The sequence below is a fragment of the Procambarus clarkii genome, chromosome 35 (genome assembly GCF_040958095.1).
Source record: "Procambarus clarkii isolate CNS0578487 chromosome 35, FALCON_Pclarkii_2.0, whole genome shotgun sequence".
NCBI classification, from domain to species: domain Eukaryota; kingdom Metazoa; phylum Arthropoda; class Malacostraca; order Decapoda; family Cambaridae; genus Procambarus; species Procambarus clarkii.
In genome coordinates, this window is record NC_091184.1 from 37,168,624 (window position 1) to 37,456,981 (window position 288,358).

General features: G+C 44.3%; 10 protein-coding genes, 1 long non-coding RNA gene and 1 other non-coding gene across 24 annotated transcripts in view; 10 read left to right on the forward strand and 2 right to left on the reverse strand.

The window, feature by feature from the left end:
• LOC123768418 (growth/differentiation factor 8) overlaps positions 1 to 27,691 on the forward strand; it is a 63,152-nt gene extending 35,461 nt beyond the window's left edge. For 4 of the 7 annotated variants that reach the window (XM_045758914.2, XM_045758917.2, XM_045758916.2 and 1 more), the window contains 3 exons: positions 5,640 to 5,839; positions 14,699 to 14,881; positions 20,701 to 27,691. In XM_045758914.2, coding sequence (XP_045614870.1) covers positions 5,640 to 5,839; positions 14,699 to 14,881; positions 20,701 to 21,099 — 782 coding nt within the window. In that variant the 3' untranslated portion in view covers positions 21,100 to 27,691. The remainder of the gene's footprint in view (positions 1 to 5,639; positions 5,840 to 14,698; positions 14,882 to 20,700) is intronic. The other 3 variants (XM_045758915.2, XM_045758918.2, XM_045758920.2) reach the window with 1 other exon arrangement.
• A 1,739-nt stretch (positions 27,692 to 29,430) lies between these two features.
• LOC123768541 (adhesive plaque matrix protein) lies at positions 29,431 to 30,648 on the forward strand. Its single transcript, XM_069336028.1, has one exon. The coding sequence runs from the start codon at positions 29,431 to 29,433 to the stop codon at positions 30,646 to 30,648; it is 1,218 nt and encodes a 405-aa protein (XP_069192129.1).
• Positions 30,649 to 38,515: 7,867 nt separating this feature from the next.
• On the forward strand, positions 38,516 to 44,727 carry LOC123768417 (urea transporter 2). Its single transcript, XM_045758913.2, has 9 exons — positions 38,516 to 38,756; positions 40,793 to 40,918; positions 41,044 to 41,163; positions 41,260 to 41,414; positions 41,994 to 42,174; positions 42,483 to 42,630; positions 43,720 to 43,895; positions 44,001 to 44,138; positions 44,253 to 44,727. Exons 1-9 carry the CDS (start codon positions 38,733 to 38,735, stop codon positions 44,313 to 44,315), a joined length of 1,131 nt encoding a protein of 376 aa, XP_045614869.2. The 5' UTR covers positions 38,516 to 38,732; the 3' UTR covers positions 44,316 to 44,727.
• Positions 44,728 to 49,275: 4,548 nt separating this feature from the next.
• Positions 49,276 to 53,867, forward strand: LOC138371283 (urea transporter 1-like). Its single transcript, XM_069336077.1, has 5 exons — positions 49,276 to 50,056; positions 50,528 to 50,723; positions 50,859 to 51,006; positions 51,878 to 52,053; positions 52,300 to 53,867. Exons 1-5 carry the CDS (start codon positions 49,332 to 49,334, stop codon positions 52,471 to 52,473), a joined length of 1,419 nt encoding a protein of 472 aa, XP_069192178.1. The 5' UTR covers positions 49,276 to 49,331; the 3' UTR covers positions 52,474 to 53,867.
• Positions 53,868 to 55,203: 1,336 nt separating this feature from the next.
• On the forward strand, positions 55,204 to 72,765 carry GatA (glutamyl-tRNA(Gln) amidotransferase subunit A, mitochondrial). Of its 3 annotated transcripts, none has more exons than XM_045758910.2 (9): positions 55,204 to 55,314; positions 60,217 to 60,408; positions 63,489 to 63,779; positions 64,316 to 64,435; positions 64,855 to 65,056; positions 67,539 to 67,709; positions 69,950 to 70,210; positions 71,999 to 72,090; positions 72,503 to 72,765. In XM_045758910.2, the coding sequence occupies exons 2-9, from the start codon at positions 60,230 to 60,232 to the stop codon at positions 72,738 to 72,740; spliced, it is 1,554 nt and encodes a 517-aa protein (XP_045614866.2). In that variant the 5' UTR covers positions 55,204 to 55,314; positions 60,217 to 60,229; the 3' UTR covers positions 72,741 to 72,765. The 3 variants fall into 3 exon arrangements, with proteins under 3 accessions (XP_045614866.2, XP_045614867.2, XP_045614865.2); XM_045758911.2 differs by having other exon boundaries at positions 55,237 to 55,262; XM_045758909.2 differs by lacking the exon at positions 55,204 to 55,314 and adding an exon at positions 58,437 to 58,559.
• Positions 72,766 to 74,898: 2,133 nt separating this feature from the next.
• LOC123768415 (uncharacterized) lies at positions 74,899 to 102,735 on the reverse strand. Of its 3 annotated transcripts, none has more exons than XM_045758908.2 (45): positions 102,602 to 102,735; positions 101,482 to 101,570; positions 101,126 to 101,288; positions 100,904 to 101,035; positions 99,561 to 99,739; positions 99,352 to 99,483; positions 98,307 to 98,404; positions 97,838 to 97,931; positions 97,509 to 97,653; positions 97,234 to 97,407; positions 96,914 to 97,026; positions 95,901 to 96,011; positions 94,331 to 94,465; positions 94,024 to 94,212; positions 93,699 to 93,846; positions 93,535 to 93,620; positions 93,142 to 93,388; positions 92,744 to 92,926; positions 92,540 to 92,671; positions 92,159 to 92,343; positions 91,838 to 92,015; positions 91,601 to 91,758; positions 91,327 to 91,440; positions 90,733 to 90,949; positions 90,248 to 90,379; positions 89,076 to 89,252; positions 88,342 to 88,554; positions 88,163 to 88,260; positions 87,881 to 88,061; positions 79,617 to 79,789; positions 79,191 to 79,349; positions 79,017 to 79,098; positions 78,790 to 78,944; positions 78,574 to 78,689; positions 78,296 to 78,485; positions 77,809 to 78,019; positions 77,659 to 77,728; positions 77,415 to 77,524; positions 77,079 to 77,203; positions 76,878 to 76,985; positions 76,497 to 76,628; positions 76,300 to 76,419; positions 75,711 to 75,872; positions 75,449 to 75,583; positions 74,899 to 75,140 (listed from the first exon to the last, which is right to left on the reverse strand). In XM_045758908.2, exons 2-45 carry the CDS (start codon positions 101,542 to 101,544, stop codon positions 74,964 to 74,966), a joined length of 6,402 nt encoding a protein of 2,133 aa, XP_045614864.2. In that variant the 5' UTR covers positions 101,545 to 101,570; positions 102,602 to 102,735; the 3' UTR covers positions 74,899 to 74,963. The 3 variants fall into 3 exon arrangements, with proteins under 3 accessions (XP_045614864.2, XP_069192459.1, XP_069192458.1); XM_069336358.1 differs by having other exon boundaries at positions 76,300 to 76,415; positions 76,493 to 76,628; XM_069336357.1 differs by having other exon boundaries at positions 99,352 to 99,479; positions 99,557 to 99,739.
• Positions 102,736 to 105,734: 2,999 nt separating this feature from the next.
• LOC123768414 (uncharacterized) lies at positions 105,735 to 132,256 on the forward strand. Its single transcript, XM_069336360.1, has 45 exons — positions 105,735 to 105,814; positions 108,293 to 108,374; positions 108,811 to 109,009; positions 109,234 to 109,365; positions 110,124 to 110,302; positions 111,185 to 111,319; positions 111,649 to 111,746; positions 111,989 to 112,082; positions 112,430 to 112,577; positions 113,993 to 114,166; positions 114,273 to 114,385; positions 114,738 to 114,848; positions 114,961 to 115,095; positions 115,957 to 116,148; positions 116,341 to 116,491; positions 116,705 to 116,793; positions 117,014 to 117,254; positions 117,579 to 117,761; positions 118,236 to 118,367; positions 118,482 to 118,669; positions 118,944 to 119,121; positions 119,292 to 119,449; positions 119,619 to 119,732; positions 119,866 to 120,085; positions 120,254 to 120,385; positions 121,139 to 121,315; positions 121,695 to 121,907; positions 122,089 to 122,183; positions 122,294 to 122,474; positions 124,662 to 124,828; positions 124,918 to 125,076; positions 125,917 to 125,998; positions 126,211 to 126,369; positions 126,574 to 126,676; positions 126,831 to 127,026; positions 127,122 to 127,335; positions 127,624 to 127,696; positions 127,979 to 128,082; positions 129,086 to 129,213; positions 129,899 to 130,003; positions 130,284 to 130,412; positions 130,754 to 130,873; positions 131,159 to 131,323; positions 131,671 to 131,805; positions 132,000 to 132,256. The coding sequence occupies exons 2-45, from the start codon at positions 108,321 to 108,323 to the stop codon at positions 132,180 to 132,182; spliced, it is 6,438 nt and encodes a 2,145-aa protein (XP_069192461.1). The 5' UTR covers positions 105,735 to 105,814; positions 108,293 to 108,320; the 3' UTR covers positions 132,183 to 132,256.
• A 1,243-nt stretch (positions 132,257 to 133,499) lies between these two features.
• Positions 133,500 to 136,133, forward strand: LOC123768413 (ankyrin-1-like). The gene has a single exon (XM_045758906.2). It carries the CDS (start codon positions 133,592 to 133,594, stop codon positions 135,185 to 135,187), a length of 1,596 nt encoding a protein of 531 aa, XP_045614862.2. The 5' UTR covers positions 133,500 to 133,591; the 3' UTR covers positions 135,188 to 136,133.
• A 13,054-nt stretch (positions 136,134 to 149,187) lies between these two features.
• Positions 149,188 to 171,558, forward strand: LOC138371456 (uncharacterized). Its single transcript, XR_011230489.1, has 5 exons — positions 149,188 to 149,472; positions 150,088 to 150,165; positions 154,768 to 154,929; positions 156,180 to 156,278; positions 171,460 to 171,558. It is a non-coding gene; the product is annotated as an uncharacterized lncRNA (long non-coding RNA).
• A 12,175-nt stretch (positions 171,559 to 183,733) lies between these two features.
• The window catches only part of LOC123768412 (PR domain zinc finger protein 15-like), a 509,712-nt gene continuing 405,087 nt past the window's right edge, over positions 183,734 to 288,358 (reverse strand). Inside the window, exons 1-17 of one of the 3 annotated variants that reach the window (XM_069336361.1) lie at positions 240,250 to 241,036; positions 237,712 to 237,785; positions 235,730 to 235,921; positions 226,155 to 226,271; positions 224,196 to 224,955; positions 223,873 to 224,009; positions 220,726 to 220,867; positions 217,562 to 217,656; positions 202,022 to 202,171; positions 200,513 to 200,648; positions 197,524 to 197,627; positions 195,007 to 195,153; positions 192,137 to 192,290; positions 191,095 to 191,237; positions 190,466 to 190,613; positions 188,577 to 188,785; positions 183,734 to 184,756 (exon numbers count right to left, since the gene is read on the reverse strand). In XM_069336361.1, the coding sequence (XP_069192462.1) occupies positions 183,752 to 184,756; positions 188,577 to 188,785; positions 190,466 to 190,613; positions 191,095 to 191,237; positions 192,137 to 192,290; positions 195,007 to 195,153; positions 197,524 to 197,627; positions 200,513 to 200,648; positions 202,022 to 202,171; positions 217,562 to 217,656; positions 220,726 to 220,867; positions 223,873 to 224,009; positions 224,196 to 224,955; positions 226,155 to 226,271; positions 235,730 to 235,921; positions 237,712 to 237,785; positions 240,250 to 240,265 (3,729 nt within the window). In that variant the 5' untranslated portion in view covers positions 240,266 to 241,036 and the 3' untranslated portion in view covers positions 183,734 to 183,751. Of the gene's footprint in view, positions 184,757 to 188,576; positions 188,786 to 190,465; positions 190,614 to 191,094; positions 191,238 to 192,136; positions 192,291 to 195,006; positions 195,154 to 197,523; positions 197,628 to 200,512; positions 200,649 to 202,021; positions 202,172 to 217,561; positions 217,657 to 220,725; positions 220,868 to 223,872; positions 224,010 to 224,195; positions 224,956 to 226,154; positions 226,272 to 235,729; positions 235,922 to 237,711; positions 237,786 to 240,249; positions 241,037 to 288,358 lie in introns of those variants that run through there. The other 2 variants (XM_069336362.1, XM_069336363.1) reach the window with 2 other exon arrangements.
• Positions 246,883 to 246,954, forward strand: TRNAQ-UUG (transfer RNA glutamine (anticodon UUG)). The gene has a single exon. It is a non-coding gene; the product is annotated as a tRNA-Gln (tRNA).
• LOC123768411 (cell adhesion molecule 2) overlaps positions 279,420 to 288,358 on the forward strand; it is a 70,593-nt gene continuing 61,654 nt past the window's right edge. The window contains exons 1-2 of the mRNA XM_045758905.2: positions 279,420 to 279,446; positions 284,119 to 284,757. Of these exons, the coding sequence (XP_045614861.2) occupies positions 284,691 to 284,757 (67 nt within the window). The 5' untranslated portion in view covers positions 279,420 to 279,446; positions 284,119 to 284,690. The remainder of the gene's footprint in view (positions 279,447 to 284,118; positions 284,758 to 288,358) is intronic.

Here is a 288,358-nt window from a genome sequence, read left to right on the forward strand (position 1 = left end):
ATGCAAACAAATAGTTAACACACACACGACCTCTCCCTGGACCCCCCTCCTCACCCCTTCAACTACACTTTCTCCCCCCCCCACACACACACACTCACACACACACACACACACACACACACGCACACACACACACACACACACACACACACAGACACTGGTTTTTCTCTCCATCATCAAGCCATTCACCGCCTCTTACACCCAAGTGGAGCTTCCTCACTCCTCCTCCTCCTCCTCCACCACAGATCCCTCACCACACTAATCGATGCCCAGCACCAGCCACAACCGTCTCAAGCATCCCCCCCCCTTTACTTCAACTAACTCCTCCTATAACGCCACAACCACAACCCTTTCTCCTCTGCAACACGCCACCCCACCCCACCCTCCATGCACTTGCATCAAGGGCCTCTAAGCACAAGCACCATGCATCAACAAGGTGAAGGACAGATTACCTAAAAATTAAGAGTCTCGAGCTTTTGTTTACCAATATCAATGGACCCGCGAGAAAACCAGAATAATATATATATATATACATATATATATATATATATATATATATATATATATATATATATATATATATATATATATATATATATTGGCTGCACAGTTTCATATATATATTTTCATTATTGTATTTGCTTTTAATACTAAAGTATTCATTCTTTGTATTCTTGCGTTAGTATTCATGTTTTCATCTGTACTCTGTATTTTCTCACTGTTTTGTCCAATTATGTCCCCCCTCCCTCCCCCCCCCTCCCCCCTCCCCCCCCCCCTCCCCCTCCACCCGCACTGATATTGCTCGGTAAATGGGCCGTTATGTTTACCAGCCTCTGTGTCTTGATGGTGTTATGTGTCACTTCCCAGCTTCTGTGTCTTGGTAGTGTTATGTGTCACTCCCCAGCTTCTGTGTCTTGGTAGTGTTGTGTCACTCCCCAGCTTCTGTGTCTTGGTAGTGTTATGTGTCACTCCCCAGCTTCTGTGTCTTGGTGAAAGTATGTATCTCTCCTCAGCCTGTGTGTGTTTCCGGTGCTCCGTCTCCATCATTTCTTGGACACTCTTCCCCCTTTTCATTATTCCAAACAGTGGCATGTACAAGCACACTCCCTGGAGCCTCCAAGTGGTTGGGCACCATTCCTCCCTTCCCCCCCTCCCCCCCCCCCCCACCGTCCCATCCCAAATCCTTATCCTGACCCCTTGCTAGTGCTACATCGTCGTAATGGCTTGGCGCTTTCCCCTGATAGTGCCCTCACTCCCTAGAGCAATTCATTTCTATAAATAAGGAACAGAAGAGGGTCCCAGGACCGAGCCTCTGGGAACCCCAATCGTTACCTTCCTAGCTCCAACTCTCAGTCCAGCCCGTCCTCCTAAGGTTTCCCAAAGTCAAGAAACTGTCGTACTAAAGTGTTCTTATTCTGACTAACCAGAGGACCCAAAACATAAAACGGGACAGTATGTCAATTTCGTGAGCAGCAACCATTTTCTAGTACGACGATTTTTGGCCTTAGGTGGAGTATACGTCAAAATGCGACGCTCTATTAGGAGGACGGATTGTTCTGCTCACCAATTCGTAGTTTAACCTGTTCAGTCTCTTTCTAGTTATCCCTCGTTTGCTTGCATGTTATTATTTGTGTGTACTTGTACCTAATTGTGCTTGCGGGGGTTGAGCTTTGGCTCTTTGGTCCCGCCTCTCAACCGTCAATCAACAGGTGTACAAGCTGTGTATGGAGTCAGCCTCCACCACATCACTGCCTAGTGCATTCCATCCGTTAACTACTCTGACACTGAAAATTCTTTCTAACGTCCCTGTGGCTCATTTGGATACTCAGTTTCCACGTGTGTCCCCTTGTTCGCGTACGTGTGTATGTGTGTGTGTGTGTGTGTGTGTGTGTGTGTGTGTGTGTGTGTGTGTGTGTATATGTATGTGTGTGTGTGTGTGTGTGTGTGTGTGTGTGTGTGTGTGTGTGTGTGTGTGTGTGTGTGTGTGTGTGTGTGTGTGTGTGTGTGTGACAGACTGTCTGCCTGTCAGTGACCAGACAAGGAGCTCAGCCACAGGGTAAACCTCAAAGACTTGACACCAGTCATCGATCACATCCAGCAGCTGCTGAGACTGGGTCAGACCTCAGGGTCAAGGACCGCTGCTTCAGACGCTCTTCCCGCCAAAACGCTAAATCAGTGTTGACTTAGCAAGAACCTTTCCAAGCGTTGTAGGTGGGGGTTAAGTGTCCCGTGGATCACTAACCCGTGGGTGTTGTAGGTGGGGTTAACTGTCTCGTGGATCACTAACCCGTGGGTGTTGTAGGTGGGGTTAACTGTCTCGTGGATCACTAACCCCGTGGGTGTTGTAGGTGGGGTTAACTGTCTCGTGGATCACTAACCCGTGGGTGTTGTAGGTGGGGTTAACTGTCTCGTGGATCACTAACCCCGTGGGTGTTGTAGGTGGGGTTAACTGTCTCGTGGATCACTAACCCGTGGGTGTTGTAGGTGGGGTTAACTGTCTCGTGGATCACTAACCCGTGGGTGTTGTAGGTGGGATTAACTGTCTCGTGGATCACTAACCCGTGGGTGTTGTAGGTGGGGTTAACTGTCTCGTGGATCACTAACCCGTGGGTGTTGTAGGTGGGGTTAACTGTCTCGTGGATCACTAACCCCGTGGGTGTTGTAGGTGGGGTTAACTGTCTCGTGGATCACTAACCCGTGGGTGTTGTAGGTGGGGTTAACTGTCTCGTGGATCACTAACCCCGTGGGTGTTGTAGGTGGGGTTAACTGTCTCGTGGATCACTAACCCATGGGTGTTGTAGGTGGGGTTAACTGTCTCGTGGATCACTAACCCGTGGGTGTTGTAGGTGGGGTTAACTGTCTCGTGGATCACTAAGTCTGATCCACGGGACTTTTGCGAACCTACACTTTAAGTGTGTAGGTTCGCAAAGGTCATCACGATATTGGTCAGTCTGGCGTCTGCCTCTTACCTAATTCCCTCTCTTTCCTCAATTGCAACCGAGGAAATATCACGATTCCTACGTAGGCACTGGATGTTGATCATCTGTTTCCCACATTACGTCGGACGGCTCTGCAACAACCTAACAGGAGTTAAAGGAGCGTTTAATGACTAAAGATCAATCTGAGGCAAGAAGTTTTAAACCTCTGTATGCACGACTCAACCTGAAGGGAATCTTGCATTAGGTACCCGGATCATTGTGGGAGAGTCTTGACTTGCGAAATCAACCTCGAGGAGGTATTGAGAGTGAGAGGAGTGGGGTGGGTGAGAGGTTGGTGGGTGTGTGGTGGGTGAGAGGTTGGGACGTTTGCAACTGAGGGTGTTGGGAGAGTGAAGACAGGTCAGAGGAAGGACGCTGAGAGGTCAGGCCTCTGAGGTGGAGGGAAAGGGAAGAAGTTATCAGGGAAAAGCGCCAGGTTAATTCGTCTATACAGCACTGCGAAGGGATAAGAACATAAGAACAAAGGCAACTGCAGAAGGCCTATTGGCCCATACGAGGCAGCTCCTATTTATAACCACCCAATCCCACTCATATACTTGTCCAACCCGCGCTTGAAACAATCGAGGGGCCCCACCTCCACCATGTTACGTGGTAATTGGTTCCACAAATCAACAACCCTGTTACCGAACCAGTATTTACCCAAGTCTTTCCTAAATCTAAACTTATCCAATATATATCCATTGTTTCGTGTTGTGTCTTGTGTTGATACTTTTAATACCCTATTGGGCACACAACTGGAGAGTATCCCTAATACTCTCTTGGGTATTGGGGATAGAATTTGAGAGATAAATGGATCAGGATAAGGATTTGGGATGGGACGGGTGGGAAGGAATAGTGCCCAACCACTTAGACGGTCGGGGATTGAACACCGACCTGCATGAAGCGAGACCGTCGCCCTACCGTCCAGCCCAAGTGGCTGGCCTCTGAGGTGGAGTTGACGACGGAAACTATACGATAGATCTGCTCATCCCGTCCTCTGGGTTCTAAGGCTCACGGTCTCCTACAATTTGTTTAGCTATTTCGTCAAGTTCTGAGAGAAGCTCCAGAAATATATTTTCACATTTGTTAAAGTTACCCACAACAATCTTTCTCTGTAATTGGAAACTTGAGCTATTTGCAGCCCAGAATTTGGCGCGAATTAGTCGAGTTTCAGTTTCACTGTCCTCTCGTATGAATCTTTTCAGTACTGATCAACGATATAATTATTAACTACGTTATTTTTGCAGTGTTTACTTTGTTGCGTCACATGTAACAACGCTGTTACATAAAGGTGGTGGTTGCGTGTGTATTCACCTAGTCGTGCTTGCGGGGGTTGAGCTCTGCTCTTTCGGCCCGCCTCTCAACAATCAACTTTTTGTTTCGTTTTTCACACACACACACACACACACACACACACACACACACACACACACACACACACGGGGCCTCGTAGCCTGGTGGATAGCGCGCAGGATTCGTAATTCTGTGGCGCGGGTTCGATTCCCGCACGAGGCAGAAACAAATGGGCAAAGTTTCTTTCACCCTGAATGCCCCTGTTACCTAGCAGTAAATAGGTACCTGGGAGTTAGTCAGCTGTCACGGGCTGCTTCCTGGGGTGTGTGTGTGTGTGTTGTGTGGAAAAAAAAAGTAGTTAGTAAACAGTTGATTGACAGTTGAGAGGCGGGCCGAAAGAGCAAAGCTCAACCCCCTTAAAAACACAACTAGTAAACACACACACACACACACACTTAAACTAGCTAAACACAGATGCCGAAGAAATATAAGAAAATTCACCTTCGCAAATAGAGTGGTAGACGGTTGGAACAAGTTAAGTGAGGTGGTGGAGGCCAAGACCGTCAGTAGTTTCAAAGCGTTATATGACAGGTGGAATGCATTAGGCAGTGATGTGGTAGAGGCAGACTCCATAAACATTTTCAAATGTAGATATGATAGAGCTCAATAGGCACAGGAACCTGTACACAAGTTGATTGACAGTTGTGATGCGGGACCAAAGAGCCAGAGCTCAACCCCCGCAAGCACACCTAGGGGAGTGCTCACACACATATGCACTAGTTACAAACGCGATCATGAATATCACATCCTTGTTGCACTTGCAACAGGCAGTGACGTGAAGAGGAGACGGAGAGGCTGTGTAGTGTGTGGTGGAGTGATGGTGTGGTATGTGGTGTGTGGTATGTGGTGTGTGGTATGTGGTGTGTGGTGTGGTGTGGTGTATGTGGTGTGGTGTGGGTTATAGCACTTGTAGCTATATGTTCTTCTATATATATATATATATATATATATATATATATATAACCTTCTCCTATATAACCTATATATATATATATATATATATATATATATATACATATATATATATATATATATATATATATATATAGGTTATATATAACCTATATATATATATATATATATAACCTTCTCCATAACAGAAAGAAAGAGAAAACATGTAATATAAATAATAATAATAATAATAATAAAAATAATAAAAATAATAATAATAATAATTAGTAATAATAATAATAATAATGACAATATTTTTAATAATAACAATAGTGACATAATAATAATAATAATAATAATAATACGCACACTAGGACGGGGCAGGTAGTCTACTACACCTCACCTATCACTTTCCAGCACCACCGGGGCTTCGAATCCCAGCGGAGATGGACGTCCTGTACTTCAAGTTGAATCACGAGCAGCTGGGCAACAGGGTGAAGCGTGCCATCCTCCACGTGTGGCTCAAGCCCATGTACTCGGAGCTGGACCGCACCGTCCCCGTCACCGTCTACAAGGTCTCCAGACCAGACAACCCGGACGACTTCATCAACACCAACGTAAGTCTTGTTTCGTGAGAGCCAACGTAAGTCTTGTCTCATGAGAGGCAACGTAAGTCTGTGACTTGAGACGTAAGAATAGACTAACCGTAAGTCTATGACTTGAGACGTAAGAGTAGAGTAACCGTAAGTCTTTGACTTGAGACGTAAGAGTAGAGTAACCGTAAGTCTATGACTTGAGACGTAAGAGTAGAGTAACCGTAAGTCTATGACTTGAGACGTAAGAGTAGAGTAACCGTAAGTCTATGACTTGAGACGTAAGAGTAGACTAACCGTAAGTCTATGACTTGAGACGTAAGAATAGACTAACCGTAAGTCTATGACTTGAGACGTAAGAGTAGAGTAACCGTAAGTCTTTGACTTGAGACGTAAGAGTAGAGTAACCGTAAGTCTATGACTTGAGACGTAAGAGTAGAGTAACCGTAAGTCTATGACTTGAGACGTAAGAATAGACTAACCGTAAGTCTATGACTTGAGACGTAAGAGTAGAGTAACCGTAAGTCTATGACTTGAGACGTAAGAGTAGAGTAACCGTAAGTCTATGACTTGAGACGTAAGAGTAGAGTAACCGTAAGTCTATGACTTGAGACGTAAGAGTAGAGTAACCGTAAGTCTATGACTTGAGACGTAAGAGTAGAGCAACCGTAAGTCTTTGACTTGAGACGTAAGAGTAGAGTAACCGTAAGTCTATGACTTACGACGTCCTCAACTCTTGCTGACTATCGCAGTGTGTTTAAAAGCAACTTTGTATATATTTGTTGTGCTTCCTAGTTTTCGTGGCCGCGTACTGTCTACTTGTTCGCCTCTACTATCTACTCTCCATGCTTCTTTTGTTCGAGGTTATCTATCTATCTATCTATCTATCAGTGGTCCTCTCTGCCCACTATTGCCTTTCTTTTCTGATCTTGTTTGGTGTATTCACCTAGTTGTGTTTGCTTTGCTTTTTCGGCCCGCCTCTCAACTGTCAATCAACTGTTTACGAACTACTTTTTTTCCACACCACACACACACACACCCTCAAGGAAGCAGCCCGTGACAGCTGACTAACTCCCAGGTACCTATTTACTGCTAGGTAACAGGGAAATTCAGGGTGAAAGACACTTTGCCCATTTCTTTCTGCTTGGTGCGGGAATCGAACCCGTGCCACAGAATTATGAGTACTGCGCGCTATCCACCAGGCTACCAGGTGTGTGTGCATGTATATGTGTGTATATGTGTGTGTGTGTGTGTGTGTGTGTGTGTGTGTGTGTGTGTGTGTGTGTGGTGTGTGTGTGTGTGTGTGTGTGTGTGTGTGTGTGTGTGTGTGTGTGTGTGTGTGTGTGTGTGTGTGTGTGTGTCTGTGTTTACTATTTGTATCTGCAGAATCAAGCTATTAGCTCTTGGACCCGCCTTTCTAACGAATTTATTTTTCTCTATTATGTCTACTACATATATTTCTCTCTAACACACACACACACACACACACACACACACACACACATATCCACAGGTAGCAGCTGTCTAACTCTCAGGTACCTGTTTACTGCTAGGTAAACAGGGAATCACGGTGAAAGAAACTCTGCCCATTTGTTTCCGCCATCGCCAGGGATCGATCCCGGAATCTAGGACTACGACTCCCAAGCGCTGTCCATTCAGTCGTAAGGGCCCCCTCTGTGTATATGAATTTGTACTCACCTAGTTGTACTCACCTAGTTGTGCTTGCGGGGGTTGAGTTTTGGCTTTTTGGTCCCGCCTCTCAACCGTCAATCAACTGATGTACAGAGTCCTGAGCCTACTGGGCTCTATCATATCTACATTTGAAATTGTGTATGGAGTCAGCCTCCACCACATCACTGCCTAATGCATTTCATTTACTAACTACTCTGACACTGAAAAAGTTCTATCTAATGTCTCTGTGGCTCATTTGGTTACTCAGCTTCCACCTGTGTCTCCTTGTGCGTATACCGCCCGTGTTAAATAATTCATCCTTGTCTACCCTGGCAATTCCCCTGAGAATTTTGTATGTGGTGATCATGTCTCTTCGAGCTCTTCTGTCTTCCAGCGACGTGAGGTGCAGTTCACGCAGCCTTTCCTCATAACTCATGCCTCTTAGTTCTGGGACTAGCCTAGTGGCATACCTCTGAACTTTTTCCAGCTTCATCTTGTGCTTGACAAGGTACGGGCTCCATGCTGAGACCGCATACTCCAGGATTGGCCTTACATATGTGGTATATAAGGTTCTGAAGGATTCCTTACACAGGTTTCTGAAAGCAGTTCTGGTTTTAGCCAGCCTCGCATAGGCCGCTGATGTTATTCTTTTGATGTGGGCTTCGGGAGACAGGTTTGGCGTGATATCTACTCCTAGATCTTTCTCTCTGTCCGTTTCCTGAAGGACTTCAACTCCCATTCTGTATCCAGTGTCTGGCCTCCTATTTTCTCCTCCTAGTTTCATTACCTTACATTTACTTGGGTTGAACTTAAGTAGCCATTTGTTGGACGATTCCTTCAGTTTGTCTACTTCATCTTGGTGCCTCATACTATCTTCCTCTGTCTTGATCCTCCTCATAATTTTGGCATCGTCAGCAAACATTGAGAGAAATGAATCTATACCCTCTGGGAGATCATTTACATATATCAGAAACAAGATAGGACCAAGTACAGAGCCCTGTGGGACTCCACTGGTGACTTCACGCCAATCTGAGGTTTCACCCCTCACCGTAACTGTCTGCTTCCTATTGGTTAGGTACTCCCTTATCCACTGGAGCACCTTACCAGCTACACCTGCCTGTCTCTCGAGCTTATGTACCAGCCTCTTATGCGGTACTGTGTCAAAGGCTTTCCGACAATCCAAGAAAATGCAGTCCGACCAGCCTTCTCTCTCTTGATTAATCTTTGTCACCTGGTCGTAGAATTCTATTAAGCCCGTCAGGCAAGATTTACCCTCCCTGAACCCATGTTGGCGATTTGTCACGAAGTCCCTTCTCTCCAGATGTGTTACCAGGTTTTTCTCACGATCTTCTCCATCACCTTGCATGGTATACAAGTCAAGGACACTGGCCTGTAGTTCAGTGCCTCTTGCCTGTCGCCCTTTTTGTATATTGGGACCACATTCGTCGTCTTCCATATTTCTGGTAGTGTGTGTGTGTGTGTGTGTGTGTGTATAGTCACCTAGTTGTGCTTGCGGGGGTTCAGCTCTGGCTCTTTGGTCTCGCCTCTCAACTGTCAATCAACTGATGTACAGGTTCCTGAGCCTACTAGGCTCTATCATATCTACACTTGAAACTGTGTATGGAGTCAGCCTCCACCACATCACTTCCTAATGCATTCCATTTGTCAACCACTCTGACACTAAAAAAGTTCTTTCTAATATCTCTGTGACTCATTTGGGCATTCAGTTTCCACCTGTGTCCCCTAGTGCATGTGCCCCTTGTGTTAAATACCCTGTCTTTATCTACCTTGTCGATTCCGTTGAGAATCTTGAATGTGGTGATCATGTCCCCCCTAACTCTTCTGTCTTCCAACGAAATGAGGTTTAATTCCCATAGTCTCTCCTCGTAGTTCATACCTCTCAGCTCGGGTACTAGTCTGGTGGCAAACCTTTGAACCTTTTTCAGTTTAGTCTTATGCTTGACTAGATATGGACTCCATGCTGGTGCCGCATACTCCAGGATTGGTCTGACATATGTGGTATATAATGTTCTGAAAGATTCCTTACACAAGTTTCTAAAGGCCGTTCTTATGTTAGCCAACCTGGCATATGCCGCTGATGTTATCCTCTTGATATGAGCTTCAGGGGACAAGTCTGGCGTGATATCAACCCCCAGGTCTTTCTCTCTCTCTGACTCTTGAAGTATTTCATCTCCCAAATGATACCTTGTATCTGGTCTCCTGCTTCCTACCCCTATCTTCATTACATTACATTTGCTTGGGTTAAACATAAACTTGGGTTAAACGAGCTTATGCATCAACCTTTTATGGGGTACTGTGTGTGTGTGTGTGTGTGTGTGTGTGTGTGTGTGTGTGTGCGTGTGTGTGTGTGTGTGTGTGTGTGCGTGCGTGTGCGTGCGTGCGTGTGTGTGTATGCGTGCGTGCGTGCGTGCGTGTGTGCGCGTGTGTCGGGAGCCATCACAGTACTGGTTCAACAAGTAAACAAAGGACTAAACCCGAGGACTGCGCCTGGCTGAGACGCGCGAGAGGGAACACTACACAACTCCGCCACAAAATAAACTGCTCACAAAAAGAGTCAGGCGAGCATTTGGGGAAATATCAAGATTGTTGTTTATGAAAGAAGCGGCGCTGGTTGGGACCCGTATTATGTTATACCCGCCACACTCGTCCCGAGGCGCAGCAGTCAGCTGCGTTTGTTTATGCACGAATCGAAACTTGGGGTTTCAAGCAGAAATAAATATATGCACGATTAATCGATTTAATAGGTTCGCAAGGCCAGCGACGGTTCACAGCCCAATGGGCCCTGGTTCTCTTCCAGGGGAGGGAATTGGCACCCCGGCAGGGTACGTTTTCCTTAGAACCGATTTATGTCTATACTCCAACCAGTAAATGTGTAAATAGGAGTCAGCCGTTTGTTGTGGGAGGCATCAAGCTCGATCCCGGGTTTCAGAAGATCTCGATAAGAGTAATAGGCTTCAGCGTCAAAACAAAAGCTCAAGTTGGGGATATGACCTTTGGAAGGAAGAACAGGGTAAGATAGAGCAAGGAAGAAAGTAGGAAGAATGGGAACGAAAGAAATAGGGAAGATGAGAGGGAAAAAGGGGAGGAATTAGATTATTATGGTTTGTAAAGGAGAAATGGGAAAAAGAGAAAGAGAACCAGAGAGAGTGAGTTAGCTTTAGTGTGTTTGCTGATCATGTATGGATGAACCATACCTGTATGGATGAACCATACCTGTATGGATGAACCATACCTGTATGGATGAACCATACCTGTATGGATGAACCATACCTGTATGGATGAACCATACCTGTATGGATGAACCATACCTGTATGGATGAACCATACCTGTATGGATGAACTATACCTGTATGGATCAACCATACCTGTATGGATGAACTATACCTGTATGGATCAACCATACAGATATTGACGAACCATTCCTGTATGGATGAACCATACCTATATGAATGAACCACACCTGTATGGATGAACCACACCTGTATGGATGAACCACACCTGTATGGATGAACCATACAGGTATGAACGAACCAAGCAAGATAGCACTCCGACGTATGTGCCAGTGCCATCACAATGGCCCACTCGGCCCATCAGACCAGCCACGACACAAACAGCATCAGGGGCTAGGATAACACCGCTATCGCAGCCACAAGTGAAGGATTACCAAGGTTGTAGAGTTACACTATAGTTGTAACTTGTAGTTGTAACACAATAGAACTTGAAGCGACAACTGTAGAGTGCTAATGGTTGTAGTAAAAGTGGAGGAAGTTGTTGATGCATCAGTAGCATTGGGTGTAATGATAGTAGTAGTACCAACAGTTGTAGTAGCAGTAGATAAGTAGTAGTTGTAATAGAAGTAGACGAATCATTACCAACAGTAGACAACAGCGCCGTGAACGGGAGCGACACTACGAAATATGGACACGAGAGAGAGCTGCCAACCTTACCAATACACAAGAGAGAGCTGCCAACCTTACCAATACTCTCCTCCTTGCACCAGAAAGTGTCCACCCATCACAGCAGTCGAAGTTAATAATACTTGTAGTAAAGCCTCAATTTACAACACAGAAAACCTTGAGGACACCGTGGTGGAAGGAGGCACCGTAGAGGCAGTCTTGAAGACACTTAATGCATGTGAATTGATGCCCCAGTACTCTCAGTGAAACTCCTGTAATCTTTGTTATTTATGCCAGAGTTAGGACAGTACAGTGGCCCTGTTACACGCCACTGTCCAAATAGTTTCGAGTCTTAAGCTCTATAAAATAAGCCAGACACCCACAAACCACGTACAGAAAAATTGGGTAAGCAATAGTTATCTAGGTCAGTAGATATAGTTGTATCTACGAACCTTACGATACTAAACTATCGTCCCCCATCTGGGAACCATTTTCATGCCAGCAACTACATCTAGAAAAATCTGATGTAAATTGACAGACTGGCTGTCTGTCTCTGTCTATATCCAGAGAGATGACGGCCAATATTCCGGCACAGTTCATGTGGACGCAGCTGTCGCAGGCGTTCACCCGGTGAGGGAGCAGACGCCTCGCCAGGGGTGAGAGACGTCACCCCTATGACGATATATATATATATATATATATATATATATATATATATATATATATATATATATATATATATATATATATATATATATATATATATATATATATATTATATATGTTTTTTTTATAAAATAGGGAAGGGAGTACCACCTCTGGCTGGAAGAAGGGGGACCCTTAGCATCGGAGGAAACCACACACAACGCATTAGAGGGAATGTTTAGATCCCCTCCAATACAGTTTCTGTGTACTTTTCTCCTACCACCCCCTTCCTTATGATTTTTTTTCTTTATTGTATATACTTAAAGGTTACAAGATGTACATTGGTTGATGCAAAGAGTGCTCAAAGGTTGTGGATCTCTTGAAGCTCATCCGCTTCCGGACAGGAACCGAGGATGCAGCAGGCGTTTCCCCTCTGGATCGCCACACTGAGGCGCTGAAACAAAAAACTGGCAGCTCTTGGGTCTCTGGTGACGTCAATGAGCTTGGAGCCTAATTCCTTGAGAAATCCCAATGCACTCTTGCCCCATGGGCCATGCGTCTCAGACGCTATGGGAACAAAGAGGTATTGACCTTCCAATCGTCTGTATTTGGCTGATTTTGCTATTTCCCAGTGGTTGGCCGCCCCACCTGCTTGATCAGCACCGAAGTGTACATAGGTGTCAGCCAGGGTGGATACACATGTGTAGTCCCACACCAACTGTTTGCCCCCCTTCCAGGAGTATATGGTGATGCCACCCGGGCGAAGTGCAGGGAAATCTGGGTTTTGGTTCCCTAAGATGCGTGGTTCTCTCACCACTGGGCACCCAGCTGAGGCGAGACTTCTCTTGATGATGTCATTGACCTCGTTGTGTCTTGCATGCCAGCCCTTTGTGCTTCCGCAATGCAACCCATGCAGACCATATTGGTCTGCTTCCACCCTGTTGCAAATACACTATTATTCAGTGTTAATTGGGGCACCAAGGCGGAGGGCCACTGCTACACGAAGGGATTCTGGATCTAGACGCGTGCCCATTGCCAACATGGGTACTGCCAGGAGGAAGTCTCCTGCATGGGGGGCACGCACTGCTCTGAGGCGGGCTTTCTCCTTGTCTGATGTTGCGGCGCTGAGCATGGCATCAGCTCTTTTTCTACTAGCAGGTGGTCCCAGCTGGACTGTTTGTGTTTTATGATGGTTCTAAGATGAGTGTTGGGGCTGCAAGAGCTTCCCACTGATTTGAGCATTCAGTGAAAGCAGGATCGTGTATACCTGCTGAATTACTCAGGAGTTCAAGTAGGATCGTGCGATGCATGGGAGGAGAAAAGGAAGGCTGGTAGAACAATATTATATATATATATATATATATATATATATATATATATATATATATATATATATATATATATATATATATATATATATATATATATTCTCTCCTCTCCTCCCTCTCTTCCGTTCTCTCCGCCTATCTCCCCTTTTCTCTTTCCCCTCTCTTCAAACATCTACCCTCTCCCCTCCTTGTTCCTTCCTTTTCTCCCTATGTGTGTCTTTGTCTTTCTCTGAGCGTTCTTGTCTGTCTATCTCTGTATTTTTATGTTTGTCTTCCAGTCTCTCTGCGGCCCTATCCCTGTCTGTCTGTGTCTGTCTGTCTGTGTCTGTCTGTCTGTGTCTGTCTGTCTTTGTCTCTTTGCTCTCTCTGTCTCTTTTATTTTATGAAAATAGTATAATAAACTACCATTGGCATGGAGCCGGTGGCTGAGTGGACAGAACACTGGACGCGTGATCCTGTGGTCCCGAGTTCGATCCCGGGCGCCGGCGATAAACAAAGGGCGGAGTTTCTTTCACCCTGATGCCCCTGTTACCTAGCAGTAAATAGGTACCTGGGAGTTAGTCAGCTGTCATGGGCTGCTTCCTGGGGGTGGAGGCCCGGTCGAGGACCGGGCCGCGGGAGACTAAAGCCCCGAAATCATCTCAAGATAACCTCAAGATCTCAAGATTTGGGTGGTCCGCCGGTGGGAGGAGCCTAGTGGTGTGAAATATTAAAAATATATAATAGTTACCCATCTGCTTTGAGAAATGGGCGGGGATTGAAGACATCTTCGAAGCTGTGGAAGGAACGTCTGTTTTTACTGTTATAGCTAAAGTATGAATAGCAGGGAATTTATTGCTTGCCATTTTCTTTTCTGAATATTTAGCAAGGTGTAGCCAGTGGAGCAGTTCCAAAAATCACCGTGAAGGGGGTGGAGGGGGGGGGGGAGGGAAGGGGGGGTCAGAATGTGACCCTGACACATTGTTCCCTCTTGAATTGTGGCGACTCCGACCAGCCTATGTCCGTCCTGTACCACAGACCATTCCCTTTGAAAAGTTGGAAGGGACTAGCCCCAAGCGTCTGGCCTCCTACCCTGGACATACAAAAAGACAGACAGACAAGGAAACACTATCTCAGCTATAGACAATGAGATATAGATTGTCAATAATATAATTATGTAAATATAATATAATAGTGATTTTTTAAATGTTTTATTATTTATTTCTAAGTGTTTTTTCAATATTACTTTCCATTTATTTCTGGAGTGATGCCTCCCCCACTCTGCGAAAATGACGAATATGTATTAAGAATATAGCTGTTGACTGAGATTTGCCGCCCCGCAGGAGGTGACGACGGTGTCCGAATCCTTCGACGCCATGAAAGGGAACTGGGTGGACATCGAGGTGTTCAAGCTACTGCAGGAGTGGCTCAATAAGCCAGACGAGAACCTGGGCCTGGTGGTGACCGCCTACGACTCCCAGGGCAGACAGGTGGCAGTCACGGACCCCAGCGAGATGCCCACTAACGTGAGTACCTCTGACCTGATCTTAGAGGTCATTGAAGAGAACTAACCAACTCCACCCTCCTTATCCCCCCCCCCCCACCTCTAGAACGCAAAGAAACGCCCTCTACCGACTACAATAACAACACCCCTTTCCAAAATGCCTAAGACAACCTTCTAACATGGAAACAAGACATTTCTTGGCCCCACAAAACGATGTCTTTTAACGTAAGAAACCTCGTCTTACTCTCTGTAGACCTGAGGTCGAGCTGTCTACGTCAGTGACAGTCCCAATTGATGGTCTGCAATATTTGTATTCCTCACCCTGCTACAAACACTCAATGTTTACACTCCTCACCCTGCTCCAAACACTCAATGTTTACACTACTCACCCTGCTCCAAACACTCAATGTTTACACTACTCACCCTGCTCCAAACACTCGATGTTTACATTCCTCACCCTGCTCCAAACACTCAATGTTTACACTCCACACCGTGCTCCTCGCCCTCACGCAACACTCAATGTACTCACCCCAAACACTCCAGTGAGTTACAACTTGCTTACCTCTCCAACGACGAAGTAGGTCATCTTTTACCATGTTTCATGCATGATGTATTATTTGTATATGTATGAATACATATACATTCTTATTATTGTTATCAATGTATCTCTGAATAATTAATTTTTCTCATTTACTCATTAAACATACAGGGTTTCAAATGTATATATGATACAGCCCAATAAGCTCAGGAATCTGTACACCAATTGATTGACATCTGAGAGGCGGAACCAAAGAGCCGAAGTTCAACTTCCCCCCTTCCCATAAACACAATTAGGCGAGTACAATTTGGAGAGCACACACACACACACACACACACACACACACACACACACACACACACACACACACACACACACACACACACACACACACACACACACACACACTTTTGGCGTGAAGTCACCAGTGGAGTCCCACAGGGCTCTGTACTCGGTCCTATCTTGTTTCTGATATATGTAAATGATCTCCCGGAGGGTATCGATTCATTTCTCTCAATGTTTGCGGACGATGCTAAAATTATGAGAAGGATTAAAACAGAAGAGGACTGTTTGAGGCTTCAAGAAGACCTAGACAAGCTGAAGGAATGGTCGAACAAATGGTTGTTAGAGTTTAACCCAACCAAATGTAATGTAATGAAGATAGGTGTAGGGAGCAGGAGGCCAGATACAAGGTATCATCTGGGAGAGGAAATTCTTCAGGAGTCAGAGAAGGAAAAAGACTTGGGGGTTGATATCACGCCAGACCTGTCTCCTGCAGCACATATCAAGCGGATAACATCAGCGGCATATGCCAGGCTGGCCAACATACGAACGGCATTCAGAAACTTGTGTAAAGAATCATTCAGAACTTTGTATACCACATATGTCAGGCCAATCCTGGAGTATGCAGCCCCAGCATGGAGTCCATATCTAGTCAAGGATAAGACTAAACTGGAAAAGGTTCAAAGGTTTGCCACCAGACTAGTACCCGAGCTGAGAGGTATGAGCTACGAGGAGAGACTACGGGAATTAAACCTCACTTCGCTGGAAGACAGAAGAGTTAGGGGGGACATGATCACCACATTCAAGATTCTGAAGGGGATTGATAGGGTAGATAAAGACAGTCTATTTAACACAAGGGGAACACGAACAAGGGGACACAGGTGGAAACTGAGTGCCCAAATGAGCCACAGAGATATTAGAAAGAACTTTTTTAGTGTCAGAGTGGTTGACAAATGGAATGCACTAGGAAGTGATGTGGTGGAGGCTGACTCCATACACAGTTTCAAGTGTAGATATGATAGCGCCCAATTGGCTCAGGAATCTGTACACCTGTTGATTGACGGTTGAGAGGCGGGACCAAAGAGCCAGAGCTCAACCCCCGCAAACACAACTAGGTGAGTACACACACACACACACACACACACACACACACACACACACACACACACACACACACACACACACACACACACACACACACTTATTAGGAGGATTGAAACAGAGGATGATAGTAGGATGCTACAAGATGACCTAGACATATTGAGTGAATGGTCCAACAAATGGCTGTTGAAGTTCAACCCGAGTAAATGCAAAGTAATGAAACTAGGCAGTGGAAACAGGAGACAGAATAGGATATGAAGTACTTAATGAAACGGACAGAGAGAAAGATCTAGGAGTTGATATCACACCAAACTTGTCTCCTGAAGTCCACATAAAAAGAATAACGTCTGCGGCATATGCGAGGCTGGCTAACATCAGAACTGCCTTCGGGAACCTGTGTAAGGAATCATTTAGAAGCTTGTACACCACATATGTAAGACCAATCCTGGAGTATGCGGCCCCAGCATGGAGCCCGTACCTTGTCAAGCAGAAGACGAAGCTGGAAAAAGTCCAAAGGTATGCCACTAGACTAGTCCCAGAACTAAGAGGCATGAGTTACGAGGAAAGGCTGTGGGAAATGCACCTTACGACACTGGAAGACAGAAAAGTAAGGGGAGACATGATCACAACCTACAAAATCCTCAGGGGAATCGACCGGGTAAACAAGGATAAACTATTCAACACTGGTGGTACGGGAACAAGGGGACACAGGTGGAAACTGAGTACCCACATGAGCCATAGGGACGTTAGAAAGAACTTTTTCAGTGTCAGAGTAGTTAACAGATGGAATGCATTAGGCAGTGATGTGGTGGAGGCTGACTCCATACACAGTTTCAAATGTAGATATGATAGAGCCCAGTAGGCTCAGGAACCTGTACACCAGTTGATTGACAGTTGAGAGGCGGGACCAAAGAGTCAGAGCTCAACCCCCGCAAGCACAAATAGGTGAGTACAAATAGGTGAGTATACACACACACACACACACACACACACACATAGGGGGGGCCTGAAAGCTTGATAGCTGAGTTGACAGCGCTCTGGACTCGTAATCCTAGGGTCCGGGTTCGATCCCCGGTGATGGCAGAAACAAAATGGGCAGGGTTTCTTTCACCCTAATGCACCTGTTACCTATCAGTAAATAGGTACCTGTGAGTTAGACAGCTGTTACGGGCTGCTTCCTGGGTGTGTGTTTGTGTTGAGGGGGGGGGGAAGTAGTTAGTAACAGTTGATTGATTGACAGTTGAGAGGCGGGCCGAAAGAGCAGAGCTCAACCCCGCAAGCACAACTAGGTGAATACACACACACATAACCACAGACACACACACAAACACAGGGTTCAGGGAGGGTAAATCTTGCCTCACGGGTTTAATAGAATTCTACGATCAGGTGACAAAGATTAAGCAAGAAAGAGAAGATTAGGCAGACTGCATTTTCTTGATCTGTCCGAAACCTTTGGCACAGTACCCCTTAAGAGGATAGTGCATAAGTTGGAGAAACAGACAAAAATATTGGTAGGGTGCTCCAGTTGATAAGTGGATAGGTAGCAGTACCTAAGCAATAGGAAGCAGAGAGTTACTGTGAGGGGTGAAACCTCAGATTGGCGTGAAGTCACAAGCGGAGTCCCACAGGGATCTGTACTCGGACATATCCTGTTTTTGATATACGTAAATTATCTTCCAAAGGAGTTTAGACTCATTCCTCTCAATGTTTGCTGATGTTTCCAAAATTATGAGAAGGATTAAGACAGAGGAGGACAGCTTGAGGCTTCAAGAAGACCTGGACAAACTAAAGGAATAGTCCAACAAAGGTTGTTAGAGTTTAACCCGAGCAAATGTATTATAATGAGGATTGGTGTAGGGAGCAGGAGGCCAGATACAAGTTATTATTTGGGAGATGAAATTCTTCTAGAATCTGAGAGAAAGACCTGGGGGGTTGATATCACACCAGACCTGTTCCCCGAAGCCCACACCAAGAGGATAACATCAGCAGCATATGCCAGGTTAGCCAACATAAGAACGACCTTTATAAGATACTTGTGTAAGGAATTATTCAGAACCTTGTATACCACGTATCTCAGACCAATCCTGGAGTATGCAGCTCCAGCATGGAGTCCATATCTCGTCAAGCATAAAACTCAACTGGAGAAGGCTCAGAGGTTTGCCACCAGACTAGTGCCCGAACTAAGGGGCTTGAGCTATGAGGAGAGACTACGGGAATTAAACCTCACATCGCTGGAAGACAGGAGGATTAGGGAGGGACATGATCATCACATACAAGATTCTCAAAGGAACTGATAGGGTAGACAAAGACAGTTTATTTAACACAAGGGGCACACGCACTAGGGGACACAAATTGAAATTGAGTGAAAAATGAGCCATAAAAACATTAGATTTTTTTTAACGTCAGAGTAGTTAAAAAATGGAATGCATTAGGTAGTGATGTTGTGGAGGAAGACTCCATACACAGTTTCAAATGTAGATATGATAGAGCCCAGTAGGCTCTACTGGGTGTACACCAGTTGATTGACGGTTGAGAGACAGGACCAAAGAGACAAAGCTCAACCCCCGCAAGCACAACTAGGAGAGTACACGGAGGTCTTGCAGCTGAGTAGACAGCGCTCGGGAGTCATAGTCCTAAGGGCCAGGGATCGATTCCCGGACGAAGCGGAAACAAATGGGCCGAGTTTCTTTCTGATGCACCTGTTGACCTAGCAGTAAATAGGTACCTGGGAGTTAGACAGCTGCTTCCTGGGATGTGTGTGTGTAGGTGTGTGCCGAGGGAAATATGTGTAGTAGATATACTAGAGGAAAAATAAGTTGGTTAGAAAGGCGGGGTCCAAAAGCTGATAGCTCGGTTCTGCAGACACAAATAGTAAATACACCCCACGTAACACCTACACACACACCTCTTAACACTTCCTTGCTCATTACACCTCTTCCTGACCCCCTCCCTCCCCCAATCTTTCAATACTGACACCCTCTCAACTCTCCCCCCCTCTCTCCCTCTCTCTCTCTCTCCCCCTCGCACCCTCCCTCCACCATAGCGCACCTTGAACGGTAATGAGACCAGCCACTAGACTCAGCCCTCACAACATTGATTTCCCTTACACTGATTAGTGAAACAGCAGCTGGTCTGGCTGCTAGCGAGTCTGGCAGGAGGGCTGGGAGGGGAGGGGCAGGAGGGATGGGAGGGGGAGGGGCAGGAGGGCTGGGAGGGAGAGAGGAAGGGGGGGTTGGGCGGGAGAAAGGGAAGGGGGGCTGGGACTGAGAGAGGCAGGTGGGCTGGCGGGAGAGAGGGAGGGGGCTGGGAGAGAGAGGAGGGGGTGGGCTGGGACTGAGAGAGGGAGGGAGAGAGGGAGGGGGCTGGGCGGGAGAGAGGGAGGGGGGGGTCTGGGACTGAGAGAGGGAGGGGGGCTGGGAGGGTCTGTTTAGAGGTAGCCTGCAATAACTGCGGTAGAAGTTGCAGTAAAAGTGGTTGTTGGATCAGTATTATTATTGCTAGTAATGCCGTTGGGGCCGCTTGGTGTTGCTCTAACAAGTGTGACGTTCACCTGCACCAACAGTAGTGATAACTGTTGCAACAACAGTAGGCTTTCCTGTTGCAACAAGCAGTGTCATCTATCAGGCGGGGGTCGAGAGGTGACGCATATTAAGAAGCGAGCTACCATAGGGATTCCAGATCCTTACGCAAGCATCTTACACGTTGAGGACCGGCTGTGGAGGCCAGGCGGCCCCTACAGCCGGCCAACCACAACCCAAGCGATATATGTAGTCAATTAGTACACTGTATACCACAGGGATTTACACACACACGTAACAGAGCCACGTGTCAACGTTCATACTAATATTCTCTAGTATACACATGTAACAAGCTGGGTAAGTGAACTCTGAGAGTAGAACTAACTTTTGCCTTGCCCCCAGCAGGCGCCGTTGCTGGAGATCCACACTGAGGAGACCATCAGGAACCGCTCCAAGCGGAACAGCGGCAGCAACTCCTTATGTAGCAACAGCAACAACAAGGAGTCCCGCTGCTGCAGGTACCCGCTGGTCGTCAACTTCGTCGACTTGGGTTGGGACTTCATCGTGGCACCAAAGGTATACGAAGCCAACTTTTGTAACGGTAAATGTCCCTTCCTGCACGCTCACAAGTACGCCCACACCACCCTCATCCAGAAGCTGAACAGCACCAACGCCCAGCACGGCCCCTGCTGCGGGGCCAGAAAACTATCGCCGATGAAGATGCTGTACTACGACCATGATCATCAAATTAAATTCGACACAATCCAAGATATGGTGGTCGACCGGTGCGGGTGTTCGTAAGCCCCGCCCCGACTCCACTACTAACCGTTCTTTCCAATAAAAGATCTGTGATGGAGAGTAGATATAATTTAGACTCGTATTCCAGTATCCAGTCCAAGCACATATTTTTGACTGCTCTCGTTAGAATTAATTATAAACTGCAGTTGGTAACAGGTACAACTAAGTGATAATTCAAAATGCAATATGTCGCCGTTACATACGTTAAACAAGTCACTTAACTGCCACTGTCCAGCCAGTCAACAGTCTGATGGAGGCCTTATGAGGGCTGGCTGTAGCGGTCTCCTCTCTTCCTGTTGTGTGAAGCGGTCTCCTCCCTTCATCTAGTGTATGGTGACAAGGCCTCTTCACTGCCAGAGACGTGAAGCGGTCTCCTCACCACCTCTGTTGAGGAGAAGTTGCCTTCTCATTTAGCGTGATAACCGGCCAACACTCTCTTGAGCATCTTCTATTAGATATAAACTCGGATAAATGTATATATACATATATAAATATATGTATGTTTGTATGCAGCCGTGTCCAAACGGCAATCAATAGGCGGTATTGGAGTGACTGCGAGCCTGACTGATTGTAATATATTTGTGTTACGCCAGGTGTGTTACGCCAGGTGTGTGATAAGTGCTGTCTTTGTTACAACAGATGCTCTAATGTTGTGTGCACAAAGAAATCACATTACCGTGATGTATCAACGAGCAAATCAGTAGGAGCCGTGAGGAGGATTCGAATCTATGTTCTGGTGACTCCCAAGCACACGCCTTAGACCACTACACCAGAACATGGTCAAAGCAATGCAGCTTGTGATTTAACTGAATCCTCTAGGCTTCCTGAGATGTACACTGGCTCCAGTGTCGTGGTGTAGTGGTCTAAGGCGTTTGCTTGGAACTACCCAGAGCATAGGTTCGAATCCTTCTCACGGCTCTTACTGATTTGCTCTAATATTGTGTGCTTGAGCAAGCCTCTATAACTGGTATATTTAGGGCAAAATTGTGCAGTTTGAGGTACTTACCTGCGCGGAGACGTCCAGTGTTTGTATGGCGAATGAAATACACTGGTTTGAGTTTCTTCTAGATAACGTCTAAGATGATAGAGCCCATTGCAGGAGTTTCCAAACATCTTATAAATCATCCTATTAAGGCTAAGACCATGAAAACAAGGTACTGGCGAAGGTTCGCCCGGCGGGACTTTCAGTGGTGGCCTGTAGCAGAGTGACTTTGAGAGTCGTGTCTGCTCATTGTCAGAGGTACTCAGTCCCACCTACTGAGGCCAAGTCCAATGGCATGCCACACCTGTTGATCGCCAGACATATTGAACGCCAGTCCTGTTAAACGTCAAACTTTTTGATTATCAGACTCTCTGAACACCAGTCCTGCTGAACGATAGATCTATTAAGCATCAGACCTGACAAATGCCAGGTATGTTGAACGCGAGTTTTGCTAAACGCTAGTGCTACTCACCACCAGACCTGTTTAACGCCATGCTCCATAAACACCAGGTCGGATGAACGCCAGGATTATAAACGGCACGCCGGATGAACGCCAGGGCAGACGAAATCAGGCCAGATGAACGCCAGGCCTCCATTTTTATGGAACATCGAATGCATCTTCGCCAGAGTGTACTTGGCTCCAGTACTCTTCGTGGCGACTGCCTCTCCTTCTCCGTCTGCTCACTCAACACATTTTCTCACGAGTGTCAAGAATTCGAAAATAATTTGCCTAGTCAAATTTTCCTCTTAGATCTTATGCCTCATCCTTGCGTAGATTCCTCTGTTCCCCAGCTTTGGTAGCTGTGTAGTTGAGTACATATGAATATTTGTAGTAGCATGGAAGTAAATGTGTGTGGGCCTACATGGATACCATAGGCATTTTGACCACATGCCTATTCTCAGAATCTCCGCCATGATACGTTAAAGTGACATACTTGATAACCCATTTGATCAAGCCACCTAGTAGGCTTAATACTCCATTGAGCCTATGACGTTGAGAAACTCTGTGGACATTTAACAAGGTTCTCTAATCGACACATCCAGTTCCAGAACAAGAGACTCAACTTTCACAAGATTCAAGAAATATATGAAAACTGTATGACACAGGACCACAGCTTTTGGACATGACCAGTGTCACGTTATGCAGCTTCCTGGTGTTTCACGGCTCTCTCTCCCTTCTTGTCGTTGTTTAAGATTCAGCTACTCGCAACTAAATGTCTCAAGTAGCACGGGCTATGGTGAGCCCATAGTGGACTTACTGGCACAGGAGGGGAGCTGTAATTGCTCTCTCTCTCTCTCTCCTTTCCAATGTACTTATATATACGTCAACACATGTCTACTCCAGCTGGACCCCCTACCCAACCACTTGGGCTGGACGGGAGAGCGACGGTCTCCCTTCATGCAGATCGGCGTTCAATCCCCGACCGTCCAAGTGGTTGGGCACCATTCCTTTCACCCCATCCCATCCCATCCCAAATCCTTATCCTGATCCGCTTCCAAGTGCTATATAGTCGCAATAGTTTGGCGCTTTCCCTTGATAACTCCCTCTCTCCAGCTGGACCTCACACCCGAATTTTAGCTTGGCGAGTAAGCGAAGTCTAAAAAATCATCCACTGAACTAACGAGAATAGAGCAGGATCTAGATGTTCACTTGATCTAGATCATTTTACCTGAACTGCAGCAGGACTGACAACCCCAAACCCCAGCTGGGATTCCTCACAGCCTGGCTGGGACGTCCCACAGCCTTTCTGGGACGTTCCACAGCCCGGCTGGGTCGTTCCACAGCCCGGCTGGGTCGTCCCACAGCCTGGCTGGGCCGTCCCACAGCCTGGCTGGGACGTCCCACAGCCTGGCTGGGACGTCCCACAGCCTGGCTGGGACGTCCCACAGCCTGGCTGGGACGTTCAACAGCCCGGCTGGGACGTCCCACAGCCTGGCTGGGACGTCCCACAGCCTGGCTGGGACGCTCCACAGCCCGGCTGGGACGTTCCACAGCCTGACTGGGACGTCCCACAGCTTGGCTGGAACCCTCGACAGTATGGGCTGGAACCCACCACAGTATGGCTTTCCATATAAAAGCTAGAAATAAAAGGAAACCCAACCGTCACATCAGAAAGCTTCGCCTGCACTTGCTTCAGTTAGCGAGCGTCAAGCTTGGTGTTGTTGATGTTGTGTATGTGAGAGTGAGAGCGGTCTATGCTAGGAAGCATCCATGGTCCGTGTTCCTGGTTGCTGCTATTGATACAAATATTATTATTATTCAGACAACGAGTCATAATAACGTGACTGAAGACATGAGGGCCAAACCACACACCAGGAGATGAAGAGACGACGACGTTTCTGTCCGTCGTGGACCGTTATCAGGTCGATTGTGATACTGTCACAATGCAGCTTGATAATGGTCCACGACGGTCCGAAACGTTGTGGTTTCTAAATCTTCCGTTGTGTGGTTTGGTCATCAACCATTATTATTACTCCCAATGTGACTCATTACAAGTAATAGTTCTTCTATTATTGTTATGGTTTCTACTATTGATCATCTGTGAAACACTTCTGCAACTATGACTATTATTGCAATGAATGTATCTATTACTGCTATTATTGGTATTTCCTCAACTATTGCTTATTCTCCTGCTATCACCCTGTGACTAGGCCTATTAATAGGACTAATACTGTCGCCTGGCGTAGATCATTCCTTCCACCTTAAAGAACAACCACATGACTGTGATCAGATTGAATTCTTACAGCGGTTATCGAACCATATAGCGGTTATCGAACCATATAGCGGTTATCAAATCATCCAGTGATTATCGACGTTTTACAAGCACTTTATATCTATAAAATAAAGTGCAAAGTACAAATATTACAATTCGTAGTTAAGACATTTGTTTAGTCTAAGATTATAAGATAAGATAAAACACTTTATGCTAGAAATTCTCTCTCTCTTTTCTCTTTTTTTTTGGTTTCTGCGTGGGACGCCTTTGGTATTAGGTGTTGAGAGTCGCGCTCTCTGGCTATATACCGTAGAGAGAACACGGTAAAATATATATATATATATATATATATATATATGATGAAGGAGATATGTTTAAGGGTTTCACTGCAAAACTGAACGAAAACATGCAAACTTAGCTACATAGTTGTGATTAGGGCATCTTCTTTAGCCATATTTGACTGTTGCTGTCCAATTTTAGTCATAAGCTGCACTAGAGAGCAGTCGAGGAGGGGTATTACAGAGTCCACTGAGGCAGGGAAGTTTTCTGACTCTTGGCTACGTCTTGGGCGCCGGCCACCGTCAAAGTCGTATTCTGTATGCTGCCATGCTACATTCCTAAGAAACCTGACTGTCCCCCCCCCCCAATAAGGACATGCATCTCCGAACCCTTGACTGAGACCTAGCTGGTAATGATGGAGAGAGGAGATCGTTCACACGCGAGAGACGCCGTCGTCGGAGGAGGAGGTGGGTGCACCCGTGTCTCCTTGTTGATGGTTGTGGTGATTTACGTCTGAATGGCTGGTAACGAGGTGATTATAATACATGGTAGGCCTACCTGATAACCCACGGGGCAAGGGCAGCCCGCTCACCGGTTCGCCCACCATAGGTGGTGAGTGGAAGGTACTTCTCTCCCACCGCTATCAGTGGGCATAGTCGTGTCATGGGAGACGCCCTCCCGAGCACCACCAGCGGAACAAGCCATTCTCCAGAGGAAACCACTCTGCCTCTCAGTAGGTGGCGCCACAAATGACCATTAAATCTTTCAAATTTTGCGGTGGAGGACCAGTTTATTGGGCAGCGTCACTCAGCCTGTGAGTGAACATACAGCCATAGGGAGAGTACTGGGCAGCGTCACTCAGCCTGTGAGTGAACATACAGCCATAGGGAGAGTACTGGGCAGCGTCACTCAGCCTGTGAGTGAACATACAGCCATAGGGAGAGTACTGGGCAGCGTCACTCAGCCTGTGAGTGAACATACAGCCATAGGGAGAGTACTGGGCAGCGTCACTCAGCCTGTGAGTGAACATACAGCCATAGGGAGAGTACTGGGCAGCGTCACTCAGCCTGTGAGTGAACATACAGCCATAGGGAGAGTACTGGGCAGCGTCACTCAGCCTGTGAGTGAACATACAGCCATAGGGAGAGTACTGGGCAGCGTCACTCAGCCTGTGAGTGAACATACAGCCATAGGGAGAGTACTGGGCAGCGTCACTCAGCCTGTGAGTGAACATACAGCCATAGGGAGAGTACTGGGCAGCGTCACTCAGCCTGTGAGTGAACATACAGCCATAGGGAGAGTACTGGGCAGCGTCACTCAGCCTGTGAGTGAACATACAGCCATAGGGAGAGTACTGGGCAGCGTCACTCAGCCTGTGAGTGAACATACAGCCATAGGGAGAGTACTGGGCAGCGTCACTCAGCCTGTGAGTGAACATACAGCCATAGGGAGAGTACTGGGCAGCGTCACTCAGCCTGTGAGTGAACATACAGCCATAGGGAGAGTACTGGGCAGCGTCACTCAGCCTGTGAGTGAACATACAGCCATAGGGAGAGTACTGGGCAGCGTCACTCAGCCTGTGAGTGAACATACAGCCATAGGGAGAGTACTGGGCAGCGTCACTCAGCCTGTGAGTGAACATACAGCCATAGGGAGAGTACTGGGCAGCGTCACTCAGCCTGTGAGTGAACATATAATCATAGAGCGTGTACAGCTCCCTTTCCCCACAATAGGAAGAAAACCGGTAGGGTTGTTCATCCCTTGAGTGAACATATCACTATAGCAGCATACTTTCAGCAGCACCCCTTAACAGGATATTAGGCTGTTAGATTCTTCATCGTGGAAGAGGCCTGATCATGGACCGGGCCGCTGGGACGTTGAGCCCCGAAATCAACGCAATGTAACCCTGTCACCTGTACCCGGACGGAACTGGAACTCACCTGTCTCTTGTGAACTGACTGTCAAACAAGGAGATTAACATTTACCAACGTCCGAAATCCATCATGCTATGGATGCAAGGTGAGGGAGGACACTTTTAATAACAGTGTCCTTAGTTGACAAACATTTTCCTTGCTCAAACAATGTAGCATTTGTTTTATAAATAATGTTTCTAACAGAAATTTATATAAAGAGTTGAAGTTGTTTTATGTAATATTTCGGGAGGTTTTAAACTCATTTGCATTCAGTATTTAACCTATGGTATTCTCTTTAGAATTTGAACTTTTCTGTCAAGAAATTATGAACTAGTTTTTGTGTGTGTATATATATATATATATATATATATATATATATATATATATATATATATATATATATATATATATATTTGTGTCCAGTTATGCAACGTGCATTCAGTTCAGATTTGTAAACGCTCACTGTGATTGTTAATTTAATTATGTTATACAGCAATCGGATTGTATTTTGGGTTATGACATTTCAATCGGCGTGGTAAGTTTTGCAACACGTATCCAAGGTGTCTGATCAGCTTTGCAAGATCAATACAGTTTGCAACACTGTCTCTTGAGTTCTGATTTCGATAAGTTCTCCGTTTTCTGTATTTTGCGAAAAGTAGACACTTTACTTTGCCCAACCCAATAAACAACATAATTTTGATTATAAATTGCAATTTATATCCAATTTATATGACGTGGATCACTAATTCCTCTGAGCTTCAGTAGTAGCTCCGTCCCACTGACACTCAGAAGGCGTGCCCAGCCGTCCCACAGACACTCAGAAGGCGTGCCCAGCCATCCCACAGACACTCAGAAGGCGTGCCCAGCCGTCCCACAGACACTCAGAAGGCGTGCCCAGCCATCCCACAGACACTCAGAAGGCGTGCCCAGCCGTCCCACAGACACTCAGAAGGCGTGCCCAGCCGTCCCACAGACACTCAGAAGGCGTGCCCAGCCGTCCCACAGACACTCAGAAGGCGTGCCCAGCCGTCCCACAGACACTCAGAAGGCGTGCCCAGCCGTCCCACAGACACACAGAAGGCGTGCCCAGCCGTCCCACAGACACTCAGAAGGCGTGCCCAGCCGTCCCACAGACACACAGAAGGCGTGCCCAGCCGTCCCACAGACACACAGAAGGCGTGCCCAGCCGTCCCACAGACACTCAGAAGGCGTGCCCAGCCGTCCCACAGACACACAGAAGGCGTGCCCAGCCGTCCCACAGACAATCAGAAGGCGTGCCCAGCCGTCCCACAGACACACAGAAGGCGTGCCCAGCCGTCCCACAGACACACAGAAGGCGTGCCCAGCCGTCCCACAGACACACAGAAGGCGTGCCCAGCCGTCCCACAGATAGAAGGCGTGCCCAGCCGTCCCACAGACAGAAGGCGTGCCCAGCCGTCCCACAGACACTCAGAAGGCGTGCCCAGCCATCCCACAGACACTCAGAAGGCGTGCCCAGCCGTCCCACAGACACTCAGAAGGCGTGCCCAGCCATCCCACAGACACTCAGAAGGCGTGCCCAGCCGTCCCACAGACAGAAGGCGTGCCCAGCCGTCCCACAGACAGAAGGCGTGCCCAGCCGTCCTACAGACAGAAGGCGTGCCCAGCCGTCCCACAGACAGAAGGCGTGCCCAGCCGTCCCACAGACAGAAGGCGTGCCCAGCCGTCCCACAGACAGAAGGCGTGCCCAGCCGTCCAACAGACAGAAGGCGTGCCCAGCCGTCCAACAGACAGAAGGCGTGCCCAGCTGTCCCACAGATAGAAGGCGTGCCCAGCCATCCCACAGACAGAAGGCGTGCCCAGCCATCCCACAGACACTCAGAAGGCGTGTCCAGCCGTCCCACAGACAGAAGGCGTGCCCAGCCGTCCCACAGACAGAAGGCGTGCCCAGCTGTCCCACAGACACTCAGAAGGCGTGCCCAGCCGTCCCACAGACACTCAGAAGGCGTGCCCAGCCGTCCCACAGAGAGAAGGCGTGCCCAGCCGTCCCACAGACACTCAGAAGGCGTGCCCAGCCATCCCACAGACACTCAGAAGGCGTGCCCAGCCATCCCACAGACACTCAGAAGGCGTGCCCAGCCATCCCACAGACACTCAGAAGGCGTGCCCAGCCGTCCCGCAGACACACAGAAGGCGTGCCCAGCCATCCCACAGTCAGAAGGCGTGCCCAGCCGTCCCACAGTCAGAAGGCGTGCCCAGCCGTCCCACAGACACTCAGAAGGCGTGCCCAGCCGTCCCACAGACAGAAGGCGTGCCCAGCCGTCCCACAGACACTCAGAAGGCGTGCCCAGCCGTCCCACAGTCAGAAGGCGTGCCCAGCCATCCCACAGACACTCAGAAGGCGTGCCCAGCCATCCCACAGACACTCAGAAGGCGTGCCCAGCCGTCCCAAAGACACTCAGAAGGCATGCCCAGCCGTCCCACAGACAGAAGGCGTGCCCAGCCATCCCACAGACACTCAGAAGGCGTGCCCAGCCATCCCACAGACACTCAGAAGGCGTGCCCAGCCGTCCCACAGACAGAAGGCGTGCCCAGCCATCCCACAGACACTCAGAAGGCGTGCCCAGCCATCCCACAGACACTCAGAAGGCGTGCCCAGCCGTCCCAAAGACACTCAGAAGGCGTGCCCAGCCGTCCCACAGACAGAAGGCATGCCCAGCCATCCCACAGACACTCAGAAGGCGTGCCCAGCCGTCCCACAGACACTCAGAAGGCGTGCCCAGCCATCCCACAGACACTCAGAAGGCGTGCCCAGCCGTCCCACAGACACTCAGAAGGCGTGCCCAGCCATCCCACAGACACTCAGAAGGCGTGCCCAGCCGTTCCACAGACACACATAAGGCGTGCCCAGCCATCCCACAGACACTCAGAAGGCGTGCCCAGCCATCCCACAGACACTCAGAAGGCGTGCCCAGCCGTTCCACAGACACACAGAAGGCGTGCCCAGCCATCCCACAGACACTCAGAAGGCGTGCCCAGCCATCCCACAGACACTCAGAAGGCGTGCGCAGCCGTTCCACAGACACACAGAAGGCGTGCCCAGCCATCCCACAGACACTCAGAAGGCATGCCCAGCCGTCCCACAGACAGAAGGCATGCCCAGCCATCCCATAGACACTCAGAAGGCGTGCCCAGCCGTCCCACAGACACACAGAAGGCGTGCCCAGCCATCCCACAGACACTCAGAAGGCGTGCCCAGCCGTCCCAGACACTCAGAAGGCGTGCCCAGCCATCCCACAGACACTCAGAAGGCGTGCCCAGCCGTCCCACAGACACTCAGAAGGCGTGCCCAGCCATCCCACAGACACTCAGAAGGCGTGCCCAGCCGTTCCACAGACAGAAGGCGTGCCCAGCCGTCCCACAGACACTCAGAAGGCGTGCCCAGCCGTCCCACAGACACTCAGAAGACGTGCCCACCTGTCCCACAGACACTCAGAAGACGTGCCCACTTGTCCCACAGACAGAAGGCGTGCCCACCTGTCCCACAGACAGAAGGCGTGCCCACCTGTCCCACAGACAGAAGGCGTGCCCACCTGTCCCACAGACAGAAGGCGTGCCCACCTGTCCCACAGACAGAAGGCGTGCCCAGCCGTCCCAGACAGAAATGTGTCATAATTCTCTGTAAATCGAAAGGGGGCAGAGCTGGTTGAACAAAACTTTAAAAAATACTCCAACAAATACTAATACAAATAATTATTATAATTATGGTAATAATGATATTAATAATAATTGTAAAATAATAATAATAAAATAACAATAAAAAATAATAAATGGGAAAAAATATTAATAATAAATATTTGTGCGTGTTTGCATATACGCCTCTTGATCTCACTTGAGTTTGTGTGGATGTGAAGTTTCGCGCCGTCCCCCCTCCTCTCTTTTCCCCCCTTTCTTGTTAGGCTTTATTAATACTTTGGTCCGGTGAAGGGGAATGATGTGTGTGTGTGTGTGTGTGTGTGTGTGTGTGTGTGTGTGTGTGTGTGTGTGTGTGTGTGTCAAAGCCAGGTCTTACGACCTGATTCATCAACGGACAACCTAAAGGTTGGAATCAGTCTCATTGTGTGAATATGTCAACCTTACGAACTACTTAAAATTATAATCATTTTTTTCTACAATTATATATATACCCTGTGATAGTGAGTGTCTACGATACCTTTGTCTACTATTCAAGGAATTGTAATATACATATATTCATATATAGGTCTATTGTCTAGTCCAACATACAATTACTTCAGAATAAAACATGTAATCCGGTCAACTGTCTTTTATTTACTCCTAAATGGTTAATATCTGAGAATCCTACACTCACCTGAGACACATACACCCATGATGAACATACACCTCTGAGACACATACACCCCTGAGAAACATACACCCGTGATGAACATACACGTCTGAGACACATACACCCCTGAGAAACATACACCCGTGATGAACATACACCTCTGAGACACATAGACCCCTGAGACACATACACCCATGATGAACATACACCTCTGAGACACATACACCCCTGAGAAACATACACCCGTGATGAACATACACCTCTGAGACACATACACCCCTGAGACACATACACCCATGATGAACATACACCCCTGAGACACATACACCCCTGAGAAACATACACCCGTGATGAACATACACCCATGAGAAATGTACATCCCATTGAGAAACATTAATGATTAGAAAGGTAGAGGTTCACGGGACTAAGAATAAGGCGGAAAATATATTCAAAACACTCAAAATTGTTCAAAGACGATTTAGATAGGCTTTCAAAATGAGCGAAAGATGGCAGATGCAGTTTTGTGTTGACAAATATATAGTCATCTTCGTCTAAGAGATGTTAATAAAGTGACTGGAGAGAAACTTAACAACGTCGAAATAGTAAAACTTGAATGAAAAAGCCAACAAAATTATGAAAATATTCCGAAATAAGTCAAACAAAATGCTGGGATGTTTATATATAAGCGTTTGTAACAGACTATCTAATTACGGGCTATTCATGCCCGTGCCACCTCTTGTGTGACTTAATCTTTATAAATCAATCAATCAGGATATCTAAAGATATTATTCAGCTTTAACTTGCCCTGATTTAGATCAAGCTGATTAGGTTTGTGCTTTATATTTTACAAAGATTATAAGTCCACTTGACTGTGTAAGGGTAACAATAACAAACTTACAGAAATTACAAACCTCTCATATGAAGAGAGGTTAGAAAAGCGTAAATTTCATTCTCTTAAAAGAACTCACGATGGCCCGACCAGGCAGGACCCTCTTAACAGCACTATAGACCCCTGGGCAATCCAGTGTGCTGCGGCTCCCTACCACAATCACTCACAGACATAACAAGTAAATGGTCGATAATATTAAACATGTATATATTTTATTGGCACTTCAACAAAACTGGTGTTAAAACATTATAAACATGCTGTAGAGCAGCAATTAATCAATATGATAAATATTGAACAATACACAAGGCTTGAAAAACACAATAATATTCAGAAAGCTACACAGATTAGATGGCACATTATGAAATTACTACGAACTTCTTATACCTTGAGGTTACCTTGAGGTGCTTCCGGGGCTTAGTGTCCCCGCGGCCCGGTCGTCGACCAGGCCTCCTGGTTGCTGGACTGCTCAACCAGACTCTTGGACGCGGCTGCTCGCAACCTGACGTGCTATAACAAGCATGTGCGGCATTTCTTCTCAGAGAATTGCTTTATTATTGGCCTGAAGTCAATGATCTTCAGGGTGTGATCTTCCATGCACATGAGTGAAAGTCAGGTCAAATGATGCTGCCCCATTGTGCTACGAAACAGACTTTTAATGTTTCACTCTTGAAAAAGAACGTTCGCCTGTACAGTTGGTCACCATCATGCACATGAACACTCTGAGTGCAATGTCAACATTCGGGAGTACAGATTTCAAGTTGTCCGAAATTAGTTTTCTGTACAGTGCAAGGAGAGTCTCTTAATTGTCATCAAGATCCATGTAGTGCTAAAGATGCTCACATTCATTTAAAAGGTCATCATAATTCAGGTCTTTGTGATACATATTATCCAGATGTTCACACTTTTTCTTTAGTGCATCAGAAGCAATGGTTTTCAATTCACTGAAGAAAGAAAACAGATTTCCAATCTGTGAATTAGCCTCTGCACGTTTTGTCAGTTCACAGGTTAGAATGTCCAGAATATGGAGAAAAGTTCACAGGTTAGAATGTCCAGAATATGGAGAAAAGTTCACAGGTTAGAATGTCCAGAATATGGAGAACAGTTTCCACCTTGAATTTTTCGGTTTTAATGAGAAGTACCTGGTCTTCTGATCCATCATATCTACTAAGACGTACACTTCATTTTCGTTCCTGTTTTTTCCCCTAACACTGTAATCTATATCTGGACACATACTACTGGTTTTGAATTCATATTCACTAAATTTGTCTCTAGTTTCCTGAAGATAGGTTTTCATAGACTCAAGAAGATTCGTGGCAACAAGGATGTTCACATCCTTTGATTGCAGGATCTTGTTTGTTTTGTTCATTCTTTCTAGCATGTCATTCCAAAGGATTATAAGAAAGATTGTTTCCAGGTTTTCCTTTGTTTTTGCTCAATCCTTCTGCCTCTGTTTATTGTCAGTTGATAGAGAATCCAGTACATGTTTTATTTTCTCGAAACCTCCCATACAGAGTGAACAGCATCAAAATGTGCTGACCATCGTGTGTCAGACAGACGCTTGACCACAAAATATTTTTCCTAAAGATAATGTCAATACATTTCAGCGATGAGTAGAACCAGCAAAATATTAATACAGATGCCGAACAAAGCAGACAGCTGCACCCAACAACTTGGTGGGCCATTCAGAGCGCCAGGGAGGGGGGGGGGGAGCTGTAAGGCGACTCTCCGGGGCCACTCACACCCACATGCTCTCTACGTGTCTGTTATGTAATGCCCGCAAGGCCTTTCATGGAGGAATTGCCCGGCAACTACTCCCGGGCTCGACCAATTTCTCCTTTTAGTCTTACTTTAGCTGTCTACCTCCAATAAGAATGATGCTGATGTTTTCAAGTGATTTTGTATGATTAGAGCGGATATCTTATATGTTATCTTACACGAGCCTTTTTGCAGCTGGAAACTACATAAAGGAAACTTTATGGAAACATAAAGGAAACTTTTCCTTTATACTGGAAACTCAAGTTTCATTTTATGTGCTTAATATTTGTTTCTGATAGAAATGTTATCTTGCGTCGACTTGATATCATGTATATGTATACGTATGTATTTGGGGCCTGAGAGCTGAGCGGACAGCGATTCGGATTCGTTGTTCTGAGGTTCCGGGTTCGATCCCCGGTGGAGGCGGAAACAAATGGGCAGAGTTTCTTTCACCCTGATGCCCCTGTTACCTAGCAGTAAATGGGTACCTGGGAGTTAGACAGCTGCCACGGGCTGCTTCCTGGGGATGTGTAACAAAAAGGGAGGCCTGATCGAGGACCGGGCCGCGGGGACGCTAAGGCCCGAAATCATCTCAAGATAACCTCAAGATAAAGATGTGTTGAGCGAACGTGTTCCAAGTGCGAGTCAATCTAGGAAGAATGATCGCTGGGGAATGATGTTCTCAAGAAAGGTGTAGCTAGGCGTGTGGCTGCTGTTGGCTGAACGCCTTGTGTTGTGGTTGCCAACTATCCACAAAGTGGTGTCAGGTGGGAAACCTTCGAGTACACTGGATTTAGAGAGAACAGTAAGACCGTCGACCACTGCCCAGCTCTGATATGGTGACCAATCTCACCAAAACAAGTTACGACTAAATATACATTTTGTCCCATCCTAAATCCTTATCCTGACCCTTTCCAAGTGTTGTAAAGTCGTAATGGCTTGGTGCTTCCCCTGCTAATTAAAAAAATTAGATATGCTTACTTTTTTCTCTCTCAACCTTGTCCAGAATTCAGATCGATGATGGAGGGGCGTCAGGCTATACCGAAGAGCGGCGCATACTCAAGATGGGAGCGAAATTGTGTTTTGTTAAAGGTTTAGCAACTACTGCTGTCGGGAAATAAGTCGTAGGGCTGTAACCTTCTTGGCTACCTTGCTTGATATGTTCAACATGGAGGTCTCTGTGGTCACTGAAGAGTCAAACTAATAACTGTGTGACTCACTATAGATATAAAGTGACTTGTATAGTGATTGTTGTGAGCCTCTTTGTTGAATCCCTTGTGATTTAAATAATATATATATATATATATATATATATATATATATATATATATATATATATATATATATATAATAATTGTGTAACTAGCTTCAAAATATCGTCACTTAGCTAAGCGAACTATGGGGTTCAGTTCCTGAACCCATTATGTGCCTCTGTAATCCTTTCCACCACCACCCACGGGATGGGTATGGGGTGCATAATGAAGAAATTGAAATCTCTCATATAGTATATACATATATAAACTGTATAATGCTTGTATACGAGACCAAGAGTTAGGATATAAGGACGGAGTAAAAGAATGGTGCCCAACCACTTGGATCATCGGGAATTAAATTCAGGTCTAGCAAGAACCAAGACCGTCGCTCTACCGACCAATCTAGGTAGTGATGCCGGGGGTCGTCGGACAGCCGGTGAGTGGGGCTGAGGATAAGCCTGCCCGGCTGTATTCACCTAGTTGTGCTTGCCATTCTCTGGCAAGCTCTGGCTCTTTCGGCCTGCCTCTCAACTGTCAATCAACTGATTCTTTGTTCCCCCCCCCCACACACACACACACACACACACGAAGCAGCCCGTAGCAGCTGTCTAACTCCCAGGTACCCATTTACTGCTAGGTAACAGGGGGGCACCATGGTGAAAGAAACTCTTCCCATTTGTTTCCACCATCGCTGGGGATCGATCCGCGGTCCCTAGGATTACGAGCCCTGAACGCTGTCCACTCAGCCGTCTGGTTCCATGTGTGTGCAGTCGCTTGTGCCAATGGAGGTTCACAGTGTGCCGATTGTTATGATGGTGGAGGAGGCGCCCCTGAAGGTGTCCCCTTCTGCTTTGGTGAGCGGGTCTGGTGAGGTTGGTCCACCTGGGGGGCCTCTAGGGGTGAGGGGTTTCCCCCGTGTCTCGGGAGGCGTCTCCGGCTGCCTCTCCAATGGAGGGTGAGCGTCCCCCCTCCTCGCATTGAGGAAGCGTCGCGTCTGTCTGTGCTGGTGCCGGAGCAGAGGAGGAAAGCTGCCTGGATGTGGTTCACTGATTGTGAGGAAACTGTGGAGCAGATTGAGGATGAGCAGGGATGTAGTGGCTGTGGATGTAGCGGAGCAGGGATGGGGGGGTGAGGTTGCTCCCTCGCTGGTACCCGCCGGTGGGCCCCCTGTGAGGGCGAGTCAAAGATGTTGAGTCTGGTGAAGGTGGCCACGGTGGCCGTGATTTGAGGTTGGTGTTGAAGAAGGGGGTCTGTCGCCCCTCCTCAAGGGGGATTCCCCCTCCTTCAACTCCTTTCACGTTGTTCACGGTTCTGTGAGTGTTTTCCGGGGTGGCGTTCCGGTACTGTCGGGGCTCCCGGGGTGGCGTTCCGGTACTGTCGGGGATCCCTGGGTGGCGTTCCGGTACTGTCGGGGCTCCCGGGGTGGCGTTCCGGTACTGTCGGGGATCCCTGGGTGGCGTTCCGGTACTGTCGGGGATCCCTGGGTGGCGTTCCGGTACTGTCGGGGATCCCTGGGTGGCGTTCCGGTACTGTCGGGGATCCCTGGGTGGCGTTCCGGTACTGTCGGGGCTCCCGGGGTGGCGTTCCGGTACTGTCGGGGATCCCTGGGTGGCGTTACGGTACTGTCGGGGATCCCTGGGTGGCGTTCCGGTACTGTTGGGGATCCCTGGGTGGCGTTCCGGTACTGTCGGGGATCCCTGGGTGGCGTTCCGGTACTGTCGGGGATCCGGCCGCATGTTGGTTAGTGTTTACTGGCCTGTGTGCTGGAGCTGTGGCTCAGCTTGAGGTAGCGTGTGTGTGTTGCTGGCTTTGTATGTCATAAGAGTTGGTAGTGTGTAGTCTATTGTTATATTCCGTGTGAGTGTGTCCCGTTGTGAGGCTTGGAGGTGTCTCCCCTTCTTGCTTGCTTCGAGAAAGCTGTGTATGACGCAGTTCTGCTTTTGGAATGTGTTCATTCCGTTTTTGTGTGTGCCATTATCCTCTGACCGCGGTCAGCTGTATTATTTTATTTATCTTATGTAATGCTGTGTGTAATTTTTTTTATGCTTCACCTGTTGGGACTTATTATGTGCTATACTTTCCATGTATTTTATAGGGTTGGTGGAGGTGCCGGGCTCCGTTTGTTGAGGGCCTTTGTGTGTGTTTAATTTTATCTTGTGTATTCTGTATTTACATGTTGTGGGGTCCTGGTTGTGTCTTTGCAGTGCCTTAATTAATAGTCTTTCCCTAATGTAGTTCTGTTCCCCCCTTTCTGCGCGCATTTGCGCTGTGCCTAGGTTCGTCTACTTGTATTTCCAGGCGTTTTTTATGTATAGGTTTAGTGTATTTGTTTTGTGTTGTAATGGAGTTCTGTTGCTGGTGATGTTTCCTGTGGTGTTCGACACTAATGATGCTTCGGTACCTTTGCCTTTTATTTAGAGATCCAGCTCTTTATGCTACTGTTGGAATCACACCTCTGTAAACGCTTCATCCACGTACTGCGTATATATAAATAACAAACCCAAAGAACCTCAACACCTTGCGCTAACCAAACCTATGGCTAACTATGCATAGAACTCTACTACATAATAATATCAATGTATACACGAGAAAGTCCGTAATTTTAATACACAGTAAGTTAAAATTTATGAATGCATCCTAGTGGTCGGCCGCGACTGTAACGAGTCTGGCCTGAGGATGGGTTGACGAGTCGAACTGAATTGTTTCGAACATAATAACCAAGAGTCAATATAGTAAACTATCAAAAAGTCAAATACTATTAAAGAACTACACTGTGATAGATATTTACCATCAGTACATACCTGTACATATGAGGACAGGCCGCAAAAGTCGCTGCGTTAACTTCCCTCGTTGGTACACCTTGCAGTTTACACAACCCCCTGATGTATTTCCCAGACACTGGTTTACCGTATGGGAATAATGGTATCACGAGCAAATATACTTCCGTGTCTAACCCAATATTTATAGTACTGCGGGACTGACACACAGGGGTAGACAAGATGGTTTTGGGCTCAGACTATCACCCGGGGGAATGGGTGAATGGCCACCACAGTCGTTTACTGACAAGCCAGCAAGTGTATTATATGTAAAAGCTCAGTGTTTATACAGTGAGAAGCAGAGTACACTCCTCGGGTTATATAACCTGTGTCAAGGATGGGTGGGCTCTCGTTTAATTAGTTTCATTACAAAAATTACCATAAATAGCTCAGTTTGCGCGCGCATACTTAAGTGGTGGGGCAGGAGGGGAAGGGGGGTTGTGGGGGGGGGGGGGGGGGAAGAGATGTGTAGTGTGGCAGGGTTGGACTACAACTTCACAGTCATCCTTACTCACCGTCGCAGACACACCTGGGTCTGCTGACTCCCACCAACATCTCCCACGCCTACTGGAGCCAATCTGCGGGACTCTGAATTTTGTGTTGCTGTGGGAGGCAATATTGAAGGTGCGACGGTTGACCAGTGAAGTAGTTTTCCTCTACAGGCAGTGCTGGTATCTTGGTTGGGGAACATCTACGACGTCTAACACGATAATGTTTGGCATCATCCAGAATCCGGTGAGATGGCAATTGCTCCTGAGTAAACTTGTGTTGCTCCTCATGGCACTACTCCAAATTTTACTAATTCGGTGAAGATTTTTTTAAATTGGGGTTGGAGGATGTTTATAGTTTATTTTAATATTTGTACTCGCCACCTTAGTACGTGAAAATGCCTTCAACACTGGTCTGAATTTATCTGAGGCCTTATTAACTTATCAGAATTTGAGAAACTAGTGGTCTCTACGAGGATTAAAATGTTGCTCAATTTTAAAGCTTAGCAGAGTTGTCATTGGCGGGTAGGAGGTTCTACGTCCATAACCTTTATGGGTCACTGCGGAGGCACTTTATTTTTAACTTTCTAGACTCTGGTACCCGGCGTTACTCGGTGACTACGATCCTTGACACAATCATACTTGTATAAACGACCCAACCACCGCTAGGTTTCCCCCCCCCCCCCTCTCAAAGTTGACTTAAACTGGGTGTGACTACTACCTGTATTTTTCCTAAACCAGTCCTCTCGCTAGGCAAAGCGGCAGCCGTTCACTCTAGACGCATTCAAACTTAAAAATACTATATATTAAAAAATTCTATCGTATATCGATTAAAAAGTCCATGTATACTTAGACATTGTGTTCAGGTTCTGTTGGCGATTATTTGTAGAGTACGTTAAAAATTTACAGCGTTGTGATTACGACAAAATTAATCTATGAAGCACTCCATTCGGAAGTCTTCCGACGTAATCGGTAGTCGTGCAAACGGTTCATTTATAAACGGGGGTTCGGCTGGTGCATGGAATCGCTTTTGGGCCCGTTTGGAGAACGGATTGTAGCAGCCAGTTATCGTAGCCATTCCATGCACCCGCCAAGCCCCCTATTTATGAATTGGGGTGGGGGGTTACCTTGAGGTTACCTTGAGGTGCTTCCGGGGCTTAGCGTCCCCGCGGCCTGGTCGTCGACCAGGCCTCCTGGTTGCCGGACTGATCAACCAGGCTGTTGGACGCGGCTGCTCGCAGCCTGACGTATGAGTCGCAGCCTGGTTGATCAGGTCCCCTTTGGAGGGGGAAAGGTTTACACTACTCGCAACTTATAAAAGTCCAAACATTTCCGGAACAAGTGCATCACTGACTACTTTTGTTTGAAGCACAAAGCTGTAAATGCTTCGCCTAATATCACAAATCGCAAACAAAACCTAAACGCCTAACAAATGCCTAAATCTATAAAATATGCTAATGTGCAAGATATAAACTTATACATCAATTCTCATCTTTGAATGAAGTTAAAATTAATGAATGGGTCTTTAGTCGACCGCTGGCTAGACTGCCCAGCCTGAGGACAGGTTGGTATATAGGTAGTACCTGAAATAACTTTTACGACCCACCATTTAACATTGTATATTGTACTGCTTCTACCCACCTAATGATAGTGGTCAGGTTCGCAGCTCGGTAGTACCCGGGTAGAGGACTAGAAACTAAATTTTTTTTTATTCAAATTGATTTTATCGTTCATGGCGCCTATAACTGTATAGAGTACTGACTTAATGATTTTCTGTACTCGTATATAGACCTAACCTAGTAAATTGCTGTTTGAAGACGTCGTGCTGTCTAAACTGTTCACCCTGACATTAACCCCCATAACTCAATGCAGGGTGGACAGGGGTAAACCTCTTTAAATAAATGGGACATAGTGTATGCTAAAAATGGTCTTGGAAATGCTCTAATTGCATACGGATCTGCAACAAATTTGAAATGGGTTTCTGAAGGCCATCCACCACTTTAGACAATATAAAACTAATTTAAGCTTGTAAACGTAGTTATAACGCAACCCGTAAAAGCTTGGCAGGGAGAACTAGACCTCTACATATTAAGTCCTTGCTCACTACTTGTTTGTTTTTAAATTCTAAATAGCATGATTTATAGTAAGTAGCGAGTAAATGTTTGAAATTGTTAAGTTTAGGGGGCAACTAAAGCCTTTGGTTACTTTAACGTTCCAATTGGATAAACACTTGGATATTACTAGATTTTTATTCATTGGTATATTTCTAACTGGCTTCGGCAGCCCGTGGTGTCTGCGTGGCTGATGGGAGACGCACCAGCGGCCAAGAAGACTCTTGCTAAATACAGCTGGACGTCACCAGTTGTGGCAGTGAAGGTCTTGGACAGTATCTTGAGGGGCATATCACAGGTATGTAAACCTTCCTGCTGTGTGGTGTTGGCAACGTCTGCAGGGCACTGTAGTAGTAGAGGAATAACCTTGGCAATACTTGTTTGGATTTTACTGGCTTCTTAACTTTAACTATCACCTCTTAGGTCGTGTTTGTAAACAATCCGGTATCTGGCTTCCTTATCCTGGTGGGCCTTCTCCTGAGCGACGTCACCTACGGTCTGGGTGCTCTAGTGTGCGCCCTCACAGCTGTCGCCTTCGCAAAGGTGTGAGTTGTAAAAGTTTGCCAGCGAGGCAAAACATTTGCTCTAGTCATTAACTCTATTACATTGTGCAAGTGTCTTATATTTCTTAATCTGTAGCTCGTAGGCACACCAAATAGTGCCATTGAAGCCGGTCTGAGCAACTATGACGCAGTGTTGGTGGGTGTGGTGACTCCGGTCCTCTACCCCCTCTACTTCCACCAGCCCCTCTCCCTGCCTGTGTGGGGATACATGGTAGTCGCCAGTATCTTCAGGTGGGTGCCTAGCGATGGTGTGTATCTTTAACGTCCCATGCCGTAAACTTTGTGGTAAATTGTTACTAGTAAAAATGAGTAATGGCTTAAAAGCTACAGAATGAGGCTACCGACTATTGCCTGTTGTTACAACCCTACTACTCTACCAGCGGTGTAGCAAGAGCACTGTGATGGTCCTGTAAATAAAACTGCTTAAAAGTTCACGGACGATGCTGTTGGACACTTTAAATGCCTAATTTCTGAGATATTGGTAAATTCAGCTAAAATTGCTCAACATTAATTAAAAATTTTGCTCTACCATACTATTCTACTTTATTTTGATCTTGGAAGGGCGTAATTTACCTAATAAAGCTTATTAGGAAGCCTCCATAACGATTAGGTTCTTATCGGGAATTTTAAAAGATAAAATTGCCATGTTTGAAGTAGTCTTATTAGCATTGTCTTGACTAGATACGTACCTCTTGTTCTAGGCTTTTTTTATATAGTATGTTTGGAAGATCTGATCATGTTAAAGCTTCAGGTTTGACTTCAATATTAAAGGTTAATTTTTCTTACGTTAACTTATTATAAATTACTTAGTGTGTGCGCGTCTGGTGGCTTGGGGAAGCTGTTGGCTGTTCACCACCTTCCCGCCTTCACTCTGCCCTTCAACTTGGTTATAACACTCACCTTTATGAGCCTAAAGTCTGCCGGGTACGAGGCTGAAGCTCCTAGTGTGAACGCAACCCTGGAACACCTCGCTCAACCCAATTGGGAGCAGGTGAGATGTGTAGAACTTGGTTATATTTTGTGCTTCAGACTCTCTGGCCTGCACATTCATGGGAGACATTTCCCGTCACGTAGGGTGCAGTTGCACCTCCACAAATCTCTAGTATCATCTATTGATACTGCTGATGGCTCAAAAGGGCCACCACTTACGGGCTATTTATGCCCGTGCCACCTTTTGGGTGGCTTAATCTTCATCAATCAATCTCTGGCCTGCTGCAAATGTAAAATGTAGGGTTCTGCAGAGCCTATACATGAAACTTAGATTAGTTCTAAAAGTTAACAATATTTAAATGTTTCCAGGTGTGGCTGGGGACGCTGTTGTCTGCTGGACAAGTATTCGGTGTCGAGGACGTGTTGTGTTCTACTCTGGTGATGATGGCGATGTTTATCTTTTCCCCTATTCTGACTGTTGCCAGTTACACTGGTGCCACTGTAGCAACTTTCACGGGCAAGTATAAACATGGCATGTGATAGCAAAACTGTTTAGCTAGGATCGTGTAAATTTGGCCCCGGGGATCTGGCTCAAACTGTATAGTTTTCTGCATAGGTAAGAGATGCTAGTAACATTCTATGCACTGCTAAACAGTTTGACCAGTTGCTTAAAACTGTAACCTGTTCAGTGTTTATGTAAGGAAGGATTCCTGGATAAACGCTGAAACTAATATATTATATTAAAATTCCACCCCTTTCTCCCCCACCCACACCACACACCCCCACGATCTCTAATTCTTAAGAGCGCGACTTAAATTTCGGCAATATTAAAAAGATATCATTAAAGTAAAACTAGTACAAAATATTAAAGACGCGGTGAGACCACTGCGACCTTCACAAACTAATCCCCCCCCCCCCCCAACCACTCGCTAGTCGCATTAAACACTTGGGAGCCCATACGGTAGCATTATTCCCACCACAAGCTGAGCTAGTGAAGTTATAATGCTTCTTGGTTAAAACTGGTCTCTTGCGGGCTCGTGTATGTCTTATCGCTGCCACGCTAGGTGTGCTGGATGTTGCATTATTGCAGGGATACGGTCTCTTACAACTGCTGCATTATCTTGTCAATTACTTGTTGAGTGTTAAACTTGAGCAAGTGAGTGCTACATAGCCTTCACGGTTTGGTGCCGTCTATTGATATTTGCTTACTTGCGCAAGTGACAAACGGGAAATTTGGGTACAGGCTTAATATAAAGAATAACTTGAGGCCAGTCAGACTGTGAAGAATAGCACAATCATTAAAAAAAAAATCTCCTTGGTCTTTGAATTTGCATAATATTAGTGACTTTAAATGCAAGCTTTAAAACAAATCCGGGAATAGGAAACTTGGTGTTTCTAATGAAGCTAAACATTTTGGAGATGGAGAGTTTTAAAGTATGCTGTACAACTAGCAGCTACCGAAATGTAGTTGAATCTTCTACAGTAGCAGCAGAACACTCGGTTTAGGTAGACTAGCTATAGAGGCAACTACCGTTAGTAAAGAACGGTAACGGCAGTAATATGTACTAGTGGCTTTGTAACTAAACCTGTGTTCCCGTGTCCTCAGCTGTGATGGTGTCTTCAGCGCCATACGCACAAATGGAGGCAGGCGTGTGGGGCTACAACGGGTTCCTCTCGGCTGCTGCCGTCGCCTTCTTCATGGTACCAACCCCAAGAACACTTCTGCTGGCCGTCGTAAACTCTGTCTTCACCGTTTTCCTCCATGCTGCTCTGTCTGCTGCAGTAAGTTGCGCCTAGGCTTGTACCGAGTGGTTGACTATCGGGCATTTTGCTTAATGTTAAGAGGCAGCATGATGAGTAATCTTAACTGTTCGTTCTTTCCAACAGTTCAAGCTTCCAGTGTTCTCCCTACCCTTCTGTGTGAGTTCGCTCGTCTTCCTGTCGATGGCAATGTCGGTGGGTCCTGCTTCACTGAGGGTCTCCAGTCCCTCCTTTCCAGAGCTACACCTTATCCTCAATAGCAAGGTAAGATGCTTGGTATAGTGATAGTCTTAAAGTGGTGCACTCCCTTGTATAACTTGTTTGGCCCATCCCATTTAGTCCCGAGCCTTGTGTAATGCTTATTTCTTGTACTTTCAGGAGTCTCGTATCAACAAGAGAAATGCAGAAGAAATTAAAATGACTATCACGACAATATCTTAACCCAGAATTGTTTGAACTGGATTATCTGGACGGTTTTTATTCTGTGAATAGGACGTTTGACAAACCTAAGTTGCCAACGAAAGTTTTGGGAGAAAAAATCTACAGCGACAACTATTGGGTGTTTTTGAGCGGGAGACTAAACGCTTAGGCCTAGGCGGTATATCTGGTTGTCGGTGGGCATGACCTGGCAAAACGCTGATTACGAAGAAGTAAACGTACTGTGACCTGCAGACAGGATTGTCTGAAGCCTTTTTAAATGACGTACTACGGCTCTGGTAACGCTGACAGACTACTGCTCGGGTAGCGCTGTTGGCAATGATGGAGCCGTTTTTTTAAATTGCGTAGACTGATTTTTTTTTATGCATACTATAAAAAATACATTGTTATTACTAGATTAAACATATATAAATGGCCCTTTTTTTTTAAACCCTTGGCTTCAGTAAAAACTAAATTGATGACGGCCTTAAGGGTCCTTGGGGCCCCACCTCGCATTACTACGTATCTCATCATGATTTCCCTTGCACGCTTCTGCTCTGGAGCGCTAACTTTTAAAGTCCTCTCGGCCTGAAGGTAGAAAGTGAAATTGCCTCTTAAACATGAGGAGAATCATCTGACCTAGCGGTGCTAGAGGAACCTGGGTACTCTTGGGTGTTGATCAAGAGATGTTTATTGACGCCTCGGACTTGGTGCAGCTGCAAACAGGAGGCTAGGTTGGAGACCAGAATCCTTGGTGAATCGAATACCTTCGGTATAGTTAGTCTTGTGTGCTCTTGTTCTCGTATTTCCGGGACGAGCGTGTGTCTTGCTTTCCGACCGCCCCTCGCTGTCTCTTGTCCCTCGATAGAATTCTTGGTGACTCGGATACTTTTGATATCGTTCGCCTTGTGCGATTTTGTTTTCGTATTGGCATCCTTGGTGATATATAGCGCCCTCCTATTATTCCGCACATTTGATGGTGCTACATAGCCTTCCCGGTTTGGCGCCTTCTTTTGATAATTGCTTGCTTGGTCTCGTACTTGGAACCTTGAATAGTGCTATTTAACTTCTTTTTGAATATCCCCCACATTTGGTGGCGCTCCATAATCTCGCCGACTTGGTGGTTCCTGTTGATAATTACTTATTTGATCGGAGACTGGGCAGCGGGGACATTGATCTCGGCCACAACGTAAGCCTATTATTATTCCCCCGTCTCCCCCCCCCCCTACACCCCCTGGTCCACATTACCCTCCGGCCCAAATTAGAATATGGCACGTTCATTGGGGTATAGAACTAATGGCACTAGTTCCATCCTGGCACTAAACTTTTTCAAAGTTGTGAAATTGTCTTTACAAACATTAGAACGGATGCCTATCTTTAAAACTAGGCGCAGACTTTCTATTGGTCTTCTTTTAAACTATTTCAGTGTTTTGGGCTACGGAGGCGGAGAATAGAGGGTAATATAAATATTGAGCGGTTACCATGGCGACCTCCTACGGTCATTATACAATGTTAAGAGGATCAGTCTCTCGTGAGCGCGTGAACACGCGACCCATCTAGACTCGCGCTTCTCCTCGAGTTGGGATAGTTTGACGATCCTGACCCAGGGTCAGGGTTTCTGGACCTGTAGGGCCACGAGGACGATGTAGGTAATGGAGTGATCACTTGTAAAGCTGCTGCCGCCCTCCTGGCCAGGGTCGAGGCCGGGGGTCGCCACACATCTCCGGTAAGATGACCAGAGTATCGCCCACACGTCAGTCGCTGGCCAGGCTCGGAGTGGACTACTCTCCTCCTCGCTAACCTAAACTGCTGCGCGCTACAGACCAGTACTATCGGAGACGTGCATTAATCTGTAGCGCAGGAGCTGTAGCGCAAAAGTTAAATGTACAGTGAGTAGTGATCATACTGACGGTGATTGTTGTGTACCTGCAGGCGCAGATAGTGGTTATTCATACTTAACGAGTGTACATGAAGATGCCTCGTTCATAGAGGACGAGGACTGAGTATGTACAAGGTGATAATTCCTCCGTTCATAACGGATAAGAGGCCATGCATGGTAAAGATGCCGTCTATAGTTGTCCAGTTCTTTTAGAGAACATGCAACCAAAGTGAGTAAAATACCGATGGGTTCTTTCGGAGTCTTAATCTCTGGGAATTCTGGAATGTTAGGTTGTACAGTGTTTAAATCTCGGTCTGTGTAAGGAGTTTATATATAAACCTGTGCTCGTTGCTTAATTTAAATGCCTTGCTTCGATAATGGAGACGTCTAAATACTCGTTTGGTTCGTTAGTTTTCTAGTTTCCACCTGTGTTCCCCGTCCGTAGGTGTTTGAGCCTCTTGTCTATCGCATGATCACGATATGCAAAGTCCCCGTGGCGCAGTGGTAAGATACTCTCCTGGCGTTTCGCAAGCGCCTTGCCTTGGGTTCGAATCCTGGCCGGGGAAGATTGACCAACCGCCAATCCTTAACTGTAGCCTCTGTTCACCCAGCAGTGAATGGGTACCTGGTTGTTAAACGATTCGGCGGGGTCGTATTCCGGGGAAATTAGGGTTAAGGACCTTGCTCGAAACGCTACGCGTAATAGTGGCTTTACAAGAATGTAAACTCTTGTAAAACAAGAACTTCTATCGTGTTACTGTTATCCTGGCCTTGTTTTCATCCATATATTTATTTTTTTCAGTTAAGTGTTTATCATAAGGGACAATACAAGCTATTTAATAATTTAAAATATTCGTATATAATACTAGTGCTTACCATTTGGCATTTCTTGTCCTATGACAAGTTAGGGTCGCGTTCTTCCAGGCGGCTCTATTACTCTAAATACACGGATTCCAAACAATTTTTGTTTGGAAGAGCACTTGATATATTTCGTAAAATCTCTGGGAACCCCTTCCTGGCTGACAGGTTCGACAGGGAACCCTTCCCGATAGGTTCGACAGGGCTGACAGGTTCTTCAAGGGTAAATTATAAAAGACGTGTAAAGCAGTAGAGCTAATAAAGAAAATATTAACTCCATATTTAAAAAAATAATCAAATTTTCACTTTCTATTTACTGTAAATAGTGTTTGGTCTATTTTCCCCAACAGATAATACACAACGGAGTCAGATAGTGTTCATCTCCTGTCCATGTAAACTACATCTTTTAGTAAAGTATCCATCCTTGGGCATTACTGCCATTGACTGCCTGTCACAGCCTCATTCCTTGCTCCTCTTCGTTCCATTCTTCATTACTTGACCTCGGGTATGACCTCAGGTACTTGACTTGTCTCAGTCTTCATTACTTGACCTCGGGTATGACCTCAGGTACTTGACTTGTCTCAGTCTTCATTACTTGACCTCGGGTATGACCTCAGGTACTTGACTTGTCTCAGTCTTCATTACTTGACCTCGGGTATGACCTCAGGTACTTGACTTGTCTCAGTCTTCATTACTTGACCCCGGTATACCATCTGATCCCGACCTCGGTGAATTCTAGTTCCCAATAGTTTCTTTACAGGGGTTATTTTTTTATTTTAATTTCCACAAATCCCGTTTTGTTTAACAGAATATATGCAGATCTGATGCAAGTTTTTGTTTTTTGGAGCTTAAGCTTTTCATGTGTTTTCCCGGTTGTCTTCAGGAAGAGATTCTTGTTCTTTGGTTACATCGTGTTTCCGGTTGCGCAAAGATTTCGGAATTAGAGGTATCTTAGTTGGTCGCTGGTGCAGGAAGTCTGGAGTCACTCGAGGAGGCCTGGTCGACGACCGGGCCGCGGGGACGCTAAGCCCCGAAATCATCTCAAGGTAACCTCACTCGGGAGGTTGAATGATGTGGCCATCAGATGCAGATGCCTGCACCACCTGCTCTCCTCGCTACCTAAAGAGTCACTACCATGCGAATATCAAACCCAGCAAAACTTTCAAAATGCTTCATTGTTTTATTAATTGGTCACCTTAATTAAAACCTTAATTGCTTTATTTTACTCTATTACAAAAAAGGTGGCAATTTGTACTTTTTCACCAGCTTTTTCAAATTCTCACGGAATATTGGACATTGGCTCCTTAAACCCGGGAATGACTGCTCTAATGAATTTATCATCACTGTAGATTAGACAAGACATTAGCATTATTCAGATAATATACACTGCAGTCGAGTAATATATATATATATATATATATATATATATATATATATATATATATATATATATATATATATATTATATATATTATATATATTATATATATATATTATATATATATATTATATATATATATATATTATATATATATATTATATATATATATATATATATATATATTATATATATATATATTATATATATATATTATATATATATATTATATATATATATATTATATATATATATATATTATATATATATATATTATATATATATATATTATATATATATATATTATATATATATATATTATATATATATATTATATATATATATTATATATATATATTATATATATATATATTATATATATATATATATTATATATATATATATTATATATATATATATTATATATATATATATATTATATATATATATATTATATATATATATTATATATATATATTATATATATATATTATATATATATATATTATATATATATATTATATATATATATATTATATATATATATTATATATATATATTATATATATATATTATATATATATATTATATATATATATTATATATATATATTATATATATATATTATATATATATATTATATATATATATTATATATATATATTATATATATATATTATATATATATATATTATATATATATATTATATATATATATTATATATATATATTATATATATATATTATATATATATATTATATATATATATTATATATATATATTATATATATATAAATATATATATATAATATATATATAAATAAAATACACACATACATAGTTTTTTTTTTTTTTTTGACAGGATAAAGACAATCTCTACTGCTCAGTAACTTGGAGGTGGCGGCGCGGCCGGAGAGCAGGAGGATGCAGCCCCACATCTTGGTGACGGGAGCACCAGACGATACCCCCTCCAGCAGTACCTTCAGCAAAAAGACGAGCGCCTCCGGTTCTTCAGAGAAGGCGAGCAACGGCTACCCCGGGAAGGTGGGTCACCTCAACGTCCCCAGCTGGAAGACGGCGAGACGCCCGTCTTTCCTTCCCAATGACACAGAGATGAACCTCCGGCCTAAGATGCGTAAGCTATCGACCTACAATGTTAGCACGAACGACACTATCAATACCGACTCCGTCGGGTCTAACACTAACGTGGTTGTCGAGGATCTGGTGGACAACGATCCTCCACCTTGCCTCGAGTGCATTACACAGTGGGTGCTGGGTGACGTCCAATATATCACAGACTACTTGGACAGGTGGCCACTGTTTTCTTACGTCCTCCCTCTCAGAATGGTTAACGCCTTACTCCGGACACTTGGTGCGCCTATATTAGCAAACAACCCATTCAGTGGTGCCCTTGTTCTCCTGGCACTGTTGCTGGAGGCGCCGCTGGTGGCACTCTGGGGCCTTGGGGCGCTGCTTGTAGCTCTGGTGATGGCACTCGTTCTAAAGCAGCCTCAACACATCATCTCCAGCGGCCAAGTGACACAACACAGCCTGCTCCTGGGCATTCTGGTGGGGCACTCCGCCCAGCATCACCACGACCACACACTGGCTTCTGCTGTAGTAACTCTGGCACTCACCGCAGCACTCAGGTAAGGCACTCGTCCCAAACACTGCCAGGGAAGGGAGCAACCCTTGTAGAGAAAGCTAATCACATACACAGTATTTCCGACATTTTTAAGAAGCCACACCTCCATCACGATACTTCCTGCCTCTGTTATATGGGTGGTGTACGCTCGTCTCGGCCAGTGCTGCTGTGTCGCGTAGTACTGCTGTGTTACATAGTGTTGCTGTGTCACACAGTGCTGCTATGTGACATGAGACAAACGCCAGCATGGGACGGGCACTGGTAAAGGTCACAGCTGAACACAAAGAACCTGAATGGGCCACAAGACTCACAATAATGCATTGTCTCGGAATGAGAATTCTTAAGAACAGAACCCAATAGGATTCGAAATTGTTTACGTTAGTCTAATGAATGTTGGTAGGCGGGGGCCACTTAGCAGCTAGAGCTCAACCCCCGTAGCTAGGTGAGTATACAGTCTTTCTTCCATTCCCGTCAGCGTCGTTTTGGGCATCGCCGTGTCGACATGGTTCTCACAGACGAACCTGCCGGGGCTGACGGTGTCCTTCGTGGTGTTGGGCGCCACCTTGACCTGTGGTCTGGGCTACCAAGACTTCGCCAGCACCGCCCTCGTCGCCTCCACTGACCTCACCAACGCCTCCACATTCGCAAACACTGACCTGCAATGGTCCAGGGTAAGTCACCTTTCTTGCCCACAATTTGATCCGGATTTCCTGTTTTGTGTTCCGTGTTTTGAAGACTAAACCGATTGGTGTGTATGTGTGTGCTACAGGTGTACCGTAACTCAGTGTAGCGTGTGTGTGTTGCAGGTGCTGGAGGGTGTGGCAAGGGGCGCTGGTCAGGTGTACGGGTGTACATCTGTGGTCTCCTCGCTTCTCGTTCTGGCCGCTATGATGGTCTTCTCGCCCCTTGCCTTTCTTCAGGGCCTCATGGGCGCCTTCCTAGGAGCGCTCTCAGGTCAGTGTCTTCCTAGCAGCTCTCTGAGGTCAGTGCCTTCCTAGCAGCGCTCTCAGGTCAGTGTCTCTCTAGCAGCTCTCTCAGGTCAGTGCCTCCCTAGCAGCTCTCTCAGGTCAGTGCCTCCCTAGCAGCTCTCTCAGGTCAGTGCCTCCCTAGCAGCTCTCTCAGGTCAGTGCCTTCCTAGCAGCTTTTTCAGGTCAGTGTCTTCCTAGCAGCTCTCTCAGGTCAGTTTCTTCCTAGCAGCTCTCTCAGGTCAGTGTCTGATATGCTCAAAGGCATATTTATGCAAAATAATTAAGAATATTTAGCTTTTTTCAACTAACTTTTTAATGCTATTTCGATTCCTAAGACAGAAATGTTAAAATTATGGGGAAATATTTCTATCCGAAATTTAAGTTCTTGTCAATATGTATAACACAAAATGTGTCTGTCCAAAGTCTTAGGCCAGATGCTTGGGGCTAGCCTCACTCAACTTTGCAGCTTGAAACATGTGAGGTATGCGAGTGTCATAGGCCAGGCAGAGTCGGCCCTAGTGCCATACTTTAAGAAATATCAGCATCTGTAACGAACCCTCTGCGATTTTCATCATGTCCGAAAACAAATCACGGGGGGGGGGGGGTTGTAGGTTTGTTGCTACTCCCGCCGTTTACTCTGGTGCATGGGGAGAAGGACACGGAGGATGGGGGGGGGGGTGGAGAGGAATATGGGATGAGGAGGGAGGGGTATGGGGACAGGGGGGAGGGGGAACAGGGAAGAGAGATGGAAAGGTAGGGCTATGTGTTGACCAGACCTGTCACCCTCACAGGTGTGTGTGTTGACCACACCCGTCACCCTCACAGGTGTGTGTTGACCACACCCGTCACCCTCACAGGTGTGTTAGTGAGCCAGCCGCCTTATCTGGAGGTGTACGCGGGAGGATACGGCCGCCACAGCCTCCTGACGGCGCTCTCCCTCGGCGGGTACTACTTCGTCGTCAACTTCTACTCGACGCTGACGGCGGCCAGCGGGGCCGTCCTGTCAGCCCTGCTCTTCCGCGCCTTCAAGCAGGTTCTTGTCTGAGTCTTTGCTATATATAACATGTACCGACTCCTAGTATTATTTCTTTAATTTCCCAATTGAAATTTTGAAGAATTGAAAACGTTGCCAGTGTAAAATGTCCACTTTCTGCTATTTTATATTATTTTCTTTACTCCGTTTTCCCCCTCACCTTCCAGTGTCTTTCTTCTCCCCTCCCAGTGCCTTCCGACTCCCAGCGTCGCTGTCTTTCCCTTACTTTTATATTCCTTCCCTCAGAGCTCGATGCCGGTGTTGACAGCACCTCATGTGATGGCGACGTTGGTGCTGCTGCACGCCCGGGTCAGAGGAGGTCAACTGAAGCGGGTTGACCTCATCTACCTAACCTTTCCCGAGATGCATCGTCGGCTCTTTCGCCCTGGCAATGCTGTCGAGGACTGTGCCGTCACCTAAACTTCCGTCACTCCCGTCACGTCCCTGGTGGACAGAAAAGTCAGTGGAAACATGATCACCACCTGCAAAATTCTCAGTGGAATTGATAGAGTAGATAAAGACACACTATTTAGTACGGGTGATACACGAACAGGGAACAGGGAACTGTTGGAAACTCAGTAGGGAAATGAGCCGCAGAGACATTAGAATGAATATTTTCAGTGTCAGAGTAGTTAACAAATGGAATCATTAGGCAGTGATGTGGTGGAGGCTGACTCCATACACAGTTTCAAGTGTAGATATGATAGTCCAATAGGACTCAGCAACATGTACTTCCTGAGCCCTATTGAACCAGTTGATTGACAGTTGAGAGGAGGACCATCAAAGAGCCGGAGCTCAACCACCGCAGGCACAACTAGGTGAGTACATAGGGCCGTCTCATCTGGTACAGGTGTCGTCTGTGTCACCCAAGTGGCACTCTCAGCTGCCACCTGACACAGGAGGGGGTCCATCTCTGTTATACATGTGACCCCACTCCGGGTTAAGCTTCAAGTGAGCACTGGTTCTTGCTGAGAGACAGGGTGACACAGAAAATGTAATGGTTTACATACCTTTACAAGCACAGTGACGATAAAGCCGTGTCCTAGACCCACCAACAAACGGATATCATCAGCGGCGTATGCTAGGTTGGTCAACAAATAACTAGCTTTAGAAAACTAGTTAAGATATTATTCGGGATCGTATGTACAACATGTTAGATCAACCTTGGAATGTGTGGCGCCAGCGTGGAATCCTTATCTAGACAAACGCAAAAGGAAATTCAAGAAAATACAGAATATGTCACCAGACTAATCCCAGAACTAAGAGGTATGAGCTACGAGGCAAGACCAAATGAATTAAACCTCACATCGCTGAAAGACAGGAGAGTTGAGGGAGGCATGATTACCACATACACAATTTTAAAACAAATTCAAAGAGCAAAGGAGAAATTATTTAGCATTAGTGGTACTCGAACAAGGGGGGACGCAGGTGGAAACTCGGTACCCAAATGAGCCACAGAGACAATATTTTTAGCAACAGGAGAGCGAACACATGCAATATACTGATATGCTACGGGCTCACCATAGCCCGTGCTACTTGGAACGTTTTGTTCCAGGTAGCGAATCTTAAACAACAACAACAACATAATGTTGAAGGAAGACTCCGTATATACACGGCTGTCTTGTCGGAAGCGCTCTGCGTATGAGAATTATTTGCGTATATAATATACAACCTCTATACCTACAACTGTACCATTGTAATATGTTCTTATGTATATTTTATGAAATTGATATATTATTATTGTTATATGGTAGAACCCAATAATATATATATTCTGTATATATAAATATTAAATATAAAATTCCTTCACCCAAGTGCGTTTTCCTTCCCGTTTAATGAAGGTAAAATATATATATATATATATATATATATATATATATATATATATATATATATATATATATATATATATATATATATATATATATATAATATATATATATATACATATATATAATGTGTGTGTGTGTGTGTGTGTGTGTAACTGAAAACTCACACCCCAGAAGTAACTCGAACCCATACTGCCAGGAGCACTCTGCAACTGGTGTACAGGACACCTTAACCACTCGACCATCACGACCGAACAAAAAGATGATGGTAGCCGAGGCTAATTCCCCATCATCCCGCCGGCACTCTGATGGTAATCTTGGGCATAGTATTTTATCAAATCACCTCATTCTTTGGGGCACACGTGAGGACCCATAATTATGGGGACCATTCAGGCTTGTTCGCATTTGTATTCCTCATGTGTGTGAGGCTCCTACTGATGATGTCGTTAACTTCACTGTGCCTCGAGTGCCTGGGGGGGGGGGGTAGAAATAGCCTAAGCTACTTTATCCCTTTGAGATGTATTTCTTTTCTTGTCTCAATAAACATACTTGAACTTGCCTCGAGTGCCATCCCCCTGTGCTTTGGCAGAGTAGGCCATGGTGGCCTACACCACTTCACCATACATATATATTACTTAGGCTTATATCGAGGTCCCCCCACGGTGGAACTATATATACTGACCCTCCCCAGGATGTAACCAATACTATAATAATATTTATTTACAAGTAGGTGCAATTTATATGTGAGATTACATAAAATTGGAATTTGTACATTCTTGCAAAGCCACTAATATTGTTGACTAGCTTCAGGGTACCTAGTTACTGCTAGGTGAATAGAGGTATTAGGTGAAAGGAAACGTGACCAACCATTTCTGTCTAGTTATTTGTATATACTATTATTTATTATTATTATTTATAAATTATTTTTTATAAATTATTATTTATTATTATGTATTATTATTATTTATTATTATTAATATTTATTATTATTATGTATTATTATTAGTTTTTATTATTATTAGTTTTTATTATTATTATTATTAGTTTCTATTATTTATTATTAGTTATTATTATTATTAATTCAATTAAATTTATTATTTATTATTATTAATATATATTATTAATTTTTATTATTTATTATTAGTGGTAACATTGATTTAATTTATTAAAATTTATTATTATTATTATATATTATTATTTTTTATTATTTATTATTAGTGGTAACAATAGTGGTATTTATCGCTTGTATTATTATTTATTATTGCTCATTTTATTTTAGGAATTTAAGTTAACTGTAAAGATTTGGAAATTAGAGAATATTGTTGTATTAGCCAGGTAGCCCCCAACTTGTCGACTGTAAACAAGGTTGGGAAGGAGTTGGTGGGTCCTGAAATTTTGGCTTGTCTGTCCTTTTACACTCCTTACTTGCCAGGTATTGTGTTTTTGTCCTCTGAGCAGTCTTAATTTATTGATAAATAATGTTTATGGCATTAAATTTAAGAGCGACACGAGGAAGGCATAAGGCTAGCAGCTCACAACCGTCGTTATTATTATTATTTTTATTATTATTATTATTATTATTATTATTATTATTATTATTTTTTATTTTTTTTGCGGGGTTTTGAGGGCCCTGGTTACTACTGGTTCGTTCTCCATTCACAGTCGAGAATTCCGGGTTCGAGTCCCGGGCGGGACAGAAATGGTTGGGCGCATTTACTATCACATGCCCGAAACGCTTTGCGTAATAGTGGTTTTAGGCATTGTATGTACTAGCTCTACCTATAAGTCAACCAATCTTTGTAAAAATTTCTTGTATGTATGTACCTTACCTAAATAAACATTTTATTTTATTTTATTTTATTTACATAATGCCCCTGTTTGCCTAGCAGTAAGTACGTTCCCAGGAGTTGAACACAAATACGGTATGTTCACTCAAAGGATGAGTGGCGCTGCCCAGTAAACTCGGCCCTCAGGGCAAAATTAAAATTAATGAATTATTATTATCTTGTGTAGGTCTAAAGATTTTCTCTTCGAATGTACTCTTTACCATATAAATATTGCACATTGCATATAGTTAAGCCTAAACGAGTTATCCCCGGTCTGTCTAATTACCTAAAGCTATCCAGAGCGTCCTAGCATTTTAAAAGTAATGAAGAAATATGACATATCTACTCACTATAGTGTTGGTGCTGAATGTAAAACATGAAAAAACATATTTTTTCTCCTGAAAAAATAAAATTTTATAGTGAAATTGGGTCCATCTATTTACCCAAAGTCAAAGCATTGTCACTTGGATCGTTGACTTCCTGTGGCGTTCACTGCCACTTAGTTTCGTCTAATTTCGTTATCAAATTATATTATTTCAAAGTAAAAATAAGATTTTTCATGTTATACATCCAGCACCAATATTATAGTTAATAAATATGTCATATTTCTTCATTACTTACACAATACAGTACTAGGAATCTTTGGGTAGCTTTGGGTAATTAGACAGACCCATTATCATAGTGCTACAGAGTTTTTGGCCTTAAAAATCAGGGGAGTCAGCCAATTTGTTCCATCTCAGGTGAGATTAGACTTGTCTAGGTAATTGATTAATGCCCTCTTCACTCATTGCTTGGATTCTGGTTTATCGGGAGAGTAATTTATTGTCTGGGTAGTGACAACCCTTGGTCACACTGCAAAGAATCCATGTGATCCAGTCTAATCTAAACAAAGGAAAAACATCTGTTTTTAGGGTTTGAATGGTTTCTTGCTTGTCTTCCCCAGATCTCCCAACAATAAACCACTTGACCAGTTTACCCATCTATGAATTCCTAGGACATAGGTTTTGACACCAGAGGTTGCCAGCAATGTAAGAAAGACAATCTGGATTAGGTATACAGGTATTCAACACCGCAGGAAACTGTGTACTTCCTTTAGTGGTATGGAAGGAAAGTTAAAATAAAGGCTATATATTTCCTGTTGCTAGGGACACAAAGCCTGTACTTGTGCTTATCAAGGTTGCAATCTGTGTTCGGTGTATATTCAGAGAGTTCCTAGCATTTTTGTTGTTTTGTTCACTGGTGCAGGATCTGTAGATTTTTCTATTCCGATGTCAGGAGACCACTGACTGCCCGGAGACGAGCGACTTTACCCCTAGGCTAAGAACCCTACCTGGTACAGTAATGTAATTACATACAATGCAAAGCACTCTCAACCTAAGGTGCCTATTCATATAGACTTCATATCACAAAATGTACATAGGGTACATATCACAAAATGCATCTCTGTTTCTATATAAAGAGCATCAGCATCCAAATAGATTACTGCTGCTACCAAACAGAAACATCTATATTGGGAGCCAAACTCGTTAGTTGAGGTATCATACAAAACACCACTATGAGTATCATATGTTGAAACTGTTGGAGACTACCTAACCAACTATCAGTATTCATAGCTGAACTGCATGCTTTATACCAAGCCCTAACATTAATAACTACATTGCCAGTTAACAAGCAAACAATCTATATTGCCTCTAAAGCACAATGCAAGCCATCTCATACAGAGCCAAAGCCGACAGAAAACTTGCCTACTATTATATAGTGCTGAAGCAGAATCATTTGGAAGGATTCAATATATTCATGTAGTGGGTACCACTACACTGGAATGGCCTAATTGCATATTGAAAGTGCTGATGATCTAAACAAATCAGAGTATCAGGGAACCAACAAGAAATCACGTCAGTCAACTACCTATCACTCAAAAGGATAACTGCTCTGTTTATGAGTATTTTCACAATGCTTTGTAAATTACCTGCTAGAAGAGTTTGAAAGTTCTGTCTGTTCTCGTTTTACAGCAATATAGACTAGTAATGTGCACCTTTTTCATATTTTAAATTTTTATTATGTTGAAAAATAAATGAGGAGTGTTGGAAAAATATGAAAAATGTTGAAATGTTCATAAACATTCATTTATTCAGTTTTGTAATGCATTACCCATTATTAAAGCATACAGTGGTACCTCGGAATACGAGTGTCCCTGTATACGAGTTTTTCGGAATATGAGCAGGATTTGCTTGGAAAATTTGCCTCGGAAGACGAGGGTGTTGATACGCGTACAGGCCGACTAGCACATGGTGGCACGGCGATCGCACCTCAGTTTACCAGTGCCTCGTGCCCAGTGACTATCCTGCCTGAATTCTTCACAGGGATTTACAGTTTTTTGTCAGTTTTTTGGCCACTTTAGCATAAAAGTTGTTTTTATATATCTCGCCATGGGTCTCAAGAAAGCCAGTGGTAAGGTTCAACCTAAGAAAATAGCTGTGAGTAGAGGCAGTAGAGGATGTCCCTTCTTCATTAAGAAAATGTGTGAAGCATGGCAAGAACTGCAAAGTTTTGTTGAAAAAACTCACCCAGATAAAGCTGTAGCAGGCCGTTGCATTGACCTTTTAAATGTCAATGTGATGTCTTACTACAGACAAGTGTTAAAATGTAGGGAAAAACAAGTGTCTTTAGACATTCTTAGTAAGACAAGCAAGTCCTAGTGGTATGCAGGCAAAACGTGCCAGAGAGTGCACACCAGTGAAGTCCTCACTGCCTGATGTTTTAATGGAAGGGGATTCCCCTTCCAAACAGTAACACCTCTCCTCCTCCCTCCTCACCATCTTCCATACGCCAACAGCAGTCATTAGCAAGGGTAAGTAATAACGTGAACATAGTTTTGTAGGTTTATTTAATTAGGTATAAAATAGGTACAAGGTATAAAATAATAAAATATGAATTAGGTATAAAATTTAGTTTGAAGTGAGGTTTTTGGATAGTCAGGAACGGATTAATTCATTTCCCATTATTTCTTATGGGGAAATTAGCTTCGGATTACGAATTTTTGGAATACGAGCTATCTCCAGGAACGGATTAAACTCTTAAACCGAGGTACCACTGTATTTTGTTTTGCATCTACTGTATATTCTAGCAAATTCATTTGCCGGCAATTTGACAGCAATTTTATACATACAGTATAACGCAAAAACTAACCGAGACAACGTAAAAAGTGTATAAACATTTTAGGAGTCGCTGAGCTAGAACTGGGAGTGCACAGAATGTTAAAGTTGGGTACACTTCAGCAGGTCGCAATGTTAGTGTTAATACGGAAAATAGACAATTCAACTTTATTTTAACATCTACTCATAGTGAGTCATTTTCTCAGCATATTTCCAACATTTTTTGTTTTTGCATAACCAAATGGCAATATGGCAACCTTAAGTCTTAAAATGTAGTAGCCTAAGACTTAGTTATATATTTTGAAATACTGTACTGTACATTCGGTCCTGGTAGTACAGTCGGGTTTGTTCTCGAGACACAATTGACAACCTGTTCTCACACCAGGCTGTTTAAAGCAGCGGCCATCCTACCCAGACGCATTCATCAATTTTAGCATACTGTGTATTAAAAATTGGTTTGGTCTCATACAAATTAATATTCTCATACATAAAAATTGTATGTATAGTTTGGCATAGGTTAGGCTAGGTGTTTAGGTTCTGTTGGTAATTATTTGTATTTATAAGTTCGTGGGTGAGGCATTTATCGAATTGTGGTTCGAACAGAGGACATGAGTGAAGCACTTGTTCTGGAAGTGTTCGGACGTCATCAGTTGAGTCGTGTGTAAACCGCTTTTTCATTCATAGACAGGGGGTTTGGCGGCTGGATTAAAGAGCTTGGATCTTTGTATTCGAGAACGGGTTGCAATTGAGAATTCCGGGTTCAAATCCCGGGCGGGATTGAAATGGTGAGGCACATTTCATTCCACCAAATGTGACTGTTCACTGTTCTTATGGCAAATTGTTGGGATATTGCCAACAAATTGTACAGTTTTATGATGACTAAGCTTTTCACTATATAATTGCTTTAAATTTCCTGTAATGCCTGTTTCATTCCATGTTTGAAGTGCATGTGAAGCAACTGACTTTGAAGTTTATTAATTAATGTATATTTATCATTACAACAAACACAGACTGGCTGGTTTCTTTTATTCTTATTTTATGCTGTGTTTTGTTGTCAATGTACGTATACACTGTAGTTAAAAAAAAAATCCAAAATGAACTGTCAACAAATGCATTTTTTTAAGGGTCATTTGTGCCAGATAACAAGCTCCATGATATCAAGTATTTTATTAATGTATGGTATAATTGAAAAGTAATCAAGTCAAACATCTTTGAAAAGCACATATATCAACTAGAATTAAATAGTCATTACAGTACTTCTTTTTGTTATGATCTAAATTATGTGTTATATTAATTAGCATATTGTTTAGTGAAATTCAGCATTATCCATAATGTGGAAATACCTGGTTTCAGGACGCTTAAAGTTATGACGTATCTAAGTGGAAGTGTAGGAAATGCTATATCTCTACTTAAGCAAAAGACCATCTCATCCTTGGAGCTCTGTGATGCAGCCTTGAGGCGTCAAGAAATTGTGGCACGATTGAATCCTTTCATCACCAGTACTCCAGAATTTGCTAGAGAATCATCAGCTCTTTCCCAGAAGAGGTAAGAAAACAGTTTAAAAATTGTCATCATTGATATTAAAGCAGTGCCATATTCATTATCAGATTTATAAATTGTAAAGTAGATGGAATACTGTAATATAGGAATGGTTAAGGTAGGAAAATAAAAAGATATTCATTGTTGGTCCAGCACTTATTAGTGGGTAAAAAAGTATTTTTGTATGGTCATTTATGGTTTTATCAGTTGTTAATGATTTTTACTCACTAAGCATGTCTTTGGAAGATGCACAAAGATTCAGAGGCCAACCCTTACCTGCCAGGACCAGAACCAGAGGTTTAATACTCTACAAGGTGAAGGGGAGCTCATGGGGAGAGGGAGGATCGGAGATCAATATAAAACTAAGAAATAATCCACTAGTAAACATACACAACAAAGCAAATAATTGCTTGTCGACAATTATATACCCTGAAGTAACATGGGTATACATTGCTAGAGGGTAAACATCTTAACCTGATGCACGTGGCACCCACCAAGTGGCAGCCCAGGACACCCAGAGCTACTCACTCACTCTGCTGGTCACAACATGAGAAACACAGGACCTATAATAGAGCTCAACGAAGGGGGTGTTTGTTGGTTATTCCTGAAGCATTTGTTCTGCTAAAGGCCATTATTTTGTTAGTTTCCTTCATCTTTCATGATTGTGACGCTGTCATACCACCCACATTGTGTGTGCCTAAGATTTGCATTTCTCTTTGTATGCCAGGGTTATATTCTATGGTAGTTGTCTTCACTTTCCCTTGCCCTGCCAGAGATACCTGCATTGATTTGAACTTCTTGGGACACCTCACTTCTGGGTACTGCATGGGACATATTTTCTATTGATAGAGTGTGTAATAGTTAACTGTGTATGTGTGTGTCACACTTGTGCTTGGCACTGCTCTGTGTGCCTGTTGGAGCTTTGCACTTTCACCAAGGGGCAAAAGCTTGATCTGTGTAAGTGTTCGTTATTGTCCATTTCTGCATATGCCTTCCCTCACTCAGTGTTTCCAATTGGGGTTTGAGGTTTGTTCAACTGAGACCTTTCCCTTTCCATTGGTTTCTATACTGTACTTGACTTCAATTTGGCAGTTTCCACCATCTTTCCACCTGTTGATGTAGGGCTGCCCTTTTCCCACCCCAGTGAGAAAAGACCCACCCTGAGGGTCTTAGGACTGTGTTGTAGGCTCCATCTTTGGGGCAATGGCTTTTGGACCCCGCTTTCTCTTCATAGTCCTGATTATTTTGGGCTTCGTGCTGCCTTGCTGGCTGTGACTCCCTTGTTTACCCTTGCCTCATTTTTTCAGGTGTGGTAGTCCTTGCTGCCATGAGTGTCATTGTTCTTGATCTTTGTTGCTTTCTGCAGGCCTCCGCCCCCCTTCCTTTGTGCCTTCAGCTATCTTCTCGGTTTCTGTTTTCCAGGCATTTTTCTCCAATTGGCCCATCTTCTGTTATGGCGTCATTTCTCATCCTCAGTGTAGGGTTCCTGCTTTCGTGTGCGCTTGTTCTCTGAGGCTTTCTACCATGGCTGTGATTTTATATAGTTTCTTGTGCTCCCTCTTTTGCCCTTGCTGGGCTCTGGGGGTTTTCCTTTTTTTGAGGTAGAGTGGGATACCAGGATTGTTTGGCCTTTCTGCTATGTAGAGGGTGGCTATGCAAGGCCCTAGTGTGGGGAGGGGGGAATGATTGATTGTTGCCACCGGAAGCAGCTAGTTTATTGTGCACCTTATAATCATCCTGTAAGCAGTAGCACAAAAAGGATTACAGAGGGCACAGGTCTTTATCAGACCTCAATGGAGATTATTACATTAACAATTATATCTATCCTACACACCTTAATTTTCTGAATTTACCTGAGGGCCACTAACACTCTAGTGGCCTCGACAAGAACAGGAAGCCGACAGCGTGCCAAAGTACCCATATAATTATAATGTCAGTTATTTACACAGATGGTTCCATTTCAGTAGCTATGTATCAACAATTAATCATTATACATTAATGGTAGGTCTTTTTGCTAATACATAACTGTTTTAACTATGGTGGTATTACAGGGTCATAGGAAAGCTGCTGTTAATTATTGTTAGTCTTCACACTACACTGCTTGGTCCTTAATTTTGTATGTCATTTATCTACTGGAAGCAAAAAATTGATATGGTGCAAGAGTTTTAGATATTTTACCCTTGGTAATAAGATGGTTTGCCATTTCATGCAGAATAAGTTTAGCTTTAACACTTAAATGATTCAATTTTATCACAGTCTAAAGTGTAATGCTCTAGTGAGTGTCCCTGTCTTTACACTGTCCACACACTTTACACTTTATTTCATCTAGATCCCCATAGGAACAATCAGAGAACACTGTATGAACATCAGAGGTTCATGGTTGTTCAACATACTCCCAGCGAGTATAAGAAATATTGCCAGAACGACCATGGACACCTTCAAGAGAAAACTAGATAGTTTTCTTCAAGAAGTGCCAAACCAACTGGACGGTGGTAAATATATGGTCCTGCAGATCATTCCAAGCAACAGCCTGTTGGACCAAGCTTCCACAAGTCTAGCCTGGCCCTGGGCTGGGCTTGGGGAGAAGAACTCCCAGAACCCCATCCAGGTACAATCAAGGTATACAAGCCGAACTGCCAGAGATACTTGCAGCCGAGTCTTATTCAAGCTGTGACAAGGTCTGTTAGTCTGCTGATTTTGTTACTTGTCCCATACACATGTTTTGTTTGACACATTTCATTGTGATGAACAATGGATCTGCTAGTTCCAGTTTGCTCTGTTCTGCATTCTTCATGTGTATGTCTTTCCTGGTTTTGGCCTTCCTGTTTGGGTCGAGTTTAGTGTTGAAGTAATCCAGCTCTTGGATGTGGTCTAAACTTCTGTCACTGACATATTTAACATATCGATAGTTGGAGCATCTACAGACTTGATCTTGGTTTCATTTTATAGATAAATTAGAGTTTCTAAAGGTTAATATATTTATTTCTAGAGCTTTAACATTTGCATGATTCCTAAGGCAAGAATCTGCATGTACAGTAGTTTTCTTCCTTCTATGTATAAACTCTTATATTCTTCCATATTCTCAGGTATGACAGAGGGGAGCATCACAGTCCATTGGACGGGATTCCGATAGCAGTCAAAGACAATTTCTGTACTTTAGGCATTCCAACAACCTGTGGCTCGATTATGTTGAAGAACTATGTGCCCATTTATTCCGCCACCGTGGTAAAGAGACTACAGAAGGCTGGTGCAGTTATTATTGGTAAAACTAACCTGGATGAGTTTGGGATGGGATCGGGAACAATAGACAGCTCCTTTGGACCGTCGAAAAACGTTTATCGATCTGGAATCGAGTACAATTTTCTCCACTCAAGCAGGTAAAATAGCATTTAAATGAGTTTTTCATGAATTCATAGTTTTGTTATTGGCCAAGATAAGGTACTAGATAAATTACAGTACAGTATCTCACAAGAGCAATTATAAGTTGAGAGAGAATGCACGTATTATCATTCATATTTAGTAATTAATAATTGGTCATGCATTGCTTAAAATTGAACTTTTTGAATGAGGTGATTGACAGTAGAGAAAAGATCAGAATATGAATAAAATAGAAGAACAAAGAGGAATTGCTGAGTAAGAGAGACTGTGAATGGAGGAATATGCTTCTCCATTTACTCAATTAAATTCACTCGGTTAAATTGTCTTTGTTGTGAAGTTTATCCCATAAACTAGTGATGGATGAAGTACTTTTTAAATAATTGTTGTGCATCTATAAGAATCTGTATGTATTATTTTCACAATTTAATTTTCTAGGTTGTGTACACAATCATTTGTATGACTATTTTATATATATATATAATATATATTATATATATATATAATATATATATAATCTATCTATCTATACCAACAGAAGCTGTGATAGCACAGTTCCACAGGTGCCGTCAACACCACTTACTAATGGAGATTGGTATATAACAGGAGGCAGCTCTGGGGGCAGTGCTTTAGCAGTAGCATCTGGTACAGCTTTTTTGTAAGTCTTTGTGTATTTATCTGCTGTAATTGTCAAGGATTTCTGTTGTTTTGCAATAGGACATCAGTATTTCTTGTCTTTACATTTTGCTAAGAACCCTAGATATCGAGACAACATTTGATATAAACTTACAAATTGTGCAAGATGGATTCATTGTGTTTCCTCAGACTGCTCTAGCTAATTTTAACAATAAACTACTGTACCTAGAAATGATTTATAGATGATGATAATACTTTATAAGATATACAAAAGATCATGTTATACCGGTTACTTAATAGGTACGGTAATTTATGTAGTATATGAAGCCACTAGGTATGCATATAATTTTAGTCAACATGTAATGGTATAATAATAATTAAAGTAGTGTCACAGTTTATCTGTAATTAAATATGACTGCAAGATTGTTATGCATTTAACAGGGCATTAGGGTCTGATACAGGAGGATCTGTGCGTAACCCATCATCATACTGTGGAATTGTTGGCTTGAAACCTTCCTATGGGGTAGTGCCACGGTTTGGGCTTGTCAGTTTGGTAAACTCGTTGGACGTGCCTGGGCTATTTGGACGCTATGTTGACGATGTTGCGACTATGCTGAGCATTGTGTCTGGATTGGATCCTCAGGTAGATATATAGTATTTAGTTACATGTTCACAGTGAATATTAATTTGTAATAATCCTTATCTTAATTTTGAAAACTTGTCTTTAGTGATTTTCTGCAGGATACTGTACAATACAGTTTTTATAATTATTCCACTGAGGTTCTCCCTAAAGGGAAGGTCCCAGGGGACAAGATTATGACAGGGTATTGTCATCTGCTTCAGTGCAACAGGAATCTTTTTGAAATATACCTGTTAGTTATACTGGTGATACAGTAGTCACTGCATAAAATCACCGTTGAATGTAATAAAATGCCAAGCTCATGGGTGAACCTCATTGGTTCCCTAAAGCTTTAATGCTTATATAGTGCCAAACTACTGGTTGCTATCAGTCATGGAGTTCTTTTAGGCCTTTTGGGGACCACAAACCAGAACATGTCTCCTCCTAATGAGGGGGTGCCAGGTTCAATAATGTGCCACTGCTCGCTGTGCCTCATTAGAGGGGGACCATGTTCTGGCTTGTGGTCCCCTGTAGGTCTAAAAGAATTGCATGATTGATAGCACCCAGTAGTTTGGCACTATATTGTGGCCAAGTGGCACTTGGCAACTACCAAATCGATGCCATTACATTACAGTCGATTGATGAAGAAAAGGAACTGGAAGTCAAAATCCACCAGTCACTAAAAGTTGAACAACAGGTAGGAGCAGCAGTCCAGAAAAGCTAATCAAATCCTCGGAGTAATCAAGCGTATCTTTGACTAAGGAAAGCGTATCTTTGACTAAGGAACAGAAGGTAGTGATTCAACTGTATAAATGTCTGGTGCACCCCTCCCCCTATTTGGACTACTGTATCCAGGCATGGAGACTTCACTTACAGAAGGAAATAGCTGCTCTGGAGAAAGGGCAACACTGGGCAACAAAAGTCATTCCAGAGCTAGGTCATCTCTCATATCAGGAATGGTTGATGGCCACAGGCCTAACAACACTGCAAACCAGGCACAACAGGGCAAATCTTATTGAAACTTTTAAAATACTGAACAAGTTGGAGGATGTTGATCCTGACAATTTCTTTAAAAAGGTCAGATGTATGCAACACAAACAAGGATCAATTGTTTCATGTTTAACAAACCTCTACGTAGGACTCGGAATAGGAGATGTTTTTTGACGCACAGGGTTATAAACTCATGAAATCGCCTACCTGCCAAAGCCTCAAACACCAAAACTCTGTTAGGTTTTAAAATCCACCTGGAGAGGATCATCAAGGCAAATGGAAGGGGGGGGGGGAACCTTTGACAAGCTGCCAGCTTCCTGTCCTCGTCGAGGCTACCAATGTTAGTGACCCTCGGATAAATCGGATAAAAATATCGGCATTGTAGTGTAGCAAGTATATTATGTCTGTAATATATTTGCTCCATATTCTCATTAGCTTATGTGCAGATAATAAGATGGGTCTGTTAATTCTACTTAGTATACTAATTGCAATTAATACCTCTTCCTAAGTGTACAGTTAATACCTTTTCCCAAACCTGCTAGAGGATGGTCAGGTCAGGTGTGAACCGGTAATATAAGCAGTCATTAGCAAATCATCATCAGTCTAACTCCAAGAGTGGTTCAGTACAGATGCTTGAGAGATACCATGTACAGTATCTTCAACATTCACCAACAACAATGTAACACTCGACATGTCCAGTTCCTACCCTCACAAGATGCTTCCACCGCGACACAGAGCAGACAGCAAGACTCCAGCCACATCAAGTTTCCAAGCGCGTCTCGCACTCAGCTCCTCGACTCCACCCGCATTCAGAGTGTCACGCTCTACACACACACACATCCCCCGCATCCGAGCTGCTCTCTGTCCCCGACCTCGTTCGGCTCTCTGTCCCTGGCCTCACTCAGCTCTCTGCCCTGCTCTGGGCTTCGTCTCAACTACTACAACACTTCACTATATTACCAACAAATCAACTGTTGAAACCAACACTACTAAATAAATATAAAAAAACATTAAACTCTGTGTCTAATCAGTGCATCAACTAATCAACAAGGGCTGCCCCAAGAAAAGTTTGATCCACCCCAAAATAACTACAGAAGATTTACTCATTCAAAGCCTTTCCAAGCCCTATTCGGGCTTGTAAGGACTGCCAAGTAACACTATTACAGACAGCCAGTTTGGCCACTATTCCTGACTGCCATCAGATGGCAGCACTCGTATCAATACCGCATTTCCTGCCTAAAGCCCCATTATAATTTTCCCTGTGATGATTAAGTAGGCTTCAGACTGGATTAATTTAAAAGGCTTGTTTTGTCTTTAGAAACTTTGGTTTCAATGTACAGTGGACTTGTGTCTGAAAAGATCTCTATTGTATGGATGGAGACTACCTTGTCCTCACCATCATGTTCCTGTCCACTTAAAAAATTTTCAGTGATCTGGCATTAAGGAACATACAAATGTCTTGCTCAGAAAGGAGCTTTACATAATCACTCAAATCTGTTTTTTTGTTTTTCTTTAGGATTCAACAAGTGTACCAAGTGACCTGCAGAATTTGAAGCTTCCAGAGAGTCCAAGTTTAGATGGATTGATTGTTGGCATCCCAAGAGAGTATCACTGGCCAGGGATGAGCATGGAGGTAGTCGAGGCATGGACAAAAGTGGCCGATTTGATGGAGAATTGTGGAGCCCAAGTGAGCTTTAGTATAATTACTTTATAATCTTGTACATATTTTTATTGAAGTTTTCATTAGATGGTTGGTTATTATTCTCTTTCAGTTGTGCTTTATTTACCAGTATAAGAGAATAGTGTTTATGTGGAGCAATAGTGTCTTGCTTAAGTGTACATATATACTTGAGCAAGTGTACATGTACTCTTGAGTCGTACACTAACTCTACTTAAATGGTAACCATTATTGTTACCACCTCACAATTAGTTGCAATAATTACAACCACTCCAAACTCTACCACCATTAATACCCAAGTCATCACCACCCAACTGGAAGTCACCATTATCAACAACAGGGAGGCACCTTGTCATAAGTCAATACTGTACCACAATTAATCCTTAAACTGCAGGTAGCTCATGTGCCATAATGCCTAGTGTACAAAAAATTCAGTGTTGAATGTAATGAAACGCCATTTTCTGGGGAGAGCACCTTTGGCTCCCTGGAGCTATCCAGGCTGATATGTACATCTTTGACTTTCGCATCATTCGGTGTGTATGGAGTGATCACATACACGAATGCGACCCCTGGGTCCCTTCTCGCCTTGTGTGAATTTGAGGGTTGCTCTGTCCCCCATGTCTCTAGGCAATGCTCATTGTTTTTGCCTCTGTCATGCTGCCTGTTGGGTCAGTGACACCTTCGACCCCGAGTCCTGCGAGCATTTTTGCTTGTTTGTGACTCAATTCACCCAATCCACTGATGATCTTATTCGGGTGCAGGTGGCTCAGGCGTTGCTTGCTAGGTATAGGTTGGTGCAACGTGCTAGGTTGGTTGCTTCCCCGGAAGCCCCGAGGCAGCCCCGCCTTGCTCATGGGGACCCGGACTTGGGGGTGTTTGTCGCTTTGGCCTTGATTCCGTCCATGCCCCTTTGTTCTTCCCCTGCTGTGGTTCATTTTGTTTCCCCCTTCCCCTTGCTTCTGGCTCCAAAGAGTCTGAAGGCTTCAGAGTCAGGGCGGGGTTTAGAAGTCCTGAGGTGCTGGCGGCCATTGTGGCTTACTTCCTTCGCAACCCAGATTATGCCTCTATAATGGATCCGTCTTCCTTTAGGTTTGGGTCTTCGTCTCCATACTGGGTTCGTTATGTGGTTCTGGAGTCGTCCTGGCTTGCGGACTGCACATTGTTGTCGTTGGATGCTAGGAGTGCTCTCTGTCGTACCCGCACGCTTGAGTGACGTGAGGCATTGACAGTGGTCTAGGTTTGCCTGGGGAGCAAATATGTCCCTGGTAGGCCTAGAACTCCACACACACTGACTGATGCCAATGTCTAATGATGTACATATCAGCCTGGATAGCTCCGGGGAGCCAAAGGGGCTCTCCCCAGAAAATGGTGTTTCATTACATTCAGCACTGCATTTTTTGTACACTAGACATTATGGCACATGAGATACCTGCAGTCTAAGGATTAATTGTGGTACAGTATTGACTTACGGCAAGGTAGTAATAATGGTGACTTCCAGTTGGGTGATGATGACTTGGGTAGCAATGGTGGTAGTTTGGTGTGGTTGTAATTATTGCAGCTAACTGTTAGGTGGTAACAGTAATGGTTACCATTTAAGTAGAGCTAACTAGTGAGGGGGGTTGTGGTTGAGCCCGCATAAAGAGTTTTCATAAACTTTGCGTGTACAGTATTGTGAGATGTACTCGCACTTTGCCATTTATTTGGCTGAACAAGGGTTATACCTGGAACATACCTGGGAGGAATCTGGGAGTTCTTCTATTGACTTACCTGTCAGTTGCAGCAGTTTGGTTGTAGCAAACTGCTGTAAATCAGTAAATGTATAGAGTTGTGGTAACTCCAGATTACTTTTTCAGGAGTTATACCTGGCATAATTAATACTATGTTAGTTTCTGTGCCAAGAGCATTAACTTTCCATGTTGCAACTCTTGATTCCTTTACAGCACAGTGTGTCAAATATCTGATCTGTTCACAGGCAGTTTTGCAAATATCTGATTCACTAAGTCACTTCTTGCTGTAAAGGCCTATGTTTATCTATCACAATACAACTTGTAAATCAATATACAATACTAAAGTTAATTTAGCTGATCTAACTCTTATTGACTTGTGTATCTTTGTGGATAGTTTAATGAAGCTTCATTATCGCTTTGGTTAACTTATCACTGCAGTGTTGGTTAGGTCTCTGTGTTTATAATGTTGTCTTCATCTTGTTAATTATCCACATGTCTATCAGTATTCATCTCTTGTTACAGGTTCGAGAGGTATCGATGCCACACATGAAATACTCCATCATCTGCTACTCCATCTTAAATCCTTGCGAAGTGGCTTCTAATTTTACGAGATACACGGGAGTTGGATATGGACATCGAGTGCAATCGACTCACTCAATGGAAGCTGTGTATGCTTTCTCTCGGTCAGCTGGTTTGAATGAGGTTGTTAAAGGCCGAATCCTTGCTGGAAACTACTTTCTCTTAAAGGAGAATAAAAACAAATATTTCAAGCAAGCTTTAAAGGTATGCAGACATGTTCTTCATATAATATGCTGATTACAGGTGCAGTTTTAGAAATTACTAGATTGTTTGCCCCTGTCCCTCTGCAGGATGTTGGTGTGTTGCAGCTTCATGTGCAGCTTCCTTCCCTTTCGCCTGCGTTGGTCGCGGAGGCCTTGCACACAAGTGGCCTGTTGGGTTTGGCCCTGCATTTCTTCTCCCTGCTCAAGCTGTGTTCCGACTAGCTTGAGGTGGATGTGGGGGTGCTTGGGGCCGCCTCTGGGTTTGGTGCATTGCCTTCGGCGGTGCGTGTGTGGTCTAATTTGTTGAAGCTGTTCGCGCTAATCGTTCAAGATGCTGTTTCGTGGTTTTTTGCTTCCCGCCTTGCGTGTCGGCGGGTGGTACTCGCTTCTTCTTCTCTGAAATCTGCTTGGGCTCTGGCTCTTTGGCTGTCTTCACCTTTTTGCCCACCTGCAGGCGGCTTCGTCTAGTTGCCTTCCTATGTCGGACATGTTAGTCTTCCTGGGGGGCTTGTCGGGGGCCTCCCCGGAAGGGTCGTGTCAGGGCTCGGGGTTCTTTCTGTCCTGGTAGGTCAGTGGTGCCTGATCTGGCGCAGCTGCTTAGGTGCTCATAAGGTGCGTCGGCCCCATTGATGAGGAGGAGGCTCGCGCTGTTTGCTCCCGCCTGGTCCCACAATTTGTGGGCCTTTCGGGTCATTTTGTACAGCCTGCGATGGCATTGGATGGCCCCTCCTCCTTTGGGGGGTTCGGGGCTAGCTGGGCAGGCATCTTCTCCTGTGCTCTGTCAGGTCGTCTCGGAGTGGGTTTGCTTGAGCGTGGTCAAAATGACCTCGTCCCTCAGGTGGGTTTCTCACCTGTTTCCAGTTCCAAAACGGGACTACGCGGACCTCAAGTTCAATCTGGACTTGTCCTGTCTGAACCCATGGGTTTATTGCTCTTCCTTCTGGATGCCTACTCTGTCTCAGGTCTGTCTTCTGTTGGAGCTGGATGCTTGGATGGTGCCAATACGCATCTTGGACCTCCAGGATGCGTATTGGCACATCCTGATTCATCTGAGGTTCAGGGATTGATTCAGTTTTGTAGTGGGGCGGCAGGGTTACCACTTTCGTTGCCTTCCCTTCGGTTTGCATCTGGCGCCTTGAGTTCTCACACACCTTACTAGGGTCATGGTGGCCCGCCTGTGTCTGTTAGGTGTTTAGGTTCTGGCCTACCTCGACAACTGGCTGGGGTGGGCTCCCAGCCTGTCCACATGTCTGCTCGCCAGGGATCTGGTTCTTTCCCAGCTCACCGGGTTCAGGTTCCTGGTGAACTGGCGGAAGTCCCAACTGGTTCCCTTTCAGGTTTGGTCTTGGCTGGGTCTTGTGTGGGACACTTGGACCTCTTCTTTGTCTCTCCCTCCAGCGGCTCTGGTTCGGCTGCGTTCCCGCCTTCGTCTCATCACAGTCGACTTGATAATTGTCCAGGACAGACAGAAACGTCGTCGTCTCTTCAATTTCTAGTGTGTGGTTTGGCCAACACCTAGTACAGTATTGTTTTCTCTGATGTTAAACTCCACTACGTGATTTTTACCTCCTCCTCATAGATGTAATTTATTGTTTCATGCACAGACATTAAGTTGCAATAAGACGACTTCACATGATATTAGTTGAGGATGAACTGAAATGTTGTCACCTCCTTTATTTTTATACATGTGGATTGGGTGTCTTATACTGTTTCATATAAAAATGATGCTTGACATCAAAGATTATGAAATAAAAGAGAAATAATAGTACTGTACATAAATTTTGCACAGGTGCGTCGTCTTATTGCACAGGATTTTGGCCAAGTGTGGTCCAGTGGCGTTCAGCTTCTTCTGACTCCAGTAACATTGTCTGCTGCTATCAGGTACACTTATTTCTTCTTTAGTGTTATATTTTTATGTACAGCAATTTTACAGCTGCTATAAAAAAATATCTTTGTATAAAATAACATGTTGAAACCTTGCCTGCTCGCAGGCTTAGTGGATGAACTTCATTGGCAGTATAGTAGTACAGTATTTATATAAAAATGCTTCAAATTAGTAGTTCAGGTGTGACGTTCATTGTGAGAGGGTTTGAGTGGGTTGTCACACAAGACGGATGGCCATAATTATATGCGAGTAGAGTTTACAAGATGAGGGTGTAGGCTACTGTAGCATGGTAGATATTATATATAGTATATGTAAATCTAAGATTGTTATGCATAAATTTTAAGAATTGTGTGTGAATAGGCAAAGCTATAGGGATACATCTCATAAAACTTCATGCATTTGTTGCAGATACTCCAAATTCCAAAATCTAGACAACCGTACTCAAACAGCAATTCAGGACATCTGTACTCAAGCAGCTAACATGGCAGGTGTGCCAGCTGTAAGCATACCTGTTTCATTAAATAGTGAAGGTTTGCCATTGTCACTTCAGCTGATGGCTCCGTGGGGTAAAGATGCAGACATGTTGTCTGCAGCAAAGTGGATTGAACAACAAGTAAATTTTCCAAGGTTAAATATTCTTGAATAAATGTAAATATTGTACAGTAATAATATCACTCGTTTCTTTGTCCTAGAGTAACTTTCATAATGTAAACTAAATGCTTTATAAATGCTGCATTTGATGCTTAATTTTTTTTGTCCCAATATAGATGGGAATGTGAATGATTAAGAGAGAAAGATCTCGGCTAAGAATCTCAATGCAGTATTCAACAGTAAGTGTGCTTTCTGTATTTGTTTTCTTCGACATGACTATGGTATTTCATTATCTTAAAATTCCCTAAATTGTTTTGCTTAACTACGTATTTTAATTGAAAATTGTTGAGGGCAGCATTATATGAAGCAAAGCAGATCATATTAAGATAGCATGTACAGTATTGTATTGTAAAAGGATCTCGATATCCAGTCTGGTCAAGGTTCATTCATAATTCAATGAGCAAGGTTTCAGGGTGCATCTAGTCATACACACCACGAGTTGATAGTACTATTGCCTCACATGTGGGGGTCTGCGGTTCAAGACCCATGCACTCCAGGTGAATGGGATAGTCATACACCAGTTTGTTAAACCTGAATTGGTTGGCAAGTACTGCATACAATTAAATGAAAGGTATACATTACCTTAACAAGGGAGAGAGGGGCCCCGAGATATTAACAACCAATATCTCGGGGGCCCCCTCTCTGAATTGTTAACCACAAATACAGGGTATGAATGAGAATCTACTCTATTCTGTATCCAGCTTCCACTGATTTCCGCTTGCCTAATTACAACCACCAATTTAAATATACTGTCCTTTCCATATTCAGCCATCTTGTCATGGTGGTTGGGCTTCAGTGCTTTACTCCAGTACATTTACGATTATTCCAGATATACAATATACCAATCAAACACAAGGCATAGTGCCTGCTCCAGTGAAATTGGACTATACCAACTGGTTGAGGCCATGATGTCATGGATCCGTCACGAGTGAGGCCACTGCAACTCTGTCATTGCTTCTGGTCACTCCTTCCTTGCCCATTGTTCAGTGCCTGACTGCACTCTAATGTATAATTTGGAGTGTGTCTATATTTACTCGATTGTGTACATTCTGTTTTCATTGCATTCCCTACCTCTATACTACACGTTGTGTCTTAGTATGTGCTTATTGGTTATACTAGTGTTGGTGCTAGGTTGGACTGTGTACTTGTTCAGTTCCCTGCGATTGGACAGCCCCGCTGTTTAGTTGTAGAACTTGAGTTTATCTTCTTGCATGTCCCTACCAGTTTGTGTTGCAATGTCTGCTGGTGGCTGTAGGTTCCAGTCACCCAATCTTGCCCCCTTCTGTTCCTTTTTGTTGGGACAGGGAGGAAAATGAAATGGTACCTATAAGTATGTAATGAAGACGGCAGTTAGAGTGCGTGTCCCCGTCCACACACTATGCCCTTTTACTTCATCTAGATCCCTATAGAAGCCGAACTGCCATATGCACTTGTAGCCACGTCTTTGAGCTGTGACAAAGTTTGTTAGTGTCTGGACCTATCCTGTTCCTAAAAAATATGAAAAATCTTACGGCAAGTAATATTCTTATCAATGTTTGCTATTTTAAACTTTAAAAGGAGTCCGACCCAGGGACTGCAATACAAGATGAATTATACAATCTCCAGAAGTGGTAACTAAACTAACCCTGACAAATGCAAGGTTATGATATGTATATTAAATCCTTGTTCCAATGCCTAACTGTATGTAAGGAAGTCAAATTTTTACTTTTCTACTCTCATCCCTTGCCTGCTGTGACAGTGCTCCAGCAAACTACACCAATGTGGCATTACCACCCGTGTGTTGACATGGAGACCCGTATATACCCTATTGTTTCACAAGGCTGTTGAGCCTATCAAGTGGTTGTTGCCCTAAGGGAAGGGGGCACACTTTTGGCAATTTGTTGCAACCAGCCACCGGGATCTGACGTATACCTCGCCTCCCCTGCTGGCATGCCGTGTTGCACAGCTACCGGCAAACTACTATAGGCAAGGGGCATTACCCTAGGTGGTCAGCCCCATTCATCCTAAACATACTTTGATAAGATGGAGGGCCTCCTTAAGTAATGGGCATTGCCGGGTAAAGCACTAGCAAGCACCAAGTCAAGTCTAGGGTTTAAGTAATTTAGTATCAGATTGGAAGTTCTGTAGAATGCTTTGGGTAGGTGTAAAAAGAATTTTAAGGGAGCTAGCATTTATTTAGTAAAATAATTATACAGTCAAGTACTCTGGTTTCCAGTGTTCACTTCATCTTGCCTCTGTACACAGCGTTATACATTGTAGAGGGAACAAGACTAAGGGCGTCCTCGTCGTCCTGGGCCTCCAGCCACCCCAGCCCGGAGTAGGAGATCATGAGGGTGCCCGGATTACCATACACGAACGGGAAGGACGATGGGCACAACGAAGGTGTAGTTTTTATCTGTTAACAAAAAGTTAAAAAACAGTGTCTTACTCATCACTTGCTTAGCAAAACCTATGGGGTTCAGTTCCTGAACCGATTATGTGTAACCCTTTCCACATAATCTATTCAGGAACTGAACCCCATATTTTAGCCAACCTTTCCCAGTTATCTTAAATGATGCTACATATCTAGAAAGGAAGCACCAAGCCGGGAAGGCGAATTACTGTTAGCCTTTTCCACCACTGCCCGCAGGATGGGTATGGGGGTGCATAATTAAGATTACAAGCAGGTAGCCATGAACTACAACCAAGAATCTTGAGCCTTACCTTCCTGCCAAACACAAATTTTCCACCCTTCATATAATAGATCAGGAGATCCCTCCGCCTCTGCATGAAGAGTCCGACCTCACCAAGTGGGGTGAGGGACAGCCGGCCATGAACAACCCCATCGATTTCTAGTTTCTGTTTGGGGAAGAGAAAAAAAGAAAAGAGCGTTAATTTAATTAATGACTACACAGTAGTGAACTAATTTCTCCAACTCTTTATATTTTTGATACCTCAAAAATGATATCTTCAAACAAACCCTTACCTGGAGCATTTTGACTTCAAGGTTATGTTCAGACTTTACGCTAAACACGAGTACTGATGAATTGCAGAACCTGTTTGGTAAGGTTGTGACGGTAACAACTGCCCGACTCTCCCAGGACACGGCATCAACATCTGAAGCCCCAGCAACTGCTAGTGTCCTAACCTGAGAGTTAAACAAAATTTAATAGGGAGGATTTGGGGGAAGGGGAGAATTGAAAAGGGGGGGGGGGGGCCGCGGGAGAGGGCGATTGAGAGGGAGGGGCGGAGGTAAGGGAATAGAGATGTTTCAGCGCCAATTTAGAACTACATTTAGATTCAGACCCAGTTTACTTAAGGAAATGACATGCAAACTAGTCCAAACTTACCATGCAACATTCCAAGAATATTAAATGTATGAATTTAGTTTCATTATCGTGTGCTTTATATCAAATAATTTAATGTAAAGATGTATGTAACTAGGTAGTTTCGGAACACGTACGAACTACCCAGCATAAATAAAGCATCTGCCAGTAGAGACATGAAGTCTCTTGTCGCGGTGGAGAGTATAGGCGAATAAATTACACGAGGCCCACCCCACCCCCCCAACTCACCAGTTGCATTTTGTCAGTCTTTTCATCATGTCTGAATAGCTTGAGGTAACCTGGCTCGAAGTCGCTCCCTTCCTCTGCCACCACCAGGTAGGTGTCGTGCCCCTGACTCAGCCATGCTCCCTGCAAATGAACACATTATGAACCACCTTCAAGTGTCTCTCACTATCTGGTAAAGTTAAAGTATAACCAAGACTTGCCTTAACAGCCCTGGTAGTATGGAGGTAGTTCAAGAGCCTGAACCCAGAGGACGGGAGCCCACACACGACAGTAGAGCTGGCGACGTAGTCCAGCACGGCCAGGCACCGTCTGTTGTCCTTCAGCCTGAAGCTCTGGGGGAAAGGGGGTGGAAAGAGCCGATTCAGCAACCTTAAAACCATGGAACAATCTTGGTGGAAACCCTTCCACCCCTTATCCTAGTCCCATTCCCCTCCCAGATTCCGTCGCTATGCAGTAGTTAATTTTGACCAAATTTAGTCAAGTTTACAATCGCCCTTAAAGATCCCGTATCAGAAGTCTTTACGATTCCACCAAACCATTTTACGTTAGCTTCATAATATAACTAATAAAAGAATCCTTACCACTAGGTCTTTACACTGAACAATGCCAAAAGCAGCTTCAAGTCCAATTTGCCCAGCTAGTGAGTGGATGTGTCCGTAGCTGCTCTGGACCCCACTCTCTAGGGGTATCTGCAAGGACAGCGGAGGTTCGAAACCTTTCTTAGTATCAATTTAAAGTAAAAAGTCAAACTATGCCCAGTGAATGTGAAAAAATTTAAATACCATATTAAAGTCTAAAGTCTTGTTGAGCTGTGACGTCATGTTCATTAGGCTGCCCCCACAGGTAGCGAGCAGACCACTACCCAGACCTGCAACACTCACAGGATCCAACACCCTCACTGCACGATCTGAACGCATGCCACAACATTGTAAGAAAATTAAAATTTTGCACATTGTATCAATTGTGAAAAAATATCCCACTAGTTCGAAAAAAATTATATGACCGTCAGTAGCGAAATATTAGCATACGCAGATTTTTGAATAGTGCTTTATAGGTGACCTTTCATAATATATCTATTTTATACATTCCAAAATATAACCGATCACAACAGTACTCACAAAGTCTGGGGAAGTTAGAAGCAATGCGGTATGTAGCGACCAAATTATTATTTTTGTCCAGGCCAACCAGAGTGTCATACGCCTTCGGCTGCAGGTAGTCTCCTTGTAACCTGTGGAGAACAAGCAGGTGCTAGTTTAGCTCTTAACGAGAAATGTAAGTGCCAGACCTCAATAGCTATAACAAGTCAGCCTTCAGAAATTTTACGCAAGAATATTTAAACTAGTTTGTATAGTCTGAACTTACGTGACCGCCAAGAACCTGTAGACAGACTCCAAAGAACTCTCTTCGTAATACCAAATTTCTGCATCTTCGTCTGAAAAAACGGTAAAGATTTTGTAAAGTCGCCTAGATATAAATTATATCTAGAAGAACTTAAATTGCCACCATAATTACCTGCCAGAGCAGCCTTCGTTTTGTGAGCAGTGTTCAGAGCGACGCCGAGGTGATCACCCATGCTAACGAGGTAGTCCCCGTTAATGACCCTCCCGAGGTCGCTTATGTTGTAAGCATTGATAAGGTCGTTCACCAAGGTCACGGTGTTAAAATAACAAGTGTCCACGAAGGTAATTGGCGCTTTAACGATACTTGGGGCGTTTATCTTTACCTGAAGATTAACGTACAGAGACTTAGGATTAAGAGGCACATTTCCCTACGAAAACTGCAACAAACTAGACTTACAAAGACGTAATAAGCACCTGTAAGCCTTCAAGTACATCTTTCCTACATTTATGACAATTTATTTGCTACTACTGTCCTACAGATTCTTTCAGGAAACTAAGCATCAATTCAGGCAAATTGTCCGAACTGAACCTCAAACAAATCTATCTTGTCAGTCTTTATACATTATCAACACTGAATAGAGATTTATGTAGAGTCTTACCGTCAAGTTCTTGAGCCTACCAAGATCCATTTTGTTAAATCTATTGTCTAGAATTATCACGGAACCGGCTTCGAGTGTAACGCCAGATGGTCCTGGGTTAAGCGTCAGGCTTCCAGTCATCTCCTGGTCGCCAGTCCTCAGCAGCAGCGTGTCCTGCCTCACCAGGACGCCATCAACAGTACCGGACACTCTGCAAGAAAGTAGTTTAGTAATAGCGAAAAATCTCCAACAAATTTTTTCCCCAAGCTTTACCACTCCACACTGACAAGAGTACGTACCTTAAATCCAAGCCATTATATGTTAGTCCTTTGAAGGTGGTAACGCCAGGAATCTTGTACGTCGCCCCACTCAAGGTTCCGATGGCAAGTCTCCCGAGTTCAGACACGTCCACACCCTGGGAAGGGTGTAAATTTACCACGTTACTGCACAGTTCACTAAGCAAGTATTTGTGTATGAACGTCACCAAATTGCAAATCTGGGATCTCTTTACGAACCTGAATCGTTGCTTCTTCCACTACAGTCAAGTTTCCTCTGACAATAAGATTTTGAAGGAAGGTTTTCCTTCCTGTGATTACAGCAGTCTTTCCGTACTGGACAAAATCGGTGCCGATTCTCAGCCCATTAAGAGTACCATTCAAGATTATATCACCTGTAGGACAAATTTATTAATTTTTATTTCTGCTTAAACCTATTCTAAAAACCCACGAAGCACAGTACTTACTCTTTGCTTCCAGTTTGGTAATTTTCAGTCTACCAGTTATTTCTTGGTACCCGTCTTTCATGAAAACGTGAAGAAGATCAGTCTGGGGGAAAAAAAGAAGCATGCCAACACGTTTAAATCTAAACTGAAGATAATGGTTAACAAGTTTATTTCAAATAGGTGTCGAGAACTTACTACGCCAATATTGTCTGGTGGGTTGTACACCACGTCTGTAATTACTGCCTCTGCTGTTAATGTGTCTATAGTGAACTCGCCATTAACCATTTGTCCCCGGCATTCTTTTTTCAACATCTGGTCCCACACGACTCCCAGGTCGTGGCCATTTATTTTCCCCTGAAAGAATGATCAGCAACAATGACATTGCTCAGAACTTTAATCTTTAAAGAATATATAATGATTGGGTTTAAATCTGGTGCCAACATAAGTATCTAGGTTTTAATATGTTAGCGTAGTTACATGCCATTTACATGACTTTCCTGTAATCAAGTGGGGCATAGAACAAAGCTATTAAAAGGTCACTTTAAAAGGTCTCTAGTAAACTACTTTAAGGGATAATCTGAACCAAATTTTATATCTAAGTTTAAACACGTATCCACTTGCCATAACATCCAGCACGAGATTAACATGGGCGCCATGGTTCACAGAGGCGAAGGACACTACTGAAGCAATCACATTGGGAACATCAGTAAGCCAGAACACATCCCTTAGTGTGGACACATCTTCGCCGTTCAGAGAATCGGTCAGTGTAAGGGTTCCTCCAAAGTGGACATCACCTGCAGTAGAGATTAGTTTAAATTCTGCACAGTTGTGAGGGGGGGGGATGCCGCCCCCCCAACCCGTCCTTTACCGTTTTATCCAACAGTCTACCCCACAGACGCATTCAATTTTTTTATATACTGTTCATTCAAGAGTGGAATTCTTAAATGTAAATTAATATTTTAATATATTAGCACATATGCATGTTATGTTTTTAAGTGCTGTTGGCGATTATTTTTATATTGAAGCATTTATAGTGTTGTGGTTAGAACAAAATTCTCTAGTGAAACCACTTGTGCCGGGTGTTTCCGAACGAATCAGTAAGTAAGTAAGTAATTATCAAAAGAAGGCACCAAACCGGGAAGGCTATGTAGCACCATCAAATACGCAAAATAATCAGAGGGCGCTAAATATCACCAAGGATGCCAATACGAGAACAAAAACGCATAAAGGCGAACGATATCAAAAGTATCCGAGTCACCAAGAATTCTATCGAGGGACAGGTGACCGCGAGGGGCGGTCGGAAAGCAAGACACACGCTCGTCCTGGAAGTCAGGACATTCAAGAAGGACATGCACGACCGTAAGAGGGACAATGCAACTAGGACAATAAGGAGCAGGGCGGCGCTCCATCAAGTGACCATGGGTTAAGCGAGTATGGCCAATACGCAACCTCGCTAGAGCTGTTTCCCACCGCCGGTTACGGTGGAAGGAGGACGGCCACGAGGAAACACAACATTTAAGAGTACGTAGCTTGTTACCAGTAACAGACAACCAAGAAGCCTGCCAACGGGTAAGGACTGAGGAATGGATAACCGGGTAAAAGTCGGAATACGGAATGCCTTTACGAGAGATGGGACAAGAGCGGACAGCTTCCTTAGCGGCAGCATCCGCACGCTCATTTAAAGACACGCCAATATGGCTGGGAACCCAACAAAACTCAACCGACTTAAATTTACTGTGAACGAGAAACAGCCAATGCTGGATCTCGACAACTACCGGATGAACTGGATTAAAGCACCCGAGAGCCATGAGGGCACTACGAGAGTCAACAACAACCACAAAGGAAGACCGACAACGAGAAAGCAGGAGACGAAGAGCATAGAGAATAGCATAAAGTTCCGCTGTAAAGATGCTAGTCTCCGGAGGCAAGCGACACATATAAGTGCGATCAGGAAAAACAACAGAGTAGCCAACACCGTCCGCTGACTTAGACCCATCGGTGAAGACAGAAACGGAGCGGGAGTGAGAAGAAAAGTGCTCGAGGAAAAGGCGTTTTAGAACTGTAGGAGGGGTAAAAGCTTTAGCGATACGAGTCAAGGATGTACAAAACCGCGGAAGAGGGACCCTCCACGGGGGCAAAGAAGGAACAACACGAGGAGAAACATCAGAAATACGAACGGAAAGAGAATCCTGCAGGCGAGATAACCGGACAGAAAGAGGGAGGTGGTGAAGAGGAACAGGAACCGCAGGAGGGGTAAAAGTTAAAGCACGACAGAGACGAGAGGAAGGATGTTGCAAGGACCGCGCAAGATAGCGAAGACAGTAGCGATCACGGCGGTCCTGGAGAGACAGGAAGCCAGTGTCAACATACAAGCTAAGGACGGGAGTCGAACGAAAGGCACCAGAACTGAGGCGCAACCCAGTATGGTGCAAAGCATCAAGACGGCGAAGAGTAGAAGGAGAAGCAGACGAGTAAGCAGGGCAACCATAATCGAGCTTAGACAGGACGAGAGAGGAATGTAAAGCAAGGAGAGTGCGCCTATCTGCCCCCCAAGAAGTATGGGACAAGACCCGAAGGAGGGTAAGGGACTTAGAGCACTCAACACGGAGGTAAGAGATATGGGGAGACCAAGACAAACGAGTGTCAAGGAATAACCCCAAAAGCTTCGCGGAATCTTTGTATTCAAGGGGATGACCATAAAGTGACAAAGAGGGACGAAGAACAACCCGTTTCCGCGTAAAAGTCATGGCACAAGTCTTAGAAGTAGAGAACTTGAAGCCATGACCTGTGGCCCAAGACGACACGGCATCAATCGCAAGTTGAAGCCGGCGTTGAAGGAGAGGCGAATCATCACCCTGACAACAAAGGGTAAGGTCATCGACATAGAGAGCGGAGAAGACACCAGAAGGAAGAGAGGAAAGAAGACCATTGAGGGCAACCAGAAAAAGAGTAGTGCTCAGAACACTACCCTGGGGCACACCTTCGTATTGCTGAAAAGGGGGAGAGAGAGCGGTACCAAGGCGCACCCGAAAGGAACGACGAGAGAGGAAGCTGCGGAGAAAGAGAGGGAGATGACCACGAAGGCCAAAAGAATGAAGTTGAGATAGGATATGATAACGCCAAGTGGTGTCGTAAGCCTTTTCTAGGTCAAAAAGGACGGCAACAACGGAGGTCTTCGCAGCAAAAGCAGTACGTATATAGACCTCCAATTTCACCAGGACATCTGTCGTGCTGCGGCACTTGCGGAAACCAAATTGAGAAGGGGAGAGGAGGTGATGGTGTTCCAGGAACCACATCAGACGAACGTTAACCATACGTTCAAAGAGTTTGCAGACAACTTGTGAGAGCAATAGGGCGAAAGTCCTTAGGGGAAGTACCCAGAGACCCTGGTTTGCGAACAGGGAGGACAACGGCATCGAGCCAGTCCTCAGGGACTGACGACGACTCCCAGATCCGATTATACAGACTCAGTAAATACTGAGACGTGCTCGGAGGGAGATGGCGAAGCATCTCATAATGAATACCATCGGAGCCCGCCGCCGTAGAACCGCAGAGGGCCAGGGCAGAACGAAGTTCAGAGAGAGAGAAGGGATCATTATAGGGAAGCTGAAGATGAGTGCAGAAATCTAAAGGACGAGACTCAAGGACAGGTTTACGAAGAAGGAAAGATTGGGGAAGATGAAGACCAGAGCTAACAGAAGAAAAGTGGGAACCCAGTTTGGAAGCGACCTGCAACGGGTCCGCCACAAGAGTATCATGGAGGTGAAGGACCGGTGAAACATCGGGAACGAACTTACCCGCTATCTTGCGGATACGCTTCCAGATCTGGGCCAGAGGGGTTTCGGACGTAATTGTCGAGACATAAGATGCCCAACATTCACGTTTAGCCGTACGGATGGCCCTACGGGCCACCGCACTCGCTTTCCGAAAGAAAAGAATCGGTCGTCTGCCTACGGCGGTGCTTCTTCCAGGCTGCACGCTTACAGCGGACAGCCCGAGCACAGTCCGCATTCCACCAGGGAACGCACTTCCGTGGACCCCGAGAGGAAGAGCGAGGAATAGAGCGGAGGGCAGCGTCGAAGACAGTGTCATGAAAAAGGAGGAGAGCGCGAGAGAGGGGCAGAAGGGAGAGGTCAGAGAGAGTAGCACTGAGGGAAAACAGGGTCCAGTCCGCCTTAGCAAACTGCCACCTAGGGAAAGAGAGGGAAGGGCGAAAAGAGAAAAAGGAAACAAGGATGGGGAAATGATCACTTCCATGGAGGTCATCAAGAACCTGCCATGTGAAATCTAAGTAAAGAGAAGAAGAGCAGAGAGAAAGATCAAGACAAGAAAGGGTGCGAGTTCGAGAGTCCAAATGAGTGGGCTCACCAGAATTCAGAAGAGACAGGGAAGAAGAGAGGAGAAACGGCTCAAGGAGGCGACCCCGGGTATTCGTCAGAACGTCACCCCAAAGAGAACGACGACAATTGAAGTCACCCAGCAGGAGCACAGGCTCCGGCAAGGAGTCTAGGAGGTGTTTCAAATCAGGAAGAGAGCGGGACACTCGGGGGGAGATAAATGGAACAAACTGTGTACCATTTCCCCACAAAGATACGAGCAGCAGAACAATGGAGAGGCGAAGGAAAAAGTAAAGGAACAAAGGGAACATCAGCCCGAATCAAGAGAGCAGAAGAATTAGAAGCCCCAGCAATGGCTGGGGGGGGGGGGGAAGAGAAAGGAATAGCCACGAAAACGACCAGGACGAGCACCAAGCATCGGCTCCTGGAGACAGACACAAAGGGGCGAAAACCGCGAAACCAGAAGTTGGAGTTCGAGGAAATTGGCGTAATAACCTCGAACGTTCCATTGAAGAATGGACAACGACGAGAAGAGAAAGGACAAAAACAGAGAACAAGGAAGAAACAAAGGCGAAAGACCAACAGAGCACGTTAAAGAATATCAGGGTCGGGATCTGGGTCAGCAAAGTCAGGGTTAGGGGGCATGGGTAAACTGAGCAAAGACGGAGGGAAGGAAACGGGAGAACAGATCAGAGGTGGGTGGGCAGGGTCCGGAGGAGGAGGAGGAGGAGGAGACAACGGAGAGGAGCAGTCAAGGACAGCAGCAGGAAGAGGGGGAGTAGAAAGAGAGGAGCGCACCCCAGCAAGAGCAGCAACCGAAAGGGAAGCAGGGGCCAAAGAAACCTCCATAGCAGGAACAGGGGGCGCAAGCACTGAAACGGGAGTGGAAGGAGCAACAGAGCCAGAAGGAGGAGCTGAGGAAGAAAGCGAAGCCTTCTTACCCGCCGGGGAAGAGGAAGGAGAGGAGCCAGGCTTACGCTTCTGACTTAAAGAGACCGGTGTCCCAGCAACTACGTACCGGGCAACGGATTCCAGTGTCTCAACAGGAGAAGCCGAACGAGAGCACACACGACGGCCGTTAGGAGAGCGATGGACATCCGCCCGCACCGACAGGCGGCGGGGAGAGCCGATAGATGGAGGAAGAGGATGGGAAGGAGGATCGGAGGGGGACGAGGAAGGAGACACAGAAGACACGACAGACCGGGTAGAAGGAAGGGGAACCCCAGACAGAGGACCAGGAGGAGGATCCTTCGGGAGAGAACCCAAAGGGACAGAGGAGGGGGCAGTGGGCGCATCAGGGTCCAAGGCCTGGAAACGGTTGTGAGTCTGAGGAAGGCGGGAAGGACGAGGAGAGGAAGAGCGCAACACGCGAGCACAAGAGATATTAGCATAAGGCGGGAGCCGGCGAACCTGGCGCCTCGCCTCAGGAAAAGATAAACGCTCCCGGTGCTTCAAGTTGAGGACGGCTGCCTCAAGCTTGTAATGGACACACGCACGGGAGAAGGTAGGATGGGCCTCACCGCAGTTGAGGCAACGAGCCTGGGGAGAAGCGCACTCCGACTTAGAGTGACCTTCGCCACCACACAAAGGACAGAGAGAGACAGTCCCGGAGCAGCGGAGGGCACCATGCCCAAACCTCCAGCACTTGTTGCAGAGCCGAGGAGAAGGAATGTACTCCTGGACAGAGCACCTGGCACCAGCAAGAATGACAGAGGGTGGAAGGGTCCTACCATCAAAGGTAATCTTCACAACCCGGAGGGGTTGACGGCGACTACCACGAGGGGGACGAGTAAACGTGTCCACCTGGAGAATAGAATGGCCCTGGGCAGCGAGGATATGTCGAATATCGCCGTGGCAGTCGCGTAGGTCCCGAACACCGGTCGCAACATGGGGCGGGAGCAAAATAGTGCCAACACTGGCATTCAACTGGACGTTCTTCGAGACCCGAACGGGGGTCTCGCCAAGGCAGGATAAGGCAGCCAAGCGGGAAGCAGCATCCTGAGAAGGAGCAGCAACGACACGCGTACCGAGACGAGTGGGGTTAAAAGTAATGGAGGCATCCACGGAATCAATGAGATGTCGATGAAGGGAGAAATCGTCAGGAGGCGCAGAATCAAGAGGGAGGAGATCAAAATATTTGGCCCACGAAGCGGGACCAAACAAGGCTTGATAGGTAGCAGAACTGGAAGGAATCGAGCGAGGGCGGCCGTGACGAGAACGGCGGTGAGAACCCCCAGAGAGAGAGGGGTTAAAAGGCGCAGTAGTAACAACTAGAGAAGGAGCCGCGCCAGGGGACGAGGTAGTCACCACTGGGGGCTTGGGGCTCGACCCAACCACAGAGGAGGGAGGGGAGCCAGGGGAAGGAGTCAGAGAGGCCAAAGGAGGAGCAAGGTCGGGGCCCAATGCAGCAGAGGCTACAGAGCCCGGTCTTCCAGTACGGACCGACTCGGGGGCTTGGTCGCCCACCCCACGAGCCTGAAAAGGTAAGCCAGAAGCAGCCGAAACAGGGGTTATCATCTTTACGAAATTACGAATTCACTCACGAATGTGCCCCCACACCCACCATGGAGCCACAATTAGAGGCAGGACACCCAACAAGAAGCTATCGCCGATCTTGTCGGGGCCTCCTAGGGGTGCGTCGTGAGTATACGCCCCACAAACGCCACCTTAAGAAACCGACAGTCCGTCGAGATCGGGTTCAGTGACGAAGTGGGGATTGACAATAAAAGGTTCCCCTCGCTCTCGACGTCGGGTACTGCAGTTCTACGGGTGCAAGAGTATGCCTCCTCAAGCACCCGGGCGGCAAAGTAGAAGAAGTCCAAGGGAAGAACCAGAACGAGCAAAAGGTCGGCAGGAAACGGCAAGCAGATAGGAGAAGAGGGGGGAGAAAAACGAAACAGAAGGAAAAGGAAAAGATGCCCAGCAGAATTGGAGAGGACGGCAGCAGGAGCACAAGGCTAGAAAAGGACAGAGGACAGTCCCAAGGAGCATCACACTCCGGCAGCCGCCCACTAAGCCCCCAGACGGCGACAACGAGCTGAGCGGGGAGGGGGAACGAATCAGTAAAGTCTTGTGTAAACCGTTTTTTCCATTCATAAACAGGGGGTTTGGCAGATGCATGGAATCTTTGGTTCTTTGTTTGGAGGACGGGCTGCCCTCAAGAGCATTTTAATGTATTGATGGTTAGCGATTATCAACGCTAGTAAACACTGCTCAACACCTAGTCACGTGATATTTATGGTCAATATAACCATTTACTATATTGTTCCACAAATTCACTCTTCAGCTGACGCATCGAGGTGTACGCAATCTACTTGTTGCAGCCTGCAACACCCTACATGGATGGGATTATTGCAGACGGTACACAAGAAGCGTGGGCGCCGGTGTTCCGAGGCAGTTCCCCTGGATGATCTGGATGATGTGGACAGTGTGGGTGATGTGGTCTCTGGCTTCTTCAGACGGTGAGGTCTGGTCTGGTGGGGCCTGTCTCTAAGCGATCGCGGCGGGCTCAAAGTCTCTCTCCTTCGTGGTGTTGTGTCTTGGAAGGTGGTGGTTGGGGAGGGGAAGTATGGTGCTCCGGCGTTCCTCACCGTAGGTGAGGGAGCTGTGCGGGACTCTTCCTGTGCCCCCACCCCCTGCGTCTCCTGCTGTTGGGTCCCGGCAGTGGGGGATTGCCCCCGATCGGTACCGCGTTATGGCACCGAGGAAGGATGTGCGCCGGTGGGAAAAAGGGGGGGGGGGGTTCCTCGGCTCTTGTGCCTAGCGGCAGCGACAATGCCACGCCTGCGGCCCCTGTGGTTTTCCCTCCTGCGTTGCCCCGGTCTGGGGAAGAGCCTTGTCCTGCCTGCAGGGGCCGTGACCCGTGAGAGTCAAGTGCTGGGCCTTTCTCGGGATCCCCGGGTGCTTCCATCCCATGGTGCTCTTCCACTATCTGGGTGCCGCGGGTGAAGGAGTTTGTTTACGAGTTGCCAGACTGGATGCCTCCGCCTAGTGACCAGGTGCCCGCTGACAACTTGCTTCTTTGGGGACACTTACTGCTTGCGCTTTCCAGTGCTGCGCTTTCCAGTGCAAGAGTTCCCAGTCCTAGTAACATTGTAGTGAATGTTTACCACTCGATAATTTAGATTGAGACAATAATTAGATAAACCTCAGGAAAAAATATTCATAGACGTCATGGACACAACGTACGCCCTCCGGAGCGGTAAGTCTCCTAACGTCCACCTCTGGTCTCGTCGCCTCTATCTACAGCTGCTCGCGACCAGTAATTTTGACCCTTATTCTCAGCATACACACGACTAACGTCTGTCCTGGTACAGTCATCGGGAGGACAACCCCCTTCATGCAAACTGCGCCTACTATCAAGAAGAATGTAGTGATTTCGCTGCAACAGCTTTTCAAGAGACGTTCGCACATTACAATTATGGCGGGTTTGAACAAATGCCTTTCAAGACTAGTTACAATTAGATCAGACACTACTAAAAAAAAAAAACTTACTAGTTCGAAAACTCTGCCAGACAGTCCCATAATTGGGCAACAACTAGAGCTTACCACCGATGGTCCACTGCTTCAAGTATATGGTGGTGCCGGGCTTGCCTACCCTCACACACAGCCTTCCAACATCTATAGCCAGAGGGGCATCCTCCGGAGAGTTCTTCACCACAATGTTCTGGGACACTGAGAACGCTCCGGTGTAGTGGACAGGCGACCTGAACACCTTCCTCCCAGTAACCTGTTGACACCAGTGAAAATTAGCAATGTTTATAGTAGAGTGCATGCGTAATTTTCAAAGCAAATGCTCTCTGCAAATTTTTAAGAGCATACAATTTATACCTTTTGACCGAGTCCATCAGATCTTAAAGCTTCTTTATTCAAGTTCCAGCCTTGTATTTTGCCATCCAAGATAACCTCTCCAACCGAGATCATTCTACCTGTGAGGTACACATCACGTTAAATTAACTTTTCAAAAAGTCACTTCATGTAGATTCTAAACAAAAGCTGATTAAACTCACCAAACGAGACCATTTGTAGAGTGGTAGGCTCGTCAATCTTGGCAGTGTGCCTCACTAGACGGTCCAGGTTGGCACCCTTAATTAGACGTCCCGAAAAAGTAACTTGAGAAGCTTCCACACTCTGCATGACATTCACTCCCGTCAAGGACTGGCTGCCAGTCTTCATCACCCACGAAGACTTGTAGGTCTCGGCTGACACGCCGTCAAAGCTGGCTGTAAGTCACGCACAAGTGTCACCACCTTAACCGTTGGGGCAGAACTAATTATCCTTAGGATATATAAAACAGTAAAGCAAGCATCAAGAGCTTGGTTACAATGTTAAGACTGGTTAAATGGCCTAAGAAACATACCAGCTTCCCTTTCAGGAAAGGTGATCTAGTGCAATTGCCTTTTACCACAACTGCACAAATCTCAAGTTCTCCTAAATCAACTCTTCTGAAGTAATGAAAATTTACACACTTCATTTAACAAATTTTATGTAGAGTAGAGTCTTAAGAACCACGACGCAACAATAACTTCTCATCTACGGAAACATTGACTACATCAGATATTGTTGCAGGGCTCGTCTGAACTCAAATGCTACACATTTCAAAGATTTCTACAAGCGAAGGGCAAATTTTTCAAAGCAATTTCTTAGAAATCTGCCACTTTAAACTTACAAAGGATCAACTTTGAAATAAAACCAGTTACAACCTGTTTACTGCGTTGAGTTTAGTGAACAAACTAGAGCTTACTGGCGAATGTTAAGTTGTGAACAGTGACTGGGCCAGTAAAGGTGAGAGTCCCGGTGATGAGAGCCAGAGTCCCGTCCTTGTGTACTAAACTCTTCTCGAAGGCAGCGAGGTCCGTGCCACTGACAGTGGACGCCGCTAGTACATTAATGTTCCTGCCCACCAGGTGCTGTAGTCCGCCTGACAAAAACAAAAATCTTCAAAATTAGGCGTTAAATTTATCTTAATATAAATATTTCAAAAGCCATTACCAAGGGATTAGAATATTAACTGTGCCTGTGGTAGTAACAAGAGTTCACGATAACCAGCAAGTCCATTTAAATAAATATAATATAATATTTATAGATAGAGCTAGTACATACAATACCTAAAGTCACTAATAGGCATAGCGTTTCGGGTAAGGTGTATAAAAAAGGGGGGAGGAACATTACAAAAATCAGCAATTGTACAAGTTGGTCAACAAACGGCATTGTTTAGAATAGCAAGACATGGGTTGACATTTAGGGGGGGGGGGGGCTCCAAGATAGGTTACATGGTGTTAATTCTAGTTTTTCTTCTCGTGATAATGCTTCATAAATAGCTAGCTTTACTGCTTAAATATATCTGAATACAAGGTTCGTAGAAGAGTCTTTGATGCACAATTCGGGTACATAATATTTAGCAGTTGTAGCTTACAACGTCTACCCACTGGCAAAGCCTACTGAATAGGGAACTAGATCAGGAAATCGTTACATTCTTCAGCCAGCTGGTGGAAGAGCAGGGGTACAAGAGCTCGAGCCTACAAGCTCATACATGAACACGGACAAGTACGGCACTAAGAGGGTTAAAATGTTAAAACCTTGGTGCAAAGATTAGGGTCATTATCAGACATCAACGAGATTTCACACATTGAGCTACACCACGAGTAACCTACCAAAAGGCAGAGTAAAATGTTTATCCTTAAGCTTTAACAAGCTACCTATTTGCGTTTCAGTAATTAATTTCACCGACAAATAATTTTACTTTTGTCATTAATAGGAACAATTAGTTTTTAATGTTCCTAGAGATTACGAGAAAATGGTCTTTACTTTTAACTTTCAATTCTTAAAATAGTGTACATTTACTTTTAATAAACTTTACTAAAGTGGCCAGAGCTTTACAAAGTAAAAGTTGCCTTACAATTTTATTCCACTTACCAGATTTTCGTAGCGAGTTACTGAAGAAGAGTTCATCAAACACCACGCCGTCCACAGTGCCAAGTGGTGCCAGCTTCACCACACCCGCAACCACATTAGACAACAATTTGACTGTTGTAAAGGTCTTTACACCTGCAAAAGTAAACAATTACATGCAACTGACAAAACTTCCCATCTGTAACTGTAGTAATTAGTTCGTGCTACTGTAAATTTGCTAAATGGTTAAATGTTAAAACTTGCGGTACTAGCCTGTCTTGCAGGTCTTATTGTGAGCGTTAAGCCTACATTAAAATTTCAGCATTTCTTGCCAGAAAGTACAAAAATCAATAATTTATTATAACTAAGCTTTTACTAACACTTTCCAGGGACATTAAAAAACTTTGCCTTTTAGGTTTAACAAAATTAAGATTTGTCAAGGAAAAATTACAAGGTAATTTAGGATCAAAATAACCTTAGCAACAAAAAAACCTTTGGCATGTACCTACCGCTTATTACAGTAGTCGAATTTAAGACTACAGTGTCGGCGAGATCTACCTCGTTAAGGAGAACTTGTCCTCTAACCGTCAGGTCGGTCACTACCGGACTATACAAGTGCACATCTTTAACAATGGTTTGGGACCCATCTTTCAAGACTAGTTGTGTGACAAGTCCACCCAACTTTACGCCATTAACAGTCTTCACGTTAATATTTCCGTGCACTCTCTGGAAGGAAACCAACAGTTAGTGCCGAAATTTAGATACGAATTTGTATTTTATACACACACACACACACACCTGCGTGCGTAATTTTCAGGCAGTACATTGACGATGTGCAAGTTATCGCTGGTCAATGCAGTCAGCGTCTAAAGTCTTAATTCGAACTAGTTTTTACCAGCCTATACAGTGCTTGCTTTACATGGGGTTAACATGTGTGATAGTCGTCCATGGTCGTACCTGTGCCAGCTTTGTTCAGTCTAATTTGCCATTAATTATGACAACCCACATGAAACTTTTGCCTACTGTGCTATTTTAATAGAAGAAAAAAAAAAATCAATATCCAACATTTAATAAATGTTTTAAACTTTACTACGCAAACTCACAATATCAGACGTAAAAGTGACGTTCTTGGTAAATACTTGAGAGGTTCTTCTCCAGAGATAATCTTCTGGTCTTTTACCGTTCAATTGTCTAGTCACATTAAAGTCTCCTACAACCTGCAAAACAAAACGGATCGCAATAGCTTCTACTTTAAGTCAACAATATACATTTAAAGGATGGGGGGGGGTAGAAATGGCCTAAGCTACTCTATCCCTTCGAGAGATTTGTCTCAAACATATTTGAACTTTAAACATTTAAAAAAACAAACATTCTTACCTTCACAGCATTCTCAAATATGAAGGTGCGGGGGATGCTACGCGTCTCCACGAGGACAGCATTGTTCAGGATATCATATATATTGACACCGTTCACTATGCCATCAGTCACATTAAGCGTGTCCAGGAACTGTACCGAGCCGAGAACCCGCCTCCCAGCTGCGGAAAGAATCTTTTAAAATCTCCATTCGTTTCATTTAAGTGCATTATAATGTACAACACACATTATGCGACTTACAATTTACTCCCTCTACAAATTCTGCAACCAACATCTTTTGGAAGTCTTGTAGTCTATAACCGGCCACTGTCAGAGCAACTGTAGAGTGGCCAAGTAAAGTTATGCTGATGAACGACTTTGTGCCAGATATTGTCTGGTCACCATTCAGGAGCAACAAGTCCAACTTTCCATTTATTACCTGAAAGTAATTTGCAAGAGTCAAGTTATATTCCGTCTGAAGAGTTTAGCAAATACTACATTAAACCTATACAGCTAGTACTATAAGATTTTTTTTAACTAAAAATCTTGTCAACATTGGAAAACTATAATTATCAAACAAACCTTCACATTGCCAAGAGCAGTTTTGACCAAAACGTTATCTGCCACAATGGTCTCAAAGGAGGTGGGAAGATTTATGGTCTCTCCTCTGTTTCTGAGGTACAAGTCTCGAGGAACAGCGACGCCATTAATACGGCCCCAGACATCCAGGCCTCGTTGTACAGTCAGCCCTCCGAGGGTGTGAGCACCTAGTATCCAGGAGCGTATTAATGTGTAGGAAAGTACGCAAAAGCTTACAGCAAATCAATACCAAGTCAGTGAACCACAACCATTTTCCTGTAGCTTTACTAAGCACTACACAGTTTTAAATATTTATCTTTTTGTAGTGCCTAAACTCAGCGCCTCGATACATGGATGAAGGCTTTGAAAAAAGAAGATTGTTACCCGTTATTTCTTGTGTTTCCTTCTGGTTGTGGAAGAGTGCTCTAGCTGCCACGACTCTCGGGTCCACCGGCACTGTGACGTTCCCAGTTCCAATAAACTTTGCCACAAGATCACCGTCCACAAGCAGGGGACCTGTCAGAAGTCGAACATTACTGATCTAAAGCTTCATGACCATTACTACCCAATATTGTCATGATTACTTACCAGTTATATGTTGATTTGTATTATTTAAAACTAGCTTCTTGACGAAGCTAGAGAAGTTTTCTCCATTAACGGTGATGCTCTGTATGTTAGATGTAGAGAGTGACGCCATAGTTACGTCAGAGTTGATCCTCTGGTCTGTCACCGTTAGCAACAGGTTCCTCGCGTCAATACCAACAGAATCGACTGAAATAATAAAGACTAATCCATCATCTGCATAGATCAAGTTTGTATTTTTGCTTAGCCAATTAAAACCCTAAATTAAAACGTACATACAAAGTTAAGTTTTAGTCTAGAAAACTGCTAAAATGCCTAAAACAAGTTTTTTCGGACGTTTACACCAAGCAACCAGTTCGTAGAAACAGTTTTGTCGAAACCTCAAAACTGATACATTGTCTCACCTGTTCCAGATACTATCAAGTTGTTCGCCTTTATAACCTCAAAAGTCTTTTCTCCAACTATATTGAAGTCACCACCAAGTGTGACTACGTCAGAGACGGGCGTCAGTGGGAACTCCGGCCCACCGAGGAAGGCAACACTGGCCGCAGCTCCGCTCGACAACACCACCTCTCCAAAACTCAAGTTGGCAAGTTTAACATCCTGGGTCAACCTCATGGCGCCCTCGAATGAAGAATCCATACCGTTGATCTGCAATACCAAAATGCAATACCTAGGAGGCGAGGGAGAAGTCACGGCATTTAAAATTTTCGTAAACATTCGCCAAGAGGCGGTATACCAAGCACTACCAAATTAAAACATTAAAACCAAGATTACCAGAATTAATGTTTACATACAGTTTTCACAGTCAGGTCGTCCACTGTACAGTCCATACCATTTTCAGTCTTGCATTTGAATTCGACATTAGAGAAGTGAAGGTCATCTGCAACACATTAACTGTGTTAATGATGCTTACCGTAAAATCTCCCCCACGCCATAACCAAACAAACTAGAGACTTACCCAAATCTGGACCAACAACTTTCTTCGATACAGTAATCCTGGTTCTAGCTTTAGCCACCCTCATCAAGGCTTTATCCACGTCTTCTACGCGATTCGACAGACTTGCAAAGCTAGAGTCAACCTTGTAATTCTCCCCCTTTACATAAATCTGGAAATTCAGTGAAGTTTTAAATTTACGGTCATGGGTTATGGGTGAAGCGCTATTGAAAGCAATAGATGAACCTCTAGCAATTTCATATGGGGAAAAAAAAATCGTCAAAAACTATGAACATTATTCTGTTAATTTGCCTGCATTTTCACCCCAGGAACTTTACAAAATACTTACATCTCTCACGCTAGAGAAGTAGCGGCCCGCCGGCAGCAGGAGGTCTCCGTGGATGGTGATGGGTCGCAAGAAGGTGTAAGGGCGGTCAGTCTTGGGGGCCCCGCGTGTACGCCCAGCCAGGGCCCCAAGGCCGTCCTCCAGGACACCCTTATAGGAGCCACACCAAGCAGTCGTCTCGTTGTGGTACACCTGTCAGTGTAAACTAACAGTTAGCCTACACCGAGTGGCTTACTCAAATTTCAAATAGATTTACGTAAAGCAAATATAATGACGTTAAAGATTAAAAATTGAAACTGTCAATACTAACGGCTAGTGGCTTCCTATGTTCAAACTTGAGGTAGAACACCTGAGGGCGACCCGTACCCGTGTAGGGGTTCACAACAGAGAGGAGAACATTGTTCAAGGTCCTCGGTGCCCAGTTGATCCAAGCTCTCTCTACACCCTGATAAGCAAGATAGAAGTTAGAATTATGTTGTATTTTAAGCCGTCTAGGCACACTTAACTATTGTCAGATTAAACCACGAATCAGAGTATCCTATGACGAGTATTCTCAATGTTGCTGAACACATCACTGACCGCCAATGCAAGAAAAAAGATTCAGTTCACACTAGCGCAAAGTTCAGATATAGTTGGCATCTTATGACTAGGATGGTCTTCAATAGTGAAAACGATATTGTTGTAAATAGATCAAGCGAGCTGTCTCTAGGCTCTATTGAGCCTGGAGACAGTCGAGGCTGTATTGCTGCCAGACGTGCAAGTCATTAACTTGCAACACTAGCCAGTAATCAACATGGCAATAATATGTAAATTAGTGAATTACACAGCCAGAAGGACACATTATACATGGTGTGACAATTTAAGAAATTAGTGGTCAAATGAGTCTTAAACAGTGCACGATCATTTGGGCTACTCTGATAAGTGCAGATGCAATTTGCTACCGAACTAGACGGGTAGCGGTCGACTGTCAATCCGGCCTCAAACAAAAAAGTCAAAGTCTATTCCACACACCCGCCAAACCCATTTTTTATGAATGAAACAGTTTACACACAACTGATTACGTCCGCATACGTCTAACAAGTGCATCGCTGACTTTTATGCTGTAAAGCCTTTACTCACGTATTACAAATTATCGTCAACAGAACTTTCCGAAAAACCAATGCCTAAACGTGCACAATGCCATTATACAACTAATATTTTCTAAGAGAAAATTCCAAATTTGAATGAACAGCACGTTAGAATTTACGAATGATTCTTTGGGGGGTCGCCCACTGGATGGAATGAACTTTGAGGACGGGTTGCGACACAAAGGTTGCCTGGGATAAGAACTTTCGTACTTCAAGTATTTATTACCGATCTACTTTAGTTGCATACAGGAAGAATGGCTATTAAACTTATTCCATTGTTAGTGCACGAGTAAAGAAAACTCTTGTGGGGGTTACGGGATATCCCAAATGTACTGTACTTTTTTTTTCCCCACCCTCCTTGACAGTTTCGCTCGAGGATCTTCCCCCCCCCCCCCCATCTCTGGGGAGATTCCGAGCATGAAGTTTACAACTAACACCAGGGGTTTTGTTGGGGAGGGGGGGTGGCAGAAAGGGTTCTGCAATTAATAAACCATGAAGTATAAGACTAGTTATTCATAGTGGGGAGGAGCCTATCATACTCTCGAGCAAATCAATTTCAGAGGGCCCTTTCCCTGGGGCACGACTCTTCCCCCAGATGGAGGGTTCGCTAGATCACACGTTTGAAATTAATAAAGTAGCCCTGGAGCACAATATAGTGGTAGGTTTATATTTAGTAAACTACAAGCATCATAGCTCCACGACACCATAGTGAGAAGTTATAACCCCCCTCCCCCCCCCCTTTTGTTTACTTACAGCAGTAGAGACCTTGAAGGGGCTACGGACGAACCTCCAGCCATTGTACTGGTAGAAGAACACTCCAGCCTGACTGTTGACCACAGCCAACACAAATTCACCATTTGGTCCCTGAAGTGAGAAGTAATATTTATGAACTAAATGCTTTAAAAGAAATGGTACATTTCAGACAGTACGAGAATTTTAACTAGATAATGCTTGCACCGTCATTTACCCAATCGCTCAAGTTTGCGAGTACAAGTTTGAGGCTTAATCTTTACCGTATTCACCCGGTTCTATTCTATAACGGGACAGCACTAAGACTTGCAAGTACTCCATGCCTTGGTTATTTAAACGAACCGACTCAAAAGTTTAGAGCCACCATTAAAACCAAGAAATTTTATTTTTCCTATCTAGACGCGCTTCACTGTGTCTTAAAGTTTAGTCATCCAAGTTATCCCATTTCTCAGGTCTTCACTTCAACTCAAATTGAGTCGATCCGCCTATGATACGAACTATTAATGGAGCCGAATTAACCCCCCCCCCCCCCCCCCCCCCCCCTTCCGTTGCTCTGTCTGCTTTCTTTCAACCTATTCTATGGAATCCTTTGCTCAGGTCTAGTTTCAAATGTATATTTTTTTTACCGATTATTCCATGCACACAGATAAACAGGCTTCAAATAAACTGACAGTGTTGATATTTAGAACAAACACCAAGTTCCCATGGGAACTAAGGGCTTGGACAGTCAAGGTTGACCAGCTACAGGTGGTAATTTTTATAATAGGAATTCACTCCTTAAATACTATTCGATTTTGCCCCCTCCCCCCCCCCCTTTTTTTTAACCTGGCCACCCTCCACTTTCAGTGGTATCAAGCCATCCTTAATTACCAGCCAGATCTACTAGTACTTTCCAAGTGAAAGTTATTCCTGGTACTAACTGCAGCTAGATATACACCCCAAATAGTAAGCCATCTATTTTAACGCCTTGGGGCTCCATCCCACTAGTCACAAGTGAAGCCCTAGGCTACACCAACCTGGTACACCACCCACTCCCGGGCGCCGAACGTCTTTATGCACTGGAAGGGTACGAACTTGCCATCGTCGTACTTGTAGATAACAGAGTCCACCTCAAAGTTCTTGTTGCCAGCTGTCGAGAATACATACAGGACCTTTAGGCTCTTTTCCTGCATTTGTCTTGGAGAATTTAAATTCACTTTTGTCATCATACTACAAGTTGTCTTCGATTCACCAATCCAGTAAATTTGAACAGTTTGTGAAAGTCAAACATGTTCTACACTGCCCGCAAAACACTTGCTTCAAAAGTACCAATTTAACGCAACTAAAAAACATTTACCTTTGTCATATTTAAATTCATTAGCTACAACAAGGAAGTATTCTGCATTGGGTCCAGAGATAAAGTTGAAGGCCTTCCAGTCAGTGGCAGCACTTGTGCGAATACGCTGGAAAGGCTTCCAGGTAGCTCTGCGCACATCATACACGAAAATGTCGCTCTCAATCTCCACGTTACCTGAGAAGGTTTATAGCGATTATTATGGCAGATATTAACAGGAGTAGTAAAATCAATAACATCTGCAGCTTGGTAACAAAGCAAGTCCCTTAATACCGTACCCAGGTCGTCAGCGTAGTTAGCAACCGCGACAAACTGGCGCGACTCAATCCTGAAAGCCTCGACTCCACGAGCGGTCATGCTGCCGAAGGAGGCGCTGTCTAGCTTGTCGTAGGTGGTGTACACTTTACCAGCCAGAGTGGTTACCTGACAGGCCGGAAGAAAATAACTCTTCAAACACGACACCTTACCATCACGCACCGTGAAAACATACCAAAACGCACCAAGTTTATGGACTCTATAGACCATGCTACGTGGACTTTTTTTTTTTAGCCAGTAGCCAAATCTACTACAAGCATGCAGAATAAAAAATAAAACTGACGAGCCGTACCTGTAGTCTGAATACTACGCTGGAAATGTCTCCGGTCTGTTTGATTTCATCATAAGAATTGGCAAAGGCCAAGTATGTATAACCTCCAAGCTCCCTGGAAAAATAAAATTTGAATTTTATGAAAATACTTGCCTCTAGCAAGATTTATCCCCACTAACTTATTCTGGAAAACATTTAGTTGCAGAGATGGTGTCCAATGCACGTTTTTATAATCACAGCAAGATGAGTAGGTACCAATTATCAGGGCCAACTAAAAACTGTTCATTAACTTTTAAAGCCTTAGGGTCTTTACATTATAGAAAGTCACGGGGGGGGGGGGGGGCCCCAACTTTCCAGTTAACCATGGCTAACTTAAAGAGCACTTTACCCATCTAGCGACAAACATCTTTTCAAGAAACCAGATTGTCCGATTTAAAAATTAAGCTACAAATCTAACAAATTTCTAAACATTCACCGTGACCCATCTTACCATATTGCGACGTCTTGAGCACCATGTGTGCCCAGACTTCTGTGGAAGGTGACCACGAGCCCTCCGGCCCACGTCAGCCTGTACACACCACACCCGACCTGTCGACAACACACCAGATGTATGCAACAGAATTTGCCCGTTTTAGTAACTATTTGTCATACCCAAGATAGAGACCGAAAAGGTACTTGGATCCTCAATACTAGTATTGAAGAAAATTAATGCAAATTTCGCTACGTTTCTATGCAATCACGTGCTCATAACTTTCGGAGCTTCCCCCCCAGATGGTCTAGCCTCATTCCTGTGTTTCACTATAGCCAATCTTTACTCTCGTGTCCACTATATTACTTTAATTGTCCTAAAGTTCCCAAGGAAGCTTTTAATTAACATTTTACAGCTGTTGCTGCAAGAAGTCATGAAGTTAAGAAGGCCAGAATCCCCTCGCCAAAAGAACTATTCGACAACATTAACCTTAAGATTTGTCGGCCTTTTATAAATTTTCCGTGTCAGGGTTGTTACTGCACAAATCAAGCCAAATGTTTGAACTACAACTATATTGTCAGATTCCAGCAGCCTTCCACAACCAATTACCTAAATCTTCCATTAAAACAGTAGTGCCATAACTATTTTCTGCCAGATTACTTCAAAAGTCAGATTAATAAGTAGTCTTGTCCATCAAGAACAGCAAGACTAAACATTTTTTAGCATCATTATGTTAAGCTAAATTTCATCTATATAGCCACTTATAGAAGTCTGTTAGACTTTCCAGGGAAAGTTTAAGAAACCTTTTTTCAAGCAATTTTTTTTTTTTTTTAAGTAGCATACTAGCCTGCATTTTAGTGTAGTAAGTAATGGGGTATCTGAAAGCTTGTATGGGGGGGGGGGGTATAATGGGTCATGGCCTCCAGAGCCGAATTTCTACCAAACCCGGATAAATTTAAAAAAGAATATTAAGCAATAACTGCCAAGTTAAATAAGAATTGAAGCCAAATTAAATTAAACCTCCCAAACTAATAAAGAACATTAAAACCGAGTGCATGGAGCTTACTTTCGTCTTGTCCGCAGCCCTATCTCTCTGGGACTCCACGCACACGAACTCTACGAACTTTTCCAGTAGCAGAACAGGCACGCATTTCGTGGCCCCCATCGTGTCTATGGAAGTAGTCTGCAGATCACCTCCCTAAAAAGAAAAAAAAGTTTAGAAATTATTTGCCTTTCACAGAACATGCAAATTAAACTTTGACTAGCAACACTTGCCTTTTGAAAACCATAGACGTGCAAGCGTCCAGGGTTGTTCCTAGTGAAGCTTTCAGTAATGAACCAAAAGAGGAAGTCTTGGTTTTCAAATGCTACCATCGATATAGGAGTCGCAGGGGCTGCAAATGCCTGCAGGATGGGGTTCACATTCTCGTCAAGATCCAACAGTCTGTAGTAACCTGCAAGAGATTATAGGGAATTTGTGTATGCGCACATTATAAACCAATAATTTAAATTTAACAGTAATTAAATAAAGTCTACGACTACGTCAGAGAAGTATTCAAGGTTCTAAATAAAAAATAAGAGTATGACTATTACCAAATGGCAAGACCAAAAATATAAAATTTTATATAGGCTATCTAGGCCTAACCTACTCACCCCCCCTTCCCCCTGGATCTTTGGGAAGGGTTATTATGGGTCTTGTTATATAGCCGGGTTCGTTCTCTACGCACAGTCAAAGTCCAGGTTAGATTCCCGGGCGAGACAAATGATTGGACGAATTTCATTTCACTTGGCAGCGGGTATGTACTCTAGCGTTAGAGAGCGCGGGGTTGGGGGGGGGGGGATGGTTGCATGCTGAGCGAGGTCAGTATTTGACCTAGGGGGGGGGGGGGGGGGTGTTTGATTTCTTAAACCCAAAACCGGTATGAATACACTGGCTTCGTCCCTCTACAATGAATTTTATTATATTATGAATTCTAAGGGTTTCCATTTAGATACGCTATAGATACGGTTTTTAGCAATTTTTTTTAGCAAAACAATTTACAATCTGCACAAGTTCAGAAATTGCATTTGACCGTTACTTTAAATTCGGTACAATTTTTATTACAAAAACAAACTACAAAATGTTGCGATATACAAGATGATCAAGTTGTGCAAATTATGATCTTTTTCTCCATCCAAGCCTTATGTCACGTATTTTGAAGCGCTTCCCCCCCCCCCCACACACACATTCCTACTACTGTACAGCAAATTTATTTAAGGAGTTACATGCCCAGAATCCATCACTCCTTTCACGAACGTACAGATGGGGCCCCCCCCCCCCTCTTCCACGGTGCTCCCGTTTTCAACAAGTCGTACGGCATCCACGGGTCCCTTACATCGGTGCAGAGATTTCGCCCTCCCTCTTAACCCAGGCCAGATAACCCAGCTGCCGACTGTGCCACTCTAGGGAGGACCCCGCCGGTCTCTAGGGCTTCAAGATACCCTAGAGGATCTAACAACGCCTAGAGGGTCCGAGCACTGCGCGTCGTTTACAATTTTGTCATTCCACGTGCAAGACAAGTAGGGCGAAAATCTAAGACCTAAATGTATACAAATTAAAGTAGTCAAATGGAACATACCCTTTTCATCTCTGGTAAGAAGTGTCTCGACAGCGTGGTCACGCCTGGGCCTCCTGTGCACCTGCAACAGTGACTTCATCTCTTCCTTCAACCTGTGGAGGCTGTCTTCCCTGAACCTTTTCATACGTGCATCTGTACACCAAGATAAACGTGTAGATTATGCAGTGTTAAAAGTCAAGCCATATAATTCATAATCTATACATCTCTTCCCCTCATACTTGCCTACATCACGCTTGCCAAAGCCCGTCAGAGAGCCGAGGCTAGTGCTGATACCAGACCACAGTCTCTGAAGCACACCAGCGTCTATCACCTTCGTAGCCTCATCGCCGAGGTCTCCAGACGCCTGGCCGTTAGGGAGCCTGGCTCTGGCTGGTACACTCCCAACCTACACGAGGGAGGGAAATAGCTACAGAACTTGCAACCTTCAGTATCTTTTAAAAGAAAGTTTAAAAAAAAATATTGAAAAATTTGAAGCAGTTTACGTCTACTGTTAAAATCTAAACTATTATTAGTATGTATTAAACCAGTTTAACACCAACATTTCCACCGTTAAACAGAAGCATTGAACCGTTACTTACAGACCCTGCTGCCAGCAACAGTAGCCCCAGGAGCAACGCGCTCCTTACGGACGGAGCCAGCATGTCTAAGCAGTGCTCCGTTGCCTTTTCTGCAAGGAACCATTGTCGGGTTACTACAATGACAGTTAACGTGGCGAGATTAGTGCCAGAAAGGGGGGAATTCTGTCTACTTCCGGCCCAGTTTCAGCATCCACACCATGTTTAAATCAAATGCATCTCTTGAGAGTACAAAGGAGTTCTTAGCATCATCAGCTTCCAGGAGATAAGTTTATTATTATTAACATCTTTATTGACAAAATTAATTACAATTTTGCCTAATCTGAGGATTTTGATAGTCCTATTAAATTGAGGTTAATGCTAGTATTCACTGTCACGCAGGACAGAGGGTCATACATAAGACAATAGGTCTAAACTGTAGGCTGAAGCACATATATATCACGGTTACAATCAATGTTTTAATGTGTGGATATGTGAAAACAACTTTCTATTGTGCACTGCCACACAAGGGCAGGGATGGGTTCATAAGTGATACAGCTTAGAATATAAATAGAAATTGTTCTTCATTCTTTAAAATGGACAAGCAAATTTTGGGTAAATTGTTAGGATGTCGTCCAGAACACCTGAGTCAATAAAATAGTTACACAGTTGGTGGTACAATAGGCCAGGAGGTCTAAAGTCCTTTACGGTTTCACATTCATCAATGTAGTGTTCTAGTGAATGCATTAAAGGTTTATCACAGAGTTTACAGTCTGAATATTCTGGTAGTGGCTCAGCCTCAGTTCACCTACCACCTGCGCGCTAGTCGACACGAAGTAAGACTTGTTAAGCGGCGGGGCGATTACGACAAAACTATTGTCAAATAGACTTAAAAGGAGATCATAAATATCAGTCTGCCCCCAAATACGACCTTTGAAGTACCGGATCAAAAATAAATCTTATTTAACAGTATTCCTTTATAGTTAAAAAAATTCATACAAATTTAATTTCTAAACGGAATACAACCGTTTCTCAAACACGAAGTGATTGAAGCCTTCATTATTCTTAGTCGTTCAAGAACTTAAAATATATATTAAACGACTAACCTTCCGTTGGTAATGTAAATAAGAAATAACAACCTCACCTCTGTTCTCAACCTCGCTGTGTCAGAGGAGTGACTACTCAAAGTGGTTCCCACAGCTAAGAACAAAGCTTCGAAACAATGCCCCCCCCCCCCTCCTTCCTAGGAGGAAGATAGTAAACTTAACTTGAACAATTTGTAACACTAACTGGCTACTCTATGCTGGTGAACACACGAACGAACGCACACTCGTCCTGTTCGCAACTCTCCGTCGTCAGGTGGCAGCACTGTCAAGAGTGACTGATCGAGCCGTTAACATGTCCTCACCACGTTAAACTCCTGATACAAACAGTGCTGCTTTTTGTCATAGGGATTCCAACCATCCTATAGCCTGGTCTTTTGTCATGTTAGGGACTCCAACCATCCTTATAGCCTGGTCTTCTTCCAAAGTAATCTTTCCCGGCTCTAAATCTCCACAGACAGGGGCCTTGTTGAGTCAGCTCTCATACCAGCCAGTCCTCCTAAGGTTTCTCCAACGCCAAAAAAACGGTAAATTTAAAGTGTCCTCTACTAGAGGACCCAAAACAGAGGACCCATTCTTGGCCTTGTGTAACGTATACGAGCGAAGAGCTACCTTCTTTGTAGAGGGACACTAGGCTGCTCATATACAACATGCCCAACACAAACTTTGTTTGACTTAGTTTCTTGCCCCTGTGTTCTCTCATTCTATCTAGTGTACCTATGCCTACTACTACTACTATGTCTTTGTATCTGTCGTATTTCACCTATTTTTTCTTTCTCTGCTTACTTTGCTTAGTTACCGTGAGGTCTCTTGCCGTTTTCTTTATTCGTGTGTCATTATGTTAGCTCGGTTTTCATGCTTTACTTCTGTGCTAGTCCCTCACCTCCTCTCGCCACATCCTTCTGTCACGTCTGAGACTTGGAATGGAATGGAACTATCAGTGGAAAGCACAAAGCCATTACGAGTATTTAGCCCTTGGAAGGGGTCAGGATAAGGATTTTGGATGGTACGGCGGGGAAGGAATAATGGTAAAGACGTTTGTTTTCACTCTTGGAATTGGAACAGTGTTAATCATGGCAGTTTCGTCTAATACTTGCAGAAAAGGATGAGTATTCCTTATTGGACATCCGCTCATTCCAGCTAATAATAAAAAAAAATACATCAATTGGAGATGTTCTTCGATGTGTCTTTTTCCTCACACTTAACAAGAAATTATTATAATAATAAATAAATAAATGTTTATTCAGGTAAAGTATATACATACAAGAGGTTTTACAAAAATTGATAGATTTATAGATAGAGCTAGTACATACAAAGCCTAAAGCCACTATTACGCAAAGCGTTTCGGGCAGTAATAAAATTCGGTTTAATTAATTAATAAAAAATTAATAAAAGCGTGCAGTATTAATTGTGCGTCTCATGAAATATGTTCTATTTGGAACAAGGTAAACATTTCCACAAAAGCAAAATTAAATATTGTTATACATAACGAGAAATTACATGACCAATATATATATATCACTACAGAAATACAAAATTCAAGAATAATGCAACTCAAAGTGAAAAATGACAACATTTAAGATAGTTAAACATTTAAAAGATAGTTTGAATGACTTGTTTGATATTACTCGCATAAGTGAATGAAAAATTATGTCAATTGAAGAGGATATAATGTTTCTTCAAGCTGAAAGAGACAAAAGTAGATAGGGTTACATAGGTGCTCTTGATACAAAAAAAAACACTTACAAGAGAACATATCATACTGACAAAGAAAGGAGACAATTTAACAACAACAAAGTCTTAAGGAACTATAAAAGGTCAGAGGTGTATATACATTAAACTAGGTAACTAGCTTATCAACTTGCTTGGGTAAATGAACTTTCGGGTTCAGTTCCCGAAGCAGGCTAGAATAACTGTGAAAACACTGGACTGGGTAAGGGAGTATCCGAAGGACAGAAAGCAAAGAGTCACAGTCAGAGAGGAGGCTTCAAGCTGGAGCAATGTAACAAGTGCATCCTTGTGTCCCAGGACAGCACCCGTCCCAGGACAGCACCCGTCCCAGGACACAAGGCTCTGTCCTGGGACCGCTGTTGTTCCTAATTTATGTGAACGACCTGCCCGAGGGAATGAGCTCAGACATGTCAGTGTTTCCAGATGATGCAAAGCTGGTGAGGAACGTGAAAACAGATGAGGACTGTACGAAGTTGCAGGAGGACCTTGACCAACTCCTGGAGTGGTCAGACAAATGGTTGCTGGAATTCAGTGTCACCAAGCGTAAAGTAATGAAGATGGGAAAGGGAGAGAGAAGAGATCAGAAGGCGTCTACACCATAAGGAAAAGGCAGCTACAGGGATCAGAAAAGAGAAGGATCTGGTAGGAGACATAATTCCGACACACCGGAGGCACACATAAACAGAATAACATCGGCAGCATATGGGACGCTGACAAATACAATAACATTGTTTAGGACCTACCTCAGGACTCTTTCAACATCTGTTAGACTAATACTGGAATATGCGTCACCGACATGGAATCCGCACTATGTGAAGCAAAAGGCATAATTGACAACGTACAAAGGTTTGCAACAAGAGTGGTGCCAGAGCTAAGAGGGTTACCCTACAAGATAGGCTATGGAAACTAAATCTCACAACCCTCGAGGATAGAAGGAACAGAAGGGATATGATCACAACATACAAGATACTGAGGGGAATAGATAAGATGGACAAGGATAGCCACTTCAGATTGAGAGCAAGCAAGACAAAGAGGTCACAGATGGAGGCTGTAAACGCAAATGAGCCTGTGGGACATAAGCAAGTTCTCGTACCCTGTACAGGTAGTTGACAAGTGAAATGGTCTAAAAGAAGAAGTGGAAACCACCTCCATCCACAACTTTAACGGCCCATAACGACAAAGAATTTGAAAATCAAAGCTAAATTGAAAAGCAACAGGTACAAGGCGGGACATAAAGAACTAGACCTCACTTACCCTTATAGGTAAGTACTGATAGGCAAATAGTCTCGATACCCGAGCAGGCTGGTGAGGATCACAACGCCATCTGTTGCCTAGATTCAGAACTTCAAGAGAAGCCAATCTGAATATTATGATGGTGTTGGGGGGGGGGGGGGAAAGGAGTTCCTCCTCTGCAGACGAAACGTCTAACCAGGACTCCAATGGTAGTTGTTGACTGTCCAGGTAATGTGGGCTTCATAGGTATTCCTTCTTCTGTCTGGTTGAGCTGAGGACCGCGAGGTGAAGTGAGTAGACTGTTATTCAGACAGTGTTGGGGCTTCCGTTAATGACTTTGTGAACATCATCTGAAGCTTAATTGTAATTATTTTATGGTATCTGATAAGAACCTAATTGGATTGAATTCTGGTCTTTGCGACTCCTTTGTTTTGTTTTTAATGTGTCTTGGCGGAACTTTAGTTGAACTTGCCACAGACTATATGAAATTGATGAGAATTCACGCGAGACTTGTAATTTAACACTTAAGAAAATTAAGGCTTGTGGATGACTACTTTTACGACACTTAAATTGCTTAACCATTTCTTTAGTGAAGGTAGCAGTTCCGAAATTTATACTAGAGTAGAATGTTTAGAATTGAACATTCAACATCCCTGTTGAATGTTCAAGAAACGTGCCATAGGGAAGGGGGCTCTAGCCTGCTGGCCCCACTTCCTAACGCAGATGTAGAACATTTGGAATTTGAGTTATCAGACCACGGCTATTTGGAGAGTTGGTCAAGCGCGGTAAACCCGTTAGCACTTGATGGCACAATGGTTTGCCCCTCGTTATCTGCACTGCAGTCTCCTGCATCTCTTAGAATAATATACAATCCAAGGGTGATCACTTGCCTTGCTTTCGGAGCGTTCCTCCAGGTTGCTCGTCTGTCGATAGAATCTTTTGGTGTTCCTCGCTTTGTCTCTAGTTTCATTAGTGATGAATGGTGCCTTCCGGGTACCCAGCAAGTCTTGTACCCTTTTATAAGTCTGAATAATTTTGATAGTTCTTAAATATTTGTATTAACATTACAAAAGATTGCGAATATAGACTGATGGTGCAAATTGATCTTAGAGGCTCGACTCTACATTTGTAATTAAAATCGGTTATAGAAGGAATAGAGGTAAAAATAAATTCTTAGGTGTGGCGATCTGCAAGGTAAAATGTGAAACTTCAGTCTAATCTTGCCTGCTGTTTTAATGATTAATTTTTACTCGCCATAACCTCTCGTGAGCGCTGGTGGGGAGGGTTAGTCACCTATTATGCTCTAGGAACAGAAACCCCCATAGTTAATTTAGCCAAGCAAGACTTGTGAAGCTAGTTACCAATTTGTGTACATGCGCACAAAATTTGTTCCTCTTTATTAACTCTTGCAATTAACGTGTCCAAGGTCGACACGTTAATTAGCGAGAGCAAAGATTGTGGTAAAAACAAAGCCCAGTTATTAATACGCGCTCAACACTCTCAAGAATCTTTGTCGCCATCTGCTGTGGCAACAACTGCACTTCAAACACTACAGGACTGGTGCAAGGCGCCATCATTGTAAATGTCGGTGGGAGCCCACTCGGACAAGAGCCTCAAATCGGCTTGAGGCTTTCTTCTTGTTGATACTCTGGTTCTTTAATCCACTTCTAGGGTGGAGGAAGTAGGGACATAATTTGGATTGTGAACTTTCATACAACAGGAACATGCTCTTATCGTGGATTAGCTGCCATCATGCATAGAGTACACGTACAGATTTTAATAGAAATACTGGCCTTGGAGGAAAAAAGGCTAGGAAGGCTTCTGTGCAGGGGTTTGGGTGGGTTAGCCTAAGCATCGGGACAACAATTAAAGCCTTTGTTTGATGGAATGGAGTATCCCTAGTGATGGCTTCTCGTGGTTTAATTGTGCGGTGGCATCTGATCCTCGTAGCTTTGTTTTGCATCTTTCAGCTCTCAAAGCCTGATCTCGGGCACTAAAGCGGATGCCGCATATTAGATCAGATTTAATGAGGTACAGAATTTTTGGCAGTCAAATGCATCGTGATGCATTTGATGGCACTTAAATGCAATTGTCGTAATTAAATGCATAATCTGCTGGAAAGATGCATTTGCACTAACCAGGGTGGTGACCTGCTACAGCTTTGAGCACGGAGCCTCTGCACTCGCGCTCCGATCTGACTAAAACATGGCCGTACAGTGGCATCTGAAGACGAAGGTATTTGAATTTAGTTGCATAGATCAGAGCGGCTATACAGCGGCATCTTCTGAAAAAACCCACCCCCATCTGTCTGACAATTCTGGGTCTTTAAGTCTCCTTACTCTCGTAGATGGTACTCTCCAGGCAGGTACCCCTAATAAAGCGCCTGCAGCAGGTGGAAATTTTGCTTAAATATTCGTAACGCGGAAAGTCTCTTAAGACTTTGCTCAGTGTCTGAAAGTGTTCTATTTTACTACTCTTAATGGCAAACCTTTTTAAAGTGTGAAGGTGGGTGCAAGAATTCTAACGTTTATCTGAGATACTGATGCACGTCTTGTAAGTTTGTCGTACTGGTATCTTGATATATTTAAGCTTCTTACTGCAGTCACGAACGGTAGAAATCCTGGCTTTGTAACTTTTTTTAATTGATTCAAATTCATAACTGCTACTTTTGAAGGTAACTGGTTTGTAGTCTCTACAAATCTAAAAAGTTTTCAAAGTTCGTGGATGAAATTGGTAAATTTATAATTTCTGATCCTACTTTTTTTCAGATAACCAAATCCAGTATTCTACGGTAGAATGGTCGCGTCATGGGGCGCTGTGGCCCTGGTGGCCCTCGTGCTCCTGGCCACGGTGAGTACCACTGGCACACTGCCGGTCTCGGTAAATAACGTGTGACTCGTATAGGTTTTTAATGTTCTGTTCATCCTCGGCTTTTATAAGAAACAATTTACACGGGGACCTGACAGCTGAGTGGACAGAGCTTCGTAATCAGTCCTGAGGTTCCGGATTCGATCCCGATGGAGGCGGAGACGAATGGGCAAAGTTTTTTACCCGCATGCCCCTGTTACCTAGCAGTAAATAGGTACCTGGGAGTTAGTGGGAGTTAGACAGCTGCTACGGGTTGCTTCCTGGGGGATGGGGGTGTAACAAAAAAAGGAGGCCTGGTCGAGGACCGGGCCGCGGACGCTAAGCCCCGAAATTATCTAAAAGATAACCTCAAGATAACAAGATGCACAAACTTCAGACTTGTGGCATTTATTTTAAACTTAAAAATTAATATTTGCAGGCGGGCGGTGTTCCGGCTCCTGCGCGGCCGGCGGGACTGGAAGACCATCTGGATGTTGGTTATGTAGAGATCAATATGACCGTCCCAGAACACGACTACTACTATGCTGGAGAGACTGAGGCTGGAGACCAGGTCAGGGAGATGCTCCAGGGTGGCCCGTCGACCCTGGGTTCCTGGCGCACGCTGGCGGAGGGTAAAGGTAAACCACTGGATCATTAGACAGTCTACATTGTGGCAGTTGATGCGTTTTGCTATTTTAAGTGAAAGTAATTGCAATAAATTGACACTTCTAAATTTTAGTCTAGCATTTTAGCTTCTGCTACAAGTTCTATTAACGATGAATAGATTGTAGAAGGCTGTTTAAGATGAATTACTAAATGTACTGGAACATCTTGAATACTCTCAAAGCCTTTTTCTTTCTAGACAACCTTATCGGAGAATTCCTGTTAGCGGCGGCAACAGGCTGGCATGACAGCATGAGGTCGGTAATTAGAAGCCACAGCAGAGCGCGTACAGCTCGCCACCTCCCCAGCACGCTGCAAGGAGACGCGAAAGGTTCGTCCTGCTAGACTTGATTTTTGTGTAATATTGGTGTGAAATCATTGACATGAACAATGGTTGAGGGGAAAGTGGCGTGCATCAGATGTGCGTCGGTCCGAGATTGTTTAGTGTTACTTAAATTCTAGTGAATGTATAAGTAGCTTTCGTCTTTTGGTAAAATTTCTTAGTGAAGCTTGCTTTGATCAGAGTCGGCTAGTTTGTGCACCCCAGACTCTTTTGTGCACTACTGCTCAAGAGATCTTTATCAGACCCCGACGGAGATTACAGTATCAATTGCATCTATCCTGCACAACTTGTATTGTCGGCTACAGATAGCTAAATTTCAATAGATATGCATTTAATTATACATTAATGTAAAGTCTTTTCGCTAATATATAATTGTCTTGATCTATGGATAGTCATAATAGCTGCTGTTACTAGTCTTCGCAATACACTTCTTGCTTCTTAACCTAGGCTTTTTATGTACTAAAAGCGAAATATGGATACGGTGCAAAGATTTCGGTTATTTTAGAATTGGTTAAAACTGTAGCAACTACATAATGCGCGAGTTTAGAATGAGTTTCAACCCTATAGAATAACTCTAATCTCTTCCCCCCCCCTCTCTCTCTCTCTCTCTCTCTGCGCTTTAATAACAATTGAAGCAGGGGGGGGGGGGGTGGTGTTGAATATGTGTATTCTTCTAGATTTGGAAAAATCCCTAATTGCATAATTTGAACCTTAAAGGTCACTTTTAAGATGTCTACTATCTGAAGGGTACTGGAGACTGAGTGGGCTTTCCGAGGACGTGGATATGAAGCTGAAGACCTTCGCGCCGCCTTCGGGAGCCATCTCCATGGTGGTGGTGGAGCACGCTGGACTGGTCTTCTGGCTCGTCACCCAGGCCTTCACCCTCCACGACCCTGGCACCCTGCACCTTTACATGCTTAACGTGGTGGGTGAGGGCTGCCTTTGTCGCCGCTGCCGTGTAGGGAAGGACTCTTCCAGTGAATGTTTTGGAAAGATTTTAAAAACTATTGCTATAATAATAGGGCGATAATTGGGTGCAAAATTTAGCTTAAACAAAAGCTTAAGAGGGTATCTAAAGATATTAGTTGTGCAACGGATAAACTGTTATGTAAAGTTAAATTTAATTATAGAAGAGCACACAATGATTCTCGATCTATTTTCAATCTTAGAGGTTCCACCTGAAATGGTAAGTTTGGTGCTAGATTGGTACTATTGAAATTTACAGAAGGTTTATAAATGACAAAGTATTGTCCGAGGCAAAATTTTTAGTTATTGGAAAACCCTGGTTGGTCGTTCTAAACTAGAGCACTAATTTTGTATTTTGGTTTTTATTTACGGAACAGTAAGACTACATGTAAACTCTTGCGTAACAAAAATGGAAGAACTAGTAATGTGGCAGATATTAATGTTGGTGGCCCATGTAATATTGGTCTGTAAGCAGTACAGCAAATTCTGTGCCTCGGATAGTAACTTGGGTTTCATATTGGCTTGGCAATGTGAAAGGGCTAGTAGCAAAGCTGTTTACTTGCTACAGACACATTATAGTTTCATTGTACAAAATATTTTTCAAATTTTAGCTTATAAATAAATGCCTAAAATATTATAATAGAACAAATTGTAGCTTCTAAAACTATTTTAAATATAGGAAAGGTTGCCCAGAGTTAGAGATGCAAAGATATTGGCACTAACTTGCAGTGTAAGTCTTGTAACGCTGTAGATTTATTAAAGAGATAATAAGCACGTCTTTAGGCTAAAATTGTAGATTTTTTGAATTCTAAAGTCTTAAAAAAAGAATCCTTTTCTACAGGAGACGGAGAAACTGGAGTCTGTGTCGGTGCCGGCGCTGGGGGCCAACAAGTGCTCTCCTGTAGTGATGGAGGCGACCTTCATGGAGGTGGTGTGTGTGGAGGTGCTGGCTGACCGCTTCCCAGACACTAAAAGGGTATGGTGTTGCACTTGTCTTGTGTATAGTTGAGGTTGGCTCCCCTCCCCCCCCTCCCCCTCTAATTTAGGTACCCAGGATTCCTTCAATTCTGCTAAAACTGAACATTATTCGTTAAAGATGTCTCAAAGACCTGACATTGCACCTTTTTGGAGACGTGTCAAAAGTAGAAATGCTAACCATACCCCCCCCCCCCACACACTTGAGGAACCCTACCTCTTATTTCTAGTAAGGTGCTAGGAAAAATGCATCAAAACACCTTATAACATGTAAACAAAGTACTTGTGACTCTAAGATCTAGTAACCTTAGCCGTTCTCTCCCGGTACAGATGGGGTCCAGTGTGTACCGGGTCACTTGGGCCACTGGTCTCCAGATGGGGTTCAAGCGGAGTCTTTTGACCCACGGTGCCCAGGACATGGCACTCTGGTAAGTGCCTCCTCCCTTGGCGGGGGGGGGGGCTGGCACCATGCTACTCTAAAGTAAACTGAATAATATTTATGGGCTAAACTGGTACTAGTAGTTAAATTGAAACGCTGATCTAACCATTTAGTGATGTAATTCAGTTGTTTGGGGAGATTGTGTGCGCTAACAAAATGTCTAAAGTTTTTTAATCTTTAAACCAGACTACTTTTATTTTTTTTATACTGGTGTAATTTTATCGTTTGCAGGAAGGTAGGCAGAGACACCCTGATGGCATTTGCCAACTCTTACAACCATTTGACCGCGACAGGAGAGATTGACAGCTACGTCTATAAGGTCAAGGTTAGTAGTACGTGAGAAACTGCTATAGTAAGACTCTACCCGAACTGTAACTTTAAATACACTAAATCGGTGTTGGGCGTTATAAATTGGCAAACTAAAGCCGACACTTCAGAAAATGCAAATAAGTTCTATGCAAAACTATTAGACGCACAGTACAGGCATTAAAAATCCCAAATACCAGTAGTAAGTAGACTATAGCCTATAGTGGTGCACCTCTTAATATTTTTAGGGCAGATCACTCGCATTCCATACAGAAAGACTATTCTCTCTCTACTGTAAACTAGGCTGTCTGTCAGGCAGTGTCCTCTGGATTAGCTGACCGTTGCTAACAGGTGTCTGGTGTGCAGGTGACAGCCGTGTCGAGGAGCGAGGTGTACTGCAGCTACGACCGCCTCGACAGCGCTTCCTTCCCCACCAAGAACGCCATGGGGGTGGAGGCCTTCACGATACAGTCGAGGCACTTCCTAGCAGTTGCTAATCATCACGATGACAGAGGTTTGTGAAGGGAGTAGGTTCCTCTGCCCTCACCCCTGTGGCTAAACTTCCCGTTTGTCTCGTTACAAAAGGTTAGAGAGAGGGGGGGGAGGGTGAAGGAAACTTTTGTGGGCATTCTACACAGATTAACAAGAGTAATGCAAATGCCAGACAATCGATCTCTTTGTAATATGAATATTTATTCAGATTATTTATGTAAACATTCATCATGGTAATCCCTCTTATTCTAGCTAAACTTTTCGGTATGGTGGAGTCTTTAAAGATCTTAAAGGTACGAACGTTTTTGTTTAATGTTTGAAATGGAAAAATAGTATTAGGCTCTTAACGTAATTAATTTATTGCCTCGTCCGAAAATGACTAGTAAAGCTATCGATCTGGAAATTCGGTCTGGTGAAGTACTTGCCAAACTTCATAATTTTTCTATTAACACGCATCCTTCTTGGGCTTTTCTCGCGTATAGGTTAGTCTTCATAAGATTTTCACACCCACGAGCACATCTTGGGTTTAAAAACTAAATTGCTCTTCTACTACTTAATCCAACTAGTTTAGACAGTATGATGCAACTTTTAACTTGAAGCTTTTTGGAACCGGTATATAATGGCTGCTTCGATAATGCGACCACTTCCTGCTTGGCCTACTTTAACAAATCTAAAGTTCTTTGACTTGTATAGAGTTTATCGGTAAAGATAAACTTTGTTCTTTACTTGTAGCAGGAAGAACTCAGATTCAGATTCAGATTCAGATGTTTATTCAGGTAAGGTATATACATACAAGTGATGTTACATTAATGGATTGATATATAGATAGAGCTAGTACATACAATGCCTAAAGCCACTATTACGCAATGCGTTTCGGGCAAGAAAAACATTAATATCTAGAACTTAATACTAATTGAGCATAAAGAATAAAAGGTGTTGAGAACAAATACAGATAAAGATAAAAAAAAAAAAAAAAGGGGAACATGACTGAAAAAGCAGCACAAATACAATAGGTTGACAAACAGTGTTGATTAAAAAAAGAAAATAACAGATATGGGTTGACAATAGAGGAGTGAGGTAGATTACAGGGAATTTATTAGGTAGTGTTTAGTTTTTATCTTAAACTGACTAATAACTAAATAACTAAACCTTCCATCTGTGTAAATGTTTTAGGTGTTGCAGCTTTGTGATACTTGGTGCTTTTTTTAGACGGAGAGTAATTTGGATATTTAGTGGTTCAGACCATTAAATATGGTCTGCACCACTTGGGACACTTCCGGTTGGTCGCTGGTGGCTACCAAAGAGGGGTTTTCATACCTTGTCTATGATCACACCAGAACATTATACTGGTACACTAATTTTTTTTCACTGACGGTTACATTTCCAAATAACGTCACTCTGTACCTCTTGGTTATAAATTAAATGGCTCTCTGGCAGGTAACGTGGATATAGACAGCGAAATATTTGTATTCGACGAGGACCGACTGCAGCTTCGGTCAGTCCAGCGGATCAGGACCCGAGGCGCCCGGGACTGGACTGCCTTCAGCTTCAGCAGCGGATCGGACGCAGAGTATTTCATCGCTGTAGCTAATGAATATACTCTAGACAACGGTGAGTTGCCAACCTTTTAACATTTAAAATGTTCACTGAAGCTAAATATTTAGTTAAAATTGTCAGTTTCTAGAATTGTCCCCCGACCTGAATTATTGCTCTCCAGATGGTAACCTGGACTACGTGGTGGACTCTGTGATCTACCGCTATGAGAGGGAGAAGTTTGTTCCTTTCCAGTGCATCCAGACGTATGGTGCCCAAGAGTGGGTAGCTTATCAGGTTAGATAAAGAAATATTTTTAGAGCGTCTATTAACAAGTTTTCACCACATAATGCAACAGTCTAACGACTAGTGTCAGAGATTGTAAAGTAGAATATCCTACTTTAGCTTTGCAGTGTATAGCTTGAAATATTGGTCGTGCAGTATGCTCCTCGTAACGTCCCTAGACTTCTAAGATCCAATACTATCTGCAAAGTCCAGAGGAGAGTTTAAGAGGTCCTGCAACTAGACCCAACACTGTGGTCCATCACGGTTCTTTTTACCGTACATGTATAGATTCGTGCATTTGTATCCTTAATTGCATTACTGGTAAATGTTGTCCCTGCACGGCACTAACACGCACACGCTTCAGGGTCCCGATGGAGAGTTCCTGCTGGCCGTGGTGAATAGTCGGGCAGGCGTGGCCTTCTACCAGTACAATGGCTGGACCTTCACTCGCACAGACTTCCACGTGTCCGGCGCTGTACGTACCCAGTAATTGTCTAAAACGTGGTGGTAAATAGATTGTAACAAGTGACCTGCATGCTAGTTTTAATAAGTAATGCTGAAACTGCTTTTTGACTACCCTGGTACAGGGAGCAAAGATGGTGTCGGTGGCGAGGCTGCCCACTACCCTGAAGGAGGTGGTGTTGACGGTGACCAACCCCAGTGACCCGACCAATCGTCCACTGGTGCTGTACACACGCTGGCAGTACCACAACCCCCTAGCGGTCAGTACCACCATTCCCCCCCCCCCCCCCACTCCCACCCTAGCAGTTGGTACCATCACTTGGTACCTTCTACCAGTACCTAGCATAGCCTGGCCACCTCCCACCCCTCACTTCTGTTTTAACCCTGCGCTGCGACAGTGTTTTCAGGGGTGGGGGGGGACTACCCCCCCCTCCCCACCCAAGTGCGACTTTACGTAATTGGGTAAATTAAAATATTTTAATTTTGAGTGAAAGTTCGGGAAATTGGTTATTTTTGCTTTTAAACTGATTGCAGAGATACCTTCCCCTCCCCCAATGGGAAATTTGCAGTAGATTCCATTCACACACACACACACACACACACACACACACACACACACACACTCTCTCTCTTGTACATTAGGAAAGTGCAAATACCAAATTGACAGTTTGGGCGTTCCATGCCCGCCCTTTAATATGTAAAAGATAATGATTAGTAGATTTCGACAGTATAGAGTGGCTGAAAATGTAGACTCAAACCTCTGAAAATAAATTGCTAAGTTTTCGACCATTCTAGATGGTCCAGGACGGACCCACACGACTAGTCCCTTAATTTTGAGAAATGTGGGTATAGAGGGTCTAGTCCAGAACTTCAATTATAAATGGTTGTGATGTGGAAGCGTTCGTGTAGTAATGCTAACGTCCCATTGATGGTTCCCCCTTACAGTGGGTCTCCTGCACGGGCCCGGCCTCTGTCTAGTTCCCACAACTGTTAATAGGTTTCATAATGACTCTTCCCTTGCTCCCCCCATTCCCAAGCTGCGTTCCCTTATGCCCATGCTTTTTAATTAACATGCATATATTCTCCCGCCGTTTACATTAGAACACGTGTCCTCTTTTTAGGTGTATCAGCGGGAAGCTCTAAAATGGTGCAGGAACCTCCAGGAGAGAGTCGAGGGGGACCACCTGCCCAGGGTGCTGGCGGAGGCAGGCAAGTGCACGCAGACGGAGGCCACCTACTCCTTCCAGAGAGCTGTGGTAATCACAGGCGACCTCTTTGTAAACTCTCGGGGCTACATCTCTAGAGTTGATCCTGTAAGTTGAGTCCCTTCTAACACCAATGATTTGCTGTCAGTTTAGCTGGAATTGGGGTAACCTTAAATTGGCTAAATTCTTGTGGCGGTTTCAGACGCTGACTAGAGCATAATTTAGCGATTAAATTTTAAGTTCTAGGTGCTGTATATAGGGTTCACAAGTTTCAGAATGGTGAAAAGTAAATGTCTTCAGATTCTTGTCGACTCTGATGGTATCTTGGTGACGGACGCGATCTCGGTCACCATCGCTGGCATGTACGACACCTCCGCCAGTGTGCAGCGCCTCCAGGCCGCGGCTCGCTTGCGGCTCAGTACCTCTATGAAGATCCAACAGCCAAATCTCGGTAAAAGAGGCGTGGACTACGTTATGGGTCTAGTTATGGGGGGTTAAAGTTGTCGGTTCATATTGTGGTAAAGTGAAAGACTTGAGGCAGCTTTGACAAGCGTCATTACTTGTTCAAAATGGTATGTTTTGTTTATTTACTTTGTCTTGGTAACTGGTAGGATCAGTGGCTTGTAGTAAAGTTTTCAACTACACGATGCTCTTAATATTCCAGATGGTTTGAAATTTTCCACTGTAAGAGTTGTGTGTGCCGGAGGAGGTCGACTTGGAAGGTGCTCGGTCACCAATCTCCTGTCGCAGAAGGTGGGTACGAATACAGCACAGGATACACGCTGTAAAACTTTCCAAGCAAAATTTAGTAGATGCTTTGTATGCGGAACTCTGAGTAACGGAGTGTTGTAAATCCTTGAAGGTTAAGAGTATTTAATTTTAATTTACTTCTAAATCTTATTCCCTTCATTGACGTTAATGCATAATGCTTTTAATTTCTAATACTTGGACTAAGACGGGGCTAATTTCTCAGATAAATGGCGTGAATACCTCCTTAACTAACGCAGTGAAACTGGTAGAGAACAATGGTGTGCTCAACATGACCCTGGCCGACGTGGCACTGACCGGGCAGGGCGTGGTGACCCTCCTGAGTGGCCCTGGGCTGGCCCCCACCCACACCTCCCAGCTGGTCACCCTCCACAACGCTCACAACATCGTCGGAGAGAAGACCTTCGGCTTCATCAGGACTGCCAGCGTACTGGTGGCCGGCACAGGTTCGATACCAGGCTTGCTTGACTTATGAAAAGTTCTGCAATTATAGTCTTTAAGATGCATAATATGCGCGCTAGATGGTAAACGGTATACCAAATTTAAATTGTATACCTTTATCTGGATAATATGGCATGGTTGTGTAAAGTTTATATTAAACGTTAAAGATTTCGGTGTTTTCTAGTGTTGCCATGAAAATTTTAATGACCATTACTGATACTGAAAGAATATGCAAAACCGTTCTATGGGGAATATATATAAAATTACATGTGCTAGTCTAGATGTAAATTTCATAATTGCAATATTTTTTTTTCCACACGTGGGAGCAGTGGACGGGGTAGCTGTCAAGGCGGACACCGTGCTGCTGACGGTGGGAGAACAGCAGGTGAAGGCGACCGTCACAATGCAGGCTCTTGACGCGCCCTTCATCAACCTCCACCTCCTCAACGGCGTCTCCTTCAGCAACTTCTACAACGACCTGGTACTGAACGACGTCTCTCAGAACTGGACAGGTATTGGTCCTAGTTACGTCTAGAGATTTCACTTGCGGAACAGAAAGTGTTAAAGGTTAAATCATTATAGTTATTGTGAAAAAAAATACAAAATCGTGTAGGCGATCGTGAGGCTTTAAAAGAGCCGTAACCAATACTTCACGCACTGCCCCTCTCCCATGCAGTTTGGCCGTACCGTAACTTGGGCCACCTATAGAATTCGGCTAAATTCCGGGCTGTATAGTTTTAGTATGTAGTAGTCTATGGCATTTTTTTTAGTGTGCCCAGAATACAGGTCGGAATCCTCCTACTGATCTCCATCTATTTAGCAGAATGATTCACAACGTGGCTGAAAATATAACCCTTCATAGGGGGAGGGGGGATTAAAAAGTTTAGATCCGTTCAAGAGCATTGTATTGAACTTTCTGGAAGTGGTTTGGTAAACACATTTGATAATTTCGTTAAAACGTAGAATGTTTTAAACATTCATTTCAGGGTTGGTAACGATAGCGGGAAACCTGGTGGCGTCAACGTTGGTGAGCACAAAGCCACTATCTCCGTTGGACCCGGAGACTGTTAAACATGCTGCACTCCTGCACACTACCACCACCCCACAAACTGTAACAAGTGCGTTCGCTAAATTAAGCTCTTTAAAGAAAAATTAGCAAAAAAAACTCAAAAGGGGGGTGGTGTAAATATAGGCTTAAGAATAATAATTTGGTAAACACACATTTTGATCAGGTTCCCATACCTTGGGCGGTCTTCAAATTGGACGAGAATTAACGGTGGGTGGGCGAGTCAACGGTGCAAGGATACCTAAAGACCTTTACCTCATGACCGGAGCTCCAGAGGTCATTAATACCCCGGCTACGTTCGTATCTGTCGCTGCCAACTCCATACTTATAAACAACAACCTCAATCATATTAAGGTAAATATTGTTTTATTGGAGATCCTTGGCAATAGCGGAACTTTTACCATCTTTACACAAGCAAATTCCTCGTACCATCAGTTCCTCCCTCTTGTGTAGATACAAACTTTACAGAACCACGTTATACGTATTTAGTTAGATAATTTAAGATGCCTATTTTAGACAAAGCGGGACTTTCTTGGTCCCTTGTGGAGAATTCACTTCACGAGCGTAATGAACGTAGGTAGAATGTAAGTTTAATACTTGCTTGAGCTAATGATGTTTTTGGGTTCAGGTGGTGAATGGGACGCTGATGGTGTTGCTGGTAAGAGGGGAGCAAGTTGTGAGCAGTACAAAGGTCTTTGCAGACCTCACCCTGCAGCAGCACTCGACTGTGCGCCTCCAGGTTGCGGGTTACAACCTCAGTGACTTTGCCTTCAACTTCCAGCAGGAAGTAATACTTGGTCTTAATGGTGTGTAATGTTGGTGTACCGATGGTGGTATCGCATGTTGTTGGAAAACTAAGGTTCATGCTTAACTACTGAGCTTTAACAGTTTTACGTTTACAATTAACCCATTCTGCGATAGCTTTAAGGCATTTCTCAAACGTCCAGTTAATGCCAGTGGCATTTTTTTCCGTCAGCTGGCAAGAAAGTGGACGGGTCTTTGACGTTCCACGATTCGCTCTTCGTTGAGGATGACCACTTGAATGGGGCGAGTGTGGGAAGGATTCGCAATTCTGGCCTCCTCCTCAATGCCAGCTACATAAACATGCCTCTGGTCTTCCTTGGACCTGTACAGGTAAGCCTTGGTTGCCAGGCTCAACGGTGAAGTGGGAGAGGGGGTGGTGTCGTTTGCTTGCTTGTATTGTGGTAAACTAGTTTAGGCCAATGGCTGACTTTAATAAAGTATTTATCACCAGCTTTACAAAGTACATGTAATATAGGTAAACCTTCTCGTTTATTGCCAGCTGAGTGGAGACCTGATGGTAGAGAACACGCTCAATGGTATTGGCGTGAATGATTACGTGCTGACTCACGCTAACTACACATTCACACATGCGATCTCCTTTAAGAATGGTTTGGTATGTTGAATCTTATTGCCACGTTACTGTTAATGACTAAATTCTTCCCTTGAACACATATTGAAAGATAAAAAAAATTGCGGAATTACATGCCTGGATAGGCTTCTCGATCCCAATTACTTTTTATTTCTAGAAAGTAGAGGGCGATGTGACAACACTGAAATTGGACCCGTATGATGTGAAACTTCTGGCGTCGCAGATAGTGCTAAAGAACAGGATCAATCAGACTATCATGCAGGATATACACATTATGCAAGCTGTTATGACTGATGTGATGGTGCCAGGCTCTGTCAGTGTCTCTGGGGTGGCACTCTATGACCTGGTCACTCTAACTGGCACCACTGAAATAACAGGTATGTTTGTCCTCGCTTTATGAATAATGAAAATGCGTTATGAAATTACTTTAAATTTCCATAATCTTAATGCAGGGAAAACTTTAATATGGATAACTCTTGCCATTCTTTACTAACCATAAGTGTTCCTAAACATTTTACTTTGTTGTAATGTTCCGTGTGGAGCAGGACAGAAGACCTTCACTAACCTGAAGGTTCTGACTGAAACACAAATGGGAGCTGTGAACGTGGGTCTCACTGGCACTGTCGATGGTGTTGTCTTCCACGAGCTCTTCGTCACGGACTCTCTCAAAACAAGCGGCAAGTATTCTTGGTCTTTCTGTAGTAAAAATCTTGCACACTTACCTTGTGCGTGTCAAGTTTGCTTAAACTGATTGTTGTATTAATGGATAGTTTCTTGACCCCCTCCATTCAAGTTTCCAAAGTAGGTAAAGGATGTTTTATTTATTTTCGGTAGTATTCGGGTCGGTCCAATTGATATGGGTAGTGAAATCTAATGTACAATGGAACCAGACCACGATGTTATTTTGGGGAATTAAATGTTATACTTCAGTATGCGTCGCTTGCAAAAACTTCGACTTGAAGAATCTCAACACGACCCTCGCTACATGGCAGTTGCTGTAGTGTTTGTACCTATTCATAATTGCTTGGTAGACGACTTTAAATTCCATGTTAGACTGCCATGGGCTAAATGTAACTTGCCTACATATGTCTGCCTTGGAAACATTTAGCGAATCTTGGTTTAAATGGTTCTAGAGAGAATTTCTTTTTCTATAAATGCCTCTTCCCAACCCCCTCCCGCCTCTTTCTGCAACTCGTCCTCAGGCCATGTTACTTACCCTAGGGGTCGTCAGCAAGATGCATTAATTTTTACACATTCTGCATTAAATAACTTAATGCACTGAAGATGTTAAGGTGATGGCAGCTGTGCTGGCTCCGTTGGTTTTGATCCTATTAGATGGTGACATTGACGGGAACGTCTGAACTTTGAATTATTAAATTGCAAAAAGTGACGTGACTACGGAACTTTGTCATGTAAGCTTTCTTTTGCAGCCTCTGGACTACAAACCCTGACTGGCAGGTACATCCACGCTCTTGCAGCAGTCTCTGCTACTGGAACGGACTTGGGCATCTTCGAAAGAACTGTTGTGTACACAGACTCCACTGAATATATTGCTGGGTCTCTCCTGTTTAACGGTGATGTCTCGGTTCAAGCTCTTACATTTGGCAGTAAGTGTTTGTAATGTAGGCAATCTTATTTTTCTTTAATTTCGTTAGACACTAATTTACAAGGCTAGACGAATAATTGACAATTTAAAAACGCCTAAACAATTTTGAAGGCATAGCAGCTTCTGGTGCGTTCTGCTTATTAAACAAATATTTTTAAAGCTTGCGAGTTTGGCACGTACTCTTTTAGTTGAACAATACTGATGAGTTTGCTTTATTTTCCAGTAATTTCCCCAGATTGCAGTACTTTTGTTGGTACAAAGTGTTAATAGCCAGATTGTCCGTGTTTACATCTACGGATATATAAACTGTAGTTGATGATCGATTATATTGTAAAGGTGGACAGCCACACAATCACTTTCTGATGGCTCGTGATTCGTAGGGGACTTCGATGGCGTGTCTGTAGAAGACTACAGCTCTGGCTGGCTCCTGAAGGACGGGGCTCAGACCCTGACGGGCAGCAACACCCTGCAGGACGTCAGAGCGGCTGCAGTCTCCTTCGACGGAATTTACTTTCAAACAGTAGACTGGAATCGTCTGTTACAAAAGACTGCCAAGGTGGATGAGGCGACGACCATTACCAGAGCATCATTTGGTAAGCGCCGTGGGAACCTTGTCTGTGAAATTACAACAGCCACAAGTTTCGTGTAGCAGCCGGCTAATGTACTTAATTGTCAGACGTAGAGATTTCTCAGCTTGTCCCTCATGGCCCCTTTAATTTTTAAAGGTTGATTAGTTTTAAGACTTTGGCACTTTATGCATTCTTAACATTTCAGACTTGATCACTGCCAGGGAGATAGTGTTGGATGGTGCAATCCAGGGCTGGGACCTCGGTGTGGATGCTCTCACCACTTCTGCAAAAGCACAGATGGTAACTTGGGCATTACAATATATTTGTTTTAATTGAAAGTGATATTAATACAAAACTCTTTAAATTTGGGAATTGGCTGACTGTGCATCTCTAAAATGCAACTTTTGCAGATAACTGGCAAGAAAGTATTCCTTTCGATGGTGTTCTATTCCGGTAAATTCGAAATGGCGAAGGGAATGATGGTTCAGGCCACGAGATATGACAGCCCGGTCCACGTTGATTTGAGCACTCTGCTAGACTCTATAGTCATGAAAGATTCGGTCGTCCATATAGATAAACTTATTGTCCAAGGTAAGCCAAATCTGTGTTCTCCTTGGGTTATGAAAATATTGGTTACTAGCACTGCTTGAAGATTTTTATTTAAAATAGTTTGCCCATCCATCCATTCCTTCCCCAGTCCAAATCATTATCCTGATCCCTTCCAGTGCCATGTAGTTGTAATGGCTTAAGGCCCCCCCGCCCTCCATAAATTTATTAAATTGCAGTAGTTATGTTTTAAGTCTCATACCTCTACGTTTCGACTGGTCTTTAGACGGCGGGGCCCGCTAACGCCAGAGTGCACCTCTAAAGTTTTCTCCTCGCTTTTGCCTTTCTAGAATGTGCCCGTGTTGCTTTTGTTCCCGTTCATACCTACCCACTAAATGCAGGTAGCATGCGAACACGTGGGCCAGTTGGCATCCTCCTTGGCCTCCTCGCTGGGACGAGAATGCATGATCTGTTGCTTTAATGGTATTGCAGTCTCCAGTACGGGCTATCCTGATAAAATTGGGTTGCCAATATGGATTTGGGTTTAGAGCCAGGTTCGGCTCGGGTTCGTATTTGACTCACAATCCGGAACAATGATTTCGAATTAAAAGCAGGGCCCAAAAAATTAATTGTATAAAAGCAAATGCATACAATAAGAAATCAGTCCAAACACATAAACAAGCGCGCAAAACCGGGTAAAGTCACTCTGAATCAGATAATGGGTCGCCGGCATTGGTAATTAAGAAATTCTTTCAGAGGAAACTGCCTCGGATACCTCTTCCATATAGCTCAAAATCCAGAGAACGTGAGACTCTACCCTGGACATAAGGACGACACACAAACGCTGTCGAGAAATCCACGGCCATCCTCTGCCCATCACGTGACTGCACAAAGCCGAACTTCACAATAGCCTGTGGGCCAGCATTCTTTTGCAGAACCAGCACAAAGTATTTGCCCCCACATCCTCAGACTTCTTTGGAGGCAACACCCCCCCCCCCTCCCCCTTCTGGGGAGGCGCACAGGAGCAAGCGTGGAACCCCCCCCCTTACACCAGCAGCCACCTTCACAGCACGTATATCTGCAAGCCCACCACCAGACATGTCAGAAGTCACAGGCACCCCCTCGTCTACCGAAGACGTGGCACTAGCATATTCCTCCATGTCTGCCCAGGCGAGGCCTCCAGGTAGAGGATCATCTGACCTAAGCCTTGAGTGCTTGGGTTCAGGCCACAAACTCTCCACCTCGATGATGGCAGATTCACCGGAGGCACAAGGAAGTTAGTCCCGGAGACCTTGTAACATCAGACGGCTCGCTGCCACCACACCCCGTTGAAGATAGACACTGCCACTACAGAAGTAGTCTGTCAGCCCGGGGAAGATTAAAGGCCACACTTGACTGTTGCAATGCACGCATTGAGACCAGGAGGGGGACTAGAGAACCTGGGGACGAATGGGGCACATGACTGGCAGGAGCGGCTATCGTCGAAGGAATGGCTGAAAGTCACTCTGGGAGAGCACCCACACCCTAGCATGATCCACCTCCCTAAAAATATTGTTCCGTGGTGCCAGCACGGGACGTAGCATCCAGATGCCCTGAGAAGTCGCACCGGAAACTGGTATGGGGCTGGCCTGCATAAAAGCGCCGAACATGGTACCCCCATCAGCATCACGGAAGACTGTCGGCTGTATGTAGCATAGTCAACGTGCACGTCCCATTCGGCATGCCCTTCAGCCGACGAGTGGAGATCACATAATGCAAATGTTAAAGACACCACCAAACTTCCTAAAGTAATACTGTAACAAGTTTTCTGGTAATTCAAAGGGCGCACGATGAACACTCGTGTAGGACGTGTGTAGACTTCGATCAGAAACGGTTACTGTCCCCGCAGCCCCTGGTAATGGAAAGGTCGGAACTCCTGATAAAATCCCAGAAGACGTCTATAAAAGCAAATTTTAAGACTGCCCGGTGGTTAGAAATGATCTGAAACTCCCCACATCGGCCACTGCAATTTGCATGCATCAAACGGTGCCGCGTCCACAAGAGAGTAATCCATCACCTCCAGAGAATTCAAGGCAGGCAGAGACAGACCGCTTCACAGGTGGCAAGAGCACCCCCACCCCCTCCCCCGACGGTTGAACGTAGAATCCAATGGGGTAACTATAGGTTGGTTTTGCACTTTGGTACACTTTACACAAGTATTCCATGAATAATAATTGGGTATTCTTGTTACAGGTAACGTGAACTTTGATAAGGATGTGAGAATCTCTGGTAATCTTAATGATGAGGAAGTAAAGACCTTGAGAGAGAAGTTCTGGCTAAGCGACCTTCCAGCCAATATAACTGCTGTGGCCTCGTTTCACCATGTTGTTCTAGGTCCCAAAGTTGACCTGCAGCTAAAAGTAAGACCCCTATTCAGTCTACCTTGCAAAATTTCTGGCAAATGTTAGTTTCTTCCGTAACCTTATAACGAGACATCGTCCTATTTCAGGGCTTGATGAATGGAGTAGACCTCCAGATACTGTGGGATACTGTTCTGAGGAAGGAGTGCGAGGGCTGGCAAGAGGTATCTGGCTCTTTCACCTTCGACACCCTCAACGTCGCTAATCTTGTTGCCTTCAGAGTCGACTCGGCAGACGACTGGCTCTCTGTAAGTACAGCAACAATTTAGGTGGAACAAAAATTGCTAGTTTTATGCCCGATTTTGCTTCTTTTTTGTCTAAATTAGTGCTACCTACCGTTTTTTAGCTAAAGTACTGCAGCTGACTACCATATAGGTTGGTCTGGCGCAGATATATTGCTCTACAGTAAAGGAAGGACTTGTTACACTAAAAAATAAACTGCTACATCCTATATTATTGGCAGATAAGACTTCACACTAAACTATTACGTATTATGAGTCTTATGAGTCGGCCTAATGTGTTCTTGGAGACGTGTTAGAACTTCTATGCTCTTATAATGCATTTAACTTTGAAATGAAACTAAAATTCAGTTAAATATCTACTCTTAAAGACTAGTGCTAAGGAAACAAATGCATGACCTGTTAGGCATCGGTCTGTCATGTTTAACGCATAAGACTTGTTTGGTTTATCGTTGACGTTACATTTACCCCTTCAACCCATCTTCAAAAATCCATTCAATCCAGCAGTCGACCCCAAACACGCATTAGTAAATTTTTAAAATGTTGTTCATTCAAAATGTGAATTTCCTCCAAATATAAAAATTAACATACTGTGCATATTTAGACTTAGGTGTTTAGGTTCTGTTAGCGATTATTTGTAGAACTTTGGTTCGGAAAAAGTAGTCGGCTAAGCACTTGAGAGGAATATTCGGAGGCTATCTGTTGATTAGTGTAAAGTCGAAAAATGGTTCGGTTCGTATACGGTCTTACCGCTTCTAGTTTCCATCGTCTGTGCGCGCGTCCACTAGGTATTTGCCGAAGGTTAGTCCTATTTTAAGTTTTCAAAAGCTGACAGGGTCTCTTTCACAGCGCGAGCTGCACAACCTGCTGCTGGTGGACGGGGATCAGATAATCACAGGACAAGTAACCACTCCCCAGCTGACGGCACAAGGTGAGTTATTCTCCGCGGGGGAGGCAAAGGAATCTTTTGTGGGGATGGGGGCAGTTGAACCAGCATGCCTATAGCGGGATAGTAGCTTTAAAAATTGGCTAATTTTTATTGCTTGATTTGATGCTTTGGTAAAACATGGCGACAGGCTGAAATGCAATGAAATGTGGCTGTCCTTGGTCTAGTCTGTAAACTACAACGGCTCTTTTCTCTAGCTTCCCTTCGGCTGAATGGCACCGTGAACGGGTTGCGGATGGACAGAGACTTTGTACTAGTGAACAGTCGGGCTGTTATCAGCGGGTGGAAACTGTTCCAGAAGGATGTCAGCGTTACTGGCAACCTCAATGTCCTCCCGTCTGCACTCGTTCAAGCAAGTAGTTGAAGCCCTAATAAGTGAACTGGTCGGGTTCAGTTAAAAAAAGTGGGGTTGACGGTGCTCTGGCTATTATACAATGATTGCACCATTTTTTCTGTAATAGTAAAACTTCGGAAATTGAGAAATTAGTTTAAATTGGAAAATTGTATGACGAAAGTAATGGTTTCAAATTTTTGTAATGTTTGACTTACTCTGCAGGGAGTGGACGTGTCGCAGTTCTCAAAGACTATTCTGGTAAAATCAAACCTAACCGTCATACCAGGAGTTACAACTTTCAAAGGCGTCAGAATCTTACAGAAACTTGTGTGAGTAATTTCTTAGTGTACCATTGACAACCTTCCCAAAAAGTTTACCAAGGGTTGTACCCAGACAACTAATTGCATAACTTGCTAAATTTCTTGGTTCGTCTTAGAAATTTGTTAGCACGACAACATAATTAGAGCTGGTGTTTGGTGGCAGTGTGGGCGGGACTGTGGACGGCGTGAGGGTGAGCGGGACGAGGCTACTGACGAAGGGCGGGCAACAGACGATGCAGGGAACCTTGACTCTGCTAGCCTCTCCACCCAGCACCTTCGCCCTCGTTGTCAAAGGACCTTTAACCATTCAAGATAACCACTTTAATGATATAAACTTAGACCGACTGGGTTCCATGACGGTAAGAAAATAATTTTGAAATAGAAAATTGTGAAACTTTTCGTAAGAAGTTTCCCAGGAAAAGGAATTGTCCTGAATTGTAAATTACTGTTGCAGGTTTTGCGTGAAGGTTCAGTGGTAATAAGGAGCACTGTAGTGTTTCTGGAAGTAGTAACCGTAACAGAGGTGTTACTGGTGAACCACATAGTAAACGGATACAACATCACTGACCTGGCACTGTGCCTCCTTGGCCAACACGCTGTACAGAACATGGGCAACAAGCTGGCACTGGTCCTGCAGGCAGTGGAAGAAGTCAAGGATGTCCTGGCAGGCGAGTCTGCTGCTATACACGTGTATATACCTTGGAAAAGGGGGGGGGGGTGAAATCTATACAGAACTGGTAACTGTCACATTCCTGTGACAGTTACTTGGCTTTATGTAGTCTATATATCGGCCCTTCTATATCATTCATCAACCCCCCCACCTCTCTTTCCTCCGAATTTAGAGTAGTGCTAAATATTAGTCTTAATCACTGGCGCAACCTTCCACCTCCCTCCCCGAGACTAAGTTCCCTTCAATCATTAGGTTGTTTATTCTTAATGACAGAGTTGACTTTCAGAGAGGCGAGAGGACGTGTGGTACTACAAGGAACAACAATTCTCAACGCGGTTATACAAGTTGCTTCCTATACAGTAAGTGGCAAAAAATGCCCAATTTACTAGTTTGTCAAGTTAATACAATTAGGATGTAGTAAAAATAGTTTTAGCGTTTGCTTAAAATGTAAATCTTGTAGATATAGTTTAGATTTAAAATTTTCAAAACGGTGAAGTAACAAATATTTAAATATTCGGGCTTGCAAGATTGGTGTAAAGTCCTTGAGGAACACTACGTAGCAACCTTAAGTGACCAGAGCTGCAAGCACTCTTGATCCAGCCTGCTTCTACACCATCAATAATGTAGTTATGTTTATACAGGTTGACAGGTGACCTGGAGATGCACTCACAGACGACACTAGTCGGCCTAGACAGAGCAGGCGACCGCCTTCTCTTCTACAACATCACCAACCTCGCCCAGCTGTGTAAGTTGACCGTAAGCCTAGCTTTCTACATAGATATATCTGCACATCCCAGTATCTAATATTTAACTTAAATATTCCCAGTCGACCAAGTCATGATCTCTCCTTAGACTCTGCAGATGCATCACTTTTTTCTTAGATATTCCTTCGTTGTCCAGTAATTGGCTTTGAATCCAACTAAATCTACTTCACAAATCTAATGGCTTCCCAAATCTAGCTATACAGAATAGGCAGGCGATGAGTCACAACGTGGCTAAAGTATGTTGACCAGACTTCACACTAGGTGAAGGGACGACGTTTCGGTCCATCCTGGACCATTCTCACAATGGACTTGAGAATAGTCCAGGATGGATCGAAACGTTGTCGTCCCTTCACCTTCTAGTGTGTGGTCTGGTAAATATACAGAATAGACTTGGCTACCTTGACCTGGTAGACGACCGGGCCGCGGGGACGCTAAGCCTCGGAAGCACCTCGAGGTAATCTTGCCAAGAGTATTGGATTTCTCCAATCACTAGATATCGACAACTCTTGTTATCTCCGCCCATACAGTATAGGAGGTTTGCGCAGCCCCTTCCGACCGTTCCCCGCGGTCATTTGTCCCTCTATAGAATTCTTTGACTCGGATACTTTTGATATCGTTCGCCTTATGAGTTTTTGTTCTCGTATTGGCATCCTTGGTGATATTTAGCGCCCTCTGATTACTCGGCACATTTGATGGTGCTACATAGCCTTCCCGGTTTGGTGACTTCTTTTGATAATTACTTGCGCAGCCCCTTGCTCAATGTTTGACCCATTACCCTATTCCTTACCCTATATGTAACCGTTCACTAATTCCATCGACCCTAGCTAAGAAAATGCTTGGAATTGGGTAACTTGCACTAAAATGTCAAACTCCAGCAATGAGGTTATATATAACTTAATATCCTTGGAGGAACGCCTGCTGTCGAAGTGCATACAAAACTTTATACAAATAGTAAAGGTGTCTAGACTTCATCAATTTTTCCAGTTCCCGCCGTTGCCGTGGTGAAGCCGACGGCGGCCGCTGGCTTAGGGTGGGGCTTGGTGGCGGTGTGTGGCCTCCACGGCATGGACGCCGCGCCTCCAGGCACACTCCTCACCTCCACTTATACGAAGGTATAGTTATCCAACTCTTAATGATTAGCATGCACGATAAATGACAGGGTAAATTATAGTTACTGTAAACTTTAATGGTTTTTAATTTTACAGTTCAAGTAATGGAGACGGTATCCTAACTGTCAACTTTCCAAATTTTAAAGTTCGGAAAAGGCTTTTTCCAAGAGTCGCTAAATTTCAAATTGCCTGGAAAAAAACTTTATCAGAGGAAGGCGGGAAGACCTGTAGTATAATTAAATTGCTTTAAAAGTTTCATCCTGAAATTTTCTAATTTGACCAGCCCGTCCTCGTAAACAATTGCAAAAGTCCATTCCATACAACCCCCCCCCCCCCCCCCTTTCCTTTTCCCCGTCAAACCCGGTGTTTATCAATGGATAAAACGGTTTACACAAGACGGGCAACTCATGACGTCCGAATACTTCCGGAAAAAGTGCCTCACTGACTAATTTTGTTCTAACTAAAACGCTGTAAATGCTTCACCCGCTTACTACAAATACGCCAACAGAACCCAAACACTTAACTAGTGCCTTAATATACATTTACTATATTGTACATATTAATATCTTATATAAAGAAAATTTCTGTTTTGAATAAACATGTTAAAACTAGAGTTTATTGGGTCGACCGCTAGATGGAATGGACTTTGTCAAAGCAATATGTCCTCAGACTATCGTCATCTCTGCAGATAAACGTAGAGAGGGGCGCTGGCTACGGTCACGTGTATCGACTAGAGGGTGGACAGCTGAGGCTGGAGGCTGCCTTCCAGACCAGTCGGTGTAGAGACCTTGTGGTGAGTGAAGAGCCAAGCTCTCTGCAAGTTTGCCAAAGCTTCTGGACCCCAGACTCTCTGGGCTAGCAGGCAACTTTGCAGGGTGACCTGGTGGGGAATAGGGAACCATCACTGACGTGTCGTGCTTCCCACCCTCATACTAATGGTAGTTAGTCCATACTTTAACCTTAAAGAATTAAACTTTTAATTGTAGACTTGCATTTAGAGTTGGGGAAAGGGGGGGGGGGGTTCCCCCACTTGAATGCTGCATGCATTTTTTAATTCGTAACTGCTTTTTTAGGCCTTCAGGGCAGGTAGGCAGACATGCCTGGCCGTGTTGGACTACGCAACAAACTCGTCGGTAATATGCAAGCTGCCTGGAGCGTCCTTTAGTGTGGTAAATTCCCTGGCGACGACCAGGGCTGTAAAGGTGAGTCGCTGTAGTGTTGACTCGCTCCACTTGTGAACAGTAGAGCTCCCTCACCGTCCCTAACGACTCTAGCCTTCAGCCTTGACGAGGTGGAAGACTAGAATTTGGTGTAACTTCAGGATTCTGCTCTTAATTTCAATTTTTTTAAACCCATTACACTTTTCGTAAATGGCAGGAAGAATTACGGTGCCTGTAACAGAGGTACCATATAAGTGACGAGAATTGGTGACATTATCGTCAATGAGCTTGCTATTAATGACATGTCTTAACAGGTGCTTAAAATATTGTGGGCTTTACTTTGATCTGGCCTTCTGATTGTTAATGTAACATACTTCTTGTAGGGAGCCTGGTTGGCACTGTCGTCTGGGACCTTCCTGTTGGTGGTGGAGGCTGGAACACCCTCACAACCGGCACACATTAAAGTATACCAGTTTGATACCGTCAGTGGGAGTCTTGGCGTGGTAAGTACATAATGTAGGTTTGTGTGCATCCCTGATGCCCTTAGTGTGTGTAGTTTAGGCAACAGTCGCCACTTTAAAGATCATTTGGATAAAATGTGTAAATTTTATATATACAGGGCCTAGAGTATCAAACTTTGATGGAACTAAAGCATTAATGATATTGAGGAAATGAAATTGTTTGGATCAAAGATCACTAGGGTTTTTGCCGTTTAGTTAACATTACTATGCACTTCAGCAAGTTTGACGTGTGGGCCAAATATATATGCAGGATTTTTAACTTTTCAGATCCAGAGTTTGAACAGATCAGGAATGACTTCTGTGGCGGCCCTTGGTCGTGGAGCACAGGGCCTACTCTGCCTCACGGAGGCCCAGTCAGCTCTAGGCCCCGGCAGGGTGGTAATTCTCGAAGCAAAGCCCACTGCTACCTCCCTAGCCCTCTCTCTCCTGCAGGTGCGGACGGCAGTACTTTAAATCGGCCTTCAGCCAAATGTAGCTCGATAATGTCCAATTTCACTCTTCATATAACATTAAGAGCTCTGAAGCATTTTTAAAACTAACAATTTGGTAACTTGGCATCTAGCTCAGCATTTCGGTTTTTACTAACTTTTTTAGCAATACTTCTATTACATTTCTATAAACAAAATGGCAGTTGGCTTTCTAGTTCTCCGCTTAAACCTATAAATGTAATTGGTGTCCGACCCATGGAAAGGTGACACCATAAGGGTCTTGTCAAGGCTGTGACACGGATGTGGGAGCTGTTAGTGGTACACTGTTGGAGCTATTGTTCCTTTGTGCAGACTGTGGTGGTGGAGGGCGCCGTGGACAGCAGCCTCGGGTTGATGCCGACGGGAGACGTGGCGCTTTACGTCCAGACCCAATACAACCTCCTCTTCTACCTCCTCAAGGGCACCACCTTCGTCTTCCATAGAGAGGCAAGTCCCTGAAAGTTGGCGAAAAATTTTGATAATCTTGCAAATAGTTTAATTTACGAACCCTATCTGTAGCACTTTCAGAAATGCCTAAAACTGCTTAAACTTAAAGGTTAGGAAAAGTTACTCTAAATGGGGGACCTGAAGTAGGTTTAAACAATTTTTAATAGAGGCACACTTGCTTTTATTCCCCTCAGATTCGTACAACACCAGCTCTACATCCTTTCTCCTTTCCCTTCCTACACGAGGCCACCAACAGGGCCATGGTGGCCTACACTGGTGCTGGCCTCCTGGACGTCTACGACGACCTCCCCACTCTACAGCTGGCCAAGCCCACACTCTACACTACAATCTACAAGCCTCGCTCGACTTCAGCTTAACTTTTAAAAAATATACTTGTAATGAGGCTTTTAATCAGATGAAGTCTGAATATTTAATAAAATGGTAAATAAGACTTAATGTGTCCTTTGTTAGAATCCTTGGTGAATCGGGCACCTATTGATATAGCTTGTCTAGTGTGCTTTTATCGTATTCCATAGCAAGTGACATTGTGATTTGTGAATATCCAACTACTTTGATGGCGCTACATAGTCTTCCCAGCTTGGTGCCATCGGATAATTCCTTGCCATGACCGCTTTGTGATCTTGTTGTATATACTGGACGAAACACACTCGCAACACGCCACACACACACACACACACACACACACACACACACACATATATGAGGACGTGCATTCGTCTTTGCTTCCAGACTGTCCCTAGCGGTCATGTATCTTGGTAGAATCCTTGGTGAATCAGATATTTTTATCGATTGCCTTACGTGCTTTTGTTCTAGTATTGGCATCCTTGGTGGTATTTAGCGCCTTTTGAATGTCCCGCACTTTTGACGGTGATATGTAGCCTCCCCGGCTTGGTGCATTTTGATAATTACTTCATATGGCCTACAGAAGGCGCAATGGAAAGATAGTAACGTTGTCTTGAGAAAACTATCGTAATCTCCTTGTATATGTTTATTTCTGTTTGGCAATGTTTATTTTGTAATGCGTGTCTATATATGTATGAACACGTTGTACTGAACGTGGTGAAAACAGCTTGAGCTACCTCATCCCTTTGTGTGTATTTTACCTCGATAAACTTATTTCAATTCAATCGTAATCTTGATTGTATTGATCCTTCGTTCATTATTGAATGTTGGCGTTATAGATTATATTTAAGGATACTCGAGACCTTGTGAATATCCTGCACCATGGACAGTGCTAAAGCCTTAACGGCTTGGTGCATTTAGTATAAAGTGCTTAATAAGTGCTGAGGTTAAACAGAGACTTTGCCCGAGACTTGAGAGGATAATTATAGTAGAAACACGTGTCAACCTTACACTGGACACTGATACGGTAAGCATATTACGCTGTAATTTACACAAAATATATATAAATAGGCAAAATAACGTTAACATGCTTAGTAGTATGATGTGTATGCGTAGTGAGCGTAATAAGGACTCCTCGCTGGTGCCACCCGTATAAATAGCACGCTGGCGCCCCCATCACACTACCTGCCCTACTCTAATTTGGTCCCTAGTTGTGCCACTGGCACCGTCGCACTCGGTGCCTCCCTACGCACTGGACTCTCGGGTCACTAGTTTAAGGAGTTTCCTTTTATCATAGTGCCTCGGACTGCGGTGTTGATAGCTTGGTATAATCTATTGACTATCTTCGTGCTTCACTGATAACTAATGATTGGTCAATGACATTAGTGTGTCAGATGGAGCCGAGGGGCTGAACGAGCCAGCCATGCTGCCCCTCAGCTCCGCCATCAGGGACGGGCTGTCTGGGACGCTGCAGAAGGCGCCACGCTTCGGCGACGATGTAGCCACCAGGCTGGCGCGAGCGTTCGTAGCGTGTGACGAGGGCTTGCTGAGGGCATGCCTGGAGGAGGGCGTGGACCCCAACCTGACGCTGATCGGGGGACACACGCCCGTCACTCTCCTCCTCTCCACGACCACGTCGGACCGTTGGGAGAATCTGGTGAGGCTGCTACTGGAAGCTGGGGCGTCGCCGGACACCAGAGACCCACAGGGAACCCCCCTCGTATCGCTGCTGGTGATCGCCGGCAGTAGCGACCTGGTGAGCCTCATGCTGGATAAAGGCGCAGATGTCAATATCTGTGGTTGTAGTGACGAGACGCCCTTGTTGAACGCTGTTCACTATCGGCAGCTTGAGTGCGCGCGCCTGCTGCTGAATCGAGGAGCAGACCCAAACACACCCTCCAACGATGGGAATTCTGCTCTAATGTGGGCTGCAGGGCGCAGCAACGGGATCGGCATGCAGAGATCCCTGGCCTGCGTTAACCTGCTGCTGAAACATGGCGCTCACGTGAATTTCAGAAACCGCAGAGGGTTCACCCCGCTCATGGCCTCTGCTGTCATCCGCGAGAGGGAAATGGTGCGGTCGCTGCTGGCCGCAGGCGCAGATCCGGACATGACGGATGACAGAGGGGAGACTGCGCTCATCAAGGCCGCAGATGCCGACGCTGAGGAAGTGATCGCAGAGTTGCTGGCGGCCAAGGCCAGCGTCAACACACAGAGCAGGAGCGGGTGTACTGCGCTCATGAGCGCAGTGTCCACGACGGTGCTGACGAGGCTGCTGCAGCACGGCGCCGACCCGAGGCTGGCGGCCAGGGACGGCAACACGCCGCTGCACCACCAGGTCATGGGGAGTCGTCCCGAGCTGGCACGCCTGCTCCTGGAGCACGGTGCCGACTTGGAAGCCAGGGACGGCCAGGGCAACACGCCTCTGCAAACTTCCGTTCGCTGCAAGAGCTACGCTGCCACACACCTGTTGCTTGACAAGGGCGCTATTGCTGCTGCAGTCAACGACATGGGCGTGTCGGCGCTGCACGACGCCCTACTGCCGTGGGACTACTTCAACACCCACGACGTATTCTCCACCCTCAACACCCCGTCTCTCATGGCCGAGCTCCTGTACTACTTCCGTTCAGGAAGCGACATGACGCTGGCCGTCGTTGAGAGGCTCCTGGAGCGAGGTGCTGATCCGCACCTGGAAGGGGAGCAGGGGGTGACGCCCCTCATGCTAGCTGCCGCCTGCGGCCACGAGCGACTCTTGCGACTACTGCTGGAGGCTGGAGCATCGTCGGGCTGCCGGGACGCCCACGGCCGCACAGCCCTCGCCTACGCCTGCAAGTGGGGCCACACTCATCTGGTGGACGCCCTCCTCGCCCACAACAGCCCCGTCAACACTATAGATATCCACCACAACCTGCCTATCTACTACGCCGCTCACTACGCCCACACGCCCATAGTCATGACCCTCATGGTGGAATTTGCATTTTATGTGTATTATCACAGGCTCCAAGACAGAGGCCCTTAGTCACTCCGGGCGACTATTCTTGACGCAACTAATATCCGGAATACTTCTCTCTAGCACATGAACGAATGGAATTCTTATGTTGAAAATTCTTATTGTTGCACCCCATCTGAGCGTTGAGACGGTGGCCTCAGGCAAGGATACCGTCAACGTCGCCGCCTGGCTCGGCGGTCTTGAGGGAGGAACAAGAGAGCATCGCTCAGCACGGTCGTGCTCGGGATCTCACCTAAGCTTTTAGGCAAGGCAGTGGTACGCTAGGTTTGCTAGGAGAGATCTATACGTTAGATTAGATAAGGAAAGACTGGTTTAGGTAGGCTAGGTGATACTGCGTTAGGTTGGTTTGGGGACGCTTAGGTCAGGATTCCCTCCCGTCTCACCCACCCCCCAAAAAAAATTTGTTGTGCTTCTTGAATCAAGCTGCATTTTGCGGAGCTTAAGCTCAGAACGGCGAGACTGAATAGTAAATAGCCAACATAAAATTTATTAACAAAAACAAAAAAAATGGGTGTAAATGTTTATATAGATTTTTATGGAGGTGGAAGAAAATTATTACATACATATAAATATTGTATATACATACCAGCTTTTTATGCCTAATTTTACGTATAGAAAAATGCAGAAAACAGAGATGTAGATTTTGTTTAACAATATCATGCTATTCTAACATATTCCTACATTCTCGTGTTACATCTACATATCATTTTTTTATTTACTTAAATTTATGTAGGACCATTTTTTTAGGTTTATTAGCGTAAAATATATATTTTAATTGATTTTAGTGTTTCAATTTTGTGCGTTTATTTACACAGATTTCATTCCCAGGTGAGTGAGACTTCCGGTTGGATTATAGATTCATGCTTTATTTTGAATGTATGTTGTAGTTTTGATATAAGATTTTATTATGTGTAATGTTAGTGGAAATTTATATGAAAATAAATTATGGATAGTATTTGCCGTGTATATTATACCCATTATAGCAAACCTGCTTATTAAATGTTATTGTATACCTTTATACTGAATGAGAGGCAATATACTGTATCTCAAACAGCATACCTTAATGTTGTTCCTCATAGAGTAAACCTTAATTTTGATTTTACAAGAAGCTTGTAAATTTGTAAGATTTTAAATTTGTAAGATTAAAAGCTTGTAAGATTTTACAAGAAGCCGGAAATGAGTTAAATCAAATCTACACTGATGGGTCATCTAACCCTGTCAATGTCAGGGCTGGTGCAGCATACACTGCAATTAGGAATAATGCCTTTCAATTCGAAAATGGAGAACAAGTACGTATTGAGAACTAAGCCTCTTCAACGCAAGTGGAGTTAATTGTCATCGTTATGGCGTTAAGATTCCTTGAACGAAACACTAATGATGCCGTGATCTGCGCTGATTCAAAAGCAGCGCTACAAAGTATTTAGTAAAAATAGTGCAGAAAATCTTGCGATAGTCGCTAAAATCAAGAGAGCTGTGAGAATACTAACCAATCAGGGAAGAGTCGTAAAATTTCTATGGATCCCCTCCCATGTTGGAATATGTGGGAATGAATGAGCAGATGTGCTGGCTGCTGAAGGCGTTGAAGGAGACCATATTGAATACTTCATACCCAAGACTCTTCTACAAATTAGAGGTATTGTCAGGCAACATCACCGTGACAAGGTTACTGAGGAAAGGAGGAGAGAAGAACAAATCAGTGAATCTGTACGATGGTACAACATGGTTGGAGCTGGCGATTCCAATCATTATATTGACATAATGTCTACTAGCGGGGGATACCCGGCGTTGCCCCTGGTGATTGGGGTCATATCTTCACTACACAGTATCTTTACTGTAAGCATTTTCACTACACTCAACCTTCAACACTTTATCTAGTTACACATTTTCCGCCCTTCACCACATTCCCCACCTTCCCTTCATCACTACCTGATGTTACTTCCAACCTCCTCGGCTGGACGTGTGCTGGGCGGGTCGCCCCGGCTGGAAGTCGTGCTAGGCGGGTCGCCCCGGCTGGAAGTCGTGCTGGGCGGGTCGCCCCGGCTGGAAGTCGTGCTAGGCGGGTCGCCCCGGCTGGAAGTCGTGCTAGGCGGGTCGCCCCGGCTGGAAGTCGTGCTAGGCGGGTCGCCCCGGCTGGAAGTCGTGCTGGGCGGGTCGCCCCGGCTGGAAGTCGTGCTGGGCGGGTCGCCCCGGCTGGAGACTGGCACAGTCCTCATATGCCGGCTGCCACGGCTCGCCCTTCGTTCCACTCTCACCCATTACCAACCTGAACAGGCAAAAAAAAAATGCAATTATATTTCGTCATGGAATTCAGAAAGTCGTCAGTGATTGGTAAGAACCATATCTGGAATCACTATTCAGTTAGGCACACGTCAAAAATGTTTTGTCTGAAGCGTTCTGTGCTGCTTGAGGGTGAGGATCATATTGTCTGTCATTTTCCATGGCCATATGGATGGGGGTAAAATTTCAATCTGGAAGTACTCTAACCTCCTTCACGAGTGTAATTATATGAGAATGGTTGCTCAAGGAACGTGAGACGGGGCTAGTTGACACGAAGTGAGTTTTAGTCTGCCCATCTTTCTCTTGTTTGGTTTCTGTCATCTTAATGTAGAACTTTAATAAGTTTGTCGAGCAGGCGTTTCCTTTGCTAAATATGTGCTGGAATTTGGGGACTAAATTGAGGTACTATAAATGTTCTACTAGTCTGCTTTGGATCAGTTTCTCTCGCAACCTGCAGGGGACACTTGTTAGTGATACAGGTTTAGTCGTAGATACAGGTCTGTGGTGTAACGTTCTTGTCTTGTCCCTTTCTTGTTGACTGGTACCACATTAGCCGTTTTCCAGTCGTATGGAAGTTTCGTTTCTTGAAATAAAATATTATGACAAGGGGGGGGGGGGGGATTGCGAAATGCTTCAGCTGCCTGCTTTAGTATTTAAGATGATATTCTTCTACAGCTTTTATCATCTTAGGTTTCTGTAGTTGTTTTCTTGCCTCTTCTGGCCTGCCCGTTCGGTTTGGGTTCTCGGCTCTAGTGGCAGATTAGGCTCAAGCTTGAATACTTCCTGGGGGACATTTATTAAGTTCCTCGCATACCTCCTTATCATTCTCCGTAGCGTCTTTCCTCCCCTTTGTCAAGTGTCATCACCTGGTCGTCCAGTCATCGTGATTCTAATGTGACTATGGAACAGTTAAGGCCGAGACTTGGCGTTGTGGGCGGTGTCATTCCCGTACTGCTTCTCCGCTACGCTGCTGGTGTCTGTGATTTCCTTCTGTGTTCTCTGAATTTCTTAGATGTTGTCTTTATGTCTTCCTTCGCCTCCAGCCACTGTCGGTTGAACTATGAGCTAATGCTCGTCTTCTTCCTTTAACCCTTAGTGGTGGTAGGAATTTTTCTTGAGCTTCTTTAAGTTTATTCGTTACGTAGTCCATTGTTCCGGTGTTGATTTTCTTGTGATTGATAGATGAAGATTAAGCCACCCAAAAGGTAGCACGGGCATGAATAGCCCGTAAGTGGTAGTCCTCTTGAACCATTAACAGTATCAATAGATGATACTGGAGATCTGTGGAGGTGCGACTGCACCCTGCGTGACGGGAGATGTATCCCTTGTTTCTTGTGATTGATTGATGAGGATTAAGCCACCCAAAAGGTAGCACGGGCATGAATAGCCCGTAAGTGGTGGCCCTCTTGAGCCATTACCAGTATCAATAGATGATACTGGAGATTTGTAGAGGTGCGAGGGCACCCTGCGTGACGGGAGATGCCTCCCGTGAATCCCCTGGCGCTCTGTGTTCCCCATGGGCAGCGTTCCTTCCCTTCGTCCTATCCCAGCTCCTTGTCATCTATTTGTACTCGCCTAGTTGTGCTTGCGGGGGTTGAGTTCTGGCTCTTTGGGCCTACCTCTCAACTGTCAATCAATCAACTGATTTTTTCCACACACACACACACACACACACACACACACACACACACACACACACACACACACACACACACACACACACACACACACACACACACACACATGAAGAAGCCCGTAGCAGCTGTCTAACTCCCAGATACCTATTTGCTGCTAGGTGAAGAGGATCATCAGATGAAAGAAATTCTGCCCATTTGTTTCCGCCTCCGCTGGGATCGATCCCCAGATCCTAGGACTACGAATCCCGAGCATTGTCCACTCAGCCGTCAGGCCTCGTGTGTGGGGGGGGGGGGGGTCTGACGTACGTGTGTGTGCGCCTCTCGGTGGCTCTGCAAGTCACCCCATCATTACCAGAGCCCCACACACACCACTTTCCCTGGGAGTGAGGCACCAGCTCACAGTAAACATGAGACCCCATGTAGGAAAAGAATATCAACGATACTCGGATGCTCAAAACATACGCTACAATCCTTTCACTCTACAGTCTGCTTCATCACGAAGAGTCTGTTTCAGCACGAAGAGTCTGCTTCATCACGAAGAGTCTGTTTCAGCACGAAGAGTCTGCTTCATCACGAAGAGTCTGTTTCAGCACGAAGAGTCTGCTTCAGCACGAAGAGTCTGCTTCATCACGAAGAGTCTGCTTCAGCACGAAGAGTCTGCTTTATCACGAAGAGTCTGCTTCATCACATAGAGTCGTCTGTATCATCATACTTCAGGGTGTCGCCTCACCGCTTCACAGAGCGACGGGTCGAGTCCTTCCTCTGGAGTTGTTATTTCAGCAAAATATGACAAACACTTCCTCAACTGATTTCATGTTGCTCGTTCCCTGTTACTTTACGTGTGTTGTGTGTATTTAGCCCCTCAGAGTCAACACACACACACACGCACACAATGTGTGTGAAGGGAGCCGGTGACCGAGCGGACAGCACGCTGGTCACGATTATGTGGTCCTGGATTCGATCCCTGGCGCCGGCGAGAAGCAATGGGCAGAGTTTCTTTCACCCTATGCTCCTGTTACCTAGCAGTAAATAGGTACCTGGGAGTTAGTCATGGGCTGCTTCCTGGTGTGTATGTGTGGGTGTGTGGTGTTAAAAAAATAGTAGTAGTAGTTAGAAACAGTTTATTGACAGTTGAGAGGCGGACCCAAAGAGCAGAGCTCAACCCCCGCAAGAACAACTAGGTGAATACAACTAGGTGAATACAACTAGGTGAATACACACTATACGGATACCAAAGGTGTTCAAATCATGCGCACCAAAGGTGTTGGTACATACAGCTGGGATCAGACTGGCCGGGGTCATCGTACAGCGTGGCAGGAGAAACGTCAAAGGACTTTCAGGCTGTAACTGACCTTCACCAGATTTCTCCTCCCTTAGAACAATGTTATTGTTTGACCGGTCAGTGCTCCTACAGCGTCAGGAGAGAGAGAGAGAGGACATGTTAAAGAGGGAGACACAGAGAGAACTTATAAAAGAGAGATATATAAGACAGATAGGGGGGGTCTAAAATGACAGGTAAACGAAGATCAAATGAGGAGCAGGACTTATATAACTGTGTAATCACGTATCTGTAGCGTCAGAATTGGATTGAGAGACCCGTCACCTGTAGCCACCTGCCACAGGTAACGGTAGCCATTTGCCACAGGTAACGGTAGCCACCTGCCACAGGTAACGGTAGCCACCTGCCACAGGTAACGGTAGCCACCTGCCACAGGTAACGATAACCCAACCTGATCCTGGCAACCACTGTGTCGCACAGTCTGGTGGACATTTTGTAATGCCCATAAATATAGGTTTCAGACCTGAACAAATCATAACTTTTTATACTAGTGCTTTCAGGTCGTTGGGAGTCGGTAATTTCTTTCCTATCAGACCTGAGTATTTGGAACGTTATAGTTTTGACAGCAGAGATGGGGATACCTAAGTCTAATTCAACTTTATCTTTGTTACTCCTCAGCACTCCAGGCACAAACTCTGTGAGCAGGAACTGGGGCATGATCTCCCACACCACATCACCGAATGCCCAGTTATCACACCATTCAGACTCATTGGCATGAGGTACCTGGAGCTTTGCAATTTATTCATTCTCGTGTTCTTGAGAATATCCTCATAAGGCAACCCGTTCTCGCAAATTTAATAAGTCAATATTGACTTATTAAATATGTGCATAGGTGACATACTAAACATAATAGTTTCCCTTGAAAACCTGATCCTGGCAATCAGGATCCCAGGATCTCAGACCCTGTTGGAATATAACCAGTCTGTCAATCGGGTCAATCCAAGTGTTGCGTTTCCATGCGTTTCCAAAAGGGTCCCCCTCCCCGCTCAGCTCGTTGTCGCCGTCTGGGGGCTTAGTGGGCGGCTGCCGGAGTGTGATGCTCCTTGGGACAGTCCTCTGTCCTTTTCTAGCCTTGTGCTCCTGCTGCCGTCCTCTCCAATTCTGCTGGGCATCTTTTCCTTTTCCTTCTGTTTCGTTTTTCTCCCCCCTCTTCTCCTATCTGCTTGCCGTTTCCTGCCGACCTTTTGCTCGTTCTGGTTCTTCCCTTGGACTTCTTCTACTTTGACGCCCGGGTGCTTGAGGAGGCATACTCTTGCACCCGTAGAACTGCAGTACCCGACGTCGAGAGCGAGGGGAACCTTTTATTGTCAATCCCCACTTCGTCACTGAACCCGATCTCGACGGACTGTCGGTTTCTTAAGGTGGCGTTTGTGGGGCGTATACTCACGACGCACCCCTAGGAGGCCCCGACAAGATCGGCGATAGCTTCTTGTTGGGTGTCCTGCCTCTAATTGTGGCTCCATGGTGGGTGTGGGGGCACATTCGTGAGTGAATTCGTAATTTCGTCAAGATGATAACCCCTGTTTCGGCTGCTTCTGGCTTACCTTTTCAGGCTCGTGGGGTGGGCGACCAAGCCCCCGAGTCGGTCCGTATTGGAAGACCGGGCTCTGTAGCCTCCGCTGCATTGGGCCCCGACCTTGCTCCTCCTTTGGCCTCTCTGACTCCTTCCCCTGGCTCCCCTCCCTCCTCTGTGGTTGGGTCGAGCCCCAAGCCCCCAGTGGTGACTACCTCGTCCCCTGGTGCGGCTCCTTCTCTAGTTGTAACTACTGCGCCTTTTAACCCCTCTCTCTCTGGGGGTTCTCACCGCCGTTCTCGTCACGGCCGCCCTCGCTCGATTCCTTCCAGTTCTGCTACCTATCAAGCCTTGTTTGGTCCCGCTTCGTGGGCCAAATATTTTGATCTCCTCCCTCTTGATTCTGCGCCTCCTGACGATTTCTCCCTTCATCGACATCTCATTGATTCCGTGGATGCCTCCATTACTTTTAACCCCACTCGTCTCGGTACGCGTGTCGTTGCTGCTCCTTCTCAGGATGCTGGCTGCCTTATCCTGCCTTGGCGAGACCCCCGTTCGGGTCTCGAAGAACGTTCAGTTGAATGCCAGTGTTGGCACTATTTTGCTCCCGCCCCATGTTGCGACCGGTGTTCGGGACCTACGAGACTGCCACGACGATATTCGACATATCCTCGCTGCCCAGGGCCATTCTATTCTCCAGGTGGACACGTTTACTCGTCCCCCTCGTGGTAGTCGCCGTCAACCCCTCCGGGTTGTGAAGATTACCTTTGATGGTAGGACCCTTCCACCCTCTGTCATTCTTGCTGGTGCCAGGTGCTCTGTCCAGGAGTACATTCCTTCTCCTCGGCTCTGCAACAAGTGCTGGAGGTTTGGGCATGGTGCCCTCCGCTGCTCCGGGACTGTCTCTCTCTGTCCTTTGTGTGGTGGCGAAGGTCACTCTAAGTCGGAGTGCGCTTCTCCCCAGGCTCGTTGCCTCAACTGCGGTGAGGCCCATCCTACCTTCTCCCGTGCGTGTGTCCATTACAAGCTTGAGGCAGCCGTCCTCAACTTGAAGCACCGGGAGCGTTTATCTTTTCCTGAGGCGAGGCGCCAGGTTCGCCGGCTCCCGCCTTATGCTAATATCTCTTATGCTCGCGTGTTGCGCTCTTCCTCTCCTCGTCCTTCCCGCCTTCCTCAGACTCACAACCGTTTCCAGGCCTTGGACCCTGATGCGCCCACTGCCCCCTCCTCTGTCCCTTTGGGTTCTCTCCCGAAGGATCCTCCTCCTGGTCCTCTGTCTGGGGTTCCCCTTCCTTCTACCCGGTCTGTCGTGTCTTCTGTGTCTCCTTCCTCGTCCCCCTCCGATCCTCCTTCCCATCCTCTTCCTCCATCTATCGGCTCTCCCCGCCGCCTGTCGGTGCGGGCGGATGTCCATCGCTCTCCTAACGGCCGTCGTGTGTGCTCTCGTTCGGCTTCTCCTGTTGAGACACTGGAATCCGTTGCCCGGTACGTAGTTGCTGGGACACCGGTCTCTTTAAGTCAGAAGCGTAAGCCTGGCTCCTCTCCTTCCTCTTCCCCGGCGGGTAAGAAGGCTTCGCTTTCTTCCTCAGCTCCTCCTTCTGGCTCTGTTGCTCCTTCCACTCCCGTTTCAGTGCTTGCACCCCCTGTTCCTGCTATGGAGGTTTCTTTGGCCCCTGCTTCCCTTTCGGTTGCTGCTCTTGCTGGGGTGCGCTCCTCTCTTTCTACTCCCCCTCTTCCTGCTGCTGTCCTTGACTGCTCCTCTCCGTTGTCTCCTCCTCCTCCTCCTCCTCCTCCTCCGGACCCTGCCCGCCCACCTCTGATCTGTTCTCCCGTTTCCTTCCCTCCGTCTTTGCTCAGTTTACCCATGCCCCCTAACCCTGACTTTGCTGACCCTGATCCCGACCCTGATATTCTTTAACGTGCTCTGTTGGTCTTTCGCCTTTGTTTCTTCCTTGTTCTCTGTTTTTGTCCTTTCTCTTCTCGTCGTTGTCCATTCTTCAATGGAACGTTCGAGGTTATTACGCCAATTTCCTCGAACTCCAACTTCTGGTTTCGCGGTTTTCGCCCCTTTGTGTCTGTCTCCAGGAGCCGATGCTTGGTGCTCGTCCTGGTCGTTTTCGTGGCTATTCCTTTCTCCCCCCCCCCCCAGCCATTGCTGGGGCTTCTAATTCTTCTGCTCTCTTGATTCGGGCTGATGTTCCCTTTGTTCCTTTACTTTTTCCTTCGCCTCTCCATTGTTCTGCTGCTCGTATCTTTGTGGGGAAATGGTACACAGTTTGTTCCATTTATCTCCCCCCGAGTGTCCCGCTCTCTCTTCCTGATTTGAAACACCTCCTAGACTCCTTGCCGGAGCCTGTGCTCCTGCTGGGTGACTTCAATTGTCGTCATTCTCTTTGGGGTGACGTTCTGACGAATACCCGGGGTCGCCTCCTTGAGCCGTTTATCCTCTCTTCTTCCCTGTCTCTTCTGAATTCTGGTGAGCCCACTCATTTGGACTCTCGAACTCGCACCCTTTCTTGTCTTGATCTTTCTCTCTGCTCTTCTTCTCTTTACTTAGATTTCACATGGCAGGTTCTTGATGACCTCCATGGAAGTGATCATTTCCCCATCCTTGTTTCCTTTTTCTCTTTTCGCCCTTCCCTCTCTTTCCCTAGGTGGCAGTTTGCTAAGGCGGACTGGACCCTATTTTCCCTCAGTGCTACTCTCTCTGACCTCTCCCTTCTGCCCCTCTCTCGCGCTCTCCTCCTTTTTCATGACACTGTCTTCGACGCTGCCCTCCGCTCTATTCCTCGCTCTTCCTCTCGGGGTCCACGGAAGTGCGTTCCCTGGTGGAATGCGGACTGTGCTCGGGCTGTCCGCTGTAAGCGTGCAGCCTGGAAGAAGCACCGCCGTAGGCAGACGACCGATTCTTTTCTTTTCTTTCGGAAAGCGAGTGCGGTGGCCCGTAGGGCCATCCGTACGGCTAAACGTGAATGTTGGGCATCTTATGTCTCGACAATTACGTCCGAAACCCCTCTGGCCCAGATCTGGAAGCGTATCCGCAAGATAGCGGGTAAGTTCATTCCCGATGTTTCACCGGTCCTTCACCTCCATGATACTCTTGTGGCGGACCCGTTGCAGGTCGCTTCCGAACTGGGTTCCCACTTTTCTTCTGTTAGCTCTGGTCTTCATCTTCCCCAATCTTTCCTTCTTCGTAAACCTGTCCTTGAGTCTCGTCCTTTAGATTTCTGCACTCATCTTCAGCTTCCCTATAATGATCCCTTCTCTCTCTCTGAACTTCGTTCTGCCCTGGCCCTCTGCGGTTCTACGGCGGCGGGCTCCGATGGTATTCATTATGAGATGCTTCGCCATCTCCCTCCGAGCACGTCTCAGTATTTACTGAGTCTGTATAATCGGATCTGGGAGTCGTCGTCAGTCCCTGAGGACTGGCTCGATGCCGTTGTCCTCCCTGTTCGCAAACCGGGGTCTCTGGGTACTTCCCCTAAGGACTTTCGCCCTATTGCTCTCACAAGTTGTGTCTGCAAACTCTTTGAACGTATGGTTAACGTTCGTCTGATGTGGTTCCTGGAACACCATCACCTCCTCTCCCCTTCTCAATTTGGTTTCCGCAAGTGCCGCAGCACGACAGATGTCCTGGTGAACTTGGAGGTCTATATACGTACTGCTTTTGCTGCGAAGACCTCCGTTGTTGCCGTCCTTTTTGACCTAGAAAAGGCTTACGACACCACTTGGCGTTATCATATCCTATCTCAACTTCATTCTTTTGGCCTTCGTGGTCATCTCCCTCTCTTTCTCCGCAGCTTCCTCTCTCGTCGTTCCTTTCGGGTGCGCCTTGGTACCGCTCTCTCTCCCTCTTTTCAGCAATACGAAGGTGTGCCCCAGGGTAGTGTTCTGAGCACTACTCTTTTTCTGGTTGCCCTCAATGGTCTTCTTTCCTCTCTTCCTTCTGGTGTCTTCTCCGCTCTCTATGTCGATGATCTTACCCTTTGTTGTCAGGGTGATGATTCGCCTCTCCTTCAACGCCGGCTTCAACTTGCGATTGATGCCGTGTCGTCTTGGGCCACAGGTCATGGCTTCAAGTTCTCTACTTCTAAGACTTGTGCCATGACTTTTACGCGGAAACGGGTTGTTCTTCGTCCCTCTTTGTCACTTTATGGTCATCCCCTTGAATACAAAGATTCCGCGAAGCTTTTGGGGTTATTCCTTGACACTCGTTTGTCTTGGTCTCCCCATATCTCTTACCTCCGTGTTGAGTGCTCTAAGTCCCTTACCCTCCTTCGGGTCTTGTCCCATACTTCTTGGGGGGCAGATAGGCGCACTCTCCTTGCTTTACATTCCTCTCTCGTCCTGTCTAAGCTCGATTATGGTTGCCCTGCTTACTCGTCTGCTTCTCCTTCTACTCTTCGCCGTCTTGATGCTTTGCACCATACTGGGTTGCGCCTCAGTTCTGGTGCCTTTCGTTCGACTCCCGTCCTTAGCTTGTATGTTGACACTGGCTTCCTGTCTCTCCAGGACCGCCGTGATCGCTACTGTCTTCGCTATCTTGCGCGGTCCTTGCAACATCCTTCCTCTCGTCTCTGTCGTGCTTTAACTTTTACCCCTCCTGCGGTTCCTGTTCCTCTTCACCACCTCCCTCTTTCTGTCCGGTTATCTCGCCTGCAGGATTCTCTTTCCGTTCGTATTTCTGATGTTTCTCCTCGTGTTGTTCCTTCTTTGCCCCCGTGGAGGGTCCCTCTTCCGCGGTTTTGTACATCCTTGACTCGTATCACTAAAGCTTTTACCCCTCCTACAGTTCTAAAACGCCTTTTCCTCGAGCACTTTTCTTCTCACTCCCGCTCCGTTTCTGTCTTCACCGATGGGTCTAAGTCAGCGGACGGTGTTGGCTACTCTGTTGTTTTTCCTGATCGCACTTATATGTGTCGCTTGCCTCCGGAGACTAGCATCTTTACAGCGGAACTTTATGCTATTCTCTATGCTCTTCGTCTCCTGCTTTCTCGTTGTCAGTCTTCCTTTGTGGTTGTTGTTGACTCTCGTAGTGCCCTCATGGCTCTCGGGTGCTTTAATCCAGTTCATCCGGTAGTTGTCGAGATCCAGCATTGGCTGTTTCTCGTTCACAGTAAATTTAAGTCGGTTGAGTTTTGTTGGGTTCCCAGCCATATTGGCGTGTCTTTAAATGAGCGTGCGGATGCTGCCGCTAAGGAAGCTGTCCGCTCTTGTCCCATCTCTCGTAAAGGCATTCCGTATTCCGACTTTTACCCGGTTATCCATTCCTCAGTCCTTACCCGTTGGCAGGCTTCTTGGTTGTCTGTTACTGGTAACAAGCTACGTACTCTTAAATGTTGTGTTTCCTCGTGGCCGTCCTCCTTCCACCGTAACCGGCGGTGGGAAACAGCTCTAGCGAGGTTGCGTATTGGCCATACTCGCTTAACCCATGGTCACTTGATGGAGCGCCGCCCTGCTCCTTATTGTCCTAGTTGCATTGTCCCTCTTACGGTCGTGCATGTCCTTCTTGAATGTCCTGACTTCCAGGACGAGCGTGTGTCTTGCTTTCCGACCGCCCCTCGCGGTCACCTGTCCCTCGATAGAATTCTTGGTGACTCGGATACTTTTGATATCGTTCGCCTTATGCGTTTTTGTTCTCGTATTGGCATCCTTGGTGATATTTAGCGCCCTCTGATTATTTTGCGTATTTGATGGTGCTACATAGCCTTCCCGGTTTGGTGCCTTCTTTTGATAATTACTTTACTTTCCAAAAGGGTCGCCCATGTTGGAATCGGTGAACGCCCTAGTAATATTGTTGAAAACATCTTAATAACTTATTAAACCAAAGGTCTTTTTATGTCAGAAGAACGGCACAAACTAGATCTATATATGAAAACTCTTTCAGGACAAAATTTAAAGTAAAACTAAAGATATTTGTAGTTGTATAAAAGTTGCATTTTTCATCGGTCGTAGAGCTGGAAATCCGCAATATTCATCTCAGAACAATGCTTATTTCACGCAGAATCGTTAATAAACGTAAGATTTTTATACGTCTCAAGAAAGATAGAAACATAATCTTCATTTTAAATGCCTTACCATGGGCATATTTGTATTTAAAGCGAAGATACGTGTATTTTTCTAATCGGCGAGCTCCGATCCCGCACAGATCGAGCAACGGAGTAACTCTCTCTCAGAACAATGCTTATTTCACGTAAATTCGTTAATAAACGCAAACGTTTTATATGTCTTATGAAAGATAGAAATATAAGCTTTATTTTAACTACTTTACCATAGAAATATATAAAGTTCTAATGAAGATACATGTGTTTTAATAATCGCCGAGTTCCGACCCCGCACAAACTGATCGACAGAGCAACTCTCTCTCAGAACAATGCTTATTTCACGTAAATTCGTTAATAAACACATATGTTTTATATGTCTCAAGAAAGATAGAAATATAAGCTTCATTTTAAATACTTTACCATAGACATATATAAAGCTCAAGTGAAGATACATACGTTTTTATAGTGTCCTTCAGTAGCTTGTCGGTCATGGTGTTCCGAACCTTAATGGAATCTGACCCATATATCAATCAGGTCAACCCATGTGTTGCGTTTCCAAAAGGGTCGCCCATGTTAGAATCGGTGAACGCCCTAGTAATATTGTTGAAAACATCTTAATAACTTATTAAACCAAAGGTCTTTTTATGTCAGAAGAACGGCAGAAACTGGATCTATATATGAAAACTCTTTCAGGACAAAATTTAAAGTAAAACTAAAGATATTTGTAGTTGTATAAAAGTTGCATTTTTCATCGGTCGTAGAGCCGGAAATCCGCAATATTCATCTCAGAACAATGCTTATTTCACGCAGAATCGTTAATAAACGTAAGATTTTTATACGTCTCAAGAAAGATAGAAACATAATCTTACTTTAATCTAGTTTTACATAATCTAGTTTTACTTTAAATTTTGTCCTGAAAGAGTTTTCATATATAGATCCAGTTTCTGCCGTTCTTCTGACATAAAAAGACCTTTGGTTTAATAAGTTATTAAGATGTTTTCAACAATATTACTAGGGCGTTCACCGATTCCAACATGGGCGACCCTTTTGGAAACGCATGGAAACGCAACACTTGGGTTGACCCGATTGACAGACTGGTTATATTCCAACATATATATTACATATAATACATATAATACATATAATACATATAATAATACATATAACATACATATAATAATATATATTACATATCCAACATATATTCCAACAGGGTCTGAGACATTTACACTGGCGGGCGGCGTTCTTGCCAACTATATGGCTGTTAAGTTGAAAATTGTAACTGTTAAGAGCATTCTATTGTGGTTTTAATATTGAACAATTATACATATACGAAACAGACAAATCTGGTGTCCGAAATAGTAAAAATATTAGTGTAAGGGGGATATTGGGTGTGCCTCGTATCCCCTACAACAACAAGAAGTTCGAGAGCGATGAGGCCGCCACCTACTAATAATAAAATAATAATAAATATGTTTATTCAGGTAAGGTACATACTTACATACAAGTGATGTTACATTAATGGATTGATATATAGATAGAGCTAGTACATACAATGCCTAAAGCCACTATTACGCAATGCGTTTCGGGCAAGAAAAACATTAATATCTAGAACTTAATACTAATTGAGCATATATAATAAAAAGTGTTGAGAACAAATACAAATACAGATAATAAAAAAAAGGGGGAACATGACTGAAAAAGCAGCACAAATACAATAGGTTGACAGTGTTGATTAAACAAAAAAAAAAAAAAAAATAACAGACGGGTTGACAATAGAGGAGTGAGGTAGGTTACAGGGAATTTATTAGGTAGTGTTTAGTTTTTATCTTAAACTGGTTGAGAGAGGTACAGTCTTTAACATGGTTGGGAAGGTCATTCCACATTCTGGGTCCCTTGATTTGTAGAGCATTTCTAGTTTGATTAAGTCGTACTCTAGGAATATCAAAACTGTATTTATTTCTGGTGTGGTGCTCATGGGTTCTGTTACAACCTTCAATGAAGCTTTTGAGGTCAGGATTGGCATTACAGTTCAGCGTTTTATATATGTATAATACACAAGAGAGAATGTGCAGTGACTTAATGTCTAACATATTCAGAGATTTGAGTAAGACTAGCTTCAGGATGTCGTCGAATCTAAATCAACAATATACTACCGCCGCTACTTTCTTGGAAACGTAAGTACCTGCCGCTTTACTTCTCTCACCCTGCCTAGCCTGGCCTGGCCTGACCTGGCCTGGCCTGACCTGGCCTGGCCTGACCTGGCCTAGCCTTACCTAGCCTAGTCTGACCTGGCCTAGTCTGACCTGACCTGGCCTAGCCTTACCCAACACTAATCACCACACGTGACAGCCCAAACGAATCGCAAATAAGTACACGTAACAAGTCATATGCCCGGACACTCTTTCACCTTGGGGACTGAGTGGTAACTATTGTATAGAAGAGCCGGCTCCCTGAGAGTGGTAAGAGGGCGTGATAAGAGGCTAACGTGTGGTCTTGAAGGAAGTCGATAAAGCAGACAATTTTCAAAAGGAAGGGCAGCATAACGAGCAGACAGGAATGGACAGACAGTCGGTTATCCCATAATGTGTAATACGCCCTGCACAGCATGGGTGGAGTGGGGGGGGGGGGTTGTAGCAGGGCACAGTATGGTGATGGTGCGGGTGAAGTACACACCCACTGAATTCCTGCCATCAATAATTGTTTTCATAACCATTAGAACAATGGCATCCCTCCAAATCAAATCATATATCAGACGTCACCCTATCCCCACTGGATTTTGAAGAAGCCATAAACAGTATGCCTATGCACTCTGCACCAGGCCCAGATTCTTGGAACTCCATATTCATAAAGAACTGTAAAAAACCACTATCGCAGGCCCTCCACATTCTGTGGAGACAAAGCCTAGATACTGGCGTTATTCCTGATATACTAAAAACAGCAGAGATAGCACCACTTCATAAAGACGGAAATAAGGCAGAGGCAAAGAATTACAGACCGATAGCGCTAACATCGCACATCATAAAAATTTTTGAGAGAGTGCTAAGAAGTAAAATCACAAAATACATGGAATCACAGCAACTCCATAACCCCGGACAACATGGTTTCAGAACAGGGCGCTCTTGCCTGTCGCAGTTGCTGGACCACTATGATATGGCATTAGATGCTATGGAAGACAAACATAACGCGGATGTAATTTACACAGATTTCGCAAAAGCTTTTGATAAATGTGACCATGGTGTTATTGCACATAAAATGCGTTCAAAAGGAATTACCGGAAAAATAGGCAGATGGATCTACAATTTCCTGACCAACAGAACCCAATGTATAATAGTCAACAAAATAAAATCCAGCCCATCAACCGTGAAGAGCTCAGTCCCCCAGGGTACTGTGCTTGCTCCAGTACTTTTTCTCATCCTCATTTCGGACATAGACAAGAACACAACCTATAGCACTGTATCATCCTTTGCAGATGACACTAGGATCTTCATGAGAGTAGGCAACATAGAGGACACAGCGAACCTCCAGTCAGATGTAGATCAGGTCTTTCTATGGGCTACAGAAAATAATATGGTGTTTAACGAAGATAAGTTCCAGCTCATGCGCTATGGAAAAAATGAAAATATAAAAACGGAAACCACGTACAAAACTCAGGCAAATCATAACATAGAACGAAAAGGCAATGTAAAGGATCTGGGTGTACTCATGTCGGAAGACCTTACCTTTAAAGAACACAATAAAGTAGCCGTCACAACTGCAAGAAAAATGACAGGTTGGATAACAAGAACTTTTCACACTAGAGATGCTATACCGATGATGATACTTTTCAAAACGCTTGTGCTCTCTAGAGTGGAGTACTGCTGCACAATGACAGCACCTTTCAAAGCTGGAGAAATTACTGACCTGGAGAGCGTGCAGAGATCCTTTACTGCTAGAATCCACTCAGTAAAACATCTAAACTATTGGGACCGACTAAAGAGCCTAAAACTGTACTCCCTTGAGCGCAGGCGGGAGAGGTACATAATAATTTACACGTGGAAAATATTAGAGGGGCTGGTCCCAAACCTGCACACAGAAATAACATCACATGAGACCAGAAGACATGGCAGGATGTGCAGAATACCCCCGTTGAAAAACAGAGGTGTAACTGGTACTCTGAGAGAGAACTCTATCAACATCAGAGGTCCGAGACTGTTCAACACGCTTCCACTACACATAAGGGGCATAACTGGCCGACCCCTCACAGTGTTCAAGAGAGAACTGGATAAGCACCTCCAAAGGATACCTGATCAACCAGGCTGTGACTCGTACGTCAGGCTGCGAGCAGCCGCGCCCAACAGCCTGGTTGATCAGTCCGGCAACCAGGAGGCCTGGTCGACGACCGGGCCGCGGGGACGCTAAGCCCCGGAAACACCTCAAGGTAACCTCAAGGTAAGGTAACCTCCAGCCACCATCCTTCCACTGACCCCCTCCTCTGGTCCTCCACCTCAGACAATAACCCCCCACACCCCCTCTCCCTTCCAGACATCAGCATGTCAAAATCAGTACCATAATGTGTTTAAACTATTTAAACTAAGTCATTGTGTATCTCAAAGTATCTTAATTCATTTGAAAGTGTACATGTGCATTCGTTCATATACTCCCCTAATTGTGCTTGCTGGGGTTGAGCTCTGGCTCTTTAGTTCCACCTCTCAACCGTCAATCAACAGGTGTACAGGTTTCTGAGCCTATTGGGCTCTATCATATCTACACTTGAACCTGTGTATGAAGTCAGCCTCCACCACATCACTTACTAATGCATTCCATTAGATATAATCATATATGATTACACATAATCATAATCATTCCATACACATAATCATATATGTGTACGTCAACGTATACATACATGCGTATATATACCTCATATTAAAATACTGATAAACGAATGACCATGAACAAATTAATTTATAATTGTAGCATTATATATAATTTTAATAGACTAATTACGTGTTTATACATTTGAACGGTCCAGACAGGTGGCCAGCCTTGGACATATACACTTCTGGTAGGCACAATGACCTCATGTTAGACCCTTGATAGATTATGTGAGAGAGAGAGAGAGCTGGGGCAGGGAGGTGCGTGCCCCAGGGAGATAATCCATGCCCATGCCCCGCCTCGAGGTCAGTTCTCGAGTCACACCAAGAATAACAATCGAGCAAGTTGTCCTGACCAGGATGTGGCATATTAGGGAGGGTTGAGGAATAGGAAGCCTGTCTGATAGGGCTCTTGGCAAGCAGCTCTCCCTCAGTCTACCTATCTATATGGAAGAAATGTATCTAGGCCCTCCTCCCCCCTGCCTATTCTCTCTCCCCCACCTTTCTTCCTTCATTTCCTCCCTCCTTCCCTCCCCCTCACTGGTGAGAGAGTAGGAGTGTGAGAGTTGTTAGAGAACTCGTAGTTCTCACGCTCGTGAAATTGTCTGCGACCCTGGAGGAGTAGAGCGGAGGGGGGTGTGAAAGTAGGTGACGATGGAGGAGTAGAGGGGAGCATTATATGCAGTGAACGTAGGTGTCTATGGAAGAGTACATCATAGAGGAGGGTGAAAGGAAGGTGACGATGGAGGAGGAGAAGGGAGGGGGTGTGAAGGTAGGTGATGATGGAGCAGTAGAGGGGAGGAGGGGGCAAAGGTAGGTGTCTATGGAAGAGTACATCATAGAGGGAGGTGAAGGTAGGTGGCGATGGAGTAGAGCAAAAGGGGTGGGGGTTGAAAGTAATCCTGAGTTTAATTTTTTAGTTATATATAGTGACACCTCGGCTTACGAATGAATATTTATGAACTTTTCGGGTTACGAGCCTAATTTCTTCGAAAAATTTGAATCGGGTTACAAACTTTGCCTCGGGAAAGGAGTTTGTTGATATACGCATGGGCTGACCTAGTGCGTGGTGGCATGGTGATCGCGCCTCAGTTTACCAGTGTCTCCTGCCTAGTAAGTATCGCGCCTGAATTCTTTGTAAAGCATTACATTTGTTTTGGGATTTTTGGCTATTTGAACATAAAATTTGTTATGATATATCTTGCCATGAGTCCCAAGAAAGCCAGTGGTAAGGTTCAAGCCAAGAAAACACATGTGAGAATGACCATAGAGGAAAAACAAGAGAGCATTCATAAACATCAAAATGGTGCACAGGTTGTTGAACTAGCTAGGCAGTACAACAAATCTATGTCAACAATATGCACTGTACTTGCTAAGAAAAAGGACATTATGAGCATTAAAGTGGCAAAAGGCATATCAACAATCCCGAAACAAAGAACACAAACACTTGAGGATGTTAAAAAGTTTTTATTAATTTGGATACACAACAAGGAGTTAGCAGGTGATAGCATTTCAGAGGCCATTATTTATGAGAAACCAAGGCATTTGCATGAAGACCTTTTAAATAAAACCCCTGGAACGAGGGGGGGGGGGGAAAGATGAATCAAGTTTGAAAATGTGAAAAGTTTGTGTGACAATAGAGCCTCGTGGAAAACTTTTGCTGTGGTCATTACCTGGTGGAATGCACCCAGGATGGAGTATTAGGGCTATACATCTTTTAAATCATAAAAGTAATAAACATTTCCCATCAACCTTTCAAACAATATTAACCTATTTTCATGTATTTCCCCCATGTGCATTTTAACAAAGTTGCTAAATTGCCTTTATCATTCTGTAAAATTTCAATTACAGTACTGTATGTATAATTTTGTTAGTATAAATGGACTGAATATTCTGAAATTGCTATTAATTTTACAATTTCAGATTCAAAGGTGGTCTGGACACCCAATTTGGTCAGACAGGTGAAGAGCATTTAGGATAGTTCGAAGAGATGAAGATGGTCACAATTGTGTTCGAAGAGGCAAACGCCCCCCCTTTGCTCCTGACATTATGTTCAACCATTGACCTCTGCACACCTAACACAAGGTAGGTTGAAAACTCCTCCTTCATGTCATTGGTACATTAGCCAGAAACTCAGGGCTCATGTAGGAATATCCCTAAAAAAAAAAAAGTGGCCCCAACAATGCATCCTCCAAGTCTGGAGGATGAGCAGGAGCATTGTCGAGAAGCAGGACCTTGAGTGTCAAACTTTTCTCTTGCAGATATTTTTTGATGGCAGGGTAAACCACTCCACATCACAGTTTTTCTGCACCTTATATATTTTTTAAAACTCTTGGATTTTCGGAATGATACACGAGCAAGGGTTTAATTTTCAAATCGCCACACAGCACAAGAGTTAGCCTATCCTGACACAAGTTAGCCCAAGTTAGCTTGTGTCCGGGCAGTGACGTCTCCTCTTGGGTAATGTATGTCCTCTTCGGCAATTTTTTCCAGAATAGCCATGTCTCCTCACAATTAAACACTTGTTGTGGAATATATCCATCAATACAGTATCTACAAAATCTTTAAAATCACGAACAAATCTTTCAGCCCCTACTTTGTCTGAGCTGGCACCCTCACCATGCCTCACAACACTATGAATACCACGTCTTTTTTCAAAATTTCTCAACCATCCCCTACTCACCTTAAACTCTTTCGTATCTGCAAAACTCGTTCTAGGGGTTTTCTTTATAAGATCTTGCATGAAGATTTCATTGTTGACCAAACCACACACTGGAAATTGAATAGACGACGACATTTCGATCCGTCCTGGACCATTATAAAGTCGATTGTGATGAGATGAGGGAAGCAAGAGCATTAAGTAGGCAAGAGAGAGAGGTAAGGAGATGGCAAGTATGTACGTATGTACAGTACATGAATAAAACATGTACATACTTATACATAACGTGTGTAAATAGTGTAATAAACACAATAACAGTATTTTGGGAGGAGGAATGTTGGCGAGTAATGTGTTGGAGGAGGGAGGGAGGACTGGCAGGGTGTGACAGCTCACTCATGTATTTTGGGCTCACCATACCAACATAGTGGATCGTTATGGTGAATACATACGTAGATGGGTATATACAATGTGTGTATATAGTGTAATAACAGCAAAAACACTGTTTGATTGTAGAATATGTCGCATATATGAGGCCCATAATTTTGAGCATAGCGATGTTCTATACTTTGAATTATATAAATTCCACAAATTACACACTTTTAAATAATATTACAGCAAAAAAAAAGAAGAAATGAATGAGAAACTTCAAAATAATTACGCAACATTTTATTCGCAGCAACTGCCGTCGCACGGGGTGGCGGGGCCGACAAACCCCCATCGCTCCAACGCTCAGCGCCCATAATTTGCTCAACTTCCCAGCTCCATCGCAGCTAAAGTAAGTCACATACAATATTTTTTGTTTAGTTTCCCCGTGATCAGACTCTGCATTTTAACAATATAAGAAGAGAAAAAAATATTTTGGAAAGAATTTATTTCTTGTGCACCAGGGTGTTATTTGGAGACAGAGCAGTTCAGTGGTTAACTACTAAATTTTTTTTTCTCCCACACACGCACCCCCCTAGGAAGCAGCCTGTAACAGCTAACTCCCAGATACCTATTTACTGTTAGGTAACAGGGGTCATCCCCTTTTGTACAAAGAATCTGCTAAAGCTTTTAGGGCTAATCTTTGACACTCGTTTGTCTTTGTCGCCCCATATTTTTTACGTCCGAGTTGAATGCTCTAAGGCCCTTAACTAACTTTAGGTCATGTCCCATACTTCTTGGGGAGCTAATCGACACTGCTCCTCTCTTTACATTTCTCTCTCGTTCTGTCTAAACTCGATTATGGCCCTGTTTACTCGTCTGCTTCTCCTTCTACCCTTCACCATCTGGACACACTGCATCATACTGGGTTACGGCTCAGCTCTGGTACCTTTCCTTCGACACCTACCCTAAGCCTGTATGTTGAAACTGGCGTCCTGTTTCTACAGGATCGCCATGATCGTTACTGTCTTCTCCACCTTGCACGGTCCTTACAGCACCCTCACTCTTGCTTATGTCATGCCTTGACCTTTACCCATCCTGTGGTTCCTGTTCCCCTTCACCACCTATCTCTTTCTGTACGGTTGTCTCTCTTACAAAATGCTCTTTCAGTTTGTGTTAGCAATATTTCCCCTCGTGTCATTCCGTCTTTGCCCCTATGGAGGGGTCCCCGTTCCTAAATTCTGTAAGCCTTGACCCACATGACTAAAACTTTTACCCCTCCTACAGTTCTAAATCACCTTTTCCTTGAACACTTTTCTTCACACTTCCACTCTATTTCCGTCTTCACCAATGGGTCTTAAGTCTGCAGACGGTGTAGGCTACTCTGTTGTTTTTCCTGACTGCACCTTTGTGTCTCCTGCCTCCGGAGACTAGCATCTTCATGGCAGAACTTTATGCTATTCTCTATGCTCTTCATCAGCTCTTTTCTCGCTGTCAATCCTCCTCTGTGTTTGTAGTTGATTCTCGTAGTGCCCTCATGGCTCTAGAATCCTTTAATCCAGTCCATCCTTTGGTAGTTGAAATTCAACATTGGCTGTTTCTTATCTCCAGTAGATTTAAGACAGTGGAATTTCGCTGGATTCCCACCCATATTGGCGCGTTCTTAAATGAGCGTGCGGACACTGCCGCTAAGGAAGCTATCCGCACCTGTCCCATCTCCCGTAAAGGTATTCCTTATTATGACTTTTACCCAGTTATTCATTTCCCCATTCTTGCCCGTTGTCAGGGTTGTTGGTCTTCTGTTACTGGTAACAAACTGCGTGCTCTTAAGAGTAGTGTGTTCCCGTGGCCTTCCTCCTACCACCGTAACCGGTGGTGGGAAACGGCTCTGGCGAGGTTGTATATCGGTCATACACGTTTAACTCACGGGCACTTAATGGAGCGCTGCCCTGCTTCTTATTGTCCAAACCGTTGTCTCTACGTGTCCTGACTTCCAGGACTTACGTGTCTTGCTTCCCGACCATCCCTCACTGTCAATTGTCCCTCGATAAAATTCTTGGTAAATTCAATACCTTTGATATTGTTCGCCGTATGCGTTTTTGTTCTTGTATTGGCGACGTTAGTGATATTTAGCGCACTATGATTATCCCACACATTTGATGGTTTGATAATTACTGTACTGTACAGTACTTTGGTTTGGAATGTATCAAATAAAGTTGTTTCATGTATTCAAATGTGTGAGAAAATCCACTGGGGCTGTGAGATGAAGCGAACCTGTAACAAAGGCATTGCCAGTTGCATACTCTACCACCACTGATGGTAAAAGTCTTACAAGTGGATATCTTGTGTGACGGGTTATGGTATCACAGCTATACTGAACCAAGATGGTATGGCTCTCCCTCACATAAATGAAAGAAATGCTGCTATTGGCCTTGCAGTGTGTAAGTTGCAGGTGGAAACAAATGAAAATTATCAAATAAATAATTAAACAATTTACTGAAATAGTAATGAACAAAAATAACACATGACAACACTTGACTATCATGTAATGCAAAGGTGAACAAGTTAGTATGACCTTAAATGCAAAAAATAAACTATAAGCAATGAATAAAAGTATGAAGATATACTGGTGTTCTGAAGACAGCTACCATACCACCATGGCATCAGTCACACGACGTTGGCTGGAAGCGGACGACGGGTTAGAGACACGAAGGTGATCCTAGAGCACTAAGGGAGAGATTGCCTCTCCAGGGAGGCAGCGCTCTTTATATAGTCCGGCGGTGATGACTCATCCAGTGTCAACACGAGGTGGACATCTGGTCAACTAGCAAACTGCTCGTTGTGGCTGGCGGTGCCTTTGTGTTGAGCTGTACCGCTGTCAGTTGAAGGCGGCTAACTGCTTGTTTGTGGGGACAAACTGCCAGTTAGCAGTGGCGCCCGGCTTGCCTCTGAGTCGTACCAGGCCGTGCCAGGCCCTGGGGGGTATGGAGAGGTGGCAGGACTGATGACTCTTCTGGGCTGGTGTAGATGTATACTTTCAGTGCAGAGGCATTGAAGGTGAAGGGAAAAGGCAGTTCCACTGCTATGCAGGGGATTCACGTGACACTTGTGAAGCCACAGAAAGTCTGGAGGCCCTACTGAAGCCAGTCCAAGTATTAAATAAAACCCCTGAAGTACGCCGGTGAAGGGTAAAGTGAAGGGTGAAGCAAGACCGTATGCCCCAACTTCAGGCACACACAGAAAATCACGTTTTGGTCCCGCCTCTCAACTGTGTATTTGAAGTTGGGGCGTATGGTGTTGAACTGCTTCAGCCTTCACCCGAGTGCTTGTAGGTCTTACGTAAGACGTTGACTCAAGGAGGGGCCTCAAAACTTGCTGTGATTTATGGGGAAATCCGGTTGTAAGACTTTTACAAAGTCAGTAATATACTGTGGTAGAGTATGCAGCTGCCAGTGCCTTGGGCAAGGGTTTAAGTCGCCTCACAGCTCCAGTGAATTTTCTGCTCGGTGTATATCAGGTTGTGATTTTGTGTGTGTACCGTATTGTTATGATCGCCGTCTGATAAGTCCTTTCTGGCCTCAAGAGTCATTTTTACCCACCTAGAAAGATTGCAGATGGCCAAAGCAGTTATTTAAGTTAAGAAGGGACAAGTCTTAAACAGAATTTAGGCATTGTGTTGTGGGGGCCCTCTCAACCTCGTGGCCCCAACCCAGGGAACCAGGGGGTATTCTCTTGCACCTTCGGTCTGTGTCAGGTTCGGTTAAAGGCAGTGTGTCCTGTGGAGGCAGGAATGTACTAGATGATCCTTAAGTGACTTTCCTCGTCTCCAGGCCAGCATTGGAGGTGTTTGGGCAAACCTAGGCCAAGAAGGGTGGTCCCCATAGGTGTTTCTCAGCCAGTTCCAGATGTCAGTCAGGGCATTATGGAGAGGGCTTGCTAGGCCGTTAAAATACAGCGATGGGAGGATCCATCTCGACTGAGGGTCTGGAGTGGGGGCCTGTATGAGGAGCTCTGACCTCGTCTTCAGGTCTAGTTTGTTTTTAGCCGTTGCTATTACTCGTTCTGGGTATCCTCTGGCTGAGAACATGTCCCAGAGGTCTAGAAGTTGAGTAGCAAGTGTGTCTTCAAGGCTGTTTATCCTCTTCAAACGTAGACCTAAGGAGTAGGGTAGGGAGTTCTTCAAGGAGGAGGGGTGACTGGAGTCGTATCGTAGATACGTGTGCAGGTTCGTGGGCTTGTAGTAGGCCTTCGTGTGAAGGAGCCTGTCCTCACTGCCAATGAACACTGTCGTATCCAGGAAGTTTATCTCTGTTTTACTCTGCTCCAAGGTGAACTTCAGATTTTCGTGGGCTGTATTTGTCCAGGCGTAGAAAGACTGGAGGAGTGTGTCTTGTCCAGTCATTATACCGAAAATATCATCAATATAACGGAAGTACACGTCTGGTTTATCTGGGCGAAGTGCTCTCTGGTGCTCAAAGGCCTCGTGAACAAAGATTTCCGCTATAGCCACACTACTTGATGCTCCAATTGCCGTTCCCTTTACTTGTCTGTACGCTGCTGAATCGAAGGATAGAATTGTATCCCTCATGACATGCAGAATCGCTTCCTCCAGGAGAGCCCTTGATGGGGGCCTCCAAACTCCTGCATCTCTGAGGGGCTGGCATATGAGGTGTTTATGGTCGTCGAAGTACGTCGAGACCAATCTCGCTGCCTCCCGTTGGGGGATGCTTGGGTAGAGGGAGACTATGTCAAGGGAGAACAGGGTCGTGTTCGACCCTGTGTTGGACGGGTCCTCTGCTTGCATTCAAATCCCTCAGTTTCAGCAAAAGATCAGTTGTGTCTTTCAGACGTTCATCTAAAAGAGAGAGAAGGGGGTTTAGTAATGCTGTGCAGATCAAGTCAATTGGGCGAGTTGGTGCTTTGCAACCGCTAAGGACTGGTCTGCCCTGCCATGTACCTGTAAGAGGGTGTAAATCTTTATGAATCTTAGGAAGGAGGTATAGGTTCGGAAGCTCTGCTTTAAAGGCAAGGTAATAGTCTCTTGCTGCTGAGCTAAGTATACCTCCTGTTGAGTTTGCTTGTTTATTGTTAAAGAATTTCAGGACCAGATTTCTACTCCTTGTCCTGGCGTTCTCCAGGGCTGTGTGGCCTTGCTGTATTTTTTGGTAAGTCGTCTCGTCTGAGAGGTGCCTTACCATTTCCTTTGTGTAGTTCATTTTTCTCCAGACTACTACAGTACCGCCTTTATCCGCGGGTTTAATTATAATGTCTGGGCGAGCCTTAAGGGCGCGTAGCGCCTCCCTGTGTGTGTATTTGAAAGGTTACCACGGGTTCTCTGCTTTACCTGTGTTTTAAGGCTTTCCAGGGTTGCCTGGATTTGTGGGTGAAGTCCATTTAAATTGTAAGTGGTGTTTCCTTGAACTGAGGCAGGATTCAGGTATTTCATTGAAAGCAATCTCTCGGGTTGTTGTTTCCTTTCTTGGTGGGGTTGTGGCCCTGACCTGAGTTTGCTCCATGCCTTGTTAATCTGTGTCTCTAGGTGTGAGAGGGTTTCCTCTACTGCCTGTACTCGTTTGGGTTCTGTAGGGGCCCAATCACAAAGGACAGGCCCCTACTCAAGAGGTCCCTCTCTATGGTGCTCAGAGGGACCTCGGATACCACCGATTTTTTTAGGGATTTTGCCCGTTTGATATTGGCCCATTTGAGGTCTCGTTTTGCCCTCCTCCATAGTTCCACCCGGTGCCGTTTCCGGCGCCCTGTGTGGACACTCTGTTCCTGCTCCTGCCCCTCCCAGGTTTGCCCCTCCCAGGTCTGCCCCTGTGGGGGGGTCTGGGCGGACCTTGAAAATTCTGGTTAGAGTATGGCCTGGGTTGTTGGGCATAGGGTTGAAAGTAGGGGTTGTGGGCATAGGGTAGGAACCCTGCTGGGGGTTGAGCATAAGGCCAGGGTGGAGGCTGCTGGGGGGCCTGGGCTGCCACCTCAGTTTGTGCTTGGGGTTGAGCTACCTGAGTCTGGGATTGAGATGTCGTTCTGTCAGGGTGTGTAGACTGCTGCCCCGGGTTTTTAGGTGGGGCTAAAGACTGTACCTGGGTTTGTTGGCTTGTACCAATCTCGTCGTCAGGGAGCGGCCGTAAGACTGAGCGGGGTGTAGCTAGTTGTTGCCCCTGGGTCTGGGCCTGTGGTCTTAGGATGTTCATTACCTTCTGCCGTAGTTCCTTCCAGGTCCCTTCGGATGGCATTGTCTGAAAGTTTTAATATTTTGTTGTGGACTGACCTGACCGTACAGTAAGTTCCCCTGAGTAAGTCGCTGGAGGTGGAGAGTGTTTCGGATGGGTTTTTCGTCTGTAACCCTCCCATAAAGTTGCGCCTATTCTCAGCGGGGGCCAGGCTCCATCCATTAGTCCTTCTGTGATTGTCTCTAGCTTTGTGTTCTCTCTTGCCAAGGAGGCTTTCAGCAGCAAGGTGTAGATCCCCATCAGGTTCCTTGCGTGTGCTGTGTTCAGCTCCGTGATAAACTTATCTAGGGCTGGAAAGAGAGGGAGATCTGTGGAAAAGAAAGGAACTGTGGTTTTAAGACCCAGATATTCTGGTACTGTACCCTGAATAGAAGCACGCTGTATGTGTTTAAGCTTATCTTTAAGGTACTCAATAGTTGAGAAGACTGGTTTCATCAGATCCGCCAGTTCGAGTTCCTCCGGGCCCAGAACTATGCCGTCGTACTTACTCTCGTCTGAAAAAACCTGATCGATGAGGGCCGTTGTTTTATTTTCGTTATACAGTCCTGTTTCGGGGACTGCAAAGGGCAGGGACTTCAGGGCCGTTCCCCCTGAACCTGTCCACACTCTCTTCTCTCTCCAGATCCCTGGTAGGGAGCCTGGTTCCGGCGCAGGTTTATGGAGGTCACGGCTTCTGAGGTTTGCCAATAGCGAGGTGTCCCAGTCATCTCTGCTGCTGGAGCTGAAGGCATCGAGGAGGCCTGTCTCTGTGGTCGCATCGTCCTGGGTTGTTCTGGCACGTTGTGGCTGTGGGTCTAAGAGAACAGAATTAGGATCATGGTTGAGTACAGGGGATTTTTGGGCGGGGGGTATTGGACTCTCAGAGGAGCTTCGTTCTGGTGTAGTAGAAGCACTCCTGTGGGAGGGGTGTTTCTTTGACCCGTTCTTTTTGGGTGGAGTTTTTTCACAGGGGGAGGATGGTTTGGACTTCTTCCCTTGGCCGCTGCGGGTGCTATCTGCCGTCATTTTATGTTTTCTGTGTGAACAAGAATATAAGTTGGAATTTGTTTGAAACCCCCCAGACATATAGTATCACAAATCACATGTATGGAGAAAAAAACACTTTGTATCTCAGGTCCTCCCGTTTGAATGGCTTTTTTTGTTTTTAAGAAATTCTGGGTGGAAGATTTGTGCAAGAAAATAGCGTCTACCGGGGTTACCCGGGAGCTTGTATGATGTCTACTCTAATATAACTTAGAGGGGGGGGGGGGTTCTTTTACATTAACCCGGTATTGTATCTCAGGTGGATAGGCTTGCCCTCTGTTTTTCAAGATCGTAGGCTGCCCTTCCAGAGGAGATAGCAAGACTTCGGGGACAATTAATTGTTTCGTGGGGCTGGTAAAGCCCACTACTCATCAGTCCGAATGTCTGCTGAGGTTGTGTTAAGGCCAACGGTAGAGGTTTATTATATAGTGCAGAGGAAGGCTACAGGTGAGGGGTTTCCTCGAGAAATAACCACTAGCATGTGGGGTTCCTAATACATGGAGAGCTAGAAGCGTAAGGTTACAGTTAAAACAAGCATAAGGTTACAGTTAAAACAAGCATAATAAGTTCAATTTCTAGACTACGGGCTGTCTAGTGTTTTTAGTCTACTGCTTCGAGTTAGTGGATCGGCGTAGGATCTCGGTGCTTTGGTTGTTTTCTTGCATTTCAGGTTGTGTTTGTTGCCGCCATTTTCAATGATGAGGCGCTATTTTGTTGGTCTGGTATTCCTGTTTGGTCTGTTCCTAGAAGCTGGTCCTCTGGGAGAGCTAATCCATATGCCTCTCATTAATTTCATGTTAAGGGTCGTTAAATTGAGAGGTGAATGATGCCTGTTCCTAGAAGCTGACCCTCTGGGAGAGCTAATCCGTGTGCTTCTCATTAATTCTTCGTTTAAGGGTCGTTAAAGTGAAAGGTGGATGTTATTCCACTCTTTTGTCACGTAGTTTAGAGAGATAACAAACTTTTGACTAGGACTGTTTAGGTGTTGTGAGAAGGGGTATGGTCCCAGGTCGAAGCCCGTAGGGGTGATCCGTCATTTGGGAAGATCCTCATTACTGAGAGGGCCATTTTCGACTCTAGGCATTGTGTTGTGGGGGCCCTCTCAACCTCGTGGCCCTTACCCAGGGAACCAGGGGGTATTCTCTTGCACCTTCGGTCTGTGTTAGGTTCGGTTAAAGGCAGTGTATCCTGTGGAGGCAGGAATGTACTAGATGATCCTTAAGTGACTTTCCTCGTCTCCAGGCCAGCATTGGAGGTGTTTGGGCAAACCTAGGCCAAGAAGGGTGGTCCCCATAGGTGTTTCTCAGCCAGTTCCAGATGTCAGTCAGGGCATTATGGAGAGGGTTTGCTAGGCCGTTAAAATACAGCGATGGAAGGATCCATCTCGACTGAGGGTCTGGAGTGGGGGCCTGTATGAGGAGCTCTGACCTCGTCTTCAGGTCTAGTTTGTTTTTAGCCGTTGCTATTACTCGTTCTGGGTATCCTCTGGCTGAGAACATGTCCCAGAGGTCTAGAAGTTGAGTAGCAAGTGTGTCTTCAAGGCTGTTTATCCTCTTCAAACGTAGACCTAAGGAGTAGGGTAGGGAGTTCTTCAAGGAGGCTGGAGTCGTATCGTAGATACGTGTGCAGGTTCGTGGGCTTGTAGTAGGCCTTCGTGTGAAGGAGCCTGTCCTCACTGCCAATGAACACTGTCGTATCCAGGAAGTTTATCTCTGTTTTACTCTGCTCCAAGGTGAACTTCAGATTTTTGTGGGCTGTATTTGTCCAGGCATAGAAAGACTGGAGGAGTGTGCCTTGTCCAGTCATTATACCGAAAATATCATCAATATAACGGAAGTACACGTCTGGTTTATCTGGGCGGAGTGAAGAGGATAAACAGCCTTGAAGACACACTTGCTACTCAACTTCTAGACCTCTGGGACATGTTCTCAGACAAAGGATACCCAGAACGAGTAATAGCAACGGCTAAAAACAAACTAGACCTGAAGACGAGGTCAGAGCTCCTCATACAGGCCCCCACTCCAGAGCCTCAGTCGAGATGGATCCTCCCATCGCTGTATTTTAACGGCCTAGCAAGCCCTCTTTATAATGCTCTGACTGACATCTGGAACTGGCTGAGAAACACCTATGGGGACCACCCTTCTTGGCCTAGGTTTGCCCAAACACTTCCAATGCTGGCCTGGAGACGAGGAAAGTCACTTAAGGGTCATCTAGTACATTCCTGCCTCCACAGGATACACTGCCTTTAACCGAACCTGACACAGACCGAAGGTGCAAGAGAATACCCCCTGGTTCCCTGGGTTGGGGCCACGAGGTTGAGAGGGCCCCCACAACACAATGTTTCCCGACCATCCCTCACTGTCAATTGTCCCTCGATAAAATTCTTAGTAAATTCAATACCTTTGATATTGTTCGCCGTATGCGTTTTTGTTCTTGTATTGGCGACGTTAATGATATTTAGCGCACTATGATTATCCCACACATTTGATGGTTTGATAATTACTGTACTGTACAGTACTTTGGTTTGGAATGTATCAAATAAAGTTGTTTCATGCATTCAAATGTGTGAGAAAATCCACTGGGGCTGTGAGATGAAGCGAACCTGTAACAAAGGCATTGCCAGTTGCATACTCTACCACCACTGATGGTAAAAGTCTTACAACTGGATATCTTGTGTGACGGGTTATGGTATCACAGCTATACTGAACCAAGATGGTATGGCTCTCCGTCACATAAATGAAAGAAATGCTGCTATTGGCCTTGCAGTGTGTAAGTTGCAGGTGGAAACAAATGAAAATTATCAAATAAATAATTAAACAATTTACTGAAATAGTAATGAACAAAAATAACACATGACAATACTTGACTATCATGTAATGCAAAGGTGAACAAGTTAGTATGACCTTAAATGCAAAAAATAAACTATAAGCAATGAATAAAAGTATGAAGATATACTGGTGTTCTGAAGACAGCTACCATACCACCATGGCATCAGTCACACGACGTTGGCTGGAAGCGGACGACGGGTTAGAGACACGAAGGTGATCCTAGAGCACTAAGGGAGAGATTGCCTCTCCAGGGAGGCAGCGCTCTTTATATAGTCCGGCGGTGATGACTCATCCAGTGTCAACACGAGGTGGACATCTGGTCAACTAGCAAACTGCTCGTTGTGGCTGGCGGTGCCTTTGTGTTGAGCTGTACCGCTGTCAGTTGAAGGCGGCTAACTGCTTGTTTGTGGGGACAAACTGCCAGTTAGCAGTGGCGCCCGGCTTGCCTCTGAGTCGTACCAGGCCGTGCCAGGCCCTGGGGGGTATGGAGAGGTGGCAGGACTGATGACTCTTCTGGGCTGGTGTAGATGTATACTTCCAGTGCAGAGGCATTGAAGGTGAAGGGAAAAGGCAGTTCCACTGCTATGCAGGTGATTCACGTGACACTTGTGAAGCCACAGAAAGTCTGGAGGCCCTACTGAAGCCAGTCCAAGTATTAAATAAAACCCCTGAAGTACGCCGGTGTAGGGTAAAGTGAAGGGTGAAGCAAGACCGTATGCCCCAACTTCAGGCACACACAGAAAATCACGTTTTGGTCCCACCTCTCAACTGTGTATTTGAAGTTGGGGCGTATGGTGTTGAACTGCTTCAGCCTTCACCCGAGTGCTTTTAGGCCTTACGTAAGACGTTGACTCAAGGAGGGGCCTCAAAACTTGCTGTGATTTATGGGGAAATCTGGTTGTAAGACTTTTACAAAGTCAGTAATATACTGTGGTAGAGTATGCAGCTGCCAGTGCCTTGGGCAAGGGTTTACGTCGCCTCACAGCTCCAGTGGATTTTCTGCTCGGTGTATATCAGGTTGTGATTTTGTGTGTGTACCGTATTGTTATGATCGCCGTCTGATAAGTCCTTTCTGGCCTCAAGAGTCATTTTTACCCACCTAGAAAGATTGCAGATGGCCAAAGCAGTTATTTAAGTTAAGAAGGGACAAGTCTTAAACAGAATTTTGCATAATATTTGACTGTAAAGGGGTAAATTGAGGTAGATTGAAAAACAAAATGGTGAACCGGGCAGGCGGTACTCACAATTAGGCGAGTACACTCGGGAACTTTTAAAGTGCAACCAAACATGCTTTAGGCTCTCACAAGAGGTGAGTGGTGGTGGCTCAGGTGCTCAGCCAATCAGAGGACCTAAGGAGGGAGGGCAGGAGTGAGAAGGGGGGGTGGTATGTGGAAGTTTGGTGACAGTTGTGTGTAGTTTGTTCATCTTCATTGTAAGTTTCACGGCTTGGTGTGCATTTCCCTAGTAAATTTAATTAGGGAAAAATTCAGGTGTTTGATTTTTTAAATCAACTTTTTAAATGTTGAGTTGTTAAAGCCTCAAAGTGCATGGAGTTGGTTTGGGAGCGTGCTCGCGTGAGGTAGCAAAGGTGATGTAAAGTTGTGGTGTGTACATGCTTGGGACATCCTCTCTCGGGATGGCTGGTGTTAGACCTGCGTGTTTGTCGGTTGTTGAAAAGCCGTCATCCTTTGCTGTTGTGGTATTGATTTTACATTGTTCATCTTGTAATTAATACTGTAGTGCGATATCTAGGGCTACCATTTGTAGGTTTAAAATGTCTAATACAAACAGTTGTCCAATGAGTTTTAATAGGAAATATCATCCACCAAGCACCATTGTACAATTATATTAATTAATAGTATATGGATTGTGCAGAACTGCTTAGAATGATCTTTAACACTTGGCTATATTGGTCATGTCAAATACCTGCACGGTGAATGCTCAAAGACCCTTTCTTTATTCAGTGTTGTCACATACCTCATGGGGGTATGGATAGGCAAACACTCATTCGGTTAAACTTGCCTTGTAGTACTTTCAGAGCTCAGTAATTTGGAATCTGGTTAGCACTTTCCAAATAAATTGACCTTTAAAGTGAATTCCTATTTAGGTTTAAAACATTATACCGAATGAGAAACTCGGATTATATAGCCGAACACCAGAAATGTTGTTATTCAATTTGGTTGCCTAAAGCACATTCAAGGACTACACATTACATGGCATTCCAGGATTCCTCTATACCTTGCCTTATGCTGTAAACATTGCCACAATCCTGTGTTTTATTGATTTAAATGGCCACAGGGAGGCATACAACACTGCAGATTATGATGTCATTAGTTATCCACTGTGCTGACAAGTGGGCTGACTGATGTTCGTTGACACCTGTATCGTGCTTCAATTTAATCGCCAGGAGATCACCCTCTCACTAGAGTCGTCTGTAGGAAGTACAGTATAGTATCTCAAATTACCTTGGATCATAAATAGCATAAGACTTGGGGGTAGGAGAGGGTTGCAGTGTTTGTCATGGCTCTGAGTTGTTCCTGGTATTAGGCAATTTAGTTCTGGAATCATTTTTGTTGGCCAATGTTAAACTTTTTTGAAAGTAGATGTTTTTCTGAAAGGGAGGGGGGGGGGACCTCTATGCTTGGATACAGTTATCTAAGTGAATACTTAAATTTATACAGTAGAATAACTACCTTCTTTTCCTTAGTCAAAAAGGTTGCTTGTTTATTTCTAGGGACTTGTATTTTCTTTTATTTTTAACTGCAGCAACTTTCAGTGAATGATAGATTCTTACTGAAAGGACCTTTACTTCATTGTTGTTGCTGTATCGTCATCTCATTGTGTACAGGGATTCCGCGAAGCTTTTGGGGTTAGTCTTTGACACTCGTTTGTCTCGGTCAGCCCATATCTCTTGCCTCCGAGTTGAATGCTCTAAGGCCCTTAACCTCCTTAAGGTTTTGTCCCATACTTCTATAGGCGCACGCTCCTCTATTTGCACTCCTGTCTCGTCCTGTCTAAACTCGATTATGGTTGCCCTGCATACTCTTCTGCTTCTCCTTCTACTCTTCGCCGTCTTGATGCTGTGCACCATACTGGGTTGCGTCTCGGCTCTGGTGCCTTTCGTTCGACTCCCGCCCTTAGTTTGTATGTTGACACTGGCTTTCTCTCTCTTCAGGACTGCCGTGATCGCTACCGTCTTCGCTATCTTGCGCGGTCCTTCCAACATCCTTCCTCTCGCCTCTGTAGTGCATTGACTTTTCCTCCCCCTGTGGTTCCTGTTCCTCTTCATTGTCTCCCACTTTCTGTCCAGTTATCTCGCTTACAGGATTCTCTTTCTGTTCATATTTCTAATGTTTCTCCTCGTATTGTTCCTTCATTACCTCCGTGGAGAGTCCCCCTTCCCAAGTTTTGTACGTCCTTGACTTGTATTACTAAAGCCTTTACCCCTTCTACAATTCTGAAAAGCCTCGTCCTTGAGCACTTTTCTTCGCACTCCCACTCTATTTCCATCTTCCCTGATGGGTCTAAGTCTGTGGATGGTGTGGGCTACTCTGTTGTTTTTCCTGACCGTACTTACATGTGTCGCCTCCCTTCGGAGGCTAGCATCTTTACAGCGGAACTTTATGCTATTCTCTATGCTCTTTGTCTCCTGCTTTCTCGTTGTCAGTCCTCCTTTGTAGTTGTTGTTGACTCTCGTAGTGCCCTCATGGCTCTCGGGTCCTTTAATCCGGTTCATCCAGTAGTTGTCGAGATCCAGCATTGGCTGTTTCTTGTTCACAGTAAATTTAAGTCGGTTGAGTTTTGTTGGGTTCCCAGCCATATTGGTGTGTCTTTAAATGAGCGTGCGGATGCCGCCGCCAAGGAAGCTGTCCGCTCTTGTCCCATCTCTCGTAAAGGCGTTCCGTATTCCGACTTTTACCCGGTTATCCATTCCTCAGTCCTTACTTGTTGGCAGGCTTCTTGGTTGTCTGTTACTGGTAACAAGCTACGTACTCTTAAATGTTGTGTTTCCTCGTGGCCGTCCTCCTTCCACCGTAACCGGCGGTGGGAAACAGCTCTGGCGAGATTGCGTATTGGCCATACTCGCTTAACCCATGGTCACTTGATGGAGCGCCGCCCTGCTCCTTATTGTCCTAGTTACATTGTCCCTCTTACGGTCGTGCATGTTCTTCTTGAATGTCCTGACTTCCAGGACGAGCGTGTGTCTTGTTTTCCGACCGCCCCTCGCGGTCACCTGTCCCTCAATAGAATTCTTGGTGACTCGGATAGTTTTGATATTGTTCGCCTTGTGCATTTTTGTTCTCGTATTGGCATTCTTGGTGGTATTTAGCGCCCTCTGATTATTTTGCATTTTGATGGTGCTACATGGCCGTGCCTTCTTTTGGGAATTACCTTACCTTCATTGTTGTTTCATTTTAATGTGGTAGTTGTGATATGGATTGTTCTGGCTCACGTGCAAGGTCTTAGATTTTTTTCTGTTTTATATTAAGAAATTGCCAGTCTTGTTACTATTTGTAGAGTTAGAGATCTGCATTAAGGCCTCAATATTATATTCTTTATAACATGTTATCAGCAATTTTTGTGGTTGGTAATATTTAGATTAATGTCAGTGATGTATATGACAAGGGTTAAGACCCCTTGTGGTATGACAGCATTTTTCCGTCATTTCTTTAACAAATGAAAGGGTCCTCGTAACCATTCTTTTGTCCTTTCTACCATGTACCTGTTTGTTGGTTCTTGGTCTTTCATTTGGTACTTTGGCTATTAAAACAATGGCCTTTGGTAATGTTGCAATTACCATTTCTAAAAAAATGAGCAGGTTCATTAGGCAGAGTTTGGTTTTAGCAAACAAAGTTTTACAAAAAAAATTCCATTCCTTCAGGACCTTGCAGATGTTAGGTCAAACTAATTGACAGTAATCTGTTTTGCCCTTTCAAACAATGATGGTTTTAATCTAGGTGAAATATTTCAGAATATCTGAAGAGTTTGGCAGACAAATCATTTAAGAGCTTTAAATTTAATCAAAGTTACCAAAGACAGTGAAAACCATGTTGTATAGATGCTTCAGTGTCACTTTGTTAGATTTACAAAACATTAGAAATGATCTTTTGTACAAATTATGATTAAATTAACTAAACTTAGGTGTTTCATAGCATTAAATTTACTTTCAAATATGAAAACTAAAATATTGACTAAAGTTTCTTCCACTTTAATATTTCACACTAATTTGCAATATTTGTTAGTTTATGTAAATTGAAAAGGTAGTCCACTTTTACATCTTTTCAATGCATTATGCATGCACCTATGTAACAAGTTACAAATAGGTGTAAATTTTACCAAGTATTTATTTTCAAAGTAAAAAAATTTCAGATGTTTAAACATTGCATCAATAGTAGTAAACAATAGTTTCAGGATAAGGTATATAAAGTAGTTTCATTAAAATTGTTTTATTAAATAAGTTTTACATATAATATTTATAATACATCCATTTTTATTACTGTTTCAGGTTGTGGGACAGATGCTCCTAGATGAACAGAAGATCCAAAAGGCCAAGACAACTCCAGAGACAATCACCTGTAAAAGAAAAATAAACATTAAACAGGGACACTACTTTTATTATCACCAATGCCTAATAAGAAGCCCACAAAATCCTAACATCCTATCTTTTAAGATAGGCTCAGCAAGGCCTATCCCTTACTCTGGTTTCAGTGCAGAGCTTGTTCCCTGAATGGGTGCATTACATCCACCACTTTAGTGCCATCAACACATTGTACATATGCTTTATGAGAGCACTGTACAATGCATGCCAGGCACTAAAGTTTTAGATGCATCCACCCATTCAGCAAACAAGCCCTGTGAGAATTAACAATGTAACCATTGTTAAGGGTCCCTAAACCTATGCAAATCTAGTCCACCTATTAGATGGGTAGTAGAGCAAAGCTCTGAAAAAGCCAAGCCAGGGATATCTGCAGGACTGCCTGGTCCCCTTTTATGAAATGGGGTAGGATCAGTACAAACTGCATCACCCTGCAGGTTGTAACAGTAGGACATGGTTACACACCTATAAATGGACTAGATAAGAGAATTAAGATTAGGTCATTGATATAGCTAAAACATCAAATTCAAACTCACCCACATTTGTAGATTTCCTTTTGCAGAGTAAAGGAGCCTCACTCCATGCATCATTATCACTTTCACCTGAAAAATATTTCAACAAATTAATTTCAGATTTAAAGCCAATCTTGCTTTACTTTTGAAATTAGCATTCAGATGGAAAAAATTTCTTTAAGGAATATACCTTTCCTACATATTCTAGTAGCAGTAGTAAAGATCTACTTTAGCAATATAAATATATGGCATCAATTTGCCAAGTTTCAATAAATGTCATTTGAGAAACTATCCACAACTGCACTTCAATGGCAATTTACATTTATCTTTAGCCAATGCTATATTGTTTAAGTTATTACTATTTTTTTACTTTTATGCAAATCTATTCAGATTAACCTTTACTACAACTCACCTGATTCTGTTCACCAACTGACAGAGGGACTTCTGGACTCTCCAAACCACATTCTGGAAAAATATATAAATTTAAAACCAAGCTAAAGTAAACATTGAATATTTATTTTACTTTCAAGGGAAACATTACCATCACTTAAAACAAAACTTTTCCTGCCATTAACTTTGACTCATGATTACCCTTAGCAGTGTTACACATTTATAGATTAAAGCTTATTTAACAAACATTTAATGTTAACTAAAGATTTATATTTCATTAAAATTTTATTTATGAAACACCCTCAACTATGCTGTTTAAGATCTAATGCCCCACATTACAATTTACACAATTTCAACATACCATTCTATTCAATACATTCCTGAAAGGACTAAACTTGCAGATATGGTACCCACTAGCCTAGACTTCCATACCCTAATATTTAATAGGTTTTTAGCAATTAACTTTTACCCTCTAATTCCAATGTACACAACACTACTTACTGTAGATCTGCAAGTATTTTCCTGCAGCTCTTTGTTGCCAGGACCTTCCACAACCTGTCAAGTGAACAGTAAATATTACTAAAAAGTTATTTGCATAGCAATGTTATTTTGTTCATACCTGTACCACCAGTTTAACAGTTGCCATTTTAAATGGCACACTAAGTATCTTTGTCCCATCTGTTAATTACAAACAAAGATAGTCATTTCAAGTCAACACTTACGCCCCCTTCAAAAGTTAGGCTTGTCTACAGCATTACGTTTTTAATTAACTATGTAAGGGGGACATTCTGAATAGCAAGTGCCAATAGGCACTGCCACTGGCTTATGGCAAAAGATTCTGTAGCAATAGAACTATAAGCCACACTTTCTCCCCCCCCCCCTTCCTCCCAACTGTTCAGTGTCAAAAGGGAGGGGAGGGGAGGGGGGAGGGGGTGTCCATTTACTGTACCACTTACATTTTAGTGTGGGTTTCATCCACTATTCTGACGTTAGCTGGAACATTTGTGCCAGCTGCTGGTTTGAAAGAGGCATACCATGTGCCAATTCAGGAAGCTTTCTACGTTCCTCACTGCATGTCAGCTCAGGACCTCACTACCATGTTGGGAGGCAGTTGAAGACTAACCAATCAACATCCCAGGCTGGAGAGCAGTGCCAGCTCGCGGAGAATTTACCACCTGCAAAAAATTTAATACTCTTAACAATCTACACCATCTATCTCATCTTTACCTAGCCCCCAAACCTTACATTTGTCAGCATTAAACTGCATCTGGTAGTCTTAACCATTTCAAAACTACATAGGGCATTGGTATTTTTTGTTTGCCAATTCTGCAACTATTGCAGTCTAAACCATAATCTTGCGAATAACCGAGGTCCAAGGAGATCTTTTAGGCACTACTTACAACACTTCTCCCAACTTAACCTCATTTATACTAATTTCCTTTGGTATAGCCATGACCTAATCAACTTCAGTCAGCATTCCCAATGATCCGAGCCCCTATCAATTTTGCGCCACTATCAAAATCTGCTAAAGTCAAGGTACACAAAATCACAAACCTTATCACTATTTCCTCAACTATGCAACCTAATCCATGAACATTTAGTAATAAAACTACGCGATTCATGTATCTAGTCATGTTTCTCAAAAAGAGTAGAGAAATGGCACTTGCAATGTTAGATTCAGTAACTTTCCTCACAATAGACTAAGCTAATTGGTCACTAACTTAAGCGTTAAAGTTAACTCAAACTTTTCCTTTAAAACTTGCTATATTAGGAACTTTCCACGACCGGCCTTTACCAGACAATTACATAGGGGTAAAAACGGTATATTAAATGCAGTAAAACTACGGTAAATTCAATATGATAAACTTGCATTCTTTAAGCATGGGCTGCATAGTAAGTGAACCAAACTAAATGTTAACCACCCTGGCAAACCACTTCGTTCTATTCAATTTATTTATTTTATCACTTTGTCCGGCTAGAATTTTTAGATTAGATTAAAGGAACACCCTCCCTGGTAACGGCTGAACTAGTTAACCAAATACAAATATTTAGGTAAAATACTTTCATAAAACCCGTCTACTTCCCCCACCAGTAGACTTGTTCAGCTAAAGGCATAATGTAATGTTCCACTTTAGTAAATAAAGACTTAAAAAAACACTACCCCATCTGTGTAGTTACCGGTTACCTGACATTCTACGCTTAAAATAACCCATCTATTCCCCATAATTGTTCGATATAACTTACCTCTCACCCGCTGGTCGAGTACACAGCAGTATATATCCTCCTCCATCACTCACCGCGTGGATACTATTTCACTCGGGCCGCAAATTGCCTCAAATCACCTACGTTGTCCATAAACATATATAGAAGAGCAACTGACCGTAAGACCCGTATAGCGATCATCACATAACGTGGGAACATTAGTAGTACTGCTGTCAAAACATAGATGGCGCCAGGACAAACGGTAATTCCTATGGACTCGCCTAGTTATGTGTAGGGAATTGAGCTTCAGCTGTTTGGTCCCGCCCCTCAGCTGTATTCACCTAGTTGTACTCACCTAATTTGTGCTTGCAGGGGTTGAGCTTTGGTTCTTTGGTCCCGACTCTCAACCGTCAATCAACAGGTTTACAGGTTCCTGAGCCTATTGGGCTCTATCACATCTACATTTGAAATTGTGTATGGAGTCAGCCTCCACCACATCACTGCTTAATACATTCCATTTGTTAACTACTCTGACACTGAAAAAATTCTTTCTAATATCTCTGTGGCTCATTTGGGTACTAAGTTCCCCTTGTTCGTGTTCCACCCGTGTTAAAGAGCTGTCTTTGTCCACCATGTCAATTCCCCTGATAGTGGGCCAGCCAGAGGCTTAGGGCCCGCGCAGGAATATCCCTGAAAAAAAAATCCCCAGAGATTTTTGTAGGTTGCTATCATGTCATGTCTCCCCTTACTCGGGTTTCCAGAGACGTGAGGTTCAGATCCCTTATCCTTTCCTCGTAGCTCATACCACTCAGTTCCAGACTGGTGGCATACATCTGAATCTTCTCTAACTGTTTTCTTACTCAACTGCTTCGCTATCTTACATTCCTGGTTGCACCATGGATTCTTCTCTTGCTTTTCCTTTTTCTCCTTTTGGGTCAGAATAAACCTGTCTGCAGCTTTCTGGCACTTCTAGGTGACATAGTCCATCATATCCTGTACAGTCTTCTCTCTGAGTTCTGTTTCCCATGGTATTCCCATTAGGAAGTTCCTCATCTCGTCATATTTTTTTTTTTTTGGGGGGGGGGGGGTAATTTAGTCTTTTCCCTTCCAATCCCATCCTTGGATAGGTTATATCCCTACCTCTACCAGATATTCAAAGGTCAATAAACTGTGGCCACTCATTCCCATGTGGGCTTCAAATTTGTACCTTATTTCTAACTCATTCAAGGTGAATATCAGGTCAAGTCTAGATGGTTCGTCATTGCCTCGCATTCTTGTGGGTCCCTTGACATGTTGGCTCAAAGTTCCTTGTTGCCATTAAAAAAAAAAAAAAAGTTCAGCTCTCCATGTATCTGCACCTCCATGTGGGTCCCCCATTCTCCTGGTCTATCTTTCCATGGTTGAAATTGCCCATGATTAAGAGTCTGGATCCATTCCTGCAGGCAACTGAAGCTGCTCTCTATTATGTTATTGGTTGCCATGTTGTTCCTATCAAACTCCTGTCTGGGGTTTCTGTCAATTAGTGGAGGGTTGTAAATGACTGCTACTATTATCTTAGGTCCACTCATTGTCATAGTTCTTGTTATGTAGTCTCTGAATCTTTCCCAGCCCAGAATTTCCATCTCTTCAAAACTCCAGTCCTTCCTTATCAGCAGGGCCACTGTTCTTCCTCCTCTCCCTTCTTTCTTTTATTAGTATACAGTAGTCCTTTGGAAACATAGCATTTGTTATGACTCCTGACAATTTTGTTTGAGTCCTATTACATCTGGGTTTTCTTCCTGCACCCTTTCTACCAGTTCACTTGCTTTATTGGTAATCCCATTGATGTTTGAGTACATTATCTTGATGCTCACTTTTCTATATCCATTTTCACCCACCCTCCCCACTAGTGTAGGAAGCCATTCCATTTGGAGGGCTACTTGCGTAGGCTCTTCCTCCTGTAGGGTACTTACCAGGGGTTCAGGGGGAGGTGGGGTGCAGGATGGAGTGCTTAGATCTTGCCCAGGCCTGCTTGGGACAGGAAGAAGTCCTGGGGGTGGAGGGGGCAGGGAGTGCTCGGGGTTGGGGGTGGAGTGCTCGGGGTTGGGAGGGCAGGGAGTAATCGTCCTACTGTGGTGTAGTAAACATGGATTTGGGGGGAGGTGGGGTGGGGGATGGTTGGCTTAGATCTTCCTTGGAGCAGGAAGGCAGCCAGGGGATGGAAAGGCAGGAGGGTACTTGGGGTAAGGGGAGGAGGAGGAGGATTTGGGTGGTATGGTGGGCATTGTGTAGGGGCAATGGAGGATTTGTGCTTAGGGTGGGGTGTGGGGACTCCTATGGAGTGGTGGGTTGGGGATATAGCAGTCCCTTCTGAGATTCCTGAATTGCTGGATTGGGGTTCCCTACTTCCCTCTGGGATTGCTGGGTTGGAGGCTGAGGTTCCCTGGCTCCCTTCCCTCAACCTGTGCCTTTTCCTTGCATCTGCTGCCTGTATTATCTTGTACCTGGTCATGTTCCTCTGAAGGAATACCTCTCTGTAATTCCTTACATTTTTCGGTTTGCACTTCTTTACTAGGATAACCTCTTTGGTGGTCTCACTCCTGAATACTACCTTGATCAATGGATCTTTGTCTTTGTTTTACTGGCCAATCCAGAAAAACTTTTCTATGCCTTGCTCAGCCCCTTCCATTACTATCTCTGACACTGCAGCTTTCTCCTTAGCCCTCCATTCCTCTTGCTTGGAACCTTCTTGTTCCTAAATACCTTCCACGACTAGAGCTCTTTTTCCTTACCATTAGTGGGCTCATGCATCTAGCTGCCTCCCGTGAAGTTATTGCTTTCATTGCAATTTCCTTCACTGTGTACATGGCTTCTGGGCACTTCCTCAGCATTTCAGCAAAGGTGGCACCCATTGTAGGGGTCCCTGCCATTGCTACATCCCCTGCTACCTGGGGGTTGGTTACCTGGGCCAGTCTGAGTTTTTTTTTTTCTTTCTTGCTTGTTTTTTTTGTGTGTGTGTGTGTTCTTGTATTCTCAATTCTAACTCTTCAGAACATAGCTTCATGTCATTCATTGCTTACAATACAAAAGTCTGCATTAAAATTGCATTGTAAAAAGCACTGAAACCACACAGATATCAGGAACATTGAAAATTGATATAGTACAGGATTTTTTAAAATTATAAATAACGTAACACACAACATAAGAATTGTCAAATTGTGTTGCGAGAAATTCTCAGTCTCCCAATGTACATTTTGATGAATGTACAGAGTCTATCAGTATTATTTCAAAATGCATCTTATTCTTACAGTACAGCACAGTTTATCTGTTTGTGGACAATGCACAAATTCCAAATAATTTTTTTTCTAATTTCTAACTAAATAGCAAAACTTTAAATCATCAATCAGCATAGCATCATTTCAACAGACTTAACTCAACCTATATACTTATTTAAATAATCCTGATCAATTACCATTCAACACATTGTTACACCTCTCGTCCATGCCCAGTCTCATTCAGTCGTTGCAATAGTTTCTCATAATATTTACTAACATCCTCAGAGTGCACGAACCCCAACTTCTAGTCGAGATACAACTCCCAACACACATATGGCAATGTTGGAAAGTGATGACTTCTCCCTCAATTCCATGGATATTGATTGCCATCCTCATCCACTTAATGCAGACTCTGACACAGAGCTAGAGTCAATGTCCTCACCTGAGACCCCCCCCCCTTACAAGTTATCCTTTAGTGTCCTCTCTGTAGGGGTCATGAGGATGGTGTGTGCGCCCTCCATGCAGACCCTGAAATTGTAATGCAACAGGTCGAAACTCTGAAACAAGACAACAAGCTCAAGTTTGATGAACGGGATCTCCTCCGTCAGAATGTGGTACAGCAAGTCAGTCAAGAACCTATTGTCCATATATTTGTCGTGTTGGCTGACTTTTACCAACAAGATACTTGGCAAGCTGTCTGTCAATTCAGAAACCTATAATTAAAATAATAATACAATAATATTTGCAATAATACTGTATAACATTCACAGGATCTTATTAAAAGTACAGTAATTTCATAGTAGGTATTTGTGTATTTTATAAAGCCACTGGTTACATGCAATGTTTCAGCAGTCCTAAAGTTCAAGCTTGTGTTTTAGTGTGTACATTTGTAAGAAATATAGTATTTGATACTATGAGAGGTAAATTAAAAAATTAACAAATAATGTAGTTTCTATAGTGGTACTTGATGTATAATGTGTTGATCTATTGATCTATTGATCCATCAGAAATTTAACTAGATAATTTTTGCTTAGCTGAAGTCATTTTCTGCATGTTGATAACAATTTTGCACACTGTTAAAAAGTAGTAATGTTTGAGTTTGGATGGTCTGTGAGAGCTTTGTAACCACTTGGGTGTCTTAAGGAATGGGAAGTGGATTGATACCAAGGTTTTATATTTTTGAGGTACAACTTGAGATAATGAGAAAGAGATACATACACCAAAGGGAGAATGCAGGACCTGCTGGATTTAAGGCATATAGCTGGGAACGTGCATGGTTGTCAACAAAAAGACATATTTATGCATTTATTATAGTTTAAACAAAATTTTTGGATGAATAATTTATACGTTGACCTTATCTGCTGGTTTAGATGAACACAGTACACAGTTTTTTTTTATACCGAGTATGTAATTTTAAATTCACTATGGCAAGCAATTTTGCTACCCTAGAATGTCTTTCCTTAATTTTATAATACACCCTCTAATATTGCATGATTGTCCAAGATTTTTTTTTTTATTACTATTTAGCACTGAACTCCATTTGTGAGGTGTTCACTGCACACCAATGGTTTCTCTCAGTGTGGGTATGTGGATGACTTGGTATGACAACCCAAGATAACTTCCCGGTTTATCCACGCAATCACTAAAGTAGTGAATAGACTGCCAAGCTGTAGTTTTGCTAGTAAACATAAAATCATGTTATATCACAATAAATTTTATCTAATTAAAATTGTAAAATGGTACACAGTTTTTCCATCACTAGAAACCTTGATAATAACAAATTTGTATTAGATTTCTAATTTTGCATTGCTTAATATAAAGTTTCTAATGGTTTGCCAATAGTATTATACACATTGCACTGTGGTGTTGAGGGGATTTCTCTGCCTTTTTTTTTTGTCTTGATACCTTGGTTTGTGTCCTGCTCATTATAAGATAAAATTTGCTCATGTAATCTATGTACCTATCAACTTTTACCCTATTTCTATTTAAATGGGATGGGACAGGTTCACCCATTTTCATATGATCACAATTGTCACATGAATTGTTACTATTCTTGTGTAGTGACAATCTCTTATCACAATCCCTAACTTTCATTTCTTTCCAATGGAGCATTTGTAACATTTAATTTATATGGCTTGAAACAGAGGCATTGTGCCTATAAAATGTTTGCATTTCAATTGAGTATAGGTAGATTGTATAGTATTTTCATATAAATACTTTTGTAGCTTTTAGAGTAGATCATATTAAGCATGGCAAAGCTAAACAATGTCAGCATCCGTCAAAATGCTGGCTGCATTTTCTTCCTCTCCAGCTATCACGCTTACACACATACACAACTAAACTGCCTATAGTTGGAGAGGTACAAAATTTTATTTTGTTTTTTTAGGCTGTCTTATCACTGACACCCAGAAGCCAAATGTAAATACATGTATTAGAAAAATATAATGGATTGTATTACATTGCAGACATAAAATGTCAGGTTAATTTTGTGTGCAGTACTTTTAGTCATGCAAAGTAAGTCTTGTTAGTTTATGAAGATTGTAACACCAATGAAAGCAACTAATGTTACAGTATAACAATTCATTATAATATCTGAATGAAAATGATGATAAAGCTGAAAGTAACTTTTTAGTGGATTTTGACATTTTCACTTACAAACTGCATGGATACATTGTTCATAACAGTCTTGCCTTCTATTCAGGATCTTCATTTTGTTTTGGACAAGTTTTGACATTGATGTCCCCTTATATTGTTGTTTAGTAATCATAACTCAGGTAGTAGGATGTTTGTTTCATTGTATAGCACTCTACTCTGCTGAAATTTATATATTATACATATACTATGACATTTCATTTATTTCATCAAATTCTTTTAATAACAGCAATCAAAAGAACATGCATGTAAAAACACTAAGACTGTTTTCAATGATATAAAAAAAAACAGTTCTTTTTTCCTTGTATTTTAACTCTTTATTTGTCGTATCCTGATCATTACCGGGATACGATCCGGTAATGACCTGATTTTACCTGTTTACTACCTGATTTTACGTGTTTATTATCTGATTTTACCAGACAGACTTCATATGCTTCAGAAGTTAGTTTTTCTATTCCTTGTGTAGGATTTTTATTACTTTATTTACTTTATTTATTTTTATTTACTTTAGCAGTCTCCGTGGTGTAGTGGTAAGACACTCGCCTGGCGTTCCGCGAGCGCTATGTCATGGGTTCGTATCCTGGCCGGGGAGGATTTACTGGGCGCAATTCCTTAACTGTAGCCTCTGTTTAACGCAACAGTAAAATGTGTACTTGGATGAAAAAACGATTCTTCGCGGCAGGGGATCGTATTCCAGGGACCTGCCCGAAACGCTACGCGTACTAGTGGCTGTACAAGAATGTAACAACTCTTGTATATATCTCAAAAAAAAAAAAAAAAAAAAAAAAAAAAAAAAAAAAAAAAAAAAAAAAAAAAAAAAACAACTTAGAACAGTTTCCCATTGAATGTTTGTAAGGTCCCTGTTTATTTTCTCAAAGTCTATCCTTTTATTATTTAAATTGAATTTACTGAATAACCCTTCTCGATTGTTTTCTCTCTTGGGCCAACTACTGTTATTAATGTTAGTTTGCACTTCAATGATCTTGTGGTCCGAGTATGTAGTGTCTGAGATTGTAATATCTCTGATTAGCTCATCACTGTTCGTGAATATGAGGTCCAGCATGTTTTTGTTCCTAGTTGGTTCTGTAATCTGCTGATTGAGCCAGAATTTGTCACAGAATCTCAGTAGTTCTCTGACCTGTGGTTGGTTATTTCCAGGTTGATCTGCTATAATGTTATTATTTACTATTCTCTATTTTAAACTGGGAAGATTGAAGTCTCCAAAAACGATATCTGGTACTTGGTTTTCTAGGTTATCAAAAATAGTCTCTATTTTGTGTATCTGTTAAGTGAATTCCTCAATTGTTGCATCTGGCAGTTTGTACATTAGAATAATAATTAGATTTATATTTTCTACCTTCATTCCAAGTACCTCTACCACCTCAATGGTCGAGTTCAGGAGCTCTGTGCATGCCAGTTCCTCTTTAATATACAGATCTACTCCTCCACTTGACATAATTACTGTCACATCTATATAGATTATAATTTGAGATCCATATTTCACTATCTATGTAGTCTTTTGTGTGAGTTTCTGTAAATGCACCAAATGTTGAGTTTGACTCTATTAGAAGGCCATTTATGAACTTAACTTTATTTCTTGATTTTGACTTTAGGCCTTGTATGTTTGCAAATATGAATGATTTCCCATACTGCGTGTCACTTCTGGTGGGGTTTGGTAGTTCCTTCCCTTCTCCACCCTGGTCCAGGATGTGTTGTTTTGGTAGTGGTTTGTCCAGTGCTGGTAGTAGTACTGGTATTGTGTGGTGTAGTAACTGTGTGCTTGTTCATGACTTGTTTTCCAGTCTTGTGGATATCTCCCTCCCGCTCCTTAATCCTGCAGTCATTCTATCTGCCTGTTCCTCTCTCTTTTATGTTCTACTCTGTTTCTGCCTTCCTCTAAAAAATTTCCAATACTATCATATTGATCTTCCCGTCTATAACACTGTAAATCTCGCGTGCAATTTTAGAATTTTTTTTTTTTTGCGCATGGGGGGAGTGAAAGTCCTCAGGACCTCTTAGCAGCTCAAGGGTTAAGAACTGTCAGTCATTCGAGATCTGGTTCAGTAGTGAGGACAGAGTTTGACATAAAAGCTTCCCCTCACTCGAACACATTAAGTTCTCCAGTTCTACAGGTGGAAGAGTGCCTTCTCAAATCACCTACCATTAAAACAACAGTTATCACACAAAAGAATATTCAAAATTGAAACAATTATCGGGATTTCAATTTTATCCAGAAAGTAGAAGCGGAGAGGGATAAAAAAAAAAAGAAACATAAGGAAGTGTGTGTGTGTACTAATTTTGCTAAAGAAGGCTGCAAGATCACATGGTTCTTAGAGTATATGAAATGCCATCCTATTTAGCATCGTGCTCCAGCAGCCACTCTCCAAGCCCCCTCAACATTGTCAATGAGCTAGATAGTGAGGGGGTAAGTTTATGAACCTATAACCTATACAGTGAAGGCTTGTACCCCTCCCTATGGTTATGAAATGCTTTTGGTGGCACTTTTTTTTCCTTAACCTGTGTGTGTCACCCCTACCCCTAATCAATGAGCATTTTTATGGCAGATGTCTATATAATTTTATACACTAACAGTGTGTAAAATTAATGCTGGTTCATGAATAGTGATTGAATTGTTGTGCTCATATTGGTTTTAGTGTCTCAACCATTCACAATCTCATGATGATCTAAATCATACACAGGCCATTTCTCATATAAAGATGGAGAAAATTTTACTGGGTTCCTAACCAACCTGCCATTGCCATTAATATCCTCAGGAATACTGATAAAGTAGCCCTTCAACCAGTCTTATCTCCCAGAAACTGGTCACTTTGATTTCTAACCTGTGTTAGAAAAGCACAATGTCACAATGCAATCTGTAAGCATTGGAGAGCTATTTTAGTGAGATATGTACTGGCCCCACATGATTAGCTTATGGGCACTTGATAGAATAGACCTGCAATTTACTGCCAGAACTGTATTGTTTTATTAGGTCTCTCACATCGTAGAATGTCCTATTTTCAGGAGTGTCAAATTTACTTCCCCACTGTTCCTTTGTTATCGTGGTAAAATCCTTGGTGATTCAGATACCTTTAACATCACTCATCTTATGTCTCTGCTCTCATATGGGTATGAACTAACAAAATTTACTTAAAGGTGTTAAAAGAAAATATCAAACATTTTGTAAATTACATTTCAACAATCTTTACCAGGTGAATCTGGTATAAGAACAACACTTTCAACAATTTGTTCACTGCCAAGAATATGACACTCGAGAGAGTGAGTTGTGGCTGTTGTTACCGACACATTATTTGAATTAGACTCGTACAGACATACTTGCTCAACCAACTCTGGCTCGGTACATAGTGTTAAATGCTCACTGGCTCCACTATTCGTGTGCACAAGATCACTTTGAGGAAATTGCTCCTCAGGCATGTTGCTTTCTATATTTGCATGACATGCTTCACTTGTGTTAAAGTTGTAAATGTGAGGACTAGAACCATCTTTTGCAGACTCTGAAGATTCAGTTTCAGGTAGACCAGGTTCCATGTAGTTACCATTCAAAGATTGGTGATTTGAAGAAAGACCAGTATTAGATATTCTAGGTGGCATGATCACCGTTGTGTGATTTTCAATTCCTGAATCTGACACGGGTCTAGGCTGCACGTTTATGTCCGAGCAAATTTCTGGAGCAATACCAGAATTGTGAACTAATCCAGTCCTAAATACAGATTTTGATGGAGGACTGTCCTTCATATCTGTCTCCACTTTTTCTTCCACTTTAAACTGTACTTTTTGTTTACATTCTCTCTCACTTTGCTCAGGTTCTATTAAAGCATCAGGAACTGAAAAGGTCTGCTCATCTGCCCGAGCTTCCGTTCTCATTTCCCGTTTTGTTCCTGTTCCACTGTGTGACACACATTCAGCTTCAAGCTTCTGATCTGCACTATGAGCTTCACCCCTTTGGAATGACTGCAAATCTTCACCATGGATCGACATATCCTTTGCCACAAAGTCAGCTGTATCACCTTGTTGTTTAACCTCGGGCGAGAGGTCTGGCTGCAGCAGCGTGTGAGACAAGAGGTGGGATTTCAGGTCATCAGTGGAAATGCAGTGAGTCCCACAATACTGGCACTTTATAGCCCCTCGAGGCATGTGGCTGCGCTCATGTCGGGCCAGATTTACCTTCTGGTGAAATTTCTGTGGAAAAAACAAAATAGTAGGCTTTAATACTTTAAACAATATAGAAATACATTAAACTTTTGGATAAAGTATCAAATAATTGTACCAAGTTATTAAACTAAATACCTTAAACATGAGAGGATGAAAATAAAGGCAATATAAATATTGAGAGGCTGCATAACTGTGAAAGCAGCAATGTATTTATCACTGATTTTTTTTTTCTCTGGTTATACTCACAATGAAAATCATTTGATAGTCTGTAGTATGACAAAGTATTGCTAAAAATTAACTATCACAAAGGTAACTGCAAACCAAATAAAAAATATATAGCAGTTTTAATATATAAGTGCTTGAGGTGTACTAATAGGTTAAAATAGTCGAGTGTGCAATTGACAACAACTCATGTACACTATGTTATAAGATGGCAATAAAAAAACCAGCATTGAATGTAATGAAACGCCATTTTCTGGGTGAGACCTGGAGGCTCCCCGGAGCTATCTAGGCTGATATGTATATTATTTGACTTTGGCATCAGTCAGTGTGAATGGAGTTCTAGGCCTACCCGGGGACCACGAGCCAGAACCTGGTCCCCTCAGAGAGGCACGAGGAGCAATGGCCTATAGAAATGCACAAGTGTTTGGAGCAATCTATGTCTGCCATTGACTAGGTTGGGCACCCAGAAAGGTAAGAGCCTCAAAACAAACCCCTATTCTGGTTAAAACTACTACTGAAACTAACCAATGGACAGAACTCCAAGTGAAAAATGAGCATGACATCACACTTGTTACGCCGTTTGTCTGCGCAGCTCCCCTCTCCCCAGGAGGGGGAAGGGGGAGCTTCAGACCCCTCGTGCTGGCCCCCTAAAACTCCATATGTCAATTCAAGGCTGGAAGTCAAAACATGCGAAAAAACGAATGCCAACTGGAGGGGGAAGGGGGGGGGGGGGGGGGGGGTTGAGAGGTGTAACACTAAAATTTTTATTAACCCTAGAAGATACTGATTAATACTGAGTAACACTTCCTACTGGTTGCACTTGGTAACACCTTATTGAGGTAAAACTTTGATGATATCAGTTATTGAAATACTGGTAATTTTGATGCAATGTAATATGAACCGAAATATGTGCACCACTGATGGTTACACCTGGGTCCAATGGTACCATCCCAAGGAAATGCTAAACAGAGAAACTTATTAATTAAACCACTGCTACCATCCTGCCTGACCCTTCGCTATATCAAGCAATGAGGCAAGAAGCATTGCTTGGCTATTAAGAGTTCTCCTCTAGTTGTTTTTACTTAATGACCAGTTGTTAACAAAACTGAACTAGGAGGATAGGAGGGTCAATGTCCTTGATGACAAACATGGGAGATGACAAAGGGGAAACCAAGTGACACATACAGATGCATAGTTAACAAGTATATTAAATCATGATTTATGATATTCCCTACAATTACTAAGTCCCTATACCCTGGCAATTCCTAAGTCATTACACTGGCAATTCCTAAGTCATTACACTAGTAACTGTTAAGTAATTCAGACATGTAAAAATACCATCAGAGATCATACACTACCTTAAGACCACTGCCTCTCGATCTGGTGGAGTCACTCTGTCTCTCACTGGCTGTGTGATGTTCTAACAGATCAGCCCTAGACTCTGGTACCCAGCACACTCCTAACTCTCATACAGGGGTAAATATACACCCCCCCTAAAGCTGCCACACCTCATATCAGCAGGAAAAATTGGGGGAGATTTGCTGTTGCTAACCTACATTGAGGCTTGTAAGTGGTTTGCCCACATGTGCACAAACACTCAAGAATTTACCATTAAGATGTTTGACAACCACCATACACCTCTTCAAGGGGTGGAAGATTAATTACATTTTCCTCCCAAATGTTTGCACACTCAGTCTGCAGGTGGCTGACCTCTTATCTGGCCGAAAGGAGAGATAGGCAAACCTATCTGCCTATCTGCTTTGAATGGTAAAAGCAAGCTGTGCAGTACTCTGCACCCAGTACCAGTGCAAACTGCCCCTTATCCTAAGGAAACAAGAGAGACAAAACACCCCAGTACACAAAGGGCGGCTAAAAACCAAGCAGTAAACGGCCCAGCAGAGACAGAACCCAAGGAACTTGTGGAAGGTGGCCCCAAGCCTAAGGGCAGTACTTACAGGGCACCTAGGAAGGGGAGCCATAGGCGCATGCACTCCTGGCTCGCGCACCGCTTGAAGACAGACACCAAACACAAGGCACAGTGCTGAAACAACCACTAGAGCCAGAGCACACGACCGTTGCCTATAGCATCAACCTCAGAACTGAGAGGTGGATGGCCGGTGCGGGGGTCTGGGGCTCCCCCTTCCCCCTCCCGGGGAGAGGGGAGTTGCGCAGATGGCAATATAGTGACGCATGACGTCAAACTCGTTTGCTCATTTCTGTTTGGGGAGTTCTATCCACTTGTTCAGCTTTTTTTGTAGCAATTTTCACTAGAATCGGGGTTCGTTTTGGGACGCTTACCTTTCTGGGTGCCTAACCCGATCGATGGCAGACATAGAATGCTTCCAACCACACGGGGGTGTGAAGTACTGCCCTTAGGCTATAGGCCATTGCTCCTCGTGCCTCTCTGAGAGGGCCAGGTTCTGGCTCGTGGTCCCCGGTAGGCCCACAGAACTCCATACACATGACTAATGCCAAAGTCTGACATTAGCATATCAGCCTGGATAGCTCCGGGGAGCCGACAGGGCTCCCCCCAGAAAAGTTTCAAGTATCATAATATAAGCAGGCGATGAGTCACATTAATGTGGCTGAAGTATGTTGACCAGACCACACACTAGAAAGTGAAGGGACGACGATGTTTCAGTCCGTCCTTGACCATTCTTAAGTCAATTGTAAGAATGACTTGACAATCGACTTGAGAGTGGTCCAGGACGAACCGAAACATTGTCGTCTCTTCACTTTCTAGTATGTTGTCTAGTCATCATAATATAAGTTGTTTGTGTAAGTAAACCTGGATGTGTGAAGTTGCGTGAGCAATATCATACTTGTGTGTAATATCATACTTATCAGACCTGAGGGGGGGGGGGCCTGATAGCTGAGTGGACAGCGCTCGGGATTCGTAGTCCTAAGGTTCTGGGTTCAATCCCCTGTGAAAGCGGAAACAAATGGGCAGTGTTTCTTTCACCCTGATGCCTCTGTTTACCTAGCAGTAAATAGGTACCTTGTAGTTAGACAGCTGCTACGGGTTGCTTCCTGGGGGTGTGTAACAAAAAGGAGGCCTGGGTTGAGGATTAGGCCGTGGGGGTCACCAAGACCCGAAATTATCTCAAGATAACCTCAAAATTAGTAATAATGTGTGCAAGGGTTTAGTTTTGTAAGAATTCTTTTCCTGGGCAGGTGATGTTATTAAGTGCAGGGGTAAACTCCCAACAAGTTCCCCAGATGTAAGCAGTGAACCTCATGTCCTTTCCCCGGCCATGCCAAAGTTGTCACTAGTGAAATAAACTGAAAGGTGTTACTATTTGAGCTACAACAACTAAAGGGAGCAACTAATACAACAACTAAAGGAAGCAACTAATACAACAACTAAAGGAAGCAACTAATACAGCAACTAATACAACAATTAAAGGAAGCAACTGATACAACAACTAAAGGAAGCAACTAATACAACAACTAAAGGAAGCAACTAATACAACAACTAAAGTTAGCAGTTTTATGATGAAACTCGTAACATTTATGTATCAAGTTGATAAAATAAGGCAGTCGGAAGATATTTAACAAAAAAGTCAAAACAAAAACTATCAGGTAAGGTATCCTGGGAAAACTGTACCTATAAATGATCACTAACCTTATTGCAATATTTGCAAACAAATCTCTTGATTCCAACATGAAGAAGAGAGTGCACCTCCAGAGACTTGTGGGTCTTGAACAGTTTCTTGCACGTGGGGCAGGGAAAGGATGGAGGTGCGTGTACTGCCTGGTGATCCCTCAGTAAATCCTTCCGGTGAAACTGCTTACCACATATCTCGCAGTGTAATTCTCGGGCAGATGAGCCACCTGAAGTTATAATACAATCATCAGTCTTTAAATAAATTGTAATTCAATGTTATAAGCCATCAATTTTAGCTTTGTTTTAAACATACAACTGATGTGCATAAAAAAAACCAGCGTTGAATGTAATGAAACGCCATTTTCTGGGCGAGTCCCGGAGGCTCCCCGGAGCTATCCATGGCTGATATGGATACCCTAACTATTTTGCATCAGTCGATGTGGGTGGAGTTTCTGCTCATTTGGTCTAGGTGATAGACCAAAAGAGCAGAAACATTTGTTCATTAACAGCCGTCTCCTTCTTTTCTCGCGAAGAATGAGACCGTTGCATTTCGGAGGGGTTCTCGGGTTGTTGATGGTTGGTTAGTCAGGCTAGGGGTGCATCATGTGTTGTGTCTGGTTGCAGCTCTGCTGTATTTGCGCGCTACGGCTTCAGGGACCAGGGACGCGCTCTGGATTGATCCGGTTTCTCTTCTTTCCTGTTCCAGGGTTTGGGTCTCAGGTTGTCTGCAGGGTTATTCGGTCCAGCCAGCCTGCGGTCAATCCCCGTGCCAATGATGTTCGTAAGTTTGCTGCGCTTGCTGCCGTCTTTGGTAACATGTCTTAGGCTGATATTCTGACACAGGGTTTTTTGGCGATCAAACAGGGTCCTGGTTGCACGCAACTTCATGAATATTCCTGGGCCTAATCGAACCTGTGTCACCCTGGGTTGGCGGTTGCCTCGACTTCGCGTTGAGGAGCAAGTGCAGACCACCTACCAAGTAAGTCCCTTTTGTTTTCGTCTTTTGTGATGTAGCTCCGGGCAGCCAAAGGGGCTCTTCCTAGAAAACCAGTGTTGAATGTAATGAAACACCATTTTCTGGGCGAGACCCGGAGGCTCCTTGGCAATCCTTTCTTCTCCTGGTCGGCATTTTTTTCACATGTTTTGAATTCCAGCCTCGAACTGGGGTGTGGACAGCCAACGCGAGGGGTCTGGGGTTCCCCCTTTTTCCTCCTGGAAGGGGGAGGAGCTGCACAGACAAGTGGCGCAGCACATGTATGGTTATTCTCATTTTTTCTTGGGGAGTTCTGTCCACTCGTTAATTTTCAGTAGTAGTTTTAACCTGAATAGGGGCTTGTTTTGAGGCACTTACTTTTCTGGGTGCCTGTCCCAGTCGATGGCAGACAGGATGATCCAAATCACATGTGCACTTCTATAGGCCCCGTGCCTCTCAGAGTGGGGGCCAGGTTCTGGCTCGTGGTCCTCGGAAGGCCTAGAACTCCATTCACACTGACTGATGCCAAAGTCTAATAATAAACATATTAGCCTGGATAGCTCTGGGGAGCCTCCGAATCTCACCCAGAATATGTTGTTTCATTACATTCAACGCTGGTTTTTTTTACTTCTCTCATTCAGAGTTCTCACTTGAGCTCCAACAAATCTTGCTCCATTGAAACTACTTCCATTACTTATTGTTTTTATTTATTCTCCCACAACCCTACACAGTAGTTTTTAATTCCTAAGGCCTTACAGACATGTGATATAAATCTGACACCGATTCAGCCCTTCACAGAGAATACGAAGCTGCTTGCACCCCCACAATGATCAGTGATGGGATCACCACATCACTACTGCCTGGGAATTAATCTGCATTTATGCCAATTATTAAAATACGATAAATAACAAAAAAAAAATAATAAGCTGATTACCGTGAGCTGCACGCACATGAGTGTTGAAGCTGTGTCTCGTGGCTAACACTGCACCACATGTGCTGCAGAGAAAGCTGCTCGCTTCCTTTTGTTTTGGATTTTCTTTAACATCCATCTCAAAATTACATACATGGCGGTCTAAACTTTCCTGCAAAAATATTTTATTAATTACAGACTCTTTGATAATTTACAGTACAGTACTGCATTAAAATTCTTATTCTAGTTTGAAATCCTATTTTTAACGAAATAAATTTGTTTACAGAATATATACTGGAAGTTTTTTATTTCAAAATGAGTACACAATATTACAATGAATGATCTAGTCAAAGCAAGTATAAATATATCTCAAGGCCTGGTAAACTTATTTGCCTTGTTTCCTCAGGGTTACTGATTTCCTTTCAGTTTTAGTACATCTTGGATTCCAAAGTTGTCCTCGCCTAGTAAAACACTTGATTCTGGGTCTTGCCTCCCAGTAGGTCTAAAAGGCCCGGTGTCATTTCCCAAGGTTGTGTATCTCTAGTGCTATAGAGTGGGAAGCTACCGACATCTGGATCCTACCAAACGAGATAAAGATGATCCACAAAACTATCCGATCACTAGTCACACACAAAGCACAGTGCAATCATTACCTTTCTATAAAAAGCTCGTCTACATGATGCACAAGTGTGCGGAGGAGGGCCATGCACTGCAGAGTGACGGTTCAGTGCCTGCACTGAGCGAAACACTGCACTACATTGGTCACATGCTTGGTCCACCTCACAAACGTGCACCTCTGAAATCACAGCAGTAAATCAGTCAATAGTATTACAATTAACATTTTACAAATAAAAGTTAATTATTACTAGTCTACTATTAATCTATTAATAACCTCCTTTAAACAAAGCACTATATGCCCATAATTTAGTTGTAACTCTTGCACTATTAGGCACCTGCACTCAACTTGGATCAGATTCCTGAATTCACCATTTATAAAAAAAAGTGCAAATTACCATTAGTCTTGTTGTAGTAAATCAATGACAAAAAAACCTAGAAGCTAGTATGTTAACATAACACGTTAAGGTTTTCATAAGTGTTACGAAGCCAACTTTCCAGTTTTATGTACAAATGATTCATCCAACCCAGATCAATATGGCTTGAGACCAAGATGATTTTGTTTTTAACTACTAAATCAGTGTGGGTGCAGCCAGGCAGCACTGGATTACAAGCGTAACAGCAGCTTGAACACTGGTACTACCAGGGCTTAGCTCCACACATCAATGATCCAAGACCCATCAGTCTCCTACGAGACGCCAGAATCAAAATCTGGCTCCGTCTACAAGGAGTGTGAGCTCGAGGAATACAGATATGAACCAAAAACCAGGGGCGACTACCATCTCATGGTAGCTAGTCATCTCATTACCATGGAATATCTGGTTTCATTAAAGCAGTCACTCATTTTGTTTTGACTATGTCTCCTGCTCCTGGTTCATGGTAGGTGACAGATGGGTTTCAGAACCTTTATGTGAGGAGTTAAGGCTTGGTAATAACAGTGAATAAGGTCAGGAAGCCATTCAGGTGTCCCTTCCAGCAAAAGATTAAAATAAGCCACTCTTAAAAAAACAAAAAATTAACCAATCATGGAATTAACAAGTTAAAAATAAAAAATTTGAACAAAAAAATCCTCAATCTTACCATATCCAACACGAGTTCGAAATCTGTGATTGCAACAGGAACAGTGGAAGGGATGAGTGTGGGTGACGTAGTGAGTGCGGAAGGCAGAGGCATCCGTGAACTCCTTACCACAGTCCTCGCATGCAACATGCCCAACAGAAGCAACCTGATGACTCTGGTGAAATCAAAGTGTTGCTTAGACGTATTATGGTTATACAGTTATCATGGAGGGCAACTTGCCCGTTTTGTCTACATATCTGCAATATTGTTTTCTACATAACCTGAAGAGTGACCATTAACTAAGTGACAGGGCAACTTCCAGCTACATACCTTGTAGCTGATCAATTACCTCAATCGTCATATATTTATATTTCATACCTTGTCTGAATATCATTGTCCCCTCTAACTCTAAATGCTCCTCTACTTTAACTCTGTGCTTCTCTCCATTTCTCAAATATACGTTGTACAAAATATTATAGATCTAAATTTATGCTATTTTCCATCCCCCCCTTCCCCAAGAGCTTGAATGATACAGAAATATATTATTCACTGTCACTCTTCAATCCTACAAGTGTTCAGGATTCAGAAGTAACACAATGCATATAGACAAATTGAGTGAAAAAACTGCATTTATATATACTGTAATTACTATGAAATAAAAAACCAGCGTTGAAAGTAATGAAACACAATTTTCTGGGTGAGACTCACAGGCTTCCCAGAGCTATCCAGGCCGATATGTATATTATTAGACTTTGGATTCGGTGTGAATGGAGTTCTATGCCTACTGGGGACCACGAGCCAAAACCAGGCCCCCTCAAAGAGGCATGAGGAACAATGGCCAATAGAAATGCACATGTGTTTGGAGCATTCTATGTCTGCCATCGACCGGGCCGGGCACCCAGAAAGGTAAGTGCCTCAAAACAAACCTCTATTCTGGATAAAATAACTACAGAAAGCTAATGAGTGGACAGAACTCCTCAATTGAAAAACGAGCAAATGAGCATGCTGTCACACTTGCTGTGCCGCTTGTCTGCACAGCTCCTCCCTCCCCAGGAGGGAAAAGGGGAAGCCCCAGACCCATCATGCCAGCTATTCACCTGACAGTTCGAACCTGGAAGTCAAAACACACAAAAAATCGTCGACTGGAGGAAGGAGAGTTGCCGGGGAGTCTCTGAGTCTCTCACAGAAAATTGTTTTCATTACATTCAACGCTGGTTTTCTGGGGGAAGTTCGGCTTCCCGGAGCTACAACACAAAAGACAAAATGAAAAGGGACTTACCTGGGAGGCGGTCGGCACTCGCTCCTCAACTCGAAGTCAAGACAACAGGCTGCAACCGCTGATCCAAAGCGACACAGGCCTGATTAGGCCCAGGAACATTAACGAGGTAGCATGCAGTCAGAGCCCTTTTCGACCTCCAAAAACCCCATGCCCGAATGTCAGCTCAAGACATGTTACTGAAGACAGCAGCAAGTGCAGCAAATTTACAAACGTCATGGGCACGAGGATAGACCGCAGGCTGGCTAGACCAAATAATCCTGAGGATGACCTGAGAGACCAGAATAGTACAGGAATACAGGAACCCCTACCTCGACCAGTCCTGTCTGAGGGCATCGACCCCGATGGCCTCGCAGTTGGGGAAGGGTGCCACATATACCGGAAGATGCCTTGACCACGCCGACACAAACAGGTCCACCTCCTGGTGCCTGAACATCTGGCAGAGCCAACTGAATGAGTCGGCGTCAAGCGTACATTCCACGGATAGGGGAATGAACCGGGACAGGCCATCCGCCAGGACATTAGACACCCCCCGGATGTGAACGGCCAGGAGAGCCAAACCCCGAGAACTCGGCAGACGAGTCACCCGAAGCGACCAGCCCCAAAGAGCCAAGGACCGAACCCCCCCTCGGTTCAGGCAATGAACCGACGGCACAGCACAACACAGAATCAGGAGCTGGAGCCACATGACCCAGCCACAATCACACCAGCCGAAAACTGGCAAGTGGATAGCCGGCGCGATGGGTCTGGGGCTCCCCCTTTCCCCTCCCGGGGAGAGAGGAGCTGCACAGACATGAAGTGCAGCAAGTGACATCATGCTCGTCTGCTAGTTTTTCAATTGGGGAGTTCTGTCCACTCGTTAGCTTTCTGTAGTTGTTTTAACCAGAATAGGGGTATGTTTTGAGGTGATTACTTTTCTGGTTGCCCAGCCCAGTCGATGGCAGACATAGAATACTTCAAACACATTTGCACTTCTATTGGCCATTGCTCCTCGTGCCTCTCTAAGGGGACCAGGTTCTGGCCGTGGTCCCCGGTAGGCCTAGAACTCCATTCACACTGAGGCCAAAGTCTAATAATATACATATCAGTCTGGATAGGTCCAGGAAGCCAAAGGGGCTCCCTCCAGAAAATTAAGAAAATAATGAAAATGCCTCCAAGAAAACATACTGTACAAGCAGGAGAAGAGAAAGAATGCCGCTAGAACAGTACAATTCTGGGTTACAATAAATTAGAATAGAGTATTCACTGAAAAACTAACATAGAAAATCTTTCATTTGTATTTCAGTAAAAATCTGGCTACTCAATACAGCTCATACTAAGCTAGTGAACCTTATTAAAAGGAGAAACATCCATACTTTACATAACAATAATATTGTATTTTACCTCAATAAACTTATTTCAATTTCAACAATAATATTGTTCAAAATTCACCATTAAAGATAAAAACAAAGAACTTAATGCTACAGTTTTCCTAATTAAATACAGTATAGTATTCTATTAAAAAAAAAAAACTATAGTATAAAGCTTGACAGGATTGATACAAGATCAACAATGATTCCTCAACTCCCCCCCCCCCCAGGAATGGCACTGTGAAGGGACCAAACAAATCACAAACCTGCCTGCAGAGTGGCACGTGTTGTGCCAGGCTAGTGCTATTGCTGTAAGGCTTGCTGCACACTTCACACTCGTACTGTCTGCTGTGGCTTCTCATGTGGCGCTCCAACACTCTCTCACTTGTCATGTCCTTCCCACAAATATTACACTGTAATGTAATAAATAAGTAAGCAAGCTAGATATTGTATTGATGAAAAAGTATAAAGTAGAATCATCGTGATGTATACTACAAATGGAAACAAAAAACCAGCACTGAATGTAATCAAATGCCATTTTCTGTGTGAGTCCCGGAGGCTCCCCGGAGCTATCCAGGCTGATATGGATATCCCTAACTTAGGCATCAGTCAATGTGGGTGGAGTTCTAGGCCTACCGGGGACCACGAGCCAGAACCTGGCCCCTTCAGAGAGACACGGGGAGCAATGGCCCATAGAATGCACATGCAATTTTGGAGCATTCTATATCTGCCATCGACTGGGACAGGCACCCAGAAAGGTAAGTGCCACGAAACAAACTCCTATTTTGGTAAAAACAACAAAAATAGACAAACAAGTAGACAGAACTCCCAAATTGAAAATGAGCAAACAAGTATGACGTCACACGAGCTGCACCACATGTCTGCACAGCTCCCTCCCTTCCCTGGAGGGGGAAGGGGAAGCCCCAGACTCCCACCTGCAGTTCCAAGGCTGGATATCAAAATACGCGAAAAAAACACCGACCGGAGGAAAGGTAGCTAGGGAGCCTCCGGGACTCACCCAGAAAATGGCGTTTCATTACATTTAATGCTGGTTTTCTGGGGAGAGCCCCTATGGCTCCCCAGAGCTACTTCACCAAAGACAAAATAAAGAGGGGGACGTACCCAGGAGGCGGTTGGTGCTCCACACCTCAACTCGAAGTCGAGACAGGCTGCAGCCACCGACCCAAGCGACACAGACACGACTAGGCCCCAGGAACGTTAACGAGGTAGCATGCAGCCAGGACCCTGTTCAACCGCCAAAAACCCCATGCCCGAATGTCAGCCCAGGACACGGTACCAAAGACGACAGCAAAAGCAGCAAACTTACGACCGTCATAAACACGGGGAGAAACCACAGGCCAGCTAGACTTAATAACCCTGCGTACGACCTAAGAGACCCGTACCCACGAACAGAGAAGAAGTGAAATCGGATCGAACCCAAAGCGCGTTCCCGGACACAGGAGCCGTGGCGTGCAAATAACTGTGGAGGGCCGCAATCGGACACAACACAAGATGCACCCTTGGCCTGACCAATCAAGCATCAACAACCCAAGGAGCCCTCTGGAAAGCAGCAGACTCATTCCTCGCCAGAAAAGAATGAGACGACTGCATACGAGCAAGAAAGAGATGTGGAAAAACAAACCTGAACCGAAGGGGCCACAACAACCGAGGCGAAGACAAACAAGAGCACACCGGCCAAAGACCAGGACGGTGCAGGCAGCGCATGAGCAGGCCGGAGGCAAACATCGCCCAAAAAAGTCTGCGCAACGGTGCAGAAGGAATAGCAAAACCGAAAGCAAACCATATCGGTTCCTCCAGCGCCACATGAGACAAGGCTCATGAGACTGTTTTCTAAGAGAAGTTCCGGATCAACCGGGCTGTGGTGGGTATGTGGGCCTGAGCTGGAACAGAGCTGGCCGCTGTTATAGGTGAAAACTAGCTGTGCAGTACCCCACACCCCTACCAGTGCAAAAACTACCACATACCCCAAGGCAAACGAGGAAACCCCCCATCACGCTCGGGGCGGTCAATTGCCGAGCAGCAAAAGATCAACAGAGGTAGACCCCACGGTGACTTGTCGAAGATAACCCCAAGCCCCACGGGCGGTACTTACAGGGCACTTAGGGAAGGGAACCCGAAGCACATGCAGCCTGAGTACCTGTGACTATTACTCCCAGCTCGCACGCCATCGTAAGAGCAATACTGGACCCAAGGTACAGCACAACACAGAGAGTGTCTGAAGCTGGAGCCACACAACCATGCCCTATTAAATCAGCCGAAGAACTGCAGGGTGGATCACCGGTGCAAAGGTCTGGGGCTTCCCCTTGCCACTCCCGGGGAGGGTGGAGCTGCGCAGACATGTGGCGTGGCGCGTGTGACGTCATGCTTGCTTGCTCGTTTTCATTTGGGGAGCTCTGTCCACTCGTTTGTCTATTTTTTGTTGTTTTTAACCAGAATAGGGGTCTGTTTTGGGACACTTACCTTTCTGGGTGCCTGTCCCGGTTGATGGCATATATAGAATACTCAAAAATCACACATGCATTTCTATAGGCCATTGCTCCTCGTGCCTCTCTGAGGGGGCCAGATTCTGGCTCATGGTCCCCGGTAGAAATAGACATCCACCCACATCAACTGGTGCCAAAGTTAGGGATGTTCATATCAGCCTGGGTAGCTCTGGGAAGCCATAGGGGCTCCCCCCAGAAAAAAGCCATCGGAGGCCACTCAATGATACCATACAGAGATGAGAACTACTCGATTTGCAATGTAAAAGAATATTCCAATACCTTGAAAAATGTGCTGATCTCGACCGAGGGGCAAGTCTTTACGTGACGCTCCAGACTGGTAATGTTGGAGAAGGTGCGGCTGCAGCGGGTGCACTTTCGATTTCCTGAAAGCATACTGTCCTTTTCATAACTACAGTATAGGGAAAATTATTCAAAATCTTGTGTGGCAGCTTTTTTGTTATTAAGTCTGTAGACTAATTTAAAGTTGACCAATTAAAGATTAGTAAATAAGTGAACTTCAAATGAAAGTAAACAAGATGAAGTTATTCAAATGCTAGAGAGCAAGACAAATACCGTCAATAACTCGCAGAAATGACATTACTGTACTGTGATATCTATCAATGAGAAAATCCACTAGGGCAATGATGCCAAGCCGCATACTCTACCACTAGACCACCGCTAACTTGTGAAAGTCATACAACCGGACTCTGGTTGTGTGACTTTTACAAGTCATCGGTGGAATAGTGGTCGAGTATGTGGGTTGGCCATGCCAAGGTCGTAGGTTTGCATCCCTAGTGGATTGCTCTCGTGGATCTTTTCAATAGCCTCAATGTCAGTGAACAGATTTGTCTTTCGTATAAATAATGCAACAAACTAAACAAAGCTTTGCATCTTACTTGACTTCTTAACTATTGTATATGTTAACTGAAAGATGAGCAGCTACATTAATGTTGTCGACTGACCTCTTAGGCTGTTGCTCTTTGAAAGTAACATAGGAAAGATCCTAGCACCTCAAAATTTGCTTCTAGTACAATGTCAAACCATAAAGTCTGAAAAAAATGTGCAAAAATCTTTAAAAAAATTTGTAAGTGCTTAACGGAAACTGATCTAGATAGGACCTCGAGCATCTAATCAACACATGCTGTATGTGTCACAGGAAATCATAAAATGTACATGGATTTATAACTCATAATAATATACACAATCATAATAATATATGATAGAGCCACAGAGATACTACATGAAATAGGTAGTTGGGTGGACTATCTATCTGGACCTAAAAAGGCTTATGACAGTGTCCCACACAAGAGGCTGTTCTGGAAACTGGAACATGCTGGAGGGGTGACAGGGAGACTTCTGACATAGATGAAAAATTTTCTAACCGTCAGACAGATGAGGGCAATAATCAGAGACAATGTATCAGACTGGAGGAGTGTTACTAGCGGAGTACCACAGGGTTCAGTTCTTGCACCAGTAATGTTTATCGTCTACATAAACGATCTGCCAGAAGGAATACAGAATTATATGAACATGTTTGTGGATGATGCCAAGATACCGGGAAGAAAGGAGATGCAGACAATTGTAATGGCCTTCAAATCGATCTAGATAAAATAAGTGCTTGGAGCCCCAAGTGGCAAATGGAATTCAATGTGAATAAATGCCATGTTATGGAATGTTGAATCAGAGAAAATAGACCACATGCAACTTACAAATTATACGAAAAGGAATTACAAAACTCTAATAAAGAACGAGACTTGGGGGTTGTTTTGGATAGTAAGCTGTCACCATAGGAACACACAAAGAACATTGTGAGAGAAGCGTATGAGTCGCTTTCCAACTTCAGACTTGCTTTTAATTATAAGGATGGTGAAATACTTAAGAAACCATTCATGACTTTTGGGAGACCAAAATTGGAATATGCAGCAGTTGAATGGTGCCCAAATCTTAAGAACCACATAAGGAAACTGGAAAAGGTGCAACAGCATGCTACAAAATGGCTTCCGGAACAGAGAAACATGAGTTACGAGGAAAGACTAGAGGCATTACACATGCAGAAACTAGAAGATAGAAGAAAAAGAGGCGATATGTTCACCACTTACAAAATATTTACAGGAATCAACCAAATTGACAAAAATTCCTGAAACCAGCAATTTCACGAACAAGAGGAGACAGATTCAAGCTAATGAAACAAAGGTGTCAAAAAGTTATTAGAAAGTTTTATTTACAGAGTGGTAGACGGTTGGAACAAGCCAAGTGAGAAAGTGGTGGAAGCCAAAATCATCAGTAGCTTCAAAGCATTATACAACAAAGAGTACTGGGAAGATGGGACACCATGAGCAAAGCTTTTATCCTGTAACTACACTTAAATAGAAACCCTAAATTGCATTGTCTCCCCTCAAACATCAAAAGGAGAAATAAGAACTGGCTCCCTAAGTATTTATTATTATTTTACTACGTGTAATAGAAAGGTGTTTTTGAATTTAGGTGTAAAGAAAGCCCAGCACCAAGCTTGATGTCTGGGACAAATACCCGAAACACCACCAAGGAAGTCATACAACTCAAAGGTACACAACCATTATGAAGGAAATGCCAAACAGTTCAGAAAATTATATATCTAGGGCTGTTGACCTTTGTCATAGAATATGGAAATAAACCTTGAAATATATTTGTAATAGATAACTATACAGTTGCCAGTGGCACACACAAGACTGGTATACAATGCTGTGAAACAAGCACAAAAACATGGAAACCCCGTGCACTGAGACAACAATCATCAGGAGAACTCAGAATATCAGAAAGCTAAACTTGACCACTGCTGAACGAGAAAAGCACTGCATGGACATCAAGCTAATAAGTGAATATTGCCAGTGCCCCCAACCCCGTTGCAGTGACAATGGTGACAACTGATGGGGGTTGTTGCAGTAAAGATATATAATCAGTAGTTTGCAGAGCAATAATTGGCAGCCTTGACATACACACACACACACACACATTTTAAACTTGCACGGGGTGAATGGATTTTGTGATTCGCTACTTTGTATTATAGAGAACTAGTGTTCTCGGTGTGTTTTGCTCTAGTCGCGACCTTCATTAAAATGTGCTAGGACCACTTGCAGATATGTACTATACACCTGTCACTTCTGAGAACAAATGTTACACAAGCCTGGCAAGTGTTAGGAGTCCTGGTGGACCATATAGGAGCTGACTGAAGAGGAATGCAAGGAGCCTTAGCTCAGAAATGCACAAAAACAATCTTTGATATATTTACCTTTATGCTTGAGATAATGTTGCTCCAAGAGGTCTGGATTGAGAAATATTCGAGCACAAACTGAACATTTCAGACTCTTTTGATGACTTCCTTTAGGGCAAGTGTGCTTTTGTAAACCTTCCTTTCGAGCAAATACCTGTGGAAAATTGCCATAAATTATTCCTCTAATTAAATGTCATCATAACAATCGTAATGAAGTTTTCTCCATTAGCTATTTGACTGACTGATGACTACGAAATATAGGCATATGAACTACAGGTATGTGCTGATTATGTGCAAACACAATCCTTGTTTCCTTGACAGGAAACTAGCCCTCAAGATGAGATTGATTAGCCTAGTGAGAGGCCATTACCTGTAATGGATTTATGTATTATACATCTAGTGTAGTGAACTGTACAAGAGGGAATTTAACATTGACTGTTTGTATGCAACATAAAAACATAGTTCATATCAGTTTAACACAATCAATGCTCGGTTTAATGCAAGCTTAGTAAAGATTACTCATCCCAGTCAAATGACTGCTAGAGGTCCCTTTCTGAAACCTTCCTTGATATTCCTGGGGATCACTAGGCTAACTACTCGCTGGCCTGCCTGGTCACTCGTGCCGACTGCTACCTGTAGCACCACAAACACATCTATATTAATAAACCTGAGCATCCTCGCATACTTCCTGACAGTTTCCTGTCACTACAGAAAAGGTCTAGATTTTTGGTTAAGTTTTGGCCTGAATTTACCAGGATCTTGGAATCTTGTCCTCAAGACTTGGCTTAGTGCAGTGCCTAGATTTACACATTTATAAGTATTTTTGAGTGTGCCTCGATTATTATTAGACTGTGTTTGAGAGGTTTTGCCGGTGGTGGACGGCAGTGACTTCAATCTCGAGCCCATACCACTTTATTCACAGTCTTTTTGAACTCTGACCAGATTCTTAAGTGACCATTACCTGTACTGGATTATACAGTCCACTACTGGATGAATAAGAGGGAATTTGACATGGACTGTTTGTATGACCAAACATACCCCATAGTTCAAGGGGTTATGCTTGGTCATTACTTCATTTTGAGTGTGAAAACATAGATTGTTCAACATTCAAAAAGGTTGTGCCTTAGTAGTGTTTTAGAGACCTTTTACTTTTGTGTTTATTTTAGTGTCACAAGAACAGTAACATTCTTCTTTCTTTGCCAGACACCACCGAGTGTTAGGGGTAGTGATTGCCAAGCATTTACGCCTTGGCGAGATAAATATGAACCAGGCCTGCTGTCTCCTTTCTAGGTAACCATGATGCAGTTGTCAAACTGCCAGAATATAACATATAACACTTATCATATGATGAATATGATTTCCAATGAGGGGTGGATAGTTAAAAAAAAATGTAATAGAGTACTGAATAAAATTTCACTATGGAGGCAAAAAGGACAAATTTTTAAATACCATCTATACTGTACTGGACACTAATTCTAATGTAAAGCCCACTACCGTATTAAAACAGCAAGCAAGTGGAAAACTAACCTTCAGACAAAATTGGCATGTGAAGTCACCAGTGTGTTTCCGAAGATGTCGCAACAAGTACTGAGCCTTGTGGAAATGCTTAGAACAGATTTGGCAGCCATGTGGTCCTTCCACAAGCTCAGTTGGGAGAGCTGATATCTTCTTAAATCCCTGTGGAAATTTGGGAAATTAGTTCTTATCTATTGTTAATACATTGTGTAAGAAAAGTGACATTTCACAAAAAACCAGCGTTGAATGTAATGAAACGCCATTTTCTGGGTGAGTCCCGGAGGCTCCCCGGAGCTATCCCAGGCTGATATGCTAATGTCAGACTTTGGCATCAGTCATGTGTATGGAGTTCTTAGGCCTACCGGGGACCACGGCCAGAACCGGGCCCCCTCAGAGAGGCAAGGGGAGCAATGGCCTATAGAAGCCCCCGTGTAGTTGGAAGCATTCTATGTCTGCCATCGACCGGAACAGGCACCCAGAAAGGTAAGCGCCCCAAAACAAACCCCTATTCTGGTTAAAATTGCTACCTAAAACCGAACTAGTGGATAGAACTCCCCAACCGAAAACAAGCAAACTAGTGTGACGTCACACACTGCCGCGCCGCTGTCTGCGCAGCTCCCCCCTCCCCGGGAGGGGGAAGGGGGAGCCCCAGACCCCCCGCGCCGGCTACCCACACCTCAGTTCTTGAGGCTGGATGTCAAAAACGCGAAAAACCGCCGACCGGAGGGAGGGAGGGATGCCGGGGAGCCTCCGGGACTCACCCAGAAAATGGCGTTTCATTACATTCAACGCTGGTTTTCTGGGGGGAGCCCCGTCGGCTCCCCGGAGCTAACTACCCACAGACAGAAAAAGAGGGACTTACCCGGGAGGCGGTCGTCGCTCACCCCTCAACTCGAAGCCGAGACAACTGGCCGCAACCGCCGACCCAAAGCAACACAGGCCCGACGAGGCCCAGGGACATTCACAAGGTAACGAGCAGCCAGGACCCTGTTCGACCGCCAAAATCCCCGCGCCCGAATATCAGACCAAGACATATTCCCAAAGACGGCAGCAAGAGCCGCGAACTTACGAACGTCATGGGCACGGGGATAGACCGCAGGCTGGCTGGACCTAATAACCCTGCGGACGACCTGAGAGACCCGAACCCGCGAACAGGGAAGAAGGGAAACCGGATCAACCCACAGCGCGTCCCCGGACACAGAAGCTGTGGCGCACAAATAACGGCGAAGCGCCGCAACCGGACACAAAACATGATGCACCCCCGGCCTGACCAACCAAGCATCAACCACCCATGGACCCCTCCGGAACGCAGCAGTCTCATTCTTTGCCAGAAAAGAAGGAGACGGCTGCAAACGAACAAAACTATCACCACGACCAAAATGACAGAACCCCCCACCAGGCAAAAACAAAAAGAAAAACAAAACCCCGCAAGAGGACAGCGAACCCCAAGGAACAGAGCCGGCCGCGATGTCGGGAAATACAAGCTGAGCAGCACCCTGCGCCCCTACCAGTTGTGGGATATTTGGGTTTGATTCTGATTAATTAATAATTAAAGTAGTAAATTAAATTACGAAGGACCACCCGCTTTTAAAGTAAAGAGGGAAACTGAGAATTTCAGATCATTAGATAAAATTCTAGAGAAAACCAGTGACTATGGATATGACTAGAAAGTATGATCATAAGAATAATTAATGGGCTGTATTATTAAAACCAAACCTCAAACACCTACATTGGGGGGTTATTACTGGAGGTCAGTACGTCCAGGAATCAGTGTGGTTCGTTCACTAATTCTATTAATAATAATCTAATCCTATAATTAATGTTGAATATAATATTATTCATACAAAGAAGAACATGAATATGAGCATAATAATGAATTACAGTAAATCACACATTATGTTGAAAACATTCTGAATGTATCAAATTGCAATGTTATGAGTAAAAGAAATAAGCCTTAGCTGGTAATAGATTCCTTTAGATAACCCTGGCAGTCCTCTTAATCTCCAAGTCTGGTACACCGACGTCTGACACGGTTAACATGGAGAAGACAGCATGAGGAATTCGTCTCTCGAGCTGCAAAATAAATAACTACCAGTAGCAATTGATTTAACTACTCAATACATATTCAAGATTATTGGTATCTACAGAGAAATTTCTAATCACCTGTTATTAGGTGTTGTCGTGCCGCGTGACGCGCAATCACCCCGCTATTATTAAACCTGTAAATGATGCATCAAATAAAAGGTACTTAGCTGTGGGCACTGTGTAAGTATTAAGATTGCCGTAATTTCGCATCCCAGGCTCCGGCGAACCTATCCTGGATTGATGCGTTTCAAGTTGGCTGATCACGTGTCGTCAGGAACCAAGTCTAGGGGTCCCTTATTTAACACCAGCACTAGTTGAAGATATTATCTGCAAGGTCGTTCACGCCTCACAGTGGCGGCTTTCATCTGTAGATAGACACACGTGTCCTATTTGCTGGACAATGGCGTCTTTTGTGAGTACGGTAAGCGTGGTTTTGCCTCCTTCTGGCTTTGCACGTGTCCGCTTCCCGACACCGTCACCGACTGAGCATGGCGTCGCGTCCCTCCCCCCACGCCGAGTCGACGTTCATTACACAAATTATTGGCATGAACATTAATATTTCTCGCATTCGCGCTTGAAACTCTAAAGACTGGACGGGTTTATTATTTAGAGGAACGAAATATTATTATTTAACTATTTAAGAATAGTAAAGATACAAGGGAGAGGAATTAATGTCTCCCCATAGCATTCATTGATGACGTTAACACTATCGCGAGGTAGACGGTATAATTCTAACGCTCTATTCGGCTTTTAGTTAGAGAACAATTCGTCTGCAATCAGTTGTCATACAGAATGCCTTAATTATGGAGAATCGTATTTAATTCTCACACAAATTGTATATAATGTGTTTTACTGTAAAGAAATCTGACGCAATACTAGCGTCAGATGACGTGAGAATTCTAGCCTAATGCACAGATGAATTATTAGTACAGGAGAATTCTACGAGTTGTTAATTTTACTTACTACAATATTAATATGATTAGTAATAAGTAATGAGAATACAACAATGTTGTATTCGATGTTGGAAATATCCAACATAACTCCGGGGGGGGATTCCCAGGGTCGCAGTGTACTGCGTTGTACTGACCTATCCCGAAGTAAAATTAAGATTAATACATTAGTATGTTAGTATGTTAGTACACACATAACGAACGTCCCGGATTTATCAAGGACTTACAAGAACTTGAGTCTTGCTATTTACATGTCAAATGAAACATGTTGTTTGTAGCCTACACAATATTTATAGAATTCAACTCTCCCAATTTAAACTAACAGAATCTACGGTGATGCGATATCCTGGGTCATAGTGACGTGTAATGTTTCGTTACGTGATATTACATCGTAGCACCATCACAGTTTTCTTAGTGGGATGTGAAGGAAATTACTCTTGTTCAGAGTTGTAATAGGCTTGCAGTTTCCCTTAGTGGAAACATGCATGAAATATTGAAACATTAAATGATTAAGTTATCGGTAATCAGGAACGCTCTAAAGCTCACAATAAACTCAACAACTAGGGTCGCAGTGACATGTAATGGTGTATTACGTAGCTGCTGAATCGTAGGTAAACTCAGAATAAGTTCCTAAGAACTGATAACACTATTGTATGATTATACAGTGAAGTGTTATTAGTCATTTAAGATCAAGGAGACTATGACACTACAGTAAGGTCACTGTCTAGGGTCGCTGTGACTTGTAACTATTGAGTTACTAGACAATAACATCACGCAGCATCACGATCACCTCAAATTCAAATGAGGAAATTGAATTAAATGTGCACTGCCGTGCAGTAGTCATGCTGACTGATGGTACAACTAATTTGCTAACTAGCTAAATAATAGAAAGTAGAGAACTGAAAAGTTTATTCATTAAAATCAAGGAAAATTCTGAGTCGACAGTGAGATTAGTAGCCTAGTCATTCTGACTTATGAGCTAATTAAATGGCAGCTCATAGGCTTGACACTGTAAACTTGTTAATACGAAATCACCTTTACATGAAATTGAGTTTATTAAATCAGTCTCTATAAGTATAGTCAACTGTAATTAATGGTGAGTACAGATTAGGCTAGTACTCAGTTGACACTACTAAAGTCCCTAAGCCTACCTAAATAAATGGTTTGAATTTCTAACCTACCTAAGTAAGGGACTAAGCTAAACGTGAGCAAAAATGTACACAAATTAACATGGTGAGCAGTATTGAGCTCATTAACAGGTCGAGTTATATTAAACTCTTGAACATGGTGAGCTACAGTGAGCTCGTCAGCAGTGCTGACAGGGTGAGTTACAGGGAACTCGTCAACAGTGTTGACAGGGTGAGCTGCAGTGAGCTCGTCAGCAGTGCTGACAGGGTGAGCTACAGTGAGCTCGTTAGCAGTGCTAACAGGGTGAGTTACATGGAACTCGTCAACAGTGTTGACAGGGTGAGCTACATTGAGCTCGTTAGCAGTGCTAACAGGGCGAGTTGCATTGAACTCGTCAACAGTGTTGACAGGGTGAGCTACATTGAGCTCGTCAGCTAGTGCTAACAGGGTGAGTTGCAGTGAACTCGTCAACAGTGTTGACAGGGTGAGCTGCAGTGAGCTCGTCAGCAGTGCTGACAGGGTGAGCTACAGTGAGCTCGTTAGCTAGTGCTAACAGGGTGAGTTGCAGTGAACTCGTCAACAGTGTTGACAGGGTGAGCTGCAGTGAGCTCGTCAGCAGTGCTGACAGGTTGAGCTGCATTGAGCTCGTTAACAGTTAACAGGGTGAGTTCAGTGAACTCGTCAACAGTGTTGACAGGGTGAGATACAGTGATCTCGTCAGCAGTGCTGACAGGGTGAGCTACATGGAGCTCGTTAACAGTTAACAGGGTGAGTTCAGTGAACTCGAATTAACGAGGTGGAGCTTTGTCATTCAGTTATCATGGCGAGCAATATTAAGCTCGTGCGCATGGTGAACGAGCACTCATATTATTACGTTAATTCTAAGGTGAGCTATGTTAAGCTCATGAAGCATGTTAATTAACAATGCTAATGTTTAACGGTAATGCATTAAACATATTAGTTCTCTGAAAATTCACTTACCTATTAGTAAGTGTGCAAGTTTGTTCGTGTTGCGCTCCTACACTAAATAAGCAGAAACGAAAGAAAAACAACTCAAACAATTAATGCAAGTATTTATCACTAACTCTTAGTGCAGAAAACATGGTATTAAGAAGGTTTTCTTGGCAAACCTTTAAGCGCAAGTATAGTGGACCAGTGGTCCTAGTGAATTTATAATTAAATTCAGGAAATGCCAGTGGCATTGAGTGCTAGATTCTCTAGCCTAACATGATTAATTCCTAGGGAGTACTAGTTTCTCTAGCCTAACATTACAATTTAACTAGGAAGACTGAGTGTGGTCAACTACTACTTGCCGAGAATAATTCTAGCTCTGCAGTGAATTCAATAGTTTGGTCGCTGTGACTTGTACTTGTTTGAGTACGGACCATTGATTTTCACTGAGAGCTATGAAACATCTCAGCGAGTATCAATTGCACTACATTCAATCTGAGTTTATTACTCAGCTGTGTTTCTCCTTTTAGCTTGCTGCTGGAGAATTGATTTTCTGCTGACTAATTTATTGTTGGCAGGCTTAGGCTTGTTCACATTCAGAACTTTACCAGTAAGTAAGTAGCCTCCTGCAGATTGGAGCATATTCATTCCCAATCGTTTAACATGTCCAGTTATGAACTGGTAATAGTAGTCGGCTCCTACTAGTACATCTACATTATTAAGGCGGTCAGACATTAATTTGTTGTCAGCCAAATTAATTTCACGTTCCTGCAGGAAGTGGGCTGTGTACCCCAGACCCTTAATATTTAAGTCTAAAGGTATTTGATCTACAACAATGGCTTGGACAGCCTTGGCTTGACTACCTAGTCGTACAAGCGGTTGAACTACTGTGTATTCATGGGTTCCTCGATTTATCATGGACCCTGACAAGTTTAATTTTACCTGTCTTATTGGTTGCAAATTAAGTGCCTCTGCTGCCCTTTGAGTAATGAAAGTTCTCTGGGAACCTTGATCAAATAGTCCACGTATGGTGATCTTGGCTCCTCTGTTCTTCACTTGAAGTTGGGCAGTAGGCAAAGCAGCATCTACTTGAGATGCTTGTGTAGTTACGCTGTACACATCTCGCACCTTGCAGCACTGTACTGGTGTAGATTCTCTACGTCCTATTCTAGGATTGACATAATTAGTCCTAACTAATTTGCACAGTGCAGCATGATGCTTGCCCCTTCTACACCTATTGCAGGTGTTCAGTGGGGTGTCACAGTTGTTAACATTATGTGGTTTGAGACACCTAGTACATTTGTGTAACTGTTTGAGTCGTCTGACTCTTGTGTCTCTATTAGGATAATTAGTACATTTGTACAGAGAATGTTTTTGATTGCAAAACAAGCACATTCCCCATCCTACTGTTCGTTTAGGTGTTACCGGTTTAGGTAAAACAGTATTTGCAGGTGGTGATGGTTTTGCTGCTTGCATTTGTTTGTTATTTATTCTCTTGTGAGTACTTGGTGTACTCTGGGGAACCATTAACAAGCTCTTGGGAGTGCTCTTTGGACTATTAAGTCTCTTAGGAGCACCTGTGGGACTCTTAGGCCTCACTGATGAATCAGTGTTTGACTGATTCTGGTTACATTGATTATTAGCACCTTGGTTACCTAGTGACAGTGTCACTTTAGGAGTTTCAGGCAAGGAAACTGATGTAGGTACAGTTTTGGTGCATTCAGATTTAGTATTAATTGCTTGGTCTGCTGTATGATTGCTCATATTACGCAAACCTGTAAATATATCCTGCATTGACAGGGTATTACCATTCTGGCATACATATAATTTATTAAGTGTGTCACCAGACAATTTTCTCTGGATGATAATTTTAGTCATCCACTCAGTAGTTGGGTGATCCACCTCTTTACTGAAAGAATTTATCAGGGACTCAAGCTGAAAACTAAAAGCTTGTAAAGAGTCATCTGATTGCTCTGGTGAAGATAAATTTAATAATTGGCGTACAAGGTTTATAATAGTCTTCTCATTGTTAGCACTTGCTTTAGAAGGCTGTTGTGAGCAATTGTGACCATTACTTGTGTTGCTTAAGGCTTCTTGCTTAGCCTCAGCTTTGATTACAGCTTCGACTGTTGCCGCAGCATTAGCTTTATCATTTTCTGGTTCAGATTCACTGATCATTGCAGCTTCACTTGTTTCATCTGCAGCTTCACTTGTTTCTCTGGGTTCTGGTGATAAGTTAGTTAATTCAGTAGCATTATGTATTGAACTTATAGAATCCAGGGAACATTGAGAAGAGTGGTCTGAAATTTGATCAGACTCTGTAAACAAATCATCACATGAAGCTGTATTAGATGAGAGGTTAGAAAATGAAGGTTGATCTTCAGTTGTTGATCCTGTATAGTGATCAGTATTGATTAGAGGGTTCTCCTCGTCTTGATTTAGCTCAAGTATTTCATCTGAGCTGAGTGTTAACTTGGATACAGGTCTATTAATGATCTGATCCACCCACTCGGGAATATCTTGCTTCGCAAGCACCTCCTTATATCGGTCTAAACTGGTTTGAACAGAATGTTCATAGTTATCGAGATCAGATTCTGTTAGACTTAAGTGGTCTGAGACAGTATGACCGGCTTGGAGTAAATTCCTGTGGGTCTCGATTGCAGTCTTGATGTAGTCATATTTTTGGCTGGCGATCCTTATGGAACTTGCTAGTCTATAGACGTCACCTGGGTCAGTTTCGACACAGAAATGACATTTCATAAGCAGTTTTCCTAAAGGACCTTGAAGAGCTCTCAAGAATCTTGCGTTCCTTTCTAAAGGATCCATTCTTGTGGTAAATTGAGCCTGATAGGGCTTATGTAGCTAGTGGTATAGCTAGGTTGTCTGCTCCTTGATGTAGAGCAGGTATAAGTATTGACAGCCTGATATTTCTTGAGGCTGGTTGTAATTTACCTCATTTAGAGGTTAGCTACCTACCTAATAATAAGCAACTAAGATTTGAGTGGTACCTTGGTCTCACTACAGGTGTTCCTCAGCTTAGCTCTTCTAAATCAGCCTCGGATGGGTAGTGGACTTACAGTAACACTCAAAGACATACATAGAAATATGCAATAAAATAATTACACAATAAATGATTAATCCCACCCTTGATAGGGTCAGCACAAAAGAATAATATGTCACTAACTAGCTCAAGCCTAGTCGTGAGAATTTCTACTTGAGAAACTACTACTATATTTAGTCTGTGCTTGTGCCAAATTCAACACAATCACAGCCTAAATTGCTACCTACTAAAGGTTGGCAAAGATTATATTATGATGCAGTAATGTGCAAATAATTGTGCTGTGTTTTTGGGTTTTTTGTATTTTATATAATATACACTTGTGTAATTGTGTGCATAAGAAATTAAATGAACACAAAAGAATTAATTGTGTTTGGCAAGTATTCTACTGCCGTAAATATTATCTAACTCCTGAATGTACTCCTAATTGTGGAATAAAATATTATCAGGGTTAGTAATGATTAACTAGTATGAGATCAGTAATTTATATTAGTATACTGGATCCCTAAATGTTAATGATCCACTGACTTGAGTGAATCAGTAATTTTAACATGGATTTAGGCTATAATGGACAGTCTGCTGACAGCCATATATTGAAACATTGGTATAGCCTAAATGGTTAACACTTAATTGGTGTTAGTGATTAATATAAGGTTATGAGCTGTTGCTCTTGGTGACCTAAAGATTCTACTTCAGTATGAAGTGTAGGTCTAAATGTTGTGGGTACTTGGTTATGACCCACTAAAGCTATGTAAAGGTAGCTGTTAGTGTGATCTAGGCTAACTGGTGTGTTACACTGTTAGTTGACACAACTAATTAAATAGTTAGTCAAGCTTCTATCACACAAGGATTAGTTATTAATGGTTAATATTTTAATTATAAATTTAATGCTTATCCGGTTCGATAAGGACCATAATGTGGGATATTTGGGTTTGATTCTGATTAATTAATAATTAAAGTAGTAAATTAAATTACGAAGGACCACCCGCTTTTAAAGTAAAGAGGGAAACTGAGAATTTCAGATCATTAGATAAAATTCTAGAGAAAACCAGTGACTATGGATATGACTAGAAAGTATGATCATAAGAATAATTAATGGGCTGTATTATTAAAACCAAACCTCAAACACCTACATTGGGGGGTTATTACTGGAGGTCAGTACGTCCAGGAATCAGTGTGGTTCGTTCACTAATTCTATTAATAATAATCTAATCCTATAATTAATGTTGAATATAATATTCATACAAAGAAGAACATGAATATGAGCATAATAATGAATTACAGTAAATCACACATTATGTTGAAAACATTCTGAATGTATCAAATTGCAATGTTATGAGTAAAAGAAATAAGCCTTAGCTGGTAATAGATTCCTTTAGATAACCCTGGCAGTCCTCTTAATCTCCAAGTCTGGTACACCGACGTCTGACACGGTTAACATGGAGAAGACAGCATGAGGAATTCGTCTCTCGAGCTGCAAAATAAATAACTACCAGTAGCAATTGATTTAACTACTCAATACATATTCAAGATTATTGGTATCTACAGAGAAATTTCTAATCACCTGTTATTAGGTGTTGTCGTGCCGCGTGACGCGCAATCACCCCGCTATTATTAAACCTGTAAATGATGCATCAAATAAAAGGTACTTAGCTGTGGGCACTGTGTAAGTATTAAGATTGCCGTAATTTCGCATCCCAGGCTCCGGCGAACCTATCCTGGATTGATGCGTTTCAAGTTGGCTGATCACGTGTCGTCAGGAACCAAGTCTAGGGGTCCCTTATTTAACACCAGCACTAGTTGAAGATATTATCTGCAAGGTCGTTCACGCCTCACAGTGGCGGCTTTCATCTGTAGATAGACACACGTGTCCTATTTGCTGGACAATGGCGTCTTTTGTGAGTACGGTAAGCGTGGTTTTGCCTCCTTCTGGCTTTGCACGTGTCCGCTTCCCGACACCGTCACCGACTGAGCATGGCGTCGCGTCCCTCCCCCCACGCCGAGTCGACGTTCATTACACAAATTATTGGCATGAACATTAATATTTCTCGCATTCGCGCTTGAAACTCTAAAGACTGGACGGGTTTATTATTTAGAGGAACGAAATATTATTATTTAACTATTTAAGAATAGTAAAGATACAAGGGAGAGGAATTAATGTCTCCCCATAGCATTCATTGATGACGTTAACACTATCGCGAGGTAGACGGTATAATTCTAACGCTCTATTCGGCTTTTAGTTAGAGAACAATTCGTCTGCAATCAGTTGTCATACAGAATGCCTTAATTATGGAGAATCGTATTTAATTCTCACACAAATTGTATATAATGTGTTTTACTGTAAAGAAATCTGACGCAATACTAGCGTCAGATGACGTGAGAATTCTAGCCTAATGCACAGATGAATTATTAGTACAGGAGAATTCTACGAGTTGTTAATTTTACTTACTACAATATTAATATGATTAGTAATAAGTAATGAGAATACAACAATGTTGTATTCGATGTTGGAAATATCCAACACCAGTGCAAACTGCCTCTTACCTGCCGGTAACAAGGGAGAACAGAACACCCAAGAGCCCAACAGGCGGCCGAAAAACCGAAAGGTAAAACGGACCAGCAGAGGCAGACCCCGAGGAGCCTGTGGAAGGTGGCCCCAAGCCCCAAGGGCAGTACTTACAGGGCACCTAGGGAAGGCAGCCCTAGGCGCATGCAGCCCGAGTACTGAAGATAACTCCTGGCTCTCGCACCCACAAAACTAACACCACACGCAAAGCACAGTGCAGTAGCGACACCGGAGCCAGAGCACACGACCATCGCCTATAGCATCAGCCTCAAGAACTGAGGTGTGGGTAGCCGGCGCGGGGGGTCTGGGGCTCCCCCTTCCCCCTCCCGGGGAGGGGGGAGCTGCGCAGACAGCGGCGCGGCAGTGTGTGACGTCACACTAGTTTGCTTGTTTTCGGTTGGGGAGTTCTATCCACTAGTTCGGTTTTAGGTAGCAATTTTAACCAGAATAGGGGTTTGTTTTGGGGCGCTTACCTTTCTGGGTGCCTGTTCCGGTCGATGGCAGACATAGAATGCTTCCAACTACACGGGGGCTTCTATAGGCCATTGCTCCCCTTGCCTCTCTGAGGGGGCCCGGTTCTGGCCGTGGTCCCCGGTAGGCCTAAGAACTCCATACACATGACTGATGCCAAAGTCTGACATTAGCATATCAGCCTGGGATAGCTCCGGGGAGCCGACGGGGCTCCCCCCAGAAAAGACAGCAAAATATTATTTATTTATTATTTGATTATCAACAAAAGTATGTACATGCAACCAAGGTACTCGGGAGAAATTTAACAGATTTGCTTATACCAGAGCCAAATAATGTTTATAAAGGTATGGATGCTGTACACTTTATTTACCAATTCAGCCCGATTAATTTTGCCTGTAACATTGCAGCTCAAATGTGTACAATATTCTTACCAATAAGACCAGGACATAGTAAATAAGCCAGGCTCCTGGTGACTATCTTGTCTGAATGGGGAGATTGGAAATTTGCAAGTTGTCTTGCCTGCTCAATGGGACAGAGAGCTTGTGCAGATGAGAGATAGTCCACAGAGAATACCACCCTTAAAAAATAATGGGAAGCTTCAAAACAATGTACCTCCAAGTAATGTTTGGCAAAATCAATTCTTCAAACAAACCTTAGATCAATCTAATTACAGTACAGTAGAACCTCGAGTGACGACCTCCTCAAATGGCGAGCAAATTGGGTAACGAGCACCCCGATCGCCGACAATTCGTCTCATTAGGCGACCGTTCGTTTGAATAACATCACCACCACATGGTGGGGTCATGCTGCTTCCAGCACATTCCCAACCACCGCCTCCAACGACAGTGTTGTTGTGGTGTCGCGCATGACCAGTATTCCTCTACATCATTCTGCATATAATTTTGATAATCATGGGTTTTGTGTGGGTTTGTGACTACACTTCGTAACGCACGATGTCGGCAAAGAAGCAACTTGCTAAAGAAAGTTTTGGCAAGGGGAAGAAAGAGCCAATCACCATGGACGTGAAGGAGGAAATCATAGCAAAGCACAAGCGTGGTGTTTGTGTGGCTGGTCTCGCCAGGGAGTATGGTAGGTCTTCCTCAACAATTAGCACCATTTTGAAGAAGAAGGAACAATTTAAGACTCATGACGTGGCCAAAGGAGTTACCAAGGTTACGAAGAAATGTCCAAAACTCCTAGATGTTAAAAGGCTACTGCTGCTCAGGATGAATGAACGTCAATTATATGGGGATAGTGTCTCTGAAGCTATCGTTTGTGCTAAGGCAAGGGTGCTGTATGTGGACCTTATCAGGAAGATACCAGGTGCGTCGTTGGAAGATGAGGAGTTATTTAAGGCAAGCCGTGGATGGTTCGAGAACTTTAAGAAGAGGAGCAGTATACAAAATGTTGTTCGACATGGGGAGGCTGCCAGCTCTGATAAAGCTGCTGCGAGACTTTTGTACCACAATTCCAGGCATTTGTTGATCGGGAGCAGTTCCTGCCCCAACAGGTTTTCAATTGAGGAGACTGGGCTGTTTTGGAAAAATTGACGAAGAGGACCTACATCACGCAAGAAGAACAATCGTTGCCTGGCCACAAACCGATGAAGGATCGGCTCACCCTCGTGCTCTGCGCCAATGCAAGTGGTGATTGCAAGGTAAAGCCACTGCTCGTCTACCACTCTGAAAATCCATGTGTTCAAGGCGTGTAAGGTGCACAAGACACAGATGAATGTGATGTGGAGGTCCAACAAGAAGTCCTGGGTCATGCGGATCTTCTTCAGTGAATGGGTAAATGACGTTTTCGGCCCCACAGTGAGGAATTATCTCGTCGAGAAGCAGTTACCACTCAAGGCCTTGCTTGTGCTCAATAATGCACCTGCGCATCCTCCCCAAATGCAAGATGATCTGTTCCCTGAGAATCAGTTCATCATCATCAAGTTTCTTCCTCCAAACACCACTCCACTCCTCCAACCCATGGACCAGCAAGTCATTGCTAACTTTAAGAAGCTGTATATGAAGGCTTTGTTGGAGAGGTGTGTTCATGTGATAGACACCACAGAGCGGACCCTCAAACAATTCTGGAAGGACCACTTCATTATCATGGGGCCTTGCATTTGATTGATAAGGCCTGGGAAGGAGTGTCATGGAGGACCCTACACTCTGCATGGTGAAACCTGTGGCCGAAGGGTGTCCCTGAGCGAGACTTCGAAGGTTTCGGTCCTGCACCTGTATCTGCATCCGCACCTGTGTATGACCCGGACGCGCTTTTAGTGGATGATATTGTTGATCTAGGGGCAAACATTGGGTCACAATGGCTCACACACCACCTGTAGAGACAGCCCACACCACAAGTCACAGAACTGAGACAAAAAACAGGAGCTAAAGGTACACAATTTCTCTAGAATTGTATCAGCCAAGAACTACCGGTTGGATCGCCGGCATGGGAGGGGGTCTAGGGCTCCCCCTTTCCCTCCTTGGGATGAGGGGGTTTGCACAGATGGCGGCACGGCGACGTGATGACATCATGCTAATATGCTAGTTTTCATTTGGGGAAGTTCTGTCCACTCGTTCGGCTTTCGGTAGCAATAGTTTCACTAGAATAGGGGTTTGTTTTGGGACGCTTACCTTTCTGGGTGTCAGACCCAGTCGATGGTAGACATAGAATGCTCCCAACAACATGGGGGTTCCTATAGGCCATTGCTCCTCATGCCTCTCTGAGGAGGCCAGGTTCTGGCTTGTGGTCCCTGGTAGGTAAGAACTCCATACACATTGACTGATGCCAGAAAGTTATACATATTCATTCAGCCTGGATAGCTCCGGGAAGCCAATGGAGCTCCCCCCATTAAATATTGTATGTGACATACTTTGATGGAGCTGGGAAGTTGAGCAAATTATGGGCACTGAGTGATGGAGCGCTCAAGGTCATTCGGCCCCGTCACCCCGTGGGGGCGGCAGTTGTCGCAATATAATGTTTCACAATTATTTTGATGCTTTTCATTCGTTTCTTCTCTGTTTTTTGCTGTAATATTATTCAAAAGTGTGTAATTTGTGGAATTTATATAGTTCAATGTGTGGAACATTGCTATGCTAAAAATTATGGGGCTCATATAAGTGACATGTATATTATATTCTACGATCAATCAGTGTTTTTGCTGTTATTACACCATATACACACATTGTATATACTTATCTACATGTGTGTTCGCCATAACGAACCACTAAGTTGGTATGATGAACCCAAAACAACAAGAGTGGGCTGCCACACTCAGCCAGCCCTCCCTCACTCCTTCAACACCTAGATCACCAACATTCCTACTCCCACAATACTGTTTGTGGTTTTATTACACTATATACACATGTTATATATAAGTATCTACATGTTTAGTTCATCATAACTGTACAACTAAGCTGGTATGGTGTCCAGACAACATGGTGGCATAAAAAACTGGATGGCAAGTCACACATCCAGCAGACGACAGCCTCACTCCCTCACCACACCTTCCTCGTCAAAATGGCTTCTTCTAACATTCTCCTTTTGCTGTTATTACACTCTATACACACGTTATATATAAGTATCTACATTTGTGTTCACCATAGCGAACCACTAAGCTGGTATGGTGACTCCAGACAATAACATGTTGCCACACACCAGCAAGCAGTCGACGCTACCTCAATCCTCCCTCCCTCACCAAGATTACTCCTATCATACTACGCACAACACTAATTCTCACCACAATTCTGCTATTATCAGAATCCTGGTCACTAAATAATTTAAATGAATAATTTTTCACAAGCTTATTTTGTAAAGGAACATGAGAAGATGTTTGAAGAAGCTTACATGGACGAAATAATGGCAGTGCGCTGGCTAGCGCTGTGAACATCTTGAACAGCATTGACTCGCTGATATCTGAACATTGTACACAGTCTATCACAGTCAGGATCTTCTGTAATACTATCATAGCTAAATAATTCCAGATACATATATGTTTTTACATTTTTAGGTGATGCTGTGGTCACAAGCTGAACAGCAATGCTGTTAGCTCATGCTGCGTGCGCCAGCCTTGGTTGCTCACTCAGTACTGACTCTCTCACACCCGGGAATGTTGCCCACAATTTTTTGTTAAATGGCATCTGTTTATGAGAGCTCTGAGGAAGCTGACGTAAACCCCGTGTAGCTGCAGGTGTTTTGAATACTACGTTATACCTATGAATGCCTCGAGGCGCGTTGCACACCACCCATCGAGCGCTACAAAGCATGTTGAGTAAAGCAATAGTTAAAAAGCTGAATAACCATTTGCAGACTACATACAACTTATATATTAAGTATACTAGGGAACTTACGTCTTTGCTTTCCTTTCCTCCTGGGTCATCGACAGCTTCCTCGCCATCACTAAACAATTCATGTTTCATAGATGAATCACCCGAACCTCGGCAGTCTGTGAACAACAATGGTAAGTATGCTAAAAACTAAAATTAATATCCAAATAAGAATATAAGAATCAAGGTAACTGCAGAAGGCCTATTGGCCCATACGAGGCAGCTCCTATTTATATCCACTGAATCTCATTCATTCATATATATATATATATATATATATATATATATATATATATATATATATATATATATATATATATATATATATATATATATATATATATATATATATATGTCTAACCTACACTTGAAACACTCGAGGGATCCTGTTTTTATGTTTTGCAGTATGTGTACTGCAATTGGTTCCACAAAACAACAACCCTGTTACTGAACCAGTATTTACCCTAGTCTTTCCTAAATCTAAACTTATCCAATTTATACCCATTGTTTCATGTTCTGTCTTGTGTTGATACTTTTAATACCCTATTAGTATTCACTTTTTATGTTCATTCATCCACTTGTACACCTCTTATGTCAACCCAAATTTTTCACCTTTCTATAAAATGTAAGTTAAGCTTTGCCAATCATTCTTCATATGACAGGTTTCTAATTTGCAGGATTAACTTTGTCATCAAATGCTGGATGCATTCTAGTGAATTTATATGTATTCTATAGCATGGCGACCAAAACTTAACTGCATAATCTAAATGGGGCCGAACAAGAGCAAGATACAGCTGAAAAACAACACTAGGTGTCTTATTACTAATGCTTCGATAAATAAATCCCAGTCTCCTATTTGCCTTATTACTAACATTCATGCATTGATTTTTGGGTTTTAAATTCTTACAAATCATAACTTTCAGATCCCTTTCGCAATCCGTCTTCGCGATCTCAACATCATCTAGCTCGTATCTTGTAACTCTTATCATCATTACCTACCCTCAAATAGGTGGAAATGTATTGCAAGAGTGCAAATAGCGGCAGAGAGCCGCAACCAGACAACAAATGATGCATCCTCGGCCTGACCAACCATCAACAACCCAAAGACACCTCCAGAAAGCAGCAGTCCCATTCTTCGCCAGAAAAAAAGGAGACGGCTGCAACCGAACAAACCTACCACCAGGACCGAGGGAGCAAAAATCCCTGCGCCAGAGGAGAGCATGGAGCTGCCCGACCTGACCCCCCAGAGGCCATTGCCAACAAGAAAAAGAGCCATAGAAAAACAATCCTGAACCGAAGGGGCCACAACAAACCAAGGAAAAGAGAGAAAAGAGAACACCCGGTCAAAAGACCAGGACGGCTCAGGAGGTGCATGAGCAGGCCGGAGGTGAAACAACGCATGAGACAGCTTGCAGAACGGAGCAGAAGTAATATCAACACCGGATGCAAACTGAAGCGGCTTCGCCAGCACTGCACCATACGAGGTGACAATACAGTATTCAGCATAAGATGATGGTCCTGGAACAAGCACGAAAGGAAGAACAAAACAATCCTATCAGAGACTGCAGTACACCTATGCAGTGATAGGAAAAACCGGAAGGACCGCCAGGAAACTTCATACTGCCACCGAGACGAAGCACGCAGGTGGGAGACCAATAAAGAAGCTACCTGCACTCCATACAAGTATTCACCTAGTTGTGCTTGCGGGGGTTGAGCTCTGCTCTTTCGGCCCGCCTCTCAACTGTCAATCATACTGCTTAGTACTGCTTAGTACTGCTTGTACTGCTTAGCAAAACCCTCAGTAAACAAGGTCGGGTCATCAATGTTCCTCCTCCCCTCAGGTCAAGATGGCATCCACCACTCATCGCCCCTTAATACTCCATTTTTTATCATTACCAATCAAACCTTTCATTGACTTCATTTACCATATTCCCCCATGTAAGCTTTTTGATCGAGTCCATTTTTCCCTTACAAAGTCTGGCTATTCCGGTATACATTATTCCTAAACAATCTCTGAGAAGGTACTACTGTACTCAGCTTGGCAGAGTATTACTGGTGACTTGCGGCCTCCCAGTTATCAGCTGCAGATTTATTTCAAGAAAACATTCTCCAATGTGTCCACTCACAATTTATAATAGGAACTAACCTCCACAGGAGGTAAGATTCGTAACAGTACCCAGGCGGAACAAAGCCAGCCGCTACAATAGGTGAAAACTAGCTGTGCAGTACTCCCCGCACCCCTACCAGTGACGAAAACTACCTTCTACCCATTGGCAAACAAGGGCAAAAAAGAAACAGCTGACTCCAAGGGAGGCCAAGTACCGAGCAGTAAAAGACACAGTGGCAGTAGATCCCAAGGTGACTTGTGGAAGGCAGCCCCAAGCCCCAAGGGTAGTACTTACAGGGCACCTAGGGAAGGAAACCCTAGGTGCATGCAGCCTGAGTACCGCAGAATATTACTCCTGGCTCACACACCACCTGTAGAGACAGACCATGCCACAAGGCACAGGAACTGAAAGCAAAACCTGGAGCCAAAGGCATCCGACCAGCCAGCATCACATCAGCTAAGAATTGCCGGTTGGATCGGCAGCACGAGGGTCTGGGGCTCCCCTCTTCCCCCTTCTGGGGGGAGGGAAGGGGGGGTTGCACAGACAGTGGCGCGGCAACGTGATGACGTCATGCTCATTTGCTAATTTTCGTTGGAGAGTTCTGTCCACTTGTTCGGCTTTCGGTATCAATATTTTCACCAGAATAGGGGGTTTGTTTTGGGGCACCTATCTTTCTGGGTGCCAGACCCGGCAATGGCAGACATAGAATGCTCCCAACCACACGCAGGTTTCTATAGGCCATTGCTCCTCGTGCCTCTCTGACGGGGCCAGGTTCAGGCTCGTGGTTCCCAGTAGGCAAGAACTCCATGCACTTTGATGCCAGAAAGCTAATACTGTAGTTACATATCAGCCTGGATAGCTCCGGGGAGCCGAAGGGGCTTCCCCCAGAAAATATATTATGCCTTCTGGCATCTATACACCTACCTGGTAACATATTATGCCTTCTGGCTTCTAAAGACCTACCTGGTAAGATATTATGCCTCCTGGCTTCTATAGACCTACCTGGTGACATATTATGCCTCCTGGCTTCTAAAGACCTACCTGGTAACATATTATGCCTTCTGGCTTCTACAGACCTACCTGATAAAGCTTCTGATGCTTTCTGAAAATTGTTGTGGTGATGTCCTGCCTGTTCATGCCGCTGGAGTAGCACAGAGCTGGAGAATGAACCACCACAATCTTTGCACACGTGGCAACGTCCAACAACCCACATCAGGTGTGCCTAAGATAAACAAAGATAAAGAAAATACAAATTTATTTATCTGTCCATTTAGCTAAATAAATGATTTCATTTAGAATAAGAAAAGAATAACAAGGAAATTATTAATTAAATCTAAAATAAAACTAGTTTTTCAAATAAGTCGAGTGACTTAAAATCTAGGTAACATTAAGAAAAGTAGCCAATAATGAAAATTGAAGGACTGGAAAGACAAATGCATGTGCCATGAAATATAGTACATTTTTGCTCCAACAAAACAAATGGCTCAGGCCTTCCTGTTGCAATAAATTTTTAAGTTGCTCTCAAAATTGCATGGACTGTGTATCAATGTCAACCCGTTCTCGCAAATTCGTAAAGTCAATATTGACTTATCAACTACGTGCATAGGTGATATACTAAACATAATAGATACCCCTAAAAAGATTCATAGAAAACACCGACCTTACCTAACCTTGTTAGTATCTTAAGATAAGCATCTTATTGCTTCGTAATTACAATTATTACTTAACCTATACCTATTATAGGTTAGGTAATAATTGTAATTACGAAGCAATAAGATGCTTATCTTAAGATACTAACAAGGTTAGGTAAGGTCGGTGTTTTCTATGAATCTTTTTAAGGGTATCTATTATGTTAAGTATGTCACCTATGCACATATTTAATAAGTCAATATTGACTTATTAAATTTGCGAGAACGGGTTGATCAATGTACATGAACTCCACAAATGGTCAAAAGACTGGTAAATGCTTCTTCAATATCAAATACTGCAAGACTTTGCATGTAAGGTATAACAACGTACATCATATCAACAACACTACCCATGCAGCAGATTAATAAAGAAAAGGACCTAGGAATTAGGATCCACCAGTCACTGAAAGATGCACAACAAATGGGTGCCGCAATAAAATAAAAATACCAACTAAACCTTAGCAATAGTCAAATGAACCTTTGACTTCAATGTAAAGACAGTGGTTATTCAACTGTACAAGTCTCTGGCACGTCCCCACACGGACTACTGTATCCGAGCACGGATACTTCACCTTCAAAAGGGCATATCTGCTTTGGAGAAAGTTCAACACTATGATAAAAATCATTCCAAAACCAAGTCAACCCCTCATATCAGGAACAGTTGAGGATCACAGGACTACCAACACTGCTAACCAGACATGACAGGGCTGATCTCATCAAGATCTTTAAAATACTGAATAAGTTGGAGGATACTGAGACCACTTCTTTAAAAGGTCAAATGTAATGCTAGGTGGCTCAACAAGCCACAATGTAGGACAAAAAACAGGAAATGCTTTTTCACCAATATAGTTATAAACCCATGGAACTGCCTTCCCACTGAAGCCAATATTCAGTTCAAAACAGTTAAAAAACCAGCGTTGAATGTAATGAAATGCCATTTTCTGAGCGAGACCCGGAGGCTCCCTGGAGCTATACCAGGCTGATGTGTATATATTAGACCGTGGCAACAGTCAATTGAAGGAGTTCTAGGCCTACCGGGGACCAGAACCAGAACCTGGCCCCCTCAAGAGAGGCACGAATTAATAATTATCCAATGTATCTCTTCCCTCATAACTGGATTGGCAGGCTCATCGTGAAAAAACCCCTTCCCCTGATATAACGGGGATGAGGTCACAATTGACCACCCTGGAATTTGGCCATGGACTTGGGAAAGCTGGATAATGCCCAAGAGTGACCGAGCTACTCAAGTTTAAAATAAGGCTTTGAGTAGATATGGAAAGCTTCTTTCAAAGCAGATCACTCAATAAATTCCTAAGATCTGTTGTACTGCATCTAAAGACCAAGATAATGCACTGACATTTTGCCAATGAAAAAGCAAGGAACTTTTCAAACAATTACTACAGGATCATACTAATATTAGGGAGTAATGCAGAATACTCAATCCACCTTAGAATGACCTGGAGAGCATACTTGAAGTGGGTTCTTGGTTCAACAGGCTGTTGCTTGGAGCAGCCTGCATGTCCACATATCCACTACAATGACAGTTAGCCTGCCCAACCACTTTGACTGAGAAGCCATGTTTCTTGTCACGAGACATGGGAAGAATGGGAGGTGCCTCGGGTTAGGTAACCCTATTCAATGTATACCTGGAGAGGGTTCTGGGAGTTCTTCTACTCCTCGAGCCCAGCCTGAGGCCAGGCTTGACTTGTGATAACTTGGTCCAACAGGCTGTTGCTTGGAGCAGCTAGCAGGCCCACATACCCACTACAGCCTGGTTGGTCCAGCACTTCTTGCAAGATGGTGCTGCTTCCCTAGTGGCAGCCAGTGTGACCGTGCAGACTAACTGGCAGTGACTACACCACTAGAGATCACTTGTGATGCCAAGGATGGGTTGGAAGAGCGCTTTATTTGTATGACCGAATCATTTGGGAATCATTCCACATTGCTCCCTATCACTCTGCAGGGTACATTTGAATATTTTTCTGTGATAACAGTGCCAGAATGTCACCCAGTCTGGTTGTACGATTCTATCATTCAGGCATAATGGATCTTACCTTAGGGGCAAATTAGAAGGATAGCTTTAGTGAGCAATTATTTAACATCTTACATTTTAAATATTAGGACAATTATAAAAAAAAAAGGACAAATTTCCCCGTTTTATCCAATTATTTATATTAATGAGAAAAGCAATTGGAGAACTAAGGTGACTCAAACAAGTGACCAGGATACTCACAGCTGCGCACCTTATCCCTGGTACCACAGCATGGTGCACATTTTACAGCCTGGGACTCTACTAAATCCACAAGAAATCTGGAGGCTTCTATTGAAGCCTCCAGATTACATGAAATTTTTACATGTAACCCTCTAGACGCCTTGGTGTAAATAAAGTAGTTCATCAACAGTACACTCCAGCTTCAGGTACATAATTAGTCACACTAACACGATGTATATCAATAAGAAAAATTGATATGTATCTCATTGATATATATCACACAAGTGTGATTTGTGTATTATTTATATTATGATAGGATGTGCATACTTTTAGATGGTTGGCAAATGGAAGTAGTTTGGTGAAGCTGCTGCCACAATACTTGCAGGACCATGGACGAGGCTCCCGAGCCCCTAAGGCACGCGCAGGAAGTTGTTTTACAACATGAGAATCTGCTACATAAACATCTGCCAATAACAAAAAAATTTATTAAGATATCATAATCAAAACTTTTCTATTTGACACTGAACACATAATAAACTGTCTATAAACTATTGTACTCTATTATAATTAAAATATGTTTAAAATAACATTCAAAATCTTGTAACAATGTATCTGGGAAAATTAAAAAAAAAATGTAGATGTAAACATACCTGGTTTTGGTTCTTTCAACTTGAAAGATTTTCTTTTGTGTGTTGCCGATTGAAATGATTTATATTTTCTATCACTATCTGGAGACCCTTCAAGTGGATCAGCATCAAGCAAACAGTCTTCAGATTGAACAATGCTGCTGTCATAGCTTTCATTATGCGATGAACATAGGTTAGAATTACCTTCAGCAGCAGTTATAGTGAATGTTACAACAAACTCAGGGTCACTTGCACTATCTCGGTTGTTTACTAACACTATACTTTGTGTTGTAGATGTTTGGTTAACATGTGAATAGTGCATGTAATTGCTTTGACTTGATGTCTCATCTTTTTTCCTCCCATGAATATGATTTTCCCATAAATAGCTTGATGATGCAGCCATTTGCATTTGCTTTCCTGGTCCAATATCATTTGAAAAATATCTATCGGCTGCAAAAGTACCTTCTGGGGCAGGTGAGCATTTGATGTACTTATCATTCTCACCCCCTCTCAAACTGTGTGTGAAGGTAATCTGGTCTTTTCCTACCACAATTCTTGATAGCGAGGGAGCCATATGGAGTAGACTTTCAGCGGGGAATTTGGCTCCAGACTGCTCTAATGGAACTGTAGGTGCAAGCAAAGTGGTATCAACCAGCGTGTGTCTGTTGCCGAGGGCTTTTAGTTCTTCTTTCACCTTCTGCTGGTAGAATGGAGCATACCACACTCGCAGCTCAGATCCTACTTCAATATCCTCAGCTACTACATAATATATTAAATCTTCTACCTGAAATTAATACCAAATTCAAATAAAATGTCTTAAAAGTAACACTGTAATAGTAACAATATTTAACAATGCAAGTTTTTTAAGAGAATTACATGTATACTATACTGTATTCTTAAAATAATTTAATACTGTAATTTACTTATGCATGACATTTGGTAACTGCAGCATTTTAGAGTATTGTGGCATGACAATCAAAGCTCCGAGATAGTGCATCTAGGTGAAGGTTTTCACGTTACATATATAAAAATTATATAATACTGAACGGTATAATATACAGTTCAAGTAGTATAATATACTACAACTATATATATATATATATACTATATAATATATACTACAACTATATTATACTACAAGTAGTATAATATACTACAACTACTGTATATGGCAGTTAAATTATCAAGTAAATTTAGCTTCTGACAAAACAAATGCATCTTGCCAGCTGATCACAGACAAACAAGTTGTGCGAGTTCCAAGCTCTGTCTTATTAGTAAACAAATGTCCTTGGACAAGAAGACATGACAGGTAAATGGCCTATAACAGACAGTAATCCTAATGAAAGGCCAAAGAAACAAAGGAAGATAATATCATTAGAAACAAAGATAAAAGATTTTGATTTCACTTAATGTTGTGTCAGTTAAAAGTCCTGGTTTTCAGGAACCTAACCCCCTGTTAAACCAGGTTCACCTGTATTATACAGATGATGAAATTCAGCCCTATTGATTAAAGCAACATGTCTTTTTGTTCCATTTGTGTGATTCTAACCTCAATATTTAGCCAATCTCCTTCGTAAAAACTTCACATTTATATGTCACAGCATTTGAAGGTTATTGAAAATCAACGATGTTATGAAAAGGCGAATATGTGTATTGAAGGCTAAGGTAACGGGAGAAGAGGACGTCTCTTGAAGAGGCAGTAGTGGTGGTGGTCATGTGGAAGAATAAAGTGAAGAAGAATTACACACATGAAGCACGAGTCAGGAACCTGTACATGCACTAGATAATGCTTCAACCACTCATTATATACTTTAGCAAAGCTTATAAGATACTGCTTACATACTACACAGCAAAGAAAACTGTAAAAACTGCTCTTGCTGTTGAGCACAAGTAGTTAAAAACATAATCAGCATTGGTTCCCTGTTCCCCCACTGTCACTGCATTAGACTAAAAATCATTAAAAACTAAATATGGTATATTGACCTGACATGCCAACAGATTCCTGTGGGAAGGAGAGCCCGGGGGTACAAGGCTGAGCCAGTTGCATAGCCATTTTCTTGACAAGTCCAAATAGGTGTGGCCTCCTCCAACATGACATATCTAAAATTTAAAAGAATATACCAAATGATTATTTGCCTCTGAAAAGGTTATTAGAAAAAGATAAATTGCAATTGAATACGATTCCTTCTCTAATCATCATCAAAGTTTGCACGAGAAGTACACTTCTTCATAAAACTGATAACCATAATGCCTTTACATACTGACAGACCAATAAATAAAATAAGGTAGTAACAAAATTACCTCTTTTTGGGGATTTGCCTTAATGGCTCCCCTAACTTACACTCTGGCCATTACTGGTCAGGCTAAGACAATGCCAGGGATCCCAGAAAGGGGCATTTTTATTATATTCAACACACTTTCTGAGCAACCCCCTTAGTGGTACTCTTCATGGCACTCATAAAGAAACCTACTGCCACCCAATATAGGGCCAGAGGGAATTATCAGGGGAAAGTGATCAAAGCACTGGTCACAAAACTCCAGCCGAGAGACGAGGCATCCGTGAACACATCGAGCGAGGGCTCAGGGAGGCATCAGGGCAAAGAACCCGGAAAGAACACACTCAGAGGAAGCCGGCGATGCAACAGCCGACGCAAGGCTCCCGGGATCCGAACACAGCTGTTCTGGGAAGCAGTGCTGGGAAAACGAGACACCACGAGCGTAGCTCTCATCCTGTAACTACACTTAGGTAATTACAGCGATCATGAGAGCGGCGGAAGGGACGCCCCCGAAGAACCAGAACATCCGCCGAAACCAGATCCAACCCGACGGGTAGACCAGCACACCCAAGACCAGGTTCCCACACCGCTGCTCAAACAACCGACGTGTGACCCAGGTGCCCTCCAAAAACAGTCATAAGCAGGACCGCAGCAGCAACAATGCCGCCAGAGGGAGAGAGAAAGAAACGGTCCGAGAGTCCCACACAAGACCCAGAAGTCCGAGTCCGAACCTGAGAGGGAACCAATTGGGACTTCCAGTACACCAAGAACACGAACCCGGCGATCTCGTAAGGAACCAAATCCCTGGTGAGCAGACACGCGAATTGGTTGGGAGCCCACAACAGCCAGTAGTCGAGGTAAGCAGGAAAAACCGCGTCACCACAATCCAGTTAAGGCGTGTGGATACGCGAGGTGCCAGATCCAATTGGAAGGAAGGCAAAGAAAGCAGTGTCACTCCATGACAAAATTGAGCCAGTCCCTGAACACCGGATGAATTGGGACGTGCTAATAGGCATCCCGGAGGACCAGAGACACCATCCAAGCGCCAAAAGCAGCCAGACCCGAGAGAGAGTGGCCATCTGAAAGGCAGGGCAAACAACCCATGGGATCATACAGGGCAAGTCCAACATGAATCGCAGATCTGTCCAGTCCCATTTCGGAACTAAAGACAGGCAGGAAACCCACTCCAGGATGACCTGACAGAGCACAGAAGAGGCCCACCCTGCAAGCCCCAATCCCCCCAAAGGAGACTGAAAGAAACAACGCCACCGCAGGCCAGAGGAAAGGGACCCGAATTGCCCACAAATCGTGGGACCAGGCGAGAACAAACAGCGCAAACCTCCCCCATCGCCCCGCCAACAGGGCGAACCGTGAGAGGGCCGACGACCCCTACGAGAGCCCGACAAACTTTGAGCGATCACTGAGCTAACGACTCCGCAGGAGGGTCCCGAATCTGGCACTACTGTCTTCCGACGACCAAAGGAACCCTAAGACCTGGCATGACCCTTCCGGGCAGGAACTCCAGGCCCCCCCCCCGCAAAGAGAACCTGCTTCCAATTACACGGGGGTGTCTTTAGGCCATTGCTCCGTGTACCTCTCTTAAGGGGGGCCAGATTCTGGTTCTGGTCTCTGGTAGGCTTAGAACTCCTTCGATTGACTGTTGCCACGATCTATTGTATACACATTAGCCCGGTATAGTTCCGGGGAGCCGAAGGGGCTCTCCACAGAAAACCACCAATAATTGCAGGTCACAAAGCCTGATTTCTTCCAGTGATAATGACAGCAAAGCCAGAAGCCTGGAATGCACTGACACCAATGCTCACATTCATTCGCTGGCCAGGCCTTGGACTGAGAGGATGTGCGCGCCTCCTCTCCCTCTTTGGGTCAAGTCCCTCGTCCCCAACCTTGTGTTGTGATAGCCAGGGCGGTATCGTCACAATACTACTGTGCTGCTAAGTGTTTCAACACTGTTGCATAAGTCACTAGTATCAAGGGAACCCTAGAGTGAACTAGTGAGTGGCGCCTGAGGTCGAAGGCAGGCCAGCCTGCCCCCTCCGCTCCCTTAGGGGTAGCCTACCAAACATTAGTTTGATGCAGCATTGCTGGTGCTAATAACACAGCATCACCTGTACAGTGTACCTGGGACTCACTGTAAGACTCTAGCAAGAACCACAGGGCATCTACAGCGTCAGGCAACAAACAGCAAGGAGAGTTGTGGGATCGTAATCTGTCCCCCACGGACCTCTGACCATTGCGGTTAGAGCGCTGACCCAACGGTCCCCCCTATCCCTTCCCTGGCGGGAGGTTGACACCCGCCAACACTACAATGATGCCAGCTTTGTACAGAGCACCTGTACACTCCTAGTTATAAGACTTATCTTCCCCACTTTCTCTTATTCTTCTCATTTCGCCATTTCAACAGGTCAAGTGGAACGGTCCAGTGGCCCATGCGGTTACCTGTAAAATCTGGGGGGCCACTTGACTTGGGCATCTGTTCACCCTTGTAGCAGGGTTAGGCTGTCTTAGGGGACATTCTGTCCACACATAGGAGAACAAGTCACTGAGGGCTACCCTCTGCGAGTCCCAACCAACCAAGTGGAATATCCAAGTGTGTATCCAAGTCGTCTGAGCACTCTCCAACCCACTGAGAGTGCTCTTCCCCTCAGAGCAGGTTTATGACTGTTGGCGCTGATGACTGGTAAGGCTTGCTGCTTGCCCTGCCATTTGTCATGTTATTCATCAGCACATGGTTATAAATGGTATTAACCAGGTATCGGACGAGGTTAGAGCAACAATTCATGCCGCCTGAAGAAGCAGGTATGGAGGAGGTAGCTGCTGGACCCTCAGGGCTCTCCCCTACCATGACCAGTGACACTGTCACCCCACCACCCAGTGATGGGTTTGTGGAGGTGCTAAGTAAGAGCCAGAGAAGGAAACAAGGGAAACAGAAGCCTGGTGAACAACAGGGTGGAAGGCGTCCGATAGCACCAAGGAGCGAGTACACACGTCTGACCTTCCCTAAAGGCACGAGTGTGGCTGACAGGATTGTGTGGAGTAAGAAACTGAGCGTGGTGTACCCACCTGGCTCTGCAGGCGTGCTTCGTCCACATGTCAACTCTCCATATGTGTATGTTTCAAGAGAGAAGCAGCAGGTTGTGGAGGCTCTTCTACAAGGGAAAATAGGTGATGTAAAGCTCTCCCCTCTAGATAATCCAACACGGAACAAGAAGATGGATGAATACCTAGTCTACAGGTACAGTCCTCAGGTATCCACTAGAGTGGGCCTATGAATTAGACGGGGTACACAGAGCACGAAGATTGACCAAGAATGGTAAGCCTACTGATCAAATAATCATAGTCTGGAAAAAGCCTGATCCGCCACCTGACCAGTATTGGTTTGGTGGGTTGTATGCGCCCCCCAGCACGTTCAGGGTGTGGGAGCCGAACCCTGTGGAGTGTTACGAGTGCTGTGGCAGTGGCCACATAGCTAAGTACTGCTTCTGCCCCACACCCAAGTGTGCTCTCTGTTCCGGTCCTCATCCACTGAAGGACTGTCAGTATAAGAAGACCAGAGACCAAAGAAAGCAGGAACAGGAGCAACAGAACACTGCAACAGAAGCAGGACAACATCCTGAATCTGTGGCTCCGTCTAAACCGCCGCTGAAGTGTTTCAGATGTGGTATGGAAGGAGTCACCATCTGGCACTCAGACTGTACCAAACGGCCAGCCTCCCTTGGCACAAGGAGGCAAGTGCCCGAGACACAACAAGTGCCTACTGATGCCGGCTCTAGTACTGTTGACCCATCCCATAGTGGTGACAGTACAAGCAACGCCCCTGACAACACACAACAGCCTGATACAACAGTTAAAGAACAGTTGGCAACCTTGCAAGCACAGGTAGCTGAACTGACTGAAATTATACAGGCGCTACGTCAGGCTCCTTCACAAGAGATACAGCAGCCTCTATGCAGCTGTGTCACAGCCGTGGCCCGCGCTGGTAAAGGTTCCTGTGGTGGTGGTGGCGGCGGCGGCAGCAGCGGCGGCGGCGGCGGCGGCAGCAGCAGCAGCAGCAGCAGCAGCAGCAGCAGCAGCAGCAGCGCCGGCGGCGGCGGCGGCGGCGGCAGCAGCAGCGGCAGCGGCGACAGCAGCGGCGACAACGGAGGCGGTGGCAGCGACGTCGTCAGTCAACTCAGGGATGACAACAGTGATAGTGACACAGAAACATTAACTGAAAAAGGAATTCGACCTGCATCAGAATATTTTAAAATGATTCATGACCTTAATGAACGCGCTCAAGCCAAGTACGAGAATGAAAAGGATAATATTCTGCGTGACAGTAATTATGCCATACGACTTACAGAGAGCATTCACTCGCGGACCATCCCGAGTTCCTCAGTGATCAAGAATCTAATGATGTCACCAGATGTTCCTGACGACACCAAACGCCAGGTTGGTGTGGCTCTTTACGTAGTACAGTCACTTATTGACGCATTGTGTAAGTGGGACGAGGACAACAATGGGACCACCAGTCCCAGGGAGGAACAACACCAAGACGATGGCTGCTGTTGACACGAGGACCATTAGGTTTCTCAGTTGGAACATTCGTAGCATCAACAAAAGACTGAATGACCTAATTGCATATGTTACCTGTAACAACATAGATATAATTGCTTTACAGGAGCCCTACACGTCCAATATGATAAACAAAACCCCACCAAAGATCAGAGGGTATGCATCCTATAATAACAGTAACGCCACAGGCCTATTAACTTACGTCAGAAGTGATTTACCGCACATTCTTGTGAGCACGTCACACAATGTACACACACAGTACCATCACTTTCATGTACAAACTACAGCAGGCCACTTTTCATTCCTCAACGTATATGCCAGAAGCCAGAAACTCAATGTAACATTGTTCCCAGATCTAGACAATCATGGGACAATATACATGGGAGATTTTAATGCTAGACATATTACGCTGGGAGACAGTACTAACAACGATAATGGATGCAAATTTATCAAATATGTTTATGACAACAGATTAACCGTGTATACTACGGATACCCAAACTCATTTATTGGGAGGCAGACTTGATTATGTAATGGGTAGAAACCTTGTGCAAGATAGGATGGAATGTTCGTTGGTAAATCACTTAGTTAGTGATCACTATGCAGTTTCTGCTTCCTATGAGGTACAGTGTGATGTACCTAATAGGCATCAGAGACGGAAAATGAATATTCCATATGGCTTGCATGACCACTTTATTAATTGTATATCAAAATGGTATCAAGATTACACAATAACGAATGTACAAGCCTTCTCCAGAGATCTCGTTGATACGATTACTACCTACTACGACACATGGGTGTGTTGGGGAACAGGTCGTAAGCCTAGCAGAAGTGGGCAACACCTGCCACCACCCAAGTGGGTCCTTGACCCCGTATTTGTTAAAGAACATGAACGAGTAAAGCAACTTGGAGATACGTACAAACGAACCAAAGCACAAGGTGACCTGCATGCATTTCTAGTTGCAAATAGAGGTGAGAGACATGAGCAATGTCATACGTAATAAACATTGGGAAGAGTTCCTACAAAGTATAAATGAGCAAACAACACTTGTTGAAGTTTGGGAAAAGATACGGAAAATCTCTAGAAGCAGCCCAACCAAACCGCTGCACCACAGCCCACTAGAACAAGCAAACATCCTCCTTGATCAATGGGCAATAACATCAAGCTACACCTCACTCCCAATTAACATACAGCACAAACTTGATGACACACGCCCCAACAGACAACGAACCATCAATCTTGCCTGTACAGCTATCGACGTGTCGGACCTTAATGATGTAACTGAATGGGAATTAAATCATGCACTAAAGATGGGAAAATCAACTGCTCCTGGAGAGGATGGTATTACTTACAGTCTACTGAGATTAGTCTCACACGTACCAGGTAATCCACTATTAGTGTTGTACAGAATGAGTTTACGTGAAGGAGTATTACCTGATGCTTGGACAAAGAGTGTCATTGTTCCTATCCCCAAACCACACTCAGATAATTATAGACCCATATCTTTAACATCGTGTGTTTGTAAAGTGCTTGAACGTATTGTTCTTAACCGACTCATGTATCGTATACAGGGGCACCTGTCACCCCAACTGTTTTGATTTATGCCTGGGCTCAGTACACAACACTGTTTTGCTGAGTACTTCGCACATATTGAAGCTTCCCCCAAACAGTCTTCATCGACCTAGCAGCAGCTTTTGATACAGCAAACAGAGGAATCATACTGGAACAGCTTGCCGAGCTGGGAATACAAGGAAAATTACTGAAATGGATAAAGGGCTATTTGTCTAATCGAACAGCATATGTTTTGTTTAATGGTGTTAAAAGCACAGAGAGCAAACACTTTGAACTGGGAACTCCACAAGGAGGGGTCCTCAGTCCCTTATTGTTCAACGTTCTGATGCATAAACTTATTAAAGATCTTCCAACTAATAATGAAGACACTGTCATTTGTTATGCTGATGATATATGTTTACAGGCTGCCACCGAGCCTAGAATGCAAGTTCTGCTCGACGCTTTTGCTACTAGAGCTGAGGAATGTGGCCTCCTTATCTCTGTACAGAAAACTCGTGCCCTCATTCCATGTGGTATTCCACCACCCAATTATCATATAGATGGGCGAGCACTTGAGAACTGCGAGTCTTACAGATACCTTGGTGTCCCCATTAACGACCCTGGGTACCTTTCTTCTCTCAAGAGGAGACTTTGGGAGAGATTAAAGCCCTTGCGGGTCCTTGTTGGTGTCAATCATGGGCTTAACGTGAGACTTGCTAGAATGTTTTATGTATCATTTATACGCTCTGTGATTGACTACAATGCTCTACATCTCACACTGTATACTGACAAAGAGCTGAAATCTCTTGAAACCTTGCAAAATGAAGCTATGCGTCTCATCCTTGGGGCTCCAAAGTCCACGAGAATAGTTAACATGAGAGCAGAGTTAAAATTACCTACCATAAGTGAGAGAATCTTGTCTATTAGCACAGTTTTCGGCGTGAAGGCATTGAGTAGATCTAGACAACACATGAAGTTTCAAGCTAAACTTTCTAATATGCTACACTCACCTGAGGTCTATAGAAGAAGAACGAAATCTGATTATGTATATTGGTTCTACAAGGTAGCCAACTCCATCAAAATATTAAATATGTACCCAACTCGACTAATGATTAATCAGCCAATTACTCCATGGGATAACTGGGATCTATCAGTTGATTTTGTAAATGCGCCCAAGAAAGATAGTGTGCACACTACATTATTAAAACAGTTAACACTGAAAAGCATCACTGAAAGTACTCAGAGTATGGGTAACGATGTTTATCAGTGCTATACCGACGGCTCTGTAGAAGAAGGTGGACGATGTACCGGATGTGCATGTAACATATTTGAACAATCTTCTCTCGTACATACAGCAATGAAGCGCGTCAATGACTGGGCAAGTACAACTCAAACCGAACTTGCAGGCATATACCTTGCCACTGAATTTTTAAAAGACAAAGGCAGTGGACTTATATACAGTACTGTGACTCGCAGAGTGCACTCCTGGCATTGAACGCACATAGTAGTGACACCCAGAAAATAGTCAGTGATATTCGAATGAATGTTTTAGCTGCCAAAGAAAACAGATTTGAGATTAAATTCCTATGGATACCATCACATGTTGGCATCTCAAGGCATGACACTGTTGATATGCTTGCTAAGTCAGCTTGCAGAAAACCAGTGGTAGAAATTGATATGGGTGTTTCATTAGCAGTGACAAAGAGAATACTTAAACAAATATCTAATGAAAATCTCACCGACCTAACAAATTCTCAAAGACCTGAAAGTTGTAGCATTAAATATTATGATAGATATCGTGAGGAGACATTCACATATGGGACTAATAGAACAAGAACCCGGCAATGTGATGTTATAGTGGCCAGAATACGCCTGGGATATAGACGTATCTGGCAGCTTTCTCAAAACCCAAATGTCGAGTACACAATGTGTCAACTTTGTGAAAGAGAAAACATGCACTCTCTTGAACATTATATTGTAGAATGTCCCATACTGACTGACTTTCGCCCTCCTGGGCTAAGGTATGCTGAACTCTGTAGTTACTATATGAGTACTGGAACACTTGATGATATATTGGACTTGTATCCAAAATTGACCATGTAATGTATCAATCATACAATGTATGTATGTGATGTAACTATATAACCTGAGCTTGTAAAAGCACCTTCATCACCTTCAGTGATTAAGTGCTTAATTGCACACTAGTTTCTTTATCAGCTACCTCACCCTGTCAGGGTAAATGAGACAAATGTATGTGAATGCATGTATGTGTGTATATATGTATGTGTATGTGTGTGTGTGTGTATGTATATGTATGGGTATAAAGCAAATATGGAAGCTGATCAGAATTACATTTCACCTTTGTGAATGTACATTAATGACACTATGTAAAAGACACATCTAATACTTTATGTAGGGCGTACGTAAATCTGTGTATCTTTGTATTTACGTATGTAGGTTAGCTTAGCATTTTAAAAGCACCGAATCACCTTCTGTGGTTGAGTGTTCAATAAACCCTTGAACTGTATGTTTAACACTTCTCTAACCCTGTCCATGGAGGACAGAAGAAAATGTATATATGCTGGTTAGCATTGTAAATGTGTGGCCACGTCTGTGGTAGAAAAAAAAAAAAAAAAAAAAAAAAAAAAAAAAATGCTCACATTGTTACACAGATGAAACAGAAAGGCATGGGGGGAAGCATTCGCACAATATGAGATTATACATTTGTAATGCTCTTGCACACATATACTAGATATTCATTAAACTATGTAACTCAAGGGACATAGATGAAACTGATCATTAAATTTCAGTGAGTAATTAAGCAATGCAAGAATGTCTCAAAGTGTAGTTTGCAACATAGTATATGGCTTTTTCTATACTAAATCAAACCCAAAAAATATATTAACCTAGTTAATATACAGTACACAGTATTGAGTCACATACAGTATTTAGCTATACTTTTGTGTATCATCTTTGATGATGCTTGTGTATAGTGGTCACACATTTCCTCTGAAGAATTTACTGTATTTAAACAATATAACATTTTCTATCAACTATTCTATAAAATAAAGAAGCACCTACAGTAAACAAAAACAAAAATGTTTACATTATGCAGTGAAACATAAGGGTACAGTTAAAATTTCCAATTAGCTTGCAAACCTTAAGAGGGAAAGATGTGGCAGGGTCGAGGTGAGGCGTGTGTGGAGCTACGAGGGGCCCCAGCCTGGTAAATTTGGCTACCCGCTGAATAGAAACAACCAGATGTTGTCCCTTCGGACCATCTTCCAGTTGCACCCATGATGGAAGAGACCGATAAGCCAGCTGCTGCCCAATGTCTTCATCTTGTTTAGCCTGAGATGAAAATAATACTTAAAAGATTGTAAAATGACATACTGTATCTAAAAATATTCTTTGCAATAAGGTTATGCAGAGTAATATAGAATCCAACTCAACATTAGGGTAAAAAATGTGTTAAGAGTAAGCAAGCCCAGTAGCTACCCTTGGCTTACACTCATCATTACTTGTGTGGCTCAGCAATACCAGGTACCGGTGAGACTTGTCCACCTACCAGGAACAAGGGACTTTGCAATTTTCCTATGCTCACTATGTAGTGGGAACCATATGGGGTTCAGGAAGCACAAGTTAAATACACAACAAAACAGTTTTTAAAGGTAAACACATCACAAATGAATTTTGATCTCCACTTGCTCAAATGACTGCAGCACAGTCAGTGTAAATGTAAGGAGACTAGTCGAGAAATACTGTATTGTTTTTAATATCTCAATTAGCAATCAGGTGAGCAAACTGGCAGTGAGAACACTAATAGGCAGTCCTAATGGTGCAAATTAGATTGGAAGGGCTTTGAGGGTTTACATATGAACTAGAAATTTCAGTCAGGATTGAAAATTTATCCAGTGCCTCCCTAAATATAATATGACCCACAGACACATTTGAAAACATGTCTGCTGTGTCATGCAAAATGCTGACCTGCTCTTACTGTGCATTATCATGTCCATGGCATCAGAAAATATCTTGCAGTAGGGAGCAACCGTTTAAAATAGCTCCAAATATGCTCTGAGAAATTTAAGAGTTCTTGAGGTATTTAAAAGGATATTACAAGACAAGGATGGTGAGCTGCAAAGAGGCAATACATTTTTAAATTAACAGGTCTGATTGAATTCTGTAAAACAGATCTCGCAAGCTATGCCCCAATAACTTGCAAATACCCACATGGGCAATTAATAGGATACAACAATAACAAACTACTATATAGTTCCAAGATTAATTGTTACTGGCTTAAAGACTTGAAATAAGATAATAAATGTAAAATGTCTCAACTACAGTACTATTATCATCTACAATCTCAACTATTAATAGTATATTTGATATTTCTTTTTCTTGGCTTATAAGGCAAGAAAAAACAGCGTTGATTGTAATGAAATGCTAGTTTCTGGGCGAGCCCCCGGAGGCTCCCTGAAACTATCCGAACTGATGTAAGCGTTACATTAGTTGGGGTCATCAGTCAAGAGTCCTTTAGCCTACCAGGGACCATGAGCCAAAACCTGGCCCCCTCAGTGAGGCATAGGGAGCAATGGCCTATGAGCCAATCGTGCCTAACCCCCCCCACACCCTAACAAGGGGGTAGCACTAATGAAGGAGGAGCTAGTTGGATGATGTGCTGCTTGTTTGTTTTCTTTCTGGGAGAGAGATTTTGCTCTTTTGAGGATGTTGCTTGCAAAATGTAACCATACAGTGGTCTGTTCTGAATCACCTACATTTCTGGGTTCTTCCCCCAGTCGATGGCAAGTATGACATACTTTAAATGTAAAGTGCTCATAGCCCATTGCTCCCTGCACTTCTCTGAGGAGGGCCAGGTTCTGCCTCGTGATCCCCGGGATGCTAAAGAACTCTGTGACTGATGATCCCAACTAATATAGCACTACTATATTAGTTATATATCAGTTCGGATAGCTTCAGGAAGCCAACGGGGCTTCCCCCAGAAAAAATTATTTTGATATTCAGTACACAGAAAAATCAAACATTGCAATATTATAAACGCTATGCTACAAAAAACATTTGAGGCAGAGTACTGTATTCCATAAGGTATGCATTATAGATTATCAAGAAGAAAGTATACTCACTGGATGATCAAGCTGAGAGAACATAGGACAGTTGCATGCTGCATGATCATCTCCACAGAGGTCGCACATTCCATCTGTAAATTACATTGTATCAATATAAGACATCTATAATTAGCCTAGAACCTGTACCATGTAAAAAGCAAAACCATATAAAAAAGTAAAAATATAAAATACAGTACAGTACTGCAATGTGTGTCATCTACAAAATTAATGCCTGCCTTCGGTTCTTCCCAGTGCAGCATCAACTTTGAAAATTCACATATAATACCAGGACATGTTTTCTGGAATGAATCCCACAGTAGGTCTACAAACTTAGCTTGGCTACAATCATGCCTTAAGTCAGATCAGAATCTGACTTACTCTACGAGACTAGGGAAGCAGGGGGGACAAGTTCTGCTGGTTCAACATTAACCATCATTCTTGTGGATCCCTCAACAAGTTGGCTTAGAATGTTTCTGACTGATGGCATCTGATCTTTTACCTCCAAAGCCACCTCCCACAAAAAACAAAAGTGCTGAAGTAACAGCTAAAATATGAATACTTTATTGGGCAGTACTGTAATTAAAAAACAGGCTGATATTAAAACAATGGTACATCTCTAGTAACTTGTACCATCCTACTGCTTATGAAATTGTGAAACTAAATACTATGCATATTAGTGGTTTTGCAAGAATGTAAAAATGCCAATACAGTATTCTGTAATCTCTCAAACCCAGGATTTGGACCTATACGCTGGGTATTCCCAGATGCACGATCTAGATGACTACGCCACGACATGGTCAAAAGAAATGCAACCTGGGAAACTACTGCACTCTCAAGGATTCCCGAGGCTTCCACTGAAGCCGAACCGAACGGTTTCACACAATTCCCCCATGCACTCTGGCTCTGTCGTCCAGTAATTCTACCTCTGATGCCCTTCTTTCAATACACGGAGAAATCACATTATCGTGATATACGTATCAATGAGAAAGTCCATAGGAGCCGTTTTGAGGATTCGAACCTAAGCGCTGAGTATTCCCAGAGGCACATCCTAGACGACTATGCCACAACATGGTCAACTGTGGATTGACCTGACACAGGGATATTATGCAAAACCCTGGTTTGACTACAGTGGAAGCCTCAGGAATCCTTGAGGGTGCAGTAGTACCCCAGGTTGCAATTCTTTTGACCATGTTGTGGCGTAGTCATCTAGAGCGTGCCTCTGGGAATACTCAGTGCATAGGTTCGAATCCTCATCATGGCTCCCGTGGATTTTCTCATTATTATTACTAATAGGATGATTTACACTTATCACAGTGGCTATCTTTAGGCCAAATACTTCATTCACCACCATGTTATTTACATTCTGCAGGGAAAATAATAATACTGGTAGTAGCAAGACAAAATAGAAAAATGACAGTGATGAGTTAGCTGTTTCCACTCTCATAATTTTAGCAAAATTAAATCTCACCTAATGAAACCAGAGTCCATTCAAAATTACTCAAAGCCACCTAGAATTATGCAAACAGAGCCCAAGTAAATCATATGTTACTGTATACTGGTAATAAATGTAAAATAAAACAATTTGTACTGTACTTACAAGATTATTTTCGAAAGAAAATTACAAAACTAGAATGGTGCGCATATGGTACAAGGAAATAGAGGTTCTAAGATTGTCTATTTTTCTTTCTTTAAGCATTTGTGCCACCCATTTTCTTCATAGTTCATACACAAATTTGCTGTCTTAGAAAAATACAATTTTCACAAGCATTTGATCATTATTTATGAAACTAAGTTGCTTTGGGTAATTGGACATGTTACCCAAATTATTTTTAGGTAACATGTATTTTTGGGTAAAAACTCTGGCTTAAAATTCACACACATCCTCACAGCTGAGTGGGAAGCACTCTGGAGTCATAGTCCTAAGGGCCCAGTTTTGATTCATGATTGAGACAAACAAATGGGCACAGTTTCTTTTACCTGTTGTCTATATTTACATAGCAGTAAACAGGTACCTAGAAGTTACACAGCTGCTATGGGCTGCATCCTGGGGATGGGGGCGTGTCATAGAAATATATAGCAGACATGATAGAGGAAAACTAGTTATTTATTTATTTATTTATTTATTTATATATATACAAGAAGGTACATTGGGTTTGTGAGAATACATTGGATAGTACAGTATTTACATTCTTGTAAAGCCACTAGTACGCACAGCGTTTCGGGCAGGTCCTTAATCTAGCAGATAATTTTAAGTAGGTAATTTCAATCAGAATTGATAAATGATAAAGATACATTACAAGAGAAAAATGAGATGAGAGAGATAAGTAGGTATATTAAAGCACATTGTTATATTAAAGCTCTGATTGATTACATTGACAGCTTGATTAGTAATTTAAACAAGGTTAATAGACACCATACAGCATACTAGTTTAAAAAGCAGAATATTAGACAACAGATGGTTAGAAAGGCAGGGTCCTAGAGCTAGCAGCTCAATCCTGCAGGCACAAATAGTAAATTACACACACACTAAAACTATGGTTATATTATGCAACTTACTCTGAAACTGTGTCATTATTGCTTATGGAGTTCACAATGGCACTTGGTTTGAAGGATTTGCCTAACAGCAGTAGGAAGAATTTGTCTTCAGCTCCTGGCCTCCCATCCCTCAACCCTCAACTCGACGGATGTGACAGCATCTATACATTACTGTTCAGACTGACAGACAACTTCCTTGCGATATGCCTTCTTTATTATTTTAGTTAGCACTTCGTGTTCCAGCGAGCCAGTGTGGTGAGGCAGGACTCCAGGCACCTCCTCCTCTGTCCTCGTTGTAGTAGGGTTAAGGGCAGCGGCTGCACAGGGCCGTATGTACCTTGATATTCCCATAAGTTGGGAAATAAATCTTAAGCCCGGAGGCTATGCAATGAAAAGGGGAAACTGCTGTGCCTTACGGCCGATAAATGCACAGCACGGAGATACCCAGGTGTGCCTGGGGAGGCCTGAGCCACCACCCAGTCACTGTTTCCTGGGAATGTGTTTGTGTGTTTAGAGAAATATATGTAGTAGATATGTAGGTCTAAGAGCTAATAGCTCGATTCAGCAGACACAAATAGTAAATACACACAACCAACTGCAAGACTGTCAATCAGCACCCAGTGACCCCAGACGACAATGCGTCAGGCGTCCAGTGAGTAGCCAGAATAAAGTCGAAGCCAAACGGCTAAAGCACTAATGCCCCACACTCCCTGATACCCAAATGGGCAAAGTTAAGTGCCGTGTTGTAGGTGCCCAGAGCAGCGGCAGCCAGCCAGCTGCCCGCTGGACGCTACCGATGTAAACACAGTGAGGTGAGGGAGCATGTATGTTTATTTATTAATTTATTTATATATATTTATACAAAAAGGGACCTTGGGATTATGAGAGTACATAGCATTTAAGGTTTTATATTCTTTTGAAGCCACTAACACGCATTGCGTTTCGGGCAGATCCTTAATTTAATCTAAAAAAAAAAGTTCGTTTATTGGAATAATAAATTACATCTCTAGCCCTTTGAGATGTATTTTTTTGGTCTCAATAAACGTACCTACTTTCTCACTGTGTTTACATCAGTATTCTCAAACTCGTGAATTATCTTATTTCATTATTTGCATGATTTTTTATTTTCTGATCAGGGGAAGGAAGACACCAACTCATGGGGGCGTAAGTTTATTGACATGATAAATAATTCTGCAGAAGTAAAACAGACTTCTAAATAGGACTTAACAAATGTATAACATAGCCGTGGCTAACTCAAAGTACACGAAACATCTTAAATTGTACACCCGTAGTAAAATAACGTAATCTTATAGCCTAGTAACAAACTCTGCAGAAACCTAATGTCCTAATGTCTAGAATTAGCAGTGAGGCGAATGTAACAAATCTAATTCTAAGTATAACAGGACACCAAAGTGAACAACATAACATAAGGGAAACCCTAGCTGGAGAATAATCAGGCGGCAGAAAAACATAGTGACTGGGGAAGCCTGATATGTATTTGGAGAAGAAAATAACCCCAGGCCAAAGGCCGAGCCGCCAAGGAAGAAGGAATTACCTGACAAGGTAGGGCTTACTAGTAAAATGGCTGTAAAGTCAAAGTATTAGCTGCGGACAGCGGAACACTTGGGGACGGGCGCTGCACCCCCACCCCGCAGGCCAGCAGGACGGACCCCCCCCCCCCCCCCCGAAGGGCGAGTGCCCGCTGGCCGCGAGGGAAATTCAGGGTGGCCAAGCAACTACACTACCGAACTGGGAAGGAAACGACACTCTCGCACCTGCCTACCGCGATAGTAGTGTTCTGCAAGCCCTTCTACAGGCGGCTGAGGGCCCCGCCTAGACCAGAAAGAGAGAGGCGTAACCAGTTGGAGCCCAGCCTAGCTCCTCGAAGCCGTAACTTGCGGGTGGCGACGTGGGCGCTGCTCCTGTGTGGGTTCGTCGCGAGGCCGTGCTGGAGGGCATGGGTTGTAGGCAGGGTGCCTCCTTCGGCAGCGTGGGCAGTTGTGCTTGAATGAACATGAGGTGAAAGTGCAGCCGGGTCCCCTCGAGTGGTAGGCGAAGCAGTAGCCCTGGGGTAGCCCAGCTGCCCGGGCGCTGGAGAGAGAAAGCGCTGCCGGGTCCCCTCGAGTGGTAGGCGAAGCAGTAGCCCGGGGGTAGCCCAGCTGCCCGGGCGCTGGAGAGAGAAAGTGCTGCCGGTCGCCCTGCCTCCTGCCTCATCGGCTGAGAAGCGGCCTGGGCGATGCGTTGCACCGAACGAAATTCCAAGTCCAGCCTGTAGTCCAACCATGAACAGCCCGACCTCTCCCTGTCCCATCTGAAGGCCTTATCGTACCACATCCAGTCGTCTTTGAGGGTCGTCTTCATGGTCTTCACGTAACGCGCATAGGTAAACAGCGCCTGAGCCTCCGCTGGGTGCTTCTCGACGTAGATAGTGGCGTAGATGTCAAGGCCATGCGTCCACTGGTCCGGCGTCAGGGGCGGCTGCTTCTTACCAGGCTGCTTTGCGTCAGGGAATGTCGCAGGGTGGGACTCGAAAGAACCTGATTCCCGCTCATAGGCAAGCAAGTGCCCGAGGTCCACATACTTGTTTGCCCAGACCTTCTCCCGAAGGGCTTGCGGGACGTGCACGCCCAAGAGTGGGATGCTGGAGCCCGTGGTCGCCCGGAGTTGCCCCGGCCAGGGGCTAGAAAAAGTGGGGGGGGGGGGGCGCTCTCTCCTCGGGGGACTCGTCGAAGGAGGACGGACTGGAGGAGCTCGCACTTCGCCTCGACGTATGCCCCCTGGCCCTGGCCCGTGGGCGACGGTCGGTGGAGGGGGGCAGGGCGGCTGTGGCAGCCGCGGCAGGGTCGGCCTCGGAGGTCCCCATGGCCGGAAGGCTTGTGGCGTGAGAGGGCCCTCGGGCCTGCGCGATGAGCGCCTGCAGCGTCGTCCAATCGTCGGCCGACAGGGGTGGAGGCTGCGACGCTGTGCCACCCGCCGCTATGCCAGCAGTGGGCCTCTGGGATGTGTGGTCGCCGTCCGTATCAGAGCCGCCCGAGGAGGGGGAGGCGAAACGGGCGGGCTTCGTCCTGGCCCTGGCCGGCTGCGTCCTTGCACCACTGCGCTGTTGTCCTCGCGTCGACGCCGCCCGAGCCCTCTTCCGTGTTGCAGTTGCTGCATGATCCGGCTTCTCGCCACTGTGGAAAGGTGAAAACGTAAGCAATGGGCACTGCTTTAACACTGCAAAAGTGTTATTAAGTAAATACCGGGCATAACTGAAGCTGGACTATGTAACAAATTAATTTTAGAAAACTTAAATAATATAAATAACATAGTGAGGCCAAAACAGCAAGAGAGGCATGAGGCTTAAGCAGTGCTAGAAAACAGAATAAATAGCGGAGTAAATACAAGACAAACTGAAACTGAACAAGTAAATAGCTTAAGACCGTATTATAATATACTTATATTTAAGCTGAACAAATAAAAGATAATATATACTTGCATTTAAGCTGAACAAATAAAAGAGTAAACAGTGATAGTCATGGATAATTTGGGTAGAATAAATCAGGACTATACAAGGTATAGGATGGTTAGGTTAAACAGTAATATATGCATGGTATAGTTTGGATAGATTAAAGCTAATGTTCATGGGATAGATTGGTTAATTAAACAGTACTTATTCATGGAATAGTTGGTCTAGATTAAAACAATAATGGTCTCAAAAGTGAAAACAAAATTATTTGCGTATCCCACAGCAATGGACACTGCCTTAACGCTGCAACAGGATTAGTAAGTAAATACAAGGCATAACTGAAAGCTGAACAAAGTAATAAATTAATTTATGGAAAATTAAATAAATGATAACATGGCGTAGCTCAACGCTTCTTGAATCGTGGACCGGGACGGGAGAGGGAGTGAGAGCGAGACCTGACTTTCCGCGCTTTTTATGCCACCCAGGCTGGCCGCACCGCGCCTTGCGGAACGCGATGCGCAATTGTCTCTTCCTTCCCCATCAGAAACTCCACCGCCTTTCGTCAAAAGGCAGTGGCCATATCTCATCCAACCCCCACAAAGCTAAACAGTCCCAGAGCACAACCAAACTCCATTCCTAGCTCGACCAAACAAAAATCTGCTTAGAGCTACCTAAAGTAGCTCTAAGCTAATTTAGGCAATTTTAGGCTAATTTAGGTAGTAGCTCTACCTAAAGTAGTTGGTCGCTACCCCGTAGCGACCAACCGACACAGAGACTCCCTGCCTAAAATTATTTGAACAACGTATTGAAATTCCTAGCGTATAGCGCCAGGAATGTGTAAATTAATATTTATATGCATTATAGGCCTTTCTAAAGTAATTTATAGATCTGAATATCATATATTGTCTAACAAACGAATTATTTAAGTTAAGATTTTAATTATGCCAGATACAATTAAGTCTCATCGCACACAAGAAGATTCGTCGGCGGATTTTTTTTTTTATTTATATATAAAAAAGAGTTTTTAAATTCTTGTAAAGCCACTATAGCATGCATAGCGTTTCGGGCAGGTCCTTAATCCTAATGTTTATCCCGGAGTATGACCCGCCAAATCGTTTAACAACCTATTCTCTGTCGGGTGAACAGTTAAGGATTGTCGTCCGGTCAGTCCTTCCCGGCCAGGATCAAAGGGCTTGTAACGGTTCTATTGTTACGTAAAGTATGGTGACAAATAAACACAGACACTAAGATACTATATATATATTTGGTCGAATATACAGAAGTACACAGGTGATACTTTGGTGTGAGTTGAGCGCACTGAGCGTCGGTACAGTATCTCGCAAGTGTCTGCTCTAGACCACACTTGAAAGTAGATTAGTTAATGTTTGCTATTCTGCTGCTTATATGCTCGGGCAACACCTCACCGTGTTGCCCGGGCAACGCCTCACCTCATTCATCTCCAAAGGTTGACAGGAATATTAACAATGCATTTGGAGCGAGTATATTATTGGGATAATCTACTCGCTACAAGCGTGTAGGGTTCGGTGTTCTATGAACGAAAAGGACATGAGTAGTTTAAATTGCGAACGCATACCAACGAATAACGCTAGTATCTATATAACAAATTTATTGTCATGTGGAATTGATTTAACTTCCAGACACTTTTTTTAATAAATATTAAATATTTTGTGGCTGTTTATGAAAAATATTATTATAAATACACATTCTACTTGTTAATATTACCAATTAAATTTGCGACAATTTGAGCCATGAAATACGACGACTGGATCACTGTGTACAGGAAGCTGATATGGCAGCAAACACTCTCCAGGCGACCATATATCTTGGATAAGTCGCTCCACAAAATTGTCGCTTGGACCGTCGACATCCTATGGCGTCACCTCTCACATATTTACGTCTCATTTCGTTATGAAATTAGATTATTTCATAGTAAAAATAGGTTTGATCATGTTCTACGTGTAGCACCAACATTATAGTAAGTAAATATACCATATTTCTTCATTACTTACGTAATGCTAGGACGATTTGTGTAGTTTTGGGCCGATTTGGGTAATTCTATGGACCCTCTAATAACAGTCCTTTCCTGCCTAAAGAGTCCTTTTTATCCACCTAGGAAGATCGTAGGTGGCCCAAACTGTAATTTAAATTAAGAAGGAACGAGTCTTGCACACAATCTTGCATAATATTTGGCTGTAAATGGATAAATTGTGGCAGATTGCTAAACAAAATGGCGCCCGGGTAGACAACAACACATCGCTTCCTCGCAGTCCCCGTGGTGAAGTGGTAAGACACTCGCCTGGCGTTTCGCAAACGCTTTTTCCTGGGTTCGTATCCTGGCCGGGGAAGATTTACTGAGCGTCAATCCTTAACTGTAGCCTCTGTTTACCTAACAGTAAAATGGGTACCTGGTTGCTAAAACGATTTGGCACGTTCGTATTCCGGGGAATATTAAGCACAAGACACAAGACACTGACACAAGAGAACAAGCTTAGCTTAGCTACGAAACACACACACACACACATGGTGTCAGCAAGGCGGACAGCCCGCCTGCTGTCATAACTCGCTTTATATTCCATATTTCTAAACTTTTTCCTTCACCTGCACTTCCCAATCTTCTTTACTTACAAAAATAGATGGCAAGGGGTGTAAACAGTGTGTGGAGGAGGGAATGTGGGTGGGGAGGGACCAGCCATGGGAGAGACGACCCATGGGAGAGACCAGTCATGGGAGGGACCAGCCATAATACAGGCAGCATAAGCCAAACTGACTAACGTTTGAATAACATTAAGGAATTTGGACGAAGGATTCTTCCGAGCGTTTATGTAATTCCTACACCAACTCCAATCTTCATTATGCAGCCCCGGCATGGAACCCCCTACCTGAAAGACTCAAAACAAACCCTGGGATGCAGAGTGAGAGAGAGGTGAGATGAGAGAGATGAGAGAGAGAGAGAGATGAGAGAGATGAGAGAGAGATGAGAGAGAGATGAGAGAGAGATGAGAGAGAGAGAGAGAGAGAGAGAGAGAGAGAGAGAGAGAGAGAGAGAGAGAGAGAGAGAGAGAGAGAGAGAGAGAGAGAGAGAGAGAGAGAGAGAGAGAGAGAAAGAGAGTGACAGACAGACAGAGACAAAGAGAGTGTACCATGGGAGAGTGAGAACAGTAGTCAACTTGGTAACTCAGCACAGCGGTCCTATGGTGTAATGGTTAGCACTCTGGACTTTGAATCCAGCGATCCGAGTTCGAGTCTCGGTAGGACCTGGTTCTTCGGAACGTTTATGCAGTCCCCGTGGTGTAGTGGTTAAGACACTCGCCTAGTGTTTCGCGAGCGCTTTGTCCTGGGTTCGTATCCTTTCCGGGGAGGATTTACTGGGCGCAAATCCTTAACTGTAGCCTCTGTTTAACTCAACAGTAAAATGTGTACTTGGTTGTTAAACGATTTTTCGCGGGGTCGTATTCCAGGGAACATAAGATTAAGGACTTGTCCGAAACGCTACGCGTGCTAGTGGCTGTACAAGAATGTAAAAACCTCTTTTATATATCTATATAATCTATGTAAATGAAAATGGAAATGTTCGTTTGTGCATAACCGCTAATCTCCGAAAGTTCTTCACCGATTGCTTTGAAATTTTCACACAACGTTCCATTCGCATCCGGCCAGGTTTTTATATACATACTATATAGATGTCACGTCTGTGACGGTAAAAAAAACATGCTTTTTCTGAAAAACTGTGTTTTTCATGTGAGGAAAATCTTCGAAACCTCTTTACCGATTGCTTTGAAATTTTGACACAACGTTGCATTTGAATAGGCGCGTCTTTTTATATATCTACTATATACATGCCTTATCTGTGACAGGAAAAAAACATTTTTTTTTTAACAGCGCCATCTGTTGGATGTAAGAGCCACACACGCTGTAATCTCCGAAAGTTCTTCACCGATTGCTTTGAAATTTTGACACAACGTTGCATTCGAATAGACGCATCGTTTTATATGCCTACTATATAGATATACCTGTGACAGGTAAAAACATACGTTTTTTTTTTTTAAACAGCGCCATCTGTTACACATAATAGCAACATGAACACTATTCTAAAAATGTCACGAATTCCATTTCAATGTTTCCAATTGCATTGATAAATTTTATTTTCATAGATTTCGAATTATTTGATTTTTTATTGAATTATTTTGTGTGACATTGTGTTGGAATTGAGCTGTGTTGTTTACCATACCGTTCATTTCGTAAGTATAAGTATAGATGCCACACCTGTGACAGCTAGAACTATGCTTTTCTTGATAAACAGCGCCATCTGTTGCATGTAAGAGCAATACACATGCTATAATAAACATGTTACAATTCCATTTCAATGTTTCTTATTGCATTGATAAATTCAATTTTCATAGATTTTGATTTATTTTCATTTTGATTCAATTATTTTGTGTGAATTGCGTTGGAATTGAGCTGTGTTGTTTACCATACTGTTCATTTCGTGAGTATAGTTTATTTTTTATTTTTTTCATATTTTCATTTCATTTTTTAACTGTTTTTCTTATATTTCTGTGATGGGAACATCAGACCATTTGGGAAGGCATCGGACGAGGGAGTGGGGAATGGTGGGGATGACGAGGGGATGGGGGAATGGAGAATGGTGGGGAGGACAGAGGGACAGGGGAGTGGGGCGTGGTGGGAAGGAAGAGGGGATGGTGGAGTGGGGAATGGTCGGGAGGACAAGGGGACAGTGGCGTGGGAAATGGTTGGGAGACCGAGGGGACGGGTGAGGGGAAAATGGTGGGGAGGACTGGGGGACAGGGAAGGTTGCTGTGGCTCAGCAACGCACATGTGTTGCTGAGCCACAGCAACGCGTGGCCGGGTACTGCTAGTAAATAATAAAAAATTAAAAAAAACCCCGAGGCTTGGTGGAATGCCGCGAAGCATGCCTTAAGCTCACATAACCAGAGAAGTGATTGGTAGTGGCTCAGGTGCTCATCCAATCAGCGACGAGCTTTCTGTGATATCTTCGGCGGGCACCGAGCCCGCCCCAGGGAGCGAAGCCCTGCTCACTGCTCAGCTAGACTCCGGACGAGGAGGTTGTGACCTTCGGGCGCTCTGACGAAAATCGACAGATTTGGATCTTAAGTGGCGAGTTGAGCTAAGAGGAGAGGCAACAGGACTTCGACCACACCTGAGACGCCATTTCTGGAAGAAGGTCGGAAAGAGTATTGTCGACGAAAGAGCCTGCTGAGAGTACAAGTAAACAATTATCCCAAGAAGGAACCAAGCTGGGAAGGGTATGTAGCACTGCTGAGAGTGCAAGGCACTCGATATCGTATCGGATTCAGTGAAGGGAGCTGCAGATACCTTCATTTGTAATATGGTGGGTCACCGCGAATGGACTGACCGTTTAGTTCATTTATTATGCACCCCATACTCATCATGTGGGCGGTAGTGGAAAGGGTTACAGAGGCACATAATAGGCTCAGGGACTGAACCCGCACAATTCATTTAGCTAAGCAAGATACAGTTTTGATGAGCTAGTCTAGTGACAGTCCCGACCAGTGAGCGTCGGAAGTAGTAACGACCCAGTGTGTGGAGATCACCAAGTAGTAGCCACTGAAGAATCTATTGAAGACACGACCAAGGTCACAGTAAACAAATGCTACTTTGATTTTCGTCTGCGAAGAGGCAAGTGAAATGTCGACCGTGACTCTAGCAACGGAAGGTTTTACTTAACTGCGCCAACGAAGAGGCTGTGGACATTCGTGCATCGATGTTAAACAGTTCTAAAGTAACCAGTGAAGTGAGCGAGTGCAGCGGAATTTAATATCTTTGGATAACTAATCAAGACAGCGAACAGACTGTGACGACGCCCTGTATCTAAACTGACCTAACTAGTGAAGTTTAGTTATCATAATATTTCCTTCCATGGCAGTGAATCAACGCACTGGGCATTGACATAAGGCTGCCAGGAAAAGGTACATCCCGCAGAGCGACGAAGGTCAAGGAAGGTCCATTGTTGACACCAGCGTTGGTCGCCCCATTGGACGCGTCCCTCTGGTGCGACGAGAGGCTCGGCGCCACGTCTCTGTTACCCGAGGAAGGAAGAGGAAGGACAAGGATATACGTGTGACACCAGGGAACAGCTACCACCGCCGTCAACCACTACAACCAGCGTCAACCACTACCACAACCGTCAACCACTACAACCGCCGTCAACCACTACAACCACCACTATTACCACAGGTCGTTGTGACATCGCCTCTGCTACCATTATACCACCACCATCGACCATGCAATTATAATAAGACAATATCGAGGCACAAAGAGAGAGAGAGAGAGAGAGAGAGAGAGAGAGAGAGAGAGAGAGAGAGAGAGAGAGAGAGAGAGAGAGAGAGAGAGAGAGAGAGAGAGAGAGAGAGAGAGGGGGGAGGGAGAGAGAAAGGGAAGAAGGGAGGGAGAAGGAGAGAGACAGAGAGAGAGAGAGAGAGGTGGGGGGGAGGGAGAGAGAAAGGGAAGAAGGGAGGGAGAGGGAGAGAGACAGAAAGAGAGAGAGAGGTGGGGGGGAGGGAGAGAGAAAGGGAAGAAGGGAGGGAGAGGGAGAGAGACAGAGAGAGACAGAGAGAGAGAGAGGTGGGGGGCAGGGAGGGAGAGAGGGCTAGCCAACGAACATTCCCGCCTGATAATCTCATTGAAAGTTGCTTGGGCAAATTCTATAAGGGGAAGCTATTACCGAGACAAAGTTAGGAGGACAGAGGTGGCGGCGGTGGTGATATTGCATTCGCGACGTGCCATCCCCGGCCAGATCAAAGACGCATCCCCAATTAAACTTATCTAGGCATGGGACGCCCCAGATTCCTATTGATCAAGCCAATGTAATGACCGCAGCCTCAACAAACACTGATCTCCCTCATCTCCCTGTCACCCTATCCTCCTCCAGCATCCCCCCCCTCACTACCTTGGACCCCCGCCCTTCCCCCATTATGTATATAGGGCGGGAGAGAGGTGGGGTGTTTGGGGGCCAGTCCATATAATATAGTAATAATTCCCATTATCGTGGACAGGAAGCATTATATATATATATATATATATATATATATATATATATATATATATATATATATATATATATATATATATATATATATATATATATATATATATAATTTAAGCTTGTACCGAGGTCCCCCTAATGTTAACCTACTGACCCTCTCCAGAATGCAATCCCACAACAGCTGCCTACCTCTCGGGGGTACTTATTTACTCCTAGGTGAACAGAGATATGAGGTGAAAAGAAATTTGCTGCCGACGTTTCTAGTGGGTGTGGCTAGTGGACTACCCAGGACGCAAGGGGTTCATAAGACAGAGGGCTGGACCAGGACGCAAGAGGTTCATAAGACAGAGGGCTGGACCAGGACGCAAGAGGTTCATAAGACAGAGGGCTGGACCAGGACGCAAGAGGTTCATAAGACAGAGGGCTGGACCAGGACGCAAGAGGTTCATAAGACAGAGGGCTGGACCAGGACGCCAGAGGTTCATAAGACAGAGGGCTGGACCAGGACGCAAGAGGTTCATAAGACAGAGGGCTGGACCAGGACGCAAGAGGTTCATAAGACAGAGGGCTGGACCAGGACGCAAGAGGTTCATAAGACAGAGGGCTGGACCAGGACGCAAGAGGTTCATAAGACAGGGCTGGACCAGGACGCAAGAGGTTCATAAGACAGAGGGCTGGACCAGGACGCAAGAGGTTCATAAGACAGAGGGCTGGACCAGGACGCAAGAGGTTCATAAGACAGAGGGCTGGACCAGGACGCAAGAGGTTCATAAGACAGAGAGCTGGACCAAGGAGCTGTCAAAGGCCTCCCGACGACTCCCGTTCCCTTAGGCAGCGGGCGATATTTGCCACTCGACGGCGTTATACAGCCAGAAATGCCTGGAGTCGCAAGGGCCAACACACTTGTATCTCAGCGCCGGATCCTCGCCCGTCCCGAGTGGTCCCGAATGCCGCCTCTTGCCCCCGTTCCATCAAAGGGTGTCCTCCTGCAGAAGAGAGCTGGAATATTTGTCCCTAGTGAGGGTATAGTGTCAATTTTAAAGCGGGAAAATTGGTGGCCAAGGTGGACTCTTATATTCACATGTGGCCGGGAGACACTGGCACTGCGTTTGTGGCTCCGGCCGGGGCCAGGCTGGTGATGTATTATGGCCAATAATTATACCAGAATAATAATGGTACACTGTACCGTACACTGAAGAATACTTTATACCATTCATTGAACCCTAAACTGTATTATTCACTGCAGCCTACTCTGTTATGTTCACTGCAGCCTAATCTGTTATATTCACTGCACCGTGAGACATCCCTTACAATTCTCTATATGCACTGTATTCTGCAGTGTAGTACTAATATTTAACTCCAGCCTACCACCACTCTTCCCAGCTCCCTCCTCCTCCTCTCCATCATCTCCCTTTCCCCCCCCCCTCTCTCTCTCCCTTTTCCATTATCTCTCTCTTTCATCTCCCTACCACCCCTTCTCTCCCCCACCCCCCTCTCATCACATAAACAATCTCCCACATGCACCTGTCTATACAAATTCAACCACATAGAAGCTTCCCAAATAAAATATAAATGGCCCCTCACCACAGACACAATTTTTCAATCACAGGCAGAAAGTATTATAGCAAATATTGGATTTTATGAATATTGGGCGAGTGGAGGCCCGAGGCGTGGAGGAGGGTGACTTGTGGGGACCCAAGAGTTCACGGGACACCTGTGGACGACCTAAAAGTTCACTGGACACCTGTGGACGACCTAAAAGTTCACTGGACACCTGTGGAGGACTGTAAGAGTTCACGGGACACCTGTAGAGACCGTAAGAGTTTCCTGGACAGATATTTCTATCTTCCAGTGAGGTGGGGTTCATTTGTTTTAGCCTTCCCTCGTAACTCATTCCTCCCAGAACTGGACTAACGTCTGTGGGTTCACCTCTAACGTTCTTCAGCAGTGTTGTGATGGTTATCTTGAGAAGATTTCGGGGCTTAACGTCCCCGCGGCCCGGTCCTCGACCAGGCCTCCTTTTTGTTACACATCCCCAGGAAGCAGCCCATAGCGTTTTTTTCAGGGACTTTCCTGCGCGGGCCCTAAGCCTCTGGCTGGCCCACTAAGTGTTGCTTGTTTCTGTTTTACTTGGGCGGAGTATGAGTATTTATGACTCGTATGGTCGCTTCAGTAAGATTTTGTCCCACGTGTTTAACAACAACTGCTCTGTTGAATCTTAGTTGAAATCTTAATGGGTTTGTAACTGTGCAGTGTGTTAGATAATGTTCCAATGGTCTGTTGTGGCTGTAACTGTGCACTGTGTTAGATAATGTTCCAGTAGTCTGTCGGGCATTTCTTCACAGTGCTGACATTTCCTCTCATCTTCCGGAACCTGTAAGCCTATTTCCCATGCACATGGGTATCCAAGTCTGATGCGATGTTAGTGTACTTCTGTTGTTCTACTGCTCCCTTTCATCAAACTAAGTGGTTCGTAGTTGGTTGAATTCTTGTACCAACCCGCAGATCCTGATGTTGCAACTGCTGTGTTGAGGTCACTGTACATCTTTTGCATTGCTCTGTTTCTAATTACTTTCTTAATCTGTGATAGACTCTGTGGTATGTAAATGTCTACATTTCTTCTCTTAGTTGCAAGTTTTGAAGCTTCGTCTGCAATGTCATTTCCTATTATTCCCACATGACTTGGCACCAAGTTGATAAGTACGCGACGGCCTTGATGTTTGAGTGTTTTCTCTAATGATATGACATTTGTGATGAGTTGGATGTTGTCATGTATGTGTTGTTGTTGCAAGGTTTCAATGGCAGTTTGCATATCTGTATGTATGATAACATGTTGTCGGTGTTCAGCAAGAGCATGTTTCAAAGCTTTTTAAATGGTTAGCATCGTATTTTGTAGAGTTGAACACCCATTTGAGAGTCTCCAACTATTTACAGACTTTCCTGCTTTAACTGCAGCTCCGGTTTCTTGTCCCTGCTGGTCTACTGATCCATCTGTGAAGTATGTGAAGCTGTCAGATGCCAAGTTTGCTTCTATATTCATCTGTGCAATATTACGTAGCAGATGAGGATTAGTCTGGTTCTTTCTTCCTTCAAGAACCATAAACTTAAAGTCTGCTGGCAGAGATTCCTAAGGGGCTTGCATAACAAAGTCTGCATGGATTTCTACTCCATCTACACCTCTACTCCATCCCCACATGAAACTGGATCTATTTTCTTGCTGGGTATGGTGTTTCTGACTAGGGTCATTAACCCTCTTTGTGTCCCCTGTTCATACGGTATAATATAGTGCTAATATCCAGCTAATCTGAAGGACTTCATGGCTGGGAAAAAGAGTTTCTTCCAAAACGATTATATCTGCTTTCGTATTGATTTCAGTTTCCTGAAGGGAGTGGTTTTTATTTCCAAGACCTTGAATGTTCCACTGCAGTATTCATAATGGCCAGACGATAGTTTCGGTTGGTGTTGCCTGTTCTAGTAGAACTCTTCTTCGGAATCGACGTCTATATTCTCCACCTCGCAAGTCGTGTCGCTGCAAATCGGACTGCACTGATTGCTCATGGTCATCCCCGGCATTGTTGGAATCTGTGCATAACTGTGGTCCATCGCTTTGCTGTTGGTATTGCTGCACATTGGACTGCATTGATTACTTGTGGCTGTTTCTTGTGTTGTTGGAACCTGTGCATCTCTGCTGTTCAATACTTCTTTGTTGGTGTTGGTACATATCAGAATGCATTGGCTGTTGTCTGTCTCTTGTGTTGTAAGATTCTGTTGATCTTGGGTGGTCACTGCTTCTTGCAGTTGCTTTTGTGAATGTAGATGTTCTGGTGTCTTAACTACCCGACTGTTGTTGGAAGTCTGTATGTCCATGTTGCGTTGTTTGTCCTCTTGTATTCCGTCTTGTCTCACTGCCTATTTCTTGTGTAACTGTGGTCTGCTGCACGATCTTGTCCATTATCACACAAGTGATTTCTTGAGTCTGTTGTTGTGAGGCGTTCTTCGTCATCTGTAGACAATTGATAATGGTCTCTGCCATGATCTTCACCATGTTTTCCAGCTGGATCTCGGTAAAACTGTAAATTTGTTGTGTTGTTTCTGAAAGTAACTGTTTTTTCCTTCTTTGCTTTTGTTGTATTTCTGCAGCATTTTTGTGTATTTTCTGATTTGGAGTTGTTAGATTCGGGAATTTTTGTTCTGTGAGAGTGTGTGTCTGTTGTGGGTGTGCACGAGTGTTCCAGACGTTGGTGTTGGTGTATGTAGTGCTGGTCAGTGTGTTTATCCTGGCCTGAACTGTGCACATTTTCTTTCCGTGTAGAGCAGGTTGTGCTCCAGGCATCATGTTTGCCTTCACAATTTGGACATTTGGCTATTTTGGTCTGGTCTGCCTTGTGCTTGGCTATACAGTCTTTGGTTGGATGTCTCAGGCTGCACACTCCACATCTCTCCTGTCCGGTGCAGCGTGATTGATGGTGGCCGTATTTCTGACACCTGAAGCAGCGTAGGGGTTCCGGGACGTATGGTCTCTGGCGGTATGTTCCCAATTTCCAAGATTGAATGTTTCTGGCACATGTCCCATGACGGTCACCAGAACCTGACGTGTCGTGACATAAGTGGTATACAAGGTACTGAACGATTCCTTACACAAGTTTCTAAAGGCAATTTATGTTAGCAATGTAGCATATACCGCTGATGATATCCTTTTGATGTGGGCCTCTGGGGACAGATTCGATGTGATATCAACCCCCAGATCTTTCTCTCTATTTGACTCTTGCAGGATTTCACCTTCCAGATGGTACCTTATATTCAGCCTTCTGCTCCCTTGAACTAATTTTTATTACTTTACACTTTCCTGAGTTATACTTTAGTAGCCATTTTATAGACCATTCCTCCAGTTTGTCCAGGTCGTCTTGTACTATCTATCTTCATCTACTTTCATTCTTCTCATAATTTTTGCATCGTCAGCAAACATTGAGAGGAATGAGTCTATACCCTCAGGAAGATCGTTTACATATATCAGACACAGGATGGGTCCAAGTACAGAGCCCTGTGGGGCTCCGCTGGTGACATCTCGCCACTCTGATGTCTCATCCCTCACAGTTACTCGCTGTTTCCTGTTGCTTAGATACTCCCTTATCCACTGGAGCACCTTATCTTTTGCTCTTGCCTGCTCCAACTTTTGTAACAGCCTGGCCGACCATCGTGTCCTCCCTCACACCCCTGTGGCTGACAGGTGTGTCTAGAGCCCATGTATGTCCTTTATTTACATACTTCCCTCTTCATTCTAAGATAAGAGATATATGGAAGGTAAGATTAGAGGGTGCTCTTAGGGGAGGGAGAGGGAGGGAGGGGGTGAGGGGAGAGATCTAAGGAAGGGGATGAGGGAGGGGGTGGGGGAAGAGATCTAAGGGAAGGGGGGGGAGTGAAGGAAGGGGCGGGGGAAGATCTAAGGGAAATGGGGGAGAGTCAAGAGGGGAAAGAATTCAGCACAAGAGCCCAATAAAAGTATCTAAGCCAGGTAATTAGACCCTAAGAGCCCGGGTCAGTAAATATGGCGTCCACTGAGGGCGGAAACTCACAGCCTAATGACCCGCGCGATGCCAGCCCTCAGCCTCCCTCCATAGGCCTAATTAAATTTAAAAATCTCACATTTATCGTTTTGTCATATACAAAAGAACGATGCCTGTGTCTCTGTGTTTGCCTGCCCAAAGTAGACGACCAAGAAATTGGGCCTCACCCACCTTTCCAAGATGACACCCACACGGTAGAGGAGATTCATAAGCCAGTCGGCGTCGGCCCCAAGAAATATCGCCTCCTTTAGCGATCTTCTTAAATTTTTCACGACGTCTGAAAGTGGGAATTTGTTTTCTGTAAAGTGTTTAGAAGAATTTCAGCCGTCAGTAATACATTTACTGGTAAGACGGTATATATGCTGGTTAGCATTGTAAATGTTATCTTGAGGTTATCTTGAGATGATTTCGGAGCTTTAGTGTTCCCGCGAACACTAAAGTGTTCCCGCTATTTGAACCACTTCCCCGCCGGGAAGTGGTTCAAATAGCTTCGGCTATCACTCCCTTATGTCCGGTCGAGATGGTCAAGCGGATTAAGGCGTCCTGTAGATACCAGTTGCGTTGCTCCTGGCAGTATGGGTTCGAGTCACTTCTTGGGTGTGAGTTTTTAGTTGCATATAGTCCTGGGGACCATTCAGGTTTGTTCACATTTGTGTTCCTCACGTGTGCCCCAAAGAATGAGGTGATTTGATAAAATGCTATGCCCAAGATTACCATCCGAGTGCCGGCGGGGAAGTGGTTTAAATAGCTTCGGCTGTCACTTCCTTATGTCTGGTCGTGATGGTCAAGCGGATTAAGGCGTCCTGTAGATACCAGTTGCGTTGCTCCTGGCAGTATGGGTTCGAGTCACTGGGGTGTGAGTTTTCAGTCGATACATATATATATTTATATATATATATATATATATATATATATATATATATATATATATATTATATATGCGAACAAGCATATATATATATATATATATAGACTATGATGGGGGAAGGAAGGAGGAAAAAGAGAGAGAGATAGAGAGAGATAGAGAGAGAGAGAGAGAGAGAGAGAGAGAGAGAGAGAGAGAGAGAGAGAGAGAGAGAGAGAGAGAGAGAGAGAGAGAGAGGTCAAGAAGAGACAAGGGAGAGGCAGGCTGGGGAAGGGAGGGGAAGGGAGGGGAAGGGAGGGGAAGGGAGAGAGGGGATAAGAGCCAGCCGTCACCCGGCTGGACGCACCATCACATAAAAGGATATCAACCTAAGACTAAAGAAAAATTAAAAATAAGTGTTGACTGCTGGTAGTGCTGGTGGGTGGGTGGTGGTGCTGGTAGTGCTGGTGGGTGGTGGTGCTGGTGCTGGTGGGTGGTGGTGGTGCTGGTAGGTGGTAGTGCTGGTGGGTGGTGCTGGTGGTGGATTTTTTTTTTTGCAGGGATATTCCTGCGTGGGCCCTAAGCCTCTGGCTGGCCCACTAAGTGTTGCTGTTTCTGTTTTACTTGGGCGGAGGATGAGTATTTATGACTCGTATGGTCGCTTCAGTAAGATTTTGTCCCATGTGTTTAACAACTTCTACTCTGTTGAATCTAAGTTGAAATCTTAATGAGTTTGTAACTGTGCACTGTGTTAGATAATGTTCCAGTGGTCTGTCGGGCATTTCTCCACAGTGTTGACATTTCCTCTCATCTTCCGGAACCTGTAAGGCTATTTCCCATGCACATGGGTATCCAAGCCTGATGCGATGTTAGTGTACTTCTGTTGTTCTACTGCTCCCTTTCATCAAACTAAGTGGTTCGTAGTTGGTTGAATTCTTGTACCAACCCGCAGATCCTGATGTTGCAACTGCTGTGTTGTGGTCAATGTACATCTTTTGTATTGCTCTGTTTCTAATTTCTTTCTTAATCTGTGATAGACTCTGTGGTATGTAAATGTCTACATTTCTTCTCTTAGTTGCAAGTTTCGCAGCTTCGTCTGTAATGTCATTTCCTTTTATTCCCACAAGACTTGGCACCAAGTTGATAAGTATCCGTCGGCCTTATCGTTTGAGTGTTTGCATTAATGATATGACATTTGTGATCAGATGGATGTTATCACGTATGTGTTCTTGTTGCAAGGTTTCAATGGCAGTTCTCGAATCTGTTTGATAACATGTTGTCGGTGTTCAGCAAGAGCATGTTCCAAAGCCTTTTGAACAGCTAGCATCGCTTTTTGTAAAGTTGAACACACATTTGAGTCTCCAACTATTTACAAAGTGTCCTGCTTTAACTGCAGCTCCGGCTTCTTGTCCCTGCTGGTCTACTGATCCATTTGGGAAGTATGTGACGCTGTCACATGCCAAGTTTGCTTCTATATGCATCTGTGTAATATTATGTAGCATATGAGGATTAGTCTGGTTCTTTTTTCCTTCAAGAGCCATAATCTTACAGTCTGCTGGCAGAGAAAAAAAAAAGTCTGACTAAGAATATCGTAAACATTTTTGTGTCTTCCAGGAGAGAGAGGAGGCCAGCAGGGAGGCCGAGAGGTGTCGCTGTTCCTGTGCAACACACTTTACTGCATGAATGGAATTACTTTTAAATTTACTTCATGAATTACAAGGTGAAAAATATTTACTCATAAAAATGCTCATCAGATCACAGGGAAAGTCCAAAGCAATTCAAGATCTAAGACTCAGAATTAGTTAAGAGAAACATATATAAGATACACAGGATATAATTTACAGTAACTTTATTCAATAATGCAAAAATAGATTAATCCCTAGGCTAGTGATATTCTATCCTAAAGGCATGGATAATGGACTACAAATTGTACAGGGAACTTGACAAATATCTTCATACTGCTTTGTCAGCCGGTGTTGGTGGCTTCCTGGTTGGTCTCCCACCCCCTTCTCAACACCCCCAAGATCACTCTCTCCCTGGGTACAAGTGACAGGATGAACAACCCAGCGGGGTTTCCTCCTATTGGGGAGTATTGTACATGCTGCTATGGCGGTGTGTCCATTCACAGGATGAGCGACGCTGCCCAATAAACTCGACCCTCGGGGCAAAACTTAAAAAGTTTCCCTATTCTTTTGTTTCGAATGCTTCGAGGTGGAGCTCTGGCTCCACCCCCTCATGGTCTCCTGCTCTAGAACTCCGTCTCCTCTCTAGGCCTCCACCCAATCAGCTGAAACCAATGCACACACTGCAGGAAAACATTATTGAAACCTAGAAATTTCAACAGAAGCTTGGAAAAAATCCCAGAAAACATAGAAATGGCGTAGACAGGTGTCCGGGCATGGGAGTGAACTACAGGGCATGGGAGAGAGTTGCCGGGCATGGGAGAGAGTTGCCGGGCATGGGAGAGAGTGGCCGGGCATGGGAGTGAACTACAGGGCATGGGAGAGAGTTGCCGGGCATGGGAGAGAGTTGCCGGGCATGGGAGAGAGTGGCCGGGCATGGGAGAGAGTTGCCGAGCATGGGAGTGAACTACAGGGCATGGGAGAGAGTTGCCGGGCATGGTAGTGAACTACAGGGCGTGAGAGAGAGAGAGAAAAAGGGAAGAGGCAGGCGGAGAGACAGTGCAGGACGTGGTGGTTCAGGTCTGGTGGGCGCCGGACGCCAGTAGTGATGGGTGGATGACAGCACCAAAAGCAGACTCGTGTAGGGGCCCCGCCAGGTCAACTTATGCCACCGCTTCCTTCCCGGGACGCATCTGTCATCCGCCGCCACCGGTGGGGGGACGCCGCAGGAGGGGACGCAGAGGGGGACGCAGGAGGGGACGCAGGGGGGGACGCAGGGGGGGACGCAGGGGGGACAATGGGGAAAGGGAAGGGTAAGGGGGAGGGTGATGGAGAGGGGAACTTTTGTTGGGGATGGCGCAGAGGGAGAGGGAGGAATAAGACTAAAATGGGAATGAGGTAATGAAGAGGGAGATTAGGAATGAGTTTAAGGTAAGGGAAAGGGAAGGAGCGGGGTGCTAGATAGATTGTTAGGGAAGGGATGTTATTATATATATATATATATATATATATATATATATATATATATATATATATATATATATTTACCTAGAAGGGGTACCACCTCTGGTGCAAGTGTAGGGACCCATAGCCATAGGGACCATAACCCATATATATATATATATATATATATATATATATATATATATATATATATATATATATATATATATATATATATAAGGGGGGTACTACCTCTGGTTGTTTGTAGGGACCCCTCAAGCCTCGAGGAAGAGGATGTGCAGCACCCTAAGAAAACTTGTCGGGCTCCCACGTGCTCTGGCCCATATTGTCTTCTTCTAACACTCCCTTTTATATTTAATAATTGTTAGTTTTATTTCAATTTTATTGAAATAAAACTTGAGATGATTTCGGGGCTTTTTAGTGTCCCAGCGGCCCGGTCCTCGACCAGGCCTCCACCCCCAGGAAGCAGCCCGTGACAGCTGACTAACACCCAGGTACCTATTTTACTGCTAGGTAACAGGGGCATAGGGTGAAAGAAACTCTGCCCATTGTTTCTCGCCGGCGCCTGGGATCGAACCCAGGACCACAGGATCACAAGTCCAGCGTGCTGTCTGCTCGGCCGACCGGCTCCCAGGTCCACGACGTACCGAAACGTCGTCGTCCCTTCACTTTCTAGTGTGTGGTCTGGTCAACATATGTACTGGTACTTTGCTATTCATGTGAGAATGCCTCTGAGAATTAGGACTGAATTCATAACAGCACACAACATAAACATTGTTGTGAGAAAATCCAACAGCCTGGTTGACCAGTCCATCAACGAGGAGGCCTAGTCGAGGACCGGGCCGCGGGGACGTTGAGCCCCGAAATTATCGCAAGGTAACTACAGGGTGGTAGGTAGGAAGACAGACAGACAGACAGCAAGAGGCAAACATTCAGAGATACAAAAAGATAGTATTGATCTGGCTACTCCCAGATACCCTTTCTAGTCCCTATCTATACAAATAAATCACCCATTTGTTTGTCTGTCCAAGTTTCTAGGCCAGACCCTTGGGGCTTGCCTCACCCAATTTTGCAGTGATTGCTAAGGGGTAGGTGACCAACATGGGTCTCCATTCATTCCATTAAAAGCTGTGAGGCTCCAATGACAATGCTCATGAAGGTGGTGGTGATCTTGGCACCAGTTGACCCAGTGATAAAATAAATCAAATTTTTTTTTTCTGCACTGCAAAACATTATGCACCGATGTCAAGAAAACAAAAAACTCTACTTACCATAGTTTGTCCGTAATAATGCGAATAAATGATGATAACACTATGGAAATTACTCATTTAGAGGCTCAATTGGTAGTCTTTAATTTTAATGTTTTTTACATATAAATTAGGGTTGCTGCATGGGAAAATATGTTTCTCATTTATTATCATTAATCTCGTAATTTTCCTTTGATTTTTTTCAGTGGAATAATGCCAGGTTGACTCAAGCACAGGAACGACCCGGGCTACCAATACCTAATTGGCACTGTCAGGCACTGCGTCTAGTTAGACATGTAGATATATTAGATGGTTACCCAGCGATGCCCAGAATGACCCGGTCTCTCTGCTTCACTGTCTCTGTCTTTTATCTCTGTGTTTTTGTTCTCTCTGTATGTCTCTGTCTCCCTATCAGGTTGTCTCTCCCTCTGTATCTAACATCCACACCATAAACTGAGGCCCCTGGATCTAGTGGTCACCAGCAGTACCATAGACTGAGGCCATAGGGTCAAGCGGCCACCACTAACACCATAGACTGAGGCCACAGGGTCCAGGACCCACCAGCAGCACCATAGACTGAGGCCACAGGGTCCAGGACCCACCAGCAGCACCATAGACTGAGGCCACAGGGTCCAGGACCCACCAGCAGTACCATAGACTGAGGCCCCCAGGCGTCAATGGGGCACCAATATGGAGGCGACGCCAGCTAAAACAAGGGAGGGAGAGTCCCTCTCTCCACCCTTCATCATCCTAATACCCGCGATGAGAGTCCTCTTGACTGGACGGGGCTCACGACACCCCCCCGCCCCTGGCGGACACCGGCGCAAGGTGCGGCACCTTCGCCTCCTCCGCCTGGTGTAATAAGGTCCACCAGACTCGCAGTAGACCAGAGGAAATTGCCTGTTTAACTTTAATGGTGATATTGTGAGTTTTCGGGTTGTTATGAGTATGTGGTAGCCAGCTGTGGGCCCGCCTCCATGGCACGCGCCTCCTGGTGATGTCAGTCTTTCGTGGTAGAACACCTCCCCCATGCCAGAACACCTCCCCCATGCCAGAACACCTCCCCCATGCCAGATCACCTCCCCCATGCCAGAACACCTCCCCCATGCCAGAACACCTCCCCCATGCCAGAACACCCCCCCCCCCCATGCCAGAACACCTCCCCCATGCCTCGCTGGACGTCAGTGGAACACCCAGACCCACAGATGAATATTTTATACCAAAAGAATTAAAAAATATATGTCCTCTCAGTCTGAAAACATGTTTTCAGAAGGTCAAAGAGGACAACGTTTAGTGCGATGGCTAGCAACGTGTGTCTTTAACGTTCCTATGTGTACCATCGATACTTAATATGCAGCATTATTAAATATGTATGATAAATGCACAAAGTATGTGAAGTAAAGGGAAGATTTCATGATGATGCTGGAATCTGAGCATTTCCTGCAAGCAGAGAGCACCATACACAGCCGCACCCAGCCACACCTACACCCCACACCCAGCCACACCTACACCCCACACCCAGCCACACCTACACCCCACACCCAGCCTTACCTACACCCCACACCCAGCCACACCTACACCCCACACCCAGCCACACCTACACCCCACACCCAGCCTTACCTACACCCCACACCCAGCCACACCTACACCCCACACCCAGCCACACCTACACCCCACACCCAGCCACACCTACACCCCACACCCAGCCACACCTAGACACCACACCCAGCCACACCTACACACCACACCCAGCCACACCTACACCCCACACCCAGCCACACCTACAACACTCGGCTGCCCTGTGATACGCCAAATTAAAGACCCAGGGGCGGCAAGGACAGAAAACATATATAAAACTTCTCTCAATAAAAATAAAAACTTGCCTCTGTAACTTTACTTTATAAAGTCTCTCTCTTTATGCTACTCTCTCTCTGTGTGTCTCTCTGTGTCTCTCTCTCTCTCTCTCTCTCTCTCTCGTCTCTCACTCTGGGGGATTTCGTCCATTGTTCAGGTATGAGTTTATAGTTTTTCATTTTGTTTTCTAAGAGATAGAATTTTCCCTCGTTTTTTCTTATTCGTTAATTAACTGGTAACACGAGTTGAAACTCTTGGGAGAGTGTAGTGGTGGTTTGGTGTAGTGGACTACTACTCTCTCTCCCTCCTGGGGGTTGCTTCTCTTGCCTCGTGAGGGCGGGTGTTTTGCGTCACGCACGCACTTCTGAGTATTCTCGTATGTACTCATCTATTTACGCGTCCTGGATCGAGGTTCAGCTCCTGGACCCCACCTTTCTAGCTCTTGTATATATGTTCCCCATCTCACCCTCAAGTTTATTTTAGTTAGCCATGATTTAACACGTAAAATTTTATTTTCTTTCATCCGAGCCTATCGGATAAGTGACTTATCAGAACACCTTTTTGGTTTAAGATATATTTTACTCAATATAGATGAGCATGTTTAATGAATTATATATATATATATATATATATATATATATATATATATATATATATATATATATATATATATATATATATATGTCGTACCTAGTAGCCAGAACGCACTTTTTGGCCTATTATGCAAGGCTCGATTTGCCTACTAAGCCAAGTTTTCCTGAATTAATATATTTTCTTTAATTTTTTCTTATGAAATGATAAAGCTACCCATTTCATTATGTATGAGGTCAATTTTTTTTATTGTAGTTAAAATTAACGTAGATATATGACCGAACCTAACCAACCCTACCTAACCTAACCTAACCTATCTTTATTGGTTAGGTTAGGTTAGGTAGCCGAAAAAGTTAGGTTAGGTTAGGTTAGGTAGGTTAGGTAGTCGAAAAACAATTAATTCATGAAAACTTGGCTTATTAGGCAAATCGGGCCTTGCATAGTAGGCTGAGAAGTGCGTTCTGGCTACTAGGTACGACATATATATATATATATATATATATATATATATATATATATATATATATATATATATATATATATATATATATATATATATATATATATATATATGCAATTGACGATCACTAAACACTGATCATTTGTATGCGGAAAATCCACAGAGAAATGGGAAAGAAAGAAATGGGAAGAAGATCGGCCGAAACGTTCATATCTCTTTCCCATTTCTCTGTGGATTTTCCGCATATATATAATAGGGGTACCACCTCTGGTGGAATTGTAGTGACCCAAAGATTTTAAGAAGAAAATAAGGAGTATTCATAGAAGACCTTGTGGATTTTCACTGAACACTTTAATCTTTTCTTTTCCTACCACCCTTATTCTTTTTTTTTATTATTTGTTTTCTTACATTACTACAGAACAAACAGACATATAATAATATAACAGTGGTCGAAGATCTCGCGTCCAGCTCTTCAGAGGACGGGTGCGTACCCATGATACAGCACGCATTTTCTCTCTGAATTGTGACATTGAGGCGCTGGAACAGGAAACTGGCTGCTCTTGAGTCTTTAGTCTTCCCAATGAGTTCCTCGCCCAGCTCCTTCAAGAACTTAAGTGCACATTTACCCCAGGCGCCCAGAGTCTCAGAGCCTATTGTCACGAACCTGTAACAACGTTCTAGGTCTCTGTACTTGTTGGTTTTCTGGGTCTCCCTGAAGGTGGCCGCCCCGCCTCCCTCAGCTGTCCTGTAAGGTAGGTATGTATCAGTCAATATAGACACACACGTGTAGTCCCACACGACCTGTTTACCTTCCCTCCACGGCTGCAGGGTGACTCTATCTGGGCGTTTTTGACTTGTCAGGCCTGCACAACTGAGGTTCCCTTTGTGCTGGACACCCAGCTGTAGCTAAACTTCTCTTGATAATGTCATTGACTGTTTCATGTCTGGCAATTTTTCCCTGTGTCTTACGACAGATGAGACCATGGCTGCCGAATTGGTCCGCCCGAGCATAGCTGCAAATACTCCGGTGTTCGGTGGAAATAGGGGCGGCAAGGCGCAGTGCAACACCAATACTTAGGGCCCGATGGTCCAGGCGGGTGCCCAAGGCGGAATTAGGGACTGCCAACAGGAAGTCCCGGCATGGAGGGCTTGCACAGCTAGAAGACGCGCTCTATCCTTCCCAGAAGCTGCCTTCAGCAATGCTGTGGCGATGTTCTCCACTATGGGGCTATTCCATTTGGCCCTGTTTGCAGTCGTTTGGAAAAGTTGGTCGAGGATGAGAATTGGCAAGAGTGTCCCACTGACCGGCTCCTTCTGCGAATTTGGGATCATGAATCCCAATGGAGTGTCTTAGGTATTCTGGTAACATTTCATTCACTAATTCACCTGTACACGGTCGAGGATAAGAATGCTGGCAATGCTGTGTCACTGTTGGTGGGAGCGATCACTGGGGCTCCTGGCAATAAGATTCGTATTGCATCTATGATTAGTTGACTAGATGAGATGATTTCACAGTTTGATGGGTTTAGGGTGAGTCCTAAATCCTCTCCCTAGATTTAATTAGCTTAAATTTTCACTTAAATTTCAATCTAAATTTCACTTAGATTTCGTTACCCACGGCAATGGGCCTGACTCCACCGTCCTTCTTCTTAAGGGCACTAAGGGATGCTCCGAAGAAGAAGGGTTTAATTTTATCTGGGCTCCAGATACAGTGAGATACAACCCAGAGAGGCAGTCGTTGACAAACTAATACACACACACACACAATATATATATATATATATATATATATATATATATATATATATATATATATATATATATATATATATATATATATATAGTGTGTGTGTGTGTGTGTGTGTGTGTGGGTGTGTGTGTGTGTGTGTGTGTGTGTGTGTGTGTGTGTGTGTGTGTGTGTGTGTGGTGTGTGTGTGTGTGTGTGGCAAGGGTGGCATTACAGTGAAGTACATGTTGAAGGATGATTAATATAATGTTTCGGTGATTATGTGTATTAGCGAATGCAGGAGTTTGTTTACATAATATAATTTTATAATAGTGACTTGTGATGGATGGCGTGGACATTAAAAAAATACTTGTGTCAAATATTCGTACAGTGACTTGAGGCGAGTAATTTTAAACCTAAATGTATGGATAAATACATGTGTGTAGGTGAATTTTAAGTTCAATGTATTTGTATGTGCAAATGTATTTTGTGTGGAGAGGCAGCCACAAGGCAGCAAGACTTACTAGTGGTGAGTTATGGCGCCCAGTTCCGCCCACACCTGGGCGCTAGGCCTTTATTGTTAGCCTCTTTTCACCCAACAGTAACTGGGTACCAGGGGCCAGATTCACGAAAGCACTTACGCAAATACTTACGAACCTGTACATCTTTCCTCAATCTTTGACGGCTTTGGTTACATTTATTAAACAGTTTACAAGCGTGAAAACTTGTCAATCAACTGTTGTTATTGTTATAAACAGCCTCCTGGTGCTTCGGAGCTCATTAACTGTTTAATAATTGTAAACAAAGCCGCCAAAGATTAAGAAAAGATGGACAGGTTCGTAAGTGCTTGCGTAAGTCCTTTCATGAATCTGGCTCCTGGTTATTAACCATTTCCCGGGTGGTGTTCTTGGGGAAACTATTTTTTTCCTACCACAGACGTGGCCACACATTTACAATGCTAAACAACACATATACATTTCCTTCTGTCCTCCAAGGACAGGGTTAGAGATCTGTTAAATATATAATTCAGGAAAAACTAGTAGGTAAGGCCTTCCCCTTCCCATGAGCAATGGTAAGGGAAAGGCCTTACCCACTAGCCCTATCCTTACCCAAAGGTATCATCCTGCTACAGGTGACAGAAGTTGTCTGTTTCTGTACCACGCGTTTAAGAACAAATGACAGTGCCAACAGTCTGAAGAAGGACAAGCGGGTAGAGCAGCAGCAGCAAGAAGGCTCCAAGACTTGGGACTATCCCCTTAAATTAGACAGAGAGCTCATTGTCGCCCTTTACCTTGACGGAGTATTGACTAGGTGTCAAGATTGTAACTCCTCTGGCCGGCGCCTCTCTACGACACTGGCATCTCTTGTTTTAATTATTATTGTTAGTATCGTGCCATATACGCCTTCGCTTACGCCAGAGTGTAATGATAGATTACACCCATACGCTCTCGTTCACTCTTACGCTTGCTTCCTAGGCAGCTGGGTGTACGCCTACACTAGTTCCTAGGCAGCTGGGTGTACGCCTACACTAGTTCCTAAGCAGCTGGGTGTATGCCTACACTAGTTCCTAAGCAGCTGGGTGTACACCAACACTAGTTCCTAGGCAGCTGGGTGTACACCTACACTAGTTCCTAGGCAGCTGGGTGTATGCCTACACTAGTTCCTAAGCAGCTGGGTGTACACCTACACTAGTTCCTAGGCAGCTGGGTGTACACCTACACTAGTTCCTAGGCAGCTGGGTGTACACCTACACTAGTTCCTAGGCAGCTGGGTGTACACCTACACTAGTTCCTAGGCAGCTGGGTGTACACCTACACTAGTTCCTAGGCAGCTGGGTGTACATCTACACTAGTTCCTAGGCAGCTGGGTGTACATCTACGCTAGTTCCTAGGCAGCTGGGTGTACGCCTACGCTAGTTCCTAGGCAGCTGGGTGTACATCTACACTAGTTCCTAGGCAGCTGGGTGTACATCTACGCTAGTTCCTAGGCAGCTGGGTGTACATCTACGCTAGTTCCTAGGCAGCTGGGTGTACATCTACGCTAGTTCCTAGGCAGCTGGGTGTACATCTACACTAGTTCCTAGGCAGCTGGGTGTACATCTACACTAGTTCCTAGGCAGCTGGGTGTATGCCTACGCTAGTTCCTAGGCAGCTGGGTGTACATCTACACTAGTTCCTAGGCAGCTGGGTGTACATCTACACTAGTTCCTAGGCAGCTGGGTGTATGCCTACGCTAGTTCCTAGGCAGCTGGGTGTACATCTACACTAGTTCCTAGGCAGCTGGGTGTACATCTACACTAGTTCCTAGGCAGCTGGGTGTACATCTACATTAGTTCCTAGGCAGCTGGGTGTACACCTACGCTAGTTCCTAGGCAGCTGGGTGTACACCTACGCTAGTTCCTAGGCAGCTGGGTGTACATCTACGCTAGTTCCTAGGCAGCTGGGTGTACGCCTACGCTAGTTCCTAGGCAGCTGGGTGTACACCTACACTAGTTCCTAGGCAGCTGGGTGTACATCTACACTAGTTCCTAGGCAGCTGGGTGTACATCTACACTAGTTCCTAGGCAGCTGGGTGTACATCTACACTAGTTCCTAGGCAGCTGGGTGTACATCTACACTAGTTCCTAGGCAGCTGGGTGTACATCTACACTAGTTCCTAGGCAGCTGGGTGTACATCTACGCTAGTTCCTAGGCAGCTGGGTGTACGCCTACGCTAGTTCCTAGGCAGCTGGGTGTACGCCTACGCTAGTTCCTAGGCAGCTGGGTGTACGCCTACGCTAGTTCCTAGGCAGCTGGGTGTACGCCTACGCTAGTTCCTAGGCAGCTGGGTGTACGCCTACGCTAGTTCCTAGGCAGCTGGGTGTACTGTATGTTTTTGTCTCTTGTTTCCGCGATCATGTTAACACGACAAGACAGGATGAACCAGATTCGCACTTATACGCCCATACTCACCTTGAGGTTACCTTGAGATGGTTTCGAGGCTTAGCGTCCCCACGGCCCGGTCCTCGACCAGGCCTCCTCGTTGCTGGACTGGTCAACCAGGCTGTTGGACGCGGCTGCTCGCAACCTGACGCATGAGCACACCCCCTATTATACACCTGGTTGATACCTGGTTGATACACCCATACCCACCCACCCACACCCACGCCCCCTTTATATGCCCATACTCACCCCCCTGCTTCACCCCATATCCACACCCCCACCCCTTCTACACTCACACCCTCATCTACGCCCACGCCCCTCCTACGCCCACGCCACGCCCACAATGGAGTGTGGCCGTCACGCACCTGGTTACAACCAGTACAATAACAGTCACGTGGGCCGGTGGTGCCGCCCTGATGAATGGCATCCACTGGCACCTTCCTGATTAAGTATTGACTCTTGGTCAGGTGATGACCGGGGCGTTGATGGCGCAGGCGTTGATGACCCGGGGGGTAGTTGACCGGGGGGTTGTTGACCGGGGCGTTGATGACCGGGGCGTTGATGACCGGGGCGTTGATGACCGGGGCGTTGATGACGCGGGCGTTGATGACGCAGGCGTTGATGACGCAGGCGTTGATGACCGGGGCGTTGATAACGCGGGCGTTGATGACCCGGGGGTTGTTGATCCTGTCCTTAATGACCTTGATATTGATGAGCCAGGCATTTATGACCCGGGCGTTGACGATCCTTAATGACCCAACCGATGAAGACACTGGCGTTGATGATCATGGCGTTGATGACTTCAGTACTGACGTGTCTCCCTCCCACCCCCAATATTGATGGCACGCCATTCAGGTAGGCCAGGCACTGATGACCACGGCTGATGATGACCCAGCTTTAATGACCCTCAGAGATTCATGACCCCAGTATTGATGACCAACTGTTGATTACTCTAATACTGATGATGAACAACACTGGTGCCTAGCATCAATGTTGATGAGTCTATAACTGATAGTTTCAACAGTGGTATAAATTGTTGACCTCAATATTGATTCCAACCAATGGTGAACTATTGATGCCAAGATTGATGACAATACCGATGTTGCACAATATTGGCCAGTGTTGATGACCTCAACATTTATGACCCAAATATTTTCGTGATAATATTATTGATCAGTAAAGTTTATCAACAACATTTATGATTTTATCCTTGTTGACACTACAATTTATATCCCCGCTATTGATGACCTGGTGTTGATGTTCATAAGACTGATGAGGCTCAAAGATTATGAGCGATATTAATAACCGAGACATTGGTGACCAGAATATAATAACCTTCAACACTTGATGCCCTCCCTACACTGATGACCACTAAATTGATGACCCCTACATTGATGGAGATGGGGCGGTGATGGGAGACGCGGTGATGGGGCAGGGGATGGGTAGGGAAAGGGGGGGGAGGGGGGCCAATCCCCCCCACCAGCAGGTCGATGGGCCAAAACATTACAAAGTTTAAAATTTCCCTTAGAACTGGATTCAATATAACAAATAAAGGCATCAATTTACTTATTACGCTGCGTATTTAATTCCCCAATAACCCTCCGCTTATTTCTTTACGTCAATTAAGTATAGGAAACGAAGAAATGCCGTGTTGAGAAGTACAAGTGTCTGGGCATATATGTAGGATACACATGCCAGAGTAACAATGGTGAAATAAATCATATCTGCACCTTGTGTAAACCCTGAATGAATCCTCCAAAGGCGCTAGCATTTTCTGGTGTAGGTGTTGTTGGGGTGTCTATCTCGCGGGTGTTGTACACCAGCACTGTTCCCTCCGTGATACACACCCCAGCGACCGTTTTGTCTTACACAGGGCGAGGCAGAATTAAAAAGTTATAGTTGATACAGAACGAGGCTGGGGATCATTCTTGGCTGTCTAATAAATGCAATGATTGAAACAATGAGAATGGAATTATATTTACAGCGTGTGTATGCGAGTCAGTGACGTTAACACTATAGTGTCTATTCGCTTCATGAGGAGATGAGGTGACAAGTGCTCTACCCCCCCCCCCCTCCTTCACAGCTCACATTACCGTTGTCGCTGATAGACGTGTGACGTCATCAGTCTTTCCCTCAACAAGGCTTATCATAATTTGCAAAAAAATAAAAAATAAAGAAATAAAAAAAATAAAAATAAAAAAAAATTGACGATGACAGCAAAATGACAATGGCCTTCCAGGAGAGTGGGAGGGGAAAGGGGAAGGAGGGAATGGGTATTGTTTGAGAATGGGGAATGGGGAGATGTGGGAGAGGGGGGGGGGAGGGGATTGCTACTGTAATCCCCTGTTTACTGAAGCTGAAATGTTTTTGGTCTTAACACCTTGTTGTCAGTCAGCCAGCCAGCCAGCCAGCCAGCTAGCCAGCCAGCCAGCCAGCCAGCCAGCCAGCCAGCCAGCCAGCCAGCCAGCCAGTCAGCCAGCCAGCCAGCCAGCCAGCCAGCCAGCCAGCTAGCCAGCCAGCCAGCCAGCTAGCCAGCCAGCCAGCCAGCCAGCCAGCCAGCCAGCCAGTCAGCCAGCCAGTCAGCCAGCCAGCCAATCAGACTGTCTGTCTGTACTTGTTGGTTTTCAAGTAAACCAAGTTTTCAAGATTTGGAATAAACAAGATGAACACGGACAACCTCTTTAAACTGGGGGTGTTATTAACGATACCAGATGCACGGGTGGCCGGCGGCGCCCGGGTCCACCCGTAACGGTTGTTCCCCCCCCTCCCCACCACGGCCGAATTACTGACCCCGCCCAGGAGGCAACCCCACAACAAGCTGATTAACTCCTGAGTACCTATACTCACTGCTAGGTGAACAGAGGCATTAGGTGAAATGTGATCAACCATTTCTATCCCGCTCGGGATTCGAACCCGGAATTATCGATTGGCAAACCCGTGTATAGTTGGCCATCCCGTGTTGCCAGGGTGAGGGAGGCACCAGGGTGAGGGAGGCACCAGGGTGAGGGAGGCACCAGGGTGAGGGAGGCACCAGGGTGAGGGAGGCACCAGGGTGAGGGAGGCACCAGGGTGAGGGAGGCACCAGGGTGAGGGAGGCACCAGGGTGAGGGAGGCACCAGGGTGAGGGAGGCACCAGGGTGAGGGAGGCACCAGGTGCCAGGGTGAGGGAGGCACCAGGTGCCAGGGTGAGGGAGGCACCAGGTGCCAGGGTGAGGGAGGCACCAGGGTGAGGGAGGCACCAGGTGCCAGGGAGACCATTCTCATTAATGTTAGTGCCACGTGTTGTCTCTGGCACTCGCTCCATGCTGAATGAGTGTGTCAGGAGCCACAATCACTGAGAGTGAAGATCTTTGGGTCGCTACATGTCTTGTTGAGTGCACCACAGCCTGTCCTCACACTCTTGAGTGTGTGGACAGGCTTACTGTCTTACGAAACCTGTACATCTTTCCTCAATTGCTTTCGTAAATGGTTGGCGAGGCGCAGCCCCGTTGATGTCTCTGCCGGCGGAGGGCGGTATAGAAGCGTCCAGCAGGAGCCAGCGAGGCGCCCAAGAATGTGTGTGTGGGGGCGGGAGATCGTCCTGTTTCACCCCTGCTGGCGGTGTGTTGGTGTCCCCCCCGGTCTGATGGGCATCTTAGCATATACATATATGGCATACCCATATAGGGGCATACCCATATACACCTCAGTCACACACAGGGGCATGGAGCGATGTGCCCAGTGTGTCCCGCTGTATATATATTTACACAAGAACTGCCGGACTAACATTTTTTTTTTTTGAGATATATACAAGAGTTGTTACATTCTTGTAGAGCCACTAGTACGCGTAGCGTTTCGGGCAGGTCCCTGGAATACGATCCCCGCCGCGAAGAATCGTTTTTTCATCCAAGTACACATTTTACTGTTGAGTTAAACAGAGGCTACAGTTAAGGAATTGCGCCCAGTAAATCCTCCCCGGCCAGGATACGAACCCATGACATAACGCTCGCGGAACGCCAGGCGAGTGTCTTACCACTACACCACGGAGACTGGTAAATTAAATTAAACATTAAAAGAATGTTGGCTAACATCAGGCCTGCCTTCAGGAACCTGTGTGAGGAATCATTCACAACCTTGTATACTACGTATGTAAGACCAGTCCTGGAGTATGCGGCCCCAGTATGGAGCCCGTACCTTGTCAAGCACAAGATGAAGCTGGAAAACGTTCAGAGGTATGCCACTAGGCTAGTCTTGGAACTAAGAGGCATGAGTTACGAGGAAAGGCTGCGGGAACTGCACCTCACGTCACTGGAAGACAGAAGAGCCCGGGGAGACATGATCACCACATAAAATTTTCAGGGGACTTGACAGGGTACACAAGGATGAATTATTTAACACGGGTGGTACACGCACAAGGGGACACAGGTGGAAGCTGAGTACCCAAATGAGCCACAGAGACATTAGAAAGAACTTTTCCCAGAACCTCTCTCTCTCTCACCCTCCCTCTCTCTCTCTCTCACCCTCCCTCTCTCTCTCTCTCTCACCTCTCTCTTTCTCTCACCCTCTCTCTCTCTCTCTCACCCTCTCTCTTTAGAGAGAGAGCGCGCGCTTATAACAACGAAATATTGCTTCATGTATATCCCACAAACCATTTTAATTCAGTAATTGCATAATTATTTATTACGGGTGGATGGAGGGACTGGAGGCGTTATGAACTGTGATAAAGATGGAGTACTAACTGGTAGCCGGAGCCTGGTGCGGCAGTAGTGCCAGGCACCCTCCCAGGCACCCGCCCTGGCACCCTCCGTGTTAGGTGCCATCTCTTAACATCATCTAAAGTGATAAATAAATTTACAGTGTCACGGACCACTGTGTTTTTCTGTTCTGGCAAGAGGAAGACAGTTACGTGTGGGTGGCACTCTGGCACTCTTGGGGCATGAGTGGGTGGCACTCTGGGGGCATGTGTGGTGGCACTCTGGCGTCCCCAGCCTACGCTCGGCCAAGACCTTCCCCAGGCTACGCTCGGCCAGGCTATGGCCGACCCCATGACACATTCGTCAATTTTAATTTAATGTGAAATCAAAAACTAAATTATCTTAAATAAAAAACTGGATTATTGATTCCTATAATTTTGTGTATAGTTTAGCCCTGGAGAGTTAGGTTAGGATAGGATAGGATAGATTAGGTAAGAATAGGTTTTGTACAAATAAATTATGTAAGAATAGGTTAGGTAAGAATAGGTTATGTAAGAAAATGTTAGGTATGAACAGGTAAGGTAAAAATGAGTTAGGTAAGAATAGGTTAGGTTAGATTTTTTGTCTTTTGTTAAATTAAAAATAATTATCAACAAAAGCTACTATCTTATTCTAGGCAATACCCAAAAATATAAAATACACACATTATTAATTTCTGTTCTATGAAGTCTGGTTACGAAATATATAAAAAGGATTAGTGACGGAGGTTAATCGCAGCCTGTGGTCGCCTCGTGACATTATTATATTATATATATATATATATATATATATATATATATATATATATATATATATATATATATATATATATATATATATATAAAGGCTTTGCAAACAATAAAGTTAATGTTAGGGACTTTGGCTTCTCTGACAATTACGCACCCCGGGGTCGCTAGGCTTCGAGCGTCAGAGCTGCCGTGTTCCCAAAGCATGTCATTGAAAACAGGTGGGAAATATAATTTATATTTGAGAAAACACTTTCTCATATATAAATTAATATATTCATGTACCAGATAAAGTGTTTTGAATTATTTGTTTTGGGCAATCATTTTTATTCGAGCCGAATAAAAATGACCCCATCCAGCAACCTACCCCAAAGACGCATTTATCAATATTTGTGTGCTCAAAACTGGTGTTATATGTCGAAACACAGATTAGCATAATTATTGATATTAGAATTTTGGCGTATAGTTAGGTCTATAATTAGGTTAGGTTAGTTGTTCGACAATTATTTATATTTACTCTTTAGAATGTTCAAAAAGTGCACAAAGAAATCACATTAACGTAATGTTTTCACTGATACATCAAGTTAAAGGGATTTTTTGTGCATTTTGAAGAGACTCGTTGGAGGTGGAGCTCCTGGACCACAGCCAGAGTGCATGGTGGGCAATGAGTGAAACCCTGATGGGGCTTCAGTGGAAGCCTCAGAACCCCTAGATTCAGCTGAGTGCCAGGTTGCATTGCTTTTTTTCAGCATGTGATTAACTGGTCTAAGTCGTGTGCTTGGGCGTAGCGAGTGTGCAGGTTCGAATCCCTTACATAGCTCCTACCGATTTTCTCAATATTCTAAAACAAAAGTGAGAAGGTTTAATAAAAAAAACACTGATTGGACAAAGAAATCCAATCGAAATATTGTGATGAATTTAACATCCAGACCGTTAAGTGAAGATACGGTGATTGCTTATGGGTTATATGTCATTTTACCATTTCTAGTCAACCTTCAGATGCTAAGATTTCTAGTCCATTGATACAACTTGAAAGACAGTAGAATTTCTTTCAGAAAACTTAAACCTGGTTAAAAAAATTGTTTATGGTTCAATCGAGGATGACAAAGTTAATCCCGCAAATTAGAAACCTGTCATTAGGAAAGATTGGATCCGAGAGGATACCAGACGCCCCTTAATAAACTGTGCTACGACATGGTTAAAAGAATCACGGCTCTTGTGGATTTGTTCATTTGATGCATCACACTATTGTGATTTCTGTGTGTAATGAAGTAAGGGCGAAGAGGGAGAACAGCTTATTGACAGAGCCCGGGGTGCATAGTGGGGGGATTATGTAAAACCCTGGTTTGTGTCTTGGAGAGGCTGCAGGATCCGTGTGAGATCAGTAGTACTCCCGGTTGTAATTCTTTTAACCATGTCGTGGCATAGTCGATTAAGGCGCGTCTGGGATTCTCTCGGACGTAGATTCGAACCCTTATCACGGAAGGTGAAGGGACGACGACGTTTCCGTCCGTCCTGGACCATTCTCAAGTCGATTGTGAAAATGGTCCAGGACGGACCGAAACGTCGTCGTCCCTTCACCTTCTAGTGTGTGGTCTGGTCAACATTCTTTAGCCACGTTATTGTGACTCATCGCCTGCTTAAAAGCAGATATCTCCATTCATAAAACAAGAGCTGACAAATCCAGCACTGTTGTTATCTTAGACAAAGTGGAATATACTGTATTTCTAACATTAATAGTGAAGATTCATGGACGTACTCCAAGCTCAGAAAAAATCGTCTTGATGATAACAAGCTTGGGGAAGTTTCTTTGGAAATCACAATGATCTTAATCAATTTATTCGCCCAAGAATATCTACCTCGTCTCCTTCCTTTCTATCTCTTTATGGTTTGGTCAAGACTCATAAGCTTAACTATCCCATGAGACCTATTCTCAGTTCTGTGGGTTCCACTGCTTACAAGCTTCCTAAGTAGGTCAGCAAAATTTCCCCCCTTCCCCCTGTTGGTATTATTTCAGGTTCGCATTTTACTGACTTCATAGATTTAGTTAACAAGTTAATGTTTCAGTCAATCCTGAATGTTAAATTAATCACTTTTGATGTATATTCCTTATTTCCAAAAATTCTTGTTGATAATATTCTTGGTTACTTTGCTCATTAATTAATGAACCGCGCATTACCTCTGTCTTCTGATATCATTGTCAGTCTTATAAAACTATGGATAGAAGAATGTAAATTTGCTTTTAATAATGAGTATTATTACCAAGCTTTTTGAACGACAATGCGAAAACTATCTCCATTGCTTTCAAGCTTGGACACGGAATATTTTGTAAAGAATTTTGTTTGTAAAATTATTCATGGAATCATTTCTTGGTTTAGGTATGTTGATGATATTTTGTGTATTTGACCTTTAAATGTAAATATAGATGAATTATTTTTTATCAAAATTTAATGATAACGTCACCTCTATAAAAATTTACTGTCGATAATGAAACTGATAAATGTCTGTCATTTTTGGATATCTTATTTCAAAGGGAAGATTTTTGTCTTAAATTTTAGTGTTTACAGACAAACACTGAGGAGGCTTTGTCATATGTTCATTATTTATCTGATCACAGATACAATGTTTAAGGGCTCTTAGATAAAAAGTTGGAAAATTTTGATTATACTGAATTCAGACTTTGCTACTCAGTAAGTTTTTGGAAACATGCCGTAGCAAAGCCCAACATACATATTATAACAAAATCAACGCAGAAAAATTCGTCTATTAAATGTGTTATGCTTTCCATATTTTTCTGGGTTCGAAAAATATTGTCAAGGCCTTGAAACTTTTTTATTTACACGTGGTGTTTAGTGATTAAAATACCGTTAAAAAGTTATTAGTTAGAAACAGCCTTCGTAGCGATAACTGTGTCATTTACACTATATACATTGTAAAGACTGTGGATAAACATCCAAAGATTTTAAATTTCGAATACTGCAGCATAAATATTTAGTGAGAAGTGGACTAATATCCAACACTCTATTTAGTCATTTGTCAGAAAATTCTCACCAAATTGACTAGAAGACGTTATCTTCAATAACAAACTGTAAAAACATTTAATATATTAGAACTGTTTTCATACAAATTACAAAGCCATGCTACATGACTATTAGTCATGGTTTGTACACTTTGGGTAAATTTGCAATGGATAGATTTTAAAAACTCTTAGAAAAACGATCAATGGACAAACATCACAGTAGTGATATTGCTGCCAGGAACTCACGTGTATTGGTCATTAGGCAGTTTCCTCTTTTCCTAAATGATTAATGAAGATTAAGCCACCCAAGAGGTGACACGGGCATGAATATCCCGAATAGCCCAGTTTCCTCTTTTCCTTAAGTCCACGAACCAATGTTAGTCATTGTTTTCACCTCACACGATACATTCTCCTTTCCTGCGTTAATATTCAAGTATTATATTTCATTAATCATGCTTTTGATTTGATTTACACGAATTCAAATCAAAAGTATAGTCAATGAAGATCGGTTTTGTGTAAATCAACACGGAAGTGTTGATTTACAAATGTGTTGATTTACGGAAGTGTTGATTTACACGAAACCGCTTAAGTAATTTCTTGTTACAACCACCAACTTTTTCCACACAACCCCTCAATTCCCCTCCCCCCCCATTACCCACGAACACCCCTCTCCTTCCTCAAAATTCCTCCTTCCCCCACAATTTTCGTAGAACCCCATTTTACAAGCGCCACTCAGCATCCCCCATAAACACCCCCCTACAAAACGTTAACAAGCACCCCCATTAACCCCTCCCCCCCCCACAAGCCCACAAGTCAACACGACGCACGAACACGCACACCACCATGAGTTTATTTGGCCTCTGCAGCTGGTGTTGTCATTCCCCTGGTGGCAGGTGGCGTCCTGCTCCACCGCTGCATCGCATGTGTTATCGTCACCTCACATGTGTCAATAATTATTGGAGGATGTGTGTGTGTGAAGGTGTTTGAGGAGAGACAAGAGGCGGTGGACGTCACACCTCTTCCCACACCGCCTGCTCGGCCACGCACCGCACTATCGCTTGTGTTGGAACTTGTGACGCCCGAGAGATACTCCAGCGAGCCTCACTGCTTCCTCCAGTCTTGTAGGAGTGTTATCTTGTTCCTCTGGCCGCCTTGTATGGCTAAATGTTTCACGTTTTCACAACATACTGGAGTGAGAAATATGGCTGGAAGTGCCAACAAAGTTCCAATAACAAAAAGGGTTGCCATGAGCACAGAGACCAGTGGCCCGCGTCAGAGGCCCGTGACTCGTCCATCTAATGCCATCATGTGAAAGAAATGTCGTGGGTATAAGATTGAAAAGTCTTCAGGAGAGAACAGGACAAGTTTCTACTGGGGCGACAGGATCGGCCTGTTTGTGATGGCTATGTGGGCCTGCAGGCTCAGAAGACAGCCTCACAGACCACACAATCACCAGGGAAGGCTGACCACAGGCCGGGCTGCCTGTGGTCAGTCTGCCTTAGTGACTGTCCCTTCAAAACCATCAACACCATCAACCTGTCCTATCAACTACTGTCTCTTTTTGGACGCCAGTGTCCCCAACATACACAATATTTTGGACAACGTTGTGACAGATCAAGAGAACGGTCTGCAGTAGCAAGTAATCCTCCATAGGATTATGGAGGGTTGGACAAGTATATGAGTGGGATTGGGTTTGGTATAAATAGGAGCTGCCTCGTATGGGCCAACAGGCCTTCTGTAGTTGCCTTTGTTCTTATGTTCTTATGTTCTTCTTATAGCTGACTGATTTCATGCGGGGTGGTGCAGGAGGATGAGCGGGGTGGTGCAGGAGGAGGATGAGCGGGGTGGTGCAGGAGGAGGATGAGCGGGGTGGTGCAGCGGAAGCAAGGGATGGCAGCAGTCAGTGCGTTACCGGGTGAGGTGGGCGATAGACGGTCTGGCTCCTGCTCCCCGACCCACGAGGCCGGGCGGTCCCTCACTCTCGTACTCCCACGCGGACCTCCCTCACTCCCTCATTACCTCATTCCCTCACTCCCTCACTCCCTCACTCCCTCACTCCCTCACTCCCTCACTCCTACAAAAAGTAGCGAACATTTGAAGAGAGAGAATTTGCAATTGCACCGACTTTGGACTCCTCATATGTGATCCGGATATGTAATATTGGATATTTCAGTGCGATTCGAAGCCTCGTCTGAGGAGTCCAGGACGAGTGGCGCCTCGCAGTGCTAGATAGAGACACTGAGTGCCTCACAATAATCTAGTTTAGTGCCTGATCGTGCAGCTGCCCGAGTGCCTGAAGGTGCTACAACAGTGCCTGAAGGTGCCACAACAGTGCCTGAAGGTGCCACAACAGTGCCTGAAGGTGCCACCACAGTGCCTGAAGGTGCCAGATTAGTGCCTGAAGGTGCCACAACAGTACCTGAAGGTGCCACCACAGTGCCTGAAGATGCCAGATTAGTGCCTGAAGGTGCCACAACAGTGCCTGAAGGTGCCACCACAGTGCCTAAAGTGCCACCGCCAATACACGTGCCATAAAAGGCTCACTGAGGACCGTGAGTGCCAAGTCTTGCACTGCTGCTCCATATGGACCAGAAGCCACAAGTGGCACCAGTCGAGGGCACCGCCCCCTCCCCCCCCCCCTCCTCACCGACAGTGATGCCTACATTGTTAATGAAGTATTAACTGCTCCAGCGGTGTCGTTATGTTAAGTGTCTGTAGGAGGAGACTTTGTTAAGTGACTGTAGGAGGAGACTTTGTTAAGTGACTGTAGGAGAAGGCTTTGTTAATTAAGTGACTGTAGGAGGGGAAGAGGGGGGTTGACGGTGGGGGGTTCGCCCACGAACCATTCCATCAGGTGTCCGTCTACCCGCGGGGGGGGGGGGGGCATCAGGTGCCCGTCTACCCGCGGGGGGGGCATCAGGTGTCCGTCTACCCGCGGGGGGGGGGCATCAGGTGCCCGTCTACCCACCGGGGGGGGCATCAGGTGCCCGTCTACCCGCGGGGGGGGGCATCAGGTGCCCGTCTACCCGCGGGGGGGGGGGGGGAGCATCAGGTGCCCGTCTACCCGCGGGGGGGGGGGAGCATCAGGTGCCCGTCTACCCGCGGGGGGGGGGGGGGGGCATCAGGTGCCCGTCTACCCGCGGGGGGGGGGGCACGACAAATCAACAAGTCTGGTTCATGTATCAAGCACCACAGACGAACCTCCTTAACAACTATACATAAACCCCTCCCAGCCATCATGGAACCATGAGCCAAAAAAACAACAATTATACCCAAACTTTCTGAAAAATATACGAATTATATAAAGTATATTAAACCACTTAGAGTCTAAGGAATCAAAGTGACAAAGAATTATTTATATTACTCAAAGACAAAATTATTTCAAACTTGCATCTACATGGACATCTTCGAGAGGTTCGAAATACGACGTATTATCATTATTATTATTATTATTATTATTAATATTATTCTTGGAAGGGAGTAATATTGTAGAAGTCAAGGGGGTAGAGTCTTCCCCGGGGTCTTGGAGGGAGTAATATTGTAGAAGTCAAGGGGGGGGGGGTGGAGTCTTCCCCGGGGTCTTGGAGGGAGTAATACTGTAGAAGACAAGGGGGGGGGGGTCTTATCCTGGGTCTTGGAGGGAGTAATATTGTAGAAGTCATGGGATGGAGTCTTCCTCGGGGTCTTAGAGGGAGTAATATTGTAGAAGTCAAGGGGCGGAGTCTTCCCCGGGGTCTTGGAGGGAGTAATACTGTAGAAGTCAAGGGGTGAAGTCTTCCCCGGGTCCCATCTGTGTCCCGAACCTCAATATTTCTCGCATGATTGGAGAAACAACATCTTCTCTTTTATGTTTTCACACGATGTTGGCACTTGTGTGGCGCCTGCCATTTGTTTGGGAATTATCTTAAGTGGCAACACTTAAGCTGGATAAGTGGCACTTGAAGCTGGATCTTACCTGGATATTACCTGGGGAGGGTCTCGGGAGTTCTTCTACTGACTGAGCCCGGCCTGAAGCCAGGTTCTACTTGTGTAACTTAGTCCAACAGGCTGTTGCTTGGAGCTGCCCGTAGGCCAACATATTCACTACAGCCTGGTTGGTCCAGCACATCTTGCAAGAACTTATCTAATTCGTTCTTGAATACATCCACCTTTGTTCCAGCAATATTTCTATTACTTGCTGGGAGGGTGTTGAACAGCTGTGGACCTCTGATGACCAGACAGTGTTATCTGATTGTGCCTGTGACACCTCTACTCCTCACTGGTTCTATTTTGCATTTCCTTCCGTATCATTCGCTCCAGTATGTTGTTATTCTACCGGTGCAAATTTAGGACTTAGCCTGTTTGGCACTGAGTGCCACTAGGTCAGCAACTGTGCAACGTCTCCTACACAACTTACTGTTTACTGAAGCAAAGATGATGACACAAACACGAAACAAAATAAAGAACCAGAAAAAACTTGACAATAAACTGACGAGAACAATTTAGAACACCAATAAACAAACCCAAGAACAAAACAATCCAAGCAATAGTAACTATAAAGTATAAAACTTGTTTGGAAGCGAGAATTGCAAATCTAAAGAAATATTGGCCCGTAAATATATTAAAACTAAAAGCCAGTAAAACACATAATACAAATTATTACAAGACAAATAACATTAAAGAACAGCAAATGTGAGAACATTGCAGAACATGTAACAAGCACATATAACAAACATATATAACAAGCACATGTAACAAGTCGAATTTATTGAAACTACATAAATAATCTCATAAAATTAAATATGAAGGACTCCTGTGGCTAGGAGGCTCGGGGCTATGTTCTTCCAGCTTCCAGTATCGCGGCCTGGATAACGGGGCTTCCAGTATCGCGGCCTGGATAAAGTGGCTTCCAGTATCGCGGCCTGGATAACGTGGCTTCCAGTATCGCGGCCTGGATAACGGGGCTTCCAGTATCGCGGCCTGGATAACGGGGCTTCCAGTATCGCGGCCTGGATAACGTGGCTTCCAGTATCGCGGCCTGGATAACGTGGCTTCCAGTATCGCGGCCTGGATAACGTGGCTTCCAGTATCGCGGCCTGGATAACGTGGCTTCCAGTATCTCGGCCTGGATAACGTGGCTTCCAGTATCGCGGCCTGGATAACGGGGCTTCCAGTATCGCGGCCTGGATAACGGGGCTTCCAGTATCGCGGCCTGGATAACGTGGCTTCCAGTATCGCGGCCTGGATAACGTGGCTTCCAGTATCGCGGCCTGGATAACGTGGCTTCCAGTATCGCGGCCTGGATAACGTGGCTTCCAGTATCGCGGCCTGGATAACGTGGCTTCCAGTATCGCGGCCTGGATAACGGGGCTTCCAGTATCGCGGCCTGGATAACGTGGCTTCCAGTATCGCGGCCTGGATAACGTGGCTTCCAGTATCGCGGCCTGGATAACGTGGCTTCCAATATCGCGGCCTGGATAACGTGGCTTCCAGTATCGCGGCCTGGATAACGTGGCTTCCAGTATCGCGGCCTGGATAACGTGGCTTCCAGTATCGCGGCCTGGATAACGTGGCTTCCAGTATCGCGGCCTGGATAACGTGGCTTCCAGTATCGCGGCCTGGATAACGTGGCTTCCAATATCGCGGCCTGGATAACGTGGCTTCCAGTATCGCGGCCTGGATAACGTGGCTTCCAGTATCGCGGCCTGGATAACGTGGCTTCCAGTATCGCGGCCTGGATAACGTGGCTTCCAGTATCTCGGCCTGGATAACGGGGCTTCCAGTATCGCGGCCTGGATAACGTGGCTTCCAGTATCGCGGCCTGGATAACGTGGCTTCCAGTATCGCGGCCTGGATAACGTGGCTTCCAGTATCGCGGCCTGGATAACGTGGCTTCCAGTATCGCGGCCTGCATAACGTGGCTTCCAGTATCGCGGTCAGGATAACGTAGTTGCCAGTATCGCGGCCTGGATAAGGTAGCGTGTAGCATTTGTATGACAACTCTCTTAACTGCCAGTAAAATAATTGGCTCTGTAAACAAGTGGCACTTGAACATAATGGGCCTAACTTGGCACCTTCCTCTACACCACTTGTAAATGTGGCACTTGTACAACCCCTGTAAATGTGGCACTTGTACAACCCGTGTAAATGTGGCACTTGTACAACCCGTGTAAATGTGGCACTTGTACAACCCGTGTAAATGTGGCACTTGTACAACCCCTGTAAATGTGGCACTTGTACAACCCGTGTAAATGTGGCACTTGTACAACCCGTGTAAATGTGGCACTTGTACGACCCCTGTAAATGTGGCACCTACATGTATAAATCTTATACATGTGCCGTTAAAGTAAAAAGTGAAATAATAAAAGATTGTTTAATGCGTTTTCGTGTATATGTATATGTATATGTATATATATATATATATATATATATATATATATATATATATATATATATATATATATAATTACTATCAAACAAAATAAATAAAATAATTATATCCCAGAAAATATAATTATTTTCAAGTCACATGAATATTATCATTAATAACTGAAACTCCAAATATAGCGAATAAAAAACATGTAAAGTAACACGAGCTATGAGTGAAAGGCAAACTTTACTTTCCAGGCGAGATTTTCCAGGAAAGCATTCGAGGAGCTTGCTGGAAGACGAGGCAGGCCGCCATGGGGTGACAACTCCGACAAGGACGTCCAGGCAGTCTTCCGCCGTCGGTTCTGGTCCTGGCGTCGGTGCTGGTTCTAGATATTGGGACCCGGTTCTTGGACTAGTGCTGCTGTTGGCGTCGGTATTGTGACCGGTTCTTGGACTAGTGCTGGTGTTGGCGTCGGTATTGTGACCGGTTCTTGGACTAGTGCTGCTGTTGGCGTCGGTATTGTGACCGGTTCTTGGACTAGTGCTGGTGTTGGCGTCGGTATTGTGACCGGTTCTTGGACTAGTGCTGGTGTTGGCGTCGGTACTAGTGCTGGAAGGACTAGTGAAACTGACGATACAGCGGGCCGCTGGAATTCTTGCTTCCGGTACAAGCAAAACAGGCGCAGAAACACTTGAGCAACAGCAAACACCAGCAGCGTAGTTAGAGTAGCAACAACAGGACCAACAGAGACAATACCAGCAACAGTACCAGCAGCAGCAACAGAAGGAGGAACAGAAGGAGTGCGTACCTTGGAGGGTTATGGAAGATGGGTACCAGCAACGCCCCCACCAGATACCTGCAGGTGCTGGCTCTCTGCTGCCTGGCACACGGAGGTAAGGACACGCTGCCTTCTTTCTCGCCCTTCCCCCTAGTCTCCAGCTCTTGTCCCCCCAGCATCCTATTCAAGTGTTAGTCCTATACCAAGTCCCAGAATTCTCTACAATCATGAGCCTCAATTCAGCCATCTCATCCCTCACCCACCTATTTAGTCCCTCATCCAGACCCCTACCAACAATGACACCAGACCCCAGCTCAATACATATCGCACGAGTGCCTTCATCAGTGTTACGGGCTCACCATAGCCCGTGCTACTTGGACACTTCGTTCTGAGTAGCTAAATCTTTAACAACAATAACATTCATCAGTGGTTAGAATTCTACCTAGCTCCCCCCCCCCCCGCCCTTGAACGTTCCACCCAACACTACCTTACCTGTCCAACTCTTGTCCTTAAGTTCGAACCAAGACAAACTTCTGACCCCTCAGTCTCTTGAATCCTCAGAGTTTCGTACCTTATCCTAAAGTCTGCTTTCCAGTGTCCAGTCTTAAGGTAAGTCGCCATAACAATATGTTTACCTACTGCACCTGGGGTTTCATTAACTGTTTAAAATTATATCCCAGTTTACGAAAAAAGTAACTCGAGTACACTATCTATATATGTTTATAGCGTTCTTGTTTGTATATAAACGTTCGTGAAGCAAACACACTTGAATACGAACACACACAAACATGTACTTTGAGCAGTGGCAAGTGTGACCTCCAGGCTGGGGAGAGATATAGGCTGGGGAGATATATAGGCTGGGGAGATATATAGGCTGGGGAGATATATAGGCTGGGGAGATATATAGGCTGGGGAGATATATAGGCTGGGGAGATATATAGGCTGGGGAATTATTCCTTTAGACAACCGGCGGGTGGAAATGTGGGTGTCCAAGAACTAAAGCAAGATTCTCTAAGGAATTGATAGGGAAAATAAAGACATGCTATTTAACACAAGGGGCACATGCACTAGGGAACACAGGTGGAAATTTAGTGCCCAGATGAGCCACAGAGATATTAGAAAGAACTTTTTTAGTGTCCGAGTGGTTGACAAATGGAATGCATTAGGCAGTGATGTGGTGGAGGCTGACTCCATACACAGTTTCAAATGTAAATATGATAGAGCCCAATAGGCTCAGGAACCTGTACATCAGTTGACGGTTGAGAGGCTGGACCAAAGAGCCTAAGCTCAACCCCCGTAAGCACACCTAGATGAGTACACACACACATCTACAACAGAGAAAATGAGATGGAAAAAAGTTAAATTAAATTGTGCAGTGTGAAGTATGAGGTTGGTGGTGTAGAGCGGCCAAGACGAGGGAGTCGTGTTGTGTGGCCAAGTAACACCACACACTAAACCTTACAACAAGCTATCAACGTAATAAAGGCTATACATAATATTATGAGACAAACAAGATAAGGAAGATATAGTGAACCTGGACACAACTAACACAATTCCTCAACAAATATGCCTGACTGAGGCAACCTGGGGAGGGAGAGAATTATCAGGGAAAGCGCTAAGCCATTACGACTATATAACACTTTGAAGGGGTCAGGATAAGGATTTAGGATGGGACAGGGGGAGGGGGACGATTGGTGCCCCAACCACTTGGACGGTCGGGGATTGAACGCCGACCTGCATGAAGCGAGACCGTCGCCCTACCCTTCAGTCCAAGTGGTTGGGCACTGAACATTATCGTAGGATAGGGAAGGTTCACAGTAGTCGCCATCGACCAGTGAAGGTGATCTTCAGGAACAGTTGCACAGTGACACACTGACAGACAAAACAACATTGCAACTCTAGAGATTAACTGACTTGACATCCGACGGTGGCATGGGCTCGTTAGTCACGACTCGTCTGATGAGGATAGTTAGGAAGCAAGAACCTCAGGCAAGGAGAATATAAACATAACAGAGGACCAGAAGACAGTGTAAGCAGTGCACAAGCTTGGAGCAGCTTGTATCAAGCTTGGAGCAGGTTATCTTGAGGTTTATCTTGAGATGATTTCGGGGCTTTTAGTGTCCCCGCGGCCCTGCTCGACCAGGCCTCCACCCTCAGGAAGCAGCCCGTGACAGCTGACTAACACCCAGGTACCTATTTTACTGCTAGGTAACAGGGGCATAGGGTGAAAGAAACTCTCCCCCATTGTTTCTCGCCAGCGCCTAGGATCGAACCCAGGACCACAGGATCACAAGTCCAGTGTGCTGTCCACTCGGCCGACCGCCCTGGAAACACAAACCGCAACTGTCTCTATTTTCCGCTTGTTACAACTTGTAATAAAGTTGTTACATCTTTGCTTAACGTGTTTATGACGTATTAGAACGTTGTTACAACTTGCTATATTGGTTGTTATAACTGGTTAGGAGGTGTTAAAACTTGTTCGAACGTTGTACCAACGTCGTAGTTCCGGTGTGTGTTTGGCGGGCGGCTCCCACCCAGGTTGCACCAAGCTTGGAGCATGGGTCGGGAGCCGGTCGGCCGAGTGGACAGCACGCTGGACTTGTGATCCTGTGGTCCTGGGTTCGATCCCAGGCGAGATAACCTCAAGATAAGAGATGGGCCAGCCAGGCGAGAGGGCTGACAGCTTCGCATGACTGCAGGTCCACTAAGCCTGCCCACCTACCCACCACCGTCACCTTCCCTATACCCTATTCCCACCCCCTTAACCTTACCTTTCTTCCAGTCTATATAGCCACCCCCTTCGTCATACCCTTCCTCCACCCTTCACTCTCCTCTTCATCCTCCCATACCCCTTTCCCACTGCACCCCTTCTAATTTGCTCTTCCCCTATCCTGTTATTCCGTCCTCTGAGAGCATATCTCCTCTTCCATTTTATGTCTTCTTGCTAATTCAACTATATTGAGTTGCGTATTGTCTGCTTCATTTTTTGTTCTGTGTCTGTCTGTCTCGTTCTGTCCTCGTGGATCACTACCTCATCGTGGACGGGGTTGTGTCCTCCGGCAGTTGGGTGTGGCCCGTAGGGACCACATTTGTTGCTAAGTGTCAGCGTGAGACATTCTATGGATGTTCCATTCTGTCTCTGGTGCTAGTCGGCTAAACAGGCTTGTTGGGTAGACGTCTTCCTGTTGGGTAGACGTCTTCCTGTTGGGTAGACGTCTTCCTGTTGGGTAGACGTCTGCCTGTTGGGTAGACGTCTGCCTGTTGGGTAGACGTTTTCCTGTTGGGTAGACGCCACACTCCCGCCACCCTCCTGCCGCCCCCTCCTGCCGCCCCCCCCGCCACACCCCCGCCACACCCCCGCCACACCCCCACCACACCCCCCTCTTGGTTCACCCACTGTGGGATGAGAATCCAACTATTCGTTCACAGGTATTTGGAGCCAAGTGGTGGCAGTAGTGGAGGTGATGTCATCAAGAGTGACGGTGTCAGGTATTGGCACCTGGTGCCAATACCTGACACCATCTAGTGCCAACAGGGCCTAGGAGTGCCAGGAGACATGGGTCTGCGACACTAACAACGCCAGACAAAATAATGCTAAAGTAGTTGTGTTGAGGCGAGTTAGGTCCGCCATAACTAGTTCCAGGAGGAGGAGGAGAAGGAGGAAGAAGAGGAGGAAGAAGAGGAGGAGGAAGAAGAGGAGGAGGAAGAAGAGGAAG

Excerpts from the sequence above, each read along its gene's own strand:
- LOC138371283 (XM_069336077.1), top strand. The coding sequence starts at position 49,332 with ATGCAGCCCCACATCTTGGTGACGGGAGCACCAGACGATACCCCCTCC. Across the intron at positions 51,007-51,877 it reads CTTCCTAGGAGCGCTCTCAG|GTGTGTTAGTGAGCCAGCCG; the intron begins GTCAGTGTCTTC and ends TCACCCTCACAG. Across the intron at positions 52,054-52,299 it reads TCTTCCGCGCCTTCAAGCAG|AGCTCGATGCCGGTGTTGAC; the intron begins GTTCTTGTCTGA and ends TCCTTCCCTCAG.
- LOC123768415 (XM_045758908.2), bottom strand. The coding sequence starts at position 101,544 with ATGCTGGCTCCGTCCGTAAGGAGCGCGTTGCTCCTGGGGCTACTGTTG. Across the intron at positions 91,759-91,837 it reads ATTTGTAGAGGGAGTAAATT|CTGGGAGGCGGGTTCTCGGC; the intron begins GTAAGTCGCATA and ends TTCTTTCCGCAG. Across the intron at positions 78,945-79,016 it reads TACCAAACTGGAAGCAAAGA|GTGATATAATCTTGAATGGT; the intron begins GTAAGTACTGTG and ends TTTGTCCTACAG.
- LOC123768413 (XM_045758906.2), top strand. The coding sequence starts at position 133,592 with ATGCTGCCCCTCAGCTCCGCCATCAGGGACGGGCTGTCTGGGACGCTG.
- LOC123768541 (XM_069336028.1), top strand. The coding sequence starts at position 29,431 with ATGCCCAGCCGTCCCACAGACAGAAGGCGTGCCCAGCCATCCCACAGA.
- GatA (XM_045758910.2), top strand. The coding sequence starts at position 60,230 with ATGACGTATCTAAGTGGAAGTGTAGGAAATGCTATATCTCTACTTAAG. Across the intron at positions 65,057-67,538 it reads TGTCTGGATTGGATCCTCAG|GATTCAACAAGTGTACCAAG; the intron begins GTAGATATATAG and ends GTTTTTCTTTAG. Across the intron at positions 72,091-72,502 it reads ACATTGTCTGCTGCTATCAG|ATACTCCAAATTCCAAAATC; the intron begins GTACACTTATTT and ends CATTTGTTGCAG.
- LOC123768414 (XM_069336360.1), top strand. The coding sequence starts at position 108,321 with ATGGTCGCGTCATGGGGCGCTGTGGCCCTGGTGGCCCTCGTGCTCCTG. Across the intron at positions 121,316-121,694 it reads TCAAGCTCTTACATTTGGCA|GGGACTTCGATGGCGTGTCT; the intron begins GTAAGTGTTTGT and ends CGTGATTCGTAG. Across the intron at positions 130,413-130,753 it reads CGACGACCAGGGCTGTAAAG|GGAGCCTGGTTGGCACTGTC; the intron begins GTGAGTCGCTGT and ends TACTTCTTGTAG.
- LOC123768417 (XM_045758913.2), top strand. The coding sequence starts at position 38,733 with ATGTTTGGCATCATCCAGAATCCG. Across the intron at positions 38,757-40,792 it reads TTGGCATCATCCAGAATCCG|CCCGTGGTGTCTGCGTGGCT; the intron begins GTGAGATGGCAA and ends TGGCTTCGGCAG. Across the intron at positions 40,919-41,043 it reads TCTTGAGGGGCATATCACAG|GTCGTGTTTGTAAACAATCC; the intron begins GTATGTAAACCT and ends ATCACCTCTTAG.